Below are 288,358 nucleotides of genomic sequence, written 5' to 3' on the forward strand. Positions count from 1 at the left end.
GTTTGATCAATAAACTGGAAAGAACAGCGAGATCCTCGACTTGTCCCCGGTTGACACCATTAGCGTGTTGGTTTACCACCATAACTGTCTCCTCCTGGATCTGCGCCAACGACAAGGTGACTTGGCTTGAGCTGTCCCATGATTAATCAGGTTCTGCCACAAAGTCATGCGCTCTGATGCGGCAGCGCAGATCACAAGAGGAAAAAGAAAAGAGGAAGCAAATGCTAAAGACACAAAAATCCAGCTCTCAGCAGATCAATTTATTCAAAGTTTTGGGTACAGCTCAAGGATCTTTCCTTTAAAAGAGACTGAGGACACTATCAAGAAGAAAGATTCAAACAATGGGCTGGGATTACAGTCCAGCACGTAACTGCTTTAAAACATCCAATTCAATTTCAGCCCTCTGTCACATGTCTGAACAGAGACAATACAATTTAATATTGATCAATAGCACAGCACACAGGCCTGGCAACAACTCTCGTTTCAGCTGTGTAACTGCACCTGAAAGCATGTTCAGATGTATCTGCTGTATGGTTACACGTTGTAATCTGGGTCTCCTTTCTGTCCCTCGCTCTGACTTTAAAACCCAGAGGTGATCATGGCGCTTAAATCATGAAACAGCCTTCCTCAGCCTATCAGGTTGGCTAATTCTTTTGAAAACACATTTTTATAGGTTAGCCTTAAACTTTTCCCCTTTCGGGCCATCGTTTTACGACTAATTGCTTGTGTGGAAGCAATGTCTTGGAATAAACCATATGGTTTCCCATATGGAAAAGATATATATAAATCTTATAAAGTTTGTATCTGTCTTGTGTGAAACTTGTATGAAAAGCATATAAGAGTGAAAACAGATATAAGATCCCTTGAAAAATTATATAATGAAACTTGTATGTTTTGGATACTTACTAAAACAATGTATGAAAGTAATGAGAAAGTGGCCACTTTCATGAGTAATCACATATAAGTTTTTACTATTTCTTTTCCGTATGGGTTGGGTACTTTTCCACTTGTACTCAACTCCACTCAACTCTGTTTTCAAGGTTTTCCATTAGGTGGTACCAGGTACTTTTTCTTTTATCTGCTTGGCCGAAGTTTAGCTCAGTCCATCTGAAAATGTAAAATCAATAGACTGTCACCGATTGGCTGGTCATCAGAGCAACTCCTTCACAACAATCCAAGCCACTAATTTTGAAACCTGGAAATGAGGAAAATGGCTCCACAAAACCCAACACCGTGGATCCCGAGTCTGACAAAAAGCCAAAGAGCGTGCAGCATTTACGTCACGATTTCGCCGCTTGTGTGCCAAGACGAGAAGGCACTGGCAGTAGTGGAGAAGAGGCTTATGTATCTTATGTGTCTGTTTATGTATCTGTACGTTGAATAATGTGCACTTTAAGGTGAATCTTTTACTCCAGACCTTCCCAAAATGTGGGGCCCATTGCAGGGGGGGCGCGGCATGAAAAGGGAAAAAACAAAACAACGCTTGGATACTGCTAGCACGGGCCGCCAGTGTTGCCAACTTAGCGACTTTGTCGCTATATTTAGCGAGTTTTCAGACCCCTTAGCGTCTGAAAACCCCTTTTTTTCTAAGAAAAAAGTCGCTAAAAAAAGACGTGAAAGCCCGTATCGCTTTTACTCTCAACAAGCAGCGGGTGCTGTAACGCAGTCAGTTCTTCTTTTACTCTTATGCTGTTTTGTGGATCACAAGGTTTAAAACTACTTATAAACACACACACAAAGTAACTCCACCAGAGTGCCTATTTCGGGTCACTTTTGCCGGTCCAAGCCCGGGTAAAGGAGCAGGGTTGGAATTGTGACATTAAAAAACAATAATTGCTAAAAGAAATTTAATTTGTAGTTCTAAATAAACTCTAAATGCATTTAGGACGTTTTTTACTCACTTTATGTCTCTTCCACGATGTTATTTCTCTCTCCAACAACGTAGGTTACAATTAGATTAGCATGACCGATTATGCAAATTAGGCGATGGCGTCATGTAGCGACTTCTAGCGACTTTTAAGACAACCAATAGCGATTTTCCTTACTGAGGAGTTGGCAACACTGCGGGGCGCCCACACCCCGTTTCCAAACCAACTTCATTCTAAGCCAAAGACTAGAAAATATGGTGAAGCATATCTTCCCCTTTGGCTTCACCTGCACAAGTGCCGAGGTAGGTCTCCCCTGCAGAATTGGTTTTCCCTGCGTCGAGAGCGCTGGGCTCTCGAAATCACGGACAAACATTATCCCACATTCTAGATTTTTAGTTCACAAACACTTGTTGTAATCAATGAGTACTCCTAACATTTTGGAGACGTTAGCTCTTTATACAGTAAAGTTACAGTGGGATACAAATAATATCAGGCTGATCCTGCCAGGATTTGTTCCCTCGGTTCAAATCACGGACAAACAGTATCCCACAGTTGTTCATGTTTTTAAACCTATTTTGCACAGAGAGGCATTTTTTGAAAAATGTATTGATAGCAATGTTGAATATTATTACAAAGGAAAAAAAAAAACAACTACATGTAATACAGGGTTTAATAGTTTTGCAATTTTCATTAGCTTTTATTTTTATTTAGTTTTGACTTCAGATTTTCAATTTTATATCAGTTTTAATTAGTTTTTACCAATTGTTTGCTAGTTTAGTTTAGTTTTTATTTTTTTGAAAATCCTTAGTTTCAGTTATAGTTTTAGTCGTGTTTGCAATAATTAAGTGTAACAAAATCCCAGTTTCATCATATCAGTCATTCTCTTCTGCTCATCCTTGGGTATGTTGCTATCCAGCTACCATACCCTGCACCCCGGACAGGTCGCCTATCTGTCGCAGGGCTAACACGCAGAGACAGACAACTCACATTCCCACCTATGGGTTCTTTAAATAAATAAATAAATAAAGGCAGATGAACAACCATTGATACCAGGCAACTATAAAATGTATATCTTGGCCCCAATAAGACTATTAACTCTTGCAGCACCGGGTGTTCATAATTTTGGTTCAAGTGAATTGATAAACTTTTTGAAGGCAATTGACTCACACAGTTATGTAGATATCCCCGTCCTGTTGTCTCAGGATGCATCACGCTGCCTTGCCTGGGGTTAGCGTCTGGTTCTGGGGATGAGGGTTGAGTGTGCTCCCTTACCTTCTCAAGGTAAGCTAGGTTAGCCTTCTTGTGTGAGCTTTTCAAGTGCACTTTAAGGTTTGTGGGATTTTTTCCCTTTAGAAATGTCCCTCATAATTTGTCTCTTTCCACTACAAGACACTTGCTTCATCCAAAACACAGTCATATTCAAAGTAATCCCAAATTGGACTCTGGCGCTTTCTCCTGACTTTTCCTGACATGATTCTGCGCGTGGACGGAGCAGCAACACAGACGACTCGACTAACGTACTGCCACCTGCTGGCATAATTAGACAGCAAGAAAAAAATCTGGAAACTAAACTTCATTTTCACCCTTGACTATTGTATGACACGCACACATCAATGAAAACTAAACACATTTTTGCTATAAATTCAGTTAATTTTAGTTAGTTTTGTGAACACTCATTACAGTTTTAGTTAGTTTTCCTTTTTTTTGTTTTTATTTTTATTTCCGTTAACGAAAATGTTTTTTCACTTCTAGTTTTCGTTATTTCGTTAGTTTTCGTTAACGATAATAACCTTGATGTAAAATAATTACACTGTGACGCCTCTGCCTTTCTAAATAGAGGGACAGTAACTGCGTGTGTAAATGTAAGCGTGTAAAACCTGAAGATAGAGACAAAATACTGTTAATCTGACTATCTCCCATTCTGCAATTCATCTCCTGTAAACAATAACATGGCGCACAGCGTGACGTGGAAAAAGGCACATACCTTTAACATTGCGTGACGAACTCTGTGTAGCTGCCGTCATAGGCAACTCTCGCATTTAAGTTCATTTTATTAGATATGTAAGGTTGAAACAATTAGTAGTTGAAATATTAAGAAATAAATAAATAGTAATTCATGTTTGATGCATGTTAGATTTATATGTTTAAATGTGTTATTTGTGCTAATTGTGCAATTAGATAGGAACCCTTTCTATAGTTCTGTCTATTGTTGCTAAGAGGGTATTTTTTGGCTGTCACACTCGGCAAGCTAATTTGGGTCGTGTCCAAATTCATGGGCTGCATCCTCCTGAGGACCCGGCCTTCGTGGTCTACGTGGGCCGGGTCCTAGAGGTCGGGGTAGGCCGGAAGTAAACGGCTGTGAAACTGGACGGTCTAGCCTTCTGATTAGCGTCCACCGCTGTCTCGGTGGAGTTTAAATAACTCAGCCGTCTGCTCCTTGCTATCTACAATATAACAGGACACTGTCGTAAATTCTCGACTGTCTCCTACTTCGTTTAATCAGTTTTCTGTTTGACGTTTAGTCAGCTGTGTGAAAATCCCAGAGGAAACCCCCCCGGGGGATTAATAAGTTTTATTTTATCTAATCTAATCTCTAACTTAATCTCCAGCCAAACCGATTGACTCACGAACAAACAAAACACTGTAAAAAGCCCAACAATAACATTTTTAGGTTGTCTAAGTGACTTTATTATTTACGTTTAACCCGAGCAGCGAAAGTCCGCGGTGATCTGAACTATGATGTGCCAGGAGTTGTGCCGTCTCGGCCCCATCAGTAACCCTCGAGCTCCCGGCTAGCTATCGAGCTGGTGGTGGTAGGCCAGACGTCTCGGCCAACCGTCAAGCATGTTGCAAATATGCGATATCTTGATTAAACCGAGCAGATATTTGATGTTTACACAGCTACTTCTCACCTGAAAATATGTTAAAAGTTTATTTTGTGACCCAGAAAGATTAGTATGAGTAATTTTAAAACTTAGTAGCGGCCGCCATTGTTGGAAACTGGAGTTTGGCTGGGCCGCGCTATGAATTCTGGGATATGGTAGGCCACGGAGGACACACCCGACCCATCCTTCAAATTCGGGGAAAAGGAGGACGCATTTGTCGGCTGCATTCGGAGGAGTCTACAAATTTGGACAGCCTTCGGCGCGTCGCTGTGACGTAATCGGTCTACAAATGCGTCCTCAGGAGGATGCAGCCCATGAATTTGGACACGACCTAAGAGACGAGCCACGAGGTTTGCACGTCTACAAAAAGATAAATAAAAGAGTGCCTTTTTTGGACCTTCCCACGACGTAAAGATTAAAGTTTTATGAGTGAGGCCAATGAGGTAAATGTTTTATTTTTGTTTATTATCGTTGTATGTAAATACGCTAGTGTTGCATGATATTCTAGTGCAATTACCGCAGTGTGAGGTGTAATGTGTATTTTATTGATCGTTTTGTTTTGGAATGTTTCATCATATATAATGCTTAAGGGCTTTATTAAGAATATTACTTTAAGTTTTTATTTCTTTTTAGTTGTGACGGCATTGTATCGGCTGTGGTTGGACATCATTACATGTTAAGGCATGTCGAAGAATCCTCCTGTCCGAAATAAATGTCAGTTAAAACGCAAAGAACAAGTTGAGCTTTATTAAGACTCGAGGGGAGTAACACTCTGTATTCCTCGTCCACACATAAACCCAAAAAAAGAGTTTTAAAAAATCTCAGTTTTCGGTGAATCCAAACGCCGTTTACGTGTGGACAAAACAGCTGCGTTTTCAAAAGCACCCGTGTATGTGCGGACGCAGCGTAAAAGAGTTAGTAGTTTATTTTCTTACTACCTGCAGATTACTTGTATATGCTTAATTGTTTACTAAATGTTTGAGGTGTGAAATAAACCGCAATGGAGCAAAATATGGGTGTGTGTGTGATTGGAGGATGTGTTTGTGCGTGCGTGCGAGTGTGCGCGGGGGGGGGATATTTTTCTTGTAAAACAAAGGGGGGCCCAGTAAAAAAAAGTTTGGGAACCACAGTTTTACTCAAACCATGAAGCACTATGTAGCTCTGTGTTTTGAAAAGTGCTATACAAATAAAGTTATTATTATCATGATTATTATTATTATTATAAGCACACTGTGGCTGAACACTTGCTGTGCAGACCTCGAAAAAAGGGCCAAAACATGTTGGCTAGCTGCATCTGCTAATTATATGTCAAAAAGGTGAAAGAACATCACAGTTTCTCGAGGGTAGCGACAGTTCACAGCGTGCACAATCCGAGCAAAGATGACATTTCAACCAAAACACATTTGGCAAAGCAAACTAATAGCACTTTAACATATTTTCTCATAGGCTGTGATGGATGGCTACCTCCTTTGTAACCTATTTTTGCAAAGGAGGTTAGGCAGCACGGCGTCACCAGCAGATTGCAACACGATTCTGCCCACTAACCTGAAAATAGAAAGCAATTCTTACGTTTGTATATTCCACCTTAGATGTGCAAAGGCAGTCATAAATACAGCAGAGTTCTCGGCATTTAACTCTTAAAGAAAAGAAACGTGACAAATCCGTTGATCCACTTTGTACAGCCCCCACTCCCCCCCAAATGAAAAGAAATCCTCAGACACATTTTTAACTTCATCTCCTATCAAAGAGGCCCAGATTGCAATCTGCTACACAATATGTTTTGCTCCATTTTATTACCCACATAGATAAACCTCATGGATGGAACACAGGCCTATGAGTAATGAAGGCCCCCTCCACATAACAAGATCCTACCCTCCGTATGCTCTTCGTCTTCTCTCTGTCTGCAGCGGCCATGAGTTTAGCTTTTCATTTTCCTGCTTTTCTTTCAAAGGAACAGACCTGCACAGATGTTGTAACAACACATAATCGGGTTTTAGCACTTGAAAGCAAGAGTAAGTAATTAGAAACACATTTCCTAACTGATAAACACACAGAGTGTGCGTATCACTGGGTACATTGAGTAATATAGCAGTGCAGCAAACAGACATGTTAAATGGACATAGTAACTGAGCGCAAAATGCAGGAACTGTCTTTTGTTGGCATCTAGTATTATTGTTCCTGCGCATACTTCTTTTCAGATCAAGTTCTGGCACATTTTTAAGCTCGCTTGCATGCACAGCATGTTTAATATCCACAGATTTCTAATCGTGCTAATTTCAGGGGACTGCAAGTCATTGAGGTCTGCTTTGTTTTCTTGTTCTGCTGTAAAAGCCAGTCTGTTTTCAGGTTCAGCTACTCGACTTAGTCCGTGACATTTGCATCCTCAATTTGTTATTTAGTCCAGTTTCCTCTTCCACTAGCTGCTGCACAGCTCGAAAGCAGAACGTTTCCACCCCCGTGATTAAAAGTCAAGGTGTCCTTTCAGCAAATGCTGCGTTTTTTTCTTTCCAAACATACCTTTGCTGATTGTGGAAAAATGGCTCAATTTCAGCTTCATCTGTCCACGGCCCAGCTTTCCAAAACGACTCTGCTTTCCCAGATGTTGCCCTGCACACTTTAGTTTTTGACTTTTGTCTTGATGCCACAGGCAAGGTTTCCTTCTGATGACTGTCCCAATGTACACCATACATCAATTCTGCACAGCTGAATGTTGCAGGAAGCCCCTTCCCATGCCAGTTCAACCTTCCTGCAGCTCCCATATGCAGTCATATGGGAGGTTTACTTTGCCTCTCAGCCCACCAGACATGCTGTTTTATCTCAAAGTTTTCTTTCAGATCTTCTTTCGACTTCCACAGTTTTCCTTTCCACAATTTCATAATTGCATTTTGAGCAGAGGAGATTCAAAGCTGGAAACACTTTGATATCCTCATACATTATAGCTTCATCCGCAAAAACAGAACACTCTTTAAAATGGTCACAAAAACAGAATGCAAATCTCCATAACCTCATATAACCCTACACCTCACGTGTACCTAGAGTTGACTGAAAGAAAATATATTAATTGTTGAAAATGCAACACTCGTCTTCTTTGGAAACCACACTCTTTGAGGGGAGCCTTAACTTCTGAAGATTTGAAAGCAAAATGACTTCTTTCAGTACATAGCCTGCTGTTGGTATTGTCTTGCAAGAATACGTAAAACCTTCCATTTTGCATCAGCTTTGATGCAAAACATCTTTTCCAGCAACCAGGCAACTCCCAAAGAAACACTTGGTGGGCTCCTCTCTTCTTAGCCCGGAAGAAGATCCGATTTAGACTGGCCTAACCTCTGGACAAGTTACCTTGTCCAGTCAGTCCATCTTAAATGAGCTCAGGTTTAGAGAAGGAAGCAGTGTTTATGGATCTTTATTTTGTGGTTTTCAACAAGTATTTTGAGATTCAGTGTTAATTTCCTTCTTCTTTCATGCACAGATTGCCTCTCTTTTTGAATTCTCTTAATCCTGATGATCTTATTATGATCTGTAGGTAGATCATGAAAAGTGGTGATAGGGAATGTTGTTGATGTATTCACCTGCAGAGCAGAAGTCTGCAGGTCAACTAAAAATATTGACTGGTGGTGCATTATACACACCAGCCCTGATTTGTAGGCAATCGTTAACTTCAAGACTTGATGTTGGATCCAGTTGTTAAGAGCCAGGGACTACTGAGTGTTGCCAAAGGCTTGAGGAGTCTAATCACTTCTTATTTAGGCTGACCTACCTTACAATTTAATTAAGGCCTGATAAGTTAATTAACTTCTGTGTTTGTGCATTAATATATCAATTGAAGCTGAATTTATTAAGAATAAAACAAAAATTACACATCGGTTACATCTATTTTAAGAAGCAGAATCACTTGTAAATCAGATTCATGTTTGTAGCAAATTAATTATCTATACTAAGATCATGGCACATCATCTGGAAATATAGAGGAGAACACCCACACACATTCCCGAGATCAAAATAAAAAGCGAGACCCTTAACAAAAAGTATATAACACCAAGATAGATGCAGTTCTCAGTGGAATTGGAAAGAAAAAGGGGTAAAAATACAAATGAATTCTCTACTGAAGCATGCATTTTACAGTAACCTGACACTGAGGTAGCAGGCTATTGCTCTTACATTCTTGCAGAAAACTACAAAAAAGACCTTGGTTTGATTTTAAACCACTCAGTGAAAAGCATTCTACAGCCAGCTAAAGCTAAATCAAGGCCACTGGTGGAGCTTGGCAAGCACCTGCTTTGCTTTCCCAAATGGCTGATTGCATCACTGGGGAGATGTTTGTCTCTGGCTCTTCTCCAGATGGGGACAGTTGTGCTGCTTACGGTGCTGAAGGTATTCACCAGCTGGCAGGCTACAGCAAACAGACCTTGTCAGATGGTCGGTTAACTGGTCAGCAGATCTCTCTTTCCCTTCACTTCTCAGTTCTGTCTCTGCTCAGTTTATTGTGGGACTTTTGATTTAATTTGTGGTGTATTTATGTAGAACCAGGGGCAATTCTAGGATCAGAGCTTTGGGGGTGCTTAGCACCCAGAGAGCTGCCCAGCCAGGCAAGATAAACTTTACTCGTCACGATGAGACTTCTTCCCTGTCTCTGTGAGTCCCTGCATCCTTAAACGTCTCCAGTTGTCCCGAGTTTCCTCTGACTGTCTCCTTGGTGCATTTAAACCCCTGTTCCTCCCTGTCCTCGTCGTCTGTTGTCTTCATCTCTGTTATCAGTCATCATAATTTTACCATTACTGTGCAAGTCTGCAAATTTCTTTATTAAATCATTAGATTCTTAAATTCATCAAGTCTCTCTCTGCCTGGGTCCTCGTCACAAAACATGACATCATTGTTTTGTACATTTTAGTACAATCCCCACATTTGTGAAAGAAAAGAAAAGCCCTTTTTTAAAAATATGTAACAAAACAATCAAATCTGATAAAGATTATTTAAATCCTGCAAAAGAAGAATGGCTTGGAATAAAAACAAATACATATGGTAACCTTAATTACTGTGGGGAAATGATGAATGATGATCATAGTGAGTAAGAAGTAAACTGAGTGCATTTTCTGGACAGAGATTCACTTTTAATATGTATGTATAATACAATAGATACATAAAAATACACTCCAAAAATAGCGTCCTTGAAATGTACAAAATATTGATTAAAAAAATGGAGGCAACTTTGCCTATGGTACAATGTATGAAAAGATCTTTACTGCAGATACTATTATGGCTCTGCAGATTTTTTTCTTTCATTTTAACCCATGTCGCCTCACCTTGAAGTTGGCAAATCACTTTTGGTGGTCAACTCTCTCAAGCAGTTTAACAGTTTCTGTTGTGCCTGTCACTGTTCCTTGTCTGTTTTCTTACCTGGTTCTTCCTGACCTTGTACTTTCTCCACACGTTCCCCTCTTCCCTCTCTCCTTCTTTGGACTGACAATCATACACAAATAGATTGCATTCAATTAGATGAAAAATTACATTAATATGAAAAAAAATACTATTAAGATCACTAATAAAAAGTCCTCTCTCAGTGTACATTCACACAAAAGGCAAATAACCAAACCACATGAACATCTAATAAAAGATATAAATATTGAAACACTGATCCAATATTATCCTTTATTGACGGATCATTTGTTCTTACACTTTTACCTGAATGTTGCTCCTGGGTTTAATCTTGGCACATATGACAAAATAACCAGCTTCTCTCATTCCATTTCAAACAGGACAGTGGTAACAACAGCAGGCTACGGACAATTTTAAGTTTTAGATTTTAAATAGGCTATATAAATGTCAATGGGAGCAACAGGACGGTCAGATGTCGCTGATTTTACTACACGAGGACGAATTGCAGGGTAGCAAACATCGTCGGAAAACACGTTTTCAACACTGCAGGTTACCTGGGTGTAATGTTTTTCAGCTAAAAAGAAACATGGCCTGACTCCTACCTAACTATATAAAGAGTAACTGAAGGTTAAATGCAGCTAACATGTCCTGTTTTAAGCCAGGCACTTACACCTCCGCTCCGCTGCATCTCAGCCACTATCGCTCTGGCTGGTGATGCGCGAATCATGAACGAATCACTTTATTGACTCATGAATCATGAATCACAAGCCCAACTGACTCATCCGTGGAATCATGAATCACAAGCCCAACTGACTCATCCGTGTTGCTGTTAGCAAACTAATTTCATTAGTAGAAATATATCTGGCTTGTAATTAAAATTGTGGAGAAAAACACAACATCCAGTATCTTAACAAAAGCATTTCTGCTCTAAACTGGAAGAAAAAACCCTGAGTAGAAGCTCACATCAAGACAATAGCTCCTCGGTTCACAGTAGCATCGCTCTGCTAACATGCTAACAGCACATTTGAGCTACTCACCCCCTCCTTTCCTGTGCTGAATCGTAGTGTAAGCGAATCACTCAGGATTCACTCACCCCTTCCCTTCCCGTGCTGAATCATAGCATGAACGAATCACTCAGGACTCGCTCACCCCCTCCCTTCCCGTGCTGAATCATAGTGTGAACTGTTAAGGTTCAAATATTGAGGAAGGAGAGTACAAACAACCATGGTCCAAGAGCTTGGTCAAACAATTGATTTTAATGAAATACACGCGTGGGGGGACCAGCTCCCTTCGCAGACAGCGCTGATCTCCGACGAATCAAAGCATAAGCATATATTTTATACCATCAGGGCTTGAATTTAATGACGCCCCCTCATGCGTCATCAGATACAATATATGCATACGTCAATTCAAAACCACAATGACTTTTAACACAGTTTGAAAAGGAACATTGTCTCTATCTTCATGGCAGATGTTTCCTGTCAACCTTTTGACTACCGCTTCTCCAAACCCGCAGTTACAAGTCAACATGATTAACCTCTCACCTATAAATGATTCTCTCTAACTGAGTGTGTGTGTGCGTATGTGTCGTCCTTAAATGCTCTCTCATCTCACCCGTTGCACTTCTGAATCACTCAGGACTCGCCCACCCCCTCCCTCCTGTGCTGAATCATAGCGCGAACGAATCACTCAGGACTCGCTGTCGCTGCAGAATTTCAGTCAGGTTGATGTCTGGACTTTGACTGAGCCATTTCAACACACTTCATTTTTCAGCCATTCTGCTGTGCCTGAGATCGTTGTCCTCTTGCATGTCCCAATGTCAGACAAGTAAATGGCCTTGCATTGACTCCAGAATACTTTGATGAGCAGAGATCAGGGTGGAAATGGTGGATCTACAGGTGACTGTTCCAGAAATCTTGTGGTTTGTTCAGATGAAACTCTGAGAAACCTAACTCCAAAAAGATGATTTTGTTCATCTGGCTGTAGCGTTTTCAGTGGGAGAAGCATTTCATCGCTCATCTAATTGACTTCAGTCTCAGCTGACTGCAGGCTTCCCCAACGCTATGTCCAGATGAACAGAATCAACTTTTTGGGATTTCCTTACCTGAATGATCGAGCATGCATCACGACATTTGTGAACCTGAGCTGTGCTGCATTTTTTTTTTTCTAAAGAAAAAGAGGCTTTCTCCTGGCAACCCTTCCAAACAAACCACACATGTTCAGCCTTTTTCTAATCGTACTGTTATGTACTTTAGCAAGCAAACAGGGGACTGCAGAGTCTGAGATGTAGCGCTCATTTTTTTCCCCTCCCACTGAACATTGTAGTCTGACCTTGGTTTGAATGTGCTGGGACGTCCACTCTTGGAAAGACTGGCAACTGTCTTCAACGTTTTCCACTTGTAAATAAATTGTTCTCGTTATAGAATGACTGTTGTTGGCAGTGTCCTTAAAGCCCTTGCTAAACTGAAGAGCAGCAACAATTGTTTCTCTAAGAAAACCTCTGATGGCTTTGCTGTTTCACATTGTGTTAACACACCTGAATGCTCCAGACGAGCAAACTGCTAAATTTCTGCTTTTATAGAGGTGCTCACACTTGATGATCAGTTACTGTATCCTGGTGCATTTGATTTTTAGCACCTGGGTGCTACTTATCCTGTTGATATGGAAGCAGAAAGGATGTGCTTAGTTCTTTTTACAAACTGCTTCTGAATGTTGTTTTTGTTAAATAAATCCATCACATGTTGTTTTTCATCTAAAAACGTATTTATCTAATTTAAGACTTGTTAAAGACCTTTTTTTTTTTTTTTTAAATGTCGTGGTAAAATATATATATTTTTTTTCATATAACTATCCATTCGTCCATTCACTTCTACAAGGACACTGCTTACTGTAGCCTCATCACTTTGTACTCTGTCTGACCAAGGCAATACATTTTAGAAAAAAAAATCTAACATTAATGGAAATCTGATAAAGAAGAATACATTTGTAGGCCAGTAACACCACTGTACATCTAAAAGAGCCATGTGACGCTTTGAATATTCCCTCCCAGGTGGCCACTGGCCTGTATAAGGTAGGACTGTGGTGGCCGTACGCTTTGTGCAAACTACATTCACATTTGATAAACTCAACAATTGCAGTCATATGTTTTTTTTAGCTGCATGTAGAATATGTGTCCAGACTACAAGGACATTGGCAGGATAGCAAAGTAGACTTACAGAGAAATTGTACAGGTAGGTACAAGAAAAACACAACAAACAGAAAATGCTTGGATGAATGATTACTTTGGCTACGTATGATCTGAGCCTTTGAAGCTATAATGGTCTCACTAAGGCTTTGGTTAGGCTATGTGCGCCTTCTAATAAAGACAGTTAAAGCTGGGAAGTTTATAGAGCATTTTGTCCTGCTATATTAATTTAGGATGGACAAACAACTTTCTGCATTTATGTTGATTACAACCAAAAATGTAAAAAAAAAACAACCCAAAAAACAAAACTATTTAAATAAAATAAAAAATAAAATACAACAATAACAGCCACATAGGCAATGACAGCATGCCAAAATAATAATATAAATTATAAAACAAAATAAATAAAAAAAACCACATTTATTTACTTTTTTTATTGCAAATATGTCTACAAAAACTAGGAATACAGATAGAGATATAACAAGTATGGTTAAGTAAGTTCAGTTGCAATGCAGAAGAAAGAAAAAAAAACACATTCTGGTGCTTTGTGCCATATTTTGGATCAAAGTTTGTTCCCTTTTCTGAAGACTTACATTCACTAGAAAATACACAGACCAAAAAACAGTCCAGTACCACCAAACTCTAACAAAATCTAATATTAGAACCCGTGGAAGCGCAATCGTGGCTTAACTCGTAAGTATTAATACATTTATAAACACAGAGACAGACCATTAACACATAGGGAGTGGAAACAAAAAGAACTTATAAAGAACAAAGAAAGAAAGGAAAACATAAAAAAAAAATAAAAACCAAAAGTTATACAAATAAATGTAAGTTTGAAACTTTGAATTGTACTTGACTAATGTGATACATAAATACAGACAGGACAAGACATATGATAAAGATGTAAAAATGCAAATGCGATTAAAGTTTGTTTATAAACATTTTTTATGGTTTACAAAAAAAAGTGCTTAGCAACATTGCATCTGCAGCTTTCAGAGGAAAAGCTGTTATATTCTGATTCTTTGGAATTCATAAATGTTAATGGCGGCACACAGAGGAGGATCAGATAAAGACGGCAGAATCTATTTGGGTGCATTTTCATTTTTGAACTATAATGTAATCAACTAATACGCTTCAGTATTCCTAATGAATCACAATCAGAGTTTTTCAAGAAATAACCTCTGAGGACATTGGGCAGGCCAAAGTGCGATCAGCTTTCTGTGCTCCATCTGCCAGAAAATGATTTTTTTTTGTACCACTGCGCCTTAAAAACATGGTCCATGAATTCATTACCGTTTCTACACAAATGCATTGCCATTATTTAGTTGCCCAGCTATTTATTTATATTTCCTCTTGTTAACAAAGCTTTTGATTATGACCTTTAAGGTTATAATCAGAGTATATTTAAATGTGTGGGCAGAAACGTACTATATGCTGCATATAAAAAAAATATATATATATATATTTTTTTTTCTTTCAAATATAAGAAATGACCCTCACAAGGCTCTTAGTTTCGCGAGGAGTGCCTCTACATCTGACTCTCCATTGGTGCCACAGCTGCTCACTGTGGGACTAAAGGAGGATGACTGGAAGGTTGGAGTTCCCGCGCTTCCTGTGCCAACCTCCATCTCTTTTTCGGTCACTTTAACTCTCTCCAACACCCTCTCTCTGTCCGGCCCATAGCCGTGACCCGCCACGTTCCTGTAACCGCGGCCCGACTCTGAACCCGCAGCAGCTTTGGCTCTGGCTGCAGATGGATGGCTCTCAGACTCGTTATGGGCCTCCCGGGCAGAGGGAGCTTTCACCGCCGCTGAACTCGCATTTATATTCTGCCGAGAGCGAGACCTTTGTAAAGGTGCCTTGTTGTTTTCTGCGAGTGAAAAACAGAGACAAAGCAGTGAGCACAACTATGAGAATGAGGGAGAAGAGGGTGATGCGTGACTGACACGTTAAATGAATGGGAGCAAGGAGGTTAATCAGATTACAGATTAAATTACAAGCAAGCCACAGAGAAGCGGCAAAAGCAGGCGAGCGGTGAGAAAATAGAAAGTCAGGCGATGCAGCGAAACACGAAATGATGAAATAAAAGAAGTTAGGAAGTAATAAAAACAGTTTAGTAAACAATTACGCATGCAAAACAAATTACATACATACACAAGAGGTCGCACTGCTAGTCTGTTAGAATCGACATACTCTCACTGATGAGACTGAAGTTTCTGCAGTACACTCTGGCACAAAGCCAGCTCAGCATGATGAAATGGATATGGCTGATCAACCACAACAGAAACTCAATAACATTGTATGTTGCCCTTTTTTTCCCCAATCTCCTAGTCTCCCCCCCTTGCACGACACCCTCCCCACCCAGCTTCACCTCCCCTGATTCTACCATCATCATCCATTCTCCTTCCTCTGCTCTTCATCTCGGCTCTCTGCTCCGGCACTTGTCCTCTTCATCTTTCTTATTCCTTAAAACACATTCCCAGGCAGACAGTGGAACAGAGCAACGCCCAGATGCCAAGATCAGACCTACGTTCTGAATTATAATCCCTCTGAGTAGATCTTAGACTTCATCATCAGTATGTGCGCGCTGGAAGGAGAGGGCAAATCCATATTCATGTGACCTTGAGCGTGAGGCTGAGAGGAGTGGCGCGAGGAAAGACACCGCCGCATTTAAAGTTTCCTGAGCCTGAAATGTCTGGCAAACAGGAGTCAAACACAGCAGAGCAGAACAGAGCGACCCGCTCTGTCAGCCAATCGGTAATGAGTTTGGAGCGTGGCCAGTCAGTCATGACAGTGTGTTTTATGGGCCGAGCTGACGAATGACAAGGAACGTCCCTGAACACAACCTCTGACAAATAAATAAGGATAAAGGGAGGAAAGAGAGCAGACAAGAAGGAACCGACTGCAATATTAAGGAAAGAAAGTCAACGTTCGCACTCGCGCACACACAAACACACGCTGTTACGTTCACAACAAACCTGTTAGGCAAACAAGAGGCAGTGGGTGACTTTAAAAGGAGGAACTGAGTAGAGTGTTTCGCGTTGCTTGCTGTGATTGAACATTTAACACAGCTGAAAATGCAAGTCTCCTCTCATTATCTGACCCTTTTTGCGCCATCTTCCTGTTGTAGCAGTCTAACTTGCAACAGATGACAATTATTTCCCACTGCTGATCCTTTTTGCTCCACAATTTCCCAATCATGTCCTGTTTCTCTGTCCTCCCCCTAAAAAGTGCATCAGCTACACCCACCCTGTCTGTTTCTCTCTACTTAGCGATGCCCCCCTCTTTAAAGGAAACGCTTGTTTCCCTTAAAAGTGTCGCTCACAGATTCAGAGCTGATGCTGGGAAAGTGATCAGTTCTGTAATAAACTATTTGCATTTTGATATCTTGTTTACACTTTAGCTTAATCTCAAATTGAGGCCGTTTCTGTCACGAAAAGCAACACGGATGGGATTATTATCACACGTCGAGTGTGACAAAATGTCAATCTTTGAATTTACATTCATTTTAACACGTATTAGCATTTAATTATTTTCAGCTCTGCATGTAGCCTAAATTACTTATGAAAACCACATACTGACTGGAGTACAAAATGCTGTTTCGATACATATACATTTACACTTCAAAAAGAAATGAAGAAACCCCACACTTGAATAAGACCTCTTATCCAAAAGTGCATTTCTCTTCTCCCTAACAGGGCCTTGGCCTTTAGTGGTGAACATGATCAAAGTGCTGGCAAGTTCAGTTTCTTCTCAGTCTGTCTGCCTGTGACACCTCGCTGCCCCTTCCTTTGAAGCCTCGCTAGCTTCTCAACATATGCCTTCATCTAAGCTGTAAAACATGTCTGAGAGATGTAAAATATGTCTCATCTTCCAGGTAGCACTCCTTTAACCAACAACTGACAAAGGCTGTACAGGAGAACTAGTCAAGCAGAATTTTAATCGAAATCGCTGCTCTGGATCGTCAAGGAATTCAAAGACAAAACTGTCGTCTTTTATTGAACACATGCCTGTGATGGTAGAGGTGTGAATTTATCCTTCTCACACCATCAAATATGGATTAGCTGCGTGATGTGCAATTAGATATAAAAGATGGTTAGTGTACTTTAGTACGCAACATACTCAGGATAAATCCCACATCATTATGACAGGTCTCGGACTGAACTTTGGTGCCAAGTGACACTGATCTAAGTGATATTACTGCGATACATGATTAGACTCTGATCTGCTGCCTCAGGAGTCACTACAGGCTTCATAAAGCTTTTTCCACCCCGATCACACACGAGGACACACTTTGATAAAAATGCTTCTGTTACTTCAACACAGTTACATCCACGTCGGTACATTGTTACAGCAAACCATGCAAACCTCCCCAGAAATGTAAATACACATCACCATCACTGCAGCCTGCACAGGAATAAATACCTCATCAGCTTTTGCGACCTATGCATGCTGTGTCGTAGGCTCTATGTTAATATTATAATTCTGGCGTTAGTATTTCTGAGCTATGCACTTTTTCCTAAATCTTGGCCACTGGGCATTTTTTTAGGGTAGAACAGTAGAGAAGTAGGGAGAGAGCAGTGAGGAATGGCACTGAGAAAATGGTCCAGTGCAGACTCGAACACAGGCCCGCTCAACCTTTCAGCGCCCGCTCACCTGCTACTGGACATTATTCACCTCAGTTTTAAAATGCAGCTCTTCGAACACTAAATGGTTACATGTCCTTGTAAGTAAAAAGCTTCTTTCTTCAGTTATTGTCTTTAACCAGGAGCCATTGCAAGCCAGCAGCATTTTTACTGTGTGGTTTTTGTGAAATAATAAGCTGGTGAATGCCACTTTTAAGCTAAAAAGTGAAACGTGTGTTGTCTGGTACTTACACAGAGCTTTTCTATTTCTGCTAAGCACTTTCTTCTGTAATGACTGAATTGTGAAGCCACGGTGGCGGTTTCCAACACCTTTGACGTCACTGATGGAGGCAGAACATATTAAACCAATGTTTGAACTTGGGTTTTGGCCTGTGTATTGATAGAGCACCATTACAGCAGCCCATACTTAGAAGTTCATCTTCACACCTTAATGTCAAACTACTTCGTTAGAAAGCTTTCACAGTGAAATATAATAAAAGAGCAGGAGAGGTATTCTTTTCTTCCACTGGCAAAAGGCAACACAAAAGAAAGCACATTTCTTCATGAAAGCTCATTTGCGGCGTTTATGTTCGGTGCTGATGCAGGTAAACATTTATTCACTTCTTTCCTGCTTCTGGATTGTCGACATTTGAAAAAGAAGGTAGGAGCAACACTGAGGCTTCTGAGACAGAAAGTGAAGTCTGGACTGCAGCAGTGCTCACCTGTCTTTCACTTTTTCGCACTGTTAAAGCTAAACTGACACCATTGTAGTAATAAACTCATCAACATCAAGAGGTGTTAAGAGATTGGAGCAAAACTGAACATTTGAGAAAGCCTGAAGAGTGGTATTTTCTAGGGAGTCAATCATAAACACAGTGCTAAACCAGCAGTCTATCACAGTCCTCAGTCCGACGCCGTCCTTTAGTCTGCTTGAAGGCAGAACGGAGAAGAAAAACTGTTCAAAAATGACAATAAAAGAGCTGGCAGACTGAGTGTGTTGTGCCTTTTTGCTCTCAGCTTTGCTGTAAAATGTGTCTTTAAACTGCGAGTCTCAGAGCCCAAAGCCTTTTTTCCCAGCTACTGACACTGGTTCTGTTTCAGCATAAGACAAGCAAAATCTCAAACGAAACAGACTAATCGCTGCTCTGAATCGTTTGAAAATATCACTGGGAATTTCAAGATGGAACCATGGTGGTTTATTACATGTCTGATAGGATGGCATTTTGTAGAAATGTAAAAGGCCCCGTCCAATAGAGAAAACAGAGATTTTTTTTTTCTCCATCTGCAAATAGCTGCAGAGAGGAATTCACATTTTTCTCTTGTCAGATCATTTGGTCCATTTGCATTTGCCACTTCAAATACAGATGCAGATGAGCCTTTCCTCTCATCTCTCACTCCCTCCCTGTCTCTCCACTCTTATGAAGTTTGCTGTATTTGATCACTTTAAGAAGAGAGCAGTCATGCAGACTTAGAAAAATACAGATAGTGAAGTGACTTTTTCTCTCCACGGAGTGACTGACACAACAAGTTAAAGTTAGCAAGATCAAATACACACTTCTTTACCCGTCATAAATCAAAACATGGCTTGATGGCTTGTTTTTTGTTTTTTTCCACCCTTTCCATTTAAATCTAAATCTTTGCATTTGGGGCCACTTTATGGCGTATGACTTTGGTTACATAATCAAACAAAAGCACATTTTGTATAAACACTACTAATAATTTGTCATTGTTGATTTTAATTATTATAAATGCTTGTGATTGTCTAACATTATTGGCTAGGCTCACATCTTTTGTGTGTACTCCTTTTACATTGCCATTGGTTCCTCTTGCTGACCTGTAGTTGCCTAATATGTTGGTGTATTTACTGTGTTTTCCACTGCTATTGTACTCTGGTTACTTTCCACCTCCGTGTCAACAAGAAATCTCTGACCTTTTTTGCATTGCTGAAGCAACAGACCGTCTGTGTCCTGTTTACACTGGTCATGTAATGCAAAGTTTACTTGAAGATTATTTCTGAATGTTTGCTAAAATGCTCATCTATATCCAAACAAATTTAGCTTTAAAATAAAAACATTTGAATATGTGGATATATAGCCTCAGTGTCGTAAGAGCAGCCACAATGAACTGAAAGTGACCAGTTCTGTTTTATCTATTGAAAATGTCCATCGAAGAGATGAGAGACAAAAGCAGAATTAGGCATATCACTTGGAAATCAAATGGTTAAAATGCACTGGTGGCTTTACTTTAAGTCCTACAATGAAACATGACTGACTTTTGTGTTGCAGATTCTTTGTACAGTACAGCAGAGTATAGTCTAGCACAGGGTAGTGTAGTATATAGTTGGTGTCCATGCAGCCAGCCCATCCGCCCCAGCATTTTATGGCTGAGGGGTTAAAACATCAGATTTTTTGAGCAGTTATAAATTATCTCCTCAACAGCAGTGAGATCAGTTTGTCACTGTTATTGTAGCCAAGTTTTGTTGTCATGTATTTATAACAACATAAGAACAGAAATCATCTCAGTGTGTCAAAATGTTTCTTAGAACAATATTTCTTCATTCAGAACAGAGACAGATACTCAATTTTTCAGTTTCTGTATAGAGTCTAGTTATACTAGGATGTGAGATTACTGTGTCAGAACATGATAAAAAACTGTATTAGAAACTAAATCTAAGGCTGGGCCATATTATACCGTTCACGGTAATACCGGTATAATGTTAGGCAACGATAGGAAAATGAAATATCGCGGTAGAATATGAGTAAAACGCGCATGCGCAGTGCCTTTGTTTTCATACACACATGGCCGATTGTAGAGTGAAACAGATGAACCAGAATTGGTTTGTAAAAATGGTGCAACTTCAGTGATGTGGAACTGGTTTCGTGTTTGTCCGTCAGATACACGACAAAGCACATTTTTTTGCAGAACATGCAAGCGGCCGTCGTTATTGTCGTATTTGTCGGACTAAGATGCTCTTAAATCTGGGAGTAATCTGGGTCCTAAACTCCGTATGTTTCAGGTCAAACGAACACTGCATCATCACTGAGAGTTAAAAACTGTCTAAATTCTTTCATCTTTAATAAAACGATCAGCATTGCTGCTTTACCAGGTGTAACTATGAAGTTTAACTTCCAGGCATCCATGAAAACAAAAGTTATTACATTTAATGGCGTTAGAAGTTAGCAGGAAGCTAGCGGAAGTTAGCTCGCTAGTTTCGCTAGTTACCTAAGCATGATATTGCATGTTCTGACTGAGAGATTTCTGAAAAATTCAAACGTACAGCTCTGCTATCACTTCCAACATAAACGAAGACAGGAAACTAAACAGCAGTGACGTTTGTAGGGTTACTGAAGTTGGGCTAGCTGGTATACAATGATGTGCTACGTGATCGCTATCGACACAGCTATGTTAGCATAACAACATAAACAGTGAGGCTGGAGGACGAACACTAACACTTTTCCACTTATAAAAGTTAACGTTAAGGTTCCTGATAGTTAGAGACAAATGCAATCGCATGGCCACAATACAAGGTTAGTCATTAATATACTGCAACAACATGGGAATAGAGCAGCTGCCAGAGAATTCAACATTAATGAATCAATGGTACAGAAGTGGAGGAAGCAAGAAGAATGAGTTTAATAAAGTTTGATTTATCTGACTGCTTTGTTTCGCTTAATGTGCCTTATAATCCCGTGCACCTTATGGTCCGAAAAATACGTACTGCACACTGCAGTTTAATGTTGCAAAGCACCTCTTTTTAACTTCAGTGGACATGGTTATGCTCAGGATATGTCAGCCCATTTCTTGTTTAAGTGAAAATAAATGGAAGGTTGTCTTTTTGCGCTAGTAATGTTGTGGAGTATTATTTTGTCTCGCATCAATTATATCGTCAGTTATATCGTTATCGCAAATTTTCAAATATATATCGTGATAAATATTTTTGGCCATATCGCCCTGCTCTAACTAAATCCTTATCATTTATGCCATCTGAATTAAAAATAATAATAAAAAATACCGGTAGTCGCCAGTGCTGCCTCTCAGTTTCCTAAAAGTAGGATCTTTAGGTAGCAGAAGTCACTTGGAAACACAATTTTGAGAACACATAATTACCAATTCACTAACATAACTTAACCCACCCTCCTGCTTATTTTATATCTTTTGCCAGGTGTTCAAGATTTTAACTATACTGTTAACTGTAACTGACATATTTACTTGTGCATGCAAGAGCTTAAAAATAGGTCCTTCCGACCCCATCAGGAAATGAGTGTGACTTTTGTTTTGCTTTTTTTTTTACTAGGCCTAAAAGGGAAAAAAGCCTTGCTTTCTTTGGTCCTGTGAGTTTTAGACCTACCAGTCAATTAAAAACAGTTTTCAATTGCCTGTCTGCCTCTGAAACAACTATGTCATCTGAAGCATTATTAAGCCTTAATGTATAAATGCTATCTAAATCACAACGTATTTGTACCAGAATTGTCATGACAGCATAGATAATCAAACAATGATTTTACATAATTACCTGTTATTTATGAAAGCTCTATTTCAATACACTTCTTATTTGTAATTTGAAGACCAAAAAATAATTATACACTTAAGTCTATGTACCATGGGAGTCAGTCCTTTGAACCTTATCATCATTTTGACTGCAGTAATACTGGCATAATATTCCCGCCTGTGTTTACACAGAAAGCAAAAAACTGTAAATGAAACAAAGCGTGGAAAATCTTTTAACATTTCTGCTATCAAATTCTGTCCCGGCAAGAAACTCGATACAATTACAACATTTGCATTCTTTCGCAAATGTAGCTGGGTAATTATGTCATTGGCATCAATGAGCCACTGTCAATATGTGACATATTGAAATCGCGTTTGAATTTGCGCTTGTTTTTCGCTTGTGCTTTCACTTTGCAATCGCGCGAACGTGTGTAGAGAGCGGCAGTACTGATTGGTGAGTAACAGATTAATTGCGCACCAATTCCTCTGACATCGTCTTATCAATCGTTAGCTTACTATTCAAACGTGATAAGTGAGATCTCCCGCAGCAAGCTTAAACATGTCATAGAGGTTGATTGCGCAGAGAATCGCTCACCCTTATGTAAGTACGTGTGTAAAAGCAGATGGATTTATGCAGGTATTTTAGTTCTGCAGAGCCAAATAAGACAGGTCAGGGTGAAGAAGTGACAGCCAAAGAAAAGCGTACCACGAAACGGAAAAGTTATGACAAATCAGACTATGAGGCAAAAAGAAAGCGCAGCTTTTTTGGTTTCATGGACAAAAGAATTTCTGTGGCAGGAATATGATAAGCTAAATAACATAATGTTCTGCCGGGTGTGTCGTAAGTTTCCCCTCGACAAGCGCCTTTGTTACTGGGACCAGTAATTTTAAGAAAGACCCCATCAGAATCCATGACAATTGCAAGAAATGCATTATTGCTCAGTCTGCAGTATCTTTCCCAGAACAAACACCAATTGCAAAAAACCTACTAAAAATAAACCAAGCACAACAAGAAGTCCTGAAAAAGCTGTTTAGAACTGCGTACTATGTGGTAAAGAGTGAACTACCATTGCAAAGACTGCTAAATTTTGCCAAACTTCAAAAAGCAAATGGCCTAGATCTTGGTTCCACTTACCTCTTACCCGTCATTTCAGTGGAAATTTCAAATTCAGGATCTGACACAGACTGATTCATGTTCTACACAGTTCTTACAAGTCCATAGAAATTTCTGTTCAATTAGAACCAAATGTTTGAGTTGATGATTGTAATTTTTATACAGTCGTTGTAATTTGTGCTTTAACTACTTTTTGATTGGTGTTTTGTTTCCTTTACAATATTATACATTGTAAAGGAAACAAAACATCAATCAAAAAATTGTCCTCTTTTTTTAATTCGCGCTACTTAAATTTATTTTGGGCTACCAAAAAAAAAGAAGAGTGCCTGCCCGAAGGGCTACCAGGGATTTTGAAATTTTGCGAGCCCTGTAAAGACTAGTTAGCCGCTAGCTGATTTGTTTGTGCAACTGTCAGTATGCTTCCTCTTTGCAAATATGATTCATTGTGGGAAAATTCCCTCCTCTTGTAAGTCATTTTTAAATTGTTCTGTGTGGATTAACCAGTCATTCATGGTGGAACTGGTAACACTGAACAAAACTTGTGCAGAACTTTTCAGACATATTCAGTGTATATAACAGAAGATGAGACTAGGTGTGTGTTTTTCTGCATCTCTGCCAGCAATCAGCACACTTGAGGTATAAAAGCAGAGTTGCTATGACTCATAGTACAAATAAAACAAATTCAGAAAAGCAAAACTGATTGAATGGAGGAAAAGGGGTGAAAAACCTGGCTCACAAAATAACCCTTCTTACTTCGTTCGTACTCTAATGGACAGTTGTACATTACCACTTAGGAATACAAATGGTATAAAAAGAAAGAAAAAAAAACCCTTACCATTTTATCTGTGAGGATGGGATTGTGCGCACTGTACTCTAGAAGGCTATGACTTTGCACATACACAATGAGATGTGCCAAGGAGAGCTACATTTAAGAGTCGTATGGTGAAACAAATGTGAGTCATGTGCCAAAGTCCCCCAGCCAGTCTTTTAAAGGGTAAAAGCAAGAAGACAGCTTGTTAGCTTGGGTGTATTAGGCTGACTCTAATTAAAGATCATTACTTGGCAAAGCACCAGTCACTGAAGGTTAGTCCCTTGTTTGTTTGTTGTAGTTAGCTGCACATGTGCAGACTGTACTGTCTAGCTTTTTCTGACACAGCAGACAGGATTAAAAATGAGGACAGGCAACAAGCAATGAGAGGAGAGTGAAAGGAGAACAAAAGTGGGAGAAATGAGATGATGAGGGAGAGGATGACAAGGTGGACAGACTAAACAGCCTCAAGACAGTGGTGTGATTTGGGGGCAATGACTGTAATTTGGACTAGACTCAAATAGAGCACAAAAACTGAGGGAGCTACGTGAAAGAAGAGAAAATAGAGGACATGCAGAGACGGGACTGTTGAAAGAGCACTATAACAGTCCCTATGGCTAATCCAAAAACCAGCACTGACATAGTTAACTGAGGCCTTTCCGGCTCTAACGCATATATAAATGTTTTCCTTTGTTAAGCATTGATTCTGCTCCCCTCTTTTTCTCCTCCTTCTCTCCCACATTAACAACCTCAAATATATTTGTTTAATTACAGAAAAACATGATTCAGTTCCACAGTTTTAGTGGAAATGAGACATAATTTGGAGGATAAATATGTGCCAGTATGTACTCGTGATACAATTTTATTTAATAATTTATCAATACTTTTTTTTTTTTGGCTGAGCCTACAGTTCACTGAGGAGCTGCAGCCAAATAGTGCTTGTTATAATTTGTTTTTATAAAAAAATGTGGTTCGAGATCTGGTAGTAGGATTTATTATTTGAATTTATTATAAATGAAACAATTAATGATTTAATAAAGATGAAATGATCAACAGACTAATTGATGAGTAAAAGAATTATTAGCTGCAGCCCCAGAGACATGTATTACATCTTACTAGGGCTGTCAGAAGCACATATTTTGATTTAGTGACAGTGATGATCAGTCCAAAAAGAAAAAGCATTGGCTCTTTATATAATTACCACTTTGATACATTTAATTTGTAAAGGCTCAAAGCTAATTTTAGAAAACATTATGCCCTTTCAATAGAGCTGGCACAAGTGGTGAGAGTTTACATTGTGTATAGTATCTGGGAGATAAAAACTGTCATTGTAGCGAAAATATTACTGATCAGTATGGGCGTCTATGGTCACAGTAAGCGGAGCCTGAATATCTGGCTCCAAAGAAAGAGAGGGGACAGTCCCTTGACATTTATAGGTCACCCTCTATGACCGCATTCTTGTAAGCATTTATTTATTTATTTATTTTTAAACTGGACAGGCAGTGGGATTTGCACAACCATAGATGTGCACATAAGAGACAGACTCCTATGGAGATGTCAGCACATTTCCCCTGCAGTGCATAAACAAATATGACATATTGAAATCAAGACTACGAGACAAGTGAAGGAGGAGTTTGTAGCCGCGTAAAATCAGACAGGGTGATGCGGAGATGTGAAAGGGCTGTAGCTGAATGTCCCTGAAGTCCCCTGCCCCTCAGTGTGAACCTTCAGCCACTGTGAGCTGCAGCCAAGCATGGCATTACGTTAGCACGCCTTGGTGCATCTAACAATGCCCCAAAAGTGAGCCCGGTTTCCTGCCACTAGTACGGCTAACCTACACATACTTTACTTGAGAAAAAAATATAACAAATAATACAGGGCCTCTCTTTGATCGATAGCTTCACTATCAAACGCAAGCAATATGACATTTTCAAAGCAGTCAATAACACTGTTGTCACTAATGTACTCATATCTGCCTTTTCAAAAAAAACCAAACAACAACAACAAAAACCCCAAAAAAAACAGCTTGATAGCCAATGCAAATCAGTGTAAACGCAAAAATATGGCCAATTAAAAGCCACATCCAATTTCGAATGCTATGCAGTGAACAGCATTATCAGAAAATGTGGTTTAACCCTATAGGTTACATTTTTGGGGGCTGCAAAACAAGCGGACTTCTTTTAAAAAGATGTCAGGCAATATTTGGATTTTTCCAAGATTTTGTGAACAACTGTCATGTAATTTTGTACTGCACATGACACAAGCCTACGAACAGCAGGACTCTGTAAAAATTGGTTACCTCGCTGAGAAGTTGGAGGTGTGAAGTCTATCGCCTGCAGCTCTTCGTCTAAGAGGTCGCAGTGACTGTTCTTATAGTCCCGTGACACTCTGCAATATTTCAAACTGATATGCTGCCTACAAAGATGCAGAAAATGTCCACTGTATTGTTTTGTAGATGCAGATGAATGTATGATAATGCTAAGTGCTAAGCTCGGTAACAAAAACACATATATACAGCATTTGTTAAGTCATGATCTTGACATTTATTTAAATAGAAGTCAGAGATAGACATTTTAAATTAATGTTTATCAGTTTTAGAAATATCATCTTCCAGAAATATGAACTTATAAGATTTGCATGGGTAATTTACATCTTTGTAGGATGCAAAACAAGCCGTTTACTAAAGGCCATGATCAGCAATTTGCAATAAATGGGTAAAAAAAAAGCATACAATTATTCATAATATAAACAAATCTGTCCACCTGTATTATAAATAGAAAATACACCTGGCAGATGGTTGTAGCAACCCGAGCTTTTACTCCTGCTTTACACTAATTTTATCTACACGCAGGGTAATAGACTGCGAATGTTTCCTCATTCAGGGACCGCATCACTTCCTGGGGCCTTGCTCTTCTCTCAATGCGTTTCCCACACAGCAAGAGAAAAGCAGACATCAGACACAAACACCGAAAGACAGTCTGACAGGCACACATCACTGCATAGAAGCAAACACAAGCGCACACATGCACAGTCCTTTTCCAATAAACACGGGCTATTTCACAGGTGTACGGACAGTGTACACTGCTGCATCTGGCATGAATTAAACATGCCTTGGTTTCAGGCTCAGCTACCTGTTGTTGTTGTTTGCGTGGTTACTGCTGGTAAATAACCCCAGCGGTCGTAGTCTTATGCATATGTATTTCCCCTCAGTGACTTCACACTAACTAAGGGTTTCTATCAGCCGCATTCTGCGGCAGTGTACACCTGTCACACTGGGGAAGGAAAATATTGATCCTTCACACATCCCCAGACACGAAGCTGAAACACACTTGCAAATGCATCCTTAGACTCAAAGACAGATAGAACTACACTTTTCTGTTTGCTTTGAATCAATTGGTTATCCAGAAAGTAAAATTACATTAAATCATTGACGGAGAAGAATTTTCCATCATAGGAAGAGCAAAAGTGACGGACTCCTTCTTGTTGTACACATTGCAGAGGATTATAGAGAACGCAGCTGATCATTTGCGAAAGGCTTCTGTATCCATAAGACAGATTTGCAGAGAACACATACTCTGCTGTATTTTTTTCAGTGTCACAGAATGAGATATTAACAGCCATATTCAGATTCTTCACTACTGCCGGTGTGTGGACAACACAGACGTGTTGTTTTTCTTTTGTTAAAGTACATCTATTATGCTGTTCTTTATTTTCTATCATACATAAATTGTTATGGTGGTGGATAGTTACGTTGCCCAAGCAACATTTTCTATTCTAGTCTCCTCACACGTCATACAGGGAGTGCAGAATTATTAGGCAAGTTGTATTTTTGAGGAATAATTTTATTATTGAACAACAACCATGTTCTCAATGAACCCAAAAAACTCATTAATATCAAAGCTGAATGTTTTTGGAAGTAGTTTTTAGTTTGTTTTTAGTTTTAGCTATTTTAGGGGGATATCTGTATGTGCAGGTGACTATTACTGTGCATAATTATTAGGCAACTTAACAAAAAACAAATATATACCCATTTCAATTATTTATTTTTACCAGTGACACCAATATAACATATCCACATTCACAAATATACATTTCTGACATTCAAAAACAAAACAAAAACAAATCAGCGACCAATATAGCCACCTTTCTTTGCAAGGACACTCAAAAGCCTGCCATCCATGGATTCTGTCAGTGTTTTGATCTGTTCACCATCAACATTGCGTGCAGCAGCAACCACAGCCTCCCAGACACTGTTCAGAGAGGTGTACTGTTGTCCCTCCTTGTAAATTTCACATTTGATGATGGACCACAGGTTCTCAATGGGGTTCAGATCAGGTGAACAAGGAGGCCATGTCATTAGTTTTTCTTCTTTTATACCCTTTCTTGCCAGCCACGCTGTGGAAGTACTTGGACGCGTGTGATGGAGCATTGTCCTGCATGAAAATCATGTTTTTCTTGAAGGATGCAGACTTCTTCCTGTACCACTGCTTGAAGAAGGTGTCTTCCAGAAACTGGCAGTAGGACTGGGAGTTGAGCTTGACTCCATCTTCAACCCGAAAAGGCCCCACAAGCTCATCTTTGATGATACCAGCCCAAACCAGTACTCCACCTCCACCTTGCTGGCATCTGAGTCGGACTGGAGCTCTCTGTCCCTTTACCAATCCAGCCACGGGCCCATCCATCTGGCCCATCAAGACTCACTCTCATTTCATCAGTCCATAAAACCTTAGAAAAACCAGTCTTGAGATATTTCTTGGCCCAGTCTTGACGTTTCAGCTTGTGTGTCTTGTTCAGTGGTGGTCGTCTTTCAGCCTTTCTTACCTTGGCCATGTCTCTGAGTATTGCACACCTTGTGCTTTTGGGCACTCCAGTGATGTTGCAGCTCTGAAATATGGCCAAACTGGTGGCAAGTGGCATCTTGGCAGCTGCACGCTTGACTTTTCTCAGTTCATGGGCAGTTATTTTGCAGCCTTGGTTTTTCCACACGCTTCTTGCGACCCTGTTGACTATTTTGAATGAAACGCTTGATTGTTTGATGATCACGCTTCAGAAGCTTTGCAATTTTGAGACTGCTGCATCCCTCTGCAAGATATCTCACTATTTTTGACTTTTCTGAGCCTGTCAAGTCCTTCTTTTGACCCATTTTGCCAAAGGAAAGGACGTTGCCTAATAATTATGCACACCTGATATAGGGTGTTGATGTCATTAGACCACACCCCTTCTCATTACAGAGATGCACATCACCTAATATGCTTAATTGGTAGTAGGCTTTCGAGCCTATACAGCTTGGAGTAAGACAACATGCATGAAGAGGATGATGTGGACAAAATACTCATTTGCCTAATAATTCTGCACTCCCTGTAGGAAAGGGATATCCTTTATATTCTCATCACAGGCACACAGCTCGGGCTGTGAGCACTGCAGCCCCACCCACCTGCTGTTTGCAAGGGGCAGCAAATAAGAAAGAGGCTGTTTTAAAGGAAGGGTGGTCCAAAAGGGAAACAAGCTAAAATGGTTGGTTTTGCACAGAAAATGAACTGAGGTGCTGCATCAAGGCCATGTACAAAGCAAATGGGAATTATTTAACACTATGAATCATACAAAGCTTTTTATAATTCACAGTAAATAGTTTATAAAAAAAAAAAAAAAAAAAAAAAAGGCCCTATATACAAGTGGTCATTTAACAACACCACTTTATCTGGGTAACATTATTCATTCACATCCATTATTCCAGCACAAGAGCTGATTAAATATTTCAACCTCCAACAGAGGACTTCCATTCTTCGTCTCTTTTGTATTCAACTAAGGTGTTTCTTTTTTGCCATTGTTTCTTACTGCCAGCTGAAGAGTTGTGTTTAACACTCAGGCTGACTCTGACAGCTCTCAATATGCAGGGCCAGTCCTGCCAAACAGACTTATGAATTCCAAACAGCCTGGAGTCATGCTCCATATTTCATTGAAGTTGAATATTTAAAAAGATCAACCCACTCAAAACCCTATAAAACCTATCGTTCTGGGGCCTTGTGTCCTAAAAATAAAATCGCATCTGCCATATCGCATTACAGACAGCCACATCAGCCTCCATCTCTTAACCATTTCCGTCTCTGTGTTCCTCCCTCTCTCTCTGACAAAACCCATCTGGTAACCAGCCTGTCTCCATCAACACAGGTTTCGGTCTTTCAAACAACTGTACACTTCTTCCCGCCTCCTTTATCTCATTCGCTTCCCTTTTCTTCCTTGCTGTCTAGAAATCACATTTTTGTTTCTTTGTTGGCGCTGCAACTCTCACCCCTCAACTGTCCTTCAACCTCATCTCTTCTTAGAGAATCACATAGACCACCAAGCAGGAAAAAAAACGTTCTCCGTGTCCTTCCTACTGCAATGGAACTGGTTTGTTACTTCAAAAAGTGAACAAAAACATGACATTTGTCAAAACGCAGCAAAATTAGCTGAGACACACTGCGATAGAGCTTGTCTGACAGCACAGCTTCACACAGATCAAGGTGGTCCAGACTGTAACTAATGGGGAAAAATCAACAACTCAAATTATGAGAAAAGTGTAGTGTGTTTCACTCCCACAATGCCCATTGCAGCCCTATATTTGCTTTGTCTGGCTGTAAAACAAAGATAACATATTTAAGCGTTAATTTATCTTGATATTTGATATAATGTCATGAGCATAATGCACCATAACATTCATCTGCCTCACGGCTGTGGTCAGCAAACAGAACATAACATGTTTATATCAGAGTGCTTAGCGCAAATGTCACCAGTGATTGATTAAACATGGTCAAACTAAACCAAATACAAGGAGCTGCATGACTTACACTGACTGACGTCAAGTCTATTACGTTCTTCAGTCATTAGTCTTGTTAGATTTCCACCCTTCAAACAGTAATTTCACTTTGGTGTCCAAAAACAAAACCGCCCAGCTGTGGTAGGGCAAAAGGCAAAGCACACGCTGGAAATGCCTCTACAGACAGACAACCGCACAGTCTCATGCACATCCAATTTAGCTTCACCAGTTAACCTAATTGTGCATGTCTTTGCACTGTGGGAAGCTAGACTAGTCGGATAGAAGCACATGCCACATAGAAAGGCCCCAGCTGGCCAGACGGTTCAAACCTGGAACCATCTTGCTGTGAGGAGACGGTGCTAACCACTGCACCGCTGTGCTGCACCGCCATCTGATTCCCCCCCCCCCCAGAAAAAACAAAACAAAACACACAGACAAAAAAAAATGTACAACATTTACAGAGAAAAGCAAAAAGTACCCTTAAATTTGTTACACATTTCCAAGCTCAAAAGAGTAAGAGGCAGTGTTGTTGTTGTTATTAATGTTATTTTAAAAAATTATTGTGGGGGAAAAAAGCTATGATGAGCAGAGTAAAGCATCCAATGTAAGTGTTGCATGATGATTGAAAATTAATTTCAAAGGAACCGATGACAACAGTTCCAAGAGCTCTACAAATACAGTGCACACTACAGAGATTTTTGTATCTACTGACTGAATTTTTACAATATGCTAATTTTATGCTTCCACTTGATTTCAGATATAATCTTTGATGAATAAACATGACACACACATGCAAAAGCCTGTGGGCAGAAGCATGTGCATGCATCCACCCACCAGTTGGCAGGGAACAAATTAGATCATATCAACCCATACCAGAACCAAAATTAAAAGAAAAACAAAAAGGCAACGCTCAAAGCAGAGACGCTGCAAAAAATAAAAAATAAAAAATAAAAAATGGGATGTTGGTGACATGAAATGCTATTAATATAAATCTGTTAAATTTCTACACTGGGTGTTGACGTTGATTCAAATAAATCAATCAATTAATGACTAGCCAGCTCTATATAAGATGTGTGGAGGGAGAAAAAAAGGGGGGGAGAGAGAACAGAAAACATTCACGGAGAGACTGATGTGTTTTTAATGCAAACCCACCACTTCCTGCTGCTTTTAAGTAAAAGCTTCTAGGGACTTGAGTTGTGGTATTTGCTGAAAAAAAATCTAAATAGTGGAGAGCTCAGACTTCTGGATTTCTTTCCTTTATTAATTACAAAAGATGGCAGCAAGCGGCGAGTTCTCAGACTTCAAAACAACCCACCAGCACTACATACCAGCACTACATGTTTTTCTATAACCTACTGTAAAGGTTGATGAGATTTATTGTTACTGTACAAAGTCATGCAGTGTCTTAGCATCATGGTGAGTGGAAATTCTAAAGTGTTATGTCTGTGTATAAGCATTGGCCTGTCTCTCACTTTTCAGAAGCTTTATTCTCTGACTCATCAGTTAAAAAGGAAAGCAAAATTCGCATGGCGGCCCCATCGCCATGGGGTAATGTTGCTACGCTCTCCTGCAACCACTGGAGCTCGCTGACATATCAATGCAATTAGAGTCACGGCCGTGTCCCAGTGAAGGTCAGCTAGCACTACTCAGACTACCGCACACTGAGAGAAACGCAGAGACAGCATGAGAGTGAGGAAGGCAGTCTGAGGAGAGGAAACAAATTAAGTGACAGGGCAGCATGGCTGGGTTTAGCTCAGCCTCTGTCCAGGGGCCTCTTCCTCTAACTCTCACACTGGCCTGGCAATTAAAAATACATGCATCAGTAGTCCACGAAACCCTCTGAAGAACATAATCATACATTTACACAAGCCATGCACATGCAAATAGGGAAAGCCAGTCTCCGCAATGTGTGCAGCGAAATGCATTCCACTTCATATTCCCTATGCATTTAGAACTGATGGCCAACCAGCCCTGTTGAATTCAATGAACCTCTAATCAATGCAGCACACAAATGATTCACTCAAATAGAAGGTTGTGCACTCATGGCTCAGGGGCACACGTCAAACCCAATCACCTCGAAAGGTATGGATCTGTCTAAAGAAAACTGTAGTTCATCACACTCCCAGTCCTCGGCAAGACAGACATCAGTAAGCCAAGGACAGTGGTGTTGATGAGATTGGCCCATATTGATTTTAATCCATAGAGGACTTCTGTGCTTTTCAAATGAAGAAACATATTTAAACCAAAAGTCTCATTTCATTGCTAGCTGTCAGCAAACACCCAGGTTTCCTGCAGTAGTGACCTCAATATATGCACATATATGTAAGAAATAAATCATTAACTCAACTTCCAAGCGTGCACAAAAATCCTATCACTCTTACAGCACATCTGTTTAATATCTGTGCATGTACTGATGGTTTGGCAAGAAAGCATCCTTAGCAGATCTGGCCTCAGGGACAAGTGCAGCACTTTAAGTGTGTCATCCATCTTATTCCTTCTGAAAGCTCCCATGGGGGCCATAGCAATCTATGCTCCCCTCAGACATGTTCTGTGTCTCGACAGTCTGTAGAGGCTGCAGCAGTGTGGACAATAGAATGGGTTAATCTTGTAAATAGTCGGCTAAGGAACATTGCCAAGCAGGTTATGACATGGTTAAAGCATAGCCAATATGCAAGAGAGGCTTGAAATGAAATTGTGCACACAAAAAAGCATCACAAAAGGCCGTCCTAACAAATTATCCGACCTGGACACATAAACATTTTTTTTCTCGTTCAATGCTCAAGTTATCCTTGACCTACAAAAACACATGGAGCAGATGAGAAACGAGCTGTTTGTTGCCAGGTTATACATAGTAATGGTTAAAATCCACTTTTGCATCTTTCCCATATTTCTCACACACACATACACACACATACACATACATATATATATACACACATACACACACACGCACACACATACATGTATGTATGTATATGTGCGTGTGTTGTGTCTGTGTGTGTACACTTAAATATATATGTAAGTATTTATAAACCTTGAAAGAAGTAAAAAGGAAACGCATGTGTGTGTTCACACACACACACACACACACACACACACACACAGAGGGTGTCACAATTCACCAAGTGAGATCGATGTGCTGGGCTTAATGTCTAAGATGCAGCTGCATCGATTCAAACTGGTTGAATCACGGCAAAGCTGGGAGGGAATCACAGCTGAATCGATGCAAGTATTTCTGTATCAGAAAGGCCTGATATGACAAGCATATCTTTTTTAAAGCAGCTAATCATGTCTGTTATTCTTTGTGTGTCGCTCTCGTGTCTGCCGGTCTTGTCAGTTCAGTGAAGTTCAGTTCATTACCAGGCTTTGCTAAAAAAAAAAAAAAAAAAAAAAAGAAGAAAAAAAAAAAAAGGGCTACACTGACCTATATTATTTTGTCAGGTGATATGGTGAAGCATAGAGCAGGGCGATATGGCCAAAAATATTTATCACGATATATATTTGAAAATTTGCGATAACGATATAACTGACGATATAATTGATGTGAGACAAAATACAACTCCACAACATTACTAGCGCAAAAAGACAATCTTCCATTTATTTTCACTTAAACAAGAAGCTGGTTTTTATGTACATTAAAGCTTTATAAAAATGTAACAGTGCAAATGCAAATTCCTTGCTGAAAGTTTAACCAAAAGGCATTTCCAGTAGAAATGGGCTGACATATCCTGAGCATAACCATGTCCACTGAAGTTAAAAAGAGGTGCTTTGCAACATTAAACTGCAGTGTGCAGTACGCATTTTTCGGACCATAAGGTGCACGGGATTATAAGGCACATTAAGTGAAACAAAGCAGTCAGATAAATCAAACTTTATTAAACTCATTCTTCTTGCTTCCTCCACTTCTGTACCATTGATTCATTCATGTTGAATTCTCTCGCAGCTGCTCTATTCCCATGTTGTTGCAGTATATTAATGACTAACCTTGTATTGTGGATGGATTATCTCAGTTGTTCTCCTGACTGAAGTTTGGTCCGTTTACAACATCCTGCCATGCGATTGCATTTGTCTCTAACTATCAGGAACCTTAACGTTAACTTTTATAAGTGGAAAAGTGTTAGTGTTCGTCCTCCAGCTTCACTGTTTATGTTATGCTAATATAGCTGTGTCGCTAGCGATCACGTAGCACATCATTGTATACCAGCTAGCCCAACTTCAGTAACCCTACAAACGTCACTGCTGTTTAGTTTCCTGTCTTCATTTATGTTGGAAGTGATAGCAGAGCTGTACGTTTGAATTTTTTCAGAAATCTCTCAGTCAGAACATTCAATATCATGCTTAGGTAACTAGCGAAACTAGCGAGCTAACTTCCGCTAGCTTCCTGCTAACTTCTAACGCCGTTAAATGTAATAACTTTTGTTTTCATGGATGCCTGGAAGTTAAACTTTATAGTTACACCTGGTAAAGCAGCAATGCTGATCGTTTTATTAAAGATGAAATAATTTAGACAGTTTTTAACTCTCAGTGACACTGCAGTGTTGTTTGACCTGAAGCATACAGAGTTTAGGACCCAAATTACTCCCAGATTTAAGAGCATCTTAGTCCGACAAATACGACTGTAACTGTCCCTGAGACAGTTAAAATAAAGTTGGTTATTTCATGTTTCTGTGATAGATTCATGCTTAATTTAGTTCATTTATTTACAAGATAAGATGATAAAAGTGTAACATTAATTAAAAAACATGTCTAAAATATGTGATTACAAAATATGGGTTCGTTAAATATGTAAAGTGCTGTAAAGTTTGTATGAGGTAAAGTTTGTAATTGTCACATGACCAGAGTTTGGTTGAGAGCACAACCATGGCATTGTGGAGCTAGCATGGATACATGGCTACAGATGCATCTACAGCCTCGGATGATCTGATATCCTTGTGTTGGTGTTGTTCCCAGACCATCATGAAAATTTTGTTCCAGGTTCAACATTGCAATTGACCAATCACATTGTTGTGACGTTATTCTTTTGCGCGCCAAGCCATTTGTGCATTTATATAATTCCAATGTTGCAAGGACAATATCAATTCTGCTTACTGTTTATTAAAGGGTTATGGTTAGGGTTAGGGTCAGGGTCCGTTGATCGGCGGACAGAGGCGGTTTCACGCAGCTTAAGTAGTTTTTTGTTTTACGCCGGTTTTTCCCGAAGTCGCAAAAGTATGATGTCACAACATTCTGATTGGTCACTTGCAATGTTGATCCTGGAACAACATTTAGTATGATGATCTGGGAACAACACCAACACGAGGATATCAGATCAACCTACAGCCTCAGCGTTAATGTCATTCTGCATGTGGTCCAAGAGGCGCACACGGTATGGTTTCATGTATATTGTTTGTATAATGTTGCATACGTGTTCTACACTGGTAATGAGAGGACATTTTTGTGATATCCATTATTGTGCATTTTTTCTGTTCTACTTGCACAAGACTGTTTATGGACACTGATATGAGAGACTGATAAGCTCAAAACATTTGTGTTGTAAACTTTGTGTTTCTTCAGTTTTCACGGTGTCTGAAGACAATAAGAGTGAGAGAGAAATAAATTTCCGAAGACATCAGTATGATGCGTGGCCATTCTTTGTTGGACCCCTGTAGTTACAACGACAATAACAACGGCCGCTTGCATGTTCTGCAAAAAAATGTGCTTTGTTGTGTATCTGACGGACAAACACCAAACCAGTTCCACATCACTGAAGTTGCACCATATTTACAAACCAATTCTGGTTCATCTGTTTCACTCAACAATCGGCCATGTGCGTATGAAAACAAAGGCACTGCGCATGCGCGTTTTACTCCCATTCTATCGCGATATTTCATTTTCCTATCCGGTATTACCGTGAACGGTATAATATGGCCCAGCCCTAGTGAAGCACAATGCTAACAACAATGCAGACTGATTATTTATGATAAGGTTGTAAAATGTAATTAGCAATGACTTAATGCACAGCATTTTAGGAATTATTCACTTACAGTTAGATAGGCTGTGAATGAGGATGATGATGGATAAAAGAATGTCATTTGATTTCAAAATAATAGCATAATTACAATTAACACCTTAGATTTTGCATTTTCCTTCACAATTTACATACAAGTTAAATCAGGTTTAGTCATGAGTTTTGCTTTTTTTTTCTTTTCTTTCGTTTTGCATTACATTAATGTCAGAACATGACATGCACACCTGGATTTTAAACCTGCACAGTTGTGTTATTTATTCAACACAGTCAGATGTACAAAACAACTACTAGATGTCTGTTTGTTTTCTTTAATCAGCCAATGAATAGAACAATGGCTCAGTGTGACACTTCAGAGCATGTGCCTGCAGCACAATCCTTGTTGTAATTATCACAACATCCATCAGCAAACACACACAAGACAAACACAGGAATAAAGAAGAAATCGAGGGGGGAAACAAACAGTAAATAACTTCTGAAAGCACCATGACAGCATGTAACACCCTCTGCCTGGGTACAATCAGGGAAGCTTTGGTGCTGTTGTCTGTTGCTAGCACTGATCAGACAGGAGATATAAAACAGGGGGAGAGAGCAGGGATATCTAGCCATATTTGTGCCTGACTGCTTTAGAAAGTTGGCTACTTCCGGGTATAACAGGCTCATTATTATTTAAGAGAGAGAAATAGTCAAGCCAAACATGGACCTCTATACACCCGCTGAACGAGATCAAAAACACACGAAATGCATGTATTTCAGTGTGATGAGAAATGTGTTTTGTATAAACAGAGGGACAAACAAATAATGAGTAGTTCAACTGGAATATGAGGGTACAGGACAGAGGCGTAAAGGAAGGTATTTATTACTGAAACTCCAGCCCTGTCTGACAGTGTTGCCTTGGTTTTTTATTTATTTATTTTTTAGAACATGCCACATTAGCAAATGGAACATCAGACCCCAGCAAAAGCAATTATGCAAAAATCCAGAGGATTCAACGGCTACATGTCTGCTTTCAGATGAGCACAGAGAATGTATTCCATAAGTCCTACAATAACAAGCAACAGGCGCCAGAAAAGGAAAATGCAGTGGGTGTAAATGTGACCAGTCCTGAACATTTTTCATATTAAATTACACCGGTCCTAATACATATTTACTAGTATCCAAAGATAGGCTATCAAAAGAGAAATTAAAAATAATTATTAGCGACCTTTAACCGCATTGTGTTGGTTTTGTGTGACAGAAATTATTAATTTCAGCAGAGAAAACACATTGTTGAGATGACTTAATCAAAGTCTGAAGGAAAGTCTCTATCTTCTATTTCCCCAACTAACACGAGCCAGCAAAGCAATAACATTGATTGTGCACCTGTGAAAACACAGTCTTTATTTCAGCAAGTCTTTTTGTCTGTAGGTTAACTGACATGAACCAATCCATTCTCTGACACCAGCAGACACCACTCATTACAGTGATCCAGAAAACTGATCTTCTGATGGAAACATTCTTGCAATCAATGGCGCCTCCCACACATTCGAAAGCAGGAAACAGAAGATAAGGCTTACAAGGGTTAAAGTAATAGAGAAATACCACGGAAAGAGAGATAGAGTGACAGAGACCGAGAGACAGTATACTAGGTAATGGAAAAGAGAACAAAGTAAGCAAAGATTGCACTGAAATCTGGCTTATAATACATCCATGGTTACAATTACAGCAGTCACTTCAGTAATGCTGCCCTCTAACTCTGTCCGTGCACAAATCAGATTTTGTTTGCACTGATTTCATATCTGCCAAACCACTTGGCGAGGAGGGCAAGCTTACATTGTTATTGGAATTGCTTGAGTCTGGACATAATCAGACATCTCTAAATCCAGAAGGACGATAACAGGAGAAGAACCAGCTTACATATCCGGTAAGATCCGAGGGTATTATCCTGTTGTACAGCATGCACAAATTCAGCACTGGTTTGCAAAAATAATCTTGTTCAGATACAGATGGATGATGATGGCATGCATTAGAGATGGGTTTTGCTTGAGCTAATTATCATGCAAATAATCAGGCCAAATTAAACATGTTTAATAAGAAAGTCTTTAAGAGAAACCTGAATTAATGGGATCTGTTACCAAAATCTAATTAAAAATCCCACTTACGCTAATAACTAAAAATACGGCCTTGGAAAATACACTTTTAACTGCATACTGTGTGGCTCAATTCATGCGTACACCCTTTAAATCTTTGTTGTTTATTTAATATACATCTTCAATAAAGATCAACAAACAGTTTATGTAGATATTTAATGACTGGACATCTAACAACGTAATGCAAGTATGCACACTTGTATTTTAATTTCATGGCAGCTGCAGATTTTTAATGTGGCGCAGCTTTGTTAAAAGCTCAAATCTCCTACCCTTAGTGTTTTTGGATGATCCTACTTACTTTATGAGGACAAACCGGACAACCAGATCTGTTTTTAAGCCTTGAATATTTTTAATGTCTTTAAAACCACAACGTGAGCGAGGATGGGTCTGCAGAGATGTGCAATGATGAATTTAATTCATTAGTATTTAAGACAATTACTGCCATTAACACTTATGTTAGACTAGTTTGCACTGAGATGGAATGCTTTAATTAAGCAAAGCACAGGTAGTTAAATTATGTGTAGCTACAAAAGTTTGAAAACGAGACGAAACATGGCTGTCGATCAAACACTGAACTATTCATTATTTAAATTTTATATAATTGTGATCCTGTGCACTGACAAGCATTTGCAGCTCAAAAGCTTTAAATGTAATTTAAACTAATGAAATTATATTGAATTGAATCGCTAAAAAGGAGTACGGTACTAGAACTGTGACTCTTTAAAAAGTAGGGTTTAATTTAAGCAGTCAAATTCATGTTTGAATGACACCAAAACGACAGAAAGAAATTACATATTTAAGAAATGATGTTTCTGAAAACAGACCATCTCTCAAATGATAGGATTAACTACAAATATCCGTTTTGTTTTTGTCCTGAAAGAAATTGGGTTGTAATAATCAAGGGCTACACAGAATACTCAGCTGAGTTACATATACAGGCGCACGCGCACACACACACACACACACACGCACGCACGCACGCACGCACGCACGCACGCACGCACCCTTATAAACAGGTATACATGAAACAGAACCAGTGCAATCAACACAGACACCCTCTGGCACATGCTGCTGTGTGGTGCTGGTTGGTGGCTACTAATGGTTCATTGCCACAGGTGGGTGGAGGAGAAGAAAGAGAGAGATGATCTTTGTAGAGCTCATGTTTTCTGCTCAGCATGCACACAGTCACTGCTGTGAATAGGGGGAAAAAAGTAGAAATCTAGAAATTAGAAAAAGAAAGCCAAAGGAAAAATGACAGCCTGAAAAAAAGTCACATTTTCCACTTCTTCTCATGGGAAGATGAGTGCAGCTTATGCCATTTAATACCACTTTTTTCTCCATGCATGCATAAGCGAACTTCCTACAGTATAAATATACATCTTTTCTGTTCATCACGGTAAGATGAACAAGAGAACTAGACACAGCTCTAGCTTATGAATCTTTTATGTTCAACTACCTGGATATCATTATAAGCTGATTAGATGACCTGTTTGATACAGCTGTACGAATGCAGTATTGCAGTGGTAAAATGTCCCCAAGACACAGACAAGCATACACAGATAGACATCGTGCTAATGTCTCCTCCTCTGTGGCCCTTTTTTCCCCTCTTTTTTTCCCAAAATGCTGCTGGCATTTCATGCAGGAAGACTGTGACAAATCTTGACAGTATCTCCCTAGTTGCTGCTCCTCCTCCCTCAGCCACTATCTGTCATGCGGGAGGTGTTTGAGTGGCAAATATGGGGAAAAATAATACATATATATACTTTTGGTGTGAGGGCATTTGATTTTGTATTAACCGAGAAGAAAAAATATGAGGTCTTTTTCTTTTGTCTGCATAACTATAGATGTGTAAATTTAAAGTACAATTATTATCCTTCTTATTGAAAGAAAAATCAGTATTTAAGAGAGAAACACAACAGAAACAAAATGAGGATGGGAAAAGGGTTTGAGAGAATGATGGAGGCAGATGAGTGGGAGAGAATGGGAAGTGAAAAGTGCACAGTCTGAAAAGGCACAAGGAAGGTGAAAAGGAGAGTGGGATTTATTTTCACCTGTCAACAGCACTTAAAGCCATAAACACATACAAAGCTTCTGCTTCGGGGCACTGGGACAATATTGGTCATGCTGTGTGTTTGTGTGTGATGGATGATTCTTCACGTTTATGTTGTTTGTCATCAGGGTGTTGACCATGTCAGAACCTGGTCTGAGTCTAATCCTCCTTGAGAAATCATGAACGCATGGCTAACAGTTCACTGGTTGTCCCTTTTTACACTGGTGCAAAGGTAACTGATTCTGGAGGGCAATATGGGCATCCTTCCACAAACAGCAGGGGTCACAGGATCAGTATCAAGGACTGATTCACAATCTATCCATACGATGTTATTGTCCGAGCGCCACAGAGACCTCACAAAGACTATTTCTAATAATAAACAATTCTTATCATGCTCTTTTAGCATTTTAATGGGAATAAAACATAGAAGGAGAGATAATAATTGATGAAGATGACTGACTGAACGCTGAAAATGAGGCTTTCTTCTACTTTGGATCAAAGGAAATAGAGGAAAGTAATATGACAAACTGACTTAATCCCTCTTTATGAAAATCTTTCTGTGACGGTGTGGTATCCAAACTGAGCTGAGGTGAATTAAATACTGTAAATAATGATTAGCGTCTATGTGGACAGTGCCCCAGGCACTTTTGACCAGAGCGTAGAGAAAAAATGGCCAGCAACGCTTTCAAACAGACACAGTCTTCTCTTTACAGTCTGGCCAATTAACAGAAGCAAGGAAATTTAAATTCACAGTCGAGAGACGCACCCGTGTCTGTGCGAGTGTGAACACGTGTGTGCGAGTGAGGCAGAATTTGACAATTACGAGTGCGCTTGAGAAAATGAAACTGAAACCGCAGGTGTTTTATATCATTTGTCATCACAGTTGCAAGTAAAACATGAATTTGTGCCGTGTGTAATGAACAGTATGCAAATCCTCACTCAGTTTGCAGTTACTCTCTCTGACTGGAATGAAATATGCTGTTAAGCAGTGATAAATTGAGGAAAGTATTCTTCCTGCCCAGCTCGCTACTTTTAAGAGCCATAAAAATTTCTTTAAAAACAAGGCTCTGAAGATGTGAAAAAGGTTATTTTCATTATCATTATGTTCCCGTGCACACGTTTGTGGGCAGCCACCCGTATGTCCAACTGATTAACCGAGTGACCAAAACAGAAGGAGAAGGATACTGCAAAGGGAGAGGGAGGGAGTGAGAGAGTTATGCCTCCAATGCATATAGCCTGCCAGTTTGGCTCTGGCAGATAGTGACCTTGTTTGCATGATTAGTAGAACCACCGAGGCGTGATTGGCCCTGTTACATTATTCTCCCTCTCTCTTCTTCCTTCCTGCCATCTCTTATTTATCAATCCTATTCTCCTTCATTACCCTTTTCCTTTTTTGGCCTTTGATTGAAAGCTGTTCGACCAAGGCCTCAATTTCTGCTGCTACTTATCAGAAGAAGTTTCTTTTTATTTTCACTAAATGTCTTTAAATTATTCTGTAACCTAATGTTCAAAAATTTCTTTAACATTTTAGATATTTTGGACGACATGACAGGGAAAAAAAAAAAAAAATTATCCTGAAAGGCAAATCTTGCACTTAAAGTATGGTGAAAACGTTTTGAGTCACCCCTCATTTCTTTGTATTTTGAGCCAGACATTCTTATAATTGTTCTTGTGCAACGATTCTTCAGGCTTTCTGAAGGTCTGTCAAAGTTTTTCTTTGGAACTTACGCCTTACCACTTACAGTGGAATGTTTTTTAAGCCACTTAACACTGACTTATGAATCATTCAAGCCTTAAAACGGGACCTAACTAAAGGGATGAACCAGTCCTGCGTCTACACACAACGGTCAACTTAGCGAAGAACCAAATTAAAATTCTATTTTTAGGCATTTTGTTACTAGCAACTTGCTGTTCCAATTTCTTTAGTTGATTCTACAAGAATTGTCACATTTTCACTGTAGTTTTGCACCAAAATCTGTAAAGCGAAGTAACACGCACTCAAAACTGGATCGCAACAAATTGGCGCTTTCGCAAGTACGTTTGCTGATAATAATGCCATGTGATTCAGCTAATAACACAAGGATTTCATCATTTTTAAAGCCACGCTGAAAATACTCAGCAATCTGTGCATTCATGACTGGATGTAATACCGGTAGCTTAGCTGTAGCATTTGTACCTGAGGGCTTCAGCTTCCGACGTTGTTCAAGTAGATTACTGATTGGCAGCGCTAACTCGATATTTCAAGTTACTTTTCTCAAAAATTTTGAGTTAATAACTCAAAATTTCGAGTTAAGAAGTCAAAATTTTGAGAAAAAAAACGTCGAAATTTTGAGAAACTTTCGAGTTATGGATCCTTTTTTTTTTTCTTTAGTGGCAGAAACATGCTTCCATAAATAAAGGTAAAGCAGACATAATAAAGGACGTTTTATGAAAATTCAAACCTGGAAAGAAAAAAAAAAAAAAAAAAAAAGTCAGATAAAGCAAAATTGGACTGTGGAGGCTGGTGGGAAGAGTTTGAGTGAAAATAAAATATAATAAAGGGTAGGGCTGGGTCATATCATACTGTTCATGGTAATACCGGTATAATGTTGGGCAACGATAAGAAAATGAAATATCGCGATAGAATATGGGTAAAACGCGCATGCGCAGTGCCTTTGTTTACATACGCACATGGCGGAAAAAGTATGGCGGCGGCGACGGAGAATGAGAAGGTCGAAAGCGGATCGTTGAATGAAACGGATGAACCAGAAGTGGTTTGTAAAAATGCTGCAACTTCAGTGGTGTGGAACTGGTTTAGCTTTCATCCGTCAGATACACAACAAAGCACTATTTTTGGTACAGCATGCTAGTGGGCCGTCGTTATTACCGTGTCTTTTGGAAAATATGGCACACTTAAAATCAATCCTTTGATTTTTCTGAAAAGCGACAGTGCCCCTTATAATCCCGTGTGCCCTATGTATGAATTCTGGTTGTGTTTACTGACCTCGAAACGATTTTATGTCGTACACAGCGCTCGAAAATCTGTCAAATGTTTTAGTACGACTTTGCTAAGCTACGAACCCGCACCGCTATATATATATATATAAACACACACACACACATATATGTATATATTAAAATAAATTAAAAATAAAACACCCATGATTGAAATGGAACAGCTGTGACCTTCAGGTAATGATTTCACATGGGTTGACACTGACAGTCAGGTGAAGACATTTGAATGACAGGGGCAAAATGGTGCATGATGGCCAACCAGTTAGGAGGTGGTTTCAACTGTCATCTCTGTCAACATGGGAACAAGAGCAGGATAAACGGAAAACTGTGTGTGAGAGAGTCTGTGTATGAAAGGAAGGTTAAGAGCGGGTAAGCATGAGAGAATGCAAAAGGGGTTTTTGATGTATTAATGGGGGGGATCCTGAAGCACATAACAGCTGTAGTGAACCAGTTGGAGATTTGTGTTAGTGAGCTACCACTAAAACAAACCTGCACATCATGGATGCACATTGATAGTGACTGTATCTGGTTATGAAAGGAGAAGAAGTTGATGTAATTTAGAGGGATAATGCAGTTCTGTGGAAACATATCGAGAACGAAACATTTGTTTGTCTTTAAGAATCTGCTTGTGAGCATATTGTAGTCACTGTATGAAGAGACCTTTAACTCGTTTGTCTTAGCTCAAATCTTTTTTCTTTTCCTCCCCCTAAGTCATGAGTATGCCAGCTTGTACTGTATACAGTATCAAGCAACCAAGACACACACAAGCATGCAGTCATATCTATATGGTAAAATATTCAAATGCATCCCGAAGCACGTTGACACTAGAATTTCACTGTTTTTGTATAATGAATCAAGGGCAGAAACAGAAGAATTTTAAGATCAAAGACAATAATGATGCTGAATGCGATGCTAAAAAGGAAGTTTCATTCACATCGAAGTAAAAAATTGATAAGACTAATGATCACAAGTTAATTACAACATTCCTTTAGTAATGTTGTAAGGTCATACGAGCAAAAAACCAATGTCCTTTTCAGAATGGCACATTCTTGACCTTACTCTATAGAACATTTTCTGCTTTGGAATTTTAATTTTTATAGGTTTTATGCAAAGGCAGGCTGATAATAACTTTGGCATAAAAACATTACTGTCAATATTTACAAAACGAAAGAGGTGGAGTTTTTAGCGATTAACCCTCTTAGACATAAATTTCCGGGAGTTCCTTTCTCAAGGTACAAAATATTTAAATCAAGCACGCACAATTATTAATTATTATTAATGTCTTTGACATACAATTGAGTTCTAGTTGCACTGACATTTTTCGGAAAAATAAAAAACAATTGACAAACTGCACCATTTCTTAGTTTGTGACTTTATGCTAAATTGTGCAGCTCTTGTCAGATTGGTTGTGTCATGCTGAAATCAACTATGTTTGTGTGTAAAAAACTCCCAAAAACAAACAACAAAACACAACTTGTGTTAAACACTCACAAAACTAACCACATTCAAATGTGGCCCTTAGTCTCTGTTTCTCCCACAAGAATTTTATCATGTCACACAATCTATGATATTTATGAAAACCAAGCGCTCCAAGCTATACGGCTCAAGAAGTTAGCCATAAAACCCAGATCTCATCTCATCATCAACATGTTAATTTGGGATTATATCGATATATACAAAATCAACTTCAGTAGCCTAATCTACAGATTACACCATATCTAGACAAGGATGAAATACTTTTGTAAAGGCCATTGAATTATAGCTGAAAGTCTACACGTAAAATACGTATTTGATTTAAAATCCTCTGATATTTAATGTTGTTATGTACAGAGGCAAAATTACAAAATTGTGTTATTGTCCAAAATACTTACCATATCGGCCACAGTATGTATGGTACCTTGGAAATATGTACACAAGAGAATCCTGTTTAAAAGACAAAGTACTGACATGATAAAAGTTCGGTCTTTTATATACATATTCTTCACAAAGGTTATAGCTACATAAAAACTATTTATTCTCTTATTTTTGGAAGCTTTCTCTCTCAACTTTAAGTGCCTAAGACATTTGCACACTAGTGTATGGTATACTGGACACACAAACGCAGCTCAGTGTCCAGACAGCGAGCCATGTGCCAAATGTTTAATGAACATCGGCTGGCAGACTATCATGAGCAAACTCTGGCCCACACTGTTTGATGATTAGCTACAACCCATGAGGAAACACATCCACACCCACACACAAACACACGCTTTGAATCAATAGCTGTACAGAAAAAAAGACACGTTCTGCATATGCAGAGCTAATAACGGACCTAGTCTCAAAACACAATAGAAAATAAAATACATGAAATAAAATAAATGTTTCAAATTCTTTGTTTCTTTATTATTAATTTTTTAACTTTCAAATTAACATCACTTATTGCTTTAATTCCTAACATCTGTTTATTCCCTCTTTCTTATAATTGCTGTCTTTGATATCTCAATTTTCTCTCCCTCCTGACCATCACATTTTCAAATTTCTTTTCAGATTTCCTTTCTTTTATTTCTGAAGACTATTTGTGCCTTTCCAATCCATTGTCATTATTTTTCTTATGGCAGACAGCTACAAGTCAACTGTGACAGCCAAACAAAGAGGCTTTATTTTTCAGCAAAGAAAAAGTAATCTCTTTTGCACTGAGAAATAATAACAGGAAAAAGGACTCCCACATACAAATGGGGCTGAGTTGCAAAATGGTCCATTTACAAGTCATTCATTGCCTTAATTTGTAATTCATATTAGCACCAAGTCAACTTCACAGCCAATGTGCAATTATGGCCTAATATCAATTAAATAACTATAGTTTAAACTAGAACAAGAGCCCACAGTAACAGCTTTGTGAAGCTGTACTTGCAAATGCCAAGACAGTAAAATACTCAAAATGGCAATCTACTTAAAATGTTGTTTATTATCACAAATCATAAGCCACACAGCTAAGAACAATAAGAACATCACTGGTTTTTCAGGTATTTGGTTAAACTAGACTACTAAACTGGACAGATTTCACACTACATCGACAAAATTGTTGGGCTGACTAATGTCTCAGTTTCTTAACTTTTAATTTCAGGGTTTTTTTTAGCCCCATTGCAACAGCTGTATAAAAATCAACTAATTCACCATGCAGAATGACTTCACAAACATTTGTGAAACAATGGATTGTTCTAAAAAGCTCAAAGAGTTGGAGCATGGTACCCTAACGGGATTTCACTGTTGCAAGTCAGCTCATGATATTTCTTCCATCCTAGATATTCTGTGATCAACTGTAAGTGGCATTATTGCAAAGTGAAACCACTGAGCCAAAGAACCAGAGGTTCTATGATTTTTTTTTTTAATTTCCATTTTTCATTCTATCAATAAGCAGTGTATCACTTGTTTTCACTAACACGTATGTGGTCATCAACCTAGCTGCTGACAGCACGATATCAAAGCTCCCCTAACATGCACACAACATGAGCAAACTTCAAGTGTAACAAAACAAAGAGAGGACATTTCAGTATTACATGATATGTATATATTTTTTGGGGGGCACTTTTAAAGTATACCATGGAAAATCTTCCACAACAACTCTTTGTGACACCACTTTTAAGTTAAAAGTTTGGGCATTTCACTGGACAGACATAATACTTTTAAAAATGAAGGAATACTGTTGTAGAAACAACCGTAGAGTGGATAGAGTGGGCTTTGCTTATATTGACTGCAGGTCAAACAATAAGACACTGTAACAAAATTTTTTGTTCCCCTGTATTGTCATATCCTGATCGCTTATGCCTTTTTTGTGGGCGTGTCATGTGTTATCTCTTTCAGTTTCAAAGTATTAAACTGACCAAGCAACAGGCCAACTAAAAGAACCAAACAACCAACAATCCTGAGTAAATAATAAAACACAACAGATCTAAATGCATGGATTGTATTTTAAGAAATATGCACTACAGTGTGTTAGGGCAATCTCACAATTTACAGAGTGCAAAAAAGACTGGAGAGGATGCTGATATGTGTGATTAAAAGCAGTAACTTTGATGCAATTGTATTGAGCATTTCTGCATTTGCGAAAATGTTTTATTAATGCCAATATTATGTCTTAAAACTACGCAAACTACCAATAAGCACAAGCGTGTCATAGTTTTGGTCTTTCCATTTATCAGTCATTAATCAAGTAGTGTGAGACATTTCTTATCCCACTGATGGAGCTCAAAATACGTGAACCTTTAAATTAAACAAACACACTAGGGAACCCATTCATTACAACTTGAAATATAAGAAATGTGCTTGGTGTTGCATCATTGTTGCAAAGGATTGGGGGGGGGGGGGGGGGGGGGGGAATCAGATGACTTGATAACCTATGTGTGACAGAAACTCCCATAACTACAGTTTTAATTCATTCTTCATCATAAATCAATATTCCCCAGATGTTTTTGTACGGGGTGCCATGTGAATGATTTCACCCTGGTTACAAAATAAAATAAAATAAAAAGGTACACCAAACAGCTCTTTGGCTCTTTGTGTTACATATTCAGATAGGTAAATGATGAAATACGCTGCAAAATATCTTGAATACACGCTTGCTGGGTTTTCTTGATTTATACTCGTGTTTGACTGTGACTTATTTATTTAAAATTGTGCAAAGCCTCCCTGGTAGCCCAAGAACTTACAGAGAAACATGGTTAACAAATAGAGAAATAAAGATTCGAGGGGTTGCTAGGTGGGCAGAACAGATACTGCAACAGACGGATGCGGTGTGAATAGGAAGTGATTAGGTGGTTAGATAGTCTGCCTGGGTTACTTAAATAAACCATCATAGCAGAATGTCCTGAGTTATCTAGCTTTAAGTGCCCACACTATGCTCTTTTCCACGCTGGTCTACTTTTATTTGCAGATTGACTAGATGAGGTTTATGACTTCATGTTAAAACAATATACGGTATACAAAGAACTCCTCTAAACTTAGGTGCTTTATATAAACAACAGAACAAGCACAAGTAAAACAATGGAAGTGATAATCAATCAAAATCAATACATTACAACAATACTTCCTTGCAGCAGTAAGGAAGCATTTTAATATAGAGTTTAAGAAATAAAAGAAAATCAAATAAATCAAGTAAAAATCAGGCGAGGCTTGCCATTAACAGCGCGTCTTAAGTAAAGATTCAAAAGAGTCACTGACTCTGCTGACCCAGTTTCCTCAGGCGGCTCGTTCTATAGCTTTAGACCTTTGACTGCGAATGCACTTTCACCATAAAAAAAATATTCTTCTCGTACCGTACACTGCTGCAGTACCCTTTTCACTCGCTGTATAAAAAGCTCCGTTTTAGCTCTCATCACCTCCTACCCAATAGCCCAGTAGGCTCTGCTTGGTCAGAGCTCTTCATCAATCTTTGTGTAGAAGACAAACCTCTCTTAGAACTGCTAAAAGAAAAAAAAAAACAACAACAACACAGCTCGACCGCACATTTGAAACATATTTAACGTGAGGAAGAGATTGAGAATCATTATCTTATATGTAAGACAATATCTGGCTTCATTTAAACAGCTTTCCTAACTTTGGAAAATAAAATGGAAGAATACATACATCCGGAAATATGCAAAGATTCACTGAACTGATGGTTTTTATTAGTGAAATGAATAATAAATTAAAACAAGCTCAGGATAAAAAGTTCATCTCATTTTTTTTTTCTCAGATCAAAGTGAGAGTCATTAGGCTGCTGCACATCGCTGTCAAACATCGTCACACTTCACCCGTGTGAAGCTGACAAGAGACAGCTGAAGTGAAATATTATTTAAGTGAGTTAATGAAAAAAAAATTGTGCGTTACCACAAATATGATAAAAGCTTCCCAATGAATGTTACACTCACGTTTCACCAAACCTGTGTTGGTATAAATTCTACATTATACGACGGCTCTCTGACCAGCGTAAGGAGAGTGAAAGTCAAAGAGTGACCGAGCAAGACAACAAATCGCTTCAGTCACATCACCTCACTTTGACCACAGTCTGCAGTTAAGTTATAACAACACCAAACACAGAACAAGAGCTCTTGGAGTAGTAGCGATTCCTCCAAACTGCTGACAATTTGCTGGAAAACGAAACAGAGAACACAAAATGTAATCAAATTTATCAGCCCATTGCCACTGATATCCAATCCAGTTTTAGGCTTAACAAACCATTGATCTTGCTTCATAGTGCAACTATCTGAGATTCAGAATAACTAGCTTCTTCAGTTTGGGATTTATACATTTTAAAACTCAAAATAAAGAAAAGGGAGGAAACAAAAGTGCATAATATGAGCACTTGAAGTTCTGTGTTTTTGATAAGAACTGCTAATATTTATATAAAGTATTTCCATAATAAAACAATGTTCTTTTTCTTCACGTGCAGCTTCAACTGATTTTTGGTAAGTATTTCTATAGCGCCACCAACTGCCTCTCAATGTCCCAGAACACAAAAAGGGGGGGAAAAAAAGAAAAAAGAAAAGTGCATGTTCTCAACATCGACATCACTTCATGAATGTGAAATGTGATACAGCACATTTACTTTGAAAGCTATGTGCTGGTGAGGGTTGAGCTGTGTTTCAGATACATATTGTTAGGATTAGGCTTAACAGTGTTAGAAGTGATAGCACATTAAACACAGGTTTAATGAATGAATCAACTGTTGCAACCATAAAATTGTCTGGTAACTTTTGCATTACTGTACACGACTAGCAGAAAGGATAATATATCTAAAAAAAAAAGGAGAAATATTTAGAATACCCCTAAATGACCTGAAACTGATCCTATAAAAGCACCATAGCATGGTTGCAGCCTTATCAGTTACACAGTATATAGGAATTCTCAGATCACCTAGCAGTAATCAATCACATTACTCTCTCGAGGTAAGAATTAAGTTGACTGAACATTTCAGTGGTGTGATCAGGCAAAGGAGTACAGTGGTTTCTATCTTCAAGCCTAAAAGCACTGCCTTTTACCCTGTTCTCAATAAATAAGATTGAAATAAACTACTTGTCTTATGCACTTAACTGGAATTGAAGCTAGAACCGGTTCAGCATGCAATCTGGATATTTCATCCACAATTTGTCATCATGAGGTATATGAAAGATACATTCCTCTTTTATGTATGATATATGCTACAATATCTGAGATCTTTTCACTGTGGCACTTTCACTTCCTTTGTATTTAATGAGTTCCCATGAGAGACTGCTGCCCACACATTGTCACTCAATCAATATATATGTAGACAGATGTGTTTGTGTAGACAAAAGATACATAAATAATCGTATTTCCAATGGTTCAAAACAGCCTCAGCTGCATGCACAGCAGCATATATACATGAATAGTCACAGCGATCAGACGTTTAAGAGCCTACTTAAATCTTTTGCTTTTCTTAAATCCATATTGCAAATCAATAATTCATACAATGTAACAATATCAGCATGTAAAGTGTGTCTTCTAAGGTAAATAACAGCAACGAGTTAACAAAAGACAGAAGCACAATTAACAATATCGCTTAAGGAAACTGCATAGCCACTGCAGTTGTTCAAAAAGCTAAATCAAGGCCACTAAGGCACCGTTTTGCCTTAACAATGTACAGCAGAATGGACAATCAACCTTGACAGAACTAGTAACTGCTGATGACAGGCAAGGGGAGTAATTGGGGAAAAAAGAAACCATTATCTAATTAATCTGCTTTTAAGAGAATCTCTATTGCTGGCTGAGAAAGGAGGACGCAGAGCAAACTTACAGAGCAGCCTGCTGTAAAAGGTTATGCTATTCAAAATAGATTACATTGTTTACAGTACATACTGAAGCTCAGAATAACCTAACAGAGCCCTGGGTAGGTTTATTAGGTTGCTGGAAAAGAAAAAAGCAATTCTGATTACCTTTTTCAATTTTAAGGGCGGCCTATTATGATCGTCCACATTTTATGCCATACAGTTCAATGTTACACTGGCAGCTGATTATTTTAAACACTGCAAATGTATGTAAAAATACTGTTGTGAAGCAAAAGTCAAAATGTTAATTACTGCTTTTAATAGTATGACGGAAATGCGATAGAAAAGACATCATTGATTTCTTTACATGATGCTACATGGTGTAACCACTGGAGTATGACAATGCTGTTTAAAAATAATCCTGTTTTGCTGTCACAACAAGCTGTGTATTCGACACCTCTTGAATCAGCTGTTGTGTCTGTGGCATCCCAAACACATGGTGCCAAATGCAGAGCACCCTCTGGTGGACAAGTTATGAAACGTCATTATTCATAACATGATTGAAGGGTGTTTCTTCTGTCTCTTCTTCACTTTTTTAAAATTCTCATTTATTGGGCATCAAAAATGCCAACACCAATATAATGGCAAATATCAATATGTCATGTTATACTCACAAGCACTGGATCCTGCCCTTTAGCAGGCTCCAAGATGTTAGCAATTTAGGAGATAAGAGGAAATAGGAAAGTAAATATTGGAAAACTGTTTATCTAATTAATTATTTTCATTCATAGGTAGTAGTTGGTCATTTTTCCACCATCTGTCGAATAATTGCAACAGCAGGCTGTGAGATTAACACCAGTCTTTTTAGTCCACATTCACCTGAGGTCACTTATCTGTATGGCATTGTAGAAAAAGTTTATTCCTTCTTCCAACAAAGATGACAGTCTTTCATGGTTCACAGCTTTTCATGGTTTAGGTCATTAGCTACTGTTTTCCTCCGCAAGCTTTACTTTGGTGGCAGACAGCAAATGACATCAACCTCACCCCTCGGTCTTCTATCTGAGAAAAAAAAAGTCTAACAAATTAGCTCTTGCTAAACAAAGACCTTTCAAATACAACTGTAATTAAGCAGCAAGACCTCATCAAAAACTAACAATAGGGTATGAATTATGAAGGTAGAAAAAAAAAAGTAAATCGTCTGTAAATTCACTGTCAAAGGCTTTGGAAATGCTAGATAATTAAGAGTAGCTCCAGGGCGGTTCTTTCTTGCAAATCCTCAAATAATCAACACAGTAGCATCACAGCTACTTGGTTCACAAGACTGCCTATATGTAATAGTGAGTGGTAGCATAGGTCACCCATCTGCCATCTACTAATCATGAAGCTTATAGCTAACTAAGAAAGTTCTGATCTTCTGTTTATATAATTCATACACAACTCTGCACCTCTGCACAACTAAACTGTAGATAACATTTACAGCAAGGTTTTTAGATGGCTTTGGTAACAGGAGAATCTGGACTAGCGATAAAAAAGCACTGCCTTTAAACAACAAAAAGGTTTTGTGTCACTTCCTGTCTCTTCACTTGTACGAACTCAGTACAAAGCTTACCAGTCTGCAACCCAAAGACCAACATGGTTGTAACTGAGTGGTGGCAGAAGAGAGGAGAAAACAGTTGATTGATAAGTAAAGCTGCCTACCTCAGGCTCTACTTGGCTCTGACAGGGACAAAACAGCAGTCTGCTGCGCCTGTCGCTGACATTTGTAATAAATCATTGGCAATTTCATCATTCAAGAGCGAGAGAAAGGCAGGAGGGAAGAGCAATTAAAAAAAAAAGAAAAAAAAAAGAATTAGACACTTGTCTTCTAACATTGTTTATTTCCTTTGTTTTTACTTTGAGCTCAGCATCCTTGTCCATTCCACTCTCTTTTAAACTTTCCATTTTGGTCAGCTACGCAGTACAGAACCATAAGGTCTGGACAGCTTTACTCAGAGGAATTGTGCTTTAACTCACCTTGAAGGGTCACTTCACACGAATTACACAAAGACATATTTTCCCCTTTACCTCTAGTGGTATCTAGCCATGCAGACAGTCTCACTTCTATCTGCTTGGATTTAAGATATCCGTCTCTAAGATTCGTGCTGCTCCATCAATACAGTGAAAGTGAATTTTGTGCTATTTGATCAAACTGACATCTTGACCCTTAAGATGCAAAATTAAGAGAAAGAAATGTATTTTAGGTGAAACAAAACACTGTTGGCACAGTAAGTGTAATGCTCAATTAGTTCTTGTGCTTACTGTTGTTATTTAAATTAAATTTGCTCCAGCAATCAGACAATCTCCCGCTACTGTTTTTCTGTCATTTGCTATTGGTGTGATTGACAATTGTATATTCTTGACGACAATAACAGTGCTGAGAATACTCGATAGGCTTCCCCATTTATCTCTTTGATGCCTGCGTCTAAGGTTGGGAACACACTATATATCGGGCATTCATCAGTCCTTGGAAAAAAAATCGGTGAGATTAGTTTTCTGACACATATTCTTTGTCCATTTAAGTGGGAGCAAAAGAGGTTTGACCGCATTCTTGATGTGATATTATCAAATATTTTTAGCTCCAGGAAAAATATCTGCAGCTGTAACGTAGTATGAAATCAATGACAGGCTCTCAGAGCTTCAGCCATTAAGCACTTATACATCAAGGTATATTTATAAGGCAAAATGCAACAACAAACATTTGTGAGAACCTACTTCCAACACTCTCTTCTGTAACACACTGCAACGTCTTTGTGTTCTCTATGTGTCACTTAAAAAAATGTTTCCCTTTTTTGCTTTTCACTACATTTCTAAGCATCAAAAACCATCTGAAGAGCCTTTGCATGGGGATTAGGCCTGGCATAGAACAGTATGGGGTGTAGTGTAACTAGCATACACAGAGCAACACAACAATATGAAACTTGGACAATCACCTACCCTGCCTTTATAAAAAATAAAAATCAGTAGAGTTAAAAGCTCAAATTTATAATGCTGCTCGATGCTCATTTGAGAAACTAGAAAAACAGCTCAGGGTGAGAGCTGTTAAAAGGATTCCATAAAGAAATCCATCTGTTCTACATACACAAACAGTCTACAGGCAGAGTCACCTCTTATTTTAGCTCTCAAAGTCTCTCTTGCTCTCCATCTAAATACCCGAGGCGTCTATCAACCACCTCTGAAAATTTGAAAAGGCTGAAAAGAGAGGTGAGTTGGTCTGTAATCATTGTTTGTTGATATTTATTTATCTCTGTTTGAATCTTCAAAGTGAATCACTTAAGCAGACTAAAGTGGATGTCAACTTCTTTACCCCCTTTCATCGAAGTATGATTCCTTCACAGTCTTGGGAACTGGGACAAAAGATAATGACTTATATTTAATAAAAAAGATGACATAAGTAAGATCCAAACCAGTCATCCACTGAGCCAGTGTGAACTGTCAATGTGTGAAGTCGAATTTGCACATGAAAAGCGACGTGGTTTAACGTTAAGCGTTTCATATTTGATTCCACTACAGTGCCAGGAGAAGATCAGAGACTTTTCTCTTTCCGTGATCTATTTTGGTGCTCATCATTTTCCCTTCTCCAACACCTGAGACAGATAATTATCCATTAAAAAGGGGAAAAGTGCAACATTTTGTCATTTCTTTCAAAGTAAGATGTTTTTAAATATGCCACGGCAGAGTGACAAGCTAGAAGGCCAATGATTACAGTAATTAATACAAAATTCTCAGTAAGTCATCAGGAAGAGTTTCTTAGCACTCACGGGCTGTTCTGCATTTACTTTAGAGGGGGGAAAAAGTTCTACTTGAAGTTGAATCCCATGAAATGTTCTCCATTCAAACTCGGGCAGACCTACGCTTCATTTATCCACAGTGTCTTCATGTGGCTATTTTTCACAAGCACCCATGAACTATTCTTTGCATGTTTCATGAAACGATATGAGATCATCTTTTTAGTTCTGCCCGTCTCTCATGTGCAGAGGCTTCGCATAATCGCTCACTTCCCTGATAAATCATGTCCCCTCTTGCTGTAGCCCAAACACCTTCCATTGTCAGAGCTCAGACTGAACCCGCTGCCAAGGCTGATGGATGATTTGCAAGCAGTCAGCCTCTTTCTAAAACCTTGTTAGATTGATAAGCCTTGTTCTTTAACCTTCTCACACTCACACTGAGCTCATGCAGGCTGGCCAGTCTAACACTTTCCCCTGTAATACAGGAAAAAGCACAGAAATAAGCAGAGCTGTCATCCAGGGACAACGTCAAGTCTATGTGTGCTAGTAAGTTGAATAATGGTTGTTAAAGTTTCCAATAGTTTAGTCTTAGACTCAGAACTGAAAACGCCAGTCTTATTCTCAAATACTTCATATAAGAACAGCTCACTCTGTGCTTTCCCCCCTTCCTCAAACAAACAAGAAGAATCCCTTTTAGCAAGAACTCAGTGTTCTTACCTCTACATTATGCCACAGCTGACAATGACATTTACTGCATTTGGACTACTTCCACAGTCAACTGGCTAATTTTCAAATACAGTCCAAATTTTTAAACATGAGGTTGTTTCTATGATCTATGAACCTATGACCTCCAAACTTAATATTAGGGCGAAAAAAAAAAAACCCACTTCTTAGAGTGTGTATAAATTCAATAGAAAATAAGAGACAAACTGCCCTTTTGATCTCTTCTAGAAAAGAAATGGGCCTGTGCACAGCATGGCGCAGAAATGTTATTTCACCAGAATGAGATGTGTCAACAAAACATAAGCACTTAAAAATGATCTTTGAGCAATATTACTAGAGCTGACGTTAATTTTTAAAAAACAGAGTATCACGGCCATTGGTTCAGTAATATTAAATTGGTTTTGGTTATGTGCTGAGGATGATTAACGCACTATGACTAATCTACCTGCTCTGGACCAAAACCAAGGTGATAATACATTTCTTTCCCCTTAATAGTACTGAAAAGCATTATACAAAAACTGTACAAGTTAGTAACACTGAGACTGGAAAGAAAGTGTCTGGACAGGATATTGTAAAGAGTTACAACTTCTCTTATTGCATTATATCTTACACAATTATTTATCATTTGTCTATTGCCAGTGGACATAGCTGGAACCGCCACACATAAGGCTTCACATATGTTTATAAATCAGTAATCAGCATTTATTAATGTACAGCTACATTATACACTATCAATCATGAATATATTGTAGTGATTATACATGTGCGAAACATGAATGCTGTTTGTATTTATTCTTTTGAAGAAAATCAAACAAATGTTTCTCTTGAAAGCTCTGCTGTTTGTTGCAATGTTGTACTTCAGTGCGAGCAGACCTCAAATTGAGAATAAGGAGATGCATACAACAGTAGAGCTGATGCAGTCAAATATACCCCAACATCTCTGCCTGTTTTAAGCACTAGCAGAAAATGAGCAATTTTCTGTTATTTTAGTTTGCAATTGTAAAGTTATACAGTATCAAAACAATTGTTATAAATAATTCCGCTTGGCTGGAGACGCTCCTGCACGCTGAATAAAATCTGTGTGTATGTGAACGCGTGCCAGCCTTTGTGGACAAACACAGAACTATCTGTGAAATACATTTAGACGGTCTCTTTCCTCTTTGGTTGACATTGTAATTACCATTCAAACTAGCCAGGCTAATTACCTCCCTGTAAAGAAAAAATAATCAGGTTTGTGCACAAATCAAAACTAGCCACAGATGCCACGGCCTAAAAACCAAAACAATCATCAAGTCTACTGGGCATGATTATTATGTTTTCTATTTAATCAAAACTTGCATTAAGATTTAAAGTCATCAATTATTCTTTCAATGACTTTTCCAAAGATTATTATATAAATCTGTAAAGTATTCATTATATTCTGTCAATCATATTCTCTGTTGAATTTGTTATTGTTTAATTTGAACCCATATTCCCACAGGGCTCTAATGTGATTAATTAAGGATAATTAATATGGCCGATTTATAAAATATGTTTCACTGTCCCGTGCAATTTTTACTTCATTAGTTAAACTGGATGGAAATGATATGTCAAAAACATGAACTTTTCAGGCATTTTAATACTGATGTTTTAACATTAAAGTAACACATTTTAAGACTAACAGTGAAGGAGGTCAGGTAAAAAGTCTCATTTTCTTGATTTTCAAGTCAAGAATGCCAAATGCACTATTGTAAGTCTTTTTCTAACAACTAGAAATATGAAGAAAAGAACTGTAACCAGTATAATCATTCGTTCAATAAAAGTCAACAGTGACAGTTAAGCCAGATTTATATTACAGTCACTGGGTGTCCAAAATAAACGTAAAAAAATATAGTACATAAAAAATATCCAGGCTACACAACACTGAATGAGCAATGTCAGTCTTAAAAATAAATATTTTTGTCCATGCCCTTTGCCAGCCAGCAGCTATTTCCATTCCTTTACTCTTCCGCCCCGTATCTGCTTTATTGTGATGCTAAACAGTGAGTTTTGACATTCAGAAAGGCCCTGCCAAAGGACAGGCCAGTGGATGCAGTAGAGAAGAGAAGGCCTTAATGGGTTCAACTGGAATGGAAAGCATCTGTTAGTCTCCACAGGCTGGAGGAGAGAGAAATGTCAAGTATGGTTATTATAGAGCAGACACCAGCTCTAGGAATTTTCACCTGAATGAAAAACAGTCTCTGACAATGCGCATGCACGAGCTACATCTGCGCACATTAATGGCGCAGGGGTGGTGAAAAAAAACCCACTCACGCCACGGTGCACATATAAAAAGTAATGTGTCATACATTCACACACGAACATACAAAGCACATACATAACACTTAGTTCTACTGTTATCAGTGTTGAACACAACATTTTTCCTGCAGGTAGCCTGTATATTTTCCTACTGCCTGGGATGACAGCATATTTCACTTCACGTCGACTGCTGTGCCGCATGTTCAGTCCACTGTGTTTCCCAGACAGAGGGAAGAGAGGCTGCAGCTTGAAACAAACTATACCCAAGAGAGGTGTCATTCTTGTGCTATCAGACTTTTTCTTCACTGAAAGACAGAGACTGCCCCGTCTGAATTATTTTAACACTTTTAAATCATGTGCATGTTCCTAAATATATTTTACATCTTGCATATATGGCTTCTTTGGACTCAAATGCCAAGTGTGACACTCATACTGTTGAGCCCTGCATACCACAACCATCACCTTTCTTCACTTAGGGGTTGTTTTCCAAGACACTAAGAAGAATATTTCTTTTAAAAGCAAAAGGAGTGCTACTAAAATAAATAATTTTTGAGGAATGAAAAGACTGGTTCAGGCTGGGAGAGAATTAGGTTATTAAGCTCCAAATGTTTCATTATAGTATGGTTTCTACAAAGCTTTAAAACCATACATGCTTAGAGAATATTCTCACTAGGAGAAACTGTCATCATCTGAATGGCAGGGAAAATCACATACTTGTGAAATGTTCTTATGTCCGCAGAGGGTATTTCTTCACAGGAACACTTGAGCTTGTTTGCTAATTTGTACCCCCGAGGATGCTAATCAAAGCGAGTGCCTGAATAATGAAGCTCTTTAGCCCAGAGGCCAGAGATACATACATGGCCCTGTGCCTCAAGGCTGAGTGTCTACAAGAGGATGTGTCTGTGTGTTTGTGCGACTGTGTATGAGTTCAAGTGAATGCATGTGACTGCATGCACTTTAATGTGTGAATGAGCCAGCATATGGACATAAAAGGGCAATATATAAAGTAGATAAGCAAAGCCCAAATTCTGCTCTCTAAGGGAGGGGAGGATCCAGCATCAAACAGATCTTGCTGCCTGAGGGCTGGCCTTCCCGTTCTGTCGGCATGGAAACTCCTGTCGCTGCACTTAGAGCTTCTGGATCAGTGAGGAGACACAGAGCAGGCAGAGTGGCAGCACAAGCGACTTCCACAAAGAGGAGCAGAGAGATGATGCAGTTTGGAATAATGTTTTCATTTTATCAGCAAAGCTTAAAAAGTAAGCACTGGAATCACCTGTAACTTTTTCTGTGCGAGTCTGGTGGACCAAAGAATGATATTGACATGAGTCTTTACAAGAGGGGTACTAGAATTTATCATCTTTAATCACGCCTGCCTAAATTCTTGTCTTTGAGTCAAGAAAGCTTGATAGCAACATTCAAAACACATGCAAACAAATGTTGTTTGTCCTGCCAAGGTTCACAGTGTAACCAGCTACAAATGATAGACTGAAAAACAAAATATGAGAGGCAGCCAAAAACAAACAAAAAAAGGCAAAGACAAGACTGATGCAGAATGTTAATCTGTGTGTGGAAAAAGTATTTATATAGCACTTCTAAGACTACTTTAACAAAGGTATTACTACAGAGACAGAACTGAAGCACCTCTCTTTGTAGAAAGCATAGATATAAAGAGACGATAACGCTCATTTCCCTCCCATAACAACATAAGTTCATATAATCATCTCCCTAGCTCGGTCTCTTCCTGACGGCTATGTGATATGGCTGCTGGCACTGGTGAATGTGGGAGGACCAGGAATGTGTGTGGCTGGGGCGATAAGACTGCTGTAAAATTTAATTAGCACAAAGCCATGGTGAAAATGACTTCATTTCTCACTGCATTATTAACTAGAGCAGTATGTAAGAGCCTATTCTCAATCAATGTAAATAACACGCTCATGAGAGAAAGGAATGTAGAGGAGAAACAAAGAAGATGAAGACGGCAAGAAAGAAGAAAGCAATGAAATACTACAGATTTGAAAGAGATCAAAGCAGTTCTAAGAGTCACATTTTAAAAAATTCAGGTGTGTATTTAAACCTAACCGCTTATGAATCAGCAGACCTTTGTGCATTGACACATAAGATGTGTATCTAGGCAGTCAGAAGACGAGACAGCATGTGAAAAAAGACCAGGAGAAGCTCAAAAGCCAGCTGAATAAGAATCCAACATTAAAAGCTTCACCTGCTGTTTGGGGTCTGAGCTGGTGTGAATGGGCTGAGTGATTAGGGTCCTTGGCTCGACATGCTGAACACCACTTTCTATTTCACGATTCACAGCCTTTATTACAGCCAAGCTTCCTCATAATCCAGCTAAAAGTGGATATCTGAGGAGCCTGATCGGCTTAGGACTTGGCTAAAATGTGGGATGTACAGCACAGAGACATGGAGCAGAGTGCAGAGGTGTTCGTTATCATCTGTTTTCTATTTAGGACTGAACAGTGGAGCTCCGTTTGTGTGTGTGTGGAAGCATGTGTGTCCAGTCTACAGTGACCTCACTGGCCAGACTAATTCACTTCCTCATCTTCTTACATTCCGGAAAGGACTATAAGATAACAGGGACTGCCATTTCTTACTGTAATGATCATAGCGCATGTAACCTCTCTTCCTTTAACTGGCGGGCCAATCAAACACATCTTTGCATGGAAATAATCACATATACAGCAATTAATTTTTTTTTCATAAATCTCAGTTGTTTTCATTTTTGCATTCATATTTCTCTGCAAATGCACCTTCATGCTTTCTGTTTAAGTCTGTTGCACATGACACATTCACTGTATGCCGCCCATATGTAAATTAACGCTCACCAAAATTTGTCAGAATCTTTTTTTTCAATACACCACTAACTAAGGATGTTAGAAATTCATACATGCCATTAATGAATAATTGGTAACTTTTGCAGAAGTTGTCCAATTACAACAGTCATTAGTTTTGACACAAAGTGATGTGTGCCCAAAAAAAACAAAAAACCCTTTCCAATAAAAAACACCTCTGCATATCCAGGAAGCAGCAGCCCATGTGGGAGCCATTAAAAGCCATTTTTATTACCTATGTCCTTGCCTTTAAGGCAGTACAAGAAGTAAACAGCATCATGATTACATCGAGTGTGACATGTCACATAATCTTAATTACTGCCTGTATTACACATGGGGAACATGGTGCATTTGCAAATAAATGCCATACAGTTGCCCTAAGACAGACACTAGGTAGATGCCGCTTCTGGCCTTCAAATTAAGGGAAGATGGATTGTGCATGGACATTGCTGGTTAAATCTTTAGACCACTACGTGTATGTGGCAATTAATCGCCAGCAGATCAAGAAGAAATCCTGTGGCCAGCAGATCAGACTGTATTGACACAGGCTGCTTACATGTGTGAATGAGTGCAAATGTAAGCATGTGGAGGGGCATTGTTGCAAAAGATTCTATTATTCTCATCAAAGTCTGGATAAAAAAATGAAATCGCTTCCTTTTGGGCTCTCTACAACCCTCAATTACTATTCCACAAGTCGCACCGCAAAGGCTAGACCTAATTACAACAGCCACTTTGTTAAGGTGCCCTCTTGCTCCATCTGTTCAATGAATGTGTGCACCGGCTCAGACATGCACATGCACACACACCAAGTGCAGCACTTCAGACAGACAGGCAAAGGCAGGTCAAGGTACATTTTCCCATCTGGATATACCTTTGTCGACAAGAACAGTTAAACATCTAAAGCACCAATCAAGTGTGGCGATAAGAGACACATTGTGACTCCAAGTGGCCAGATGACTGTGGACATGACTACAGAGAGCAGTACACCTGTCCAAGCCTTAGACACGGCTAACAGTGCAACCCCAGAATGGCCTTTAACCTTCTCCGTGCACATGATTAAAATACAGGGTAAAAGCTGACAGTTTTTATGCATGTATGCATGAGTACGTGTGTGTGAAAGTGAACATTGTTCCGGCTGAGAAGCTTCTTGACAATAATCTGTCACTTTAATGAAAAGCGCGTGGGCCGCATGTGATGTGTGGATGATATATGATGACCAAATGTGGATAAATCAGCAACTTTTACAGTTACACTTTTAAAACAATGACGTGTTGCATCAATTGAAATAGATCTAGTAAGGAGAGAGGCTGTGCTGCTCTTTTTTTTTTGTCTCGAGTTCACTGAAATGTTTAATAATCCCTTTTTTTCTGCTTATGCCATGTCTGGAGAAAAGCGGTAAGGCAAAGAAGAAATAAAAGAAAACTTAAAGATGAGACTTAGGAAGTTTTGAGGGACTGGTAGCTTTCACACATTTTTCTTGAAAGAACAAGAATATGAAAAGGATTGAAAAAGCACATATGCAATCTGCAGGATACAGTCATCCTGCAGTGGAATCCACATATCATAGTCTATAAGTGGCCCAATCAAAAAAGACGAGCATCTAACGGCAGATTCCACTTGAGTATCCAGCCCCAGGAAGCTCCAGCAATGCTAGCTTTTCACCCACATGTGAGCACACGAGAACACACAGAGTCGGGTGGAAACAAACTTTCTATTTTATTGTACTTTAACTTCCATTTTAACTGCACACTCACCCCAGTTTCATCGTAATGATTTTCTTCAGAACAACCTCTCAAAGACAGCGTGGGTTGAGTCTCAAATTAAGTCGATTAGTCATCTTCCACTACCACTTGCACCTATACCCAAGCCATTTAAAATCAGCACTGAATAGCCGCCTGCACGAACCAAGTATCTGACATTACACAGAAATAAATTCAGCAAAAAGGGTCATAAAGTTGACTCGTCAAACACATAGGACAGAAGATCTCCAATAACTAGAGGCTTACTTTTAAGCATTAATGCTTTCAACTGCAAGTAAGAAGGAAAAAAACTTGGTAAAAGGGCTAAGTGACTTTGTGAAGTGACCTTTACATCAATTTCAAGCTCTAGTTCAGAGCTATATCACACATGATAATTGTTAGGTCGGGTGTCACTAAAGACATCTAAAGTAATTGCTCTTAAAGACAAAGACATTTACTCCTTCATAGATCCCATTCCACCCCACACTTTCCATAATAGATCATCCAAGACAAGGGCATTACACAATGCACCTCTGGCTTATGCTGTGTTGCACACTCTCTGTGTTTTCCTTTTCTCTGTCTTTCTGTCAAACACGACCATTAAACATGCAGCTGTGTGATTTCCCTAGATATGTACATGCACACGCCAGCTTGGGAGTCAGCAAGGCTGTGATGAGATCTTGCAAAGAAGCCAGAAATGACCAGAGAGCGCCTGGAGAGATGTTTTCAGAAGGACACAGTTAAAAAGCTATGGCTGCTTTATAGATTCAATAAGTATCTTACACCTGTGTGGCTAACCACCATCGATCCATCATTCTGTGGAGCCCAATCCAATTTAGAGTGTTGAGGAGCCCCAGAGCCCCAGAGCCTTATCCTAACCCAGGCCACAGCCATCGTAAAGCCTGCTTACCTTCATCTCCTAAAGTCTGCTGGTGTTTCTGTGTACTTTTATGTCTATGTGTGTACGTGTGCTCGGGGAGACTGCAGACCTAGCTAAACACCTTAGCTGCTGGCTCATGTTAAAGTGTGCTGAGCCAATTTAGGGGTAGACCAGGAGACAAGATGTGAGAGACAGAGGATGCTGAGGAAAATTAAGGGACTCAAACTGGGGCCCAACCTCAAATCAAAGAGTGCATGAAAGCGAAGGGGAAAGGGATAAAAAGAGAGAGACTGCATTCATTTGTGTGCAACAAACAGTGTAGGAGACTGCAAACCATCTTCTAATCCTGTTTTCTATTCCGTGGCAATCAAACTCATCATGACTACAAAGCACTATAACCATTATCAAACTACTCCACAGTCTCATCACACTGTGATAGGCAGCACTCTAAAAATCTGCCATCTGATTTGTTTGGCACCGACAACAGAGTGGTGTACTCGAGACTCCCTTGGTGCAAAAACTTAATGGCACCATGCATGTTCAGATTGACCATTCAAATCTCTCTCCTTTACCACTAATTACAGTATCTTCTGGCGCAGATGTTTCTGTTTTAATTCTCTTTGCTGCTCCAGTGGAGTGAAGCAAGACCCCTGAGATCAATTATTAAAGGGTATTTAAAACAGTGGGAAAAGGAGGTGGTAGCGTGGTGTGAAAGTGAAAGCAGCTGTTTAAGTGCTTGTGCCGCCGACTAAACTTCATCACCTCCCAAATAAACAGAGAGCATCCTGTGGGTTTCACTCACTCCAACGACTAAACTCTGGGCAATTAAGGCCTGGATCTCTGTAGGAGTAAAGGAGAGAAGGGAAATGGGAAAGAAGGGGTGAGGCAGGAGCAGTGGAGACACTCCATACCAATAACAGGCAATTATGTATGGGGAGGGCCATTGCATGGCCATGAGTGTATAGAAGAAGACAGCGGGGATATGGGATGGTAGGGAAATGAGGAGGAGTGTTATTTAGGAGGCAGATGGCAGAGAGGGGGAAATTAAGATGAATGGGCACTGAGAGGGCTGAGCTGGTGCTGGGGCTGGGCAGAGAAAAGTAATTAGCTGTGTTTGCTCTGGGAGGCTGGCAGTGAGTATGATGCCTGCAGTGACAGGCTAAAGCCTTGAGCATTATTAATCAACACGCCATGTCTGAAGCTGCCAGTAGGGGGCAGCTGGGTCAGCAACCTTCCAGCAACTTCTTACCTGCACCACACCCCATGGGGTCTTTTGCACCACATGGACACTGAGCAGCAGCTCCTTTACAGTTCACACTGTTATTATTTACTCTAATCCCCTGCTAATAGTACAAAGCTTTGGCTTGTTCCCTCTTAGAGTTACTGGCTCGCTCACTCACTCGCACTCTCTCTCTCTCACTCACTCACTCACACACACACACACACACACACACACACACACACACACACACACACACTGCACTGAGTCCATTTCTCTCTCTCACATTATTCCTAACTTTCACCCTTACCAAGTGGCTCTATCTCACGCCATTTCTCTCCATTTCTTATGTTACAGCCACATCTGTCTCTTTCCTCCCACCCTATATATATCCCTCCCCCTCATCCCTTTCCAATCTAATTTCAGATAAGCTGTAGCAGAACAACAGAGCCAGGCCCTTTATCATTGCCATCAATGATGTGGGTGGATTGAGCGTGAATAATTTTATTCATGTGTGCCTGCACTTGGCCGACTGGGATTCCAATTACAAATAATAAGAGGTAATAGGGTTACAGAATAAATTTTTAAGTGCTTCGGTGATGATTGCAGAACCTTTGACAAAAGAAAGCTGTTGTTTACAGCTAAACGCACAATATCTGTTCACAAGTATGAGTAATATAGGATAACTGAATTTAGCATAATTAGTAGCCAATCCAATCGCCATTCTAAGGACATCATACAGATAGATGTCTTAACATTAAAACAATAATATGAACGTACTAAATGACGATGATGAATATTAAATACCTGAAGCAATCTAGGCTACAAGTGGCTTATATCCAATGTGTATCATAGCACTTTATCTGTATGCCTCAGCACTCTTCAGAAACACACAGTCCATAGGTCAGACTTGATAAATTCCAAAGAAAAATGTTATTCTCTCCTGGATTTAAAGAATGTGAAAGAACCCGGCTACTACAAAAACACTGCATTCAAAATGCTTCACTTACTACACAATTTAGGAGCCTTATCAAACTGAGCCACCAGAACAGCCCACACACTACTTTCAGAGAATTTCAATCCTAACTTTCTTAACATCCACACATAGCACCGACTCAAATTGCTTTACCAATAGTCTTGCATAATTGCAGAAAGAACACGCAAGGTCACAAAAAGCTAAAGGAACAAATAACAAGGTGACTTAACACACAAAAAGGCAGGACATATATGAATTTACAATATAACACATGCAAGAGCAGTTTAAGGCTGATTTCCAAGAGCAGATGAAAGATAGCGCTGAACGTGCTTTAGGCTTTAACAGTTTTTTTTTATCTTGTGTTTTTACCATAGTTAACAGGCCTGAGGACCTGGCGGAAGGAGCTGGGGCTGATCGTCTGGTGGTGGTTATCTGTAAGGAGGGCAGCGGACAAATAATGCCAACATGTACAGTACTAAGTGGGATTAGAACGATGATGTGACGGCATTGGCCCAGTGATGAACAGCTGTGAAGTGAAGTTCATTAGCAAGAAATAATGTTTTTCGAGGTACAGCTAATAAGTTTAAGGTGCTAGTGTCAATGTTTAGTCACCAATCATTTCCAAACGCGTTCAAATCACATCTTGGATTTACATTTAATTTTTAACATCTTTCGTTTGGAATTAAGAAACCCAGAGGGGGGAAAAAACAAGATCCACACATCAAACAGTTGTAGGAATTGTGTCAGCTGAAGACTCTCTGGCGCTGTGCTGCTGGCAAGAATGTGTACAAACAACAAACCAGTGTATTTTGCAATTTACTGAGAATGAGAGAAAATGAAGCTAAAACATAAGAACCTGAGGATGCATTCAATTTGCTCAACTTTTAAAAACAAAATAAGAAAAAATATAAATGCATGAAGGTGACAGGTTAGAGCTAGAAGTCATTATTTAAACATCTGATTGGAATTCCATCAGTGTTTTGCCAGACAGTGTGTGTACTTGGTTTCTGTGTGTGTGGGTCGTCCTGTATAAATGTGGGATATTAGACTCACCTCTGGGTCTTGGCGCTCTCTTCCTGCGGTCTCTGAATGCAGCTCCTGACTGTAGGGCTTCCAGCAAACTATCCATCACACCTGTCTCATCATTCTCTAAAAAAGCCACACACAAAAAAAAAAAAAAAAAAAAAAAAAGAGGGATTTTAGAAGAAATGTAAGAGGGGAAGAAACTAAATTCTATAACGTGTAATTTTGTTTAGTTTGCCCATACTGACTGTGTCAATTTAGAGTACATACACATTACATTATGCCTACTATAAAGTTATATGTCCAATATATGAAGAATCTAGGTCCAAGTCCTGCATACTGTAAGTCAGCAAGTTCTTATAAACAGCCACCCACATGAATGCAAATCCTGATGATTTAGTAAGGGAAGTAGTATTGACAATAAATCTATCAAAAAATAAATTTTACAGCATTTTTACAGCAGTGAAGTACGGGACACACAGTATTGTGCAAATGTGTTAAACCACCTTTTATCGCTTTATATTTTGATTCGAAGGAGCCAGAATTTCATGTAATTTTTAAAGTGGTCTTAAACAAAAGCCTTTCAGAAGATATTTCAAAATTTCTTTTGGAATTGGCTCACTCACTATCAGTCCAGTCCTTGTAGCGGACCATCTTTAGAGGAATGTTTTTTGTGTGTGTGTGTGTGTGTGTGTGTGTGTGTGTGTGTGTGTGTGTGTGTGTGTGTGTGTGTATTGAACTACTTAACACTGATCTATGAATCATTCAAGCACAAAAAAGGTAGCCAACACAAAGGATGAACCAGTGTTGTGTCTACATGCATTAAACTGCATCTTTAGGCACTTTGTTACTAGCAGCCTGTCACTAAAACACATCATTTGTTTCCATCTTTGTGCCCTTTAGTTGATGCATCTACTGTTCATCAACAGTTTCAGTGAACTGTTGGCTGATAATACGCCATTTTTAAGGGAAACGGGATGAAAACGTTGAGGAATGCCAAATTACACAAGAACTGGTCTGCACAAAGTAAAATATTTGTATCAAATCGTCATCAATATGTACTCAGAAAGTCAGGAGACAGGAAAAACACTGAGTGTCTGTAGCCATGTTATGGAGGCTCTGTCATGGTTTGGGCATGGAGTTCAACCAATAGTGTTAGGAACCTTGTCAAAATTAATTAATCACAAATGGAGAAAAGTACCATCAGCTATGATCCACGATGCATTACCAGCACCTGATTGGCAACAACTCAATTTGTTAACACGACAATGATCCCAAGCACACTGCCAATGTAAGCAGCGTGGGATCATCAGAGAACAGAACAAAAGGCAGCCAACACCCAAAGAAGAGTTTTGAATGTTCTTCAAGAAGCCCGGAGAACTATACCTGAAGGCTACTTAAAGAGATGACAAGAAAGCTGTTTTGCCTTATATACTGCTCCATGCATGTCTGGAGATTCAGTAAATCACTAGCAAAATAAAAGAAATAAGAAGTGGTTCAAGAGTATAAGGGAATGAACAGAATGTTATGAAACTGAAATACATCAAAGTTGTGAACATCGTGTTTCAGAGTATTTAATTATTTTTTTGACTTAAAAGATCGAATCCTTGCTTTGTAGTAGCAGAGAAACTACCAGAATGCTGATAATGTGTTGAAAGGGAAATACTTTGACATTTAAATCATGGTGTTTTTGGTTGGTGGAACTGAAAACCTGGCCCTGACACCTGAGGGAAATGATAGACCTGACCAGTAATATGCGTTGAAAATAGAAAGAAAAACAGCCAACAGCCAGGTATACTATATGGGCACGTAAAAGGACAAAATACACTGTGTTTGCCATGCTAATGTGTGTGGGGGTGTTTTCTTTTAAATGCTGTGGTGTGTGTTGCCTATAAAATTTTAATTGTTTTGTCAAGCTTCCTTGCAAATATGAAAAGCTTTTCTCCCTTAGTTCAGGTCACGTTATTTTCCTCTACGTACAATCAGACATAAAGTATGTGGTTTTCTATATCCAAGTCATTTTTTAATAATTAATTACTGAGTGGCACTGTTTATCCATCAGCTGTTTCTCTGTATAAGTTAAGCACTAACCAAAGGTTAACTTAAATATTAACTTACTGGATGTACTTAACAAACACCATATTGCATCATATTTATAAAATGCAACATAGCAAGTCAGGTTACAAAAAGCTTTTTAATTGCTTTTCTTAATTCTATTGTGACATGCAAACAATAACGCTGGCCTATTCAGTGAAGTTCACTGACCACAGGGTTGCATAACTTTGACAATCATATGACATTTTTTTAAAAATATTTTTACATTTCAAATGAAAATAAGCCGTGTTTAGTCAACTTAACAGAGTGCAATGCCCTAGAAAAGTTGGTACAGCTTTTTTTCATAAGCTACTTCATAGCTTGGCCAAGATGTACCATCAACCAAGGTGTGACTACTGAGTCCCACCACTGATTTAGTGAAAGGTAGGAGGACTTTGCTTTGATTAAGGTTCTGTGTATTTTTCTCACTCCTTCATTTCGCCTCATTCCCCGTGGAAAAATAACACACACCAGAGGAGAAAGAAAATAAAATCAAATTCTATGACTGCAACTGGGACTCTGCAACTCTACTTGGACCTTTATTGGTCTAAAGGTCCTGGCATTCTACAATGATATGAAATATTTAATATTCATATTAAAGCACATATGGGTACAGTAATCCCATTTGTGCATATGTTGGCGACAGCATTACAGTCCAGAACAGTAGCATGTAACCTAATTATTGTAATAATTGATGCACTCAGGTGCATTTAACTTTAAGTTTATTAGCTAGACCAATCAAATACGACCCATCAACTATAACTCTTTTTTGGGTGGGTCTAACACAGGGGTCAGCAACCTTTAACACCCAAAGAGCCATTTGGACCCGGTTTCCACGCAAAAGAAAACACTGGGAGCCGCAAATACTTTTTGACATCTAAAATTAAGATAACACTGTATATATTGTTTTTTTACCTTTATGCTTTGTGTGAACAACTAAGGTGTGTTGCTTGTGAAATTCATGAAGTGCTACAGAGAAAATTACATTTTATTTATGTAATTAACACATTTTGAACTCAAAGAAATATAACAAAAGGAAAGACACCCAGCTGAACTAAAATGATCCATGTAGCAAACAAAAACTGTTGTGAGCCGCCACCTTTATATCGCCTTTGGGCTTTTGAAGCCTTGATCTGACTTTTAAAAAAGAATAATAATTGGGGGAAAAAAGCACTATGCTGCTTAAAAAAAAAAGAAAAGAAAAAAAAAAAAGAAAAATAGATATTTGCAAAATTCTGCCTAAATTTGTATTTTACCTGGTTAATGTGTGTGGCGGGGCGTGGTCTGCAGCGCCGCTGCAGGGGAGGCGGACGCACCTGAGCGGCACCCGCAATCACGCCTCGCCGCCTTAACCTCTGTGCTATCTGTGTTGTTGTGTTGGTATGTGTCGTGCTGTGAGCTGAAAAGCTACAGCCGGCTGTATGCGTACAGCAACCATGTGTGAAAAGTGGCCTATAAAGAGGTGCTGAAAAGTATGTTCATGCAAACATCGTCGGGTCTGCTATGGTATGTTTACAATGGGACCTCTGCTCTTGAACCTCTGCGCACAGCGTCTGTACGAAGTCACTTCATCTTTACGCAGGGATGTAAGCTGTCGTCTGTGAGGTGTGAGCGGTCTTTGTTTTTAACATAGTCCACGGTGGAGAACAGCTGCTGACATAATGTGGATCCGAAGATCCATAATTGGCCTACCTGGGGTTGAAAGTCTCGATAAATGCACGCCGTTTCGGCGGGTACACCGGCTTCCGTGAGTGTGACGCATATTTTGAGCGATGAAAAAAAATAATAGAATATAATTTTATTTTTATATGTCAATATCGCAATAATCTTCCAATTTAGAACTACAAGTTAAAAAAGAACTAACATAAATAAATTACATTTCAGCTAAATACTTCTAATTTATTTTCCCAAACCACGCAGTGCCGCACTATAAAGACTCAAGAGCTGCAGGTTGCCGACCCCTGGTCTAACAGTTGCTATTGAAATGTCAGACACCAGTTTTGAATTCCATATAGAGTTACAAATCTTTTTTCTATTTTTGTATTCATTATTATATTCCAGTCAATCAACAGTATGTCTTATCAACCACCTTCTGCATTGATCACATTGATTAACTCTCCCCACGGTTATTTTGGATTGCAGTATTAAGTAGAAAGAATATCTGCAAGAAACATCTTGGTTATGCTTAAAACTGTAGCCTAGGAAAAAGGAATTGTGAGATACCATTTGAGAGTCAACTAACTTTAGTGAAGAACAAGAACTGATCTGCAAGCTCCAATATACTGACCTTTAGTAAGTTGAGGGTGTCTCAAAGGATATACAAAATAATACTTCTTTTAAAAAAAAAAAAAAAAAAAAAAAATGGCACAAGAAAATCATATAGCAAGCAAGTGTTTCTGCCGACCACACAGTGATTGATCCGCTCTGCTGCTCTGAGACTAGCCAGCTTTATAGACTGTAACAGAATACATAATTAAAATTTAAAACTGACTAGAACTGATAAACCTGCAGCTCCTTCCTTCTTTCTCTCTTAGAGAAAGTCATTTTTCACACAAACTGCTTTATATAAATGTGAAAAAAGATTTAAGAACTGTTAATGATTGCTGAGACTGTATTCAATGTTTAACCACATCTAACATGCCTACAAGGTTTTGTGCTTCTTTTTCCATCTGAAACACTTTCACGAGAGATTACCTGTAACCACCTCGGGGCCTACAAACTGAAATTTTCTTATTATACTTAAAACTAACCTAAAAAAGTGCCAATAGGCTCAGGGTTTTGTATTGAGGACAGAAGATCCCAGTGGTAGTTGGCTATGGTTGTACCAAAGCCCTTCACCAAGCTGTGACTACAAACACACGCACAGAGTAGATGTATAATGGCCCACTTCCTTGTCTTTCTGCTCCAATGTGTGCGTTTGTTGTGCTTTTCATTTACAGCGGTTGCACTCCTCTGGCTGATATGTGCCTAGTTCTTCATCATTACGCAGAGCGTAGAGGCAGCTACAGTTTCTGAGCAAAACCAACGCCCCTCGACGTCCAAATTTGTCTCCAGTGCTGTAGCAATTCATCACAGACAGCAAGCTTTGCGCTCGCTACAACACACACAGACGCACGAGAGAGAAAAAATACACACAAGACAGAAAACAAGCAAAAAGGAGAAGATCAATCTATCGCAACCTGCAGTGTTCGCCTTCATGTGTAGTACTCCGTTTGACTCCAACCCACAAGAACATGAAACGCTTTGTGTGCCTCGGGAGGCGAGGAAAAACGAAACCCACTCAGATCTCCCGCCTCAGGAATATATGGGAGCAAAAACAGTCCAATTTTACACATCAATCAGATGCAACTCAAAAAGGCCGAGACAGAAAACTGCTTTATACAATGTAGACAAGAGGTTCTTTCAGACATCCCAACACTGAAAATCATAACATATATTTATATACTTACACCCACGTGCTCACAAACTTGGAGAGAGAGCAATCACAGACATGTCACATGATTTGTAATGGAGGGGAAACACATGGCAGCAGAATATTAGTCAAGCTCCCAGCTGTGAAATGGGTTTGAAAGAGTCATTCAGATCTTAAAGGTGGTGTTGAGGAGGAAGTGGCAGGAGAACTAAGATTGCTGAAAGGGATAGGACAATGACTGAGTCGCATACCGGCTCTGATGTGCACAATTTGCCTCCCTCTTTCTATTCTGGGGATCAGGGCTTTCAGGACAGGTGTGCAAAGTACACAGAAACCTCTATCAATGCAGACACTTCTGAGAACTAGTCTAGGCTTTCTTTATATCTGTTTATCCATCCATCCATCCATCTTCATCCGCTTATCCGAGGTCGGGTCGCGGGGGTAGCAGCCTAAGCAAAGAGGTCCAGACCTCCCTCTCCCCAGCCACCTCCTCCAGCTTGTCCGGGGGAATACCAAGGCGTTCCCAGGCCAGCCGAGAGATATAATCTCTCCAGCGTGTCCTGGGTCTGCCCCGGGGCCTCCTCCCGGTGGGACATGCCTGGAACACCTCGCCCAGGAGGCGCCCAGGGGGCATCCTTGCCAGATGCCCGAACCACCTCAGCTGGCTCCTTTCGATGTGGAGCAGCAGCTGCTCTACTCTGAGCCCCTCCCGGATGGCCGAACTTCTCACCCTATCTCTAAGGGAGAGGCCAGCCACCCTTCGGAGGAAGCTCATTTCCGCCGCTTGTATCCGCGATCTCGTTCTTTCGGTCACTACCCACAGCTCGTGGCCATAGGTGAGGGTAGGGACGTAGATCGACCGGTAAATTGAGAGCTTCGCTTTTACACTCAGCTCCCTCTTCACCACGACTGACCGGTGCAGCGTCCGCATTACTGCAGCCGCAGCCCCAATCCGTCTGTCGATCTCCGGCTCCCTTCTCCCATCACTCGCGAACAAGACCCCGAGATACTTGAACTCCTCCACTTGGGGCAGGAACTCATCCCCGACCCGGAGTGGGCACTCCACCCTTTTCCGGCTGAGAACCATGGCCTCAGATTTGGAGGTGCTGATCCTCATTCCCGCTGCGTCACACTCGGCTGCGAACCGCTCCAGTGCGAGCTGGAGGCCCTCACCCGATGAAGCCAACAGAACCACATCATCCGCAAAAATCAGAGATGAGATTCTGAGGCCACCAAAGCGAAAGCCCTCCGCCACTTGGCTGCGCCTAGAAATCCTGTCCATAAAAATTATGAACAGAACCGGAGACAAAGGGCAGCCCTGGCGGAGCCCATCACCCACCGGGAACGAGTCCGACTTATTGCCGGCAATGCGAACCAAGCTCTTGCAACGGTTGTATAGGGATTGAATGGCCCGTAGCAATGGGCCAGACACCCCATACTCCCGCAACACCTCCCACAGGACACCCCGAGGGACACGGTCGAATGCCTTCTCCAGGTCCACAAAACACATGTAGACTGGTTGGGCAAACTCCCATGCACCCTCAAGTATCCTGGAGAGGATAAAGAGCTGGTCCAGTGTTCCGCGACCAGAACGAAAACCGCATTGTTCCTCCTGTATCCGAGGTTCGACTAGCGGACAAACTCTCCTCTCCAGCACCCTGGCATAGACTTTCCCAGGGAGGCTGAGGAGTGTGATCCCCCTGTAGTTGGAACACACCCTCCGGTCCCCCTTCTTAAAGATGGGGACCACCACCCCGGTCTGCCAGTCCACAGGCACTGCCCCTGATCTCCACGCAACATTGCAGAGACGTGTCAACCAAGACAGCCCTACAACGTCCAGCGCCTTCAGGAACTCGGGGCGGACCTCATCAACACCAGGGGCTCTGCCACCAAGGAGTTGTTTAACTGCCTCAGTGACCTCGCCCCCGGAAATTGGCGGGTCATACCCCTCATCCCCAGACTCTGCTTCCTCCTCGGAAGACGTGTCAGTGGGATTAAGGAGGTCCTCGAAGTATTCCTTCCACCGCCCGACAATTTTCTCAGTCGACGTCAACAGCGCTCCGCCAGCACTATACACAGCGCAGGTAGAGCACCCACCCTCCTGAGACGCCTGACGGTTTGCCAGAATCTCTTCGAGGCAGTCCGAAAGTCTTTTTCCATGGCCTCTCCGAACTCCTCCCACACCCGAGTTTTTGCTTCAGCCACTGCCCGAGCCGCATTCCGCTTGGCCTGTCGATACCTGTCGGCTGCCTCCGGAGTCCCACAGGCTAACCAAGCCCGATAGGCCTCCTTCTTCAGCCTGGTGGCTCCCTTCACCTCTGGTGTCCACCATTTGGTTCGGGGATTACCACCACGGCAGGCACCAACCACCTTGCGGCCGCAGCTCAATGCAGCAGCTTCGGCAATGGAGACGCTGAACATGGTCCATTCGGACTCAATGTCCCCAGTCTCCCTCGGAATGCTGTTGAAGCTCTGCCGGAGGTGTGCGTTGAAGATCTCGCGGACTGGGGCCTCTGCTAGACGTTCCCAGCACACCCTCACTACGCGTTTAGGTGCACCAGGTCTGTCCAGCGTCCTCCCCCGCCACCTGATCCAACTCACCACCAGGTGGTGATCAGTTGACAGCTCAGCCCCTCTCTTTACCCGAGTGTCCAGAACATATGGTCGCAGGTCTGGTGATACGATTACAAAATCGATCGATATATCTGTTTAAAAGCTTAATAATAGTAAATGCTACAAGCTCACAATTTCATCAGTGAAACTTAATAATAAGCTTGAAGTCCTGTGTTTTTGTGCTGAAAGATATCAGTAAGTTGCAAATGAGCTCTAATAAAATGTGTCAAGCTTACTACTGTGCTTTGTTGGGAAGATAGAAAAAAAATATGTGAAAGGTTTTTTTATGTATGTTACGTATGTGAAAGTAAAGTGCAAATGTAGAAATACAATTGAAAAGGTCAAATGAACAAGAAGATAAAAGCCAAACATGGTTTACTCTCCCAGAAAACAAAAGAATAGACTCTGGAAGCAGAATAAAGTCTAAACTGAACCTCTACCTCTGGGAAAAAGCAATAGTTATCCTCCTGTCTGAAGTGAAACTTCAATCACCATCTATTTAATCAGAGCCTGTTCAAACTGGCGTTTTCCATTGTCTGGACAAGTAATCTGTCCTTGTGTCAGTGTCTACCCTTTATTCAGACCCAGACTAATGTCTCCCGCCACTTCACTCAACAGGATGTAGCACTTATCATCAGGACGATGACCCAGTCGTAGCAGTGTGTAGCTGAGGTAGGCCGGAGCAAGGAACGAAATAGGGTCAATTGGGCTGGGATAGAAAAGCTAAGGAGAGAAAATGGCATGCCTGAGTACAATGAATGCAGGCCCACCACGGTGTTCCCTTGAACACTTAGAAGACAAATGGTGCAGCAAGGCTAGTCAGCTACCTTTCTCTACATTGAATACCCACTTAGACTTCACTTTGATACTCTGAGTGGAGAAGAGGAGGCTTATTGCAAGGCAAAGTTTTCATATAGCTCCTATGTTACTATGGCACCTTTGCTAAAAACACATTAACCCATCAGAATAGCACCCAACGTGACTGTCAGATGAATCAAGGCAGTTTCAATTCTGAAAACTATGGTAAGGAAAAGGAAAGAGATAAAGACAAATTTTACAATTGTGATAATATGCCTTGATTGAATAATATTAATCATCTTGTTACATTATAATAAGCCCTTAGGACTGAACTTTCATGTTGTGTAATTTTGCCCAGCGTAAAGACTTTTGCAGACATGCAAAAAACAAAACAAACAACAAACCAACAACAGAAGATCTCTCTTCACATCACATTGCAAAAATATCCGGGTAGAACCTGAGGAACATAACCTAAAAAGTTGACACAGATCCTAATCTATGGAGGCTGAATGCCAGAGCTGACAACACCCAAAATATTTCCTGCTAACAATCTAGTTCCAGTCCCCACATTTATTATTATATGAATGATTTTGTTTGGATTTAATTTATTTCATGATGTCTGCTTTTGTATGACACCACATATTGATATTTTATTATATAAAATTCAAAAACAAACTAAATGTTTTCATACTGAAAGAATAAAACTCATTGCCTATTCAGTCCACCGTTGGTGCTGCTGAGTGTATGTGTGGACAACCCCCCCTTCCTCCCCATGGACACAGTCGTACCCAGGCTCTCAAGTCAAGTACAGCAGGAAGGGTTCACTTGTTCACTTATTATTAATCTCTGGCTCTCTTCCACAGCATCTTTTGTCCTGTCTTCCTTCTCTCACCCAATTGGTCAATGCCAGATGGCCACCCCTCCCTGAGCCTGGTTCTGCTGGAGGTTTTTTCCTGTTAAAAGGGAGTTTTTCCTTCCCACTCTTGCCAAAACACTTACTCCTAGGGGGTCATATGATTGTTGAGTTTTCCTCTGTGTGTATTATTGTAGGGTCTACTTTACAATATGAAACGCCTTGAGACAACTGTTGCTGTGATTTGGTGCTGTATAAATAAAATTGAATTGAAAATTAAACTTATGATGTGTGGCTCATTATCTCACAAAGAACTGTTGACTGTTATCTCGTGCTTAAAATAACAGTACAGAAGTCCATGCATTTGCATTTAGTTAAACTAGACTGGACTGCAGAGCAGTTTTTCATGACACATGCAACATTCTCGATTTAAATGACAATGTTGGTCAGTATGTCTATTTGACAATCCAGCAATCCAGCAGCAATTTTGCTGCAACAAAAATGGCTTAAGTGTGAAGAGGAGACTGATTACTGTATTGTACGAAATGAAACGGACACTGACAAATTGTGCCTTTGGGGATATAAAACGCAGGTGAAAAAAAAGGTCAAAATAAAGAAATTGCTATATATATTGTTTCCAATACTCAGCACATTGCAAAAATATTTAAAACCATTCATGTTGTCTCTTGAGTTAAGTATTGTGATTATATTGTACCGTGGGGTCTCAACGGACTGCATTATGTTCACTACTGGTTTGTCTTGGATGACTTACTGGGAAGCTCTCACTGTACTTGGTAACAAGTGTCATCAACTCGTAAGGTAATTTTTCTCACACCTAACTGTTATACTGTGTGTCTGGTGCAGGTGCAGAGTCTATTTTTGACACACACACACACACACACACACACACACAGAAACACAGGGTAGAGGCACAACACCTACATCTCTACAAATGCCCGACTACAATAACCTTTTCTTTTATATAGCAATGGACCAATGAGCTCCCGCCATGCACACATTAATTTCACAGTGTGCAAGGAGGGAAGGATGTGTGTCAGTGTGTCAATTATATGAAAGGGGTGCGGCAGCAAACTATAGCGGGGAAAATTAATATTCTTTCAACGGTACCATTAATTTAATACATAATGAATACTAATACTAACTGAATACTCAATGGAGAAAAAAAATAAGATTGTCATACTGTTGTATATCACTATAAATTCCAGCAATTATCATCTATCACCACATCCTTAATAACAAGGCAATCTCAAATTTAAAAGCCGAACTATAAGGAACTGTAGGACTGGCAGAATAAATATCTCACGAGAAAGCAGACTCTCATACTAGCTTCCTGCTTCTCAAACAGATTTTTTATTCTTTCCCTTTCTTATGCCCTTCCTATACTTTTAGTATCTTTGCATGCAGGGTTGCATCTGTAGCAGTTCTTCTATTTGACATCTTAATAGTTCATTGCTTGTAGCCATGTAGGGAATGTTAAATAAAGCTCTGATGTGTAATTTGTCGCTCCACAAACATTCCTGCTCCCGGCCTACCCTGGGAGTTAATGCAACAGATTTGTCATACACAAGCTAGGCACAGCCAGAGGAGGAAGAAAAAACACCTATTCAATGTGAATTTCAATCTCCATAGGGCTCTATGCAAATGCATGCAAGCTGATGCTCCTGCTCTCTCAAAGTGCCAGAACAGACCAATGACGAAACCAGGCTGTCTATTATAGTGCAGGTAGAAGAGCTGGAGGAATATCAGAAGGAAATTGGGATAAGCTCACGTTCCAGGAATACAGAACTAGGCAAAGCTAAAAAACAAACTGAATGCAGATACCTGTAACAGGTAAAGAAGATTAAATTCGTTTTGATCATTTCCTCCAAAAAATCCCTCCCCTTTCCTTCCCTGTCTCATTGCTTTGCCCTTCAGCATAATGTGGATACACAGCCTCTCTGGGGCTTTTTAGGGAATTGATGGATAATCAGATGATTACACAGAAAATCTCCATTGAGGACAATCCTCCCTGACAAACAAAGAGAAAGCTCTTTAGTTAATAAATAGGCTGAGAGACAGAGAGAGAGATAGTGAGAGAGTCAGAGATAGTGAGAAAGACAGAGAGAGGGAGACCAAATCCTGTCCTGGGTTGGTAGAAAAATGCCAAATCTCTATCACGTATTCATTTCATCCAAACAGACCGCTTGTATGCATGTGTGTGTGTGTGTGTGTGTGTGTGTGTGTGTGTGTGTGTGTGTGTGTGTGTGTGTGTGTGTGCACGTGTGTGCAATGCCAGAAACATCACGACTTAGCTATGTCACCGAGTTTGCCTTTAGCTTTATCTTAAACTGAGCGTATCTAAATAAATTTCAAGCTCTAGGCATATTTATATAAGCCTTTCTGACAAAAATTGGCTGAAGTTTATTTTTCAGATTTTCTTATTTTTGAACTACTTTTTTTTTTTTTTTTTAAATTGAAAAGTTTGCAGTAAAAACACTCACCAACACAGAGAGGCAGGAAAGAAGAAGAGATGCCAAGTTGTCAGTTGGAGTAGTTTACAAACTAAACAAGCAAGAGTTTTTCAAATTCACACAAGGATTGAAAGCGCTCAGTGCCAGCAAAGGATGCTGAAAGCCCTATGTTGGTGATCTACTGTTAATATGCCATATGACTATAATGATCTGAGGTACATCAAAATCTTAGGTAAAAATATGAAAAATGTTTAATTAAGCAGTGAGGCTTCTTCGAAACAATATTTAAAGCCAAATAGCACAAATTTGGTTTTAAAAGGGTAGCTAAACCCTGTACAAAGAAGAAGCAGAGATTCTATGTAATTGTGGCTTGGATTCTCAATTTTCACACTCCAGGGCATTCTAGTCTTCTTTTTAGACACATTTTTATTTTAGGTATATTGTTATTCAAGTTGCAGTTTTCTTGAAAAATGCACAAAGTTTTCCCTTTCTGATTTCTCAAGACAATATTAAGTTTCTGCTTAATCCATTCCAACCTCTACCATCACAAGCCTTTCAAGGCCTTTGCACAAAAGCATCTAGACCGTAATATGCCTCATGGTACACTTCTCCTCAACCTTGGTGTGCAGCTTTCAAACAAACATGTTGTGTAACAAGGGGAGTAATTTTCATAATTTCAATGTCATCCAACAATTTTGCCATCTATCTCTCTTGTGCTAAAACATCACACGAACAATACAAACAGGTAGGAGTACCTTATCCACATAAAGTGTTTGATAATAACTGCACACACAGCACCTCAAAGCCTGCACCTGCAGACCACTGATAATCAATCAACTAACATATCAGGTCTTTGCAACAGTACCACAACCCACAAACACTGTTTTATGTGCAGTAGTTTTATTTTTTGCCTTTACCTCTTTTGCTGGCATTAACAGTCTAGTATACAGAAGAGAACCCATCTATAGGACAAATGTTGAAATTATTCATCGTGCGTGTTTACTGGATGAGCTCAAAACTGTAAAATTTCAGGAAATCTGTGGCAAATGTGTTCCCAGGCCAGATCAAAGAGAAATGAGGTGGTTTGTATTATGCTTCAGCCAAGACAGGCCTTGGTGTGGCCTGATAGTAAAGCCACAGCTGTATGTTTGGCCTGGATGGAGCACAGTGGTTCTGATCTTGCACCCTAACGTCTACAGGAGAGCTACAGTGCTTGGCATAGTAATGACTGTAGATGCTGTTGCAGAGCTCGGACTGCCAAGCTAAATGGCTCTGCCAGCTTTAGTGTGGGCACTGAAAATGGGTCTGAACTGTTGAACGTGTTTCTGGCACCAGGAGTGCTTGTAGGTAAAAAGGGGGGGAAAGAGAAAAAAAAAAAGAAAATTGGCAACAAAAAGCAATTCGGTTAGGGATCAGACTGTCTGGCATAAGGCAAATATTTCCTTCTTAAGAGTTATGTTTGGAGAATTCTAGTTAAATAACTATTAATCTAGTAGCACTTTGATAAGAAAAACTTGTGTATGTAGACATATTTACAAAGGCACTGAGGGTGTGTTCATGGGGACATCCTGCTTCAAGGAAGTTTGGATAATACATTCATACGTTTGAAGGGTTATTAAATGTGTTTAAATAGGACAAGAAATTACATTGCTGTGAAGTTATGGGGTGACAGTTGCTCTGCATTTTGCTGTGGCAACCACAAGATAAACAGTGACAACAAACAGTAGTACACTATAAGGCATTATATAGTAATGGATTCCATATTTGTTTGTGTGGGATGGGAAACCTTGCAGATGGGCGTTGTATATTGGTCCACAAAAATTACTTCCCAGCAGTTTCCTTGAGAGCAGTTGACAGTGAACTGGTTCATTCAAATTAATCAGTTGGGTCGCTTTGAAAATACAAAAATGATACTGGATCTGTATGCGGCTTGGAAGATTTTTGTAGAATTTTAACTCCAGTGCATAGTTCTCATATTCACTTCAAGCAACCAATGACTTAGCGGGCCAGTGTAATTACACCTTCTACAGTCATCACGTTATGCAAAATAGGAACAAAATAACATTCTGACAACACTATAACTGGTAAAAGGAAGCCATAAAATACAGATTTTTTTGGGACATTATTCTGCTGACATAACATCTGACAAAGCACAGAAGGCATTTAAAACAACTCTGCAAACTGCAAATGTACCAAAGGCATAAACTGGATGCTTATTAAATTCTAAATGCAGTAGGTAACTTTTTTAAAAATGATTTGATTTTTGTCTTACTTGCTGTCACTATATCCTTGCAAGAGTACAAGAGTCAGATATTCTGTGAAAACAATCAGCTTCTGCTGGCACCTCCAAATAGTGGAAGGAGCTACTGTGCCTCCAGAAAAACAACTAGTCAGACCAAGAAAAATTGCAGCATGTGTACACGCGGCACATCTTCCCTCTGCTGCACACGCTGTTGCTCATTTAAGCTGAAGTTCTCCAGCATTCAAATTCATTCTAAACTTTAATGGTCCTTCATTTTCTCCCGCTGAAGAACACAGTGAATGCTAAAATGGGAGTTTTTGTATTGGAGATTGTCTTTATGAAATTAGTTTGGTATTTATTAACTGTGACAATTGTGGTTCTGCTCTCACAGCTAAATGTTCTCGTCATGAGTGCATTTACATTGGCAGTAATATTGACCAGACTTTCATTTGTTCAACAATTTGAATTACAATATGCTCAAAGGTTATTATAGAATTTTTTGCCCAATGATGCCACAAATGCCTGTCATGGGTTTAATCAGAAACATAACAACTGAGTGAGCAGGGCTGACATGGAGAGACTTTACTACGCATGGCTAAACTACGTCCACTAGCACAATGATTGGCCTAGCCATAAACACACATGCAGCCATGGTGGCTCATAATGAACAATAATTTAGCCAACTGATGCATATTTATCTTGCCAAGATCCCATTCTCTACAGTAATGTCAGACTTCATTAACTCTGGGGTGGGTGAGCGACCAACTTTTTGAGTCTTTCAGAAAAACTGCAAAAGTGCATCGAGTGAAAACCAGCACCTGGTTTTTGTGGAGAAACACAGCTTCAAATACAGTCTGTCTAGGCCTGCTTTTTGTTGTCTGAGAACAGCCACCTGCTGACATTTGTTAGCATTTTGACATTTGATAAAATGAACAACAGCCACATACTGTTGGCAAGTCGCTCTCAGATAAGTAACAAAATATCTGTTTACACTGCTGTGTTGACTCTACTGTAACAGCCTTACCTGCAATTATGGCTCATAATGCAAATTTGGTCTGATACGCACAGCTCAACAAGAGGGAATGAGGTAACAAATACTGTTTTTTTAAGTGAAACGTCTGCTGAATTTGCAATTATGACTCATTAATCATTCTATTGCTGTTCTGTTGTGTAAATGTTCTCAAATCTTATCTGAGGAGCTCTGTGCTCATGGAAAGAGAAGGTTTCATCCGATCTTTAGACACTAACACTTGGTAGGGAAAACGTATAGATACATTTTAATCTTGTTCTCTTATTATTTCGGTTCAGGCAAAAGAATAGATAACTGCTCTGTGCCCTTGTCAAAGACCAAATGCAGTGTATTAGTGTTATAAAATTGAATTAAAATAAAAACTGAAGCCAATAAGTGGTTAAAGAAAAGACTATTGGGTGGACAAGTATTAATTAATTATGACTTTCTGAAAATGCATTTATGTTGACAGATATGAGCTTCTTTCACTGGGGATAGTTTCAGTGTTACTCCCACTTGGAGGTCTGTTATGATTTTGCTTTCTAACTGTAAGATAAATTTCCCTTGAGAGAAAATATGTTCATCAAATGCAGCAGCAATACAAATTTAAATATTTAATAGTGATTTATAAAACTACAGCCTGTATCGGATAATGTATGATACAAGCCAGAGTAACAGCCTCCATCTGTGTAAGACGCAGTAGTATCTCTTGAGAATAACATTTTAGACAGCTAGGTGCTGTCTTCTCAGTTTTTGCTGAAAGTTGGAAAGGAGACAATGATTTATAAGATTCAGGTCCCATTTGTCAATGCAAAATATCAAAATAAATGAGGAATGTTTAACAGTAACTTCTGTCTTCACAGCATGTAACCACTCAAAGTAAACACTGATGCTGCATTTATAGGATAGTTTGTACACCCCATGCAGTATCGCTTAACAGTCAAATGACTTAAAACAGTGTCACATAACTGCTTCATTTTCAAATTGAACACAAGCTTTGTCCACCTCCTTTATTTGTGGTTGCAGACGCCATGTTTTCCTGCATGTAGGATACTGTACAGCACTGCACACTTTTTTCCAGAGATGTTCTGTCGTTCTTTAGATAATTTTTTCCAGCTGTTCTTTGCTGGAGGGGTTGTTGCTCTACCTTCCTCTTTAAAAACACTCCAAAGGTGTTCAGTTGGATTCAAGTCAGGAAATGCACCAGCCAGGTCATAGTTTTACCTTTTTTCTTTTTCTCTGATTTTGGCAATCTGCTGTATTATCATGCTGGAATATCATTCTTGTACCAGACTACTGGAGAGTGGGAGGCATGCTGTCAGAAAATATTTTGTCTTACATAAACACGCATTCATGGTGCAATCTATAAATGTCAACATGTCCCTATCATCACATTCCCACCTCTATGCTTCATTGTAGGAACCATGCACTCTAGAAGCCCTTGCAAGGTTAATGGCAAATATGTTGGACGTCATCTGAATTACACAAATTTATTTTAGTTTTATCTTGCATATGTGCCAAATGCCTAATATGTGAACAAGACTTTTTTCTTCTTCTTTTAAGTGGGGGTTATCATTATGGTCTATTCTTTGCACTGTTTAAGTCAGGGATTTCAAACTAAGTTTAAATCGTGGGCCAGACCAGTGAAAAAACTCTTTCTGTCATTGTAAGGACATTTAACTAAACAGGTCATCCATGAAATATCATAATATAAGAAAACAAAGTGCAGTTTCAACAATACATCTCCATTTTCTGCACAATACATGTGTAAAGCAAAAGGTTCTGGTACTTCATTTTGTAATTTCATTTAATTGCGTATCTATTGCATAACTATTTGATGCAGTATGAATGGCAATGGTGGAGGTCTTTAAAATCTGTAAAACTACAGTTAGAAAGTTCACAATCCATGCCCTCATTGCACTTTTTCCAAAGCCTTTCACTGGGTCATACTGGAGTCTTTGCTGAGCCCATTCTGGCCCCCAGGCCTTATTTTTGACAGCCATGGTCTAAGCTAGGGCTGTCAAACTCAAATACACAGTGGGCCAAAATTCAAAACTGGATCAAAGTCATTAATATTCATTGAAAAAAAATCTTCCTCCAAATATAACAAGGAATCTTTTCTTATGGACTCAAACAAGTTTTGCTGAAAAACTGAATATGGAACAAACAAAGCTTAATACTAAACAATATATATAACTTATATAAACGTATATACAACTTAATATTGCACACATGCAAAATCAAAATTCAAATTAAATAACACATCAGTGGAATTCATTTCTTAAATAAAAAAATGTATTTGCAGCCATCTGAATTAAATGTTATCATTTTATCATTTATCAAATTTTCATCATATTCTCCCACCAGTCCAGAAAGCTCCTGTTTTCTGCCTTTCTTTTTGCCATTTTGGGATAGGTAGCATGGCAGTATTTGCATGGTTGCTATGACTATGGTCAACAGAGGAGAGGGTGCTAATGGGTCCTGTCATGGCTGATGCGCCAAAACACCAACAGAGCATTCTGGGAATTGTAGTATTAGCAGTACATGCACTGTATAATACTGGCAGGCCAGCTCTAATAGTAATTTTGTATGGCTTCGTGGGCCAAATGTAATTAGGCCGTGGGCCAAATTTGGCCCGCGGGCCAGAGTTTGACACCTATGGTCTAAGCTGTCACAGAAAATCGGATTTTCAATGATGACCCCTGTTTCAAGTCTGAAGCACTTGTCTGTCTCAGAAAGATTGTGACACACTGTCAATATCGTCATTTTAGGAGGGCAAATGCTAGAGCTCTGATTGGTAGTACTATGGCTTCTTCTATACCTCCTGATTACTGCAGCAAATATATTTCAGTTGATTTTTTGAGGGTCACCAATCTTCTTTTTATCTTTTTCCATCTTTCTGAAGTCTCACAATGATTTTTTTCAAGTTATCAAAGCAAGGCGCAAACACGTAACTATTCACATGGATTTTATGACCATGTTCATGCAATTCAACTGTGCGTTGAATTTAATTTCTCATTCATGTGTCAGTTTATTCACTTTTAGTGCACTGAGTTTCTGCTCTGATGGATGTATTTTAAAGTATTTGCTTTTTTTTTAAAAAGAGGAAATACACTACTTTGAAATAATGCATTTATTGACAGATAATGCAATCACATGACACTTAAGTGATACTGCACAGGGCAGTACTCACTCAAGTCACAAACTGAACAAGATTAGGCTTGTGAAACCTGCCCCATCATCCAAATAATTCAAAATAGTTTCCTTGTTTTACACATATAAACTGATATATGGTGCATGTGGTATTACTGTTGAACCTACTGTGCACTCATTTTTTATTAATATGTCAAATAAAGCATGAGCGCAAGCTTATCTGATACTGCAATAGGAGTGACTGTCTTTTTTGTTTTAAAAAAGAAATAATTTCTCCAAATCAGATTCTTTACTCTAATTTAGCACTTGTCTGAAAAGTGTTAAAAAATAAAAAGGTATATTTATTTTTACATGTGAGCAAAAAGCATTCTGCTAAATTCTGGGCAGAAATCAGAAGAAACTATTTTTTCCTTTGTAGAGTAATTCTTATTCTGCTGCATTTGGCTGCTTTTCTCTTTTTTTGAGAACCAAAAAGATACCACCTTTTTGTGTGTCCTAGTTTATGACCTAGTTATCTTGAAATGTTGAAACATAAAGAAGGATTTCATTTAATTTTGGCAGTTTGTAGCATCTCCTTTAAAAGGCACTGGCATAATACTTTGCTTGCTCAGAAAGACTGGATATGCTAAGGTTACAAACACTGTGTTTAAACAAGAAGAGTTGAAAGTGCTGTGTTGTAGTAATACTCTGAATCCTGTCAAATGTTTCTGACCTCTCAAGATAGGTTAGTTAAAAAGTGAACTTCTGTAATCCTTGTAATATTGTAAAAAAACAAAACAAAAAACACTGTCTACAAGGGCACAAATGAAAATAAAGCAACACAATAAAGCTCAAGTCTCAAATTTGTGTTACTATGTAATAGTGGTTTAATAATGCACGGGTCAACTACATTTGATGGCTTAATTGGTTTGAAATAATTAAAGTTAAGACTGTAATTTCAACATGAGTGATATGGACAGAGTGACAGTTTAAAATAAAAGCCTTATGACACGCTTTAATATCACATAATGGATATTATTTTAAACATTACTTAACTACATCCATCAATCAAAATGAGATGACAGATTTTCTCTACAGATGTGGGGGTTTTATTTTTATAGTGTTGAAAACTGACTTGTGAGAAAATAGCTGTCAATTCTAATCCATTAAAATTTGGGCTGTATGTTATAAATGAGATTCGTTGTCTTTGAGTGATCTCTTACACCGCTTGACCCTAGATTGATTCAGCACACGGCTCTGTGAAAGGGTTTTATCGTTGCAAGAGTTGACAGGCAAAGCAAATTATGCAGTCTTTACCTGCATTGACTTCCAGCAACCTCCTCTTCTTCTGCTGTCTCTCCCGCTTTTCACGCTCTGCCTTCTCCTTTGCTGCCCGCGCTCTCCTCTGTTTCTCCTCCGTCTCCCTCTGCCTGAAGTTCTCTTTCAGTGCTTGCTGCGGGGCAGAGACAGAGAAAATGTGAGGGGAGGAGAAAAAAAAGAGAAAACATGATGGACTGCTAAGTGGGGTTAATTACAATAGTGCTAAGCCTGTCAAAGAGGGAGGCAGCAGTCAAACCCTGATGAAATCTTTATCGGGCACCACTAAAGTCAGATGAAGCTTCTTAGCTGCACTGTGATTCAAGTCTTCTGAGACAAGACAAAAAAAAAAAAAAAAAAAAAAAAAAACGAACTTCATATCACTGAATTCAGAGACTAGATTGATGAGATTGATGGAACAATGATCAAGGAATCAAGAGAAGCTGATGATTACAAGCAATTCTGTTCTTTGACTTTGAGTTGTAGCAACGTAGAATTTGATTTTGCTTTACATTTTTTCCTATAATTTGTCTTTTTCATCACATACAGACAGCATTACCTTACTGCAGAGTGTAAAAACATTTTTGAAAGGTAAATTCTGAACGTTCAGCAGACATCTGGCCACTGTGGTAGGCTCAAAATGAAAATATGTGAACTTTATCTAGTCACGTCACAGCAGGCGAGTGTGATAGAAATGTAAACTAAACATAACACAATTCAACATTAACTGGCTGTACAACAGATACTGAGCAAAGCTTACAAGGGATTCTGTGCGGGTTGCAGCGTTAAATAAACATGAACAAAAACGGAAGTTTCTTTTAAAAAAAAGTGTTTATGGTTACACAAGAATAACCTGTTCATGTTAGTTTGTTATGGAATAACTGCAGATACTTTCTTACATTGAGCAGGCATAAAAGTTAGAAAACATGTCAAAGAGTTTACAATGTTTTATTGTGACTAAAATAACAGTTTAACGTAGAGTGATGTATTTCTAATAACCTGGCTCTCCATTTATAGCTTTTTGGGGCTGTCTATAATCTGTTTTAAAACGTTTGGTAAAGTTGTGACTGAGGCTTTGGTAACAGCAATGAATCCATCTTAAGAAGAGCAGATATTATCAGTAACCAGATTGCTAACTGGAGCATCAAATCTTTAGCAAAGAGGTTTACTTTTTTTTTTTTTGTTAAGTATACACGCTTAGTGATTTCAAGCTAATTAATTTGCAAGTTTAAGTGAACAACAAACACAAATATCTATGTTGATCAACCACATGGACATAGCAATAGTTTTAGTTTGTTTGCTGTACAGTACTTCTTGTACTCCAGAATATTTCTGCTCCTAAGTATTATATTTTTCTGTCCTAAGAGAATTTTATTGGAATTTGCAGGATCAAATATTATTCGCTGGAGGCCTTTAAACATGAATAACCTATGTACAGTACAGTTCATACAAGTAAACACTGGTGGTTGTTTAAAATCAATATTTGGTCTTGAGTCTTTCAGATGTCACTAAATGTTACTGACATTTAAACATGCTGATTTAGCCAAACTTCCAAACTTATGTCATTCATTTGAATCAGTCTCTTTAGGGAGAACCCGTCTATAAGGACATCTGGTATGCATCAACTATTGTAACTGCAGGCTCTGTAGTCCCTGTTGTTAAACTCCTCCAATTTTGTCAATAGCTCAATAACGCCACAGCTGAGAGACAGACTGCTTATGATTTAATAGAGTGCTAGCACGATTGCCATCCTGATCAATAGCCAGTCACTTAAAGCAAGGGAGTCTAGGCTTTCATCAAACACCCAAGTTCTCCCCCTCAAACCCCCCTCCACTTGGGTTTTCTACACAGCTCAGCTTGATGGGCAGGTCAGTGATAGAATAGTAATATCAAACCAACATAAATGTATACACACAAAAACACATACACAGACACTACAAGAACTGCGTAGTATGGGGAAAACTACAGTGGCACACCAAAGAGGGGCAATCACTTATTGAAACCCACTGACAACATCTTATTATGTCGGCATACATGTGACTATAGTTGGAAATTATATGGTCAACTTGAATTCAAAACATTTCAGTACATTTGATTGTTTCAAAGGTCTTGTTGATGCTCAGAGAAAATTTCAATTGAATAAATAAAGTGTATATTACTAATAATAGGGTTGTAACTGCATACAGTACTGACACAGTGGTATGGTTTCATCACTGTTAGCCTGTGCTTTAATCCTTTATTTTTTTGCATGGCTAAATTTAACTATATATAAAACTACATATAAACACTACTGCAATCCTATATAGTAAATGCTCCACGTTTGCCCCTTATTGCATTAATCTTCCACTGGACAAACTTGAGATTTTGTTTTTTCTTATTTATAAAAAGTAATTGTAGTTGGTTATAACTTAGGAAAAACACACAATGGACAAAGTCCATTGTGGACAAAGCCCACTCAGCTTGTTTTGTTGTTTTTCCCCTGTACTGAGTTTGGGTTTGAAGGGTGAAGGTGGCTTGCTCATGCCAATATTAAGTCATAATCTTAATGTAAAACAGCAAAGTTACTGTCGACAGGAACAGGTAACTTAACATTGATTAACTTGACATTTAACTTGACATTTCATCACAATCCCAAACAAACCAAAACACCCACATCATCGTCGTTGACCGAATGGTTGAAGAGTTTTAGTGGTCCTCTGGACTGTTGGGAAGATGCTAATCATCTATGCAGGTATGGATCAACTGGGTTTTCATGGTAAACAAAGGCCCAATTGATGCAGTGGAAGCTAGTAGGCTATATAGAAGTTTGACCTGAGTTTACACAATGACCTTTTTTTCCCCCCATTCTTTTCAACAGGAAAAAAAAAATGGGGAGACGGCTCCTACAAGATGAATGCACCCAAATGGAGAGATGGCTTTTTAGAAAACCTGCTAGAGTATACAAATGTGACCTGATCCAATGACAATTATCCAAAACATACTATCCTGATAATGCTATAGTGGCTTTAAGACATATCTTTGACTGGACCAGCAAAAACCCAAGACCTAACCAATCAAATCTGACAGAGGATCTGATATTAAGAATGAGATAAAAACTGCCCTAAAGTAAGTGTTCAGAGCCTTTAGCTCCTACCCCAGAACACACAAAGCTTACTTTGCTTTCAAATGTGCCTTTTACAAAGTGCTGCTGAAAAAAAAAAAAAAAAAAAAAAAAAAAGAAAATATCACAATACTTCAGAAAAATCTGACATCAATTAATAAAGCTGAAAACATCGTTCAATATGTAGGTAACATTTTTGATTTAAGTTCAGTACATTTTGTTGTACTGTTAAAATCAAAATTATATTACATGTTTACTTATCATTAAATAAGTTATAAGTAGTGTTTTTTGTAAGATTGCATGCTAAAAAAAGTTCTTATTTTCTGAATAACATATTGAAATGCACTGCATGGAGAAAAATAATGGGTTATATCTCCTAAACTTTGAAGTCAGCTGTATAAAATCAGGCAACTAGCCATGCAGTCTGTCTTTACAAATATTTGTGAAAGATTGGGCGATTCAAAACGGTTCACTTGAATTCAAGTGTGGTAAGATGCCACCACTGCAACGAGTCAATTACTTCCATCCTAGATAATCCACAATCAAGTCTAAGTGGCATTATTGCAAAGTGGAAGTGTTTAGGAAACAACATAACAATAGTGGCAGACAACGTAACAATGCAAAACAGGGATTTTGTATGAGTGCTGAAGCGCATAGTGCAAAAGATCGACATCTTTCTGCTGACTGAGTTGAGGCATAGTTACAAGCTTCAGCATAAAAACTGAGTGCCTGGACCTTCATGCAATTGGTTTCAACGGCCAAGTCACTCCTCTAACATTAATGTGTAGATTGCGCCATACTTCTGTCCAAATAGTGTATTAATCACAGGTAATAATAGACAATAACTGAAGCATTCTGTTAAATCTAAAATCTGTTTTAATGTATAAAAGAAATCCAAACACTAAGGAGATGTAAACTTTGATGGAAGCGTTCTCAGACGACTTAGTTAATTGTCCAGTAGCAATCAACATCAAGTTTTGTTGTTTGTTGCAGTTAGTATAAGTAAATTGTATATTTTCATCAATTTATCTTTTTACAACAGTTATGATAAAGTGTTGCAAATACAGCGAGAAAAAAATGATGGGAAGGGTTTAGAACACATTTGACTAAACTCACCCACATAAGTAGACAATAGCAGCTAAAAACATTGATAAGTACCACTCGACAGGCTTATAGAAATTCAGGAGAAGAGAGTATTGAAGAATAAGAGAGGGTGAGATGAATACCAAATGTCTGTGAAGCACTCAGAGCTCTCTTTTTATAACTATTTTTAAATGAAACCAACTACTTGACAAAATGAACTTTGATTTGATGGAATGACTGAGTTGCTTATAGCAACCAACAATTCACAAATGACTATATTCTTAATGGGCATCTGGTAAATTAAGGACAGAAAGAATGAGGAAAACGAAAAGAGAAGAACAAGATTACCAATGTGCAGCATATTTTTAGTAAGGAACAATTAAATGATCCCAGGTTACAAGCTATGACTGATGTCTAATGTAAATTTCATCAAAACTCCTCCATGAACAGGGCAATTTCACTTACTAAAACAAAGTAAATATACTTGTGATAAAGCAATCAAACAGAGATGCTGCTGCTCAGAATCTAAATAGCCCTATACAGTTTAGTCAGTTATGAAATTAGTATCACTTACAGTCGAAAAGATGGGACTATTTTTCTTTGAACATATATGCATTTGATATATAAATTACACATTAAAACTAACTTCACAAATACAACAAATTTTAAATATAAATACAGTTGTGGTCAAAAGTTTACATACACTTGTAAAGAATATAATATAATGGCTCTACCGAGTGTCCCGTTATTTCTAAAACTCTGATTTTTCTCTGATAGAGTGATTGGAACAGATACTTCTTTGTCACAAAAAACATTCATGAAGTTTGGTTCTTTAATGACTTTATTATGGGTTAACAGAAAAAAGTGATCACATCTGCTGGGTCAAAAATATACATACAGCAGTGCTAATATTTGGTTACATGTCCCTTAGCCATTTTCACTTCAATTAGGCGCTTTTGGTAGCCATCCACAAGCTTCTGGTTGAATCTTTGACCACTCCTCTTGACAGAATTGGTGCAGTTCAGTTAAATTTGATGGCTTTCTGACATGGACTTGTTTCTTCAGCATTGTCCACGTTTTCAATGGGGTTTAAGTCAGGACTTTGAGAAGGCCATTCTAAAACCCTTATTCTAGCCTGATTTAGCCATTCCTTTACCACTTTTGATGTGTGTTTGGGGTCATTGTCCTGTTGGAACACCCAACTGCGCCCAAGACCCAACCTTCATGCTGATGATTTTAGGTTATGTTGAAGAATGTGAAGGTAATCCTCCTTCTTCATTGTCCCATTTACTCTCTGTAAAGCACCAGTTCCATTGGCAGCAAAACAGCCTCACAGCATAATACTCCCACCACCATGCTTGATTGTAGACATGCTGTTCTTGGGGTCAAAGGCCTCACCTTTTCTCCTCCAAACATATCGCTGGGCATTGTGGCCAAAAAGCTCGATTTTTGTTTAGTCTGACCACAGAACTTTCCTCCAGAAGGTCTTATCTTTGTCCATGTGATCAGCAGCAAACTTCAGTCGAGCCTTAAGGTGCCGCTTTTGGAGCAAGGGCTTCCTTCTTGCACGGCAGCCTCTCAGTCCATGGAGATGCAAAACACAAAACTGTGGACAATGACACCTGTGTTCCAGCAGCTTCTAATTCTTGGCAGATCTGCCTTTTGGTGATTCTTGGTTGACTCTTCACCCTCCTGACCAATTTTCTCTCAGCAGCAGGTGATAGCTTGCGTTCTCTTCCTGATCTTGGCAGTGATGAAACAGTGCCATGCACTTTATACTTACAATTGTTTGCACTGTTGCTCTTGGGACATGCAGCTGCTTTGAAATGGCCCCAAGTGACTTTCCTGACTTGTTCTAGTCAATAATTCGCTTTTTCAGATCCATGCTGAGCTCCTTTGACTTTCCCATTGTAGCATTTGTGAGCGTTTGTATCCAATGAGCCCTATTTAACCTGTCTAAGAGAAGTCACCAGCTGTAGTCACTCATAATCACTCACAAGAAGTTAAGAGGCCATGCTATGACGCTCAGTTCACTGACAACTTTCTAAGTCACCAAAATTGCTAATTCATGTTGCTGTATGTATAATTTTGACCCAGCAGATGTGATCACTTTCTGTTAACCCATAATAAAGTCATTAAAGAACCAAACTTCATGAATGTTTTTTGTGACAAAGAAGTATCTGTTCCAATCACTCTATCTGAGAAAAATCAGAGTTTTAGAAATAACGGGACACTCATTAGAGCCATTATATTATATTCTTTACAAGTGTATGTAAACTTTTGACCACAACTGTATATATATATATATAAATAAATAGATAAATAAATAAAGAACTACAGACATAAATGGCAACTGAATAATGATAAGTGCAAATACCAGTACAGACTTTTTCCCCCCTTTAAATAATAGTCTACATCCATGGTTGTGCCTTGATGTAAAATTGTACTTTGGTACAGTGGGGCTCTGAATGAAACAATAAATGTTGGGTGATCCATGTTATCATATTATGATGTTTACAGGGATATTTTAAACATGCACAGTTTGGTTTCTTTTATGTGTTAACTGGCTAACCGTTGCCAATTATTAAAAGGCACAAACTGCAGCTGAGGATGATGGGAGACATTCATTTTTTTAAGGAATGTACAAAAGTACAAATACTCTTTTTTGCCCCTGTTCATTATGAGAAGTGGCAGGGGATTACAATGATATGATTATGCAGATCCACTGAGGAAGGATGTAGAAGCGTAAAAAAACCTCTTATTTAAATCGAGATCTTTCAAAGCTGCCAACCATTCAAGAAAACAATGATGAGTCAGTAACAGGTCAATACTATAAGTGGGTCTGTTATATATATATATAAAATAAAAAAAAGATGGCTTTTAAACTTCACAAACAAAACAGAAATGAGCAGCTAAAGATTATTACAGCAAAAACACCCTTATTAAAACAAAAATTGTTATGATTACAGCCAGCATGAAGAAGCTATGCTGTCTTACTAAATCGCAGAGGCAATTAGGAAAATAAGAATTAAAATGTCAGTGGGGACATCAGCTGAATGGAATAAAATGTTAACTTCAAGCACAAGTAAGACAATTTTTATTTGTTTTTAAATGTAAAATTAAAAATTATCTTCGTGCTGAAATGTAACGTTGTAATATGAACTGAGGTAACACAGACTTTCAGAGATCTTTTGATTGAAAAAAAAAAAAATTATATATGTTACTGTAATAGCGAGAGACCTAGGGATGTAGAGGAATAAAGAGAGGGAGAACCAGCTCTGTAAAATTGTCTACTGCTCTCCTTCATCACTGCAGGTCTGCTTCGCCCTCCTTCTCTCCTGGATGTCCGCCATTAGACACGCTCAATTGGATTCCTGTCAGATGTGCGGCCTCGCCCTGTGTCTCCTTCTTACGGGTGACTGGGCATGCTGCATGTGTGTGCACAATTGTGTGTGCACATCTTTGTGTGTGAAATAACTAAGCAGCTTTTCCTATAAAAAAAAAAAAAAAGGCCAATGCAGAATGACATATGCGCACAAACAAACATGCACACACATTCTGCCAACAAGATACACACAGTTCAAGGCTCAGTTTGCCCAGGGCAGTGGTCTAGAGACAGCACACACCTATTAGCATGGGCCTCGGCACGGCAGGGTAAATGCTGACACAGATCTGACCGAGAGGTTACAATGCTTAGATTTACTGTATGCCTACGTTCTTTGACCTAGCCTTGGCTTTTCCTAAGATGTGTCTCCGTGATGTGACCATTTCATCGAATTGCTGAGAGTGTAAGCTGCTAACGCCCTGACCTATCGCAGGGGAATAAATAGCTATCTTGGGAGTTTTGACCATATAATGCTAGCCTTTATAACACTTGGCTTGTTCACCTTTCACTGGCAGCATCATTAACTGTTATGTTTGGTCAGAACATAAAAGCAACTGCAAAACTCAAAACTGAACCATAGGCTTCAAATAAAAGGGATTTCAGCTACAGTTTAGCTTTAAGAACACAAAATGTTAAAATCTGTTTTTATTACTAGGCAATAGTAATGCACAGAATAGATCGACATCATTTAGCCTCAGTTCTGGCAACTCTAGTTATTTAAATGCGCCAAGGATAACAGCACACGTTAGTCCTGGGATCAATAGCATCAATAAAAATAAACAGGGTAGCTAGGAAAAAATTTGGGCTCTCTGAAGGGCCAAAGAGTCTTTCACATACACTGCAACATTGGCACCCTTGTGCTCTGACACCCATTCTCTTTTATAGCAAAGGTGCCGGTCGAGCAGCAGTCACACACCCCGTCGCTATAGAAATGCAAAATGACAAGTGAGTGAAAAAGATGACAGTACAAGCCAAGCTCAATAGCCAGAGCAACATAAATTTTGTGCTGTTCACATATCCTACAGTAATTGCATCATATGTGCAGGGATATATTATTATTTCAGTTTCTGTTGCTACACATCTTGACGTACCTTCCTTCCAAAAAATGATCCACAAGAAAGCAGCTGCATTTGTACTGCAGCTGAAGCTTCATTAAAGTTTCTGTCAATTCTGATCTAGGAAGGATACTGATAAAACCCCATGGCCACTCTGCCTGAAGAGTGCATAAATGGAAAACAACAACAAAAAAAAAGTAGCAGGCTACAAGAAAAAACGAAAGCATAAGTAATCACTATGCAGGGAGGGAGGGGGGAAAAAAAAGCAAAACGGCATGAAATCCATTTGTGTGTGTGGTAGATGTTAAGTTAGGGGCAGGGCAATAACTTTAGTAGGCTAATTAGCTACTATTATCTGTCGCGCCCAGTGGCTTGTGCCACTAATCCTGCTGATTAAACACAGTGGGTCTCTGCAGCTCCAGAGCTCACAGTAGCACCAGACTGATAAGGGCACAGAGCTCAGGGATGACATAAATGTCCGGGTGGGACTGGACTACACAGGACTGGCACTGTTCTGCTTTGTATTTTACCACAGGACACAGAACGAAGTAGAAGTTCTGTAATAAAACAGGCAGTGAATAAAAAGATAAATAATAACCCCTATTTTCAAGGTCTTTTCCCCCTCTCAAACCTGAAATAAAACTCTGGCAAATCTTTCACTTATTTTGTGGTTTGCCTTTTTCCTTGTATTTTTTATTTTTTTTTGGAGGGGGGGGTTTAAATGTAATCTTGACCACCAAATACAAAACGACACATCTAGAATAAGCTGCTCCAGCTTCGGGCTTTAACTTCATGGATGTTGGACAACTAATGAGTGCAACATCATAAGTAGCTTTATGGTTAGAGCTATTTTTTTTATCTGTCACAGTTTTAGTATTAGCAATTCTGTCATTTCTTAAAATATGTTAACAAGAGGCAAAATGAAAATGCACCCATAAATGAAACACTCTTAAATAGCATTAAAACACCAGCTGATATGAAGTAGCACTGCAGTATTTCTCTTAATGTAACATTGCACTAAATGGTAAATAAATAGATTCAAAAAAAAAAAAAAAAAAAAAAAGCACATCTTAATATGAGACAGGCTGAGTCATTCATTTCTCATTAAGACATATAAGTTCCTGTAACACAAATATTGTGCTAATCCCTGTGTGGATTTAATAGCAGGACAGGTTTAATGAAAAGTCAAAACATTATTCAATATGCAAATGTCTCCAACTCCACACAAGATATTAAAAAAATAAATATAAAATGAAGGATTGCACCATGTACTCACAGTGAACATTGAACGGAAGTTGCTGAGATCAGTGAACAGCTCCTCCACAGAAGTCTTCTTAGGATCAATAGCAAAGTACTCCAGCAGGTTCTGATACAGCGTCTCCATGTTGCCGTGCATGATCACCAGCTTGTCATACTGCTCCCGTGCAACTTTGCTGAAGCTGTGAGGGTTGTGGTCAAGGTCATTGTTACATTTCACAACAAGTATCCATTAAAGGCTGATGAGAGCATCTCCAACTTGACAGCAAAAGTGAGAGCCATTCCCTCTTGTTGTTGCAAAGAAATTAAGTTGGAAATAAAATGCCGATAAACCAACGTTGGCATTAAGAGCTCTCAGTCAGGTCAAAGTGTGTGCATTTTACACTACTCCATTTTTGCTGCACTTAAAGTTCATTCTACTTTAACGTTAACCCTGCCCACCAGTTTTTTCAAAGCCTAACTAATGAGAATATTGCTTACTGAAAAAGTTTCCAAGTTAGTGTAAACACAGTTAAATAGATGTGTTTGCATTTAACTCTGCTCTTGGCTCTGGCTCACTTCCAAATGCTGCAGCAAGCACAGTATTACTCTTCTTAGGATTTTTAAGGCAACAAGTCTTTGCACTCTAAAATGCTTGAAGAGTGCAAGAGTTGGGCTTTACACAAAATGGTTATGTCTTCAACAGTCTGACCTAGCAAATACTGCAAATACAAGTCTGACTTGACTTTAAGATGAAAGAGCAATACAAGGTCCTATCTGAAGCGCAGGACAGCTTTGCTACGTTCGTGTGGATGAGGACAAATGGGTAATGGTTGTGTCAACATGTGCTGGAGAGGTGTTGGAGGGGAGGGGGGGAGTCAAAGTACTAAAACGCATCAAGCCCACCAGCAGGGCATACAGTGCTGTCACCACACACACACAAACTCACTATTCACTCAATGCAAAATTTAGTAACCGTGAATTGGCTGTTCAAAATATATTTATGCTACAGTTTTATTCCCTTTCCATATTCCATAAATCATAATCCACGCTGTCTATTATCGTACATGATGACCTTGTCAAGTGAAACTCAAATCTTTTGTTGTATGACAAAATAGAATCTCAGATTAAAAAATGATTTAATCTGTTTTAAACTGTATGAATAATTTCTTCTTATGTCCTTAGACATCTGTCCTGCTAATGACTATAACACTGTTGTCTCAGAAGCAAGTGTGCCATGTGCATGTGTGTGTGGTATTGCACAAGTGTGTGGACAGCCTCTCTGGCTCCTATTGTGCCCCTTCATTATAGCTCAATTGATGGACCTATTTGAGGTTTGGCCTCAGTTGAATCTGGCTGGGGATGGGACTACCTATTCACAGCTGGGTAAATGCTGTTCAATAGGCACTCCTCCCAGATTGACTTGTCAGTAATATCTTTCCAAGCCAGGGGCTGGGAGAAAGAGGCATGAGGAAAGTCTGAGCAACTGACGGAAAGCAAGAGAAAAAGAAAAAGAAAAATAGCTGAGAGCTGTGGTTGATAAGTATCGTGGGGTGTGAAATATCTGTTCCCACTCTCCTGACTTCTTCCCTATTCCAGAGAAAGCAATGGTCCACTGCAGCTCATTCTCAAAAGCACCCATCTCTCCCATCCCATCACTTTTCATTCTGCCTGTCTTCATTTGATCATTCTCCTTCTGTTTCTCTCATTTTCTAATCTACCACCTCTACAAGCTTAGCTCACATTTAGAAGTGTAACACTAGACCAATCACACAGTAAATGTAAACTCAAGTGGCACATGAAGTGAAAATGGGATTTTCAATGTCACCAATGTGACACCCTGAGATTCTCGTGTTTAGCTGGTTACCGTAGAATTTGCTGATCTGCAGTGCTAACATGACTGGTTCATTTTTCAAAAGGCTTAGCAATAAAAGTTTTTAAATAATAAATAAATATAAATATTTGCTTGTCAAAAGTACTTTTAAAAATGTTATCTCCTGTATGCCTGCAAATCTACTGTAATCAGTTTTGCTTAATTTGAAATACAAGTCTTCTTAACATAAGCAGTTAAGGGATGCAGGACGGATGGAAGTGTAAATGTAATTAAAAAGCTTCATTATAAAACTGCTTACTAATGTTGGTTAAAAACCTTAAGCCAAATTACTAAAGCAATTGGTTTCTGAATAAGAAGGAAAATAATTGTGGATGTGCCTCATCACCTACATCATCTACAATACATAATATCAAAAGATTCACTAGATTCTAAGAATCTGGAGAAATTTCTCTACAAAAGGGACAAGGTAGAAAAGCAATACTGGATTCCTGTGATCTTTGGGCCCTCTGTCAGCACTGCATTAAAAACAAGCACGATTCTGTCAAATTAGTGCAGCTCAGGAACACTTTCAGAAATCAGTCTGTGAACATCACTCATTGTGCCATCCATAAGTTCAGTAAAAGTTCTAACATCCAAAGAAGCAGCCACAGTCTTCTCTGGGGCAAAACTCATAAAATGGACTGAGGAAAAGTGGAAAACTGTTCTGTGGTCAGACAAATTGGAATTTGAAAGTTTAGTAAACATGTATTACTCTGGACTAGAGAGGAGAGGGATCATCCCACTTGTTATCAGCTCATTCCAAAAGTCTGATGGTATGGAAGTGCATTAGTCCCTATGGAAATTGCTGCTTGCAGATCTAGAAAGGTGCCATCATGGCTGAAAGGAAGGCCTTACATACAGCGTAGCATAAAAAATTTAAATTGGAGTTCTATTTTGGATTTTGTTAGCCACAATGTGGCAGTAACTTTAACGACCAGTCAATATTTCACCTTGCAATGCTCAGAGTTCATTTCCAAGCAGTAGCTAATGTTTGTTACTCTCACATGATAATGTATAAAAAATAAAAAATTGTGTAACATTCATCTAGTTAACATTTTTGGTTTACAGTGGTCCCTCGTTTATCGCAGGAGTTAGGTTCTAAAAATAACCCGCGACACATGAAATCCGTGAAGTAGCCAGCTTAATTTTTTACAATTATTATAGATGTTTTAAGGCCATAAAACCCTCCTCACTACACACTTTATACACTTTTCTCAGACAGGCATGAACATTTTCACACTTTTCTCTCTTGTTTAAACTCTCTCAAAGTTCAAACCTTCATGGAAAAATAAGTCCAGTATTATAGAATGAAACCAAAGATCAAACCCTGTTTCCAGGTCCAGAATATGGGAATAGAGCAGCTGCCAGAGAATTCAACATTAATGAATCAATGGTACGGAAGTGGAGGAAGCAAGAAGAATGAGTTGAGTAAAGTTTGACTTATCTGACTGTTTTGTTTATTGCGCCTTATAATCTGGTGCGCCTTATGGCCAGAAAAATACAGTAACTTCTACCTTCCTTTAGCATGTCCAGAAGTCCAACTTTCTGTGCGATGGTTAGCATCTTCCTCCACCTTTTGGTTGGTACCGCAGGTGCCTTCGGTGGTTTTGTTGACATTGTTGTGTTTGTTGGGGAAAAAACTTAAAAACTTACTTTAGAGTCACACTGCTAGTGATCAAAGATTTATGTAAATTTGACAAGCTTGATGCATTCTGTACTGTACAGGAGACACGGCATGGAAGACATTGACTGACAATGGTCTACATTCGATCAGGATGCAGAACTCAATGAGCTGTCAAAAAAACCAAACAAACAAAAAACAGCATGCAAAATTGCACACAAAAACTCTGCGAAACAACGAGGCTTCGAAAGGTGAACTGTGTTATAGCGAGGGACCACTGTACTGTGCGTCTAGGGTCTTATTTTGACACCAGACGCCTCATCAATAACCTGTGTTATTCGTCTACATTAGACTTTACCTCCAATTTTTCCATTTTTACCAAAAGAGAGTTCAGAGTTTTCATAGTTTTTAATCAGTGCTAAGACATCAGGAATTGAAAAGCAAAGTAGAAAAAACACAGAGCTGTCAGATCCATTCTCAGTGAACCTTACTGTGTTGCACTCAAGTTCTTTGCTAACTACTACAGCACAAGCCATCAGTGCCCCAACCCCTAGGCTATTGATCAAAACTACATGAAGGAGGCTGGGTGCAAGGTGTATTATTGAACACATACTTACTCACCTGGCCTGAGACATACCTGTCAACCTGATCCTCTAGAACTACCTCAGAAGACAATGAATCATTTACACTGCTGTCAAACAAAATGTAGACCGATGTCAGCAATGGACTTCAATTTCCCACGTGGGCAAACAAATGGTAAAAAGAAATTACACATTTGTGGCTTCAAAAAAATTGAGTGAGGGACACTGAAAACAAAAGACACAAAGTCAAACGCAACATAATTCACATTCTTTAGCTTCTCTCTTGATTTTGAAGATAGCCTCAGTCTTAAGTACACTTCAAAAGCAGCTAAGAGGGGTACTGGTACAAAACTTGACTGCAGAATGGGATGCCACTCATCACTTGTGCACATCACTGGAAACCAAGAGAGGACGGGTGGGAGGACTGTATATTCTTCTCTCCCTTTCTACTTAAAAGCATATTATTACCTTTTTTTCCTCCTCCTTTTGGCTGAGAGGATCATTTGCCTCCATTTCACCCCATTCCTTGCATCTTGTGTGACCTCAAAAGTATATAAATACTTGTAGTATAAAGAACAAATTTACTCCATGACCAAAGGTTTTTGGCTTGTGGTCTTCATCATGGGTCACCATAAAACATATCACAGACCTTTTAAATAGGATAGCTATATATCCAGTGAAGGGAAATCTTAACATTTATCTTATTAAGACATTTGGGACAATTCTGTGCATCCAACTTTGTGGGAGCAGTTTGGAAAAGGCCCTTTTATTTTCCAGGGTGACTATGCCACGATGCACAAGTAAGGTTCATAAAGGAGTGGTCAGATGACTTTCAACATCTGCCTCTAACCTTACCAGTGCTATTCTGAATAACCAGGCAATGACTTCCATAGAAAGCCTTCCCAGAAAGTGTGGGTCAAATTTATATGAATTTAGACTGCAAACTAGATGTATATACAGTCATAATAACTGCTGTACGTATAATATGTAAATAGCCTAATACCTCTGTCCGTATAGTGTCCACATCTGCCATTTCACTCTAAAGCACGCGATAGTTTCCGATGCCTCATTTGCAGATGTACATAGAAGCAATAAATAAAGTTATTTATACTACAAAAGACTTGTCCACATCTTTTTACTCACAGAAAGTAGGTGAAGTTGAGCCTAATTTTTTTTACCATGTTTCACACAGGTCATATCATTTAATAAGACACACCACATGTTAAAGATGTGAGAAGTCTTTACCATTTTTCCTGATGTTAGGTTTAACTTGTTAATTAAACCTGAAACCTGCTCCATAACCAGCCTACACAGCACCACTGTGACTTACTGTAAAGATATAAAATTCACATTCAGTGATATTCTTCTGTCTTTGTGAAGAGTTCATTACTGTAACTCACTGCATGATGGCCCAGAGAGATGAGCCTATGCATACACGTGTAAAGGATATAGCCATTTTGGTAAGAAACATGTCGTTGAGGTCATCGGAGGAGGAGAAAGTCTCCAGGTCTCTCTCCAGCTGCAGCAGCTGCCTCTCCATCTGCCTGAGGCTCTTTTCCAGATTCTCTGCAGACACTGACACACACCCACATATTTTCAGATGCGCATACATACATTCATAAAAGCACATGTGAGGACAACTAAATTAAAGGTACAATCAAATGCATTATTATTTTCAAGCACTGGAAGAATCAGAAAAACAACGCACAATAACAAAACAACAGGGAAAATGAAAGAGAAGCCAGCTCGATCGCAAAGCAGACTTATTATGGGTTCACACTGTGCCCAAAACACTGTGGGAATAAACAATGACAAAATATAAGCATCAAGTGAAAGTATGTTTAATACATAACTGCTCATTATTCTGTTTTCCTCACGGTCGTGTGCTTGCGGTAAACAACCTAACATTAAAACACAATACCCTCGCCGTCACACAAACTGTAGTGAAAGCAAATGACTGCTATGTTAATACTCGGTGTTGTGATACTTGATGTTGAAATACTCAATCAGCCATCATCGTGCCTTAAGGGTGCCGTACTATTTGAAGTCAGTATTACGGAGAAGTCGCATCAAGAGTCCAAATATGGAATCGTATTTCCCAAAGTTTTGTCCTTCAACATTTCAGGAAACTAAACACTGAATCCAGTTATTTTCAAATCATTTTAACTTTACACAGAGTTAGAATTAGTTGGAGTTAGTAAAGACCAAAATGTAAACGGCTGCATTTTCAAAATAAGAGTAGCATCTAGCATATTTCAACTAGTAAACAAGTTGCAGAGATGAAAAAAAATCCTAAATCAGATCAGATGCCAATCAGATGGTGGCAGGTAATATACACAGCCTAAGTAAAGTCTACAACTAGAAAAACGTGGTAATGCTAACCAACACAAAACTATTAATTAAATCTAAATCTCTCTGTGATTTAATAGGGCTCCATTATTTCATATTTGTAACTGCACCTTAATGCACTTTTAAAACAACAAGCAGGCAAAAGAAGAATACTCAGTTGTTAGAAGTCTTCACATATTTAAGGAATTCAGTGCCAAACAAGCACATATTACAACAGCGAGGCTCAGTAGTTAAAAACTTCAGGAACTAGTCTGGACTGTCTAGAGTCCAAAAGTATCACCCACTGAAAATATCTGGTACAACCTGAAACAAAAAAACAAAAACAAAAAAAACCACACAAACACCCCACCTACCTACTGTAACTGTTGAAACAACAGCAGCTGGTATTCAAGATAGAGATAACGCAGTCTTATCTCTTTGTACTGTTCACAATTAAATACACGACTTAAATTTTTCAAAACATTGTGTCACCAGCATTTTTGAACACAAGGCTTTACATTTACTCGGTAAGTGTGACTTCTGTGCATTACATAGCAACAGATACAGCAGCACTGCACACCCTGAATGCATGAAGGTGTGGCTGATTGAGTTAATATCTTTCTATTCTATTAATCCTTGGACTTTGGTCTTATCAACAGGTGCATGGATCATGCAGGTTGGAAAGCAGTGGAACGTGAAGCCTAACTTTCTGCTAAGTTGGTCATGGCTGACACTTTAAGCTAGTGACTGAATATAGCATATGGCTTAAATTACCCCGATTAGACCCCACTTGACAAAAAGGCATAAGCTGCTTAATTTTAAGTAGTTTCAAATTTCCCTTGATCCTAATACATGCTTTATGAAAAGAAAAAAAAGAGAAAGACTTCAATGTAGTTAAGCTTTCCTCTGACTTGAGAGCATAAACCCATTTCCTGATGGGAACATACCATCTTGGATTCACACACATGTTCTCTGAGACATCTTGACTCCTAATATTCTACAAAGTTTGCATTACTGAAGTTGTGCTTTTCATTTGAAGTTTAACAGAGTGTATGTGTGAACATGTGAATGTCCACACTCGTGAAATGTACAAATTACCAGCTTATGCTTTCAGCGTGCTGAGAGGAAAAGGCAGGTGGCACTTTTCAATCTGTTACTTATAATTGAGAAAGAAGACTGAGTGCACTTCAGTAACACCGCAGCTAAAGAGTACTTTTTACTCGTCGCGTGTTTTAGATTGTCCTGAATGCATTTTCACTTTATCGATTTTTGGATTTTAATTTTCTTTCTTCCTTCTTTTATCTCTTACTTGTATGCCTGCAATGATACCTGAGGTCAGTCAAAAGCTTTAAAGGAGCAGACATTTAAAACTCTTGCTTTAACAGTAGATTGTGACTAATAATATCTCCATCAGAGCCGCCTTCACAAAGCAACTGCTCTGCAATTCTTTTAAAGAAATCATCCTGTTTTTATGGACAGTAAAAAAGGCAGAAGGCTCTTTAAGTATGAGTTAATGTATCTTTGAGGAGAACTGTAGCAATGTGGAGGAAAAATATTCCTATCTCTGACTTCTGGAAGAGTTAAAATGATTATTAGGAAGTGACACCTTATGGGACACTTATGATTATTATTTTTTTAAATCCTGAAACAACTCTCCTATGCATAAATCATTGGCCTCTATATTCACCAGATCTTAATCCAGTAGAGCACCTTTGGGATGTGATGAACAGGAGATTCTCATCAAGGATGTGCAGCCAACAAACTGAAGCAACTGTGTGATGGTGGAATGTCAACATGGACCTTGTTTAATCTACGTTATGAAGAACTAAGATAGTTCTGATCGCTCCAACCCAGTTTTTCCAAGGTGTACCTAATAAAGTTTTCAGTGAGTGCAGATACAGAATTAGGTATGTAGAAAGTTTTACTGATAATAATTGAACCATAATAATTGAAACAAAATAAAAATAGACAGTTGCCCCTAGATGGTGCTGCGTCCGAGCTCTTTTACAGAAATTCTGGCTGGCTCTGTCAGTGCTCATTAACTAATGAGAAATCTAAAAATGATCCATACACCCAGTATGATTAGTGTGGCTACATATAAAAAAAAAGTGAATAAACAATTATAATCTGACTCTAAATCCTTTTCTCCTGAAAGCTCAGTGCATTACCAGGCAACCAAAATCGCCTGAAGAAGGTGTGGGCAGCATTCAGACGAGGAAAGAGGCCAGACAGGCAGTCTGTTAATAGAAATGATTAAAGCCCTGTGATGATGCGGTAACTGAGAAAGGAGCAAGGGAGGGCAAGACAAAAGCAAAACAAAAAGGGATCTCATCTTTTCTTAGCTTTGCAATCTGCGGGCTTTTTGTGAAGAAGCAAACTCACACAAAAGGGTATATGCATGAAAACCTAGGAACTTTATATTATTTATCCTACGAGAGAAACAGAATCTAACACATAATTAGATCCATATACTTTGGACACTGGGTATTTTGGATAATACAAACAGGAGACACTTACTTAATGCTGCTATCCAACAATAGAAATACTAAATAGAACCAACATGTCTCAGTGAAGGTGCTCTGCACGGGGCAAAAAGCAAGGAGAAGAACTAAGAACTATGATGGATCTCTACACAGTACGTGCAAATAAGGCCTTGCATGTGTCACCACAGGTCATCTGCCTTAATGCGACAATAGAGTGTCATCACTCCAGCCACAGAGTACTCAAGATGAGGCAGACTATATGTGAATCAGGGATACAGTATGCTTCAGGAGAAAACTGGCTTTTATCGGATCCTTCGCTTTAAAGAAAACACACAGAAATGTGTTTCAAAACAGAAGAGGCTTACGTCAGCCATATACAACTCAAGACTTAGGAAATGACAGTAGGAAATGTTTCTTTTCTCTCACTGACCACTTTGCACTTGATTTCTTATTCTGTGCATTTAAGTGTGAGTGATTTTTATGAGCAGTGGGGCCTGAATGTCTCTTTGGTGCAGAGTCTGAGACAGATCTAAGATATTTTGGAAGAAGAACAATCGAAATATTTGTGGAGGTCAAAATCCATTGACATCCTTTTATTAGTCTGCTAACCTGCTGTGCCATAAATGAGACAGAGTAGAGCATGCAACCCACAAACGGCCCCAGCGCACACACAGTCACTGTATAAGCACCTTTGATATAATGAATTCTAAGAGAGAGGGGAAAAATTGACGCAAAAGCCTGATGTTTTGGTGAATCTGAAAATGTACAATCTACAGAACCACTTTAAAACAGTGCAGGACTAACATTAAAATGCACTGTAGAGCCCTCATTTTAAGTACTTTCAACCTGAGGCTCATTGTTTAGACTGCATGAAACAAAACTAGAAAACAAAGCTTGAACAGTATTTTTGGAGAGCCATCTCAGTGTAGCTGAATCGTTGCGTTACTGATTAAAGATTCCCCAGGGCCATAACCAGAACAGCTTTTCCATTTTTACTACACATACATCCATAGTTCTACTAATGCAGGCATGCTTTTTAGCAGTACGTAGTAGTAAACAGCTTTTCTGTTGCTGACAGGCGGTTTTTGAAGCTGCAAGCTGAAGTAGAGTGGTTGAGCACATTAACATGTCTCCGTATTTGTCTGCTTTCAACTTCAAACTCCGAGTATCACTCAACAAGCCGCCCTAACTGCTCAAATCGGCTGCTGTGTATTATAAGTGTGTGTCTGTTTGCGTGTGTGACAGGCAAAAGAAGTTAAAACAAAAAGAGCCTGCAAGCAAAACCCAAAGACCAAGAACCAGACCGAGCAACAATCGGGGACCGATAGACGAATATTGACAGGCAGTTAAAGAGATACATGCAAACTGACAGAGTGAAGCAGCAGGGACTGAGTGCATCTCAATAGAATAGAATTCAACTTTATTGTCATTGCACATGCACAGGTACAGGGCAACGAAATGGATGCAGTTTGCATCCATCCAGAAGTGCTTTAGTGATATAGATATATTACAATATATATTAGCAATAATATAGATATGTAAGTATATTACAGAAATGGGTCTATTATGGTATGTTATAATGTACACGGTATGAAGTATGTTGTGAATATTCTATAACTATAAGTATGTACAGGCTGTAGTGAGTACAAGCTATGAACAGGCTATGAACAGGATATAAATATGAAAAACTATACAGAATATGAAATAAATAACTTTACAGAAATCTGAGATATACAGCTATACAGAAATGGGAACTATGCAAGTTGTAAACAGTTGTAGGGTTAAAAATTATCGTATGTATAGAATGATTATTTACACAGAGCTATACAGTAGTGCAGTTAAGATAAGTGAGGGTGTGGATAATTTCTACAGAGGCTATATAAAGTGCTAGTGGTTGTGAGTGGTGGTTCAGTCCATGTTATTATTGTGTGTTTGAGGGTACAGTTGTCCATTGTTTGTGTGTGTATGTTCAGGCCATGAGTTTAACGTGGGTCAATATCAGGGGGAGAAATGATTGTAGGTCTAAAAAGAAGAGAATTGGCAAAAATGAGAAGACAGACAGAAAGGATCCCTGAACTGAAGTACAGGACTGGCGGAGTGGGAAACAAGGGTTGTGTTACAGTCTAAAGACAGCACCATTTACAAAGGAAGAACATATCATTACTGCTACCTCTGCTCAACCTTGTTTTCATGCTCAAGTAAGCTCTTTGGCTAGTGTATATGAATGCAATGCAGCCTTTTAGTCTGAGTACATGCCCATCAAATAGTTGTCAGACCCGATGAAAAGGAAGCCACTCACCAGCACGGCTTAGAGACAGGATCTGTGTGTCTGGATATAATATGTGAAGAGATAAGACGGTGCATGCATCTCCTAAGCTTATAGAATCATAAAGAAAGACAGAAGCACAGAAAGCAGTCCATATCTATATAGATGCAAATAAACTCAGCTTGAGGCCAGTGAAGTAAAGAGGTAGAGAAAACCTGCAGAGAGATCCAAGGACTGTGCTCTCCCTTGATCTCGCCATTGTACTTCTGCATCGTGGCCAAAGCCTTCTGGACACACAGCACAGTTGGGAGAAATAACAACACTACTGTCGAGTGTTTTATCTACAGATTATCAAAGCACCAAAACAAGGGGGAAAAAAATTGAAATCTTTATGAAGAGCAGAGTCCAAACAAACAAACCAAAAAAAAAAAAAAAAAAAAAAAAAAAAGAGTCACACATTTCATTTCATCCTCCTATGTTTTCTCCTCCTCACACCTTCCTACACTCCCTCCTGCTGAGAATGGAGCAGTGGGTAAAATCTTCTTTAGAGCAGGAGGAAACACGCTGTGACAGTGCGACCTCACACACACAAGCTGCACATTGGCAGCGGCTAACTGCTTCTTCCTGTGAATTGCCTGTGGCAATATGAACAAAGAACATGCCTGAGTTTCCTCCGACCACTGAGTCTGTCCCTGCTTGGCTGTGACCTTTACAACACTATACAGACGCTGGCCACTAAAAGCACTTCTTCTGTACTTGTGTGTACCCATGTTTGCATGCACACCTGTGCAATACAGCCAATTTCTGTTCAAATCAACAGAGACTTAAAAATGTTTTTAATCCCAGTCGCAGACATGACCTAAAACATAAGCCATCAAACCTGAAGATATGCCACAGAAGAAGATTAATGTTTGTATCAAACAGCGGTGCACATGAGATGACTGTGGCACAGATCAAACATGAAAATGATAAAATACAATGTATGTTTACAGAATCAACAAACATCCAATCCCCTGAGAGAGCAACAGAAGCTGAAAGCTAAGAGTAAAACTCAAAGTAAAACAAAGGAATGCATACGAATGTTCCACTTCTTTCTAGGTAACACTGTATAGGTAGCCCTTCTGATGCCAAGCTTTCATTGCTTATGATCATATATTATAAAATAAAATAAAATAAAAAAAACAGGACAATATCAAACTAAATAATACTAATCTAATGTCTTTTTATATTAGTGAAATATCATTTAAGATAAACAACAGACATGTATCACACATTATAACCACAATGTCACCTAACAAAATCAACAGGCAAAAGCCTAGTCAATAGCTGTGCAGTAGTCCTGTATTCATTTGCTTAGATAACGATGACTCAGTGAGGAATCAGTATGTGTCAGTATGTCGTTCTTTTTCTAACTTCGCTCGGTGTTTCACTATGGGAATCGCCTCGGCGTGACCAACTACGGAAGCTCCAATGACACCACGTCTGTCTATGACAGACCTGTCGAGCCGTGCTCAGGGCTCCGCCCCCTCGTACTAACACGGCCGACCAGCTCCTCCTAACTCATTCTCGCTTTCTTCCCGTGAGAAACTACTTTGAGCTCCCTCAGCGCATCCAGGCTAACTTGATTAGCTGCTTAACAGTTCTCAGGCGTCCCGTGTAGGAGTACGTCGCCGAACGCAGTTTTTCCGGTTCCAGTTTGGATCGTGCTGAGTAAGTCCTTCGAAAGAAGTGTACTTAGAGTTGCACTGTGGAACAGCAACCGCGTCAGGCGAGCTGTCCCAGCGGTTCCTGGTTTTAGTTAGCGAGGTAGCCGACGTTGTGTGACTCGGGCTAACGCGTTACGGCGAGCTGTTCGTTCAGTGTCCGGCTAGCATTAACTTGTTAGCAGGCCACGAACCACATTAGCGTCTCACTAGCATTAGCTTGTTGGTCGACCTAAGGTTCGGTTAGCATTAAGTTGCTAACGATATTGGCTAGCGGAGTGCAGCTAACGTGTCACGACGAGCTGACTCCCGCCGCGACTAGATCGGATTTAACACCCGCTGCTAGTCCTAGCTACTTACGGGCTAACGTGTCGAGACGAGCCTGGTGTAGCCTAGTCTCACCCCTTTCCGCTAACCATGTCTACGGCTCCTACTCCCGCCAAAAGGTCGGAGCCGAAGGCTAAAGAGGCTGCATCCCGCCCGTGCCCCGCATCATGCGGTGCCACCATCTCGGGCAGGGACCCTCATCCAATGTGCATCGTCTGTATGGGTGCCAAGCATGCTCAGGCTTCACTAGCGGACCCTCAGGGATGCCCACACTGTGCTTTGATGCCAGAGAAAGTCCTGGAAAGGAGGCTGAGAGTAGCAGTAACGAACAGTCAGGACCCCTGCCTGTCGGCTGCTACTGCTACGAGCGATATCCGTCATCCGCGAGCCTCCACAAGCTGGGCGGACATGATGGAAGAAGAGTCCCCGCTCATGCCCCCATCGTTCGAGGACCTCCTCGATCAAAACGTGGGCGAGCCGGGTGGCGAGGACGCGGAGGGCGATGCCGACTCCGACCTCCTCGACCTGGAGGACATGGATGAGGAACAGGAGGATGACTCTACCTTTCCTCCCCAGCAGTCCAGGCCACCGAGTGGGGCTGAAGTTGCACCCCTGGTGGACAGCAATTTGTACGAGGTCTGCAAACGGGCTGCTGCCAAGCTAGGCATCCCATGGCCAGCCGCCCAGGATGCCGAAGGGGCAGAACGCGACCTGTATGACGGCAAGAGGCTCCCACCAGCCTTGCCGCCATCAAAGCAGCTTCTGCCAGCAGTCCCAGCCTGCATGAAAGAAATGAGTCGCTATTGGTCAAGCCCTTTTAAAAGCAAGCTTCCGACCAAGGGCTGCTCTAAGCTTGAGATCCAGGGGATGGGTGAACTGGGGCTGACTGAACCCCCAGCAGTGGAGCCTTCAGTGGCGTACCACCTTCACCCTAACCGCAGGGCAATCACAGCTTCTTCTAGCATTTCTTTGCCCAACAAGATAGATCGCCTCACGGCATCTATTTATCAAAGGACGTACAAATATGCTGCACAGTCAGTATGCTCGCTTAATGCAGTCACACTGCTATCAGCATATCAGGCAGAAATTCTGGAAGACATGGGCCGTCAGCTTGACTCGGGTTCCCCGAACCCAGCCCTCTGGGATGAAATCTGCGTGGTTAATGATCTCATTCTTCGCTCCTCCAGGGGAGCAGTCCAAGGGTGTGGTCGCGTTATGGGCCTTGCAGTCTCGGGTGAGAGAGCCTTGTGGCTAAACCTGTCAGGCCTGGGTGATGCTCAGAAGGCTGAGGTCATGGATGCAGCCTATGACCCAACCAAGGGTCTCTTTGGCCCAGCCCTGGAGAGAATGAGAGAAACAAGCACCCGCAGAAAGCAGGAGGGTGAAGCATTCAATCTCTGCTTACCCAGAAAACCTAACTCTCAGCCCCAGCAGGTGCCAAGAGCTGGCTTTGCAGCAACAGCAGCAGCTGTGAGAGGGAGACAGAGTGGGGTCAGAATGCAGAGAGGAGCAGGAGGCCAGCAGGGTGCCCACCAGGCCAAGGTAGAGAACCGAAGACCTTGGGGCAAGCATTCCTTTGCAGCAGTTGCTGCAAAGAACAAGCCGTCACACCCCGGAGAGGGGAAAAAGAAGCGGTCAGCCTAGCACACCTGCAGCATTCTGTGTCACCCCTCTTTTCTTCCCCAAAGAGAAGGAAGGTGTTAGAAGGGGTAACCAAATCACTCCAAAGTTCAGGGTCTCCGGAAGTTTCCAGTTCACCAGGAGCACCCTCTCAGTCTCCTCCTCCAGTTCAGGGAGGACAGACTTGTGGACAAATGGCGCAGTGTCACCAAACACTTCTAAGCACTCTGTCTGTGTCACCAAGCACTGCCCAGAGTCATCAGACACTTCACTGTGGTTTGGGGGTAACAAAAGAAATAAAACGTGCATTTCTGCAGCCAGGCAGTTTGCCAAGGGCAGAATGTCCCCCCAGTTTCAAAATAAAAACAAAAGAAAATCACTGCAATTTGTCTTTGTTCCCAGCGGGGGGAGCTCACGCTCTTCCCGAGGGGGAGAGCCCCAACTCCTTCCGGGAGACAGGGGTGACGTCACGCTACCGCTTCTTCAGAGGCCCGCTCGCAGCGCGGCTGGAGCGGTGGCGCGCATGCGCAGTTCATCCCTGGGTCTTGTCAACCATTTCCCATGGTTACAGACTACAGTTTGCGGCAAAACCACCGAGATTCGGCGGAGTGTTAGCTTCTGTGGCCAGTCGCGATTCAGCGAATGTGCTGGAGGAGGAAATATCCTCCCTGTTACACAAACAGGCGATCGGAGCGGTTCCGAGCGAGGAAGCTCAGCAGGGCTTTTACTCCCGCTATTTCTTCATCCCGAAAAAGGACGGAACGTCGCTCCGTCCTATTCTGGATCTGCGTGTGTTAAACAAGCATTTGAGAAAGTACACGTTCAGAATGCTCACACACAAGACGCTTTGTCGCTCAATTCACACAGGCGATTGGTTTGTTACAATCGACCTATCAGACGCATATTTTCACATCGCCATTTATCCTCCACACAGGAAATATCTCAGGTTCGCTTATCAGAGCGTAGCGTACGAGTTTCAAACTATCCCATTCGGGCTATCCTTAGCTCCGAGGGTGTTCAGCAAATGTGTGGAGGCAGCGCTGTCTCCGTTAAGGAACAGCGGCATCAGAATATTTTCTTACATAGACGATTATCTAATATGCTCACGATCGCGAGAGCAGGCGATCAAAGACTCCGAGGTGGTGGTGAATCACCTCACGGAGCTTGGGTTCACTATCAACCTGGAAAAGAGCCACTTGGAACCCGCACAGTCTACAGAGTATCTGGGGCTCAGAATAGACTCCATCTCTTATCGTATCGCACTTTCAGAGCGGAGGATCGCATCCTTCACTCACTGTCTTTCCCGTTTTCAGCTGGGGAAAGTCGTGCGGTTCCGACTCTGTCTCCGCCTCCTCGGCCTCATGGCCTCGGTGGTACACTTGGGGCTGCTTATGATGAGAGATTTTCAGCGGTGGGTCGCTTCTCTGCAGCTGTGCCCTCGCCGACATCTCAGTCGTGGTGTAAAAATAACGCAGCCGTGTATCGCGGCTCTCCGGCCCTGGAGGAGCCCGGCAGCTCTCGCGGCGGGGGTACCGCTCGGGGCAGTATCATCCAGGGTGACGCTGACCACAGATGCATCCCTGTCAGGTTGGGGTGCAACTATGATGGGCAGAGCAGTGAATGGCGTTTGGTCACAGAGACTCACTCTGAATCACATAAATGTGCTGGAGCTCCGCGCGGTGCTCCTAGCCTTACGGCATTTTCTGCCGTATCTCCGGGGTCAACATGTTTTAGTGAAAACAGACAACTCCACTGTAGTTGCTTATATCAACCGCCAGGGCGGCACCCGTTCCCGGCAGCTACACAGGTTAGCCAGGGAAATAATTATGTGGAGCAGCACTCGGCTCCTCTCCCTTCGGGCAACTCACGTGCCAGGAATTCTGAACAGGGGGGCGGACCTCCTGTCCAGAGGAAATCCACTGTTCGGAGAATGGAGGCTTCACCCACAGGTGGTGGAGCAGATTTGGCAGAGATACGGCCGGGCTGCCGTAGATCTCTTCGCCTCGCGAGAAAACACACAGTGCCCCCTGTTTTTCTCCCTGTCAGACGCACACGCGCCACTGGGCGTGGATGCGCTGGCCCATCCTTGGCCAAAAACTCTGCTGTATGCTTTCCCTCCCCTCAGCCTGATCTCCCCAACACTGATCAGAGTGAGGGATCAGGGGCTGTCTCTGATTTTAATAGCTCCACGGTGGCCATCCAAACACTGGATAGCAGAAATCATCCAGCTTCTGGTGGACGAGCCATGGCCACTCCCCATCCGCAGGGACCTTCTGTCTCAGGCGCGGGGGGAGATATACCATCCCCATCCAGACCAGGTTGCTCTCTGGGCCTGGCCCGTGAAAGGTGGAATTTGAAGGCAGCAGGCATGCCTCCGAAGGTTATTGAAACCATTCAGAATGCCAGAGCCTCCTCCACCCGTTCCATTTACAGCAGTAAATGGCGTGTTTTTGAAGAGTGGTGCCATGAAAAGCAGATTATCCCTTTTCAGTGTTCAGTGGTGGAGCTGTTGTGTTTTCTTCAAGACTTGCTGGACAAAAGGAAAGCTTTTTCCACTATAAAGGTCTATTTAGCAGCTATTTCAGCCTGCCACGTGGGGTTTGGTGATAAACCTGCTGGGCAGCACCCCCTTGTAGGTCGCTTCATGAGAGGGGCGCGTCGAACGCTCCCAGTTTCTAGACCACTGGTCCCTTTATGGGATCTGTCAGTCGTTTTAGACGCCCTCTCCCACCACCCCTTTGAGCCTATTGGGGCAGTGGGGTTGAAGTTTCTCTCTCTTAAAACCACTCTGCTGTTGGCTCTAACCACAGCCAAGCGAGTTAGTGAATTACAGGCTCTGTCTATTCACCCCTCTTGTCTACAGTTGGCCCCGGGACTCACTAAAGCACTCCTGAGGCCTAACCCAGCCTTTGTCCCTAAAGTGTTGGAAACATCATACAGGTGCTCTACAGTAGAGCTCCTAGCTTTTCACCTCCCTCCATTCTCTTCCGAGAGGGAGCAGAGGCTGAACACTTTGTGCCCTGTCCGGGCCTTGGGGACTTATGTTGACAGAACAGCTGGATTCAGGAAGTCGGATCAGCTGTTTGTTTCCTGGGCCTCCCCTCACAAGGGCAGGCCCGTATCACGCCAGAGACTAGCTCATTGGATTGTAGAGGCCTTAGCTCTGGCTTATAGCTGTAAGGGCTTGCAGGCCCCCCCGGGACTCCGAGCACACTCCACTAGGGGTGTGGCCACATCCTGGGCGTTGTTCAGAGGTGTATCAGTCCAGGATATTTGTGCGGCAGCAAGCTGGGCTACGCTGCACACGTTTGTCCGGTTTTATCGGCTGGATGTTGCACAGTCATCCCTGGCTCAGACGGTGCTGGATTCTGGTGCCTCAGGTTCGACCTGAGATCCTGGAGTAGCACTGGAGAGTAGCTTCGGGAGCTGGCGCAATCCGGGAGTGGGCCATATCTCCCATAGTGAAACACCGAGCGAAGTTAGAAAAAGAACGTTGGGTTACTTAACGTAATCCCTGGTTCTTTGATAACAGAGTGAGGTGTTTCACCAACACTTCCCTCCTTGCTTAGGCACGGAAAGAAATCTGCTTGGAATGAGTTAGGAGGAGCTGGTCGGCCGTGTTAGTACGAGGGGGCGGAGCCCTGAGCACGGCTCGACAGGTCTGTCATAGACAGACGTGGTGTCATTGGAGCTTCCGTAGTTGGTCACGCCGAGGCGATTCCCATAGTGAAACACCTCACTCTGTTATCAAAGAACCAGGGATTACGTTAAGTAACCCAACGTTCTTATTTTTCTTTTCTCTCAGTGGGCATCCTCCTTCTGGCTAACAAACCACAAAAACAACACTGCACATGTGCAAACATCTTATTGAGAGGTACTGCCGTTCGTTGTCACTCACTGAACGGAGAAGACCAGGAGAGAGGGGTTTCATGGATTCATGCATTTCTGTCTATAGGTGTTTCTGGTGTTTGTTTTTTGGAAAATAAAGTCACTAAAGGGGTATGAAAAATGATCTAGAGGGGAAAGTCTAAGTTAATCATGGCAAGAACCAATGCATGATAATAACTGCTGCGAGTGAGCGAGGGACATCGGGCAGGTAAGGTGAGATGGTAAATTCCAGATTAGCAAGACAAAAGGTGAAAACATAAGCCCATATCACATTATCTAATGAGGTTGCGCGCTCCTATCATTTACTATCATCCAGATCATCACTATTATATCAAGTGCTTAATTGCCACAATCACATATCAGGCATTTTCTAAATAGATTCTTCAGTTTTCACATTTAAGCATGCTTAGATGCATGGACAGATTATGCCATCATTACCCTTTTCTTCTTTAACTTTAATTGCAGAAAAGAAAATATCAAAAAAGTTAATAGTTTGTATGCCCATTGTTTCCTCATAGTAACTCTTATCTTAGATGACCAATTTAGACCAGTTGCCAAATCTCTGCTGTTAAACATCACTAGAAATATCTCAGCTAGGAAGTAGATGAAACTCAAACCATGCAACCATGGGAGAGCTAAAAACCTTGGGTTGACAGCAGGGGACCAAAATAACAGCAGCACTGTGATATCACCTCAGAGAAAGTGGAAGGTAGAGAGTGTTAAAATTATCAAGTAGCAGCTGACTCTTACATGCTGGTAAACAGGTGAAAAATGGCTTCTGTACTGTATAAAAAAAATGTGCTTTTAGAGACTTAGAAAATATATCACAAGTGTCCAATAACAGTTTTATTATGTACAGTTGAGAAGTTTTTGCATCTTGGTGTTTAAGAATATTACCTCTGCTCGCTCGATCCACATGCTCTAGGTCGTCAAGAAACTTGACCACGTCTGGAAATTCGTCCTCACATACTTGTGCCAGGAAGTGAAGTAAGGTTGTCTTCTGATCTGCTGACTTGGTGTCCTTTAGCTGTGAAACATGGACACATAAAAATATGCATTTATGCGGCTTTTTTAATAATAAGTAAATAATACAATAAATTTAATAATACAATAAATTGAAAAATAAAACATATGCACAAGGCAAAAAAAATGCTCTAACAGGGGAAAAGTGACTCTGCATGTTGCTCAGAGTTTGTGTTATTGAAAATGTCACAGGTTAGGTCTAACCCTGTTAAGCACACACACTGTTCACTTGCTAAATAAATGTGTTTGCATGCTTGAATCTGTTGAATCTGTCTTACTTTAAGTCAGAAATTATGTCATGTTTCTCTAACACACCATATATACCTGCCATATTAAAGGTTCCATAATTTAAAGGTTAGGATATTCATCATTTTTTTAGAGTATAAAGCAGGTCTAAAACACTCACTTTATGGAGAAGGGCGCACAACCCATATTCAACATTTAAATCACCCTCAGTAATGTAAAACAGCATGATTTATCCAGCACAAGCACAGTTAGAAATATATCTAAGTACATCCATCTATAACAACATAAAATTGAAAAAATACATTAAAAAAATAAACAAGTGGTAAGACAACTGCATGCAATCATCTCTTCCTCTTGGATCTAATTCTGGTTCAAAAATGCGGTCAACGCCAGGGTTTTGTTAGCAGCCCTTAGAAGGCTACATCTATACGAGGTAGGATAAAAAAGTTTTTCCAAGTCTGCACATAAATACAAAAGCCTTAGCCAATTTAAATTTAAATTCTCTCTCTTTCAAGGTCATTTGATTCTGAAATGCAGCGCTGCCAGTGCTCCTGTTACATTTGAATTGCTCCTGGAAATCTTGTGCATGTCTAGACTGAAGATCATCACAGGTGACAAGAGTTGCGCACCTCACTGCAGCGCATTTAAAACACAATCATCAGTCACTGCGCACCCCACTTTGTCCTGATGTCGGCTTACAGATGAAACACGTTCGTCTTAATAGTTAATACGTGTTAGGAAGTATGCTGTGCCGCTATGCTGTGTGCTTTCACATTTTATTTAGACCAGGCAACGTATGCATGTTTAGGATTCAGAGTTGAGCGCACTGCTGCTTTGTAACACATTTTCAGTTTTGACACAACAGAAGAACACGCACTGCGAATACACAAATGCAGGTTGTTAGAAAGGGGCTTTCAGGGAGCGATCAAATCTTTGCTAGAGTGCCGAAAGGCGGTGCGCCCCTTCACAAGGGCCCGACCCTTAAAAGGTACATCAGACAAATTTAAACCAGATGCAGTTTTTGCTTTTGATGGGCAAAGTCAAAGAACGTTTTTGTTGAAACATATAACAGAAATTGGGTATGGTACGTAAACAACATCTTTTTGGCCTTAGTTTCACAGTATTCGTCGCTATGGCAGGAATCATGATACACATGTATTTTGAGCTGCAAAATGAAAACCACACTTTGTGGATACCCTAGTTAAAAGGGGTGAAAGATGTGACTTTTATTAAATGCAAGACATTAGGTGCTTAATAAATTGCTCTTTTCTTAGTCAGTTGGGTAAGTGAGTGCATCACTAGTTGATGAAAACCTGCACGCCAGCCTACCTGTCATGTGTACAGAGCTTCACTTGCTATTCAGTAAGAAGGGTGAAAGCAGCATCAAAGATGTGTCTCCATGTTGTTTAATGTGATGTAGGTGAGCAGCTAATTTGCAATAGAGCTACAAACTACTGTTAGAAGTGCACTTTTTCCTAGATCATTTTTTGTGGTTAATGCTAACAGCAACAAAAAACAAGGTTCAGCACAGGGCTCGACGTACTCATGCTTGAAATCAGAAGTACTAATGTAGGTAAATATGCTGTCTGGTAATTGGAAAAAGAAGTCATTGTCCTTCATCTACTGTACTTACTCAAAGCACTTCTGAGCTCTAGCTTAACAAATGCTGAGTGTTAACAGTGCCACACATGATTTTATGTCTCGTGATTACGTAGCAGATGTGTTCCTGCTCCCTGCACTTGGTGCCCATTTATTGCCAAAAGTAACAAATATTTTATATTTCCCTGATAAATTTCCATCATTGATTTTTTTCTCGTTTCTTTGTTCTTCTTCCTTTTTTATTAAACAGGCTAATTCCAAGATGTCTATCAGCCTCCGTGCCAAACATGCCTCCTGCAGAGTGTGTTGCAGTGTATCTCTCTAGGTGATCTATTGGTAGACAGCAGTGTACTCAGACCCGCTGGGTTTAATCATGTTTGTATTATCTCCTCTAATCAAACATTCTCATCTCTCTTTTCATTTCTGTTCCCCAGTCCCCCCTTTTTTTTAATAAAAGCTTCAAGTGCTCACTCACAAAAGGTCCCTCTTTGAATTTAGATGGATGGTAATCGTAGATGACAATGTAAACATTTTGCCTTTTACAGTTGGGATGGATGCAATTTTCCTGTGTTGTGGAGTGTGCCGTGGAATTAAGTTGTCAAACTCTGGGTATGGCGCGAAGGAGATGTCTTCCTCTATATATCCTGCCCGTGACAACGTAAACCTTCCTTCAGACAACATACGCAGACAAAAGAAACTGTTTTAAATCCTTAACAGTCTCCTATTAACTGATATTACTGTTGTCCTAATGCATCTAATCCATCATGTTCGTACAAGTGTTTGCCTTTGTACTTGTATTTATATGAACATCAGCATCCAAGTCTAGGAGGGTAAAGAGGTGGCAGTGACAAATGACAGCAGTGCTCGTTACTGTGGAAACCGCAGTGGGTGTGCCAACAGCTGTAATGTAACCACTGGAGGAGACTTGCAAGACCCATTCTTCCCGTCACTATTACAAACTTTATGTTCTGTTTTCATGCCGCATAAAATCCTGAGTTACAGGTGTTGGATACGTCTCTGTCCAAGAAGCACTAGTATTGCCACGGCGAAGTTGTGTGAACTTTCAAAAGGGATAGTGGTTTGAGTTTCAGTTATCTTTTCTGGGCAGAAGAATGAGACTAAAGTACTCGGTGGGCTTAAATGCTTTGATAGAGGCCAAATGATAAGGAAAACTCTGATAGTGTTCAATCAAATGAAATGGTTTAAATTAAAATGTCTCATTACAACAGCTGCTTTGGATCAGTTTACTGATAAGGCTCAGACAAGGTGACCAAAGAGAGAGACACCGCTACACGTAGTGTCTGGTACAGACACAGATATACATAAATCCCATAATGTATACCGATTCTTTCTTTAGTCTAATCACTGTTAACGCTCTTGGCTTGTACATTTGGCAGAAAAAAGCAATCCATATAGGAAATGACCATTTTAACTCAAGGTTTTTGAGGACATAAAATGAGAGCGCAATAATGAAAATAAGGAGAATCTATCAGGCTAGCTTCAACTAAAGGCCTAAAAAAATCGTTTAGTTCAGGTCAGTAAAAAAAAAGTTTTATTTCTGTTACAGAACTCTGACTGCAAACACAGCTGTGTATCTCTTGAGAAAGTTTATTGAACTAGCATCACTCCTGTTGAACATTTGACACTGAAGGGATGACTGACTACAAACTGTGTGTGAACAGTTGAAATTAGGGTCAGCATTTCAACCCTTACCTTGCAAAGGGAGCTCAGGTCAAAGCCATATGATTGGGCGTTTCGAGAGCCCGCATTCATGTAATTCCCCAGTAGTAGCACCAGCTCCAATAAGCGGCCAAAGGAGCGGCTCTTCCTGACCTCATCACATGCGGCATTTACGGCCAGAATATCTGGTCGCAGATTGTTTACGTGCTCCTCAAACTGAAGCCGGAAGAGGATGTGGCTGAGGCGAGGACGCAGCCGCTTCACACTGCTCATCTGGGGAGGCAGCAAAGTCAAGGTGGAAACAAGAAAACAAGAAGGCATAGATGGAAAAGGGATAGTAGGGGGAAAAGGGATTCGGAGAAAAGAGAATGAGGAAGGAGATGAGAAAAGGATGTGAAATGATGTCAAGGAGAGCAAACCACATCAAAGAACACAGTCAAACTTAAAATAACTACAATAACACATTTGACACACTCTCACATTCAGACGATCTAATTTAAAAGACATTTATGCAACCAGCATGTTGGAAAGTGTTGCTAGGCAGTAGTAATAGATGCTGGCAGTGATTTGATTTGGGACCCAGGTCTGGTAAGTTAATTGTGGAGTTAGTGTCCATATAGGGCAGGCAGTGGAGGGGTGGAATATACAATAGGCTGCCTTGGATTACCACTCTCACACAATTAGAGAAAATTGGAAAATATTGCATTGGGCCCAGGACCTGGCCGCCACAGTGATTGTGTATGTGTGTGCGGCGGGAGGGAGGGGTGCAGGTTCCAATTGTCTGTTTCACACAACAGCTGGCTGTGCGGTTTGATGTCCTCCATCAAGGGTTTAATTATAGCTACTGTAATGTTATCAAATGACTATTTCAGTCAGTGTGTGCTGGTCTGTGTGCACTTTGTATCCGTGTATTTGTCGCACATAAAAGGAGAAGGCGGGCAACAAAAAAAGAGGAATAGAATTATATAACAGAATTAAGAAAAAGCAAGGTCCACACGAACAAAACATAATGCTGAAACGAACCCCAGAGATGGGATGAATTATGTGATAAAGATATTTAAACAAGAAAAAAAAATAATCAGAAAAAGAAGAAATGGAGCAAAACACACCGGATCATCTGCAAATTGAATGTGTGCAGCTGCTCCCACTGGCCTACACAGGGCACTGGGAGGTTATACTGACAAGTTGAGGAGATGGTTTCCAACACACACACACAAAAGAGTGGACTTATGGAAAATCTAGCTCATTTACTGCCAAACACAATTTCCATGAGGTGATAGGATAGTGAGAAGGAAAAGACAGCTCTGTTGATATCCTTATCTAAAGTGTCAGAACATTAACACTGAATTTAAAGATTCTCTCTCTCTCATATATATATATATATATATATATATATACTATATAATATATATATACATATATATATATATATATATATCTATCTTATTATATATATATATATATAGTAAATATTTTGAAAACTTGCATGTAATAAATATTCCCATCAACTGTCAACAACAAATAAAATCAAAGATGAAAAAAGCACTAGTCCCGAGGATTTTAACTACAGCTCAGCCAGCAGCATGCACATACTAATAAACATTCCTCAGATTTCAGGAGTGATGCGGAATAATCATTAACTGCGAGTGATTTACAAAAAATTACAGGCATGCATATGGCTTCTGTTAAAGACATTAAAATATGCTTTCATTGACTGATATAGATGAGTTATGAGGAAATTTATATTTTGAGATTAAGTGCTTTAGTTCCTCAATTTACTGTCACAAAGAACAGTGAACTTATTCACGTAGCTGCAGGAACACTCAGCAACTATGGTGGTGACCTTGTGTTAAGCTTTTACAACAGGCAAGACATAGACCTGAAAACAAAATACTACTGCGCACAAGGCTGAGTTAAAGATCAATTGAAAGTGGTGTTGACTGAAAATAAGTGAATGTTTACACAATGGTAAATATTAAAAAAGTACATTAAAAAATCCCTTTGAACCTGAGCTTTTGTGGGCCCACACGAGTAGCACAACCTCATTATATAAGCAGGCTCTCCTTTTTTCTCGTCTCCTCATTGAACAAGATACAAAAGATGAGTTATGTTTTTGTCCATAACGTGGTCGCTAGGTAGAAAAATAAAAATACATAAGTGACACCTCTCATGCATAATTCTGACTAAACCTCCTTTGAAATGTCTTTAAGAAAATGATGCTGACATAATGAGGCAGAAGTGCTGCTCTTTAATGTGCATAAATTAGTGCACCAGTCCACAGGTGTCCCGTCTTTCCTCTTAAGGCTTTAAAAGATAGAATTTTAAAGAGCTCAGGATTATGATAATTACATGAAAGTGTTCTCTGTGTGTGTTTTCGTTGAAATAAGACGCCGAGAAAGAATACAAGACAAGTTTACGTGACTAAAACATTCAAATATTACATTTTATTACACCAAATATGCATTTTTTGGCTCTGATAAACTATTTAATTCTTAATACATTTGTGTTTAATAGCATTGTCAACGATAACAGGCACACTGAGGTCTTCCGGCAATAAATAAGGAAATATAAAGGAAAGGTCGTTTTTGTGCTGTATATCTGCAGTTGGTGGGAAGTTGACAGATGTTTGTGTGTGTTGTACATTTGTGTGTATTGTGTGTACTCACCACAACCCCAAACTGCTCAGGCTCTGACAAATTAGAGTACTCATTTTTGTATGTGGCCAGTGCATTAAGCTGCTCCTGCTCCGGTAGGTGCTTTACAAGGTTCTACAAAGAAAAGGAAGAAAGGGAGTGAGAAGCGGGAAGGATATACAGAAATTTACAGACAGCTAACCTGCTGCTGTTCTGTTTGGCGTTGTCTCTGTTGGCGTGTTTCAGCCATGTGGTGAGCTTTGTTACTATGATAAAACATCTTATTACCAAGCAAAGACTATGTAGCTTTATACAGTAGATACAACTGAAATGAACCACACTGGTCCATTGAATTGCTGTTAAGATATAAAAACAGAGATTGACACATACATGGAAGGACAGACAGATGGATTGAATGAACAGAGTAAGTCAGTGCTAAGTGTGAGGTATACAGATGGCATAAACACATCGAAGTTATAGCCAAAAAGCTGTTAAAGCACTTATAAACACAAACAAAACAAAGCAAAAAAAAAAAAAAAAAAAAAAATTCAGCTAAACATCAGCAAAGTGCTTATTTATTTTTTACTGACATACTGCCTGTGCTCACCAACTGTTTCCACACCTGCTGTACTGCAGGCTTTACAGATGCCCAACGCTTTAGCCTTGGGCTACATGCTGTTTTAAGATAGACAACTAATCAAGACAATAGACAAAGAGTTGAACCTGACCAGCTGAGTAGGAGAAGGGCAAAACTAAAAATATACTTCCAGCCTCAAGGTGAAAAGTTGAGCATTGACTAGTTTCAATATTTTTTTCCTCTTTTATCTCACAGCTAGCTAGGTCCAGAGTTGGGTGGAATGAGAAAGTCATTCACTAACGTAACGGAGGCTCTATGGCTTCATTAAACAGCATACCTGGATCATAGGTTCAGAGAGTTGCTCTTCATCGACCTCCACTATCATGCGTCGAATTTCCTGATAAGGGATGCGGAAGGAGCCCAGGAAGATGGCTACAGGGGTGGGGTGGGGGGAGAGAGAAGAGAGATGTGGCAAATGGAGAAAAGATTGACAGCTGAGCTGTAATGTTGAGATATGAGACAGTTGGTCATAAAAGAACAGAAAAAACAACCAAACACACACAAAAAAGAATAATGTGAAATAAAACAGTACACACAAATCTTATGAAACAGGTTATTCTGAACCACTCAGCCAGCGATGTCTTTATTTTTTATTTCTGTTTTTAAAAAACTGATTTTAATTTTAAATGTATTGGCTTAGAAACCATGATATTTTCAAGCAGGAGTTAGGACTAGCAAAGGTATGGTGCATGCCTCGTCAGGGCTAGTTATTAGTCTCACAAGCAGAAACACATTTAAAAAAAAAAAAAAAATCATTTAAAATTATTGAGCATGTTTTAGGTTGAACACTTTGGAGTGTTCTGCATGTAAGTGTGTATGTGAAGTATGTTACAACATTACATTATGCATATACAGGAGAGCATGAACTTTTGAAAACGAGAATGTACCTTTTGTTTTGCACACTTTTTTGCTCTACTTGGTTAAATCATTTTTAAAGTTGTGGGGACAGAAATAATAACTTTTTATTTCAGGTTGAGCACCAACTTTGGCATAACAATCAAGTTACAAAGACAAATGTTATGAACCAAGATATCCTCTCATATCACCATAGAATCCCAAAAACCTGAGCCCATCCATGAATTCATATCCCTCAGTGTGCTGTTTCTCAGACACCCTGTGCCTAGAGAGAGACCTCCCTAGATGGTGTTGAAAACCACCTGGCAAGACTGATGAAATGAAGATGGACAAAAAAAGAAACCCCAAAAAGCATACACACAGACTCACCAGGAAATCTTTTTATAGTGGTGTGTTTGCTTAGTACTTTGCAACTCTTGGAAACACAAGTTGCCCAGGCATGTTCTATCCCTGGCATAAGTATCACATAAAGGGATAGCAGCCTCACCAAGGATCTCCTGTGTGGACAACCAACAGGATGGCTACGCTACAAAGACGTGCGTTCACTTGACTGTAAAGCTACAAAGAGACAAACACCTGCAGCTTGAAATCCAGAAGGCCCTGCAGGGCTTTAAAAGACAACAGTTTGAGAAAATGGCCTAAAAAAGTCAGCTCAAAAGACTAGTCATCTCTTATTCCTGTGAACAGGACCAGAAGGACTTCAACTCCCGCATGGGACTTTAGAGTCACAAGAGGCGCCTCTCGAGCACCACAGACGACAACCACGAGCACGTATCCAATTGTCCCACAGGACTTCAGGAGGCCAACTACTACACAGTACATAACTGAGAAGAATTAAAAAGAAACAGCATGTGCAAGGATTAAACTGAAGTTTAAACACACGTCCAATAAATGATGAATCTTTTTTTTTTTTTTTTTGTCTTAAACCTGCATATATTAGGTTGAGGTTTTACTGACAAACTAGCCCTTCTCTTCTTAAAGCATACGTGTGACACGACTATGATATAAGCTCCCGGCTGTAACTGGTAATGAGAAAATTTTAGTACAATTCATTAGGCAGAATAAATTTGCACTGTATCTCCGTATCTTAACAGTGATGGCATCAATCAAGTAACAGAAATAAAACAGAAATAAAACCCCTTCTCAGTCCTTCTCAAACCTCAATCAAAGCTTTTAGACTCTTTACCTCCTATGGTGGACCACATAAACCACCAACTCCCCCTCCCCCTCCCTTGCTCTCTAATTTCTGCTGCATGATTTATCACTGTTACTGGGCTGATTAGACTCATTTTCTTTTAATACGTGAAACAAAGGTCACAGCTCCATGTGATATAAGCCAATGAGGTGCTAAGATCTGAGAGTGCTTAAGAGATCAGCTGGATCCTCATTAATGCCGGGTGTTTTTTAAACCGTCATTTTCAGACCAAGCATGCGTGTGTGAATGCATGAGAGAGATGAGGGAGGGAAGGAAGGAAGGAAGGAAGAAAGAAAGAAAGAGAGAGAAGTTCTTTTTTCCTTCTTTCCTTAATGGATCTTTAACGTTGTTAATTAGGTCCGTGTGAAGAGATGAGTCATGTGGCAAAGACCAGGTTCACATGAACTGTCTGTGTGTATTAATTGCCATAGCAACATGCTAAGGTGTAAAGCATACCAAATTTCTCTATGAATGTATATAAATCTGCCTTTTTTTAGGAGTAGATCGAAAGGAAACAAATACTTACACAGATTCTGCGCAATCTTTGGATCGAGCACCTTCAGCTCTTTAATTCTCTTCTTTATGGATTTCTTATCCTCTGCATCCTCCTCTTCTTTTTTAGCTGATAAAGACAGAAATATTAAACTGCAGCCACCACACATAGGCAGAATTTAGACAAATGAAGCATGAATGAAACACACACACACACACACACACACACACACACACACTTGGAAACAGCACAATTATAACATTTAGATATCAGTACAACATAAAGAAGGGAACAACAGCAAAAAAGTTAACTAGGTGGTGGAGAAAGTTCAGATGTATTATATTTATTTATTTAGTTACTGAGTTGAAATATTCCATTAAGTGTAAATATGTCAAATTTTTAACATGTCAGCTATTTCTAACAGGCTCACAAAATATTTCCGCAAGTCTTTGTTGTATATATTTACATATTTTTGCAAGCGAAGAATGACTCAATGATATGATGCCATGTGAGTAAAGAAGCATGGAGAAAGGGATTATGGGGAAGTTCTCTCATCACACCACTGAGAGAGTAAGGTACGGGGCCCGTAAGCACAGAGTTGCACATTCGGCAGAGATGTTATAGGTGAAGGTAAATCTGCTTTAGGGTCACGTGGAGGCAGGTAGGTGGGATTGTGACAGAGCTGTTGGTAGATAGGAAAGCCAATGAGACGACACAGAGATGTATGCTTCCACATGTGTGCACACGCATACACCCACATCTCTCTCACACTCACATTCACACACACTCTTGAGCCACGATCACAAAGAGGAGTTCATGGTTGGTTTTAATTATTTAAGAGACCAGATTAAGAGAACAAAATGTGCATCCCAGGAGTTTTCGGGGTAATTGTCTGGTGCTGTAATTATCGTGTATGTGGTGAGAGGGTAGGAGAGGGGAGGAAAGTAGAGGAGAAGAGGAGAGGAAAGCAGAGGAGAGGAGGGGAACAGATCAGAGGAGCACACGGGTTAATCCACAGGAAAAGGTATTTCTGCTGTTCCACATGGACTCAGTCTTCTTTCAGGGATTCTGTATCTAATTAAAAAGTGAAGAGGTATGCTGTGAACTCCTGCATGAAGAGACTGGTATGATGTCCACAAACATGAACACCTACAGTATGGCGCACCACACACAAATACACAAACACGGCCACACACTGAGCAATCCTTGGACTTACGTGGTTCCTCTGCCAGTACACTCTCCTCACAGTCTTCGATGTGAGAGAGAGAGAGAGCAAAACGCAAAAGAGACACAAGGGAAGGGAGGGGTGGGGTGGGGCAGTGAAAAATGTGTACCATGGATAGAGGAGAGAGATGAAAATACATTTTTATAAGAATGCTTCCTGTCCACTGCAGCGTGAAACACAAAGAGAAAGGAAACCACAAACACGCTCTAAAATCTGACTTGGAAGAGTGGGTTTAATAGACAAATATTCACTAGATCAAATGAAAAATGATGTATGCTTTACTTTCACAGCTTCCCAACTTCTTTTCCCCAAATCAGGTAGTCTTTACCCACAACTGCTAACATCACATTTGTGTTTCTAGCCTCATCAATAATGGTAGTATAACACCTTTTGGATAGTTGAATGGACAAACGAGCAATGTGAATGTGTGTGTTTGTGCAGCTTTTGTGTGACATTTAGAAACTCTGTATTGTAGTATGCATGTCCTTTTTGTTATTGATATTGCAGCTCTAAACATGGCTGAAATGTTTCCAAAGAAGACAAGCAAATTAGTATGAAGATGGGAATAAATTTCCACTTTTTTCTGCATTCAACATTTTACAGAAGCTAAATGGATCTGTGTATTTATCTCCCATTAGAATAATAATTCATGTTAACTCAACAGTTTACTTACAAAGTTTTAAAGCACACATACAGTCAGAAAGAACACACACCCTCTGCCATTTCAATGGTTTGACATATCAGGACATAACAAAAAAATGGTAGGTAACAACATCACATGACATATGTCAGTGTGTCATTATTCACTGAGGAAAAACTAATTCAAAATGCACCCCATGATTCAGTAGCTTTTAGAACCACCTTTAGTGGCAATAACTTGAAGCAATTGATTTCTGTATGATTTCATCATTCTGTCACAACCTTGTGGAGGAATTTTAGCTCACTCTTCTTTATAATGTTTATAATGCTTCAGTTCATTCATTTATGCACAGCTCTCTGAAGGTCCCGCCACAGTATTTCATTCAGGCTGAGGTCTACACTTTGACTGGGCCATTACAGCACTTTGATTTCACTCTTTTTCAGCAGCAAATCTTTTTGTAGGAGTTTTGCTGCTGCGTTTGGTATCATTGTCCTGTTGCATGACCCAGTTTCAGCCAAGCTTTAGTTGTCCGACAGACTTACTCGAGAATACTTTGATATACAGAGGAGTTCAGGGTTGTATCAATGACTGCAAGGTGCCCAGGTTCTACGGCTGAAAAACAAGCCCAAATCATCAGCCCTTCACCACTGTGCTTGACAGCTGGTGTGAGGTTTCGGTGCTGATGCGTTTGCTTTTTGCCAAATATGATGTGTATTATAGCCAAACGTCTCCACTTTGGTCTCATCTGTTCAAATGACATTGTTCCAGAAGTCTTGTGGTTTGTTTAGATCCAACTTTGTAAACTTAAGCCATGCTGCTATGTTCTATTTAGAGAGAAAAGGCTAGCTCATCTGACCTTGTGGTGGATTTGCTGGGAAGTCCATCTCTGGCAAGATTGCCATCTGTCCTGAATGTTCTCCACATGCAAATGATATTTCTCTACAGCATGCTGGATTTCAAATGATTTGGAAATTAACTTATAACCCTTCCCAGATTGTTGGGGAGCATCAGTTGCTTCACTAATACCATTAGTGACAACTTTGCTCTTTGGCATTGAGTAAACACAAACCTGAATGCTCCAGACCAGCCAACTGTCAAAACCTCTGTTTTTATAGAGACATTCACACTTACTCAATTAATCAAGTGCATTTGATTAGCAGCACCTGGCTGCTGATTACCCTTTTAAGGGTAAGTAAGGGTGGACAAACTGATTTTACATTTTGTCTTAATTCTTCTTAAATAAATAATGACAAAATGTACAGCGTAATGTTTTGTAATTCACCAGATAATTTTTTTTAATTCTGAATATTGAGATGTACTAACAGGAAAGCCCTAAATAGCCTCTAGCTTACTACATTAAGATGTTGTATTGATCTATTCGTCACGCAGTTCGACAAAATCATATTTATTACGAAGTACACAGAGACTCTCAAACACATAACACCAGAGTATCAACAACCTCGTTTCAGCACACAAACACACTTGGCTATGTCACACAATCTATGTAGCGTCCTCACATAAGGGCTAGAGACATCTCTATTGTATAAGAGATAGTGAGATAGAAAGATAGAAATTACATTACTCCAACGCACACATGCACACACACGCACACACACACACACACACACACAGCTACCTCAGGTGTTATCAGTTAAATCAGCTAATTGGATTGCCCCCTTCCAGCATCACCCTCTTATCCTCTTTGGCCTTAAAACAGCTCTTCTTCAGGGAAGCCTGCTCATTATACATCAGCCAATTAAAATCTCCTGCAGGAGGGTCAGAGGTCAGTGGTTAATCAATCAGAGGGAGTGGCAACAGTTGTAGTTATCAGATTACGCTATCACCCAGGAAGTAGGAAAGATAAGGATGCACTTGTGAGAGCAAACCAGTAGGGAGTCTGCATCCCATTACACATCTAGCGAAAGCAGAACAGGAGCACAGCGTAGGTATGATGCGACTAGAGTAGATATTTTAAGACCTAATGACGAGTGGATTAATAAGTGTAAAAAGATGACACATCACAGGAATAAAAAGTTGCACCTGTTCAGAGAGGGAGAGAGATGGAATCAGAGCATGACAGGAAGAGGCAAGTTACAAACCCAGCCATCGACTAAAACCACTGTTAAGATCAGGAGCTGAGATCAGATAACACAGAAAACGGAAAGCAGGAGTCAATCACAAGACAGCAGAGAGCAGTGCATTAGGAACAGACACCAGCACTGAGAAAATGGCTCTGTTCTGCCACAGCAAACGTCACATAGTGTGAGAAATCTACCATCTAAGAAAGTTAAAGTCTCTTCATGAAGGCTTGTGATAAATGTCAATGTGATGGCGGGACAGTGGACAAAGGAGGAGGACAGATAAGTATGAAAAACAGAACAAAGATGAATGGCCGTCTCAATTTCTTTGCCTCCAGTGTAGGATCCTTAGGGGAAAAGGGATTCTGAATTATTCCAAAAGTAACAATGAACCCACAAGAAAAAAATAAATAAATATGGTTTTTTGTGTTTTTGTAAAAAAAAAACAAAAAAAAAAACATAAATGGGTATACAATAAAAAGAAGAAGTTGTGTTATTTTCTGAAGAAAAGCACAGTAATGTTCAGTTGCAGGGTCAGATGAGGATCCAAAGCCAGAATTCTGAAAGAGTTTTGCTCTGCTCACCTTGCTTGTAATAATTCTACTGAGTACTTCTTATCCAATCTCTGGCACAGTTTAAAGGAACTTGACAAAAAAATATGACAATGTGTGACACTGCACACACATGCACACCCACGTGCACCCCTGCGTGCACGCGTACACACACACATCCCCAACCACAGCAGTGCTTCCCACAAGGCAGTACCAGTGAATTGTGCCATCAAAGTACTAAAGGGAGTGGTGGAAGAAATAAAACTGCTGTGAAAGAGCATGACTGACATGACAGGCAGGCCTCAGAGACAAGCAAGTAACACCTTATATCCCCCCACCCCACCTCTCTCTCAGACAGACACACACACACACACAGCCTACTTTCTTCCCTTGCCCCAGCCTTATACACTCTGATCACCACTTTATTTTATCAGGTTGGATTTCTAATCAGAGAGAAAAAAAAACACCTTACTGGAAAACACGCGAGTGCACGTCATTTCATCTTGTGTTTGTCTATGTCGCTTCCTATGTGCCTTTATTATTTATGGAATGATATAGTGGCACAATCGCCTCCTCCGAGGAAGCAAATAAGCACACAGCGAGGGGAAAGTTGAGAGGGCCACAGACTTGAAAGGCTAATTAAATCAGTGTGTTGTTTCCAATAGCCAATCAAGGCAGTCACGCAGGTAAAGTTTAAATCACTGCTATTAAAGGGGTTTCTGTGGCAGGGATAATTCAAGGGGCCTTGAAATTCAATGTGCAAACACCACACACACACACACACACACACACACACACACACACACACACACACACACACAAAACTGCCTGAAGCAAAATCCACTGTGAGACATCTGATGCACAGGAGGGGGGCTGTCTGCAGCAAGTGAACAAATCCACCATTCCGACACATCTGTCAACTCTACAGTCAACAGAAGGAAAGGAGAACAGTCAAACCAGCTGCACAGTTTGACTGTTGACTCACTGTATGCTTCGGATCCAGATATGTCCTGAACTTCAGTCAGCCTGACAGAGAGCACGAGAGACATAAGACACATGTCCAGTAGTTACTTGGACTATGCATACCCTGCCCTCACCTTTCCCTCTCCGCCTCATCGATGCATACACTCCTCCATCCTGAACAGCAAAGCGATGACAGCTCGACTAGTCTGTTTGCACATGGACTAACCTCCCCACCAGAGTTTTGTGAGCGCCAGTGAGTGTGAGACAGAGGGAGATCAGAGTAATGAAGTGAGGGGCTCTATTTTGAGTGAGCTAATCAAAGCGAACCATCCAGGGCCACCTCTCTCTGTGATCCAGACTAGATGACCCAGGGCCATAATTAGTCTGAGACTTTCATTCTGATAGCAGCAAATTAACAGACTTCATTAGGCTGTTCTCTCCTCCTCTATCCCTGCTATACCAAGATCACTTCAAGTGTCCCTGTATGAGCACCAGCATCTACAACATACTGGCCAATTGCTCTTCACAAAGAAAGGAACACACCCCGCAGAGAGAACGTGCAAGTATACACATTTGGAAATCAAAAGTTACTGACAATACATGAAAAGGTTTATAATTGATTAGAAGCCTCTGTTAATCAGTGTGTACCGGCCTGTGGGGATGAATGTAACAGGATGGTCTATTTCTCAGTGGAGTAGTGCCCTCTAAAGGCCTCATGAAGACCTACCAGTGCCCTCTTAATACATCTGTGTGTTCGTGTGCATACACACACACACACACACACACACACACACACACACACACACACACACACACACAAATGAGTATTTTCTGACTGCTCTGTCATATCAGGTATGAAGCATTATTATCTCCATTTCATTTCACTGTCACAGCCCCAGTATGATCTGCACAGTTGTTAAGCCCACCCTAACATTTCCCAAGTCATTCAATGGATTGATGACGGCCTAAATCATTCACCTCTGAAGTCATTTAAATTTTTTTCCATTTTTCTCCCTATGCTGTTGCAAACACGTCTGCGCCCACTACCTTCCCTACTTCCAGCGCTGTATCCTTCCCCTCCCTCCTCCATACACAAACCTACACGTGTGGATGAAAAATCGCAGCAGAAAAATAAAGTCGCGAAAGCAAATATGTTTTTAACGAGCCGGCCCATTACTTTGATGATATGAGAACATAAAAACACAAATTGGGACTAAATTGAAGTGCTGATGCTTGAGAAACAGAGACAGGAAAAAAACCACAACTCAACAACAATGGAGGAGGAAAAGAACAGAAAATAGAAAAAGATTAAGCACACACACACACACACACACATAAAAAAAAATGCAAAGGGTGGGGGTACGTGTTTGTAAAAACGTGACATTTTCAAACATTTCAGGACACTGTCACAGGTCCAGGTAATTGGTGTGTGGGTCCAGCACACACTGTAGCACATTAGACATTTCGTAATCTGACCAGAATATGGCTGCGTGGCGGGTTCAAAATATATATGAAAATAACAGGCTGGATGTAAAATAAGGGTGTGAGAGGGTGGGTGGGAGACAGCCATGTGTACGGTGTGTGATCGGACGTTCCCTTTCAACAATAATGAAAAGAGCCTTTAATGATTATGCATTTGATGAGATCTCTCATACTGGCACAAATTTTCTACAGCCACACGGAAAGTCATTATAGAGCTAATGGTATTCTTCAAAATGTCAAAGCAAAACCATAAAGAGAGCGAGAGAGAAGGAGAAAAGAAGCACAATCAAGACAGAGACACACAGGAGAGAAAGTCCATTTGATGAGAACAGGTATATATCAGCAGCAATGCTGACTGCTAGGCAGCTAGACATGGACATGCTGCTGATATCCTCATATAGTCAGTGAGGTTCAAAACAAGCTATATTTAAAACATTTGATGTGATTTTAGAAGCTAATTCCTGCCCTCAGTGAACAAAGCTGCACTCTGTGCACCTCTGGAGGTAACACAGATGTTTATTTTTATCCAGCTAAGTGAGATTAATATGGTAATTAGGCAACTTAAGAATACATAAGCATAAATGAGAATATAATGCCAAGTTCTCAAAAAAATATTTAGGCATATGATTTTCAACAGGACAGCCTACTGTACTGCTTTTATCCCCACCTTCTCTAGTCCTCAATCGTCTCCTAATTCCTGTGATGGTGTCCACCAACCTCCTCAGCTTCTTTTCTTTTCTTGTAATTCAAAAGCCTTTCAAGTTCTCCACGCAGCAGACCACAAAAGCTCTCGCTTTTGTTTTAGGAAATACACCCACCTTGCATTTGAGAAACCCATTACCATCATATACATATGTTAAATGGCTCCAATTTACAGATACTCTGAGGGTTAATGCAGTGAAGGCTGACAGGGGAGAGGCATGGATATGAATGAACACGGCTGTTTAATGTGTCACATCAGCCTGAGTATGACAAGTGATGAAAAGCTGTTAGCGCTGACCGGTCTTTACCACCATATGAGAGCCTTTTCTTTACTGTATGTGCTGCTTAACCGCCAAACCAAGCATACGAGTTAATTCCCTCCTACATACCAGCCCAATTTCTGCTCCCCAAATATACTTGTGCAGAATGACAGGACCAATGCAAATACACTTCCTTACCAGACCATTATATTCATATGGAAATTAGCTGTCTAATTATCTGTTATAGCATGCCAGCAGTAGGAAAAGAGACCGTCTTTCCTCAACTTTCTCTTTAACAGGCTACATTGATCTCATAGTGAGCCTGACACTGACTCAAACCAAAGCCTTTACACTGCGGTAAATAACATTTTAAAAAAGGATAGGCGTGAAGCATCTTGTCCAAGCATAACCATGCTATGACTTCAAATGATTTATTCACTAAGTATTCGTGCATCTTCACGCTAAAACATATCCCAAGCTGCATATTTTTACAAGCTTAATCTATGATTCCTATTAATTATCTGCTTTGCCAGACATTCACTATTCATATTGTACAGTATTCTTAAAAAAAGGAGGGAAAAAACAAAAAACTTAGGAAGGCAAAAACAAATAAAGCATCACCACTGGTAATCAGATTAAACCAAATTAAATACTATGTTTGCACTGATCAAATTAACACAACATCTCCACGCAAGCATTATATGGATTTATTGAATAACTTTTTCGGTATATTTAAAACAATCATAGAACCACTTTTCAAAGCTAACGTGTAAATTACCACACAGTCTATGTGCTGTGACGGTTTTGAATTATTCCTTAAGTATATCTCTTCCAAAGGTACAGTAGTACACAGCATGCTGCTAATACCGCAGCATGTTATCTGTGGTGTTGTTTTCTCCCAACTCTTCTGTAATAACTACATTTTAAAGTTTAAGCATTTTGTTGCATAACACAGAACAGCCCACGGCCATTTTGAACCTTTTTTTTACCAGCCGATGTGAGCTGAATCCTGTATTGGTCAGGCTCCAATAGTAAATAAAATAATAATAATAAAAAAAAAAAGCTATTAACTTCCTTATGTTTCTCAATTTTTAGCAGTTTCTTTCCCCAACACCCTTTCCATTTCTCTTTCTTTTTGTCTACCGTCTTGCAGCGTTTCAGTAGAGGTAGGTTATTAGTGGATGCTTGTATTCCAGGAAGAAATGGCAAACTGATTTTGTGATCTTTGAGGGTTTCGTCTAATTGGATGTTATTTATTAGTTGAAAAGAAGGCTCAGGAAAGGGCAGCTCTCTTCATGTTGTTGCTCATTTTTGTTCCAAGCACTATAGCGACGAAAACTGTCTCTCTGCCCTCTCCTTGATAAAAAGAAATAGAAAGAAAACATGCTGCAGACGTCAATTAAGATGTTACTCTTTAGAACAAGAACTGCAATTATGTATATTCATATAACATGCCAGTCTGACAAGCTCACATATGGGGAAAAAAGAAAAAGAAATCGGGTTTTTTTTCCCCCCATATGTGAACATGGTAACAATTAAAATTTTATCTTCAAATTCTCAAAGGGAATTCTAAAATTCTGAATCAAGATGTAATTATAGAATATACTAGAATTAGAATGACACGTATGTGGACGATTACAAAGTTAGTCCTTTATACCATTACAGTGACAATCAAACAATCAAGTGTTCAAAGTGCAGACTGTGATTACCTCTACCGGGCGTTAAATGCAGCCACCTCCAGGTGCTGCTTGTTTGTGGGTCTCTGTCTTCAATTTTGTCTTCACTAACTGAAAAGCATGCTCTGCTGAGTTGAGATCAGGTGACTGACTCAGGCAATGAGGATCTTTCTCATTTCTTTGCCTTGAGAAACTCTTGGGTTGTTTTTGCATTAGCCTTTAGCTCCTTATCCTTTGCAATGTGAAGCACTGTCCAATCAGTTTTGGAGTATCTGCAGCAATCCAAGCATTAGTACAGCCCCGTAGTGCACTTCAGAACTTATCTTGTTATTTCTATCAGCAATCATATCATCAATAAACACTAGTGGTCCGGCTTCACCGGCAGCCACGCATGATCATGCCAAAAAACTGCTTCCACCATGTTTTTGGTTTTTTATAAAGATGTTTCTGGCAACGTCTGATCTGGCGTTCTTGTTCCTGAGTATAGCCCGTGGTTTGACAAACTCACCATTTCTATTCATGACCACTCCTAAACATTTTCCTTTTTCATTTTGCTCATTTTGTTTTTTCAGCTAAGCGATGGCCTCCTTCACTTGCACCAGCATCTCTTTAATGAACAACTAACAAGTGCAACTTAACACTGCAGAACTTTTATCTGTTTAATTTGTTGTTTATCACCAAGGGAATAGACCTCACCTGACCATGAAACTGTTTATAAATCAGTTGTACAATTACATTTGAGCACACTCAAACACTCAAAAGTGTTTAGAATTCCTAAACTCCTTCAATTAAAGCACAAAGTCTGCATTTCAGCTTTAATTACATCATGGCTGTGTGGAAGAAAAAAAAAACACCAAAAAAAACAAAACAAAAAAAAACACTGGTGCTAAACAGTGGCAAATTACAAAAAAATGCCCAACAAATTATGGACCTAACAATATGGCTGATCCAACCATGTAGGCTTAGCTTTTATTATTAATATATTCCTTTATTGAAATAAAATATATTAGTGTTTCCTAAGCCTGGCTTAGTTTATGATGTAAAAAAACCCAGCACCACTAATTTAGTCATTCCCAGTTTACTTCTCAAAGAAATAATCGTTCATTTTATGAAAACAAACATTTAACCAAATCCAACTGAATACCAAAAAGGCAGGTCTCTACAGGTTTGTTTTAACTAGTGCCCATTATGTTTAAAAAATTACCATCACTGCTGGCTGATCCAGAAACTACAACAACAAACAGATGAGACATGAGTAGTGCAGTAAAAAGAGGACATGTTCCTCATAGTACTTAATTCCCCACCTGCCAGCGACTGGAATATGTTCTGTGATTTTCACCTTGTCTTCTCACTAACACCCAAAGGAAAGCCATGTTATACATGTTTTATCTCTATCTATTGACACTGATACTCTCAAAGAGCTTCTCCAGAGGCTATCCGTGAAATCACAGAAATTGCCAACACTTTTGAGAGCTGTCAGCTCCTTCTCTGCTTGCCCACTCAGTACATTTGCTTGTTTGTTTCTCCGCTTTTTCTTCTTGTCTGTCCAAGTAAGTAAAAGGCACAGTACAAAGAAGTCTTTTTTACTCTGAGTTCATCAAATGTTAAAAACATAAATAAATAAATCTTAGTCTTTTGATATTACAACTATTTATGTCAATACAACCACCCCAAAGGGGAATGCACTGCGCAAGCATTCGATATATCAAAAATTGTAGGGAGATTTGAAGTTAGTGTTTGCTTATAAAACTAAATCATCTACTTTTCTAAACTATTTCTCTCTTTACTGCTGATGGCAAGTTAAAACTAAATTCACTGTAAAATTCAAAGACTCCATTTAGACTGACGCAATTTCTAAAATTACACAAGTTCCTTGGATAATAATTCACCGATCAATCACAGAGTTAAAACACTGGCTGGAGGTCTACACTCTTGAAGGATGATGTTACAACTTAACTTTACAAGGTCGCATAATAAATCCAAGTCTGTGGTTGCTTTGGCAACACATGTAACACGGTCCACGGACAGTTTTATAGGCGTTAGAAGAGGCTCTTCATGTTAAACCAACAGGCTAACAAGTATTTTGAGCAACACGAAATACTTCAGATTAGCTACTACCTACCTGCAAAGACTTATCTTTAACACTGGTGAGTACAAAGAGTAAAAATACGAACAAACTACAGTCTTCAAATCTGCATCTTAATAATGATTAACTGCGTTTACTTTAGTAAAATGTACAAGACAATCCCAACTTCAAATGTTTGTCAGATTTAACTAGATATAAAACCTTTTAAATTTCAATAGCTTTTATAAAAAAAAAATAAATAAATAATAAAAAAAATAAAATAGAAAAAATGTAGGGGAGAAATACTGCTTAGAAAGGTCAGGTCAGCGTCATGCACCTTTATACAATTATACAGGTGCAAGTAGTAATGGGGGTTATGCTTCTTTAACAGATCAATTGAAATCCCTCAGTGCATGACTAACATGCAGGTTACAATTTCACAAACTCTCACAGTAACATATCTGAAATTAGTTTGGGACCAACTAAAACTGATGCTGCAAGATAAGAAAAGCAAGTAATAATTAAAAAAAAAAAAAAAAAATCTACTAACCTTTTGTTTCTGTTGTAGAGCAAACATGAAGGCAGATCATGCAGCCAAGCAGAAGTTGCAAAAGAAAACAAGAGAAAAAAGAAAAGAGAAAGTAAAGAAGCAGAGACAAAGCAAACAGAAAAAAAAGAAGAAGACAGTGTTATTTGAAGTAAGCATTACTTTAGACTTTTTGATGTCAGTAAAGAAATAACAAAGCACTACACTGAATGAAAAGTGATGCTGGAGACTATAGAAAGAGTTCATGTACTATATGCACTGCCAAGAAATATGTATAATTGTTATGACAGTTTAGGTTCAATTTTGATTTCTTTCCAATAAAATCAAACAAAAAGCAGAAGCATCACACAATTTTGAGATCTCTCTGTTCATTGAAATAGACGTAATGTTCTAACATTCAATACTTATTTGAAGCAACAATGACACTGATGGCTGATGATGACTGTGTCATAATCACATCAGACATTACATGTCAGAGGCTTGTTTCTCTCATTTGAATAGATCACATTACACAGACTGATTGCTCTCATCGCATGCATCGGCATATTGTTTGCCAGATTTTAAACCTGCATAACTGTTGTGGCCACGTTCACAGCAGCGACTGGAGCTAAAGTGCAAATTTCACATCTAATGTCTAGATAAGAATCTGAAATGTTCCAGTTAAACATTCTGCAACGTATTTTCCGTTGTGCTTGTGTTTGCACAAAAAATGTAAAACAATATTCTCATCTACTTCCAATCTTTTGACATGGATGTGCAATTTTGTCACATTATTCCGCCCAAGTTCACATGGATTTTTCGGCAAAAACAGTTCCACAAAACAAAAACAAAAACTGTGGTTACATATGTGTGCAGTTATGAAAATAAATGCACTATTTTCCAGTTGTTTTGAGGTTATTCATTGCACAGGTCACCACACAATCTGTGATAATGACTTATAACAGAGCTAAAGCCTACACCACTTTTAATTCTCTGACTTTTGGAGTTTGTTGGTGAAGCTTAAGACCTCCATTCTTCCCTTATGGCTTCTTACTTCAGCAACTGATACAGTAACCACAAAGACAGCAATTATGGCCCTCAGTTGTCAAGGGAGCAGATTAAACCTTTGAGTTCAGAAGCTGACATTGTAACAACAATAACTTTGTTTAATTTACTATTTGTGATTATTCAACATAAGATAATTCTCAGTTATAGATATAATAATTAACTTTGGCTAACACCATAATAAATAGCAAATGCAATTAAAAATCAAACAGGAAATAAAGGAAGAGAGAGATATAATAAAGGTCATCACTGGGACTCAAATTGTGGATGCTGCTGTTCATGGTTACTATCTTAACCTCACAAATGAGAGGATAAATTTGAGTGAACTACAGAGTTAAGAGTCATGACTGTTGTACACCTGATTTGATTTTGTTTTAAATACATTTTAAAAGCTAGACCTAAAACATAGTAAAGGTAACTCATATTTTCAGCTTGCAAATACAGTCTGTGATGATTAAGTTGACTGTGTATCATTTATCATGGTTGAGTTATTCTTACCCGTTAAAATCACGACAACATTCATTAAGTCTTTGGGGCTCTCAAATGACAAGACAGCTGACCTACAGTGGCTTGCAAAAGTATTCGGCCCCCTTGAACTTTTCCACATGTTGACACATTACAGCCACAAACATGAATCAATTTTATTGGAATTCCACATGAAAGACCAATACAAAGTGGTGTACACGTGAGAAGTGGAACGAAAATCATACATGATTCCAAACATTTTTTACAAATAAATTACTGAAAAGTGGGGTGTGCGTAATTATTCAGCCCCCTGAGTCAATACTTTGTAGAACCACCTTTTGCTGCAAGCTCTGAAAACTGCTATTCACAAACGCCGTCCATCTAATCTGACTGAGCTGGAGTTGTTTTGCAAAGAAGAATGGGCAAGGATTTCAGTCTCTAGATGTGCAAAGCTGGTAGAGACATACCCTAAAAGACTGGCAGCTATAATTGCAGCAAAAGGTGGTTCTGCAAAGTATTGACTCAGGGGGCTGAATAATTACGCACACCCCACTTTTCAGTTATTTATTTGTAAAAAATGTTTGGAATCATGTATGATTTTCGTTCCACTTCTCACGTGTACACCATTTTGTATTGGTCTTTCACCTGGAATTCCAATAAAATTGATTCATGTTTGTGGCTGTAATGTGACAAAATGTGGAAAAGTTCAAGGGGGCCGAATACTTTTGCAAGCCAGTGTATGTAAGCACACCGATTCAGGTGCTTGTATTACACTGTAAAAGTAGACGAGGAATATTAACAATAACAAACAAGAATCATTTTTTAATGTTTTTATTAAAGACTTGTTCCAGACATTGCTGTAATTTGCCCAAGACTGATAAGAAAAATGTAGCAAACAACAACAGTTTTACACTAAACAGTTATTTATGTTAAAGTTTACAATTCCTATTATCTATGTTTATGGGAAAATTGTCCCTCAGATAATGGGAGATTTAATCTATATGAAATAAACTAATATAACCTTTTAGCTATATGCAATGGGAAAATGATAACATCTTAGGAAGAATGTGGGAAGAAATGGGAGTCCGTGCCTGGAGTTGTAATGGCATGAACTGACCAGGGACTAACAGGAATAGCAGATAAAACATTGGGAAGATTAAGTGAAGCAAAAAAAAAAAAGAAAGAAACCCCCAGCCATGGTTCTGCATTTGTGCACAGACAGGGGGGCAGGCTTGGACGAGGTTAATTATTTAATAGCCAGTAAATGTTATCGTAAACATATATATTAGGGATAATTGAGTAACCATAAGCAGCGTTAAATCTTATTAAAGTCAACATCTATTGCCTTGGTAAGTGGCTTTAAAAGATTGTCTCAAAGGTCCTCAGACAATTACTGTATGGGTGGCTTTATTAGACCTACTGCTTCTCTACTGGGAACTGTCACTCTTCAAAGAAATGCAATTTTGCAAACTGCTTGCTCCTAAGTGGTTCACCTTAAAAGGTTAGCATGAGAAATGGTGAGATTTTTGACATTCAATGCAATGCACAGAGCTACACTCAGCACCACCCATTTTTGATGCTTTGAAAAGTTGATCTTAAGTTGTGGAGTTTTTGTTGTTGTTTTTTTTATTGTGAACGCAAGCAGTGGGGGAATGGTCTAAAGGGAGCTTACAAGAAAAGCTGTCTACTTGCATGCACTACCACTGGCTGAACTGCAGTGGTGCTGTAAGAGAAAGAAAGTGGGGGAGAAGTAGAAACTATAATTAATTAATTATAAAAGTATAGCCGAGCTGAAGTTGACTTCCCTGTCCAAAGTAATGTTTACACTTTACAAATTAGGTTTTGTTTAGACAGTTATGTTAAAACATGACAATAACTTTTTATACTTGTGTTTGAGGTTTGAATTGCTGCAGTGTTAAACCTCATCCTACCAAATAGGGTCTGCACAGACCCCAGAGGTATAAGTTGTCGTCATATCTGACAGGGTATTTAATGCAGGTAGGGTAGTTAATGATTGTTTGCCATGGATCGTGGACTGAAGTATCAGAGTAGCAACAGGAATAAGGTTAATCTGTCATTTTAAAGGACAAAGACCCCATATCTACATTCATCATCTGCACTGGGAACATCCCAAACTGGAAGCTATCATATCATTGGAGACCTCGTCCATGCTGGGTCTACCTGAGACCTCTGGGTCATGTCCCACACATAAAATGGAGAACCAGTTCTGCTACACTTCAAGCCCCAGCGCAAACAGCAATGACCATCCTGGGAGTGAGGAACCTGCGGAGGTGACTGTCCAACTCTTGGCTAAAAAAAAAATCTGCTTGCCCAAGGTGTTACCTCTGTTCCTGAACCATAGGCAGGAAGGTAGCAGCTGCTAGCTCCTCCGGTCACATAACACCATTCCATGAGTACAGCATGTGGCAAACTGCATCTACTGTATAGCTACATTTCGTGTGCATTTAGCTGTAGTTGCTTTTAGTCATTTCCTATCCCTATGCAATGATAGTAAGAGCTTGGTTCACATTGCCAAGAATAATTCTCAGTGGGTGCTGGTCTCCACCAAAGCTTTGTCAAATATTCTGTTCATAATATTTATAGAATTTATATGTGCAGCCAAGATGTAGAGGAAGTCTCTGATTTTTGCAGATGATGTGATTCTGTTGGCTTCATTGGGCCCTGACCTCCAGCTTGCACTGGTGCAGTTTGCAGCTGATTAAGACGCTTCAGGAATGAGAATTAGAATCTCCAAGTCTGAGGCCATGAGTCTCAGCTGGAAAAGGATGGTGCACCGACTCCAAGGCAAGGATAAGCTGCTGCCCCAAGTGTTTTAGTATCTCAGGATCTTGTTCATAAGTGAGGGGAGAGTGTCACAGGAGACTGACAGACTGGTGCAGCATCTACTATAATGCAAACACTACACCAGGCTGTTGTAGTGAAATAAAACCTAAGTATAAAAGGGAAGCTGTCTAACTACAGATCAATTTATTTTCCTACCCTCACGTGACAACCCAAATAATGTTAAATTAAAATTAAATTAAATTACCAAAAACTACCATAAAGGATTTTAAATAAGCTTTTAAGCAATAACATAAATATTTTTTGTTGCATGAATGATTAATGTAATCCAATCATTTTCTTTAATAATGAGACAAAAAATTCATCTTTGGCATTAGATTAAATTTAGTAGAATGGTACTGAACTCCTAAACCACTTTTTTTTTTTTTTTTTTTTAAACAGGACTTGTACATAGTACATGTTGTAGATATGTCTCTACTAAAAACAATCCAATTCTCGAAGAAAAGTGAACATAACATTCACAAACATTCATTCCACCTCATTTCATTTCTGTATTTTATGTATATAAGTTTAGATTAGTTATTTATAGTTGGTTTACTCAGCTTTGTGTATGTATGTGTAATGTATATATAGACGTGTGTGTGTGTGTGTGTGTGTGTGTGTGTGTGTGTGTGTGTGTGTGTGTGTGTGTGTGTGTGTGTGTTTTACATTGCTGTGCTTGAGAGCCACCATCTACCGGAACCAAATCAAACCAAATCCTTGCATGTGTCTGCACATATACTTGGCCAATAAACACGATTCTGATTCTGATAAAGTACTGTATTTTTCGGACTATAAGGCACACTTGAAACCCTTTAATTTTCTCAAAAATCGACAGTGCGCCTTATAATCCGGTGCGCCTTATGTGTGAATTCTGGTTGTGCTTACTGACCTCAAACCAATTGTATGTGATACACGACGCTCAAAAATCTGTCAAAAAATGTTTTAGCACAACTTTGGTAAGCTACAAAGCCACACCACTTTGATGGATTGTCGGAGCATTACAGCTACAGCTTTAATGGAGTTAGAAGTTAGCAGGAAGTTAGCTCGCTAGTTTCCACCCCAACATGATATATCATGTTCTGTCTGAGAGATTTCTGAAAAATCTTTGTAGGGTTACTGAAGTTGGGCTAGCTGGTATATAATGATATGCTGTGTGATCGCTAGCGACACAGCTAAGTTAGTATAACATAAACACAATCAAGCTGGAGCATGAATGCTAACTTTTTTCCACTCTATAAAAGTTAACGTGAGGGTTCCCAATGGTTAAGAACAAATGCAGGATGCTGTAAACGGACCAAACTTCAGACAGGAGAACTACTGAGATAATCCTTCCACAATACAAGGTTAGTCATTAATATACTGCAACAACATGAGAATAGAGCAGCTGCGAGAGAATTCAACATTAATGAATCAATGGTACGGAAGTGAAGGAAGCAAGAAGAATGAGTTGAGTAAAGTTTGACTTATCTGACTGTTTTGTTTCACTTAATGCTCCTTATAATCCAGTGCACCTTACGATCCGAAAAATAGGTTCAATGATACGGTGCTGCCACAAATTCAACTTTGTTATATTATACACAAAATTACCAACACATTTAAAAGTATACTAAAATACCCAATTCAAAACTGTTTTGAATTGTAGTTTGAAACCAACACGTAGGTATTTTCTCATGTTAATTGTGTCCAGTTTTACTTAGCCCCCTCTGTAATTAAATCCTAGAAGGTGGTAATGACTTTACTAGTGACAGCTCTGGGCTTGTCAGAATAGTTTGGTTCTCCTCAGTTTGCATTTGTCAAAATTACATATATGGCTCTAACTGGAAAACAGCCTCTAAAAAAGCAAAAGCAAAAATAACCACTTGGTTGACAAAACATGAAATTTAAGGACTAATGTAGAGGAAAGTCTTCCAACCGGCAATTACAATCTCCCTCCCTCTTTTGCAAGTTAGTGCAAATGTCCACTGCTATAGTATCATAAAACTTTACGGATTAAAAAATATATATAAAAATACCTCAAGCTCAACAGGATTATTTTTCTGATGTTCTGAAGACACTTTACAGGCAAAAAAAAAAAAAATCAATGTATCTGCACTATTCTTTGCAAGTCCACTAATAAAGAGTTATTTTGGCTGAGTCAATAAACAGAAAACAGATCTTGACAAGCTAAGTCACTAACTAGTGACACTATAATCAAATAAAGGCCAACAATCCAAACAGAAAACTATAGCTAGGATGAATGTAATGTTAATGTTAATGTTATGTTAAAATATGAACTAAAACAATGAAAAAAAACCTTCTACCTTGGGGGAAGACCTAGACGAATAGAGCCTTCGAAATGCTTTCAAGATAGATCAACATCGACAAGAAAGCACAAGAGTTATTAATTTATTACATTCTTAGAACCCATCTACCATGCACACCAGGCTGTCTCCTGTGCTTAATTCTGCTTTATGATTACTGCATTACACTACAGGCATAACCTTACAAACATTAAAGTAACATGTTGCCTCAGTTGTGCTCCTTGCTGGAATTTTTTCATTAATTTTTATTGATTAAGTCAGCATATTTGCATCATTTATCTAAGAAAATAAAGAGCATATATGCATTTGTCTGTTTCTTGCTTTTTATACCAACTGTTCATAAACACAGAGAGCACACAAAAAGCAGTCACAAATAGTTATATTTTCTTTAAGCACCGGTTCGAGCACCGTTTAAGCACCGGCACTGTTTCAAAAGTACCGGTTTGGTACTTGTATCGGATAAAACCTAAACGATACCCATCCCTACTGGAGAGGTGCTCAGGATCAAAGGAGTGTCTTGATCCTACTGCTTGAACCAAGACTGTACAAATTTAAGAACATAATGACAACATTCAACAATTAGACTTAACACACACAAAATCTGGGAAAAAGACCATCACAGCTGTATTTTCAGCAGACATTATCCGGTTAATCAAGTATAAACTACAAAATAAACAATAAATTTAAAAAAAAAAAATGAATGTCTAAAAAAACAAAAAAAAAAAAAACAACACACACACACACACACACACACACACACACACACACACACACACACACACACACACACACACACACACACACACACACACACACACACACACACACACCCTACTCTCCAGCCACTCTGTGCTGGGGGAGATTTTATTGCAGAAACATCCTATCTGAAAGATCTGTTTCTTGTGATGTTGCTTCCTGCTTTTATGACCCTTTTGGTCAGCAGGAGGACACACACACACACACGTTCTTGCACATGCATACACGTGCACACACATACACACACATAGTGCCTTGTCTTTGTAACCAAGGGGGGGTTTACGGAGGAGGTGCTGTGTTGTGTATTGTGTGAACTGTAACAGTTTGTCAATAAATAGCTGCGAGGGAAGCTGCTCTTTGAAGGATTTTGGGCTGGAGACAGGTTAGGAGCGTGAGCTCCAAGAGCTGGTTCTTGACCAAAAACTTCCCTTGCTAGAAAGTAAAAGATGTTCGTCTTGTTTTTGTCATTAACAAGAATAAGTCTCTAAACTAGCGGGGCTTGTGGAAACACAGACCCAACAGTGTGGGTGACAGGAATTGTCTTAGAAAACTACTAAGAGGAATAAACATCACCAAAAAAAAAAAAAAAAAAAAAAAAAAAGAGAGGAAGTTTCAAGAAATATGAATCCATTTTTAATGAGGCAAACTGAGTGAATACTGTTTCACATTGTGTCCCGTTTAATGTTTAATGCTGATCCAGATGCTGCTGCTCTTAAGTGAGATGAAACATGATGCTACACGGCTGTGTTAATAAGAAAACAAACCCACAAGCACGTATACATGTAAGTTCACTTGATGACCTGCGCTAGTGGTAGCAGCTGGGTCCGATTGCACAACCTACCAGTCATCCTGCTCCTACAACCTCCACTGGGACTGGAAAAAAACGTGAAGAGAACAACCTTTCAAATGATGTGAAAGACAAATGTTTCTTTCTCACCAAATCTAAAATGCATTACCCGTTAACAGTAACAAACCAAGCAGTTGGAACGGCACAGAGCTGAACTGCTTTTGCGTGCCTGCCCATAAGATGAGGCATGTATTTCATGAAAGCTGGAAAATAAAATTCTGAAAATGTGCAGACGCAAGGTCATTAACCTAACAGGAAAGTACAATGTCTTCAGGTGAACATCCCTCCTTTGCCATCCCCAAAGAACACCTGTTTGACTGTCTGTCTACCTGTTTGCCCTTTAGATCTGCCTCCATTATTCAACACTTTGACTATAGGGAGCTAGGGTTGCATTGGTGTGTAAGGGAGGGAGAAGGGGGCACTGTGCCTTGAGAGGAACGCCATAGAGTTGTGACAGGTAGATAACACCTGGATGAATAATTCAAATTGGCGTAAGCTAGCTGAAGCAGTGACAAGACAAGAAAGAAAACACAAGACGTGAATAAATCATCAGTGAAGGGACTAATAAATGAAACACCGGGGAGGGATAACATCTCTTGCTACCTCCTACTCAAGCTTTAATCATTCCAACAACCTTGTACATGAATATTCCAGATATAACCAGCTACACTAATGTCTTAGGCAGTAAGAGTATGGTGTTTTATTATGCAATATCACCAATATAATAGTCACCAAAATACAAAACAGTCTGATTCCACAAGGAGTGCTAGTACTGAAACTACTACTTTTTAAAAAAAAAAAAAAAGAAAAAAGAAAAAAGTCACTGCGCAAGCAGTCTATTTAAATAGAGGAAAGAATCATTTCTATAAAACCAGTAATACTGTGATAATAATATTATTTTGATATTTCCCCAGCACATTAAAGTACTTTCTCAGGGATAGGACTGGCTAAACAAACGATCCATACGTGTGAGTTGGTGTGACAACTCACACGTATGGAGTATGTAACTGTTTCAGGAGTCAGTGGCTTGAAGCTACCATTTATGGGAATTTGCCTAAGTCAGAATCCAGCTTTCATGTGTTGGCACTGGTGCTTCAGTTGGTCTAAATCTCCATGGAAGCAATTTTGCAATGAAGGACATAAAACAACAAATAATGTCCCAAGAGTTTAATCGACTTCCAGGCAAGAGATTGAAGCAACTAACAACAGCCATCCCCGATAAGACCTGGTAGTAAATACATTAGAGGGTTACCTAGGCAACGAGTGTCCAGAAAGCCCGCCAGTGACCATGAATGGGTTCCAATGTGGCCGAAGATTCAGATAGTGGGCTCCACCTGGTGCATAAAGCTGTTCATGACCAGGCCGAGGTCAGACTATAGTCAGCCCTCTATTTTCTTTTTATTTTATATTTACTAATTATTAATTAATTTTTGTTGTTTAACCATTTATATTTTCTGTTGCTTTTCAGCTAAATTATTCTGTATCTTAAAAAAAAAAAAAAAAGACCATTTCTTTTAAGGTTCAATGATTGCACGATGCTTATAAACCCAGAGTAATACTGCTGAAGTATCTTAATTAAGACAATCTTAATTATTACTTTTACCATCCAGCTGAGACAAGAAGCCTGAAGAAAAAGTGAAGTAGAAAGTTTAAAGCAGTGCTGAACACAAACTAATGTACACAACTGTCTAGACGAGTGAACTGAATGGACGAGTGCGGAAAATTTCTAATAAAAAAAAAAAAAAAGTCAAAGAAAACAAAGAAATATTATGTAATAATAAGTTAAATAATGTATTACACACAAATGCTTAACTGTGTGAAAACATCTGTTTATGAAGGATGTCCCAAGTAAAAGATTAAAAATGGTTCATAATAATTTAGTGATAAAATGTCATATTTCAACTGTGGTAATTTATGTTAAAAAAGAGAGTCATTTAATTAAAAATATATTCTATACAATCAGCATTAGTTTTTCTGTATCTTATTTTGAAGGAGTAATATGTGTTCGCAATGCATTGTGGGACGCAGAAGCTACAGTCAGTTGGGAAAACACATGGTACAGAAAACCTGCCTGTGTTTAAACTTCATCTCCTGTGGCCTGAATCTTTATATACACCATCGAAAGCAATGGCTTTTCACTCAGCACTTTCATCGAGTTATTCAAGCCACAATTGTAAAAGATTGTAAGCTGTCGAGAATACCGTAATAAAGGAGCAAGACGCTCAGTTTCCTGGCTCATGAAAATTGAGTTTGGCTTGCTGTTGACCTGCGTTAACATACACAGTGTATCCAACACGTAGCGATAACAGTGTAAAGGATAACCAAGCCTTCTCAGAATACAATGCACCACCTTGACAGATGGAAATTAAATAAGTGCATTAAAAAGTAGATGGAGTCTTACCTGTTCTCTGTGATCCAAAAGTAAGAGCAACTCTGTTGAGCAGATCTGGCTTTGCATACTGGTCCTCATCAACCCGCACCCAAAAACAGCCCTCTGACATTTCTTGGGGACGAATCTTAAAATACACAGCCATAATTTAACATCTTTAATTAACCAGTTAGGGCTTGACAGAGAAATATAAAGATTACTTAATTATTTATTAGTCATATTAAAGCCTCGAGATATAGTTTCCCATGAAGACTGACACCAAATGTTATAAATAAATAACAATAAGCACACCACCAGGTATTTGCATTACTTTCCAGATTAATATAAAGTACAGTATTCCCATTACTCAATGAAATAGTTTTCCTCCTTGGAACAATAACATAAAGTCAGCAGAACCTACAATACAGACTAAAATAAAGAAAGTCAGACAAGCAGGTAGATAAATAGATAAAAGTTGGTAAAACCTCAAGCTTAATTTTAAAAATATATTGAGGAGTCTTTAAATTTAATCCATAGTCTATCAAAGAATATTTTCAAAGTGAATACTTCCTTTAATCACCAAACGCTGGTAGCACTGCTGATGTTTTGAAGAATCAACTATCTTTCACTGCATATGTTTGTAGTTATATTAAACTGATCTCGTTGTCACTGTCAGCAACTGGCTTTGAAAGGCAATTAGAGCCAAGATACAAACATTGTTGCGTGACTCAACATGCCGGACCTTACTAAAACACTTGTGAATATTAGATTAAGCAGAGTCCAGTGAAATGCAACACTAACGGAAAGCTGACTTCCTCCTGTATCTATTACATGTGTAAATTGCCAGCTGTATTTTTGTATGTCCACCAAAGCCAAACCTTTCAAGTTCTTGTTATATGATGAAGAAAGGTCAAATTAACACCATGAAACTCTGGTGCATGTGGATCACCTTGTTTAAAATTGCAAGACAGGGCACTGACCTCAGCAAAGATACCCTTACTAAGTGCCACTCTATTAGGAAAGTGATAAATGAGTGTCACTGCATTAGGACTGCTGTTTGTGGGCAACAGTTGGAAGTTGAACTCTTATTAATGAGAAAGTTTTACAACAGCTTTGTCCCAAACACAGCCATATGCAAGGGTCTTCCACAGCTGCAGGACAGGTTCTCCACATGTCCTACAAGAATGTTCTCTGTAAATTTCAAACATCTGGTTTAATTTGCTGAACATCTGTACTGTTGTAAATCTGACATTAAATTATTAATCAAACCACAAACTAACATTGCTGGTGGTGTGAACTAATATTGCTTTGCGGATAACAACATCTGTATTAGTACCACAGAGGCTGCTCTGACAATAGCATCTGATCATCTGTTATTTTCAATTATTTCTGTCTTGGCACAAAGTGAGAAAGTTGTTGTTTAATTCTCAGAGAAACACCTGTACTTAGCAGGAGCTGCCAATAAACATCAGGAACAAAGTAGAGGGTCTCTACGTGGCCTAAATTTTAGTTTCTTCTTTCAAAGTTTTTGAAATACTTCATTTTTTATAATGTAACATACACTACGGTGCATTGTACCAACTGCAGTATGTTACATCTGTGAGTCTTACCTTGGACCAGTTCAGGCGCTTCATGGAGGTTTCAGGCTTGAATTCTTTCTTTGGCCTGAGGCCATAAGGCAGAGTGTGGTGGGTAGGTGAGCCTAGACCACCCCCAAATCCAAGAGGGGGTGGTGGGGGAGCACCAAATGGAGGAGGCATTCCAGGTGGTGGAGGTGGTGCAGGACAACCAGGTAATGGAGGCGGAGGGGGAGGGGGTGGTGGGACTGGCCCAAGAGATGCTGGAGCAGGAACTGGAACCCCAGATGGGATTGTTGAAGAAGATGATGCCTGTCCAGCATTGGCCGGCCCCACGGGTACAGCTCCAAACTGAAAATTTAAGCAAAAGAAAATTCAGCTATAGAAGTAGAAATAAACACACACATGTGCACGCACACACACACATGCACACACAGAGCTCAGAACTGAAGTAGTTTTGAATTGAACAGTAAACTGTAGCCTGGAATTTAAAAAAATTATACTTGAAATACAACATCATCAATTAAATTTCCAAAACAGGAGCACAATGCTAAGCTACCTTGAAGCAAGGTAATGAACAAGGCTGATGATACGACATCTCAATCAGCCAGTCCCAGAGTTCATAGTTTAGGGCTCCATGCTATTGCACTTAGCTTCCAACTTGAAATGTATTTTCTGCAGAATGAACGCCTTCGTATTTTATTTATTTATTTATTTTTTAAATATCACGTGGCAGTGAATTCACATGTCAAAGAAAACAAATAAAAACGACTTATTGGAGAGACCAAAAGCAAAACAAAATGTGCTTATACACCATGTTCTGTATTCTTTCCTGTGTAATACCTCTACGGTATGGATACCAGAGCTGTACTCTTTCAACCATTCAGTAAAGGCCAAATGCTCAGAAAGGGTCCAGATACTGTTAAGATCATACACACAATGATGTTTTTTCAAAAATACAAAAAAATAGAAATGCTATAACTGGCCCTACAAGCTTTGTAAATTGTATCATATAGAGCAAATGGCTTATTGATCCATGCACCAGTTTTAGATTAAAGACGCCGACTAAAGGTCAGCCCTGGGCTCTTATTCTGCGTCTGCAGGGAAGAACACCTTTGCTGAATTAACAAGCACGAGTGAAAGTCTGTTTGGTGGGAGCGAGACTGATACAGGCATGGTCAAAGACAAAGAGACAAAGTATGTATGCATGCACCTGCACCGGTTAAATGTACCATCACCATTTGAACCAAGGCAGTATTTGAGTATTCATCCTGTGTTTGCTCACTCAAATTGAAAAATTATCATGGAAAAAAAGGAAGTTCTTTTCCTCTCTCTGAGTGTGTAGTTATCTTGCAGTGCCAGGGTGTAGGAGTAACTCTCTGGAGTGTTGTGGTATGGGAAGGGGGGGCTGAAGGGGTTGTCAGAATAAATTGCTTTTAGAACAATTTCCTCTTATGGGATAGAGATCAGAGAATTAGAAATGGCCAACATGGAGGACTGGTCAGTATTCCTATTAGACTTAGTGTCAGCTAGCCAGTAGAGCAGCCTCTATGTCAAACCAAACGGCAGGCTCCAGTGAATAAAACCCCCACCCCTATGCCGCAACCCTAAATAACAAGAACATCTCATCATTGGAAAGTAAGAAAAGAAAGTTGAATTGCATTTCAATGCAATATTCAAGGGATTTTAATTAGTAATCCAATCCAACATTTTCTTACATCTCACATCCCGTTTCGAATAAAAAGAAATGTACAAAAGTACCTGGGACCTGAAGGCCTGTAGCTCTGCTTGGAGTTCAGCTATTTTTTCTTCACACTTGACCAGCTGAGCTTGTGCCTCCTGTCTGCTTAGAAACTCCTCATCAAACTGAAAAAAAGAGCACCAAATATCCAGTTTATTCAACCAAGCACACATAATACTGACTTGGAATATAACTTGAAATTAGCTGATTTCAGCTAATGGTAGAAACCGATACAATTACACTGCTACATTACAATAATAATACAATAAAACATTGTTTTATTATATCTCACTTTAAAATGAAGTTTGCGTATTTTAAGGTCAGTCTGGTCATTATTCCACGGCAAGATGTCACGGTTGCTAACTGATGTTTACAAAAACCTATATGGCTGTTATTCCTATGGCCTCATTATATTTAGATTTTTAGAAGAGTTTGTGTTTCATTAGTACCTTATTTTATACAACACATTAGTTTAAATGTCAGCATGCTATATTTTTGCTTCCTTTTGTCATTACTTGCCTTCTGTGCCAGTTCTGAAGCTTGTTGTTCATATTCATCTATTCGAGATTTATCCACGCACACCTCTGAAAAACAAAAAACAACTAGTCAGAAATTATCAGTGCTCTACTGAAAAAAATAAAGTAATAAAAAAAAAAAGCCATCAAAATTGTGCAACTTGCCTAATAGGTGGCTAAAGTCGACATCGAGGCGCTTGCGATAACTGAAATCTGGGTCAGTGCCACTACGGTGGAGCACAATTTGAGAAACACATTCCTCAATGATCTTAAAGTACTGTGGCCTGCGAGCAAAGATAAATGAGACAAAAAGTATAGAGAGATAGTTAGAAACATACAACTGTCTTTGAGCCACAGGCACAGGCTTTCAAGCAATTTTAATCTTTTATTTAACCAGGCAAACCATTAAGAACAAAATGCTCTTCACAATGGTGGCCTGATAATGGCAAAGAAACCTTAGTGACAAAATTTACACTCGCTTTTCTCTGCTGTAATAAAATTAACAATTTAAGTCACTCCTGGTAGCTGCATTTAAATGACATCAAATACTATGCATGGCTATCCACTGTGTTTACGCTACGTTACCTGCAGATGACATCAGGTTGCTGCAAGGTATCCGCATACAGTTCTACAAACATTACGCAGGATATCATATTACAGGAAATCGTTTCTGTCTTCAGTCTTTTCCAACTTTCCTTATTGTAAAAATGCCGTTTCATCTTTTATTCATGACATGCTTAATGGTCTGAATAATACAATACAATTTATACCATTTATGACTCAAAGTACAGCAGACAAGTTAAATAAAATTGCCATCTCCCGCTGCAAACTTGTGGTGTCAGATGTTCATGTTGTGTGACTTTGCACCACTCACACAACAATTTGCTGGCAAAGACTTCTTTTGATTATCGCAGATGTTCAAAGCTTTAAGGCTAGCGATGCTATTAGTTGGAAATTGATTACAATTTATTAACACAAAATATAATCTCTATTTAATACTGGAATTTTATGCACTGCATTGCTACACACAACAAACAGTGAGCAGAGACACTCTGTGCTCAAGGCCTAATGCTTTCCGCTTACTGTTGTACTTTAAATAAGGCCTGGGACTGCAAAAACACCTAATTGTATTTGTTAGTTTTAATCTGTTTAGTGTATGCAGGAAGAACATGGCTAGCAAAAAGATACAGGAAATGTGCCCGAAATCTTTTACAGTTACTGTATTATATCAGAGATAGTTTAATATACTAACAGACGGCTCTAAACTAATTAGCATATTACTGAGTTGTTTTTTCTTGTTGTTTTTCCAAGTAATAGGTAAAATTTGAAAACAACTCACAAAAAAAAAAAAAAATCACAACATGGTACACTTTACATGCACAAGCATATAATTACCGTAATTAACACTAATTAATGGAAATTATACATTTTTCAACTTTGAGGGGGAAAAAATATGCACACAGACACCTTAATGCACAGAATAACTACATAATTCCCAGTTTGGACCCTTTTGATTTTTATTTAATAATTAAACTAATAGTGGTGTATCAGATGTCTCGCACTATATCAAATATTGAAAACCTATGCCAACAGGAAATGGAAGTACTGTAAGGAAAGAGAAAATTTATCAGAATTTTATTTATTTAAAGTTCTGCCCCTCACTTTGCTTTTAGGAGGGTGGTAATGTGTTTGCTTACATACATGTGTCCATATATACCACAAATTTGGTATTCACTGAAGCAATATTTAAGCTTTCTGTAGGACAGGGAATCAACTGTGTTGATTGTGGAGACAGTAAATTACTAAAGTGAGGTAGATGCTAATGTTACACAGGTCCCTGTTACAAGACCCTTTGGGTCGCCTTAATAAAAGCACTGTTTTGATGATAATATCAGCAAACGCTGAGTAATTGCATTTAAACTGTTTCATATGGCTCTGCTGGACACACTGATCACAAAATAACCAGGGCCAAGCCTCAATAAGCAGAAGGAAATAATATAATAACAACAGATGACATGCAACGCTGGGAGGCACAGTGCTATTGTGAGTTAAAGATAAAGTGAATGTTTGATCTGTTCATTATCTTACAATGATCCCGCTGAGAGTCCTAATCCCTTCTACACCAAATCATTAACTAATACTTTGATACTTACAAACAGTGATTAATCAGGGATATTGGTTTCCACCTCTTCCTAAAACAATGCAGAGACTGCATCTCATAATACCATGCATATGATTCGAAACATTAGCTACACAATGGAATCACTGAATCAAAAACATTAACAAAAAGAATTCCAATAACTAAAACCAGTGCAGTTCATCAGAGGGACCACATTCAGACAATGCCTAATCTGCCACTAAGGATAATCAACAATGCAAGACAAATTTCTTAAGCAAACCCAGTACACATATTTAACAGAAATACTATAAGCTAATGGAGCCTTAATCACTAATTACAGGGAGAAATATGTTCATTCCATTAAGCTACTATTTTTAAACAGTCCTCACAATACTGATGTTAAATTATAAGCTGAATTAGAGTGAATTCATGTTCTAGATAAAAACAAAATCAAAGGATAATGTATTATTTTTTTATGGTCAATTTTTAGTACTTTTTCCCCGATGAATAATTTAAAACATAAGTCAATTATTATAACTGCTAGTTGTTATTAGAGATGGACCGATACGTATCGTTCCGATACTGACCTAAATTACTGGATCGGATATCGGAGAGAAATAAAAAATGTAATCCGATCCGAAGTATCACAAAATCACCTCACAAAACGCGCTACCTGGCGTAGCCCAGCTTGGCGCATCGGAGCAGTATGTGTCACGTGATAGAGCGGCTGTTGTCTGCGAGACCTGTCGGCGGTCTGGTGGAGCCTTTGGAGCCTCGCTATGCTTCCAAACCGCGTCGTTTCATCTCAGAGAAAACTATCCCAGAGGAGTAAAGCAGGTGTGTAAGTGCATGTCTGAATGTTTGCATAGTATTTCCACGTTAAGCTTAACAACTGATATATGGAGCCACAGCTGGACTGGCCGTCGGAGTTCCATATTGATGTGAAAAGGAAGTGACTTGTTCCATACTTCAGGTAGAATAAAAAAAAAAAAAAAAACCAAAAACAAACAAAAACAAAAATACAAAGCTGGAGTTATTCTGTCTTTGCTACAAAGCTGACTCTTCTCTCATTCTCTCCCCTCCCTCCCCCTTTGCTACTTCAATCATGAAACTGATCAATGACCAGCTAATCGTTTTTTCTGCCGCAAGTCCCATCTTTCTTGTTTGTTTATCGCCCACTTTGCGCCAGAAAGAGGAGACCAGCGGATAAACAACAGCAGCACGTTTAAGCTTGATAAGCTGTTGTTAGAATTGATTTAATATTAATTTTTAGTTTCAGCTGATGTTTGCTGGAGCCACGACTGTAAAAGCTGCTGGTCATGATATCCGTTTGGATATGTGGTAAGAGGGAAACATGAAAATGAATCCAGGAGATGTTCTTACTGAATCATCAGAGCTGAATAATGATGGAGAAACAGGATTACATTTTAAGTGACATGAATGAGTTGAAGAGAAGTTATGAATTGTTTCTGAGAGACAAATAACACCAGGATCCTTTTTTTTTTTTACGTAGCTGACGGCTGGTAACTGTGCAGGGGCGGGTCTAGCAAAGTTTTGCCAGGGGGCCAGGTAGGACATTAGCAGGGAAAAGGGGGGCACAAAAAATACTTTTCTTTGATATTTCATTTAAAATGACTAACTTGTTGATTGCGTCGATTAAGCATCACGAGGCGGGGGGTGGGGGGTGGTTCCCTTTTTTTTTTTTTTTTTTGGTGGGAGTTGGCAATCCTATTAGTTAGGTTGTTTAATATTTCTGCTAGGTACACTTTAAAATACCAGAATAGGGAGGATGGTGTAGGTTTAAGTTTGTTAGATTGATCAGTGTAGCTGAACTATAAAATATTTTGGGTGCAGTGTATTTTTTGCATACAGGTATAACAGAATAGCTTTAGTGTTTTGTTTTTTTAAAAATTGAGCATGAATTATACAAATTGCAGCAAGATATTTATAAAAAACAGTTTTATTGATTAAAAAACACACTATATCGGATTCATATCGGTATCGGCAGATATCCAAACTTATGATATCAGTATTGGTATCGGACATAAAAAAGTGGTATCGTGCTATCTCTAGTTGTTATGTGTAATGTTCTGCCTTTATATTAAATTAGAGAATAGAAGCTGAAGTTGCATATCTCAGACTACCACTAGAGGGAGCCCACGCACCACCAGTGGTACGCATACCACAGTTTGAGAATGACTGTTCTTGATAAGATAGCTGATCTCACGGTATAGCTGACATCAATTGGATATCTTTTCTTATTGTAATCACTGAAAATTTAAGTAAACAGAGCCTGTCCTGGATGTATCATGGCTGAACAGTTTAAATTAAACTCAAATTAAACTCTAGAGTTTAACCCCTTCAAAAACAAATAAAAACAAAATAAGAAATCAGAGCTAGCATTTTCAAATCATCTAAATCTCATAGGTTTGTTTTTTTTTGGGGGGGTTTTTTTTTGGTTTTTTATAATGCAAATACAGTATGTCCCATATTATTATTATTTGTCTGAAAAAATCCTTTAAAAAAAAACAACAACACAAAAAAAGTTGGGCCTGGGAAATTTGCCTAGTTTAAAAACCCATGCTAACATACCTGGCTAAACATTTCCCAGCTCATTAGATTCAGTGGGGATAAAAACATCCTACAGAAACGCAGCTTTTCAAAAGCAGGGATGGGCAAGAGTTCAACACTCAGTGAAAGACTGTGCGGGCAGCTAGTTAAACAACAGAACAGTACTTCTCAAACTATCAATTGAAAGACATTGGGGGCCTCATTCTCTCAGTTTCAGTTCATGATGCACTGTCTATGTACAACTCTAAATGTTATATATAGTGATTTACAAATCATTGATTTTAGGTTTTCTCCTCTCTTCTTACCATTTTTTTAAGATGGCTTCAAAAATTGTGTACTCTAGACAGTTACATCCCTGCAACAGGGAGCAACAGTGTATGTTTTTAAATGTATGAAATATTTGTGAATGGTTAATGATGTTTAGCAAAGTGAGGGCAGTCACAGAAGCACCAGTGCTTAAATAAAAAAATGTATATATTAAAAATAATAATAATCAGACAGAGCTAGAGAAGAGCATCAAAAAGGTGTTGTTTTTTGGCAGGTGATGCATTTTGTATTCTTCAGACTAAAGCTCCATCTTTTGATCAAGCCAAGTCACACCCAACAGCAAGAGAACCAACATAAAATAAGCCTTTGAAAAGCACCATTAATAGGAGATGAGAAATGCTCTGTAGCAATGGCTTCTGTAGATGGCTTAGAGATGAAAGAGAAAGCATTCTCTTTGTTAACCAATGTCATTGAGAGGGTTTAAGGCGGCAAGAGCTAGACCTCCACAAAGCATAAGCTCTTCAACAGTGTACATCATTAACAATGTTCAAAACTGCTTAGACCCTGAGATGTGTGTGCATTTAGGTAAAATGTGACATGAAAATGCAGTCAGAATACAGTCTAGAGACTGTAAATTACATTACTATACTCTGCTATTTTTAAGAAAACTAATAAGGCAAACAAATAAACCTGATTAGTGAACAAATACATATGAATAAAAATTACTAAGGACAATTACAAGTATACAAGTAAACATGTAGTCTAAATAAGGAAACATTTAGCTGATTCATTTAACTGACAAGTAAAGCATTACTCGATTCATTAAACTGTGTGTGTGTGTGTGTGTGTGTGTGCGTGTGTTTGTGTTGATTTTTACCTGATCAAGTGGTCATTTCGTATAAGCACGAGGTGCTGCAGTATAGAGAGGAAATATGGCTCTGCACTGCTGTCCTTTACCATGCTCTGCACAATACTGAATATATCACCTGCATCAGTGCAGCGAGTCAAGGATTTGTACTTCAATGTCAACAGTGCAATTTCACGTAAAAAAGAAGGTAATGACACAAAAGTAAATGTAAGAAAAATGTGTTTTGACTCTAATTTACACTTTTGTTTGCATAATGTCAGAAATAATTTACCTTAACTGGATCCCATGAATGTCTCATAAGAAAATTAGGCACAATTACAAGACACAAACACAGAATCATAAATCCAAATTGCATGTACCTTTTTATAATAAAGACAAGGATATTCAAGCTCACTCTTAATGTCTTCCAGTCTGTGAGAGAACTCCATCATGTCCTCTTCTTTGTGCTCCTCAAATACCTTGAGCTGAATGTCAAGGGCCTCATTCCTGATGACTAGCAGTTGCTACATAAGGATCAAGGTGCAAAAAGAAGGTGCATAAAGAATTATGCAAAATTAAATAGTGAGGAAAGCTCAAGATCCTTTATTAAACTCAAGTAAAGACGAGGAGCTCATCCTAACTGTGATTATTTACAGGTGTGGGCAGCAGCGTTTTACTTTCATTTATTATTTTCTCATTTTGCTGGCAACAACAACAACAACAACAACACTGCTTACAAAAGTTAAACATGTTAGCTAGATGGTATAAAAGCCAGAAGGAAGATTATTAGCCGAGACACTAGAAACTTTATTGGTTTCTGGCTGTCGCACAGACAGAGGACGTGCAAACTCTCCTCTGTGTTTCATGAATTATTTGCTGGAGTAAAACGACGATATTTCACTGAAGTGGACAACTCATTTTAATATTAATGCAAGGTGAGTCTGAGTTTATATTGTGTTCGTCTGTGTGTGTGCGTTTGTGTGTGGTGGTTATGTTTTGCTTACCGGCAATATCTCTTTCAGGCCACAGCGCATAAATTCATTTCTAATGTGCAGCCTGAAGTCCAGCTCATCAGGGGATGTTACTAGTGCATTGATGAGCTGCATGCATGCCACCTGCAACATGGGGGTACACAGAACAAAGAGAGTGTGAGAGAAGGGAAGAGAGCAGAATGAGAGAAAGAACCAAAGAAAGAGATGATGGACTTTTTTCCAGAAGATGATGAAAAGCGTGCTGGCATGCATTCTAAATGAGCCATGTCCCTTGGAAGCAAAGGACCATAACTAATGCATGTCTATTTTCTCCAGTCACCAACTGGGGGGTGGGGGCTGATTTTAATATTAATGTAACAACTGCAGCCCCATATACACACATACACACACAACTAACCAACTGTCAATTTAAGGGCAAACTTGCTGTTTTGAAAGCAGTTTTTCACTCCCCTCTGAGTTTGGTTTATTACGCAGGGACAGCTGCATTGTGTGACTCTTCAACTACCCAGGCAAAGATAAACAGAAAAATCAATTATTGACCAGTAAGGCAATCCATTCATGTGTGAAAAGACAATATGGCAATGCTAGATATTCAGGTGATGTTTAATTTGATGGCACACTCTCATCTTTGGTACTCCAGTTTACTAATACCTGTCACCAAAGAGCCTCTTTAATATTGTAACGCTACTGATGTTACAAAGTATCACAGCACCTTTGTATTGCCTGCCAATAAGTCACCAACACAATCACAGGTCCCCACCCACACTCAGTGCCAGATTTGGCTTTGTGGATTTTAGTAAAGTTCAAGCTGAAGGGTCATCTTTTGACATAGCACAAGCTGCATATGGTACTTACAGAATGCTATTTCCAAGGAGCATAACAAATACAGCAGGAGCTCCGGGAAAAGTGTATCACTGCACAAAGCAATGAAGGGCCTAGTGGTTAAAATTAAATCATGTAGTTTTTACTCTAAATGGGAAGTCGTGGAACTCTTATCACAGCTCATACATTACTTCAGCTTCATATTTGAGATAACAAATAAGACAAATATGAAGACATTGAGATAGGAGTATTAAGAGACAGTACTGGTATCCTCAATTTTAGTATTTATGGTTTAAAAAATGTTCCCTAAGCTGACACTATGAATAAAAGTACCGAAATAGAACAGAAAGCCTGTAGCCACACATTTCAATGCTTAGGATAAAAGTGTCTATGCTTTAATAATGCATGGGGTTAAAGGGGATTTTTGCTGTCTATTAGACAGTCGAGGTAATAACAAAGCATCAATAAAACACAACAAAGTACAAAGGGCAATGTTTGTTTGGCCACAGATGAGTTCTGTGTATTTAATATCCTTGTGTAAAGTAAATTCTACCTTCTAGTGCACTGGAAAAAAAAATCCTGGTTGTTATTTTTCCCCACTTCCTTTCTATAAATACCTCATTTTAAATTCCAGTGTCTCCCCTTCCCTCACCAACTATTGATTTTTTTTTTCTTTCGGTGAGAACTGGTCAAAGGTAATTATACAGTAAACTGAATGTGAATGCTATTTGGCACCTATCACAAGGTACTACAAACAAAAACCAAATTCTTATTCCAATAATATGAAAAAGATGATTTAAGCTTCATTATGTGTGCCTCAATTATTGCTCATGTTATGGGGAGCTCTGTTTAACAGTCACACTATATGTTTTAAAGGGACAAGAAGTTTCCATAATTTATATGATTACATTTTAACATGCAAACCTGCACTGTTTGAAACAGTATATATGCAAGGTTTTAAGTGTGCTTGGAGAGTAAAGATCCAAACAATTTTATCTAAATGGAGAATGTGTAGAGGGAATACACACAATAATAAAATGGCCCGTTTTTTATGTTCGTCTTTTTGTTTAAGGCAGAACATGAAAAGGGACTTGTATATTGATTAAATGAGCATGTTCTTCTACTGCTTGCTTTTATGTTTCTCGTTAACTTGTTAACTGGTATAGGGACTGTTCCTTACTTAGTCTGCCCAGCTGTCTGTAGATTTTAAGCTGATATTTATTCAAAACAAATGGTGCAGATGAATTAGTGGGTCGAATTTTAATTTCTGACATGTCTGGTCTGAAAGCGATCATTAAAAAGTGACATCTGTACTTAACTGAAGCATCTGGCACTGACGAGTTCATGAGAAACAGAATGAACAGACTTTTTTTTTTTTTTAATTCTCATGATGTTGCGCTTGCACGTGGTGTTTTCTGTAGTACTGCTGCTCAACATGTAGGTCTATTTGCCTCGAAAAACTAATTATATAGCATGAGATGTTTGTTTAACGATGGTGTTCACATCAAAATTGAAAATAAACAAAGTTGCTCACTTTTTTCATGCTGAAAAAAACAGAACCTTCAAAAAATTCTGAGAGGGCTTTATGTAGCATTGGTGTTTATTTACTGTAACTGATTCACCAAGATTTAATTCAATTCATCTTCATCTATAGAGCACCAAATTACAACAACAAACACATTGTTAATGCAAATGAACAATGACACTGTCTTTAATTGCAGCATGCCACTTGAGACATTTCACCCACATGAATATAGCAGCCATATTTTCCCCATAACAATTAATCAATTCTAAATAACATTAAAATACAAGCATTTTGCATATACTAAAAGGTGAGAAATGTCTAGCTGCCTTTTTAGGCGTCACTGCGACTGGATCTGTGATTTGCAATTGGTTGACTGAAAATGAGTTGCAAATAAAAAATATGACAAAACAACAAAACAGGAATTTTATCAAACCTCACAGTGAATGTTTAAGTAACTGAGGCACCTTTGACTGGCTGTGATCTGTTGACATTGTCACGTTTTCACAGTTATTCTGTATGTAATATCAGTAAAATCTGCGGAAAACAAGGTGTCAGATGGTGGAAAAGTATTTTGCACTTACTTGTAATTGAACTGAGCGATCGCGTAGTCCTTGCACAATGGGACTGAACCTCTCAATGCCTCGCCATTCCCCCGCTGTGGTGATGGCTTCAAGGACCTTCTCCAAACTAAATGAGAACATAAAATGCATGACTGAACAGTTTGAGAGAGAAAAAAAATGGAGCAATGCATTCATTTTTAGGGATTTAACCATACACTCTTTCCTATATTGTATCCAAGGTTCCTTGGAGTGCGCGAGTGACTGAATTATAAGGTAAATTACAGTGCAGTCTTTCTCTTACTGCTCTGTTAAGTTTCGGCCGTTTTATGACATTTTAGCACCATTTATTACTGTGTGCCAGTATGATTTAAACTGATAATAAAGACATGATAGTTATCCACTTTACTATTTAAGTACAGCCTAATCTAATGGAAAAACATTGTGCTTTAACATTAGAAAAAGTCAGTCAGATAGAAATGTTGAGAGAATCAATGACATACATGTTCTCTTCTCCTACAATGCAGATGGCTGACAACAGCTTTACCACATCAGTCATCATTGCAGACTGGTTGGGATCAATGGCTCTTGCCAGTAAAGCAAGACTTTTCTCCTCCCCCAGAATTCGATCCAAGCCATACTGTAATGGAATCAAAACATTATTACCCAGACATGCTGCAATTTGCCCCATTTTTGTCAACAAAAACACAAATCCACATTAAACAACAAAACCAAAGTTAAGCTCATCATATATTTACGTGTACTTCAAATGTATCTAAATGATCAAATATTTGACTGAAGTCATAAGAATAATGTGTCCTTTTTTTTCCTTTATAAAAAAAACACAAAAAAAAAACCAGAAAACTATGTCCTACATGTCAAAATTGATATCTAATTGCACCCACAAACACACAAACTTAAAGTGACTTTGTAACACAATCTCTCCAATAAATCTACAATTTACTGGGGAGAAAGGTTTTCTTATTATATTTATTTTGTCAAAGGGCAATTTCACAGTGTGGTAACTTTTAGTATTACATTATTATGCCACTGGTGACAGAAGACAGAAAAATCAGACAAAGGCAGAAGAAGAAAAGGCTGTAGCGACAGCTGGCAGAGAACACCTGTCTTCTTGGCATTGTGGTTACCCCACATCCCAAGACACCTCTTTAGCCGCAGAAAGGTCTGGGCTAACACAGAGGCCTATGGGTTTTTGTTGGCGCCTGGCACTTATTGAGAAGCAGGATTATATCAGACCTTGCAGCACATTTTACACTGCATATCTTTCTCCATAGGGTTTTAGCTCTACATGGAAAGTTGCTGGGAGGGTTCTTATCCTCTCTGCAGCTACTGATAAACTATTAAGAAAAACAGCTGAAGCATTATGAATTATTAGTACTTGAGAAGTAAACATTTTAAATAGCTTTGGCCTGGGACATACAGGGTGGGCCATTTCTATGGATACACCGTAATAAAATGGGAATGGTTGGTGATATTAAAGTCCTGTTTGTGGCATATTAGTATTTATGAGGGGGCAAACTCCTCAAGATGGGTGGTGACCATGGTGGCCATTTAGAAGTCGGCCATCTTGGATACAACTTTTGTTTTTTTCAATAGGAAGAGGGCCATGTGACACATCAAACTTATTGGTAATGTCACAAGAAAAACAATGGTGTGCTTGGTTTCAACGTAACTTTATTCTTTAGGGGTAGAGCTGAGGTAAAAATTGAGGTAAAGATCTAAGATGGGTGTGGCTGACTCATGAGTGCAGAGCAAAGAGCTCCAAAAGTAGCAAAGTTAGACAGCCAATGACCTCTTCCAATTTTACACCCCTGTCAGTCTTTCGTATTTTTAAGCATTTTTAAGTTCCCATATAAACTATTTTTGTGATATATGAACATTACAGCTCAAAAGGCCATGTTTCAAAAACTATAGTGTCAGTGTAGAATCATAATATATGAATTAGATTAATTTAAAGAAACCTGATCTACAAAAACAGACTTTTTATACCCAGCAAATATCCATCAAACAAAATAAGTGAAATAATAAAATGAAATAAAATAAGCTTTCGTCAATACCTTGTTGTTCATGAAGGCTTTGAGACACTGGATAACTTTATGTTGGTTCTTTTTGTCAATTTTCTCTTGGCTATTGAAACAAGACAGCAATAGGTTATTGTTTGCTATTAAACACTTAAAAGAATTAAATAATTAGTGAGACAGGAAAGAGTTTGAACATGAATGCATAAACTTACTGTTTCTTGAATAGCAACCTCTCCAAAATGTCTAGCAGCAGTCCAAGACCTTCATGCCCAAAGTTTTGCACCCAGCTGAAATAACAAACATGAAATCGATATCACAATAGTCCCAGACTGACAACTGACAACAATTTCATTCTCATCCACCAGACAGAAAAACAGAACTCAGTACTTTGTGTTGAAGAGAAAGGGAGTAGAGGTAAACAAGATACTGTAAAAAAAATAATTAAATAAAAAGGTTGCACATGCATACACTGTTATCCTCTGCTGTGTCTGAAATACATTAACACAGTAAAAGCTTTAAACACAAAATTAAGGGAAAGCCTGGCCCATTGAAACCCACAGAGTGGATCCAGTGACTTTTATACATTCGGCTAGAAGTGAGTAAAGGCAGACGGTGTGATTGATTGTCCCACCATTGTCCAACGTTCATGTGTGAAAATGTTTTCTACCCAAACAGGAGATTTAGGACTGACATGTCACACAGTGCTTTCTCCAATCATGAGGAAAAACACCAAATGAGAGAAAATCTTCTTCTCTCTCTTCAGCAGATTTTCAGAATCAATACCACAGCAGACTTTAGCATCTCCGATGGAGGAAAACTTTACTGAGAAACTTTTTTCCATGCCTCCTTCCCCACTTTTCTTCATTTCCATGTCAGCCTTCTGTATAAGATGCATGTATTTTATTAGGCACATACAGTGGGGCAAAAAAGTATTTAGTCAGCCACCGATTGTGCAAGTTCCCCCACCTAAAATGATGACAGAGGTCAGTAATTTGCACCAGAGGTACACTTCAACTGTGAGAGACAGAATGTGAAAAAAAAAAAATCCATGAATCCACACGGTAGGATTTGTAAAGAATTTATTGGTAAATCAGGGTGGAAAATAAGCATTTGGTCAATAACAAAAATACAACTCAATACTTTGTAACATAACCTTTGTTGGCAATAACAGAGGTCAAACGTTTACTATAGGTCTTTACCAGGTTTGCACACACAGTAGCTGGTATTTTGACCCATTCCTCCATGCAGATCTTCTCGAGAGCAGTGATGTTTTGGGGCTGTCGCCGAGCAACACGGACTTTCAACTCCCGCCACAGATTTTCTATGGGGTTGAGGTCTGGAGACTGGCTAGGCCACTCCAGGACTTTCAAATGCTTCTTACGGAGCCACTCCTTTGTTGCCTGGGCGGTGTGTTTTGGATCATTGTCATGTTGGAAGACCCAGCCTCGTTTCATCTTCAAAGTTCTCACTGATGGAAGGAGGTTTTGGCTCAAAATCTCACGATACATGGCCCCATTCATTCTGTCCTTAACACGGATCAGTCGTCCTGTCCCCTTGGCAGAAAAACAGCCCCATAGCATGATGTTTCCACCCCCATGCTTCACAGTAGGTATGGTGTTCTTGGGATGCAACTCAGTATTCTTCTTCCTCCAAACACGACGAGTTGAGTTTATACCAAAAAGTTCTACTTTGGTTTCATCTGACCACATGACATTCTCCCAATCCTCTGCTGTATCATCCATGTGCTCTCTGGCAAACTTCAGACGGGCCTGGACATGCACTGGCTTCAGCAGCGGAACACGTCTGGCACTGCGGGATTTGATTCCCTGCCGTTGTAGTGTGTTACTGATGGTGACCTTTGTTACTTTGGTCCCAGCTCTCTGCAGGTCATTCACCAGGTCCCCCCGTGTGGTTCTGGGATCTTTGCTCACCGTTCTCATGATCATTTTGACCCCACGGGATGAGATCTTGCGTGGAGCCCCAGATCGTGGGAGATTATCAGTGGTCTTGTATGTCTTCCATTTTCTGATGATTGCTCCCACAGTTGATTTTTTCACACCAAGCTGCTTGCCTATTGTAGATTCACTCTTCCCAGTCTGGTGCAGGTCTACAATACTTTTCCTGGTGTCCTTCGAAAGCTCTTTGGTCTTGGCCATGGCGGAGTTTGGAGTCTGACTGTTTGAGGCTGTGGACAGGTGTCTTTTATACAGATGAGTTCAAACAGGTGCCATTCATACAGGTAATGAGTGGGGGACAGAAAAGCGTCTTACAGAAGACGTTACAGGTCTGTGAGAGCCAGAGATTTTCCTTGTTTGAGGTGACCAAATACTTATTTTCCACCCTAATTTACGAATAAATTCTTTACAAATCCTACCATGTGAATTCATGGATTTTTTTTTCCCACATTCTGTCTCTCACAGTTGAAGTGTACCTCTGGTGCAAATTACTGACCTCTGTCATCATTTTAAGTGGGGGAACTTGCACAATCGGTGGCTGACTAAATACTTTTTTGCCCCACTGTATATGATTAGCAATTAAATAAATCTGGTCTGCACCGGAAATACTAATCAGTTAATCATTAAATTCATTCAATTTCATTAATGCGCAATACCCAAATGCCTTGGTCTTATGTAGACTGTGGCAGAAGAGTATAACATAACTCTACTGGAACAATAATGTGGATGGTAACACTGCTAACACAAATGCACATGACACAAGAACGTGACTGTAAAACCAGCAAAGACAATGAAGAAACTGTTCATTATTTTAGGTTCTATATTGATTGCCGTCTAAGCGCTTTCTTCCTTTCACACCCGTATTGGATTTATATCCTCCAATTTAGCCGACTATCAAATTAATGCAAAGAAAACTTCACGGAATAAAAAACATTTTCTTGCTGCTCTTTATGTGAAAGCTGATTTTAGACATCTTATGGAGAACGTACCTTTGATCCAATAGAATGCTGCCTGTGATTACAGAGTAATATTGAAAGCTTAGGACCAACGTATAATATAGATTTATTTTCCTTCTAAAGGGCAAATTCTTTCCAACCACTGAACTCAAGGAGCTATTCTTTAAAAAAAGTGTGATGAAGAGTGACTCTACAAAGAGATTCACATGAATGAACATATTCTACCTTTATTCTACAACAGAGCTGTTTGGAATCAGATATCAGTAATAGTTTTGTTTCATATAAATAAGACAGAACAGTGTTATTAAGAAGTATTATGTTGTTTAATGTGGTGTTTACCTGGTTAACAGTTTTAATATAATATTGAGGTTCCAGAAAATTGAAACTCTTCCAGTAAAACTACCAATTTAAGTTTGATTCATATTTTGCTGCCCCTCTCTGCATCATAATTCTGAGAACTTGAGGCAGGCTGAAAACAGCATGAGAGAGAGGCGGATGCAACACTGGGGGTACCAGGAGGTGAGGAAGTGAAGGTAGATGAGTTTAAATACCTGAGGTCAACCATCCAAAGCAAAGAGATAAAGGAGAAGTGAAGAGTCAGGGCTGTCTTTGTGACAGAAGGAAGGCAGCAAGAGTAAAAGGGAAGGTTTACAAGATGGTAGTGGCCTGCTATGACGTATGGCTTGGAGACGGTGGCCATAACAAAAAGGGAGGAGGCCAAAGTGGAGGTGACAGAGCTGACCAGTGACCAGGATTGATATGATTAGAAATGAGTACATGAGAGAGGCAAGGCTGAGCTGGTTTGGGCATGTGCAAAGTAGGGATAGTGGATAGATTGTACAAAGGATGCTAAATGAGGAGCTGCCAGGCAGGATGAAAGATGAAGACCACAGAAAAGCTTCATGCACGTAGTTAAGGAGGACATGCAGAGGACTGGTGTGACAGAGGAGGATGCTAAGGAGAGGGTGAGATTAAGGCAGATAATCCACTGTTGAGTCCCCTAAAGGGTGCGGCTGAAAGAAGATGAAGAATTGTAAAGAGGCTGAATACTGGCCCAGGCTTTTGGTATCCCCAGATCCAAACATTTTCTGTAGTCTCCTTCTCCACACTCAGGTTACCAGTACTTGCAAACCAAGGTACTCCAGCTTTAAGAATGAATACCATTGAACCAGAGGCATGAGCTAAATTGTAGACTGCCCCTCCCTCTTGTCTGAACCTGAATTCCATCTCTGAACATTAGCATTCACAGTTGTTGCTCTAATCACCACACTCTGTGCCTTCCAGCATCATATGTACATAAATTCTCAAGGTGGCAGGATAAAACGGGAAGCTGTTATCTAAATGCTTTATCTTGAAAAGAAGCAGGTTGTGTGTATGATTACACCCCCCCCCCCAAATCTACTGTTGTGTCTCTGAAGAACACTGATAAATGGCATTTTGTAATAAAGAACCAATTTTAATGTTAATCCAAACAGATGGGAGATTAGTTATTGTTTTTCATTTGTTTGTTTTGATTTATTCAATGTAATCTACACCTGTCACAAAAATATGACAGGTAAACCCCATTCCAGTTTCTACATTAATATAGCTGAGATTATAACAAACACCTTAGCTAAATCTATTAACAGGAAGCCCATCTGTTTGGGCGGTTTTGGGGTGTTGTTTTTTGTTTTGTTTTGTTTTGTTTTTTACAATTTCTCAAAATATGGAGGCACAAATGCATCAAAAGAAGCAGAATCCTCTTCTAATTGTTTGCACAATACTATGGCTACATCACAAAGAATAGCCTGACAGGAGAAAGAAAAGGGGGGGGGGGGGGGGGGGGGGGGAGAGACCAGCTGTCTGATTCCCAGCATGACTTCTGCAGTGTTTTAAAAAAAGGTAAACAAAAACAAAATAATAGGGGCTTTTAATTCCCAACTTCATGCCATATACAAACATTTTCTGCATACATCTCCACTTGTATATATTATATATCGAGTGAGTCCACTAAAACATAGCCTTGTACCATCATTTACTACTATGAGAGCGTGTCAGGGTTAGATGGAAAGAGGCTGACAAAAACAGTGATGGCTTTACAGATGTAGATTAAAAAAAGACTGCTGCCAAGGTAGATCAGAAAAAATGCTCTCAAGTTTCAGAGAGGAAAAAAAGACTTATATTCTACATTGGTCCCTACCCAGTCAGTACTGTAGGATTTTGGTTATAGAGGTCTCGATAAGAGCTTTATTGAAATTCATAGCCCAGTGGCAACTGTATGCAAGTTTTTCATCATCAACAGTTCAGGCAGAGAGCAAAGAAGAACAATCAGATGATCTCAAGCAGGAATTACAGAGGAAACCAGGATACCTGCACTGTGAGGCTTTCCTGAAACAAATATGAAAGACACTTGTGGAGACATAAGTGAAAAATGGATACTGGTGGTAAGTCAGCTTTCAAAGGCCGTTTGATGTTTTTAGCTTTTAGACATTCTGAAGATCTCAGAGGCCTGAAAAAGAAAATGGAATAGCTTTCCAGAACGCCTGAAGAAGTCTTATTAAGAGCAAGAACAACCGGGCCGATGCAAAAGTTTATGTATGAGCATGACTGTGTGTCCTAACTGAAGGTCAGGGAAAGTTTGGATACAGCAAATAAAGCTGGACAGACTGCATTTTTTATTAAACATGTCTGTTAAATCATGCATTCACAGATCAAAACTCGTAGTCTTTAAAGTCACATTAAAGGCATGTTAACAGGCGCTCAGTGTTTTGGGTTTTGTTGTTTTATTTTTCAGAGACTGACCCAATCTGTTGTCAGTTTACTCATGGACAAGTTCAGACTTTGCTAACAAGGTCTGGATTTCCTCTTGCTGGTTCAGTTACCATTGTTGCCATCCTCACTATTATTCAGCAGGTAGCTCTCGTGGTTACTCAACCATCTCTGACTTTAACTGGCAAAAGTGTTTCTTTTCTGTTCTGGAGATCAGCTACGAGCTACAGGACCACTCAAAAAAAAAAAAAAAAAAAAAAAAAAAAAAAAAGAGCATTTCTCCTTCTCTCACCCCTTTTCACTCACTCTTTATGTACAACTTTGCATTTAATTAAATTTTTATAATAATAATTTTAATTAAAGTTATTATTAATGTCTGTCTGTCTTCCACAGCATGTCTTTTGTCTGGCCTCCCTCCCTCATCCCCATCTGGTGGGGGCAGATGGCTCCCTGAGTCTGGTTCTGCTGAAGGATTCTTCCTGTTAAAGGGGAGTTTTTCCTCTCCACTATCACCAAAGTGCTTGCTCATATGGGGCGGTCTGCATGTTGGGGTTTCTCTGTATTGTTGTATGGATCATTTCCATACGATTTTAAGTGTCTTAATTGTTATTGTGATTTGGCACTATATAAATAAAATTGAATTCAACAGAATAACTAATTTATACCAAATCTTCTGACAATAGCTTTGAGGGAAATCAGGCTGTGGAAGTGCATAAACTGTAAGACACAGCATACCAAAAAAATTCTGAAGGGCCACATATTGATTCAGTCAACTGAAAGCCAAATCTTACATCATTTTGTGAATACACTGGCTCCCATGACCTCTTTTCCAACACCACAATCACTTTGCCAGAAATTCAGTCCAATGATAGATAAAAAAAAAATAAATAAATCTATATCTATATATATATCTCATATATTTATATGTATATGTGTGCGCGCATGTTATGTCACAGACAGATTCTTGTTTTGTACTCCACATGCTGTCTGCCTAGACTCTAAAATGATTAAAGTATTTTATATTCTGTTCTGTCTGCTCATCTAGCATTCTCTGGCAGCACTTGGGTTTCATTGGTTCCTAACATCTGGCACCCTCCCACATCCCAAATGAGAAAACTTCAATCACACTCTCTGCCTGAATGTGTTTGGAGAAGTGCTGTGCAAAAATTATCTAAAAAAAAGAAAGGAGAAACTTTTTCTTTCTTAGTGAAGACACATACCTGGTAACATTTTATGTTATTAGTAATTCATAATGACACACATGGGGCATAGTTATCTACATCTAAGATATAACGCCACAATATTTCGATACTGTGAAAATACTCATTTGTGTTACAAATACACAAATATGTATTGTGGGGATGGGAAGAATACGTTTTCCCAAAGTACAAGGCATGTAGAGCCCAAGTGTTTCAAACATTTTTGGTGGATTTCCAAAGCTCTGGTTTGCATCTCCCTTGTCAACAGATACCTGCACTCCAATGTGCCAAATCCAATTCAGCCGGTATGTATTGTGCTAAATGTAACACATGCCATATAACAACCGGAAGACGGCTCCCTACATATTTCACCTACAGGAGCTGTCCAGCCATGGAAACCCACACCATGAAGCTCTCGCTGCAGTGTTTGTGCTGATGTTAATGTCAGAAAAGGTCCGGATCTCTGCAATCACCGAGTGATGGTGACTTTTTATACCCCTCGGCACTTAGCGACCCACTATGTACCTTTATGTGGTCTGCCATTTCGTGATGGAGCTTCTGTTGTTCTCAAATACTTCCACTGCAATAATAGCATCTTATTACAGTCTCACACTAATTCAGTCAGCTCTTTAGAATGAACCATTCTTTCACAAATGTTTGTAAAGGCAGACTGCACGGCTAGTTGCTTGATTTTATCACCTGTGGCAACAGGACTGAAAACACCCGAATTTAAAAGGCATAGGGTCCAGTACTTTTGTCCATGTAGTGTATGTAGGTTTTCATACATTGGTGCCAAAATACAGCTATGTTTCTGACTTTAAAAAAAAGAGCTACATCATTTGCTTTGATTTTTTTTTTTTTTTTAAATATACAAACACGAGCAATAAAAAATGAGCTCCACATGTTTATCTGAATAATAATGATAATTATATTATTACAAAATTATAATTTTGAATTTTATGGAAGATTTAGTTGCAGAGGTGAACTCTAAAACCTCTGAAAAAGCTGGGACCTACTGATCAGTTCACTCTATTTTTTCTTGAGTAGCAGCTCTCCAAGTGTGATTTTTCCATTTTCTATTTGATATTTACACGTAGCACTGAGGATTTATTAACGCTCACTGATTACAGCCTTACTGTAATCACCGCACACCATCATCAGATGCAAAAGAAGCACAGCAATATTTAACTGAGGGGTATCATTTCCAGAAAGACACGAAAAAGGGAATAAGGGAAAAAGCATTGAAAAAAGAAAACAAATTAATCATCCCTCTCCATGGGAAACAAAAACAGTCATAAATCAAAGAGAAAAATGAGGCACCTTATCTGGCTAACTTCACAGCTAAGGTAGCTTGACTTCTAACGCAGTCTCAGGAGAATGGCTCCAAGGTTCCCAGGCAGTGCAGCACAGTGTTGCACTCTGCTTAGGCGGTTATGAACCAGATATAAAAAATTAACTTTAAAATGTTGTCCTGTTCATAGCACGTTAACTGACTACAGGAGGGCTCTCTAGGGACAGAAGGAGGAGGCTAAAATTGCAGCAATGTGGAACATCTGCAATACAAAAAGGGGTCATTTCACAGAGTGGGCAATGAATGACATTGTTCTCACTGACTACTAAGAATACAGTACTCCTAAAACATAGATCATAAATAAATTTAACATAGATTATAAATGAGGATGAGCTAAACATTGAATTACCAGTCCCTAAAATACAGTCTGTTTTAAAACCACTGCAAACTACAACCTCAATAAAAACCATTAAGCTGCATATGGAAGTACAATTAATTAATGACACAGGTAAGGCATTCTTACCTTTAGGTGTCTCCACTGCAAACCATCTGCCCGCATCTCATTCTATCCCTAGTATCCTCCTCTGTCATATCAACCATCTGCATGTCCTCCTTCATTACATCCAACACTCTCTGTGGCCCTGGCAGCTCCATCTTCAACATCCTTTATCCAATATATCCACGATTGTTTCTCTGTATGTGTGCAAACCATCTCATCCTTGCTTTTCTTACTTTGCATAACTATTTTTATGTGTATAATCAGTTTGCATATTTTGACATGTTGTTCATGGGTAGTTGTATATGACAGGAAGAGCATTCAAGGTTTCTTTTCACATTGTTACTAAACTTTACTATATAGCTAAACTGAAAAAAGAAAAAAAAACTGAGCACTTAAACCTGAAGGTCAGTTTTAATAAAAAATGAAAAACCAATTTCCACTTGTTTGTCAGATCCATTTATCAAATCCATTTAATACAATTGCATTTTGTAGCTTTGCTGGTCCTGTGGTCTAGCACTGTGGCCTTCCTTTAAAAAAAAAAAAAAAAAAAAAAAAAAGGGGGGGGGGGGGGGGGGGGGGCTGCGGTGGATACAGTAAAGGAGTCGAGAATCACACTGTGAGACTGTAAAAGTGCCAAATTAGTACCAAATTAACTCAGCTTGCATGCTCTAGCACAGAGAGAATGATCAGGAAGCGTAAAAGTCTTATAACCTATACTAGTAAGATAACCCTTATATTATGAAAATGTGTAAGCTGTTTGCTTCAGTGGAGAGGGGGAAGGAAAAAAAAACCCACTGATCACCATCCAAACCAATGTTTTCAGCTTAGGTAGAGTTCTGATGAAACCAGACGGTGTTATTTTACAAAAGACTGACAGTCTGTCATCATGAGTGGTGACTTAATTCAGTGTCTGTGCTGACCATTCAAACCATCAAACCACAAAGCAGTGTCCGATCGTTGGAATCAAAGTTTTAACATCATTACAGAGTACATAAAGTACCTATCAGTGCAGTCTAACACAGTTTTGAAGTGAGGTTTAGTCATAGAGCCACATTAGCATTGTGACTGGCAAATAAGTTACACCATAGCTACATTACCCACACGCTTTTCTTTCCAAGCTCCTTAGACTACGATGACCTGGATGACTGAGAACCTTCACAGACATACCCACATTTATTATAGTCACCTAGATCAATATTGATACAAGATTTACAGTTTAATCACTCTTCTTTAACAAAACAAAAACTGCTAAAAGGCAGTATTGATTGCTAGGCTGTAAGACTCATTTCTGCCATCAGATTAACCTTACAAATAGAGAAAACTATGCTCAAAACATGAAAGTAAAAAAAAATATTATTACCAATATAAGATGTAAATATGAACACAAACTGAGCACTGTTGATGCTGATGCTACTGCTTCAGTTCAAAATATGGTGCATGGTCTAGAGGACAAGATTAAGAAAGACTGCTAAAAATGTCATTGTCACAGAAAATGCCTGTGAAAGAGAAAGGAGAGTGAAAGAGCCCTCTCATTGCAACAATAACTAAATAACTGAAGTAATTAAGCACCTTCTGGCAGCGACCTTCCAACAAATTTTTTTGCATTTAATACACATTTATTTTCCCAAAAAAAAATATATAAATAGAGTTCATCTTAGTATTTATCTGATACTATAAATATGGAATGAGAATACTCAAAAATATGGGAAGACAGACACTGGTTAAATAACCTGATCAAACCTAATGTGTGGCACCTAAACCTTCAAGAAATCTTGTTTTTTTTTGTTTACTTTTTCCACAAACAGTTTAGGTAGCTGAGGGCAGTAATACTTATAATGCAAGCAGGCAACTTTCTACAAGATGCTGGCGTGCAACCAGACAGGAGTGACACATGACAGGTCAGTATTGAGCTGGTCTTAGTTGTTTGTTTGCTTTTAGCGCTTCAAAGATGCAATAAAGCATCAACCATCACAACATGTCAGTGTGTTAGCAACAATACTGACTGGACATTTTATAACTGACACCTGCCATTATGACAGCAAAACACTTAAACTTGCACGCCAAAAAAACAACAACAAAAAAACAAAACAAAACACAAAAACATGATTAAAGGATGGTTAGATTAATATGAACTAAATTTGAAGTAATAGAACTTACAGAGGAGAAAATAAGAGAGAAATACTACATAAAGAAAGGTATATAGTCTGGTGTCCCCGTACAGTGTACTGTCAAATAATAAACTACCAGCGACAAGAGAGGGGAATTAAACCTAAAGAGGGCAAGTCCACTTTTAGTGTCAGAATCTTGTACCATACCTGACGGGGTTGCTGGTAAGGGACACTCGCAGTGAGTCTAGACAGGAAAACAGACGTTCATCCATGACCCCTGACTTCAGCTCACTAAGGAATTCCTGGGGAGAAATCTGATGGCTGCTTCTCAAGCTGCCCTGTAAAATGAAAAGAAAGGAAGAAGAAATCTCTCAAATACAGCCTTGCAAATTCAGCCAAGTAAAAATAAAAAGTTTGTTTGTTTTGTTTAAATTGCCCAGTTTTTCCTGACTTTTGACCAATCCTAAAGCATTTAGCTTTATTCCCATGCTTGCTCATTTTAATGTACCTCTAAAAAGTTCCCACTTTATACACACACACACGGAAATGTTTTAAAATGTATAAAATTTCAAAACTATCAACAACACAACAACCAAAATTACTGAAAAAGACCTTAATTATTAACTTTATATATTTAGAATGCATGCACCGGGGGGGGGGGGTAAGCTATACCAAGAATTTCCTTTTCATTCCCTGACAAGACACTAGGGTTACTACTAAGTGAGACTTACTGCTTTTGTGTGGGTGGGTGGTAAAGACTTAAAGCTAAACTTACTTTAGTAACGTTCTTGATTGATCAAAGACCTCAGATGTCACCATCTATCACTATCTGAAGGAATATGTAATCCCTAATGCCAACAGGCTGGCAAAAAAAAGAAAAAAAAAAGAAATATATCCAGTCCGTTTCTCACCTCACACCTCTTCTATAAAGCCCTACTCTATAGAAATATATACAGAAAGGCCTCTTTAATCTGAAAAACAACACAAATATATTTACTTTTCAAAACTTCAGTGATAAAACCTGTCATTTTTATTCAAAGAATGTATCGTATAGCAGCAAACAGTCTTATAGCCCAATAAATAGAAGCTTGTTACATATATAGAAAAGTCAAAGGTATACAAGCTTTTGAAATGGCAGCCAGAAAAGTATAGCTTTAGCTCATGTGATACTGATTGTTGAGTAGCTTGTTGTCCTGATTGAACTCCGGGAAAACATTTTATTTGTCATGTGTTCCACGTTCAATTGGACTTCACAACATGGCTCATGCTCATCACCACAAAACACATCAAAGCACTCCACTCATTTCAGATAGCAGTCCTATGAAACTATCACTCGCACAACATCAGAACCCTCCAGTGTTGTTACCACGGCTAAAACATGTCATTTCTGCTCCGCTTACAAATTGGTTCTTGATTGCAAGCATCATCAGCTTAGTCCGACTCCCACTTTGTATGTCTCTTGCTCGGTGCCGAGTTAAGTCGAATGGTGGTGGCAATTTCACAAAAACAAACCACTGCCTGGCTGCACAACAGACCATCAAGGATACAGAAAGTGTCTGCCTCCCTCTCTTTTCCTCTTCAAGCCCAATGATCAACTGCCTCTCCCATCCTGGTGAGAAATGATGATGACTAGGCGGTTTGTTTTTCAGGATCTCTTGGGCTTTCAGCAGCAAAAGGAAAGTATGATTGCTGCTCTTGGTAGAAACAGGCCCGGGTCCTTCTGGTGTTTCTTATCAAAAGGAACATTCGTGGCACCCTGTTTGCCCAGTGACAGCAAGTCCATCCACATAACATGGATAGACTCCAGATGCATTAAAAGCTTCATATGTTAAAATGTGCACTTTGAGCATAACACATGATTTTCTTTTAATAATCATTTCAGCTGAGGTTATAGCCAAAATGGACCAGTGAGTCACTGTTTAGTTTTTTTTTTTGTTTTGTTTTTTAATACTGCCTGATTAGAGTTCTAAGGTTGGTCAGGGATGTACTCCACTCTTGAAACCTTCACAGAAAATACATTTTGGAAGACACCCACCTGAATTTCAAAGAGACTTGACCCAAAGCTAGTGTGTACAGGAGAAGGATGATGTGCACTCATAATGTACCATTTATGTGAGCATTGTATTAACATACAATAGACCACGGGTGTCAAAGACATTTTAGTTAAAAGGCCACATACTTCAATTTGATCTTGAAGTGAGACAGACCAGTTTATTTAAAAAAAATGAAAAAGCATAATAACATACCCTTCCTTTAATGTAGAAGCACAGGTAAGGTCTGAAAATGTTAATGAACCATTCATTTACAAAACTTTTACAAAAAAAGCCTAAGATGTCATATTAAATATGCACTACAGATTGGAGTGAGACTATGCACAAAATTTTAGAGCTAAACTCATTTATCTTTACACGTCATTATTAAAACAGCCTGATAAGATCTGCATATACTTTCTGTACAAATTCACTCCATGGTAGTAATACTCTGACCACTTCACCTTGAACAGCAGTGCGATTTATTAAACTATTTAAGATATAACAAATTCCCTGGAATTTTCACACTTTGCATGGGTGGGTGGTATAGCTTCAAAATTATATCACAATATTTCAAGAAAATTTGCAATAATCATATTTCAGACGAAAGGAAAAAAAGATAGCGGGTAGCAACATTTATTAATTCAAGTAAATGAACAGCATTTTCTATCCACCTTTGCCAATGAGCTACTGTCACTGATGAGACACAATCTAAATCAAAGTGTTAATCTACTGAAACAACTTTCCAGCAGCAGAAGCATCGTAGTGCAATATTAGTGGCACACAGCATTATATCAAATGACATAGTAAAAAAGCAAATGTAAGCACTAACATAGTGCAGCCCAAGTAGCGTACACGTATAGCATGACTGCTTAAAACTTTAATTTAACACTACAGTAACTAAAGCAAATTATTCATGTAACTCTGCAGGAACTTCACAATACTGTCAGATAAGAAAACTGAAAAAGAGTTTCGACCTTGGATGTTTGTGTTATTTTGGGTCAAGTTTTCTAACCAGCTGCTTAATATCTTGCTTTACCACTGTGCAACAACAACAATAATTTCCACCCAAGCTTGGCACTTCCTGTCATTAAGGAGTGCAACTAGCGAGCGGAAGTATCAGTTCTTGGTTGAGTAATTTGTTTACTTTAGGGTTGCACCAGTTGCCAATATAAAATGGTGAAACAAATTTGTGTTGTTTCTACCTTTAGCACAATTGTTTTAAAATTTGCAAAGTGTTTGCATTGCTCTTTACTGAAGGTTGTTGAACTAGCTGCTTATTTTTGTTAACGGTATCAAGTTGTTAGCAGAGACAGACATGCTAACATGCTCTCAGACAAACCATGACTCACAACTTCTAGGTATACGATATGGCAAAAGTCCTACTGCACATGGACCCATTAGTAGGTCAATTCTAGCCCCCGCCTGCATGTTTGAGGCCCATGCAGTAGACTTTTGTGTGCTAAACCAGCGGTCCCCAACCTTTTTTGCACCACGGACCGGTTTATGCCCGACAATATTTTCACGGACCGGCCATTAAGGTGACGCGGATAAATACAACAAAATAAAACTAGTACCGGTACCGAAAAAAAGATTTTTTCATAACACACGTGAAAAGACCCAGGAAAACCGAGTTAACGATAAAAATGATAACAAAATAACGCTGAAAACCGATAAAAACCCTGAAAACCATACATTTCACACCTGAGCCTCAACTCTCGCGGCACGGTACCAAACGACTCACGGACCGGTACTGGTCCGAGGCCCGGGGGTTGGGGACCGCTGTGCTAAACCATGTGCTATATTTTCAAATTAGAAACAATACACATGGATTTTGGATAAACCCTTTTACACAGATTCTGACCATTTGACAGGTCTTAACATAAATTTTCCCCATGCTCAGCTTCAGTTGATCGAGGAGTCATATTTTTGAAGATTCTTTGAAAGCAATTTAAGGCAAGGCAAAACTCAATTTCCTGCACAGCAGGGGCATTGCACATAAATCAAAACACAATGTCAAAGGTCAGCAATTATTTTTTGTGACAACATACAAGGAAATTGTTTCTCTCCAAGGCTATCTCCAAATTCACAGACTAGAAAAGCAAGTGGCATACATCGGTTTAAAAATTAAAGGTCAATTGGCAAAACAGCAACGTGACTGAGAAGGTTGCGTTGTTGTTGTTGTTGTTATTTTGATGGCACGTTAAACAAGCAAAAGCAAAACAAGAAAACATCAAGTTCCTTTGTGTAAAAAGTAAAAACATTTTTGTTGATATATACTACACCTTGCTTAGTGTTTTAAACTCAGTGACACCACATTTCCTCAGAAATGTTGACCTTTTTCTCAGAACTTCTCTCCAAAAACACATAATGAACCACTTCTTAAGTAAATGCAGAGTATTATAAATCTGCTCTCTTAAAGAAATTAATTTCACTCTTTTTTGGTTGGTGCCCACATTTTTTTTTACCATGCAGGTATGAAAGGTAACAAATGCAGGCCAGTCACCATGGTAACTAGAGACAAGGATAGACAGCCTAAGGCAAACTTGAAGGGTTGTCTGGTTATAACAAATATAATAAATTTCTTACTTGGATGTAAGAAATTTGGACTTGGACTTAATTCATACTTCTTTGCAACACATGATGGCAACTTATCCAGAAACCTGTAGCTATCAAATACGAATAGGCCTTACTGTTCACAATGTCAATTATTTGTTTTGTTTTTTCCCCCCTACCCATTTCTTCAGCTAATACATTAACTTTTAAGAAGTGCAAAAGACAAGTACAATGTCTGGATACCAGGAAGTTCTTTTTTTAGCCTTTTCATGTAAGAAAAATGATATATCGATGCTTTACAATGACTTGTGGAAGCTTAAAATATTTATATTCTTTAATATCCTGTACCTCATACTGTATGCTACATACTGTGATCCATCAACAATAATATGACTGTCACAGAAATAACTTGTTTTCCTATTTCCCAGTCACTCTTTATTACCTGCAGTAAATGTTTGCTATAATCATAAAATAAAATGAATCCACCTCCATGTCTGGGCCAAAAAACAAAAACACAACAAGAATAATGCAGATATGCAAAGAGCTAATTCACCTCTGCTGCTCACTCAACAGAGTGCGTGCCTATGTGGAAAGCGAGACGTTGCACTCCTCTTCAAAGATTTTTGACAATGTATTTTTGGTCTTAAGTGGTATAAAAAAAAATTAATAAATACATTTTATTTTAACATTAACTGAGCTGTTTGTTCACAACAACAATGTTAACTTAATTGTCATGATAACTACTGTGAGTGAGAGAGATGCTGAGTACTCAAGGCAAGTATATCCTTCTACATTTAAAGAACACAATTAAACAGGTGCCAAAAACTGAAAACCAGTGAACAAGTATTCTAATATTTAGCCCTAAAATTCAAGCTACATTCACCCGCACCATTTAAAGCGGGATTTTCCACTTTTGTTCTTAAAAGATTTCCATCCACATTAAAATGCAAAAAATATATGTCACATGCTGTCAAAAGTGTTGGTCATATACCTCTAACTGCAGAAAAGCTAGCCAATCAAAGGCCTATAAACAATATCATGGGTCATAGTCTTCTGTTTAAAAAGGAGATAAATGCACGCACATGTGATGTTGCGTGACACAATCATTTTCCAAGTTCAAATTTGATACAGAAACAGTTTCAAAAGCTTCATTTTCTGTGACTTCAAACTCCAAAAAGGCCAAAACGCACAGAAAAAGCGATGTTTACCAAAACACGTGTGGATGGTACCTCACAAACCAAAACTCAACCAGTTACCTTCCACTCAAAAAAGTTAGAAAGTATGAAACTCAAACTTCTTCAGGCTGCTAGACACTGCTAATTAAAAGCATCAGCAACACGTTTCAATGCAAACATTCAACCACATAAATATAAAATGTCAGTTAATTTAAACTCAAAATAGGTGAAATATTTTAAATATTTAAAAACTTACAGTTTTAGAGGCAGTTGATATATACTGAATGACCATTTCTTTCTTTGTGTTGAGGTCTTTTTCTCTCAAAGGAGTCTTTTTGTCCTCATTCAAGTTCATGTCTTCCTAAAAAAGAAAAGAGAAAAAAAAGATACAACATTACCGTGGCCAAAATTTGATGCTGTTTTTGAATGCATAACCGACTCTGGAAGACATTAGCATTCTGCACTGTTTCTAGCGTCAGCAACCAAATATCAGCTGCATTGTGGCCATGATCATAAAATTACTGAACTAAAATGAAAGTTTGAAAAATATCATCACTTGTGTTAAATTGATTATTTGTCTTTTTGAATATCTTTATCACTTAGTCCCTGGTAGCACTTTTTTTTAAATGAAATGTGAAAATGTTGTACAAAAAGTAAGAACACACCATCATCTTTTCAAAAAGAGCCAAGATCTCCTTTTCTGAGTTTATCTTTGACGATAGTTCCTCAAAATGATGTGAGGTGGAGGATGAAGAACTGGACCAGTCGTTTGCATTGTGCTTAGATTGTGTCAAGGGTGGGCGCTCCTTTTTACTACCGGGAATCCGAATACTGGCAAATCTGTCCAGCTGTAGAAAGAAAGAAAGCACAATTAAAAATAGAAAAAATTACTCCAGACTTGGAGTCAAGTTTAGATGATTATGAGCACATTTAAATGGTTAGTAGTCAAGCAGAATAAAAAAAAAAAACTGTTATTAATAAACTAGAATGCAATGCTAGTAATATGAAACAAACTACAAACAAGAAGTCTGTCCTATGATGTTAATGGCTCCAATGCCTGACTGTTTTGGTTTTGTTAATGATGCTCAAAATAAGCAGAAGCAGTGACCTCAAGTAAGGTGACGTTAGATGTTGCAGAGATCGATGACACAAAGCACACACAGAAGCATATCAGTTTGTCAAAGCTTACCACATCATCTGTGATGTTTCTAAAGGGTAAGTGCTATAAGTGGGGAGCAAAAAGAAACAAATCAGGATACACAAAGCAAAAGCACCAAATATTCTAACAAACACTTCTGGAGCACATTTTTACATTCAGGCTTCAAGAATGTGCTTCATTTCAGTTAAACATTCGTGCCCCATTCTTTGCAGCATACAGCATAATCTAAAAAGAATACAGACACTGAAATGTCTGTATTGATTTGTCCCTACTCTGTTACACTTATTTTGACATTCAAAGAGTTACAATGGCGTTTTACATTCACATTCAATTAAAAAAAAAAAATGCTTCTTTAAATGGAGTGGACAGTACAACTCTGCAAAACATCAACACCAGTCCAACAACTGGCCAGGGAGGTCTGCATACTCATGCACATAATAGAAGTTTCTGTTTAATATTGTTTAACTGTAGTGTCCTTGGGCAAGACACTTCAACCGTTGGCTACTGGTGGTGGTCAGAGGGCCTGGCGACGCCAGTGTCCGGCAGCCTCGCCTATGTCAGTGGCAGCTGTGGGCAGCTGTGGCTACAATGTAGCTTGCCATCACCAGTGTGTGAATGGGTGAATGAATGTAGTGTAAAGCGCTTTGGGGTCCTTAGGGACTAAGTAAAGCACTATACAAATACAGGCCATTTACCATTTAATGAATGATCCAAAAATATCAGGAAGATGCACTTATTTCTTCTGTCAATTAAATCAGCAAAGACTCGCTGCCTTTAATAGAACTGGCCTGACTATGTTTTTTCCTTCCCAAATGTCCATTGGGTGCCAGATATACAGCTGATTTAAATAAATTTATTTATTTATTATAGCACATGTCCCAGAAACCTGCATCACCAAGTACCAAACATGACATTTTTGACAAAGTTGCCTCTAGGCAAAACTGTTTACCATTTGCCAGTGTTAGAATATTTGCATGTGTGTGGGTTATTAATTTTGGCAGGACTTTTTTGTTGTTGTCGTCAAGTTTTTACATGGTCACCATATAAAACAACATTTCTATCACAAATTAACTGCTACATGGAGCCTGACCAATACAAATTTTAAGACCTATTCCAAAACAGATATTTGACTATTTAAAAATTCAATATACTGTTGTTTTTTTTCTTTCAGCCACACAAAACCGATTTCCTTAACACCTGTTACATGTAGTCATCTATGAGGTCTTTCTCAAAAATATTATTTTCCAATTTAATTAAATAACAACAGTAATCACTTTATCATTTTAGCTCTACCTCTGCTGGAATATGATAGGAACTGGCCAAAAAGCCACACAACAAAATAACTACCAATTAAAAACTATATAAAGGACATTTTTGTGATGAAAGAAGAACTTGCCAAACACGGTAATTACTGATAAAGTAAAATTCATTATGGCCACAGCAATTCCAGTCCTTCAGTTAGTCCATTTGGAAAGTGGAAAGAGGAAAAAAAAAAAAAAAAGGGGGGGGGCAAAAAGGCATCTCACAACTACATTAACACACTGATCTGACATGTTTCCACCAGATATAAAGTGCTTTTTGAACAATCTTTGGGAGAGTACGCACTATGGATATAGCACATTTACCAGCAGACAAACATTTCAGTTAACTCATTAAGAAAACTAACATCCTGCATTACAGCTGTGGCAGAGGAGATAGTCAAGCAAAGCAAAGGTCACGAGAAGCTGTAAAAGAAAGCCCACTGATGCAAGCTGCAGTTTTTCAATACTCTTTTTTTTTTTTTTTTTTTTTTAAATACACAGAGATGGAGAAATCTCAAGAAATCCAGATGTTATTCTGACAAGAAGGTGAATCAAGAATAAAACCAGCATGTGTGGGGTGTTATATATAGATGGGGGTGGTCTACATTGCTCCCCTTACCATGGGGCATTCAAAAAAATGTTGGAGATCCTAGTAAAGCAGGCGTTGGCTTTAAGATGACTTTTGTTTCCACAGCAACAACTCATTCCTTAGGCTTTGTGATACTGCCTCTATTGAAACTGGATGTCATCGAAAAATTCACTAACATGTAGTTAACTCTATCAACTGAAGAAAACCTTGCTTCTTTGGTATTTCCTCTTTAAAAGAAGAGGAAGGCACTCCTAATTTAAAGATCCTGTGAAAGCAACTTGGTGTCTCTCATCCAGACAGACACTAACACTCAGGGATTACTTTGTGTCGGCTCATGCCGGAACAGCACCCTCCCTGTGTTGCAGATCCTCCTAACTTACAAATTAGGCACTGAAACACTCTCTAAAAATTACCACCTGAGCCGAGTCACAGCAAAGACATCAAAAGGCCTCATTCCATGTGAGATGAAGTCCACTGAGATTTTACTATGCTATATGCTGCACATTGTCAATGAGCAAAGTTACTTATGGAACAAAGAGTTTGGCTAAAACAGAAATTATAAAGTTGTCTTAACATTTCTTAGCAGACTAGGCAATAAAATAAAAGCCTTCTAAATTAGTCTCAGAAAGGTGTCCAACACTTGACTGGACACCTTTGTTTACGCCAAACACCTCTGGTTGATGGAAGGAAGATTTGCTGAGAGCTCTTGGTCCCATCTGGCTGGTGCAGTCATTTTAGACTGAATGCAGACCTAGGCTTCCAACACCTTTGTCTTGGATCAAGCAATCTAAAAGAAACCTGGCTGGGGAAAAAGAACAGGCTTTGTCCTCTTGCTTTCCCAACTACATATCCATGAGATCACAGATTCAGCAAGGTCCTGCAGATGGATTCAAAGTACTACAGTCACCTTTAAACAGGCAGGCTCAGACTCAAGTTTTTATGGCATATTTCGACCCACTGAAACTCAATTTCTATCCACTTGTCTAAAGATATCAAGAAATAATATATAACAAAACTAGATTAAATTATGTTAGTAATAAAAATATAAAGAAGTAGCATAGCCTGACTACATCAAATATGTCTAGTAAAGGATTTGGAGGACAGATAGAAACATTGTAGATACTCCATGATTTATTTCTTGAACACCATTTAAAATTCACTTTAATAGGTTTCCTGCATTTATGCTGAATGAGTAGACATTAAATGTTACCGTAGCATGCCAATCAGAATTAGCTACAGTTTTATATAAAGTGACCAGATAACAATGACCATCTCAAGTTACCAGAGACTCTGGTAATGTGTTTGCAACATATTTCTCAAATATTAAATCAATGAGTTAATTTATCAGGTTTTAATTCTTATACACTGTAGATAAACATGTTTATGCTTCAAACTTAACTTTCATCCAGCACTGTACACTAATCAAAGAAGGTGAATCCGAATTCCTATTATGGATTGCATTGTCAGATGTTAAACGAACAGGTCATCAGTGGGAGTGGACAGAAACCATTTGAGAAAGACTAAATTTTGCTTCATTTTCCACTGGAGTCTCTGAACAGTGGCCACAGGAACTTGACTTGGAATAACACTCTCAAGCACAGGTTGAGCATGCTTTAAAGAGATCTGTGTCACAAGCGAGTCTCCTATCAGAAAATGAGAAGGGTTTGGGGTTGTTGTTGTTTTTTTTAATTGCTAGTCTAGCTGTGTAAACAAACAAAAAAAATAACATGATTTTGTTTACACAGCTAGACTAGCTGAAGAACAACAACCGACAAATACCAAAGAGACTAAATGCTGTCTTGTTTGTAGGAGGGAATGCATGGATTAGTGTCAGCTAAACCCTGTGCTAATTTTAACCTTTTGATTTCCTACATGCAAAGTCAACAAACACTCAAGGTTATGGCTGTCGAAGAAATTCTACCATATAAAACATTACTTGTGTAGCCTCCTGTGCTTTGTTAACTGTTCGTTTCTCTCAGCCTCCCCAGACATGTAAGCACATTACGAAGGCATGACACATCTTCACCACGAGGTCTAACCGTGGTTGTTTGTCTATCCAAACTGGTCGTTCTGAAAGTAATAGAAAATACTGATCCAACTGTTCTGTCCACATCAATGTCCTTCTCTGTGGCTGGTTGTATCATAGGGAAAGCATAACACACTGAGTGACCATCTATTTGCAGCGTTTATCAAATGCTTTCTGTATCATACCGTTAGAGTAAAACCAAAGCTCGTTTTAGTCTTTTCATACTTACAAATTTTGGTTTGCGGTCTCCGTCATCGGTGTATGACGAAGTGGAGCCCTTCTTCTTTTGAGATTTACTGTCCCGCCCGGTGGTGGATTCAAACCGCTGACTGTAACTCTCCATGATGACCCAATGACTTCTACACCAGCTGACAGCTACTAAAGACCTAAACCTTTTGTTGCATGCAACGTTAGCAGACGACAGAAGAGCTAGAGGACCACACAAAGGAAAATGCTTAGCACATAACAACACTAAGTCCAAGCGTTTTTAATGTTTAGTGCTCAGTCTCACCTGTCCGTTTAGCTAGCTAGCCAGGTTTACAATACTATCATTCACCGGTGACTTGACTTAGCGCTAATCCAATTTATTGACTGTCACGTAATGCTCTACTTTCCGTTAACTAAAAAAATGCGCCTTAAACGTAACAATTTTCCCGAAGACTTACAAAATTCACCCGAACATTAACTGAAAGCCATACAGTCATTACGAGTTTCAGCAGAAGCGTTAGGTGGGTAAAATTAAGATACTTTTTTTGACAGACCCGCGCAATGATTACGTCAGCTTCCCATGTTTAATCCAACCAATAGCAATCACGGAACCGCAAACGGTGACTCGAGTCACAGTTTAGAGGGAGTTGATTGGCTGCCTGAAATGTCAGTCAATCCTACTTCAGTTTTAGGGTTGTTCTTTTTGTTCAGCCAGTATCTCCCGTAGGTGTGCGATAGGTTTTTGTGTGTAGGTCTTACTTGCATCCAAGCTTTTCTCTCTGTATTAGATAGATATATTAGATTTAAATCAGTTTGCCAAGTGACAGTTTTTCTCTTATAGAAATATTAAACAGAAAGTGACAGGCGATAATGACAGGTTGCTTAAATATAATTTCTTAATTAAATGGGTAAAATAACTCAGTATAAATGCACACATATAAATACAATAAAAGAAAGGTCTTTAAATCAGATTAGTAGGATACAACCGCCTTTTTTTTATTTAGTTGGCCAAACCCAGGCTTTATTTTAGTGATGTATGGTCTAGTTTAAATGACCTAATTAGAGGATTAGAAATTAGTGTATCAGAGGGACATCTCAGGTTGAGTGCTTTGGAGACAGAGAGGAAAAGCTGAGATAGTTTAGACTTGCAGAGAATGGATACTGGATGCACTGGACAAATGATGCTGAAGCTGGAGCTGCGAGGCAGGAGGAAAAGACCAAAGAGAAGATTCATGGATGTAGTAAAAGATAACATGCTGAGATTTGGTGTGACAGAGGAGGATGTTAGAGACAGGGTAGTATGCAGGCAGAGCTGATGGAGTTTCTGTGGCGAACCCTCATAGCTAAGGAAAACATTAGCAATAAAAAAAAAAGTAATAATCGTCCACATTTTTCCACATCCTATGATGTAGCATGTCCAGGATTCAAGAAATTGTTTATCTATCATGGAATAAAGTTCAGTCAGAAGTCGATGATCACAGTAAAATGAGGGTGTTTTATATTGTTGCTTGTTTGTCTCTTTGATTTCCACTGTAAAAGCAAGCTAAACCCACTGTTCAATCCCAAACATCTTGTATGATGCAAACAGCAACACAGGTAACGTGATGCAACTACCAGAAACTTTTGCACGCTTCTCAAGTGCTCTCCTCAAACCTACAGTTTGATCCCTGAACACATACAGTATCAGGGAGAGTTCCTCAACATGAAGCATTAAAGGTTTTTTGTGCCCCCTGTTAGTGAAACTCATAAATTATAGAAAACATTAATAGTTCAGACTATTGACAGTAAACTGCAGGATATTAAAGATTGCTCCTGGTGGATGCCAACTGGTAAACTGCTGTATACCTCATGTTGTTATTCAGTAGTTATGCATGTGGAACTCATACCCTTGAGGACAATTGTGTTACATAACCAAATGATGGCAATAGGATAAAAAGCCACAAGTGGTATTAACCTTTCCCTCTGTCTGTGTTCCTGCCTCCAGACTGCTAGGACAATGCTCATCCTTTGCAAATCCATAGAAGTGGAGTCACATGACAATTAGACAGGCTTAACCTCCTGACTGTTGCAGTTTGATTGATGTTGTTCTCAGAAAGCATGTCTCACAGACATCAAAATCAGAAAAATAAGAACACAAAGATACAGTACAGCTCAGCCTTTATATTTCAAGCATTAGTCTTGGCCAACCTGAGCAGTGATTCAGTACAATTATGCTCTAATTATTATTTTGTTAGTCTGCAATCATGCAGTGTGCCGGACCAAATTCACACTCATAGGTAGATCGCATAAATCCAGAGATACACCGGCATGTGATTTAGAAGAAACATATTTCAGAATTTTTTTGTTTTTTGTTTTTCCAAGGCTAAAAGTGGAGTCAGACGTCACCATTAAATGAAACCTTCAGCTATGAAATTAAATTGGACCTTCTTTCAATTCAAGCTCTTGAAATCTTGTTATCTTGAAAGACCTTTATTCCTTCAATCCCTGGAGGGCTGTCTGCATGACTGCCAGCAATGTGTTAACACTCTTCATCTAGCCAAACACAAGCCTTGTGGCATTATGCCTCGCTAATCCTCTCAGACAATGAGAGATCGAGTCTTCCAAGTTGGTCAAAGAATAGCCACAGGGATATACAATCAAAAGCCCCAAATGCCAAATAATATAAATTTTGAATTTTCCTTGTACTGATAATGCAGCTGATCTGTTTAAATCATTATACCACACACAGAAAATCTGACTGAATGGGTTTGTTTTTTTGTGCTTTTTGATTGAATTACATACTTTAATAGTGTGAGCATTTCAATTCTACATTGACATTGCTTTTTCTTGTATTTGCTTTTTTTTTAAGGTAGAGTTCATATTAACACATGTCTGATTATGATAAACAGCTTCAAGGATTATCAGTAAAAAGGTGATTTAGGTAGAAATATATTTATATTTGTAAATGTTTAAGATATTTTCAACAAAGAATGACAATTGACACAAATTAAATCTCATATCAAAGTCAGAGGTTATAGGGATGCAAAGAACCAGTGCTGAATACTGCATAGAATTTGAGAACTTCACAACTATCACAATGACACAGGGGCTCAGACCTGTTAAGGGTAAATTTATCCTCACCATGAAGCTTTGTTAGTGGAGCAGTCCATTTCTATGTTTCACACTGAGAGCAGCTTTAAATGTTGTTACAACGTCTGCACGGAGAGTTGGCCGTTCTTTAACTTTTCAGTGTGCATATACTGCCATCTTGTGGTTTCAATTAGATGGCACCACTGGCCCTAGGTTTCAGAGATAATCGAACCATGCAAAGTGGTGGTGGTTTCCATAACTCTTTTTTCCGTTTGTTAATTAACAAATGTTATACAGTAGTTTAAATACACAAGAAAACAAATGGATATCAGCATTCAGAAACACTCACATTTTCCATGTCTACAGAGAGTGTCTCTGTGCCTGAAAAATAAATTAGGTTTAAGTCTGCACATTATGTGTCCACCAAGCTATTCAGGCAAATTCTTCTTGCATAACTCCTTAAGTGATTTTGTTTATCCTGGAAATTTATAATAACTATGAATCAGTGATTTTAAGATTTTTTTCATAACATGTTTTATTTCAGAGTAGTCAGGGAAGCAACATCCAAAATACACATGTATGTGTTTTTTCAGCCGTTTGCTTTGTTTACTGGACTTTTAGACAATTTAGCCAAATGAGATCATGCCTCAAATTGCTGAAAAAGAGTAGAGGTTTCACCTGAGCCTTAAGCAGAAAAGGATAAAGCATGAACAAGTTAATGGTCAAGCACCACTTAAATGATATGGAATACCCTTACTGCTTAAAAAATAAAGCTGCTCTACGTTCCACACTCAACACCCAACTGATTCAGTGACTCATTACTGCAAGTCATTGAACCGATTGGGTGAACTTAATAAAGTGGCTGTGGATCAGCCAATCACATGGCAGGCAAACGGCCTTCACAGTCATCAGATCTCAGTCCAGTAGAGCACCTTTGGGATGTGGTGGAATGGGAGATTGACATTATGGATGTGCAGCCAACGAATCTAACACAAACTAATGTAAGTAATTTATCTGTTAGGTAATTTTACAATACAGACTATTTTCTTGACATTCGTTCTTCTATATAGCCTGAAGATTATTAATGAAGGACTTACATATCATTCCTATCTTAAAAAGTATAAGAAAAAGCAATAATTATTAGTAATTAAAAGCATTTTCTGATCAATGGGGTGTGCAATGATTTAGTATCAAATGTCATCTTTAAAAATATTTTTAAATGGTCTGCACTTATTTAGATAATACATGATTTTTATTTTCAGACATAAAAATTCCAAAAACATGTAATGCAGTACCAATTAATTTAATGTAAGAAATCTGCTGGAGATGATCCTTCCTGTTCAAACTAATTTTGCTGCCACATCGTATCTTATTTCTTACAAAATGTCATATCGGACCCACTGAGACCTTATTAATATTCCCACAAAGTACTGCCCACAGCTTGAACATCATAGGCCTTATGAAGAGGCCACTTTTCTTCATCATGTGGTTTTACTGCATGGTTGATTAGTATATGGCTGAGTCTGAGTCCCTTTCATCAAACCTGTAACAGCAGTAGTCGGTTGCATCCAGGAACAGCTGATGCATGCTTGCTGTATGACTCCAGTATTACTCTGAGGTTTGTAGAAAAAAGGAGAAAGATCATTTTGTGTCAGTAAACCCAGTTGTTCCCTTATTCTGAACAACAACTGGATAAAAAAAAAGTCAAAACAACAAAAACAACATAAACAGAACTTTCTGAGACAGTGTTCAAGCCAACCCATCATTTCTGGGATGACATGTCTGTATATTAAGGAGATACTGTATAAGCTACAGCATCTTCCAATGTGCAATGTGAATTTGTTACTGATGCTAGGTCTGACGATGGGTGGTTTTTTGTAATTTGTCATGTTAAGGTTTTAGGTGTGTAAAGTTTAGACCGAGACACTTTTAGTGGACACACTAACAGTGGTTAAAATGGCTTCCTAGATAAGTAACATTTCTATAAACGTATAGAATTCAACTATCCCACATTTGACTGCTCTGCAAACAAATCCTGCTGTCCGACCTGCAAAGTCTGAGTGCAAAATACTAGCTTTGGTATAGAAACAAAAGACAATAATTTGAAGTACTGTATAGAAACAATCATCAAAGCTCCACATGTGAAATAGACTTATTTCACCTACACACACACACATGCGCGCATGTGGACACACATACACACACAGTTAACTCAGCACTGTCCAGGAACGGTGTAAGCTACTCCACCTATTCCTTCTCCCATGGTTGTGTTCACCAACCCCAAAATTATTGGATATACAGTCATACTTAAAATTACATTTATATCTGCATACGCTCACGGGCCACTTCATTAATTATACATTGCTAGAATAAGATGTGTAAATTGTGGTAGTAAGTGGACATGATAGGCAACAACACTAAGGTAGGATGTGGTGTTATAATGGGTCACTATCAGCCAAGGTTTCGGGTGAACCCACTATGAGACCTTGCCCCACCCTATCAAGTGACTTACTGAAATCAAATAACTAAAATGTGAGTGGGCATTAAGGCATCTGAGAAGGGATCTCAAAACTGGCAGACAGTTGGTGTCCTAAGCCACGCCCTCTGTTCAAAGATGGTCGTTCACAGTGGACATAGATGGCTTCTTTCACGCCTCTTTCAAACGATCTTCTCTGTCCAAAATATGAATGTCCAAAATGTTACACCTCTTGGATGAGAGGTGAAACGTCTACAAGAAACTTAAAGAACTCCAAAATGCTTTTCTTTCCTTAGATTACTATGACCTGAATGACTAAGAACCTTCTCACAGACAAAAATCAAGACTCATCAGACCAAGCAACGTTTATTTTTCTGGTGTTTCTTCAGTTTTGGTAAGCCTGTGTGAACTGTAGCCTCAGTTTACTGTTCTTAGCTGACAGGAGTGATGTGTTATGGAGTGAGAGGTCCTCTTCTGCGTAAGTCTTGTAATGAGTGATTATTTTAATTAATGTTTCAGCTTAAAGCTGTCTAGTCATTGTCGTCTGACATCAACAAAACGCATTTACCAAAAGAACTGCTGCTCACTGGTTAGTTTCTATTTTATTTAGTTTTTTTTTTTAAATTATTATTATTATTTGCTGGAGCCAAAGTCACTTTAATATTCTGATGCTCAGTTTAAATGTCAGGAGATTATCTTAACCGTGTCTACGTACCTAAATGCATCGCTGCTGAATAAGATATCTGCTACAGCGGGCAACTGAACAGGTGTACCTAATAAGGTGACGCAGAGTCTATATTCCCCTAAAGTTGATTCTGTTCATAGCGTTTTCAGTGGGAGAAACGTTTCATCACTCATCCAAGTGACCTCTTCAGTCTCATCTAACAGCAGGTTTCCCCAGTCTTATAAACAGTATATTTGCATAATGACTGAAACTAGCACCACTGAAGGAACAATGGGCTGGGAGGTCAGTTCCTTGATCGTTAATATGCAAATTCGCATGTCTTAGAGTCTATATTGTTTGTCATACTTCTTTTAAACGGATGTCCTTTAAACTGAATGACAAGTAGATTTTGCTTTATCATATGAAAAAAAATATATATAAACGCTATTTGGACCCTCACGGCACTCCGTACTTGTACAGTGTCATTGTGTGACGTATGTACCGTAGAGTCGTTCAGTACTGATATTAGCGAGCTTTGTCTGGAGCAGAATATGAATTACAGGACGAGATAGCTGTTATTCCAGTGAACCCACTTTAAAACTTTTGGTGTCCTTATTGCTTCATCAGCAGTTTGGAAGCACAATGACCGATGTGACAGATTCCCTGACCAAAGAGGGCTGGTAGGTAGCATGTGAGCTAATTTCAAAGAGCTAGCTAGTACTACTAATACAACTACCACTACTACTACTCTTTGATGTTTCCTAAAAACACTATTTAGCGTACTTATAACTTAAAATTAAAGTACAAGGTTTACCTTAACACTTTGGATTTCTGTGTGTTTTTGCAACGTAATTAGTTGTGCTGGAGGCTGGCTAGCAAACTAGCGAGATAAATGACGCTAGCTATGCAATACACACTTAGCATACAATTATTACAGCGTAGTGTGGCGCTGCATTTTGCATGAACAAACATAGTGATAACGTCATATGCAGGGCCAATCAAATAAATCTGAGGCTCATATTAAAGTTAATATAGTTAAAACATGCAATGCTTTTAAAATTCAGAACATCCCAGCAGCAGTTTACAGTAGCTAGACATGAGTGCTAGCATTCAGCCACATGCAGCTTCTAAACACTTACTGCTTCAGGTTTTGCTTACTTAATTGTTATCCCTTCTAGAGTCTTATATGTATTTAACAGAGATGAATAATAACTGTTCTGTCCGTAATGTACAGATAAACTCATTTAAAAGTGGTCCCGAGGTTGTTTACGTTTGTTGTCATGCACACCATCTGATCAGATCAAAGAGGCTGTGAACGTAACTCGACATGATAAAAACAAAACAGATTTCTTCTGATGTTTCTTCCCATATATTCAGTTTAGTTTTGGGAAGGAGGTGAGTTCGTTATCTGAATCAGTTTATTGCTAAACTGCGTGAATTGTAAAACAGTCTTGAAACAAGCAGTTTATAAACCTCTGTGATACTGAACTATGAATTAACTGTAATAGAGTAGAATTGTAATTGCATTGTGTTGATTAGATGGGAGAGTTAATTTGACTTGTCATGTTTTGCTGTTTGAGTAGAGTTGTTTAGTTTGTGTACTGTTTATATCTTACAGTAAAATTACTTTGAGTTTCTCCCTTGTCACAAGGGGTCAGCACTAACGTGATTATAGTTTACTAAACTAAAACTAGATGCAAAACCCCCCAATTTAGTTATGTAAAATAAAGATTTAAAGAAAGACTTAAAAATGAAACTAACTAAAATCATTTGAGAACTTGCAAAATTAAAATAAATAAAAATACAGAGGCTTTGATGAATGTTTTTATAGAGACACTCTGTCTAAAAGTCTGTGACACAGTTACTTTCAAAAAGTTCTGTTTTTAATAGTAATACGTGTACTGATTTTCCTAAACCTCGCCTCTGACATATGCCGTCCATACAATAACAACCTTATGGAACACTGAAACTAATAAAAACATATCTAAAGCCAAACATTTGCAGACAACACAAACTAAACTGAAGCAAGAAAATGCACTATGGGAAGTAATTGAAACTAAACTTAGTTAAAAACAAAAAGTAAAAATGAAATAAAAATAAAAACAAATGAGAAAATACAAAAATATAACTGTGATCCCTGCAGCAGATATCTCCACATGTTTGATTTGGCAGAGTTTTAACTGGGGTTCCCATCCTGACTCCCCCCCAAAGGAGATTATTTATTAATCATAATATGTATGACATTTAGAATAAGTATTAGCATACAAACACACAACAATTTATGGAGTTATGGAGACGCTTGACATCACAGTAAATAAATAAATACAGCATTACCTCCACATGCGTGTTATAAATTTGACCAAACTAAAAAAAAAAAGATTAAAACCAAAGACGTTACCATTTGCATTTTATTTTTAATATCAGTCTTTTTTAAGAGAAAAATGTCCGCTAAAATGCAGTTTTTATTTTTTCAGTCAAGTATTTGTCTCCGTCTTTAGATAAGTTTTAGTTGATTATAATAACAGTCTGTTTAAACATGTTGAAATGAGACTGTCTGAAGCCTTTCCCAGCTTCACTTGTATTCTCTGCTCTGTTTTTCATCTTGCAGGTACCTCAGTGATGAAGGCATAGCAGAGCTGAAAGGATCCGCTGAGAAAATAACACATAGTGACATAATTCGTATTGCACTTGATGTAAGTGCAACACAAACACATATACAGTATGTTTTTACCGTGTAACACCTTGCCTTGAGTTTTAGAGTTTAAGGAAAATCACCATCATTGTACTAAAAGTTGGCTTTTTTTTTAACTAGTTTGGTTAGACACTACTAGTTTTTGTTAGATACTACTAGTTTATCAAACATAATAACAGAAACATGCATAAATATCTGCCAAACAAGTGAATCTAAGTAAACCTGTTGTAGTTACTCTATGCAGAACCATTCACTCATGCTATTCTATTCATCCCTAAAAGGCACCTTTCTGAGCCAGAAATAACTCATCCTTTTCCCTCTTCAATCACTCAATGACTGCCCTCTCAAATTATATCATCAATCATCATGAAACCAGGAATCTGTTCATTTTAATAGTATGAAATGAATGTCGGTATTTGAATTATCTGTTAATTATAATTGTGTATTTAAAAAAAGAATTTTTTTCATTTGATACGCAGCTAAACAAAATGAAAATGTTTAAAGAGTAACCATAAACATTCATATAGGGTTCTTCTCCTAGAATGACAAAGATGCTACAGACCTGACCTGCAGTATCGAACGAGTCGAGAACGCGCAGTCAGTGCATTTACTGCAGAAACACTGACCTTTAAGGTTTAGCATGGAGTGCTGCGGAAAGGTCTCACACTGTACTTTTAGATATTATTGCATACCTGGTTTAATCAGCTTGTAGTAAATTTAGAGTGGTACTTGTAGGGGCTTAAAGTTATTAACATTGTCAGACTAGGCATAAAAATAAATTGGAGCCACTGATGATTTGCTAGCAAAACGGTGCATTTTAATTGTATCTTAATTAGAAAGATATTTTGCTACTCTGGCTGCTTTTTTTGGTTTTACCTGGAGCGCTTATTTTGTTCAGACATATTGTTTTCTGCGGTAAAAAGTGGTTGTAAAATTGGTTTGGGAGGCAGACACATTTGTAGTTTTAATGTTGATCTCTTATGGTTTGGAGGAAAAATAAAATCCTCTTTAAAAAATACAATTCTGTTAAAAATCTAGGTTAAATAAAGTGGTGATTGGATTTAAAAAGCAATGAGCTCCAATCCTGATTCTTGTATATCAAAATTACTCCATACATTGGCGCATATACTGGTTTTACTGTTTTATTGCAATAGTGCACAGTTGCACTCTCTCCACCATGTGGAGTGAGATTACAAAAAGTGAGATTACATCTGATTGAATAGTTAAAAATGTGTTTTGTTGTTTTTGTTTCAGATGTGCATTGTTTCATTACATGAATATATGATTATTATATATATTCTAATAAAGCAGCTTTTGTTTTGCAGACTGATCTTAGAACTGTTGGGCGAAAATATCTACCATCTGATATCAACAGTGGAAGAACTGAGAAGGTGAGTGGCATACATATTGCTACAACTCTGTGTCAGTGCTTAATTTATGAAACTCAATTACAAATGATGAGCTGGAGCCACTGTTGAAAGGAAACTTTAGAACTGCAGTTTTCATTATTGCCACTAGATGTCCCTAGCACACTAACAAATGTGGGCAAAGAAACCACTTCTTTGCCCATGAAAGTAAAATCGAGCAAATGGAGGGGGGAAAAACCCAAATATCAAAACATGTAATTTTATGTGCATTTACCTCCTCTTCCCTTCAGACTCCGAATATGATACACCCCATTATACCCTGGTAATGCACTCTGCCTTGTACATATAATGCATAAATTGCGCTGTATTGCACTATACACTTTTTGTATGTAGTATTGAATGTAGATAGGATTTACACATATCTTTTCCCAGGTGTAGAAATCAAACTTTGTGCGAAGAGTCCTTACAAAAGCATTCAACAACAGTGGTCGCTGTAGCTCTAAATGTAAGCCTTGAGGCTATTTTGAGGAATAAATGAACCTGTGCTGACTTAAGTATGCCACAGGGAAAGAGGTATTGTTTTTTTGTTTTTTTTTTGCCTTAAAAATTGGAGTAATCCTCAATACATACTGAAAACTCCTAGAGGGTTTTTCAGTATTTCGCTGTAATCCTCCTCCGCACATGCAGATTTGCCTTTCAAGCCACCTCTTTTTTATTTATTTATTTATTTATTTTTCTGTCTTTTGCACATGGCCAGTTGGAGGGTCCATGTGTCCTCCAGGTGCAGAAGGTGAGAAACATCTCAGCTCCTAAAGACCACGAGGAGTCCCAGGGCGCGCCGCGAATGCTGCGCCTGCAAATGACAGATGGGCACACCACCTGTGTTGGACTGGAGTTCAAACATCTGTCTAAGATCAGGTATTACAGTTTTGTTGCATTTAAAAATAACAGGCTGTAGTGTAATGTAAATATCTGTGAAAGGGGTATAAATGGTTTAAAAAATCCTACATTTTTTTTATTCGTCTCATATTTAAAAATGGATAATGTAAAAGCTGCTTTTCTGTTAGCTGCATAGATGCAAATCGGGGGCATTCAGCTGGTTTCTCATATTTTCCAAACACATTCTGCACACACCCTGCTCCTTCACCTCCCTGTCAACATTCTCACCCCACCACATGTCTGAATTTTCCCTTTATCTGCAATTTCCTCGCCGTGGCAGCTGATCTAACAATTCTTAGCCTTAATTACATCTCCATCCAAGCTACCGTGGCCTTGGTGACTGCTGCCATGGTGACTAGCCAGTCTGTACAGGTGGAGTGGCCAGAATGTGGGCCTTGACTTCCTGATGGGAAGAGAGGAGAGAACAGAACAAATCCCCCCTTTATGAGCGGCACACACACACTGGCCAGCAACAGCGCCGGTTAGTGTTTCTTATGAAAGTGTCCGCTTTAGTGTGCGTGAGGCCATAAGTGAGAGGCAAAGAAGGATGAGCTGGATTACAGGACTGTTCAGTGTGCGAGACAGTGATGTAGTACAGAGAGATGACAATTAAGTAGCGACACTGAGGGTGAATAGTGCATTTGTATGTGATTGAATCAAGGATGACTGCCGTCTTATTCCTGTATTTGCTGCTATCATGTGAACTTCTATCATGATAGCAGCAGAAGCATCTATCCCAGAGGTTTGGAGTGAAATCCCTAATTGTTGCTTTGGCATCCGGCATCAGTAGCTGGAAATCCCTCTTAAGTCCCTGTGCTTTCCTAATGAGAGAGGCAGAGGCCTTATCAGGCCTGATGAGATAGAGGGGCTTTTAATTTACCATGAGGATGGGTGAGCAGCTGGGATTATTAATAGTCTCTCCTAGCCTTGCCACCCATCTGCTGGCAATGCTCCATGTCATTTATAAAGTGGCATGGGTAACGAAATAGGGTGTGAGACTTGGTATATGCAGTTACAATGCGTTAAACCCACACATATATTTAAAATTTAATAGCTTTTTAAAAAGAAATGTATAGAAATATATCATTCATACTGCGTTTCAGTCTTAATATTTTGTTTTCTCTATTATTTTTTTTTTTTTAAATTTTGTTTTTCAGTTTTAACACCCCACCAGGAACAAAGGTGAAGCTTCTTGGTACAGTCCAGGTTAAAAATGGTCTTTTACTGCTTGACGATTCAAAAATCTCTGTCCTTGGAGGAGAGGTTGAGCACATGGTGGAGAAGTGGGAACTACAAAGGGTGAGGGTCAATATTTTAATGACGGATCAGCCACTCTGGCTAAAAAGATAAAAGTCATATTTTAGTAATCATTTTAAATGTGTAATAGAGGCCTCTGCTACGCCATCATTAGCTGTTGCTGAGGTTGTATTTATCTGAGTTTTGTATTTAAAACAAAAAAAAAAAAGGGGTACCTTTATCCTTCATCCTGCAGAGTCTGGCCAAACACAGCAGGAGTAACATTGGAGCAGAAGGCGGACCTCCTCCCTTCGTGCCATTTGGTCAGGTGAGGAAGAACGTTTCATAGTTCACTTAAAAAGCAAAACATCCAAAATTCTATTTAAAAAAATGTTTCTAAGAAGAACAAAAAACAGAAAGAATAACATAAAAATTGAACAAAATTAATACAGACAGGAACATTAATATGAAATGATACATCAGCAGTGATTTAATGGAAGCCAGGCAGTAGTGAATAGCAGTAACCTCATAAATGTATGCAAGGAACTAAACACAGATCTGGCGCCAGGAGTGTCCCTATCTTGGCAATGTTCTCTCTGATCTTTTGGAACAATTACGCCTTCATGAATCTTTAAAATGTTTGATCGCTGTGTGTGTAATAAAGCAGAATTAAAAATCAAACTGTCCTGTGACAGGTTATCTCCCGCCAGCAACATGAGGCTTAAATGTTGCATTTTTGTTAAAACAAAAAGCTCTAGTAATTGATGTAAAAGGGCAGCTGAGATTAAGCGTTGTGAACATGATAAGCAGATCGTCAAGGTAACCACTAATAATTAGATGCTTTATTTGCTAACGTTTTTCTTTTTTTAACGATTATTATTATACACAGAATACTTAAAGTTTTAAAAAAGACTGAGTCTGAGTCTCGGCTAGGATCACAGCTTCCAAGTGAATGCATTGGTATCAGCTTCACACTTGGATTTTGGGATTTTCCTTCCAGATTTGCTCAAGCTTTGTAAAGTTTTATGACAGGGGGGCATTTGGGACTTATTTAACAGCCTCTAGATTTTCCGCGTAACTGTATTTTCTAATGCGGGGTCATTCCAGGACTTAGTGTTGAGTAAGTCTGCTTTGGGTCGCTTTAGATTGCTCTGTTCCAAGGTATTTGGCGCTGGAAAGCAAATGTGTGTGCTTGCGCTTTGCTTGGATCTATGTTCTGTCAGTTGAGTCAGTTTTACTTATCCCGGTTGCTTCTACTCAGAGGCGCTCTCACAGCACGGAGCTTCTATCATCATGCTTCACAGCAGGAATGTTTTTAAAAGTGTAGTTGTGGTGTGTTTCTACCAGACATTTTCCAGTCAGAAGAATTTAGTTTACATGGCATTAGACGGTAGACTTTTTGTCTTTTTACCTCAAGTTACCTGAGTTCAAAACAGTTTTACTTCCATGATGATCCTAATGATATTAATGCAGATAGATTTCCTGTTGTCTGCTAGTCGTTCTCAAATCCTTTTGTTTTTGTGCCTCTTCTTTGGCTAACAGAAAATTACTGAACTTAAAAATAGTAAACTGTCCTCACTGGAAGGTGAGTTATTATGTGAGCGATAACTAAATAAGTGCACGCTCAAGACAGAAATCCAGACCTTCATCATTTTCACATAAACATAATCTTGTTACTATGACGAATGTCATTTTTAATACAACCTGTTATGTTAGATACCCACAAATAGTCGCAGGGTTTGATTTTTATTGAAACAAAGAGTGGCTGAACCTAGTCAAAAGTAAATATCATTGCTCCGGTCATTTGCTGGCCCGTGTGACTAAATCATCACTTGGTGCAGTCGAGGAACAGCTGCAGGAAGTGATGAGTTCCATCTCATTGGCACCGAGCCACCATCTGTAATTGTTTTGAAATTAAATACAGTTCACAGTCAAGTTTGAGAAAAAACAGATGAATTCATCTGGTTCTAGTTTGAGTCCATGAAATGTGCAAGCTGTCAAGCGCTCTAATTTCTGTACTTAAGAGAGCGTACACGAGTGATGATCTCTGCAGCCTTGTTCTCGCTCTCCCTGTAGAAGTGTGCGAGGAAGGATGAAGTGGATAGCCGAGAACTGGACCAGAGGAAGACCCTGCAGACTCACACTGTGGTCAAAAGCACTGACGAGAACGACGAGTTTGAAAAGCAGCGGACTGCGGCTATTGCTGAGGTGGCCAAGACCAAAGAGGTATCCAAACCTTTATCACTTGTTAGCTTTTCAGTTGTTAATTTTCGGGACCAGTGTTTTTGCCATGCGGGCAAAATTTGCTGCTTTATCGATTGCACGTCCTGCACAAGTGACTTAATTTGGCCCCAATTTAAAAATATACGCTCTTTATCGGCATTCACCTCAACCTTAATTGCCTTTGACAGTTGTGTAACTCTTCAAATTAAAAGTCATAATTACGTTGTCATTTGCAGAGTTCTGTTTCTTTTATTGTATTTTTCTCTTTGTCCAACCCTGCAGCTCTATTGATCCTAATGTTGTTTCCTTGTCAGGGCCCCCGCACATTTGGCGGTGGAGGAAATGCAGGCGGCAATTTATCCAATGCTGCCTCCTCCTCCCGGAGCCGAGAGTCTTACCAGCAGAGGAGACGGGAGGACCGGGCTGAAAGAACAGAAAGCAGGCAAGATGGAAACTACAGAGAACTGGTGAGAACACAAACTATAATCCAACACCCCCCACCCCCACACACACAAAAACGTTGTTGAAATAATGGCTTTACCTCACATTACTGAAGTCCCAATTCACTGTAACAAAGCAATTTAAAGGCTCAAACTTGCTCTGTGTTCTTCTGTGGTTTCTTTAGTCTGGATTGAAGTCTTATTTCATGGTTCACAGATTGGGTGAGGCATCGGTTATAATATTGTGGAGATGTAAATGGATTGGAGCCCTGGTGAGGTTTTCCAATCAAGTGGCAGTCCATTTGTCTTGCTTTTTGTTGTGTCCTGCCAGTTTCTCTAGTCTGAAGGGTTTGGGTTGAAGACATTAATAGGACAGAACGTAAAATTGTAGTGTTTGACGAGGGAGTAGTGTTTGCGATCGTTTCCAACACCAACAGGCTCTCACAGGTAAAACGGAATTTAAAAGGGAGCTCCTGGGTGCCGTCACACTAAACTTCTGCATTTATAACCTCGTAATTGTACTTATAATCATCATACGCATGTAATCTTCCTCTGTGGTCTCCATACAACAAATATATTTCCTGTCATTTGTTGGGTAGGTTGACGAACGCGCTCTGAGGCACATCATGGAGATGGGCTTTAACAGAGAGGCTGCTCGACAGGCTCTGATGGACAATAATAACAACCTTGAAGTGGCACTGAACAGCCTACTGACTGGATCTTCTGGTAGCAGACCTGGCCCTGCGGCTGCAGAGTCTAACAAGCCACAACCCAGAGGTATACACACAAACACACACATACACACACACACAGCCCCAGATGCACCTTCTGCCCACTTTGGCCGCATAACAATTTATATGTCTGCAGAGCCAGATTGAGGTTGGAGGAGTGATGTGGAGGTTCTTTAAATGCAATGAAAATCACCGGCAGCCTAGTTAAAGGTCCTTTGTGGCAGGGTTTTTTTTTTGTTGCTTGTTTTAGTTCATTTACCAGAAATTGCAGGCACACACTTTATTGCTCTTTTCAAAAGCACACCTTAAGGTTTTAGATGGAAATTCTGTTTTAAATGCAGTCATTGCTTTGTGTCTGTTTCATTAGTGAAAATCAACCTGTTTTACCTTGAAACTTGCCCAATCACACTGAATTACTTAGATATTCTTTTTTCAAACCAGCTACTGGTACAGTTTACTCTAAAGCTATTATAAATGTACCACACAAACTCATTAAAAGTAAATTCAGTTGAGTTCTCACGTGCAGGCTAATGCAGATAAAGTCACATACTTTATGTAGATGCAGGAGACCAGGAAGTGTGCACATTCAAACTGATCGATTTAATCTTTGTCAAAATAATGTTTTGTTTTTTTTCCCTGGGTTTTCTTCAGGCAGAGGAAAGGGAAGAGGCAGGTCCAGAAATGAAGATGATCAAGAGGGAGCAGGAGGAAGACCATCTGGACCGAGCACATTGTTTGACTTTCTGGAATCCAAAATGGGTGTTTTCTCCATTGATGGTGGGTTATATTCCAAGCTGTGGAATAGTGTATTTTTTTTTTCTTTTTAATCATTTTGGAAAAGAGAGAGAGAAAGTGTAAGGGACATAGATGTGTGCAACTTCCAACCCAGTTCCTGTGTAGTGATGACTTATGGGAGGGCCTCTGGGAGAGCACACAAATTAAAGCAAAAGTATGGCTGATGTTTGTAGCACCTTTTGAAGCCAGTTCTTTAGGAGGAATCTACTGATTTCTAACTGAGCCTTGATTAGACTGAGACAGATGGCTGTTGTCAGGTCAGAAAAACTAAGACATGTTTCTGACAACAAGACATCAGCACTGGTCTGAAATACCAACCAAGCACTTGTTAGTATTCCTTCCACTATTTCTCCCATTATTGTTTTGCCATACTTCTTAATAAAGCTGATCTTTTCTTGTTTGCTTTTATCAGAGCCAAAGAGCCAGGCTCCACAGAGACATCACGAAAACAAAGGAAATTTCCACAACTCAGACTATCACACCAAAGACGCACCTCAGACCAAGTTCTCCTCGCATAATGACCATAGGCAACAAAGGAATGACAGACCGCCTCGCTTTCACAGGGACACTGATTTTCCCAAACCTGGCCAGGAGCCTCTCTCTAATTGTACAACCCCCCAAACGTCAGGCCAAGCCCAGCAGTGGAAGGGCCAGGAGAGGTGGTCACGAGGGATGTCCGATAGATCGCAAACTGACAAGAAAGAGATGCGTGACGATCAGATTTTTCCTTCTTCCTTCGTGTCTGCTTCCACTCATTCAAAAGACCTTCAGCAGCAGGTGGAGTTTAGTGGATCTTACAACCAACGGTCCAGAAATGGAGATGGTGGTGGGAATATGTCAGCGGCGTCTCATAGAAGAGGGGCACCCACATCAAAACTGAGCAATTTGGCAGGAAGTGAAGCGAACGGAAAAGGAAATAAACGTGTAGACAGAAATGAAGACTTCAACAACAGCAGGAGGAAGGGGAAGATGGAGAGGGCAAATTTGGATCACCCTGAGCGACAAAGGGATAGTGGGCCAGCAAACTTTAACTCAAAGGGAGGAGGCTCCGAAGTGGGGTCATCACAGAGTTCTTATATACCAACAGGAGATCCTTCTCATTTCCAAAACGGCGTTATAGAACACAAAAGAACTGGGCCGATCAAACCACAAACCTCGTCTTGTCCACCGAACAGGGAGCCGCCGCCCCCAAAGAGAAACAATGCTAATAACCCAGGGTCTAAAAGAAGGGGAGGTCAAGGCAAAGGACAAGGTCCTCGAGGATCAGAAAGGGGTCATATTTCTGAACACATGTGGAAACCTGGAGATGAGTGCCTGGCACTTTACTGGGAAGACAGTAAGGTGCGTCATCCCTACATGTATGAGACAGCAATAGTTAATGATTGTTGAAAACTGCTGTATTTAAGATGTTTTCTTTTTCTTTGGCTGAGCGCTGGTTTGACAGTTAAAGTTATTTAAAATTCTAAAAATGAATCTGCGGGATTCGTTTTGTATTGACAGTGCCTTTGATTTGTTTTTCAAAGGTTTGTATTTGAGAGTAATGAGATTTCTGTTTTTTTTCTGTCTGGTTGTGCGTGTGAAGTTCTACCATGCCAGAATAGATGCCGTTCATCCATCTGGCTCCACGGCTGTGGTTGTATTTAGCGATTATGGAAATTGTGAAGAGGTCCTCCTGAATAACATCAAACCTCTTGATGCTGATGTCATGGTAAGAAAATAGGGAAACATCCATCAAACTCAGAACTTGTTGGTTCATAGTAAATGAAAGCTACTAATTAAACTGCGATCAAGTGAGGTGAGGAAAGGTGATAAAATATGAATGAGTTCTAGGTGGATTACTCACAGTAACACATCACAACTGTATCAAATGTACAATGGCAGGAGGAAGATGATGGTTACTATGACAGTTCACTAGAGTTTCGCCGCGGGGGAGACGGCCAGCCTAGACGCACGCGACCCACGCAGCAGTACTACCAGCCGCCCAGGGCACGAGATTGATGTTTCTGCATTTACACGGGCAGGTAAATAAATGAGCAAGCATGTATTTTCTTTTCACTGGTGTTTAAGCACAAACCATGAATGTGTTTTATATAAAATAAATTAGAATTTCCCATTCATTTCTTTTATTTGTGGTGGTGGGAATCTTGAATTTTGTAATAGATATGGAAAATTCAAGACTTTTATTTCAGTCACAGCTGTAAAACATCTGTTTATTTTGAAGTTGTGTGGTCATGAGATATTTTGTGAGATTCCCCAAATACAATAACGTTTGTTATATCACATAATCTGTTAACCAAACAAATTATAACTTTGTTTTCTTTTGCTTCATCCATCAGTGTGCGTGTCCCTCATCCTTCCACGTTCTGCAACAATCCAGAGTGCTTCCTGAATTTTTAAGTGTCCCGATGGGCTTGGGCATACAGGACTTTTAAAAGGGCTCGCACATCATGCACAAATAAAATAAAAAAAACACAAAACAAAACAAAAAAAAAATCAACTGACATGAGCTCCGGTTTATTTTGTCAAGGACATATCTACTGTACATGTTGTGAAGATTTGTTAAATGGCTGCTTCAGAATAAACAGTTATTATTAGTATGTAGCAGATCTGTTTTAATGCGTTTTGCTTTTAATTATTCAATTTTAATGATGAATAAACTAATGAAGAGGTGGAAGGGAAACTTCTCCGGGGTCCTTGGATTCATTTTGACTCCGTCAATTAATTTTAGCTGAGCTTCTAAGTTAACTCGAGTTTGGGCTATTTGATGACTTGGTAATTTTTTTCAAACCTACCCTAGCAAATTTGCAAGTTGTTGTCTTACAGCTTACCTTGCCTCTGACATTTTCTCCTCTGCGAGTCCAGAGCAAGCAGCTCAGGCTAATTTGTTGTGTTCTGTGAAGCAAATCCAAATGGTAAGACAATCTCTCCCTGCTGTAATAGAGATGGTCACACTGCAGAGATATCATTTTGCACATTACAAAAGGGGACTGTACCTAGCTCTTCAAGCACTGCGCACACTCTGCTGGCTGTTTATGGACTCGAGCAGTGTGGGAGACACGTTTTGCACATGAAGAAATAATCTCCACCTTCTGCTCCAGTTTCACTCATACCAGCAGTGGGGGATAAATGGACAATTCACCAGGGTTCAGCAGAAAGGTCACCGTGTTATTCTGTATCACTAGTCCAAAGGGTTTGCTTTATTTTCCAACTGAGGCGCCAGGCAAGCATAGATGAATAATTAACAGCTGGTAATATGGAAACCTATCCACCAGGGAGGAACTGAAAGTGAAGCTCTTGACAATGTTCTAGGGGACTGACTATGACACGGTGCCCAAATGAGAGGGGATTGATTTTCAATCAGATAAACGTATATTTTGGTAGAAGAATTAAGGCAGTTTCATACCGAGTATATTTTTCTTGACCCTGCAGGGAAATCATGTATAATGCAGCAGTTCTTGGGTTTAAGCTGTTGTCAGTTATTAGTTTCAATAAATGCGTGATTATTATGAGTGCAGGTCTTGATGCTGTAGATTATTAATCATTTTCTGGAAAGGAAAACCCTGTAGCTATTAGATCACTAATGAGCATTTGCTGTATATTGCCTTTGGTGAAGTAGGGAGTGTATAAGCACAGTTTTCAAGGTGTGAGCAGAGGCTCGGCATATGAATGGTAATATTTATGAAACCACGAGAAATGCTGAGTGGGTGATCCAGCTTAAACGTTAGTGTGACATGCCCTTTTGTTTCATATACAGTTAGAAAAAAAAAAAGACTGAAAGCTGGTGAGATGGCCTGGATTATATCTTGTTTTTTCATGTTTATGTAACTACACAGGCCATGTAATCTTGTTGGTGCTGTGATTAGAGTAAATCTAAAGCTTCAGATGCCGCGCATGTTTTTCTGTGACAGACTGGTTGGATATGATCTCAATTATTCAGCATGCTACAAAACAATCTTGCATCATAACTGCTTCTTACATGGAAGCGTTTACAGTGGGAGTAAAATGTGTTGGAGAAGTAGTAGTACTACTAGCAGTGTTTGTGCTTGAGCCTGTTTTTGCACAGTCAGCTTAGTTAATTGCATTTCCTTTTACACTGGATCAGGAGACGGTGGCCTTATTATTGGCTAGTTAGCGCTGCTGCCTCACAGCAAAATATCTGTGTTACCAGGCAACAGTAGTATTACCTGTGGGTGTGAATCTCCACAGTTTAGCCATGTGACCAATTTCATACAAATGCTAGCATGATAATGCTGCATCGCTGGTATTACAGTGTTTACCACTCTAACTAGAAAGTGACTGACATCCACAGAGCTATGTGGCGAGTGGTTTAATCATACATGTATATAAGTATTGTTTGTGACACACTGATACAAGATTGCTCATTTCTGCGTTGTCTTTACCAGGCCTCTCTCAAACTGCAACCTGATAACCTTTAGCAGCAGGAGGAATACTTTTCACTCCTTGAGAGGTATCAAACCTCTTTCCCACATTAACATCCCCATTGCTCTGCCCCTTTCATTTCCCACCTGCCACCCTCCCCCTCCTCCTACCCTCATTCACAGCTGTTGGCCATTATCTTCTTGCCTACCTGACCCCCTCCACCCTCCATCTTTTCACCATTGTACCTTTGTGGCAGTGACATTTGAACCTAGCGATCCTGTTAAATGCGGCCTTTCTTACATAATTTCTACATTGGCCCCAACAAACCAATCCATTCTCTTCTTGTGGAACAGTGGGGGGTGTAACCTCCTTTCTAGGAGGTTACATGAAAGTGACTCAGAAGAGAGCAAATTTCCTTTCTAGCATGTTTGATAGGTCAACTGGTTTAACAGAAGGAACTTGTTTTTTATTGGGTGTAGCATGCAGTTGTTAATCCAGTAAAATTATCATTACGATATTATTCAAAGACTACCATCCAATTTCTTCCACTTATCCAATTTTGGGTTTTGGCAGGTTACTGGAACCTATCCCAGCTATCATAGGCTGAGAGGCAGTGTGCAAAAGCCCCAGACTGGATTGAAACCCAGGATCTTCTTGCTATGAGGCAACAGTGTTAATGGCAGCAACTTGAATTGCTTATTTTTTAACCAAGGAAAGAAAACACTATTATCAGCAATAATCTTGCTGACAAGGTAACAACTGCTGGTGTGGTTATTTGGAAATTTAAGAATTATAAAATTAATCGCCTTCAGTCTGGAGCTTCATTCAAAATCTTGCCTCATTGGGTGAGGATGGTCATGAGAAAGGTGTTGTGATCAGATGAAACTGAGATCCAGCTGTTTGGAATCAACCTGACCCTTTGGAGGAAGAGTAGAAGCCAAAGAGCACCATTCCCACAGTCAAGCACGGAGGTGGAGACGTGAGGTATTGTGGCAGTTTTTCTGCTAAGTGAACATCACAACTTCACCACATTGAGGGGCCAAAGTACAGGGCCATGTACCATAAAATCTTGAACGAGATCCTTCATCCCTCTGCCAGAACACTGAAGATGGGTCTATGGCCATGACACAAAACATACTGCAAATCAATTTATAACGTCTATAATGTTTTTCTGGATTTTTGGTTGATATTCTGTCTCTCATCGGTAAACTGAAAATACATTTCTTGCATCTTCTTTGTAAGTGAACAAACATTATTAACACTTGATGGTGGACAAGTTGAAATGCCCGCGGTGAGTTCACATGTTCACTTGTTCATGGGTCATTTTCTTTTTCTTACTTGTGGAAGGCTTGGATTTGTCATTTGCATGTGAATCAAAGTATATAAAGCCAAACCACCATCTGGCAGATGTCTACACCACTAACATACAAAACAAGTGCCTTCTTGTTTATGCTGTGCTGGAGTCTCTCGGAAAATGTGATTTGTTTCGCAAAGCACTTACCATTATAACAGCCACAGTTCTGGACAGGATGTAGAGTGCTACCGTCACTTCCAGCGTTTGCATATGATCTACCACTTTGCTGCTGAACAGATGCAAGTGGTATATCTGATTTGAATGAGGTTTTAGTGTTCGTGTTTTACTTTGTGTTTAGGTTTTAGGCATGACTTAGTGATTTACAGCTCATATCATTTTTTTGTTTAAAAGAAAGTTATTTTATGTTAGAAACATGATCTATGCAGGTAAAAAATGGGACAGCTGACCTCTAAACACTTTAAATTGTTTTCATGGATGGATGGTGACTGCATGTGCAACTTGTAACGTCCACGCAGCATCATAACCTTTCACACTTAACACTTTCGGCATGTGCAGCGCTCTGCAATCAACCGAGAAATATTACTGCTGAAAAAAAGCACTGCCAGAACACCAACTGATGATGAAGTAGAGTTGTAGAAAGTAGCCTCATAAACTCAAGCTTTCTACAGAAAATCTCATCTTTTCCATTTATTGTGGCTATTTCCCTGCACAACTTCTGTGCCATCTGGGAATCCCTATGCTGCTGCATTGATGGATTGTAGTGATGCCTCTGGAGGCTCACAGACTTGTGCCTCCAGCTCATTTGTTGTGCCAGTAGCACTGCACACACCAGGTTACAAAAATTGGGAGGGCTGCAGCCAGCTGAAACACCACCAAAGCATCTCATGTGCCAGCAGTAATGATGTCACTTTTGGAGTCTGCTGCTGTTCACAAGCACGACAGTGGCAGTGGTATAAATTAAGTATTATAGTTCAGACAAAGAGTCATTGAATTTGAAGCCGACAAATTCAAGGAGAAATCAATATAAACAGACATGAATTAAGCCCCGGCCTGTGCTAAGATAAAAATTTAATGAGTATCTAAATCGAAAAATGTTTTTAGTTCAGGACTTAGCATAATCAGTCTCAGAAAACAGAGTCAAAGTGACTTAAAATCTGCCTCTTTTCCATTGATGCAGTGCCAGTACCTAATGAAGAATTGTTCTACCAGTGATTGATGCCAGTAGCTAAAAGCTGACCTCCCCGACCTTCAATGGGTGATGAAGCTGATTGTAGAACCAAGAGCATCTTGGTGTGATCAAAAAGTCACACAAGTCTTTGTTTAAAAAGCTAAACCCATACCTATTTTTTGTTTGGTGGTTAGTCACTGCAACCACCTCTCTGTGAAGAGCCTTCACCATTCTTCTCTCCTCCTACATCTGGGTTCCTCTCTGAAAGTGAGTAGTGCTCGAAGCTTTTCAGAAGTCTTTTTCCAAGTTTTTCTTTGGACATTAGCTGTTTTTTAAAAAAAACTCATTTTCAGTCCAGTCCATTTGTTGTTGTTTATTAAGTCACTTAACATTCTCCTCTGATTCATTCAAGCATAACAAAGACACCTAACTCAAGAGATGGATCAATGTTGTAACTACACATGACAGGCAGCTTAGCAACCAACCAACCTGAAATTGTATCTTTAGGCATTTTGTTACTAATTTGTTTTTTTTTGTTAAAAATACTAAAAATTGCCAAAGGTAACACAGTTTGACTGAAATAAAGTAGCATTTTTATCTCAACAAAGTGATTCCCAAAGACCTATTAACTGAAAACTGGGCATATATTGGCATGATGCGCAGCAACCCTTAAAACATTAGAGGGAACTGGACAAGCAGAGGACTTAAGAACAAGTGGTAGGCTTAAAAAAACTATATATAGCAGATGAACAGGACCTGAAAGCTAAATCTTTAAGAAATAGGAAAAAAACAAGTCTGAGAGATGCATGTGGCCCTTCAGTTGATTAATCTACAGGGAACATAAGAAATAGACTAAAAATCAGTGGCATCAGATCTTATAGAGTTATGAATGAAAATTTGAGTTCAAATCATTTTCATTAACCATGGAAATGATTATGATGGCAGCCCACAGCTGAAGAAGAGCTTTTGATGTCTTTTAAGACGTCTGTAGTTTTCAGTCTTCAGTTTTATTTGTCATATGCAAGTTAGCACAGGGTCAACACTGCAATGAAATGTATTTGACAAGCAGAAGACAGTCGCTCAGCAGAATGGTACAGTAGGGGGGGGCAAATGGGATATTGCACAGTTACGTTTTGTAGTTAGTACAGTATTGCACTTTTTTTTCTCTTAATATAAATACCAATAAAGTGGAGTGACCAGTGTAGATTGTACAGAGTACTTGTGAAGCTGCAGGGTAGCTTCTGAGTGCATCCTGTGGAGTGTGTTGTGTGTGTTTAAGTGTTGTGGTTGAGGTGTCGTATGGTTTGATGGTAGAAACTGTTTTTAAGTCTTGTAGTCCGAGCAGACAGACTCCTGTAACGTCTGCCAGATGGTAACAAGGAGAACAGCTGATGTGCTGGGTGGCTGTGGTCCTTGATGATGCTGTGTGCTTTGCGGAGGCATCGTTGAAGATAAATGTCCTGAATGGCAGGAAGCCTCGTGCCAGTGATGTGCTCTGCTGCCTTCACCACCCTCTGTGGTGATTTGCAGCTGCTAGCAGAGCAGCTTCCATACCAAACTGTAATGCAGCTCATCAGCAAGCTCTCAATTGCACACCTGTAGAAATTTGAGGTCATGTTAGCGTTCATGCCAAACTTCCTCAGCCTCCTCAGGAAGTAGAGTCGCTGGCGAGCTTTCCTGATAGCAGTGTCTGTGTGAAGGGTCCAGGAGAAGTCCTCGGTGATGTTGACACCAAGGAATTTGAAGCTGCTGACTCTTTCGACCTTGACACTGGTTATGTGGATGGGCTGGCGTTCCCTGACTGGTCATTTCCGGTAGTCCACTATCATTTCTCTAGTTTTGCTGATGTTGAGAGACAGGTTATTTTCCAGACACCACTTGTACACTGCCATGTCTGCAGAACTAATTCTGACAAAATATAAAGAAATAAGGGATGGCTCAAGACTTTTACACAGTGCTATATTTCTTTTGGGCTATGTACCCCAAGAGTCAGACTTTACTCTGCATTTGCTGAAACATCCTTAAGTGCATGAGGGGAGAAACAACCTAAACAGTTGCTTGTTATTGAAAAGGCACCCCATTGAAATGGCAGGATCATTGCTCACCACCTGCCCTACACGCCTGAACTAGCTCTCTGCATCACTGTCTTCTTCTTCCCCATAAACTACACAAATCTTACACCTACTGCAAACGTGCACCTGAAAGTGATGAAAATAAGACTACCTTAAGTGCTCTAAACTCTGTAACACTTCTCACTACCCCTCAGCTTACTAACTGAGCACTGACTGACTGTGAAGTTTGACTAAAATCTCTTTTTAGTGCACTATAGGAAGAAAAAATCTGCTGATAGATTAGCAAATACGAATAAACAAACTCCATATATTTCTGGACCAGTCATGGTGCTCATTTAATCACTGCAACTGACATATTTATGGAACATTACTTACTAAATGAAAAAAATAAAGTTTGGCTGACTTACAAACTTCAGTGTTATGACTTCAGTGTTATTACTTGAGCTGCAGTTCAGAGGCTCAACGCTTAATGAGCAAGATGGGTGCCGCTTGTCAGTTCTAATGGCTGTTTTCTGTGTGCAGCAGACCATGGCCTATGTGGGTCATTCTTCAAACATCCTGCCAAACATTTGTTGCCAAGCACCCCTCGTGTTTCTCATAACACATGACAATATAATGGTCAAATGGGGCCAGTTAGTTTGACCAAAGACAGTATGGACTAAGGGTGAATGATGAATCAGCAGCAGGGTATTGATCTTTGCCTTTACCACATATGGGTCTACACAACAAAGCAAACAGAGTAAAGCACCTTTCAGTCACTTTTATGGAGCCTGTCCAGTTACACCTAATGGCTACATGTCACATGAAGAAGTAGAACTATTGAGTTGAGCTCAAGCAGCTGACTTTGTTGTTTTTACTTTTTCATTGCTACTTATAAAAAAGACCTGCAGTCATATTTTCATTAAGTGACCTGTAAATCACTGAATCTCGAGTATTTTCATAACACAACAACTCAAAATCATCGGGATTCCATAGGGGATTGTCTCTTATGCTAAAATGAGCTGTGAGGACAGTTGCTCCTGACAAAACTGTACCTGCAGGCACAGAGGACACAAGGCTTCATTCTTTGGTTGTTGCTCACATAATCTTATGGCCTCTGTAGCTCCGACTCCAGTCCTCCAAAGCAAGCAAAAAAAACTTTTAAACGATAGAGCTGCTGGTATGAGCATCTGCTTGCTACTGATAAAAAGACTGCCAGCATCAGACATGATGTGACATGGCGTACTGACTGAAGTGACTGAAGCTTCTGATCAAAGGCATCCGGTGATCTAAAACAGATTTTTCCGTATGGTGTTAGAGGTCAAGGGAGACATTTTTTTCATCATGGCGCAGCAGGGCAGCACGTTGGAATCGAGGAATCTAGCAATGGGATTTCTCTCTTTGCTCAAATGATGTATTTAATTGTTGATTTGTAAATGCAGTAGGCAATAAATGTCCATTTTCTCCTTCTTGTCTACTGGTAGTTCTTTTTGTTTTGCTTTGCTATTGATAAGGTGCAGGATAACAAGACTTCACTCAAAGACATTAAATCAAAATGTAGTCAGTTTGTAAAAGCTCAGCAAAAAGGATTCACTTTATTGCTTTTGCTTTAAAGGTCTAATTACCATGGAAAAGGAAAAACATGGAATAAAATGCAAAATAATCACTAGAATTTTGCATTTCTGCTTTTTTATCGGTGCTTACTCATATCATTTCCCCCAGAATCTCAGAAACACCAGCACTGGCATCAGATCAGTCATAAAGGATCACAAAAACTGATGAGCCTCACTCTTTTCTCAGCTGTCAGCGATGTAAAGGAAGTTTTCTTTCCCTACATCATTGCAATCAAGATCTTTAAAAAAACACATACTGGAGCTACAGTCTATTGCACAATTTGTTTTATGTCAGTACACATTGGAATAGAACAGACAAACGCCTTTGTTTTATTTCTTTGAACTTTATTTGAATGTAATTTTATCAAGGATCTTCTTTCACAATGTTACTCAGTTGTCCTTTATTCCAATAAATCTGTTGCAATACTTGAAAGAACACAGAAGGCTTGCTAGATAGAAAAACTGCTTGTCTGGGCAGATCAGGTGACATAAAAAAAAAAAAAAATCCCATCCCACTTCTGGCCTCTTGTGTTATTTCTTCAGCTTCTGGTTCCATGGCTTTCCTAATTAGGTAATTACTGTATGTTGTGGAGGTAGTGAATTGTGAAGAGCAGATCCTCTTTTGACCCAGAGGGAAAAGAGACTGTTTTTGGTCCTGCCATACAAAAACTGTGAGTACAACCCCTTGGGCAAGGCTAGATTCAGCTTCGAGGGTTTTAGAAATGAGATAATTTCCACGGTGTGAGAGGACTTGGTGAATCATGCTGAAAACAGAGGTCAGGACTGTGCTGGAAAATGAGCTACCAACTTTTGGGGCTGACATTAAGACTCTAATGTGTTCAAACAGAATTGAAATAGTTTAAACTTTAATGTCTCAGGAGATACCATGAACATATGTTTGGAGGAAAAGTGTTTGATCCCCTGTTGAACTGATAAGTTTATCTACTCACAAAGAACCAAAATAGTTTATGGTTATTTCATTTTAATTGAGAAAGACAGGATATCAACCAAAAATCTAGAAAAATAAAAAAAATAGCTATAAGTTATAAGTTGATTTGCATGTCACTGAGTGAAATAAAAAAATTGATTCCCTACAATACAACCAGAATTCTGTCTGCCACAGACTGGCTGTGTGCCCATGCTGCATACAGATTGCAATCAATCAATTACAGATACTTCTGATCTCATCTCGTTATATCTATAAAGCCCTCTCCATCACTATGGGAAGACCAAAAAGTTGTCATGAGTACTAAAGTTGTCAAGATGGTAGACCTGCTCAGGGTTCAATAGGCTACAAGACTGTCAACAAGACGTTTGGTGGAAATATAAAATTAAATGTTCTCTTACTGGAGATCCATGCAAAGATCTTCCCTCATGCGGTGAAGATGATCACGAGAAAGGCGATGGATCACCCCAAACCTACACAGGAAGAGCTTGTTAATTATCTGAAAGCAGTTGGGGCCACAGTCAACAAGAACACCACTGGCAACATACTACAGTAATGGAGAGCACTGAAAAGGGTCTGGGACAGGTCTTCAGGCATGATAATGACCCCCCTCCCCCCAAATATTGCCAAGGCAAAATAGGAGTAGCTAAAGAAGTAGCACAAGACTTTACGAGGAATTTTGTGGGGCCAGTAAAGTTCCCATCTCAGCAACACTGAAGGATTAAACAGTTATCATAAATATCCCCCTGGATGGCATTAACCATTTTAGTATTAGCAATTACCAGAGCAACATTAGCTGTCTTTTGGAGCTAAACAGCATTCGGTATCAGTCCAGTCTGTTTGTAACATTAGTAGACAGTATTAATTTAACAGGATAACACAAATATGTGTGTTTTCTCTCAAAGTCTGTGATTGAAGCTGAGAAACATTAATGAGCAAGTAAAAAGAAACAGTGGCCTACCTTACCAACTCTTTCTGATCAGCACCACAGACAGGCCAGAAGCACAGCACTATTGTAGACTTCCTAACAGTAGTGTTGTCCTTTATGCATTTTTGCACTACATAAGAGAATTTTAAAATATTTGCCATCATATATCTATATGTATAAAATGAAGAAATAGTGGAGTTATTAGAAGAGCATTAATAATGAATCTGAACTTGAGTACAGCTAGGCGTGTTTGGCCACTCTTCTAAATAAACAGAATTCTATACACGCTTTTATCTAATTTTACTTGTTTTTTTGCACTTGCTTCCTTTCTACAAAGCATGAAAGTCTGTTAATCAATGCTTCTTGACTCTTTGTTACAGAGACCAGAGAAGGGCACAGCAGCAGAAGAGACACTCATCATAATGGAGTACTCAGTATCAGTTGGCAAGCATATTACAGTCATTCTGTATAATTTACAGTGCTAGCATGGACTAATGGTTGTGTAGCTGGTATGCTAAAAAGCTTTGGTCAGGCATACGTTTCTGTTAAAAATTGTAAATGGGTTGCATTTATATAATTTTTTCAAGTCTTATCGACCAGTCTGTGCGCTTCACAGTACAGGCCATGTTCACAGTTTTCTTCATACAACGTTAGTATCCAGCGTCCTGTGCAGGGTGTACCCCGCCTCTCACCCTATGGTATCTGAGATAGGCTCCAGCCCCCCTGCGACCCTGAAATGGATAAGCAGAAGAGAATGGATGGATGAATTTTTCCACAAAATTCTTTTCCCACTACGGTGTCTGTCGGAGTGAATCTCTTAAAGATACAGTGGTTATAGGTATTAACAACCCTTGTTTGCCTAAATAAATACCACCGATCACGAACACCTATACCATGTACAATCACAAAATTTGGGTCCAATGTGTCACCTGCGCTTGTTGCAGCTAAATTTGGTCGATGAAATACCTAAAATCTCTCAAATCCCAGGATTAACCTGTGGACAATAGAGATTAGCACTGCAGCCAAACTACGATCAACAGAGATGACTAGTGCCATACGGCTTTTTTCCACTAAGAGGCTTATATTTCATAGAAGGTTATCTCTGGTCATATGTAATTTACACTGCAGTTTTTAAGCATAGCCACCACCATGTTTAGTTTCTGCAGTCAGAAAAGATTATATTGGAAATACACAGTGGGGTGTTAATTTAAACCTTACAAAGTGACATGTAGGTATAATGCACAGCCACTGACACCTGTTAATTCATACTAAGTAGCAGACTGCCAAAATTACACCTCTCAATAAGAACTGTATCACATTAATGCACATCAGGAGCATTATTCGTCCAAGATGCAAGTTAAAAATGCTCCCAAAGGTCTGAGCATGCAGGTGACTAAAGGTACCTCAGAACATTTTAACCATAATACAGATGACACTGTTTTTACTGCCGTAAATACTCCTATCTAAATTTCTTTACATATACTTCCATTTATTTTTTCATTATTTAGGTTTTTTTTTTTGGAGTGCTATTACTCAACAAGAGAAAATTGCCTTGCTCAAAAAGCGTCTCATCCGAGCTGGCAGAGCATCTAGACCTCATGCGTGTGTTTATACTCCTGTCTGCTTAAGAGTGAGTTGGCACTCTGCTGATCAGAGGTGTGTAAAATTGCCAACACAGAGACACAAGGTGAAAACGAGTGCAACAGTACTCATGCTGAGTTAGTCACCAGTAAAAATGACACATTAGCTTGCACAAATAGAATGCTTAAGGACGTTTAAGGGTGTTCTTTTGGGGATGATCTGCGTTGGGAATGTTTTCGCCCTCCTGTGCTCCAGATTGAAGACTAGAATAATTTAACTGCAGTGTTCTTTCAGTGATTGCCTTCTGTCTTGTGTTACCTATCAATATCTATATTTATTTTTTTAAATAAACTGAGGTTTAGTTTGAATTTGCAGCTCATAATTAGACTGAAAATGAAACCATGCAGTTGATAAGGTATGTAAAAGCATAGTAAATATAACATATGACCTGTAAATGTATCAGAATGCATAAAGTGAAGCTTGTTAACAAGACAAACCTCCAACTGGGGGCATAAACTATGAGCTCGCAGCTGGAAGGTTTTTCATTAAGCAGGCTACAATACATTTGTTAGTTACATTTGTTAGTTATTTGTTGAAGGAAAAGAACAACATTCATTCTACAAGAATTATACTCGTATACCGTTACTGCCTGATTTCTTTCCCTATCTCGTCTTCTCTGCCAGGCTGAACCGTTTCTTTTTGTTGAGCTGACACCTTGAGTGTATCTGATAGCTCCACTTATAGTCATAAAAACTTAAATGTGTGTTCACTTACTGTCAGGTTGGAACCAAGTGAGTGATCCAAACACAAACCTATCGAACACTTAACCTACACTGATGGAGATTTTGTTTTATCACCACTGGAAGTGTTATTTATAGCTACTGCAGCTCACCATAGAAATCTGTTTAGTTGTTGCCAGCTGAGTTAAAGATATTGTTGGATTCAACCTGGATATTATTCTTCATTTCCAAAGTCAAAACTCAATATCTGATTTAAAAAGTGTTAAATACCTGTCACTATACTGCATATGGAAGCCATTTAAAATCTAATTATGATATGTATATTTTATATGGAATAGGTTGAAGTGCTTCCTGTGTGCCATTTACATTTTTTTAACCACATTTTATCCTCTCAGCTACTGAGTGTGTTTTCAGTGGCACCTGATTGTAACTGTGATGTTGAATTCTTGATTCTACTTACTTGCCCCAACCAGTCATCTGAGCTCGAGTGTGTCATATGCAGTATTATTTGCCAGAGTGGTCCAAATGCATCCCACTGACATCTGATAATCCTCCACATTCTTGCAGTCCTAACAGGCACTAGGGCAATTACAAGAACTGCGTCACACAAGTGGGCACTTGACTGCTTACTGCAAGTGTGGGTTTTGAGAGGGACCCTTGGCAGCAGTGAAGTACACCTGAGTATGGTGGACTCGGGAGTTTATTAGTCAGACCTGCAAGATCATCTCACTCTCATCTCCCAGCTCGCCAGCTGACATTTCTCATTTTGATTTGTGTTTCAAATCCGTGCACTTTCACACCCCATAATATTTATAGACAGTGCGTGCATAGGATTGCATTGCTTTGTGTGCTTAAAATAGTATTATTTAAGGACTATGTGTTGTTTGCTCTCTTTTGAGCTGGGGCGTGAAAGCACTCATCCAAAGTTCATTGGAGAATGTTACACAAGCATGCAAATGATTTGTTCCTGATCACTCTGTTTGTTGCCAGCCGGAACATATGACTAGTGTCTCTAATCCTCCCTGTAAAAGAATAATGCATCATGCATAATACTTCAACTGGTCAATCCTGAAATATTACAGGAGACTCTTTTTAGTGCAAAGCCATAATGAACAGTGAAGTCATACTCTTTGTTGCTGACTAAAATGAAGGGAATGTAAGGAATACAATAAGCATGCATCTGAAAAAGTGCACTTTTAGTAGTTTGTTTTTTTACTATTAATTACAGAAATGCATGTTTTCCTAGCATGTAGCGAAGCTCGGGTAAAATCAAACATCAACTTGTTCTTCTAAGCCTAAAAGGTGATCCAAAAATCAGGGATAAAAAGGTTGGCCTACAAAACATGTTAAATGAAATAAAAGTAATTTAATTATTTTGCTGAAGCAGAGGACATATTCATTTAAATCTCTGCATCTGGATTTTATCAACCTGTCCTGGGAGTTAAAAAACCCCAAAGCCTCGTGAAAAAAAAAAGAAGCAGACATGGTTTAAGTTTATTTAAAGAAGAAACAACGATGGAACAAAGCACTGGGCACAAAATTTTAGGTTCCATATGGCATTAATTGCAAAACTTGAAGCAAAATGAGCTGCATCATAAACATTTATTTCTCTAGCCACCTGTTCATCTGTCTATATTTGTCTTTTCTCTCTGCTGCCTCGAATCTGTGCTCATTTCTTTAATTTCTGTGCCTTTTTCCTTTGTTTCTTTGCTTGTCACTGTCAGGTCAGAAGGTAAAAACAAAGTGCAAAAGGATTAATATGTTCACTCCTGTTTTTCTCTTTCTGTTGCCCTTTTATTGCCATCCAATTAGTAGTGTGCAGCCCTGTTGTCTCAGCTGAAATTTCAGCTCTTATTGGCATTACCCACTGCAAAACAGGAAAAGTGTGACATTTCGAGTATGTTAAATTAGTTAACTGGCAGATTGTACCGCACATGTTTGTGTGATGTGTGAATGCATAATTCGGCCTCTGGTCTACCCATTTCCAAATATGGTATACTTTTTCACTTACAGTGCAGCAGATCAGTGACCAGCATCACTCAAAGAGGGCAAATAAAAGAAATGAAGACAGAGCTTTTTTTTTTTCTTCGAAAAACTTTCACATTTTATTCACCAAATTAGGTAAGTAGACTTAGTGCCCCTTGAAAGAAGAAATGGCTTCCTGAAATGCATGAATGGCTGATATTAACAAGGAACACTCATCTGGCACTCCATTAACTCAGGCTAAATCTACAGCTCAGTGAGACAGCTAGACAATCAGACCATATAGGGCACCTGTCTTCTAAGTCTTTAATACCCTTCTACTTTTCTAGGAGAGGGAGAGGGAACACTTTACTTGCAATGCGACATATATTCAACACAGATCTCCTTCAACCTTGAATGAAGTGCATTATAGTCTCTTTAGTACTTTGTTTTCTCGTTTCTGATTTTACAGCATGCCATCCACAAAGCAAAGAACACAGAAAGAATGAGGAAAAAAGTTCATAATTGTGATAAAGAAATAACTCCTTTTTTTCTTTTTTAAGTGGTTAAAAAAATAAACCACTTAAACCTGTGCTTTCAATTCAAGGATAGATAGTTTTAAGCAAACAGGACATGCCCAATACAAAGGCACTGTGGTCACTAACAGGGTGTTAGTGACCACAGTGCCTATATAACATATATACACTCAACACCTTTTGTAGTACCAGGTTGGATAATAACCTTTAACATTAAAAACTGCTCTAATCCTCTGTGACATACATTGAACGAGGCGCTGGACAGTCCTCGGAGATTTTGCGTCATATTATTGTAGATTTATCAGCTTTTATGATGTGAATCTCCCATTCCCTCAAATCTCAATGGTCATCTATCAGATTGAGATCTGGTATCTGGAAGTCATCTCAATGCAGTGAACTCTCAAGAAACCAGACTGAGAAGATTTGGGCTTTGTCACACGGTGCGTTAACCCTGTTAGAAGCAGCCATCAGGAGATGGGCACACTGTGGTCATAAAGAGATGGATGGATGGTCAGAAACAATTCTGTTTTTACTAAGTGGCCCAAAGTGTGCCAACAAAATATCCTCCACACCATTAAGCCGCCACCAGTCTGAACAAGGCAGGATAGATCTAACCATTTGCATTGTTTACACAACATTTTAAACCTACCATCCAAATGCGGCAGCAGAAACTGAGACCAGTCAGTATTTTTTTATCTTCTATTGTCCGGTTTTGGTGATCCTTGTGATTCTGGCCTCAGTTTCCTCTTCTGAGCTGGCATGTGTGGCACCTAGTGAAGTCTCTGCTGTTACAGCCCATCTGCTTCAAGGCTGTATGTATTTTGCTTTCAGAGATACTCTTCAGCAGACCTTGATTGTAACAAGTGCTTATTTGAGTTACTGTTGCCTTCCTATCACCTTGAAGGAGTCTGGCCTTTCTCCTCTGACATTTGGCATCAAGAAGGAATTTTCATCCCAAAGACTCACACAAGTTTTGAAGCCACTCACAATTTCACAGCTGGGTTACTGGGTATGGTGGCCGGTGGATAGTGATCTAAAGCCCACCCATAGCGTCTGTTAACAAAGCTGTAGTTTTCAACATGATACTTTTTTAAAATATCAAAGCACTGAGGAGCACTGATAGAGTCACAGTTTTTTCTGCAAAACAACCACAACTAATTCCATTAACATATGCAGTCACTATCTTGACAGTTCATAACAAAGGTAATGCAAGTACAAGTAAAACTGATGACAGGTGGAAAGGAACCTTTTTAGAGTTATGTTGATAGTCACACCCATAATCCCATAACAGGATTTCCTCTATACACTGACACCAGTGTTCTGTACACCTTAACATCTCACCTGCAAATAACAGAGAGTGGAAAAAGGTGATATTTGGTGTGGACATGAATATTAGCCAGTCTAGGTTCTTCTATGCATTTTGGTTATCTGTTCACATGGAAAATTGCACAAATATCTGTGAACCCAGCATTTTCTGACTGAACCACAACATTTTATACCATGGAATGAGAACACACTTATATTTCCATCAACTAAAAACGGTTGAGGTGAGGTTGACTTTAACTGGGCACTTGAGTTGCCGAAGAAAGAAAACAAACAGACAAAAAGAACAGTTGTCAAAAGTATATCAGCTCTAAATTAAGTGGCTTTGAGACCTTTGAAATGGTTTTTCACCAGTGCGCAAAAGAAAATATTAATTAAGTTCCCCTTTGCCAGCTGTGTCATCTTTTAAAAGGATTTATGTAGCTGTGTTCCCTATCAGTTTGGAAGGAGATACGGGAGAATTAGAGTCAGCTGAGAGAAGGAAGAGAAAGTGGATGGGGAGTCAGTGGTCTGTGAAATCAAGCACTCTTTTAAAACAGGAACCGATGAGCCAGCGATCTTGTAGTCAGCTAATCAGAGAATTCTGGTTCATTAAAAATGTTCGACTTGTTAGTTAGCTCTCCTTAGAAATCTGTTTGCTGCTCCAGTTAAACAGAAGCATTAACCAGCAAGCATCAAGTGCATCGTTTGGAAGAAAACCAGTTTAACAGTTGGTATGGGTGGAAGTGATTGCTCCAAGGAATGGCTGCTTGATTCACTTTACAGTAAGCCCCATTACAGCTTGGAGCTTGTTGACTTCCTGTTACATTCCAGAAAAATGGCTAATGGGTGAGGGGAGTAGCAAATGTTAAATGTGGGTGAAAGAAAAAGCTAAACAGAGCAGATTAAAAACCAACAACATTTGTTTTTTTTTGTTTTATTTGTAAAATGAGGTAACTCAGAGACAGCTACAAGCACATGATCAGACAATACAGAAAAGATATGGCTAAACAAACCAAAGCAAGACACTACTCACTTGTAGATCAAAACACCACTAAACTCACAATCAGAACTCAAAGTACACCACTGAAGCTCACCACTCACCAAACGCTTTTACAGCAGTGTGATTGTGAGTGGCTCCTCAGGACAAATGGTCGGAGGGGAAGATTGATAGCAACACCACAAGCCACCGATCAAAAAGAATACTATTCTCTCTTATGAAATCAAGGTAGGCCCAGCTTTAAGTGTTGTTTAGGCCCTGAAAATGTTGTCTATATGCCTCTGGGTTAAATTTGTAGTCTAGCAAGATGGCACTCTTTAGTTTTTAATCTTGTGGCCAGTACATTGCTGTAGCTTTTTGCACAAAGGCCTCAAAGTAAGTCTCTATCAATACAAGGAATGACTGCCTTTTGCATTTCTTGTTTACAGTCTAACAACAGAGGATGACGTTTAATGGGGCTGAGAATTGTTTAAAGACAGGAAAAGACTTAAGGCTGTTGGTTTTGTATCTATAGTGTACGTATTAATGGGGGATTTGTGCGTGGTGAGGATGCGGACATGCATGAAAGCTATCTGGCCTGACTTACTGCATTGTGCAAAGGAGGAACACATTCCTCAGTTAACTTTATGTAATATTTGTTCGGACTGGCGAGTCATTTGATTAAAATAACATATAAATAACCAAATGCAAGTGTAAGACTGATGTTGAAATTTTTATCCCCCAAACAACAACAACAACAACAACAACAACAACAACAACAAAAAACAGTCAGGGGAGTCATCACTAACAAATTACTGCAATTTATAAAGAACCTGTGGATGAATATATTAGTAAAAACAAAACAAGGAAAGAAGCCATAATTGAAAAGAAATTCAAATAGTAATCCATTTTGCAAAAATGACCCTAGTATATGTGCCACCTGTGCAAAATTATTATTACATAATTATTCCAAGTAGTAATGGCACAAACAAACATGCACACCCTCCTAAAGATTCAGCTGTGTGCATGTAAAAATACATTTGTCAAAGCTCACCTGTGGCTGAGATCCCCACAGCACCAGCAGCACAGGTGCAATGTAACACTGTGCTGTAAATCTTATGTTCTAGTTCAGGCTCTTTCGCCTGGTAACAAATATTGTGGTGCATACTCATTTTCACCTCAACACAACGTGCTGAAGAAATTAGCCAAAGTAGGTCTGTCCTGATATAATTCTTCTATTGTTCAGAACTATTCAAATGTCACTAAAATGCCATTCTTACCTTTGACTATATAGTTGCATCAATACACTTCAATTACAGATCATATTCAACCCCAAGCGCAGAGTAGTATTACGTGTCTGTCAAAGACAACCCTTCAGCACGGTTCAAACAAGGAAAAGCAAAAATCCTTTTAAAGGATTGTAAATGAGTGAGTCATGCTTAGTTCCATGGTCAAAATAGACTAGAATCATCTGAATACATGCCCAAAACATTAAGCTAGAGTATAATTTCTGCTCTTAGCCATTGAAATAAAACAAACATCAGAATAGAAAATACAAGTTTCTAATACTGCATACAGTGGCAGAACAGGACAATATTAAATTGTTAGAAGTCGTAAGAAAAAAAAAAGAAGTTATTCTGAAATAAATTGACGCAGTTAATTCCCTAGAAGCCCCTCTGTGTTTTGCTGGGATGAAACAAGATGAAACTGAGAGAAAAATAGGGATGGAGGACTAAAGAAAATTAGTAACGTAATCCACAGCAGGATCAAAAGAGTGCGATTGGATTATATTTTGTTGCATCAGAGCAAATAAAAGATGTTTCAGATCAAAGGCAGTGATTTTCAGTGGGGGAATATGGAGATGCATTATTGAAGATTGAACAAAGTCTATTTGTGTGTGCGTATGCATGTGTGTGTGTGTGTGTGTGTGTGTGCGTGGGGTGGTGTCGGTGGTGGTGGTAGGGGCGGTCGTATTTGATGTCATAACTTGGGAAACATAGCCTCTCTTATTCAGCAGAGCTCTGTAACTCTACCTGGGCCTCTCATTGTGTCTTTATTTGTTTGATTTCAAGGGAGGGACGTTACAATAAAGCCAATCTGGAAATGAGATCAGGCTGTGACTGATGGTAATTACTTGCTGTCTACACCATTAAGAATTTAATGTAATTTCAGATAGACTTTCCTGGAAGGGGGGGTGGGGTGTAGCGGAGAGAGAGAGAGGGTAAGAGAAACAGAGAGAGAGGGAGAGAGAGAAAGATGGAAGGGAATATAGCTGAACCGTATCTGTAATTTCTCAGTGTATCTGCATGAGATTATGAAGAAAGACCTCTCTGAAACAAATGAACAACCACATCAATAAATGCATCGAAAGTTGTAGCCGCATATAATATAAAACAGAGAAAACTAAGGGTGTCTGTTTCAAGTTCAAGAACACGATTTAAATCACGTTTATTCTGCCCTGGTCTGAGGATATCAAACTGGCTATCAGCAGGATCACCACTTGAAGTGATCAGTCATGTAGAAAAGCTGTGGGGTGCCTCTGTCTTTTTGGCCCCCTTTCCATCTGTTTCTAGAGATGTAAAACCCAGAACAGGATTTATGTAACAAGACACATATATCAAACTCAGTCTCCTGAAGATTAGAAAAAACAAAAAGCAAAGGTTAAAGGTACTTTGGAAGACTGGGTGGGACTGAAGGATACAGTACAGCTGAAATATCTTGATTTTTTGACTGCAGAACAAATAGCTAGGGATGCAGATTCATGCAGCAGGTTTGGATACCCCAAAGAAATCTTGTATTTATCAGTCTGTCACATCATTGTGAAGGAATATTGAGCCACTTTTCTTTGCAGCACAGCTGTAATTCATTCAGATTGTGAGCAATTCTTTATGCAGGCCCCTTCACAGAATTTCAGTCAGGTAGATTTTTCTGCTGTGCTTGGGATCATTGTCCAGTTGCATGATCAATTTTTGTCCAAGATGGCCTCATATTTGACTACAATACTTTGGTACACATAGGAGTGTTTGATTGACTCAATGGCTTCAAGGTGCCCAGGTCCTGTGGGTGCAAAACAAACCTAAATCATCACCCCTCCCACCATTGTGTTTTACGGTTACAATGAGGTTTTTGTGGATATGCTGTGTTTGGTTTTTCCAAATGTGGCGCTGTGCACTATGACCAGATGTCTCCACTTTGGTCTTGTCTGTCCAGAAGTCTTATTGTTTCTTCAGATGCAACTTTGCAAAGGCCATGTTGCCACAGCCTGTACTGTCATGAACTTTAAGAGTCTTAGATGTAGCTCTTGGATGATGTGCACTTCTGGTAGATTGTGGCATTGTGGTAACACAAATCCTCCAGACCAGCAAGTTATCAAAACTTCCATTATAGTAAGAAACGTTACTTATACATATGTACTAAAAGTGAACATGTGAGAAATAGCATGGTGCTTTTTTTCAGCTTGTAGGCCACAACAGAGACATACAAGAGAAGAATTAATATTGAAGCCAAATGTATTCTTTCCACCTATTGAAACATCTTAAAATGAAATAAAAAAAAAAAAATCAGGTATTGGATTTGCATGTAACAAAATAAAGTGCTTAAAAATGTAAAAAGTAATCTGATGTCAAGATCCAATCTTACCATTTATTAATAGAAACCAGTGTTTGTTATTGCACACTGAACCATACTCTATCATCATAACATCTGGGTTTAGGCCAGCACAGACATAAAGGTCTTGTATGACTGTTTCCTGTCTCAACATGCTGAATGAAATGACTTGTTGAAAGAGTCAGAACGGGTGAAAGAGAAATGAGACACGCTAAAGTGAGACCTCAGTTGTTATTACTGCAATTAATCACAATCTGTAGTTGTTTGCTCAGAGCAAGAAAAAAAGAAAAGAAAAGAGAGAAGAAAAGAAATCTGCAAAATTTGTTATATTATGTGTCACTTGGCTTCAGACAAACTGAGTCTGGGCTAAGCTACTTGAAGTTACTAAGTTACTGTAGGATGACATCAGCAACATTATTAAGGTAAAGACTGAGTATCGCCTATGGCTGACACATGAGGAGAGACTAACATAGCACCTGTATTTGCAATGGTGTTCTAGCATTGAAGGCTTTTTATAACACAGCCTTCCAGTTCCTGTAGTCACATACATCTAAAAATATCTTGATAAAAGCAAAAAATGAATTAATCAGTAACACAAAGAAATTTATATTTTAAGTTAATACAAATATTTAACCTCCTAAGACCCGAACTCTTCCACGGCATGCATTTTTAATTTCTCTTTGATATTTGGGCTGATTGGGTCCTGATGTAAAAACAAAGAATTACCAGATTTTTTTTTTTTTTTTACCTAATTTTTGTTTCTGAGAAAAATGAGAGCCACATATGAGGATATTCGTTTAAAATTTTGATAGAACAGTAGCAGTATAATGTCCTCGTAAGTGGATATCAGGCCCTTGTTGAGCAAAATTGAGTATTTTGGTCTAAATAACCCAAAATGTGATGTTCACATATGTGGACGCCAGGTCCTAGGAGGTTAAGATCATAGGAAGTATATTGAATGTGTGGCTGGATTACTCTTTCTTAATGAATGTTAAAGTCAGGCCAATCAGTTACAGCTCTGATAGTACATGAGACTAATGATATTGATTTCCTTTATGTCACCCATATTATTACTTGTCTGAAATACATTATAGTATGCATCCAGCATACATATGCCCAAGGTGATTACTAAGGATTACACGTAGCTATTTCCAGTTCCTGATGTGCTCTGTGCTTTAATGACGTGCTACTGTTAAAAATATAAGGCTGGTATTAACTTGAGAAACTGCGCTGGAGAATGTACTCTCAATACAGGTTTGTTTGCATTCTTGCTGTCTTGTGAAAGCCAAACCTGAACTGGTTTTAGAGGCATATAACACAACAGAGTGCATCACTTGGGAGGGTGCATACAGTAGTTAGCCCAGGTACAAAGAGTCCTGAAGCCTCTTTGCCCACATAACTTTCATAGCAAACATACAAATACAACAAAGAAGCACAGGGCAGAGAAAAAGCAGCTTTAAAACCAAAAGGCTTTCTGAGTTGATCTGTTGGGGGAGAATGTGTCAGAAGCACTTTCACACTTTCCAGATATATCCCAAAGTTGTTGTGGAATGAAAAGCACAGTGATTGCGAATACCACTCAAGAGAGGTGAGAAATGTGAATTTGATCCTCAAACACACCAGACACGAGCAGCTGCACTATGTTTTTCCTTCTTAGTGGGACTCTTGGTATTACCTCACCAGGTCTGTTCTTCACAGGTGATGGCAACAACAATACAGAATCATGTACTTTTGATCTTTAACTCCTTCAGCGACACTCACACTTCGTGAGATCCAACAGGCACTTAATTTGTATACCAAATTTGATATATGAAGAAGATGAAGTCTAAATGTATTTTTTATTAGGTGCCAATCAGTATCTATCAATTTCCTTCCTTACTTTAAAGTATATCTACATTCATTGTGTTTTTCAGTTTATTTTAATCTAAACTACAGGCTTGTTTTCTTTTAAGCATATAAATGACATTTATACCAGTCAATCTGAGCGGCAGGTACTTTAAAACCTTAAAGTTTAGACACACACATCTGAGTGCATGTAGGATATATGTGCGATAGCAAGACATAATGAAATCAATACAGAATAAAATCCAGTGTATTATAAAAATAAAGTATCTTTAATAGTTACAAACAGTCTATCACAAACACTTGCATATTTTCACAGACACATTGAGAATTGCATGACTCTATAAAGGAAAGTGATGTATTTAACTTAAAAGTAGCTTTTTTGACAAGTTTGGACACAGTTCCAGTAGCAAAGTGATGAAAATGTGATTATTTTGTTGTTGTGCTGATTTGGCACAACAGCTGTACGGAATTTTTATTGATAAAAAGAAAAGAAAAGGGGACAAAAACAAACAAACAAAACAAAACAAAAAAACTCAAGGTGCACCTACAAGTTTTTTTTTCTGGAACTTTTAACCTAACATTATATCACTCAATTATCACTTATATGTACTATATCATTGCACAACATCTGAGCAAAAGTAGAAAGTAAGACACAAGTGAAAACTCTGGGAAGAAACGTCTAGTTTGTTTGTTAGTCTAGTTTGGTCTGTTGTCATTGCGGTTGTCGTGTATAGAATGACGTTTTATGGCATTCACGTATTCTGTGTTAGCTTTTCCAATTCACTTTGATTGCCCTTTTCTGTATTACAGACCTCACGGTTACCTCATGAATATAGATAAACATTTAACTTGGAAATACATTCATTTTTCAATTATATTTGTATAACTGATAAGTGACAGATGGTCTAAAGAGATGCATTTTTTTCTCTAAAGCAGTGTCTCTTGTCCTTACCAATCAAATGCAAAACTTGTATATAAAGTCGTAAATCTTTTTATACAGTATTTACATGGGACCTTGGTAATATTCACTGAGTTACTGTGATGTTTTTGTAATGACACCGTTGCTGCCTGCCACCAGTTGACAGAAAGTGGTGGCATATGACAAAAAACAATCATCACAAAGCCCAAAAGAGGAACTTCATGTAAGAGAAAGTTCTTACAGTGAGTTTTGTAAACATTTATGTAAACAGTGGTGGTGGTTTTTTTTTTTTTGAACGAGTGAACAACTGAACATCAGATGTTAGAGATCTGTCTGAGCTTTCTGTTCACAACCTGCATCGAGTCATTTTGAATTTTTAAAGGTATTTCCACTTCTGATCTTTTCATCCTGTTCTTTTTAAACCTCCTACAGCATATGTAAGATGTCAGCGTGACAACCAAGAAGAACAGCCCCGAGACACGTCACTGAAAGAGCAATGAGGACAGGCTGACACGGGAACGGCTCATACCTCTCAGGCCCCTCTGCCATCTGGCCAATGTACCAGGGCCTCTCCTCTACCTCTATGTCAGCCTCTCTGGTCAGCAGACTTTGAATGTAACTTTCATTACTCACTGTTTCATTGACAAAGAAGTTAACCATAACTGTTGAGTACAGAGGTTCAGGTTGACCATGATCACTGACCTTCACCAGAAGGCTGTATAGGCCACGATTGCTGAGCTCCCTCTTTAATGTGATATTTCCTGTTTCTGGGTCAATGGCAAAAGACCCGGGCTCACCGCCTTTCCTTTTAATGATACTGTAGGCGATCACAGCATTCATCCCTGTATCTTTATCCACAGCATACACCTCTGTGATTGATGTTCCTGGTACAGTGTTGGGTAGCACTAGCATGTAAGACTGATTCGACTGAGGAAAGAGGACGATTGGTGGGTTGTCATTTACATCCAGCAGCAGCACGGTAACCATTGTGACAGAGGAGAGAGCAGGCTCCCCACCATCAACAGCCTCGATCCATAGCTGGTAGGTTCCCTGCTGCTCCCGGTCCAGTGATGTCTTTGCCCTCAGTGCCCCTCGGCCTGTGTCTATCATAAAAATGTCACTGCCATTCAGGATGGAGAGGGCCACCCAGCCATTTTCTCCAGCATCAGCATCAGTCACAGAGAGGACACCGATCTCACCATAACCTGGGAAGTTCTCTGGCACAAAGAAAGTGAAATCCTTGTTGATGAATCGCGGACTGTTGTCATTGCGATCTTGCACGGTCACCACCACTGTTGCAATTGACTCCCTTCTGGGTGTCCCCTGGTCCACCGCTCTCACGATGAACCGGTATGTCTCTTTCTCCTCACGGTCCAGCGATGTGGCCACAGTCAGGATACCTGTAACTCGATCCACAACAAAAATACCAGGGGCGTCGCCTCCGAGGAGGTAAAGAACTTCCCCTCTGCTTTCACTGTCCTGGTCTGACGCTTGGAGCTGAGTGAGAAAAGTGTTTGGCGGATTGTTTTCTTCAACTGATATCTCCACCAAAGACTGCTGAAACACAGGGGCATTGTCATTCTCGTCCAAAACTTGCACCTTAAGGAATGTCTTGATAACGATCCCACGGGTGCTATTAGCAACCAAAATAAGATCATACTCCTGTGTCCTCTCAAAGTCCAAGGGCTCTGTTGTCTCCAACAGGTATTCATTCTTGAACAGCTGATAGGGGCTCAACCTGAAGGGACCAGGTCCTTCCAAATAACAGTCCACCCTTTGGTTCTTATCAATGTTTTTAACAGTAAAAAAAGCAATTGGAGAAAAAGCTGGTTCAGATTCCTTTATTGTTACCACCCCATCTTTTTCTGGTGCAATGTACCGGGGTATGAGAGTAGGGGGTCCAGTGACAACTTTGATGATATGGACAATAACAGTGGCTACAGCAGGAATACAACCAGGTCCAGTAGCCAGAACAGTGAGTTTGTAAAATGTGGCTGTGCCAGTGTCTATTTTCCCTGCGAGCTTGATCACTCCTGTAATTTTGTCCAAATGGAACAAGCTCCTGGTGTCCCTTGGCACGCGTTCACTGTAAGCATAGCTGATCTGAGCATTAGCACCAAGGTCAGGGTCAAAAGCATGCAGACGTGCCAAATGTACCCCTTTGGTGGTATTCCCATGCAGAGTGACATTAATTTGTGACTCTTTGAATTGGGGACAGTTATCATTCACATCCGTGATGACAATTTTCAAAGTCGCAGCACCAAGTAGAGGAGGGGTCCCCCCATCCTCTGCAATTATATCGGTAATGTATTCCGCCTGAGTCTCTCGGTCCAAAGCTTCTGTCACAATGAGGAAAGGCGTCAGCTCACCTCCTTCATTCTCCTCAACATCCAATGTGAACATTCCAAAGTCATTAACCAGCCAGTAGGTTTGCACTCCATGAGGACCCAGGTCTGGGTCAACTGCCGATTGCTCTACTGCATAGCGAGCATTGATTGGTGCATTTTCAGGGACAGACAAAGTGATCTCATCTGTGGGGAACTTTGGCCTGTTGTCATTAACATCCTCAATGAAAATCTTTACTTTGACAAGCTGAAAGTATTGTTGAGGCAGCACAAACACATCCAGTGAGAGGACACATCCCTGCCCCTCCAAGTTATCAGCACAGAGAGTCTCCCTGTCAATCTCTGTAGCAGATGTGTAAAGCTCCCCGGTGGTATTATTTAGGTTCACATACTGTTCACTGACCTTCTTTTGAGCGAGACTGAATATAAAGGGGGGGTCAACAGAGAAATCCAAATTTAAATCTACTCCAATAGCTCCTATAAAAGTCCCCCTTGGTAATCCCTCCTTTATCTTATAGATGAGCTCTTTTGCTTGACTGAAATTTGCCAAACAGGAAAGGGGGTTGGTGTAAAGCAAAAGGATGCACAATCCCTGTAAACACAAGAAAAAATGTTAAAAGATGAAGATGTTGTGGTTTAATTAAAGTTAGTAAAGAAATAGGTATTTGGGATATATTATTCTTATTCTCATTAAAAATATATATTTTGTTTTCCTATCAGTTACAGAGCTGTTCTGATACCTAAATAACAAAATAACATCCATATGATCAGTTTATGAAGTATTTAAATCAGTCCCTGAAATTAGACTGTTATGAAATCAAGGTTTATCTGCACAAGTTTAAGAGAAAGATGAAAAACAATATGATGTATAAGGGCCTAATCCTATATCTGCCTTAATGATATGAAATGGTGCTCACAAAGCCATCTAACATATGTGTAGCTGCGTAACATTAAATTCTGTTTGTGAAGCAAATTGTTGTGAAACTTACCCATATTCTTCCTCTTTTGCTGAGTCTAGGATGTCTGCTGTTGAACATGTTTATGTCCGTTTGTAGCACTTTCCACTCATAGCAGAAAGAGGAGCAGCTTAAGTAAGCCAGGCATTTTGAGCGTTGAGCTGTGCAGACCTCTGCTAAGTGCTATGCCTTATTTCTATCTGACTTGAACAAGTCATTCATCCCACTGCTGGCTCAGGACACTCCCACCATATGCAAATCAGGCCCCTGTGACAACCAATGAGAGACGATGGCAAGTGGGAAATCCACTTTGGTTCACAGATTCTTGTGTTTTTTTAAAGGACGCTATCAAAGCACATTGACACACCTGCACCTTCTACACACGCCCACATGGCTTCTGCCAACCTGTCTGTGTGGCAAACTAAAAACATATGATTGCCAACTGAGCTTATACTGACTCAGGAGACTAAGCCAGATGTAAAATATCAGGCGCCTACAGATTAGTTTAATCCAGCAGTAGTTAACAATCACAGCAGCAATAAAAATCCACAGAATCAATTAAAGAAAAATATATGATAAACTGTAAAATGCTTCTTACAACCCGTAAATGGAGACTTTGATTTTCTAAATGCATCTATAGATAGGAAAGCATATTGTTAAGATGCAGACATGATTTAGATTGATCGTAAACATAAGCAAATTGTGAGATTCATTCAAATATGGCTTCTTCATACATGCAGAATATGGATGAAATCAATAAAAGAAAATGAAAATATAATCAGCAAGCCAGCAGAGAGGTGATCTTGGCATCATAAGTGGTGCAATGGTCAGACTCTGGATTGAGCCTCTAAATAAATCAACCCACTAATCCCCATGTGTTCTAAATGCCAGGCCAGCTGTTTGCTGGGATTGGAAGCATACTGCTCAGAGAAACTAAATGATTGAAGTTCTTTAGAAAAGGGCAGATTGAGACAGTCACACACACGCAGTATGTGTCATACTGTGTTAGGTATTTCTTCATTGCAAGGGTTGGTGGCTGGGCAAAACTGGGGCTTAATCTTAGTAACACACTTCATGCATTTCCTTCTTTATTAGGAATAGTAATAGTTGTTGTATTTTCTGTAATACTTTTGACGCACTTGGATAATGTAGCATATATTCCAGTGATAGAACTTCTAGTATACTGAATAATCTCCAAATAAATGTTACATCCTGTAACCAGAGTTTTTCTGGTCCATGCACTGAGCTCGGAAATATTTCTGTAAACACAGACTTAAGACATGATAGGCCAAGAGGCTTTAGAGCGTGGGAAAGAAGCAGATGAGGGAAATTAGACTCATTTAAAAGCTGCCTTTAGGTACAGAAGGTCTGAGGTTTAGTTGCTTGAGATGACATGACAGAATTAGAGTTGTACACCAGAATAAAACTGTTGGCATTACATGATTTACCCTATAGTAGTTGCATTATGGGCAGCTGAACAGAAAGACCAGTGAAAGTGATGTCTTTTAATGACTTGTGTATCTGTTAGTCCTCAAAGCTTGTGAACCTTCAGCTCATCTCAGCTTCAGAAACAACAAACTGAGGGCCATAGAAAACAAGGTCTGGAAAAAATCAATTAGAATGTAAAGTAAGAACATTACATCAGTTTTGTGTTTCTGGTATATAAATCATCTTTATGAATGCAGTGCCCTAGTTTGGCCCATAGTCTGGCCTGCTAGTCATGTTAATTTCTTTATCTTCTACTTCTACATCTCACAAAGATTTTAATCTAAGCGTATTAATTTTCTGTTTAAAATTGCAGTCGACAGCTCTACGATTTCTCAAGTGTATTAAGCAACAGGAATTTCAATATTTTATTTCTTTTTTGTGCATTCTGTAAAGTGGAATCGTATTATTATATTACACTACAAGATTGAATGAGGCGAGAGGCCAAGGCCAAGAGGCAGTATTTTTGTGGCCTTAATTACATCATTTGCTGCTCTGTCTGTATGAGATGAGGCTGAGTAATCTTTTCCCAGATCTGCTAACAGATGTCCTCTAAACTTGGTCTATTCATTTAATCAAAGGGCTGCTAAGCTATCTTGATATCCACAATACAGATTCATGGCTGTTAAGTAAGGATGATAGAAGATGAAGAAGCAATACTATCTATCTATCTATCTATCTATCTATCTATCTATCTATCTATCTATCTATCTATCTATCTATCTATCTATCTATCTATCTATCTATCTATCTATCTATCTATCTATCTATCTATCTTCAAGTGTTGGTGCACTGTAGCAGCTATAAATCATATAAAGGCTCCACATGAAAGGACTAAAGCTACTGACATGGCTTTAAGGAACTGGTGCTAAGAGGACCTATTAAACGTCAAGAAGAGATTTGGAATTTCAAGAAAGCTTTGAGATAAAACTATACCTGCTTGTTAGAAAAGGAAAGTGAAAGTACACACAACTACACAAAGGATTGCATTTATGTTTTACAACTGAGGTCTACACAGAAAAATCATTACAACGAAACTTACTTGCAACCTATCACAAAAATCACCTTATGCAAAAGCAACATCTATATAAGCTCATACTGAAAACAACAATCTGGCCAAAACAACCAATTACAGTGTAATTGGTTTGATTTAACAACAAGGACAAGGACACAGTACCTCAAATCCATTGTACAAGCTAGAGAAACTCTGGCAACACACACACACACACACACACACACACACACACACACACACACACACACACACACACACACACACACACACACACACATATATATTGTAATTAATGTGAAATCAAAAGAAACAACATGTAGTTACTGCATATAGCTTGAGAAAACCCTATTGTATATGATTACTCATTTCCAGACATATGTACCACAGCTTTTTATTTTTTTGTAGAACTGCTTCTTGGCAAATCCATACACTGCAGTCGGAAATACTTGTTTTCTACCACTGAATTAATCAAACTTGTTTTTGCTGTGTTTATCACAAGCCGATAATTGTTGCAGATTAAGCACAGATTTCAGTTTAATGGAGTAGCACACAGTGAAATGTGGGTAAATTTATTCATTTGGGCAGAAATCCATTTAGTTCACATATATTATGTCAGTCATAGTTGAGTGGGAGCCACAGTAGAAACCCCTACAGTTACTTTACTTTGCAGTACCGGGATGCATAATGGGAGCTGTTAGCATATAGATATATCTTGACAAAGTCTCAGTATAAACCTTTAGCACCATGATAGAAGGGGAGGCCTAAATGCCAATAAAAAACCTATCTTGTTTCTATATTTCTGTTTGGAAACAACATTATGCAGCCGTGTGCTCTTAGTGCATCCCTCTGTCTCAAGAGGACAGTCTCCAGTATTGCCCACAGCATTACTACTCATCTCCAAGGAGGAGATAACAGATAGTGATTAGTTCTGCTCCTAGTAATGAGCAGGAGAACTATTTTCTTTAACATTATGGGAATACAATTTTTTTTTTTTATTTAAGTAAGGTAGAAAAGAGTTATTATAAAGTAAGCAGTAGTTGTTATTGCTCTGTCAGTGCCATCTACTGGTTGAATTAACATAAAAGAAGGAAAAAAAGGTGTGTTTCGGCTACATGTTAACAGTCCAGATATATAGGACTACTTTGGTTGCTTGTTTCTAGTTGGGTCCCAAATACCATCTTGGATCTAATCTTTAGTTTTGTTATTACCTGCCTTGGTTTTATAGCTGAATTAGATCGCTACAAGTGTGAGAATCGGGTCCAAGGCTAAAAACTTGCAAAAGTACTTATCCCTGATAACTCGATGATTTGTCATTTTTCCTGTGGAGACCCAATTTTCTCAAAGAGAGAAAGCTAGAAAGGAAAAATACTTTAAAATGTCTCTGTGGCTTGCCATTATAGAACCAATTTTGGTGTAAAATGGAGCTGTCCTAACATGATATTATACTACACAATTTCTGAACCCCAAAGGTCTATTTGTATTAACTGAAAAAGAAAGAAAGAAAAAAACTTCAACTGCTCTCCACCCCCTCCTCACATCTCCCCTGCTGCTTCTCTCTTCTTCTGTTTTCACCCATCAGTTTTTCTCCCTTTTCTGCTCTTATCAGCTGCTAAAGATGCATCCTGGCACAAATGTAAGAAAGCCCATCTAAGGCTGGGAGAGAGAAGCAAGGCAAGAGTATGAAATAACACAAAATCCTTGTGAGCTCGTATTTGAGACAGACAGAGAAAAGAGATGGTAAGATAGTGAGGGAGTGTTAAACCGCAGAGTCGTGTGAGTGTGCCTTTGTGCCTGTGCAGGTGCAGACTGGATATATCATTGAGAACAGGTGCTGTAGTAGAATGTATGTCCCTCACAGCTGCAGCCAAGGAGATTACTAGCCCGGCTTCCTGGTAATGAAGTTTCTATCGATTGGCCCACCACAGGTTCTTGTTTCTGCCTGCTAACAGTGTGACTATTTCAAAGCCTCAGTTTGAGGTTTTTGAGTATATCATTAAGGTATAAAATTGAGTTTCCGGAAGGGTTCGATTTGTTGATGGAAAATAATCGCTTAGTAACTCTTTATACATCCATATCTCAAAAACTAAGTCAATTGTTGCCACATTGGTTTTAGAGAAAATCAATTCTTGCTCCGGAAAAGGCTTTTTCATTCTGTTACTGCTGTGAAACAACACACATTTAGTCCGGATCCAACACATTATACGGCTGACATTGTTTATTAATACAATACAATGACGTGTATATTTGGGAGCAGTGTACACCACAGATGCCTTTTATTTTATTTTGACAAAATTTAAGCAAACAGGCTTTAGTGAGCATCTAATCAAATTTTGCCTCGCATAACAGTAATAATTTTAATTTCCTCAATAATCAGTGAGCGTGACTTTCAGGAGGCGCACAGAATAAAACAAAAATGGGAAATTGCAAAGAGAGATCGTAATACAGCTCAAAGCTGTTTAACTAATAGGGTAAGTTCCTGTAAATTTAATGCACGATGTTAAAACTGTAGAAATGGCTGATACAGTAGCTCGAACATTATTTCAAAGGCACACTGTTGAAAGCACAACATGTGGAACCTTGAAGTAGCTACAGCAACAGAAGACCATGCTGGATTTCATTTCTGTCAGCCAAGAACGGGATCACAAAGAGTGGATAGGAGAAGATTAGAAAAAAAGCATGAAATAAAAGTACCCAAGGCAAACATTGACGGCTATTATAAATTTAGTGAAATTTCATTTTCAAAGGGATGTCTATGACCTTGACTTTCATGAGCTGCCAAGCAGCTTTCATGAGCTACCTATCAGTAATAGGTACTGATATCATTGATTTCAATTTTTGTAACTGTACTTCTGAGTGTAATTTGAGATTTAGCTTGTCTGGTCACACAGGGGCTTGTTTCTGTGCGTTATCAGGAATGGTTCAAAGTATATACACATTCTCCAGTACAAGAAGGAGACAATTTTCATTTTTTTTACAAAAAACTATTAGACTTTGAGTTCACTTTAGGACATGAGCCAGAATTGTGAAAATGATGCTAAATTATGTCATGAACTGTTGTATTCTTAGTGTCACATCGGCACACACTGCATCCTTAGATATTTCTTCAAACCCATGATGTTTTCTGTTGTTGGTCTTTAAAGTGATCGGTGTTGAATTTACAGTTCTGGTCAGAAATTTACATCCACTCATCGTTGATATAAATGTCATGGTAATTTGGAGCTTTTAACGATTTCTTTGAACTGCTGTTTTACCAGAGTGGAATATACACATGCAAGAAAAAGACTGTGCACCCACTTTGTGTTTTACAAGAGATGAAAGATGTGTGCTGTACAATCAGTCCACCCTGGAAATAGAACAGTTCAAACAAATCTTACCACGACATTCATGCCCATGACGAGTGGATGTAAACTTCTGACCACAACTGTAGGTGGGTGTTAAATTAGCAAGATGAATAAAATCACAGGAATGACTCACTTCAACTATAAAACAGGTGTGTAACAGAAACAATGGTGTAGCAACTGCAGTTGGGTCTTGTCAAAAAAAACATTGTATAAAAAAAAATCAAAATTAGATGAAAAAAAATCCCAGTGGAAATTAAAATTGTCTGCCAACAGATGCAAACTGTGCACGAATACTCCAGAGATCTGCATAAAAGCTGTTTCAGATTTTGTAAGGTGAGTTAACAGCATTTATGTTCTCTCATCCACTAAAACACCACTGCATGAGTTTTTGAATCAGTGTGAAAGCTTGAGGTCAGAACTTACTTACTCACGGCTTGGTGTCTGAAAAGTTCAAAATTGGGAACAAAAATGAAATACAAAAATTCTATCAGGAAGTGTCTTACCCTGGAAGACTCATATGCTTAGCCTCCTATTAATTCCAACATGTGAGATCTCCACATAATTTCAAGCTTGTCTTGTGACTGCAACACAAAATGAACCCACAAGCAACACTCCGGGGTGCCATAATCTGAAGCATGATACTAGGACTGAAGCTCATGTGATGCCCTTGTGCTTAGAAGAATGTGCCAGACATATCTTTCCAACTTTACGCAAGGATGGGCCAAAGCTGATCTTCAACCCTGGGGGTGCTTTTGATTGACTGCACATACCCACAGTTCAACAACAAGGCTCCTTTAAAAAAAAATAAATTCTTGGAATGGATAGTTTATAATTGGGAATGCAGTTCTGCTGTTATCACAACATTTCACCTGGACACCCTCATCCGCTCTCTTCCTCCCCCATCCTTCCTTACCTCCCTTACACACACCTGCACACATAAGTACATATAAGTACCTTTACACCTACACGAACCCACGCATCTGTGATTTATCCATGTGACATGTTGAGATACATGCCCTCTCTGCAGACATGTCACCATTTCTCAAACAAACCTATCTTCAGCTATCCATCCATCCATCCATCCATCCCAGCTGTCACAGGGTGCAAAAAGGGGTACACCCTGGACAGGTCACCAATCCATTACTGGCGAACCCCATCATTTATAACTAAGTTTTCATTCTTGTCTGTATTTCCTTCTTACATATTCATATTTTAAATGGTGCAGACATTTAGAAATAATTCAGACAATCATAATTTAAACCCCATCTGAGTCCCTCATCACACAAAGGTGTAGTCAAATGAGTCATTCGGAGTGAATCACTGAAATGCCATAAGGGCACAGATGAGAACTATGTGCCACTTAGCTGGAACTAAAGCTCGTGCAATGCCATGTGCAGTGACATAAACATACGCATGAAAGTGAGATAATTCCTAAAGGCATGGCCCTAAATTTGGCATTTTAAAGCGCCACACTCCAATTCCTAACATTTTGGACATCCAAAATACTAAGTGTAACTTTTAAATCTGGAACTGGAATACATGCAAGTCCTGTCTGCCACATTACCATTTACTGATGTTTTGCAGATTTGAGCCTATGTGTTCATGCAACTTCAAGTAAACTGACTGAAGTAAAAAGTTCTTCTAAGCTGCAAGTTAATAATACATTTAAAGGCACCGCTATTTACCAAGCTTAGGAATGTCTCTGGGATTTTTTTTCCCTGTTTGTTCAAGGGTTTTATTGAGACAGCCGTTATATAATGTCATTTAAACCAAGCACAAGAACAAGACAGGCTAAATCATAAAGATTATACTGTACAGATCCAATTACTGTGAACGACAAACCTGCCCCAGCTGCTTGCTAATGCAACTGATGCGCAGCAATACATCATTGGGATGCTGTTGTTGTGTTGTTTTTATTGAGAACACTGAAGTGGCCTGATGTGACAGTGTGAGTGAAGATCCTGGGAGACAATGGACTTGCTCAAGGTCATATCTGACAGGACATTATGCTCAGAGCCTATCTGACTGTCTGAGGAGGAGCTGGAGGGGAATAAATACAGTATGCGTTTCCTGTCCTTCCCTTGCATCTTCCTCCTCTCTGTGGTTAGCATGCTGAGAAGGGCCCTTGAAGATACATTTTGCTTTGTACTCCAGATTACTTAATGGCTTGCATTCGCTGACCACCATTAGCCCTATTTACACAGTATGCTTCTTGTTCTTTCTCTGTCCACATGAGTGTTATACATTTGGATCACGTTGGGAACAAGCCTGCACTAAATAACATAACTCAATGCGGTGAAGTTCGCTAGGTGATGTACATATGTCCTTCTGCCCTCTGGAGATTTACGAGTGGGAGGGAAAATAGGCAGAATGTGGATGCTCTGGTGTCCTTTTGATGGCATCTTTATTACCTATTTGTGACATGAGATTGAAAACCCCAGGAAACTGCCAGGGAGGGCAAGGCTGTGTGTCTTAGGGTGTGTAAGTATAGGTATATGGATGAAAAGGGAAAACAGGACAAAGAGGGCAAACAGTTGGTAGCACTGGAGTCCATATGGAGAAAAGTAAATGTTAAACAAAGATGAATTGGATAAAATGAAAAGAAAGACCAAAGAAAGGACACGGAATGGGGCGCTTGGGAGGAGGGGCATCTGATGAAAAGGGTATCTGCTCTCCCAGGGGTCAAGCTGTCAGAGTGACTTGGTGGCATTTGTTGTCCCACCTTTCCACTGTGACCTTACAATGAGCCAAGGGGAAACAAGAGACTAGCATAGTGGCTTGTCATCAATATCGCATCTGACACCATCTCGCTCTCTCTTTCCCTCTCAAGCAGACTCATGCCAACCCATCAGCCCATGATGTGTACTTACAAAGGCAGACAGTGTCTTGCAAGCTCAGGTTGCACTGCAAGATTTAAACCTGGAAAACTTTAATTGATGAGCTGTCTGTCTATACTTGGCAATGTCAAGAACAACTTTTTTTTTTTTTTTTTTAACTAAAGAGTCTATTTTGCAAATTTATTCCAAACCTATTTCCGAGAGCTAATTTATGACAAATTTGACATTTCAGGAATAGGTTTCAAAAATCATTGGTAAATTCTTGGTGATTCTGCCGGTCAGGTCCAGAAAAGAGATTTTTTTTTTTTACTGATGTCTTCGTGAAGAAGAGAACCGTCAATCATCCATTGTACAGCCTACCTGGAATAATAATCTTCGTTAAGAAACACTTTTATTTATTAGCTCAAAGGAGGAAACTGATCAGTTCTTGCCAAAGAGTAATGAGATGGTTCCCACCTCCATCTGCTTTCAAATACCCCCCCCCCCTTCTCTCACACACTCGCATTCACATTTCAACTCCCACATGGAACATCAGCTATCACCCTTTATTTACGTGAAACAAAAAAAGACCTCCAAATGATGAATTCACAGGCAACCTGTCTCAACTGTCCTCCCTCTGTGTGATTGTCAGCATCGTTTACCCCTGCCATATTTTTTCACTTTGCTAATTTACCCACAAGGTGAGAGGGTGCTGGGAAGCTCCTAAAAGTCCTCTGGCTCCAGATGTCTGGACCAGATGTCCCATTATTTCTGAAGTGGGCCTGTGATTTTATTTTTATCTGTTTCCAGCTCTTTGCACCTACGCTAACCCCTGCTTACACACACGTGCACACGTACACACACATGCTCAAACATACACCTACGACAGTGGACTATTGGACACATACATACATTTGCATGCAAATAAAAAGCCCTTTGAGATTAGCCCCACGTTTAGCATTTATCTAAATACTTTCTAATTAAAAGTTAACAAGTAAAGTCTGTGTACAAAGTATTTAACAACAACATTTCACAGATGTTCTTTTACAAACTTTGGTGTTATTCTTGCAGAATTCAAATTAGCCTACCAGTTATACTATTAACACCCTATTAGGCAGATGACAACCTAACACAGTATCCATGGCATGGCTTTGTTTTTTACTATGCTGCACACAGTTAATCATCTGGGATGACAGGCTGGTGCGGCGCCTAAAACCTTTTGATGTGGTCAAGGTTAATTAATATTTGCAAGTAAAATTTATTAAGTCATTAAATGAATGAATATCTAAAGGAAAAATAATTGTTTTTTACTATGGGCGCTGGACAGCAGTGATACATTTGCTCTTTCCTTACCTCAGATTATGCCATCTTTCATAATTGCATTAATCACTTAATTGAGTCTACAAATATCTAATTAAAGGAGTAACCCTTTGTTCTTAAGGTTTATGTTTTTGTCACTCAGCTCTGCTCAGACCATAATGTTTTTGTTCTCTGATGATGACTCTGTTGACAGACTAATATATACCTCAAAACAGTTCAGTTAATCTCACAAATATGTACTATATGATGCATATTATATGCATTTGATATTCTTTAATTTTCTAAAGAAAATAAAGAAAATGATTTACTTGGATTTATGGTTCATTTTTCTTCCAGAATATATTTGCATGATACTTATTAGCTTGACCTGAAATAAATTCAGTTTATATTGGGCAAATCATCAGCATCACAAGTCAGAAATAGAGCAATGCATATACAGAGCAAAAAGTTTAAGAAACTGTTTTAAATTCGCACGTGTGTTATTATCAACATGGCACCAAGCTGCTTAAGCTACTATAATTTGCATCACTGAGCCGTCGGTGAACCAGCACAAGGTGTATTTGCTTACTTCAGAGGAACTGCAGAAAACACAGACACTTAAAGCTCACTTGTGCACAGGTGTACCACAAATCCAAAGACCTGTACCTGTACATTGCATTCATCTGTAAAAACACCTTCTCAGATGAGCTTTTTGATTACATTACTGCAACGCAACAACCTGCAACTTATTACCAGAGCCATTATATGGAGGTCCTGCTGAGCTGCCTGCCACTAGATGGCAGTGAAGCACTGTGCAAAGCACGCGCCATGCTGTTATGTGTTTGCTGTTGTCACTGTTGGTTGGTCCTATCTTATCTTCTTTCAGATCCTCCTTTCCTATTGTAGCAAAGGAAGATAAAACCTGCCAGTGCACACCGGTATCATATAGGGATCTGTTGCTGCTGACAGCACATGGATAGTTAGAGCCCAGATAGGGAAAGTGAGAGAGCGGTAGAGAAAGGGAAAGTGAGAGGAGAGGACACAGAGAGAGAAGGAAGCCAGAGGAGAGATAGAAGAGAGGGTTAGCAGCAGAGTAATTGGCCTGAGACGTGCTGCTAATGCAACCTCGTCTTCATTGTATTCTTTCTTCGAGCGCTGCTTCTCCTCCCCCCCCAGTCTCTCCTTTCTGTTAACCCCACATACCCTGTTTGTAGCCACACTCTCTCCACTCTCCTCCGTCCTACCTCTCCTCTTTCTTCTCCTTGAGTCTCTCCTTAACCACACTCATTCAAAGCACTTTCTGTCCTCTTTCACCTTCTCAAGTTCCCTTTCCCTCCCTCCCCGCACTTCCTTTTCTCGCCTTTGCATACAGCACCTCTTGGGTTGTCTTCCTCCGACACCTCTAGGAAATGAACATTGAGGATGAACACCTAAAGGTTGAAGGTTACGAGAGCCCCCCAGAGGGACTTGTGCTCAGCTTTGACCTCTTTGTGCCTCCTGGCTGTCAGGTTTGCTGGAGGAGTTAGCTGTGAAAGGAGCTTGCGTGGGTTTTAACCCAGATGTTATCTAAATAATTTCCAGTAATTACACGATTGTATTGTATGTTCTAATTCGCCCGCCTGAATAACAAAGCACGAGCGAGAAGCCCTACTAACTTAAAGCCTGATTCTGTAGTCATGCGGCGCCATGCACACGAAAAGACCAAAGTAGTTTGCTCCAACTGAGTAACCTAAATCGCCATCCTTAGAAGTACTAGCTTTCATAGCAAAGGCTAAAATGGTTTACATCAAAACCCAGCAGACTGGCTGCTAGCTCTAGCAAGGCAACATAAATGTGGCGGTGCCCTGTGATGCAAGAAAGGCACTAAACGCTAAAAGCTCAGCAGCTGCAGATGAAGGAGGTGGCATATCCAGCATTCGTGCTTTATGGCATTCATTTACAGCACCAGCTATCTTGCTCTTTCGTCTTTATCTACTTCTCAGTAAAGCTTGTGCTTACACGTCAGTGCCCCAGACACGAAACAACAAATAACTGTAATGTTGTATTAGGCTAGTTTATGGTAACAATAACCTGACCAGAACTCAGTGTGGGTGGTATAGTGTGCATATGGTCAGTATAGATGGTAAGTCCTGTGACCTAGCTGTGTTATTTTAAAAAATGTTTTACACTTGAAGCCTTTTGCAGCTGACATCTGCAGTAATAGTTTTCTAAACACTTTGCTATCAGAGTTTTTAACCCCCTTAACACCCCCTTAACACAACACGCACACACACACACGCACACACATGCGAACTCACATAATTGGACCCTACAAACTGCTCACAAGGGGGGACCCATCTGGAGGGGTTGTTTATATGTGTGTGTGTGTGTGTGTGCTTTTATGTGTGTTATAAGGTACATTTCTCTTGCAGTCCACCCTTAGGCCCTGGGCTACATTTGCTCCCATCCATCAGCCAGATGAGCTGTGTCCTTTTAACATTGCTGACAGCGTGGAAAAAAATAAACTCAAACAATATATTTACTTGTAGATTAGGACCCAAATCAATAACCCCTTTAGAGGCAAAGGGTAATGTTGCAGATGGAAACAGATGGCTCTGAAAATTAGTTTTTAATAATGACAACTTTGGATTTCCTCAACGAGGAAAAAAGGTTTCCTCTACTCAAACTCCACTGTCAACATGCTTGTCATTATGTACCTGTAAAAGGGTAAAAGGGTGCACTTTAGTGACAGCCGGAGACAGAGCAGTAACAGGGGGAGGAATGTTTGTATGAATGTACTGTCGCTCGGCACTGTGGCTGTGCACATGCCTCTGCTTGATATATTATCATATATGCTTTAGAGTGGTTTTTCAGTTGTCATCTTAAACATTGCATTACACAGTTCAATTGTCGGTGTCCCTGTTTTAAAGAATTATTTCTTATTTGCATGATTTGTTTGTGCATGTGAATATGTTTGCAATATTGTTTGTGTGTGTGTGCGTGGGGGGGGGGGGGGGGGCAGGCAGTGTTAATCAGATGTTTACAAGCACTGCATAGTAAATGCGTTTGCTCTTAAGGCTGAGAACTGCTGTATAAGCTTCGGAGAACACATTGGTTAATTTCGAATAAAAGTACTCTGTATGCGATACAGGGAGAGGCATTGTGGGGGGGGGGGGAAAGAAAAAACACAGACTTCTCAAGACATAATTGACTGAATGCGGTAGCTGGGCGATAGCACATCCAGTTCCTCAGGTGCACCACAAGTTATTCGGGACCTTACAACTGTCAAGATGCCAGCAAGGATTTAAGTGATGTTCTGAATGAAATCCTACATACTACCAACAGCACATGAGTATTTCATAAACATATGGTAAGAAAAATCTCCATAGCTGTAAAATCCTTATTTTTTCCTTTAAAAAAAGCTATTGCCCACCCACCATGCGGGGCCATCCACACATTTCCACCTCAGTGGTGCACACCAAACAACTTCTCTCTACCCTGCAGGCAACAGTTGCTGATGTGCCTCTATTTCCATCCTGATTCCCATTTGCTTTCAAGTGCCACTACATCCCATGTCTACCAGTCTGTCCATCTCCCTGGGGGGTACACACATCTCCTGAGCCTCTCTCAATCCTCCTCCCCGCTTCGTTTCTCCACACACTTTCTTAAAGGTCAGGTACCTACAGGGCCGTTAGGATGGAGGGATGTGGAAAAGTGGGAAGAGTTGGGTTACCTCCAATTTGCAAACGGCCACAGCACAACTTGAAGGACAAAGGACACAACGGTCAAGTCAATTGGTCAACTGGTTTCAGCTGTGGCTATCATCAGCTTAAAATAGATGCGTGGCGGCATGACGAGCATGAGGCAAGGGTCAGCTCTGCTGGTGCGCGAGTGTGATATGATTTGATTGTATGCTGAGCACATTTTAAGCTTCTAGGTTCGCTCGCTGTTTGTGCATGAGCGAGTGAGGCCTATTACTGTTGAAGCTACTGAGGAAAGGATAATAAATGGTGAGAACAAAAGAAAACATGGATAGGAAGGCCACGCAACAGCTGTGCAATCCCACCTTATGTGAAATAAGCAGCATGCATTTGAACAGCTCCTTTAGTTCTCGGTGTGTTTATTCATTTCTTTGCAGTAATTTGAAGTGTGATGGCATTTGTTGTTAAAAGGTGTTTCTAATATACTGCCCACTTTACTCACATCTGTGAGAATGCGCGACTTAAATGGAACTAATACATTTCAAATTAATGCAGACTATCAAACTCGCAAAAAGAAAGTGACAAGTAGGAGTATGTAAATTTAATGGAGCGCATTAAAAATAAACGGATACAAAATAACAACAGCATTGGAAGGTGTGCAATATCAGTAGTGCAGGCAGTGCAGCCTGTGTGTCATAGGTGTTGCAGAACTGTTGAAGGTGCAAGCACAAATTGGAGGCAGGAGAGAGACAGAGTGAACACAACTGTCATCTTTTATAGCCTGGAAAGCCCACGTGAGCTGCATTGGCTAAAGACTATCCAGCACCAGCCAGCTGCTCTCCACGGTAGCCTAGACGTTACAGGACTAACAATAAAAAACAAAGTCAAAACTCATCATTTAATCAAAAGCACATTATTCAGTCAAAGGTCTATTAGAAGAGCATTGAGAATCAAGACCTTTGTGTACCTTGGAATTTCCATACCACACTGCAATGTAAAAAATTAACCCAATCATAAGTGCTGTTTTGACACTTGTTTTGTTTTATAGGTATCCTTATGCATTATCCTTAAAAGCATGTGATCATCTTTACTGTTATCTTTGGATGGATTACGCTGGATTACACAGCAGTCTTTTCCTGTTTCATATGTTAGGCTATCCCCTCTCTAATTTTGGTAATTCCACGCATTGTCGGGAACCCAAACAAAACACGAAATAAGAGGCTCTAATGTAAGCGTCCTGTTAATGTTGGTGGCGTCAGTGACACAATGGACCCAAAGCCAGCATGACAGAGCCAGCAGTGCACGGGCAGGAATGCATTTCTTACTTGAAAATCCGACACCACTTCACATTTAAAGAAGAAAGGGATGGGTGAACTCTGACTGTTCAATGCAACTCTGTTGGCCAGCAAATAAGCTGCTCTCAGCACCAAAAGACTCCACCTCCAACCTAAGGAAACATCCGGAAGTTCTTTTGTAAAAACTAAAGTTTGCCTACAGCTGCAAATAATCATGAGCAGTTCTGGAAGCATGGCAGCACGGTGGCACGGTGGTTAGCACTGTTGCCGCACAGCAAGAAGGTCCTGAGTTCAATTTCAACATCAGGCCGGGGTCTTTCTGTGTGGAGTTTGCATGTTCTCCCCGTGTTTGTGTGGGTTCCCTCCGGGTACTCCGGCTTCCTCCCACCGTCCAAAGACATGCAGCTTGTGGGGATAGGGTTAATTGGATAATCCAAATTGTCACTAGGTGTGAATGTGCGAGTAAATGTGAGTGCGAATGGTTGTCTGTCCCTGTGTGTTGGCCCTGCGACAGACTGGCGACCTGTCCCGGGTGTACCCCGCCTCTCGCCCTATGACAGCTGGGATAGGCTCCAGCGCCCCCCGCGACCCTGAAAAGGGGAAGCGAATGGATGGATGGATGGAGTTCTGAAAGCAGTCTATGAACTAACCTGATCTAAGCTAATAATGTTAGCTTGATAGCGAGTAGCCTTCACTAATAGTAATAAATCACGCAGCAATAGTACATCCATGTAGTTGTAAAAAGCATGACAATATATTAAGTAATCCAAAGTATTCAGAATGCGTTACTCACATTGAGTAACGTAACTGTCACGGTTCTGGGTCAGTTTAACCCAGTATTTTGAGTTATGTTTTGGTTTATCTTTGAATGATAGATTGTTCTTTGTTTCTCTGGTGCTTTGTTGGGTTTTATGATGAATCTGCCTTTCAAGTTACTTTGGTGTGTTTGATTGTTTCCTTATTCTCTTAGTGCTTGTGATGATTATGATGATGTTCTATGTTCCAGCTTATTCTGGTTTATTCTTGGTTCTGCCCGTGTTAAGTCTGTGTTTCTTAGTCTGCATCCTTGTGTCTTATTTCCTGTTTTATTGTGAAAGTCTGTCTTAGGTTAGTGTGTGCCGCTTTGCTCCCCCTGTCTCGTTAGTCCAATTTCTCCCAGCTGTGTCTCCCTCCTGTTGCCCATTCCCTGATTACCACCCTGTGTATATTAGCCCTGTGTTTTCCTGTGCTCAGTGTCGTGTCGTACCCTCAACTAGCTGTGTGTTCTGCTTCTATGGTGTTTAGTCTCCTGCTCCAGTTTAGTATTTCTTTTCCAGTTTTCAGTCCTTGGTTCCTCTGTTCAGACTTTTGTTTTTCTTTTGGTGAGTTTAGTTTGTACGAGGTTTTCCCAGCAATAAAGCTGCGCTTTAAGTTTCACTTCCGTGTCTGAGTTCTGCATTTTGGGTCCACCACTCCTGCTTGCCTGCCACACAGCGATGCATGACAGTAATGGAATATGTTACAAAATACATTTTAGAGTGTATTATGTAATCTGTAGTGGAACACATTTTAAAAGTAACCTTCCCAACACTGGTCATCTGTTCATTTTACATCTCCTCTTTGACCTACTATCCTGTTTTATGCTTTCAGCTCTCACTCTTTATACACCATAGTCATCGTCAGTATCATCCATTCCCTCCATTGCATCTCCACATCTACAGCTCTGTTCTATTTACCATCACTGTCTAGTTTCCATCTTCTCTCTCTCATCCCTTCACGCCCTCCAGCCAATTTCCCCACAGTCCCCTTTCCAACATCTAGTTTTCTCTCTATATCACTGCTGATCTACCTTTCATGCTGAGCTTGTACACGGTCTGATGCCCTCCTGTGTTTATTCTGTATGTGTGTTATTTGTATACCCTACCTGCCAACGTGAAACCCGTTGCTTTGTATAAGGCCCCACTGGTCCCACCCAAATCACTCACTATTCTAGCTATCACAGGGGTCAGGCCACTGAAGATTACACTTCACTGAGCAAGTAGCCTTACTGCAGGCCTGTTCCCAGCAGATGTGGCTAATGCAGCCTATTATCATTGTGCCCCCATGCTTTCTCCTCAGATCTCCTTTCTACTCCATGTTATTCTTTTATTTAAAGGCACAACCTGGTCTGTGAAGGCAGGTCATTTCTTGCCAATAAAAAAAATAATTTGTTAAATAATTATTTTATAATGTTTGCTACGTGTGTACTTTTTCCCATCAAACATTTAGCCTAACAGCTTTACATTTTGCATGTTTGCAGCATACTGCTGATATTCCTACTTTAAAATGCAAATTGGAAAGGAGCATGTAGAGACACAAGGCATTAAAGGTTTTAAAGTCATGCTTACATATTAGCTAGAGATATGGAAAAAAGGGGAATGAAAATGTCTATATATCTGCTCACTCAGTCTCCATAATCACAGAGCTAACTATGTTTCTGCTTGATTAATTCACTGTAAATTCATACCATGGTTCAATTTAACAAACTTAGGCCTTATGCTGCCTTAAAAATCCAAATTAGCTGGATTAATGTTTATCATTTTGGTCAAAATCATCTTATGATTTGTGAAACTTAAACGACTCAGTCATCTTATCTACATTCAAGTTTAATAAACTTTAGATTTTTGAGGTGAATTGACTGTTTAGTCACATCGACAGTTGTTACAGACTTGCTTTCCTTTTAGACTACATTTTCTCAGTTGGTTCCTCATTAACATCAAAAACTTACAGCTGCAGCTGTTGAGGCCATTTTGTACCAGAGGCAGTACAAAGACAACCTGTTTTCAATGATAGTGAGATGAATTATAAGTCAGCGGTGGTTGGGCCTGAATTCAAAACTAACCTTCATCATGGTTAGAATTGTTTCTGTGTTAATGAAAAGAAGCAGCCATGACTTCATTTACCATTCATTACAGACACACTGCCAGCTTCCACCCTGCTGCCTGCTTTCTCTAAACTGGTGGTGGGTGAGGAAGGAGGAGGAAAGAGGTTTAGGATGGGAAGGCTGCTCTTGAACAGTGCATCATGGGAAATCTACATATTCACACTGGTAAATATACAATTAAAATAAATTTCTGTATGGTTGGGTTTTTTTCTTCTCATTTTGGTCCTCTCACAGTAAAGCATATGCAGTTAGCGATAATTTATGATGTCTCATATCTTAAGTCAGTATAGCTGGTTTTCTAAATGCTATCTGTGTAGGAATCGCAAAAATGACAACCAACTATGATGACAAGTCATCTTTCGCTGGACTTACCCTTCTCCACTGTTGCTGTCACAGCGTAGCATGTCTTTATATTTAATTAGTAGCGGATTTATTTTAATTAGCTTTTTTGATTGACATTTTTATTTTTTACTAACAGTTAGTGACATCTTCCAAATATTAAAAAAGCATCCTTGCTTTCAAAACTTCTCTAAAGCTCTGAAGGAATTCAAATAATGCAGTTAAAGCTGTTCTCCTTTAATGTGTAAAGACACAGCCTTTGTAGGTTTTGACCTTCATCTGCATAACCCCAATTTAAACACAACATGATTTCCATGTTTCCTTTGTTGTTATCTTGTTACTATTTATTGTGTATTTGTCGGTTTCTCTTTTGGATTCCTCCTAAAATGGTTATTTATTTCAGAGGCCACCTGGTTAAAGCTCAAAAGAAAAAGGTCCGTGGCCTCTACAAGCCAGCATTCAAGCCAGTTGGTCAGGGCACCGAGGTTGAGCCGTTTTACATTACCCTATAACCCTTTCTCTTTCACTTGCAGCTGAATTTTAGAGCACTTTAGAGGACAACCTTCTCTCTACACCCTTTGCAGATGGCTAGTACTTATCTCCCTATTGAACTTCCATTAATTGAGCCTAAGAATCTGATGTAATGAATGTCATGCTCTATTAACAGATGTTAAATAATACAGCTGAATCAGCATGCCTTTGTGGCGTCTTTAAACTTTGCCAAAGGTTTTTAAACTTGAATGAACTGAATTCACTTTTAACTTTCTTTGGGACTTTTTTTTTTTTTTCAAATTTTCTACTGTGTTTTATGTGCTATTTGCCCTTTGCGTCAATACATGTCATTCATTTAATGAATTCCCAGATTAACTGGTAAGATTATGCTTAGGTCCAAGTTAATTCCCATCTCAATGAACACCTACAAGTTAATTTTGAGACTTACTTTGACTTGTCTAAATCTGCTTTAACTGCCAAAAGGTTAAGGTCCCCTGATACCTTGTCTTATCCAGCTGTATAAGCAGCACTGAGACAGGTTCAGATTTTCAGATTGGTAAGGAGCACAGCTTTGCGACCAACTTTGTCTCGATTTAAAACATTATACCATCACCAGACTTAGGTACCCACTTTCAGTGTGATCACGTCTTTTGGATCTTTTAGCTTTCCTGGCAGCACAACTCAGTAGTGGAGTTGCTGACATCTCAAGACTTTTCTAAACGCTGTAACTCTGAGCTTTCACCAGACTCTCTGGGGAACTCTTCTGATAAAAGTTTAGGCGTGACTGGTGGTTGTTGTACCCCATTTCACAGTCAAACAGGAGAATCAAATGAAATGACCTCCTGTACAAATGGTTTACCACCTTCCATACTTAAGGTGCTTGGACATCACTGCTGCTACTGACTACATATATTTACCAAAGAGGACACAAAAACAACAGGGTATAACTTCTACTAGCCTCTAGCCAACACTTTCTGGATGCTCAGGGGCTTTAGATATTTGACTGCACAATAACAGCTTGTATGAACAGACAAGGGACTCTTGTGAGGGGGCACTGTGACCCCTTTGGACCACACATGTGTGAAGAGTCCTTTGGTCAGCTCAGGGTCTTGAACCATGAGTATGTGGTTAACAGACTGTCTCTCTGTTCACATGGCTACTCTCCACACAGTCAAGCTCATTCACTGCAAGTAAAACAGAGATATCATAGCTGCTGTGCACAAGTACAGTATTAAAAATTGTATATAACAAATGTGCTTTTAAAATTTGTCTAAAATGAAGATGCTTAAGGGGTTACTAGATATTAGCTCGCCAACAAAATATTAACGCTATGCTACTTTTAAAAGATGATGGAAATGCTTCTTTGGTGTCCTACGGGTTACTTTTCCAACGAATTTGAAGAATACATTTTCATCAAGTATAATATGTGTATGGTGCAAGTTTAGGAAGTTAATGTTTTCAGATTTTTACGTCTAAATTAAATCTGTATGCATTTGTTTTTGAAGTTGAAGTAAAAATTAATCTTGCAAATTCATCCAGTGAAATTATATAGTCACTCAAACAAAACACGTAAAGTCTTTTAAAAATTGACGCTTGGGACGCATTGGCTGCCTCAAGACAGACCGTGACAGTGTGTGTGTGTGTGTGTGTCTACTCCTAAAATGTAACATTCCTCAATAAGCCAGCTATGGTACTGGTTGACTGGTTAGAAATGACAGAAGACAGAAGACGGTTTTTAAAGTGTTTTCCCTCCTCCTTCTTCTCTTCTCCAGTTTCTGTCGTCTTTCTTAATATTTATGTGTATCTGTCTAGCTGACTGTCTGCTGCCTTCATCAAGTTCACTGTCACCAAACCTTCAAGCATAGTGCTCTGTTCATTCCTCCAATACATTTCCTTCCATGGGTTCCTCTCATTTTGTGCCAGCTCATTCAAGCCACACCACCTGTCAGACATTGACTTCATAAATAAATCTTTACTTTGGCACAGTCGGTTTTGCTCTATCATTTTGCATTTATCACGCAAAAACGAGATATCATGTGACACTTCATATTTTGCTCCCGTGGCATCCACTATGTCATTCTATAATAATGCATAAACACAGAAAAAGTGTTCACTTTGTCCATGGTTATATTGACCACGTGTGTTTAGCATAAACTCAACTGTTTAAACTGTTTAAAATGTAGATACATTGGAATGGTTGTAGACATTTCTAAACATCCCAGCTTACTCAGACAGATTTGTTTACTCAGAGCAAAATGTGCAACAAATGTGTCAGGTCAAAATATGCATTAACTGCATTTTAAAAAATATTTCTTGTCACTTTTCATAGCTAAAAGTCTGGAATTTAGTATATTTTTCAGATTTTTGTTCTTTATCTAGCACACAGACCTAAAATGCTCTACGAAATCATGGCAGTTCTCAAACATAATTGCTCATATTTCATATTTGTTTGATAATTATTGGAATTTCTGCAGCATACGGTCTGATATAGCTACATAGTGTAAAGCCTCAAATGATTAAACCTTATAGACTAGTATTTTAAAATGTTTACGTGTTAAGAGGCCAGTATTACTTTGTAAGTGTCTATAATCAGAATAATAGAATGGAAATAGGAGGCAAAGAGCTGCCCCTTTCTTGGCTTAGCTCATTTGAGCATGATTGACACATGGCACCACACAACATTCTCTGCTCATCCACACACATCAGTCACTTCATTATGTGCCGAAACAGTGCAGAGTGGGTGGTGAGTGTTGTCAGTCATCTCCAGCTGGAAAAAAATGCAGAAAGACATGTTCAGACAGTCAACAATTGTTGCCACCCAGGCACTCCTGCTGCCATAGTGTAGTGAAGTGGAGTTTTGAGAATTCAGGGGCAGAGATTGAGAGTGGCTGTTTTCTCCCCTCTCTTCATCTTTTGAATGCCCTCTCTTGTGTGAATGGCTTGCTGACAACAAATGTTGCTGCAGATCCGAGCAAGAAAGCATCTACAGGTTGTGCCAAGTGTCAGCTCGATGCAGAGCTGCCAACGCCTGAGCAATTTTTTAACTTGAGGAATGAAAGCAAACATCCTCAAGATCACACAATTATTATAGTCCACGCATTGTTGGTTCAAATTAGACTGACAGCCGAGTGGCAAAAACCTAAATAGCAGGTAATTTAAGTGTCTGTTGATAAGTCTTAAGATGCTGAAGTCTATTTTTTTGTGCATATGGAGACCTCAGTCTGCAAATGTATTATTCCCTTTAGTACAGTTTCATATCTACTGCGCCCTGTGTATGAAGAGTTTTGTGTTTACTCTTTATAAATGTAACATCATGTTATTACATGCTGAAGTAAACGTAACATATGTGGAACTAATATTATCACTTCCTAAAATATATATTGTATTAAATATATACTAAAACATTAAGCAACTGCCATATTAATAATCTTGGGATTTCCTACATAGTTTCAAAGCTAAGATGTCAGAGTCCCAAATGTAGTAATTTATTTTCAACTGACAAAGAAGTGTTGCATAGCCAAATAAAACTGCCTTTCCCTTAAGCACTACTGATGTGTAGAAGGAAAGGTCAGTTTCTGGTCACCGCATTCTTTTTAGTATAGCAATTAAATGCTGAAAGAACCACAGCTGGTATTCCAAAGTTGTTACAGTCACAGGCAAAACGACTGGGCCACGGTCTTTGAGATTACTGTATGTGACCCCTGCTGTATTAACTCATTTGCCTTTTTTGGACGCAGTCTCTGTGTGATGGTTTGCAAAGAAGAGGAGCTAAAGGCAGGCAACCAGCAGCAGATTCAAGTCTAAAATCCAAAATCTTCAACCAACAAGCTGGAGGTCGTACATGTGTGGTAGTATCAGCAAATATTAAGGTGAAATGTCAAAGGCAAAAAATTAGGGTGATGCAATTCACTACACGAATACAAAGCATGAACACAAGCAAACAAAAACAGAACAAAGCAAACAAAAAAGATTATCAAGGAATTCATAGGAAAACATGGAGAAATGGTTGGAAGGATTTACTACAAGGACAATCTGGCAAAGCACAAAGAGAACGAGGGACGCATATATAGACAAAGCTGATTGTAAATTAGTAACAGGTGGTGTACAAAACTGATGGGGAAGACATCTTCATACAATAATTGTATACATCAACCGGCTGGGATCCCTCATTTTTTTGTCGTCTAAAGCCTAATTTTCTGGCTGTTATTTATTAGTGCTAACGTGTAAACAAGCAAAAGCAGAAAGACAAGGAGAAAACAAACTAAAAATCTATTTTTTCTTCACTTTACAGTTTATAACTAATTGCCCTAGAATTAAGCGAAGTCACCTTTATTTGTATAGTACATTTAAAAGACATCAAGTGTCAGCCAAAGTGCTAAACAGAAGCACAATGTAGCTAAAATAAAATTTAAATTTAAATTGAACAGAATTTCAGTTATATTACAAATATTTATATATATATTATAATGTCTTACCAGCAGATACACTAGAATAAGAGGGTAACAATGTAGGATTTTACAGGAAATAATATATAATAGTTTTTTGTAACATGCATAGTCGAGTGTAACTGTATGGTATTCTGTTGCAAGTCATTTTAAGCACTGCTTCCGTAGAAATTAAAAAGTTTAATTATTACATCCTTATTCTCTTGTATGCACCAGAAGGTGTTGTTATTTATTATAATTATACAGTAATTTCTGATCAAGTACATTGAAATTCCATTCCCTTAGTCACAGTTTGTTTTGTTGATACAAAACAAAGCGAACGTGGGAATTAAGAGTAGTTGGTAGGTTTGTTTGCATAATAAATTGCATAGCAAACACGTTTTTTTTGCATTACATTAAAATCCTCAGAAAGACCACTACTCTACAAAAGTGATCGAGAGGTCCAACCTGAATCAGCTGAGATGATGGTTTGCAAGTGGACAGTTGCACCTCCCTGCCACCCAAAGCAGCTGCGCCCCTGATTATGCATAACTTTAAACTTGATAGAATTCAAATGGGGAGTTTATGTAAAATTCACTCCTCCGTACAGGTGCCATTAAAGAGTAGATTAGCTATGGAGTTAGAAGACTGTTTTTCCTGGAGGTTGCCACTTGTGAAAACGCAAAATAAAATGAATGACAAAACCCATTTGGTCATTAATTTTAATTTGACTTTACAATTCTCGACTGATCACAGCAGAATGATTTCACAGCAAACATTTTAAATGTACTATAATACAGGGGTGGCGTTTTTTCTGTCTCATTTTTTCTTTTTACTTCATCTAGTTTTTACAACTCTCTTATACATCCTTGACTTAAATCTTTAATAAAGTATTACTCTCGCCTAAATGAGCAGCATGTCCTCGTATCTCTAAATGCCACCCTAGTGACAGATAGTAATTAATAGAAACATTAGTCAAACTATTTTTAAAATTGGAAAGGAGTCACTTCAAGAACATTTTGAAATGTCCTTCTCCACCAGTCCTGTTGATGGATTTGTGCATTTCAGGATCAACACATGGGAGCCCTCTATCGCCTGGGACAGCATTTGGCAGACTAAATAGATAGGGTGAAGCAAGGTTTGGTTTGTAAATGTATGTCTACACGTCTACTAGAAAGTAGGGCTCCTATTTTTGCAGTCATATTCCAATGTAAATTAAAATTTTTGGTATTTGCTGAACTACTTGATAGTTTCTATAATGTCCAGAGGATGATAGTGGTATCGTTTGCCTGATTTTATTTCCCTGTACTTACCCATTCAATATATGTTTAAATTCCTCATTGAAAGTACTCACTCAGAGTGTATTGCCCTTGCATATGTTGGAAAAAAAAGTTATTTCTTGTTCCTATGGCCCAGTCAATCCATGCATGCATAATATTTATGGAATATTTTATATTATGAACAGCAAAGTATCTTAAAAGCTGAATTCCCATCTTGCAATCCATGTTTCTCTCTTGCATATGTGCTTGAGAATCACTTGCTATACTTTACTCATCTGAAGATGGTGTTTTATTGTTATGCTGCCAAGAGTACTGGTGTTTAATAAAGAAGTAAAAAACATGATAAAAGCAGAACCACATTTGTAAACTTTGCACAAATTCCACTGTGTTGGGCGATTGCAATGGTACCATGACACTTTGCTAATGGCCTCTGCCAGGAATTGGGAATCTGGCAGCTCCAGCTAATGACAGTGGCCTACAGCACATCTGCACAGGGTATTTTCAAATGCTCTCTCTGTAACATGCTTGAAATTGGGAATATTTCACTTCCCTTGGACCACAGCGAGGGCAGCTGATCCTTGGTATATGTAAGCATTTATGTAGCTGATGGATATTTAAAATTACTGAAGGCAAATACAGCAAGGGGACAGCTCAGAAACCTGATGGAGATGGGGGTAAAACTGATGCATATCAGGAATTTATTTTTTTTATTTATTGGTCATTGTAAAAACAACTAAAGTAAAAAAAAAAAAACAGTACTAAGACAACAAAAACATACCTTGTATAATTGACATTAAAATAGCTGATTTAGTTGATGGATGAGATTTTAAGACAAACTATAAAACTAAAAATAAATCTATGGGGTGAAATGACATTTCACAGTGCAGTGTAAATTAAATTCTTCACACAGGGAAGCAATTCTTGCATCAAGAACACAATGACTCCTTAACATTACACCTCAATCAACTATCCAGGTGCATTAATTAATTCATACTAAGGTGCTAATGGATTATTATGAATTAAGGGATTTGCTACTAATGAAGAGTCAAATTTTTTTTTTTTTTTTTTAAAGTTGAGGGTAGTCAGACTCTAAAAAGGCTAGAAATAGTTGCTTTCATTCAATATGTTGTAGCAGGAACTCTTAAATCTTGATGCTAATGTTTCAGGAAATATGTCCACCTATGCACACCCATACACAGAGTCACTTCAAGGTCATAAACAAATCCTCGATGCAACCGTTGTTGTGATCTGATGCTATATAAACTGAACTGAATTGAAATTAACATTTAGAAACTGGAATTTAAAAACTCTTTAGTGTCATTATGTTTACTATATTTCTGTTTATATTAATGCCACAGAATCCCAAAATTGTAGTAGTTAAGCAGGAAGGTTGGTAGGCATGACTGTTCACCCTCTGTTCTCCTCTAATATCCCCTCTATTTTATGCTCTAAGATGGGTTGCTCTGATTGCAGGCAGTAGCGGCATGCTGCTTGCCCTTATGTGCAGGATGTGCTGTTGGCTCTGTCCTTGAGTTGTCAGATATTTAACTCATAACTTTTAACTTTATATTTGATCTATGACAGAATTTTTACAAAAGCCTAATTGGCAGAAAAACTGAAAACCTTGGAATACTAGCTCAGGGTCTGTGTGTGCGAGAGAGCAAGAGAAAAAGGAGTGAGAAAGAGAGAGCGAGAAAGCAAAATTGTATGTATGTGTGTGCATTTGTGTGGCTGGCTAGCTGGGGGGCATGAAGCTGAGAGTAGGGCATTATTAAAAACCATCTGTTTTCCTGCAGAGTCAGAAGGCCGTCTGGACACAGTCTCTTAACAGGCCTTGTTTTTCTAGATGCCCTGAGGCAATATGACAAATTTGAATGCCCAAACTAAAAAGTAGAGGGGGACCGGAGAAAGCATTTTTTTGCTAATACAAATTTATGTATGTCTTCAAACAAAACGGTTAACACAAACCTTGCATATCACAGCAAAGTTTTGAAAAAATAACTAGAAAAACAGAGCACTTGCCTGAACTGGAACTATATTTTACCATTTAAAGCCATGCATTTTCAAGTATGGCTCAGTGTGGTTTAAGCAGGAGACATGAAGGACAAACATATTGCAATCCACTTGGCACTTCGCTCTTGCCGTTCACGTTGACCTACAGTACCTGATCTGGATTAATCTTAATAAGGAATTTGGTCTATTCATTATATTTCTCTGCTCTGCAGCAACATAGAATAATGCCGCTATTGCTTGCATCTGCTGTTGCAGTTACAAACCTACCACTTACAAAGAAGTGGTCCTGATTAAATCAAGGTTCTCTTGGCACAGATAGATGAGAAAAAAAATAATCCCTCTCAAAACTAAAGTCCATGCCATGCTTTCTAACTAGGAATTATTGACTGTAAGTTAAAAGCAACTAAGACTTTTAGTCTCATGCAGCCATTTGTACTTATACCTTTTATTTTCAAATGGTCAGTCTCTAATAACACCCTTAAAATGAGCCGACCAATGGACACTGAAATTACTGCATGTGATTAAGTTGAGATAATAGCACTCGTAGCCTAAGCTTCCTTTGTTTGCATCACAGCACAATTTCCTCTCTGCTCTGCTCAATGACCCTATTTTTTTCCCCTCTCCCCTCTTCTTTTGGCATAAACAGACAGTAATGGCGTCTGCATTTTCCTTCCCCCTCACTGGTCCTTCACATGGCTCAGCAGCTTAGCTTGACAGCTCCGCTGCGTGTGGGTTCAATTGGTGGAGTTGAAAGCCTTTTGCAGCATTTGGGTTTGGCCTGATAGAATCCTCCATTTACCTTTTGCCCCCAGGCAGTAAGAGAAAAGGAATATGGTTAAAGCCATGCTGGTAGCAGAGACTAAATGAAACATGATTCTAAAAAACATAAAAAAAATTGCAAGACAAAAATAGGCCATTCTTTGAGAAACTGAATTAAGTTTTAGTTTCAAGGGAATATTCTGTGTCAAAGCCTTTCATCAATCCATTTGGTTCTTTGAACGACTTAACTGACAATGAGCTTGCATGCACAAATGCACACACTGAACTCCTGACAGTAAGGTATGTCGTTTCCTTGTAGCGGGAAACTCGCTTAGCTTAGGCAACCGCTTCTCAAAAGGGATTCAATCATGCGATAAGATGTCTGCAATTAAAAAGGTAACCTCGGAGAAATTAGTTTTACTTTTCATAGTGAGTAAGGGCAAATTTACACCAGTTTAATTTCTGATTTTTTTGCCACTTACTCCCCTGACACCTACTGATTTATTGGCCACACTCACAGGCAACTAGGCTTCTAATATGAAACCCAACCCAAAGGGAGTTAGTCTAGACAAAAAGCTAGGAGGTGAGCCGAGTCCCCTTGAGAGGCTCTGAACTGGCTGTTGTGGAGTACTGTAGGTGTGAGATGCACTTGTGTTGGCAAATGTTTGATGAATGACAGCTGGCTGTCAAAAATTATAGTGAAATTGTTGGCAGGTAGCAGGGGTCACAGTACTATTGTTAGTAATGATAGAAAGAGGGCAGAAGCAGCACCGAAAGAAGAGCCGTTCACGTCTGTCACGACTGTACTTGAGGTAGTGGGCAGGCATCCATACTGAGATGTCAATGTGGCAACCACAAATGAATGCATCACACTGTGTACTGCCAGGAGGAAAGGAAAAGGTTAGGTTAGGTGTCATCAGCATAACAATAGTAAGTAATATTATTGGATGACAGAACAAGGACATTTTTATTTCTAAAGGACAGAAATTTGCAACTATGTTCATTTAACATTCACCAGGAGAGGGTATTTAGTGACAACCAATGCATTGATAAACTAGAGGTGTTTTCACACATGAACTTTAGACTGTCTGGTGTGGAAGCTCTGGTCTTAACCAAACTATTTCTCACCACACAAACAATGGGAGATGGTCCACGGGAACTTCCACTCACTTCTGACAATGCTTTGTGTGGTGCCTGGATAGAGGACAAAAGATGCAGGAGACATGATGCTCACTTGTCATTGTGATTTGTATTTTCAACTCTCACATGAGCGCAGTTGGATATTACACAAATGTAAAGACCCGTTAATGTTAAATCTGATGGACATTTGCTTTCTCTACTTCTCATACTTCTCTGCCAGGTATTGTGCAGCAGTTTCAAGTTGAAGTTGAAGCTGCTTGACAGCAAATTTCTGGGCTGCTTTTCATTTCCAGTTCAAGCCTGTTAGAATTAATGAACACAACATATATTGTTTAATTTTGGCTGGCGTCTTGTCAATAATGACATCAAGCTTTATGCACACATAAATCTAAAGCCAGGACTGTAAATAATTTCAAAACTTTCACAGTGTTCTGAAAAGGAATTAATATTCAATTAAAGTAAACTTTAATTTAATATACAAATAATGTATAAAGGTAGGCAATTTCAGTAAATAACTTCTGAGAACAGACAGCACTACAGAGAGGAAGAAATATATAATTAAAAGGCATATTGAATCGATTATTGAGAAAAACAGTATTAATGAACAACTTTGGTCTTACCAAGCAGAAATTTTACATTTTTCATTCTTTGTTCTACATCACATTTGGCTTTGGCTACTAGTGTGACTTTTTACTAGTAAATGCATACTTTTTCTCTAGAGTCTAAGATTTGTGATAAATAAAACACAACCAGTTTGCCATCCATCCACCCGTTTTCTTCTGCTGTTCTGGGGCTGGGTCAGGGGTGCAGCAGCCTAAGCAGAGAAGCCAAGACCTCCCTCTCCCCAGCCACCTTCTCCAGTCTTTCCAGGGGAAATACCAAGGCTTTACCAGGCCAGCCGAGAGATATAATCTCTCCAGCGTATCCTTGGTCTGCCCCCAACCAGTTTGCTGTAACAGAAAACACTTATAACTTATAACAACAGTTCTCATGATAATTAAATTTAGTCATGAGACTCTATTACTGTCTGAAATAATAGGGGCAAAATAGAGAAATTTGCAAACAACCCTACTGACCATCCAGCTGTAACACTGCACTATTTCTCTTTACTACCAGTATTGCAGTACCGGGGGAAATTGCTATTGACTTAAACATATTTTGACTACATTGGACAGATCCACATGTTGATTTTGCACAGACTTATTTTGTTTTTACACCAGATGCCATATTTTTATATTTATATATATACACGGTCACGGTTCGATATTTTTTTGATTAAAAAAAATGTTCATGCTTTTTTAATTTGTCATTTATTAAAATTATAAATATATATTTTAACTCAGAAGTACAGATTTTAAATTTAATTTTTCTGAAACAACAAAGTAATCAAAAAATAAATCTATCTGATCGAGAAATCACTCATCTTTGGAAAAGAGAGTTTATTACAGAGAAATGTCTCTTTCCAAAATAAAAGCTATACTATACCCTTCTTCTGGGGTATACTCTCAGCAGCATATTAAACATATCAGGTCCCCATAAGGAGAATCGTGTGCTAACGGCTGTCTAAATGACTCGGGTAAAGTTTGTAGCATGCATATCGAACCGTGACACCAAAGTATCGAACCGAACCGTGAATTTTGTGTATCGTTGCACCCCTAATATATATATACATATATATATATATGTATATATATATATATATATATACACATCTTAAATACTAGTTTAAGTATTTAAGATGTTAAATAGTAACTGGATTTTATTTGATTAAAAAGTATCATTCTAATTTTCATTGCTTCTGCAGGTTCTGGTGCATACTACATAAAACCTGATTTTCTAGTTTCAGTTTTAATTACCTTTAATAATGACCAAGGTAATTAGACCCTAATTAGTGAAGTATGAAGTTGGCCTATTGTTAAACAGTATCTAAGATACTAAGGATGCTCTCTTTGGAGAGCTTTGTAAATAAAAGTTCTCCAAAGAGAGCGTCCTAAGATGATGAAGTTGCAATTTCTTTGGAATTTAGGACAAAGTTTCCAAAGAAATTGCAACTTCATCATCTTCTCACTGCCAAAGATGACTAAGAAACTCATACTGAATATAATGGTGCACTCCAAATTTGTTTGTGTTGAATACAGAATGATATGTTAGCTCTATGCACTTAAATTGGTATTTAAGTTGGTAATTTAAAATATAATATAGAATTACCAATTATCATTGAAGGTGTACCAATTGATAATGTGAGTGAAAACAAAGTTTTGGGAGTCGTAATTGATAATAAAATTTCATGGAAACCCCACGTCAGACACATAAAAACCAAAATTTCCAGAAGCCTCGCAGTTTTGAACAAAGTGAAACAATTCCTTGATAAAGATGCACTCCGTACTCTGTACTGTACCCTGGTTCTTCCATATCTTACATATTGTGTGGAAGTGTGGGGAAATACATATAAAAATACAACTAATCCATTAGTCACAGTACAGAAACGAGCACTGCGTATTATTCACAAGGCTGGTTATCTAGATCATACTCACAAACTTTTTTTTCAGGCAAAGTTACTTAAATTCCAGGATCTGGTTAATTACAATACATCCATAATTTTGTATAAAGCTTTTACTAAACTTTTACCGGCAAATTTACAAACTAGATTTGAAATTCGAGAAAGGGTTTATAATGTGAGAGGCTTTGGAGAATTCAAATTACCCAGAACTCGAACAACCCGTAAAGGTTTTTGTGTATCTGTATGTGGTGTGAAAATCTGGAACAGTCTGAGTTTACAACTGAAACAATGCAAAAATATTCATAGATTTAAATTCCTCTATAAACAGTTGGTCTGGTCACAGTATACTCAATGATGGTTTTAGTGTGCTCTGTAATGTCTGTTCTCTTACCATTGCTGGTATGGATTCCAAAAAAAAAAAAAAAAAGTGTGTGCGTATGTATGTACATATATATACATGTGTGTGTAGATATATATGTATGTATATGTATGTGTGTTTGTTACTTGTAGTTATTACTGCCTGTTACCTGTGGTAATGCAATTTATAATTTATATATTCTGTATTCAGTTATGAAGGCTCTAACTGTTGTTTGCGAGCTGCCGTTTAGATACTTGTATGTGCTGTTGATGGGTCTGTATGCAATGATGGGCGTAGCTGCGGGAAGTTTATTGGGTTTTTTTGTTGATGAGTGAGTATAGGGGTGGGATTTAATACGTTTTCTTCGTCCCACTCCTTTTTCAGGCAATTTTTGTTTTTTGTTTTGTGCATTTTATGTGCAATACAGGTATTTGTTGTGCCTGAAAATGAACAAATAAATGAATGAATGAATGAATGAATGAAAATAACCCTATTTTACAATTATTTTAATAATTATAATTTTAGTCAGTGTCAAATTTTAGATTGAATTGGTCAAGCACTGCCTGCCTTACTTGTCCTCAGTACAACGCTATGCTTCAGTGAGAAGATTAGATTAATTTGCTTAGCATGGTTTCCATGAATTACAGGTAGAGCTTTTTTTTTATTTATTTTTTTTATTTATTTATTTTTTATTACAGGTAGAGCTGTCACTACCCATTCCGTACCGGAAACCCGATCGGTACCCCGCATGCGCAAATCTTACGTCACTTCCTCTCTTTGCCAACATTGCGACATTCAATGTATTCGAGGGACACGGTTAGCGCCCAGTTAGCTCTTAGCATTTCTCGACAGCTCTGCCTCCTTTTCGCACCCTGTTGTCCATCCTGATTAGCAGATTGACTAGTAACTGTGCTGGGTGTACAGACTAATCTATACAGTTGTTGCTATACTTGCAGAGTAGAAGAGTACAGCCCAGAGTATGTACTAGAGTATGACAGTGTTAAAGCTGCTATTTTGTAAGCTTACCCACCTCTACCAGAAAGCTTACAGCCAGCATTTTTGTTGTTGCACATCTGAGAAAGTGCAGACTAAAGAGAAGCTCTGGGAGCTGATTAATCTGGAAGAGCTAAAAACTGTGTTCCAAAGAAAGTAAAATAAAAACTGTAGAACGAATTGCTGCTCGTAAAGTCACTTTTATTAGTAAGTTTCTTCCTGATACTAAAAGTAACGCTAGTCTTCCTTACTTTTTAACACTATATAGTGGCAGTTTTACTCCTCTTTCAAATAGCAAAGCTTCTGTAACCAACACGGGAAAGCCAGAAAGGAATTGTTTTTATTAGAAGAAACCTAGTCATGTTACATCTGACTACCCATTTTAAGTAAAAAGCAGAAAACCAAAACCATGGGTCTGACTAGTTCTCTCCTTGTTGTGGAACTAGAGTAAAATCTATGCCACCCTGGGGGTCCTGAATTCACAGTTTTGAACAATTTATCAAAGAAGCCTTTGTAGAGTCAGAGTCTGAACCTGCAATTTCCATTTTGCATGATATTGGTGCTTCAGTGTTTAACCCTGTTCAAAGAGTTTTACCCTTATTTGATGAAATTTTTCTTGATGGTGATACCTTCATATGGGTATGTGAAATGTCATTCCTGTCCTATGCATTATGGCAGTGTTTATTTGAAGTGTGGTTTGGTTACAGGGCTGTAAGCAAGCTTTTATATTGAATCAGTCTAATTTTAGGCACTGACATTGGTGAGAAACAGGTATTACCTACATTTGTCGTGACAGACCACTCAGTCGTTTCTGAATATTTTGGTCCTGTAGTGCATCCTGCCTATGTTGTGTCAACTGCCCAGTCTCAAAAAGCAGAACCTCCAGAACTCTTAAGTAGATTTCTGGTGAACAGAGTCAGAGTAAATCAGGCATGTCTGCTAAAATTCCACTGGCTCTAGGTAGTGAGAAGCTAGTAACATCTTACAGGGCTGATCATTCTTTGACTAAACGTTTTCCTTATTAGCTGTTAATCTTGGCATTCACTTAGATGGCTACATTCTACAATTAGAATTGAAATAATAGTTTAAAGTATGTGCCGGTTTTTGATTACCGAAAGTTACTCAAGTAGATTAAGGGATCAATTTCATGTCAAAGGTATTCAGCCAAGTGCTTGATGTTATGCACATCATTACTAGTAGTTACCATCCTTAGAGCCAATGTACCCACATAACGTTGAAGTCCATCATACATCAAGTCTTTAGCATGGTCCATGGTGTTACCAGGTGTTACCAGGAGTCAGTGGCATAAGTAATTGGAGTTGGTGTTTAACCTCATTATTTGATGTTGTTGCATGAGCAGTATATTGGAGATCTTTCACTTATTGCCAATATGGTAGAGTTTCTTTTAGAAGTGGAAATAGTTTGACAAAAATGCAGAAAGGTAAGTGCAGAAATTGCCAGCCTGGAAATTCACTACTGTCCATTAGGGCTGCCACAGACGATTATTTTGATAGTCGACTAGTCACCGATTATTTTTGCGATTAGTCGACTAATCAGATCATGCATCCATTAAACGTAAAACGTACAGCTTATTGCACCAGCATGCATCTGATCTTATATAACTATCATTAGCTTACAGCTTTAAGTGTTTAAGGTATGTGCTAACCAAAAATAAAGACAAGATGATAGTTTATTAAATTTTAATGAAGTTTGCAGATTGTCTCGGTGGAGTTTAATAAACTCAGCCGTCTGCTCCTTGCTATCTAAAATATAACAGGACACCGGAGAATATTCTCGAGCATCTCACACTTCTGATAATCAGTTGTCTGCTTGATGTTTATTCAGCTATGTAAAAACTATAACTTTAATCTCAGCCAAACCGATTTACTCAGGAACAAATAAAATACTGAAAAAAAGCCAAACAATAACAATTTTAAGTTATCCAAGTGACTTATATATCATGTTTAACCTGAGTAGCGAAAGACAGCGGTGGGTTTGAAAACGATTAGCTGGGAGTCCGGTGTTCTCACGGGCTCTAGTGAGATTGGAACCCCGGCTAGCTATCGAGCTAGTGGGTAACACACGTCTCCGGAAACGTCGGAGCGCTTTTGAAAATATGTGGTGTCTTGATAAACCAAGCAGATATTTGAAGTTTACACAGCTACATTCTCGCCTGAAAATATGTTAAACGTTGATTTTGTGACCCAGAAAGAATAATAAGAGTAACATTAAAACTGACTAGCGGCCGCCATTGTTGGAAACTGAGCACGGCCGGGCTATGAATTCTGGGATACAGCTTCTTCTTCTTCGGGGTTTAACGGCAGCTGGCATCCTTGTACATGCAGTGCTGCCATCTTCTGTTTCAGTCCGTTATTACACTCTTATATCCTACTACTAATTCCTGCGTCTTTTGGGATCTTACAAAGCTTCAAACGACGCGTCGACTATTAAATTAGTCGTCGACGTAATTGTGACTAGTCGACTAATCGTGGCATCCCTACTGTCCATTCTGCCAGTACCAGGGTCTCCACTGCTCGCTGGCCTTTATGTGACTTGGTTTCACCAGAAAACTATGTGACACCATCTATGTCATTTGCATTATGGACAGGAAGAGTAAGTGTCTGGTTTGTCATATTAACATGCTGAAGCTGTATACTGTCTGGCTGAGTGAGAGGAAAGAATTCCTGCCAGTTAAGCAGACTGTGTTGAGGTGAAGCTGAAGGCTTGGTGATGAGGCAGATATGATGACGATAATAAACTTTGGCTGTTCTGCTTTTACAACTATTTAAATTGTATTTTTTTTTGTACCCAGGTCAGTTTTAAAATGTAGGCAGCTGTTCAATCTGTTTCATCTGTGATGAAATGTCCAAGTCATTTAAGAAAACTAATGCAACCACTAAAATTAATCTTGTTTTGTCTAATCTTAATTATAATTTGAAGAATTCGATGAAAACTAACAACTTAACTTCTTCAAGAAATTATTTGCCATTACTGCTGTTGTTGCATGACAGTGTCAAAATTACCCATCCTTGTGATGCTAGTGTTAATTATATAACTGGAAAAAATTGTAGGAGTTTTAGCCCACAACTCTGGCATTTGTTTTTAAATATATAATGTGTTTAATTAGTGGACAGTCCAGACAGGAAAAGTTCTTCATCTTGATGACTCGGGTACTTAAAAGTTTACCAGTAGGCTGCCACATTATTAGGATAAACAGTAGCAAGCTACCCTTTCACCCAAAATTGAAACTAACATATCTAAAGTTCATGACTTATAAGCAATGTATGTAACAGTAGAGTTGACAGAGAAAGCTGACAGCGGGCAATCCTCATTTATTTCCACAATATTGTGAAGAAATGAAAAGATAAGACAGAGGTCGGTTTTATGCTGATATATTTTCACTAAACTCAAATTACAGCTAATCCCAAAGAGAATGTCATACAGTCTTAGAAAAAACAATTATTTTCTCCCGATCATGTCATAACAGTTAACGGATTGGGTAGAATTTCACAGTAACCCATTAAAAATGAATCAATATTTCAGACTTGATGGACGAACAGATATATGTTAACAGCATAATTATTGCCATCACAAGATTTTTGCTACTAACGTAATTTTATGTTGGCACCAAATGTATTCCAGCTTTTTACAGTATTGCACAATATTATATGTTACTGTTTGTAGAAAGGGTTGGGATATGTGTGTGTAAGAATTGAACTATCAGTTTCTTTTTCTTATATATTGTACATTTAGCTGTGACAAATTTCCAAGCATAAATATTACATTTTGTCATGTGTCTGTAACATGTTTTTGTGTTATCAAAAGTTCTACTTGTTTTTAAGTTTTTCTTAAAATTTGTCGATCTGTAGTTTTGTCTGTACTTTGCTGAACATGAAATTCCTGATGTCACTTTACAATACTTCAGATATCAGGGACCAAAATCTCTATGTGACAGCAGATTGCAGTCAGGCATATCTAGCAGCAATCACACACACACACACACACACACACACACACACACACACACACACACACACACACACACACACACACACAATGTTCTTGCTGTAGGCACATCAAAATATAGTCCCAGTCTTGTAGTGCATTATATAGGTATTATAGTGGTATTGTTAAAATTGGAAAAGACATTCAACAACCATAATAAGTCATAGTTTTACAGGACATACTTGGTTGTATTCATTAAAATTTCAGCTTCCTATCACATACCTGTTTATCACATCCCACATACCTACTTTTGTACATAGATGTTCTTTGACTCATGTAAATTTTCTTCAGCTAAGCCTCCAGTCTGTCCTCAGTCTCTATACTGATTACAGTTGAACAGTCTTGCCCGCAGGTCTTCTGTAAAAGGTGCCTAAACCACCTAAATTGGCTGCTCTTACTGTGAAGATGAGGCAGTAGCCTGATACCAAGGACTTCCTAAATCATCGAACCTTTGAAATTGAGATGAGCCACATAATGGAGAAATCAACTAACCCTAAATTGTTTTAGTGGGCTCATTACACAATTCTATGTAAAAGCTGAAAAACAATGTTGAAAGTTCAAAGAGAGACAGAAAGGGTTTGTGAAAGAAATTAAGACACCATATGTGCTGTGAAACATCTGTTGCCCCGGGGATAAGCAGGGACCAATGAAACTCCATTACTGCAAAAGATAATACATTATTATGACTGAATAAATAAATAAGCCATTAAGTCACTTAGAATTATCTGAAGCTCAAAAAGGTTTCACCGATTTAATCGTTTTCCTTTCTCCTTATGGTATCATTGCATAGTATCTATGAGATACGATTTTATCCAGTGGGACTTTGCTATAATACTGCATAGTTTTAAATTCCTTCTTCTGTATCACTGGCTCATTGTGCACCACTCAGAATTAAAGGCAAGAAAATACTGCAACTGTGCCAGTGAAGAAGGATGGATGTTGTTCTTCTGTAATAATTGTTCAGGCCTGATTTATATAGAGACAAGAATAACAGATGAGATAATTTTTTCCTTCCAGGCTTATTGTACACATTCAACCATCATAATGCCTTTACACTATAAACATGGCTTTTTGTCTGGAGGCGAAACAGCTGCAACACAATTATTATAAGGAGACCATGGTGAAACTTTTAGTTTAATGTATAGCAGCTGTTATTTGCTTATATTGAAAGATTTTTTGCATTTTAACCGCTTTCAACCAAGTTTAATTGTTTTGTAGTCACTAGGCTACATGTCAATATTCCACTGATATTTGCCTCGACGCTCAAAGAAACAATGCCAGCTACTCTGGCATGGATGGCGATTATTACACCAGACAAAAATGCCACAAATGTTAGTTAAATGTTAGATAAATATAGGTTAACATATTATGAATGGACAATTGGCCCAATTAGACCATGCTCTTCCAGCAGGATTTACCTAGCAAGGAGTCAGAGAATCACCATCCTCAAATCTGAGCTCTACTTTGATCTCGATTTGACATCTGTAAAGGTCGTATGTATGTGACTGTATCATGCAGAACTGTAACAGTAATGTATAGAGAATATCAGTTCAGTTACACCAGGGTACTGCATTTTCTATGTCACTGCTAAATGCAGAGATTTTTAGTCCTCACAGGGTTGCTGTCATTTTGGCCAATATTTACCCATTACACTGTCTATAGGCGCTAATCTTCTAACTTGAGAAAGAAAGAAGGCACATTTGGGTAAAATGACTAAATACTGAATGCAAAATCAAAACTAAAAGCTTTGTTTGTTCCACCCACTCACAAGGTGTTTTTTATTTTAAAATTCAACACCTAATACTAATATAATAATAATTCTGTAACACCAAAATACTGTTAGTCAGCTGTGTTGTGGATGCATACTACGCATACCCCAGTGTGATTCAGAACTTCAAAACTTGCATACATGCATGTTTAATGAGTCAACACAAAAAAATATTAATGAATTTACAATATCCTTTGGTAACTTCTTATTAATTTATTTTGACTCACTGCTGTTTATTTCTTGTAGGTGGTTTTTTTTTTTCATTTCCTGTAACATTTGGATATGCTCCTCTTTTCCAGTTTTACTGAATACCATAGAAATACCCATTCATCTGTAGACATTAACCAGTTATTCAAGATTAAATGGAAGAAAACATATCTGAATAGCAGATTGGGCAATGTTTGCCAATAAGGTGTGCTTTGGATCAGAAGAAGACTGCACACATCTCATCAAAGTTCTACTTCACTTATTTAACTATGCAGTGAAATGTAGTAGAGAAACGCAGTTGTCTTTGACATGTAATGTGTCATCATATATACAAAAAAATATATTACTCAATCAAAATCCTACAAAACAGCAAACGTGATAGTACAAATTTCACATAATGGATTCACCCTTAAAAACTCTGTTTCTTTCAGCCAGTAACTGCATTATAACACATTACAAAGGCTTTCATTCTGTGTTCGTGTGATTGGATGAACAGACTCCTATTAGAATTATCACTTGGTAGTCTTAGGTTCCCCGAGGAATTATCATTGGATGAGGTATCAAAATAGCTTCCATTCCTCCCATCCCTGATGGCTCCACATTCATCAATGGAGGAAATGAAATTAAGGCCCTGACAACTTGATAATGAGGATTTGGTTGGAGAATAAAGAAGATTTTTGGGTTGTAATGAGCTCTCATTATTTATAAAGCAGAATTATAGAGCAAGGTGTGTAAAGGACCAAATACCGCCTTCTTCACTGTGAGGCAGAGTTAAAACTGTGTAACTGTGCTTCCTTGTTAGAAATTACTAGTGTTGCGACTGGTCTGAATAAGGCATACGACAAGCAAAGGTTTAATCAGACATTGGATCAAAAACATTGTCCTCATCTTTCGGTCCAACTTGTGAGAAGAAAAAGCACCAACATTGTTAATTATTGTTGCCAAGTTTCAAAAGATTTTAGCATGTATTTATTTGTTTTTTTCCCCTTGATATCCAAGAGTTTTTGCTTCATCTTGTTGAAGGAACCCCATGCATATGTATGGCTTGAAGTTGTTTGGCTTTCTCAATATGTTTATTTAAATCTTTTTTTTTTTTACTTTACTCATAATTTTGTGTTATTCCAAAGTAGATTGTCTTGATGTTGGAAATTATAATGAGATTTATGTTTCTAGGACACCATCGGAAATGAGGCTTTAGTCTCAGTAGGATATTTCAAGCACTCGTCTGCTGTTTTCTTTTTTTTTTCCAAATTTGAATCGAATAACAAAGCAGAAGATGATAGACAGCAAGAAAAGGAACAAAGGAGATTGGAGGCTTCAGCTTAGTGCTGAACAACTAGACACTGACTAAAACTGAACAAAACCCAGAGAAAGTAACCTCACAGCACAGGATATAATGTGAATGTCCAGAGCATTTCTTCACTAGAGATAACATACATGTAAGTGTTATATCCGAATAAAAAAATTGTAAGAATTAAAAACAAAATTATACCTGGCATGTTTTAATAGTTTCTTAAAATTGTAATTGTATTATAACCCTTGCATGTATGTTTTGGGCAGAGGCACACATTGTTTTGCTTTGACATTATAAGTAATGTCGAATTAGTATAAAAACAACTTTTCACCGTACTTGAACATTGCACTGCCTATTTATGCTCGTGTTCCATTTCTGCTGGTTGCGACATTTATGAGTCTGAGTTTGTGGTTAAACTAATCTGCTAGCAAAATACAGAAATGACTTCTATACTTAATCTTTATATTTCCTGGAGAACAATTTTCTTATTGTGACATAAAGGTCAGCTTGGTAGGATATTTTTTTAAGTAACAGACCTTTATTTCTGGGAGATGTGGTTTTCATAAAATTTCATTTTTTTTCATCTTTTCTTAATCTTAAATGAATGTTGCCTAACAATTCTGCAGAAAAAATACCAATGATCCCTTTAGTATCACCCAAATAAAGCACTTTGCTCTTAGACTGCAGGGTTATTTTTGGATCATTCAGTATTAACAAGTATAGGAGGCAGAACCTTCAGCTTTCCGGCTCCTCTTCTGTGGAAACAGCTCCCAATTTGGAATCGGGAGATGGACATCCTCACCCTCTCCCCCAAGTGGTCATGGCAGATGGACCTCCCTCCCTGAACCTGATTCTGCTAGAGGTTTCTTCCTGTTAAAAGGGAGATTTTCCTTGCACTGTTGCCAAAGTGCTTTCTCATACGGCTTCATAAAATTGTTGCAGTTTTGTCTGTTTTGTCTGTGTTAGGGTCTTTACCGTACAATATGAAGTTCCTTGATTTGGTGCTATAAAAATAAAATTCAACTGAATTGAATAGTATCCATATCAGGTATACCCACATACCGATAGGTTTCTTGCAATTGCCTATTTATAGTTATAGAAAAGAATTTCCAGCTGCACATATTTATTCCTTTAATACAACAATATCATTTTTGGCTGTTTATAAAAGAAACAATGACACTGGAAAGATAAAGAAACCATGACTATATGGTTAATATGGATGTGCTGTCACCAGTAAAGTGACCAAAACATTACAGAACACAAGCGCACTGAGCCGTAGACCTGCTCTAAGCTGACAAGCGGTGGACCATGTAAAACATGTTCATTTTTGGCACCGAAATTGCACTGTGCCACTGGATTAGATAGCCACACCCTCAGCTGTGCCTGTCTTCCCTCTGTGGAGTCACCAAGACACAAAACAGTCACAGAAATAACCTCAGCCATTTCACCCTGTGCTGACATGAAAATGAGTGTAGTGGATTAAGTGGGACTTTTGACTTCAGTCATGGTGCGTATCTGTTTCTTAGACTATGAACGACTAAAACACACTCAGTCAATATATCTATCTATATCTATATAGATATATTGACTGAGTGTTTACACATTACTGCAGTGGCACCACGACTCAAGTCATGGTGTCCAAAGGCAGTGGACTAGCGAGCAATCCTTTTAAACTTGGCACATACTAATAATTAATATTCATGTGGGAAAAATTAAACTTTCATCATAACTTACGCTCATATGTGCTGACATACTCAGTCATTCACCCATTTCTCTATTAGCCACTCTTATTATTTCAGTAACCTAACTGCTCACACACGCACTTCCACAGGAACGAAAGGATTAAATTGGTACTATGACAACTGCTATTACTGCTACTGCTGAGACAGAGTTTACAGCTGCCGAGTCCAAAATGTCAGATTACCACTGTTCTGCCTGACAACCTTCAACACATTAAATGCTACTACCATATGGTCTAATTAGACAGCACAGCATTAAAGAGAGTATCCCTTGTGTCTTTATTTGTTGTGCGAATCAAGAGTTAAGAAAAAGAAAAGCACTTGACTTATAAGATGCTAAATTCTGAGTTTTTATTTGTCAAAGAAATGCATTATCCTTATTTCTTAAGGTAGTCGAACATACTGGCTCTGTTTGAATGCATTGAAATGATGAAATGAATAGCTCAAAAAGCAAACATTTGCTAAACTAGTGATAGAAATGTGACAATATATGATTATGTTTAGCTGTCTTTCAGGAATAGAAAACAAAAATACACTTTAAACCACAGGTACTGGTAGAAGTATAGAAACACTTGCAAATGTGGAATTATCACTTGAGCAAAAAGTGCAAAAGAAAACTAATACTTTTTTTGTCATGTTGAAGGCAATGAGGTCTTATTATTTATTTGAGCATGGCCTTTCTTAACCTTCATATGCCATTATATAATAATATTACAAAATATATCAAAATAATTCTAAAATATTAAACAATGTGTGTATTGCAAAACTGCAAAATGAACATCTTTCCTCTAAGGTGTTTGGCCATGTGCTTGAGTCAAAATGCCTCAGGGTATCTACAGGTCCTGAGGCCTAGGTATACCATATATTGCAGGTATTAATGAAACATATAGTATATCCAGCATTAAATTATTTAAGTTAGTCTAAATTACATTACTTGCAGAAAATCTGAAGTGATTAGAGAGCCTCTTTAAGAAAAGTAAAGTTCCCCAATTTGAAAATAGTTCTTGCTGAAGCACTTAAAGATCAATGAGGCCTGAAACTGTAATTTGCAGATGTTTTGTTTTCTTTTAAATATCTGTCTGTCTTTTAAGCATTACAAAAACACAGCATATTTCCACAGCAGGATCAAACTACAGCGGAGCAGAGAAAAGCCATCTGCACCAAGTTTTGCGATGAGTCAAACATCTTGAGTAGCAAATGGGGGAGATGCTCCTCTTGTGATGCCTGTGGAGTTTCAGCAGCAGGTTCTTCCCCTATTCCCGACAATGGACAATAATGTTGTCCGTTTAGCTATTTGAGTGATCACAGCATTAACTAACTGAGTTTTGGAGCCCTATTGTACGTAAATACAATACCCTCACCCCACCCCACTCCAACATAAATGTACTCCCTCACCCTGAAAATCACTTATTGTATTTCTACTATGAGATAATTACTCAGAGTCTTCATACTTGTACATGTACACAGCTGAAATGTCAAATAATTATGTGCATTCAAAGCCTTTTAGTACTGTGGGCTAACTCCAGTGTTTGCATAATGAAGCACTGCATTAAGAAATCTTTTTACTCTTATTGTAATTAGGACAAATATTCTTTCTGTTGTAACGGGCTGCTTATTCCTACAGATGCATTCCAGCCTCCTTGCCTGTTTAGTGTCTTGGCCTGGTTGCTCCATATTTATTAGAAACACGTCTTTAAAAATGAACTCTCTGTGTATGGTAAGAGATGTTGCACTTACCGCTTCTAATTCTTATGCTGGTCAATAAAAAGTATCCAGCAATGCTTCTGAATGCATAAAGCACGATGAGGTTGCCAATAAAAAAACAAGCTTTGATTCAAAAGTTCCTGAAGAAGCCCATTCTGTCGATTCACTGCCTCTAAAAGCAAATGTTACTGCTCTGCCTGAAGAATTATTAATCGTTCCCCACTCAAATATTTTCCCATTCCCTCTCTTGGATGGGCCAGTGTTTCATTTCTATGGCAAGCACGAGCTGCCATTTGCAGACTATGAGAGCAAATGTTAATTTGCCCCGTGTGCATTTCTGTGCCAGAGGAGCCATAGGGCTGGAAGCTAACACAGTGCTAAAGAGAGGATGGGATGACTTGAGTATTTACATAAGGTAATGTGATTGAGTTGTTCCCATAGATTCTTCCCTTCCCTCAAAACCCTTGGGTGAGGCAAGGAATAGGACGTGTGTGTGTGTGTGTGTGTGTGTGTGTGTATGTGTGTGTGTATGCGTGTGTGTGTGTGGACAAACACTGGTCTGGCCAATCATCACACCATCGCAGCACAACTGTTGCCTCATATTTTTCAGTAGCTCCTGCTGAGATGGAGCGACACATCATATAGACATCATCTACTCCAGATTATGTGATAGTCTGTCAGGATCATCTTCTTCTAGTCTACAGATGGTACATGAACAGGTATGGAGCAGTTTTTAGACTTCTGGAGTAGGTGCTGGTACACTGTTTTGTCATCTGCTTATTTTTCGTTACTGTTAAGTCCCTTGAGACTTGCTTCTCACTAAAGTCCTTAATTTTGGACTTTACTATTAGGACATGGCCATCACATTTGAATATATCTTTGTCTGTATTATGTATTATGCTAGTAAAAGCTTAACAGTAGTATAAACATGGAAAAGCAACCAGCGTCTAGTGCTGCATCAGATATCTGTTATTCAGAAATAGCATCAGGTGGGACAGTTATGCTAACAATCTAAAGATAATGGATATAAGTTGCTGTCAGGTGGCTATCAGTATTGCAATAACAAGGGATGTATAGGTTTGCAAATCAATCTATTACACACATCTACCTTTAGATGCTATCTTAGGATATATTTACATTGTCTGATACTAAATCTACTACATAATGTGTCATAGAAGTGTTAGTTTGTGGAGAGCTTCAGGCAAATATAATATCTTAGCTAACAACTGTACAAAATTATAATTTACAGACACACCGAAGTACATTTGATTTGGACATTTCCAAAGGTCGATATTATTGATTTTAAACCTGGGCAGCAATCTTTTTTCCACAAACTGAATGGTTGTCTCATCCAAAGCTAAATGGCTTTACACAGCAGAGGAGAAAAAGGGGAGGAGGGAGGAAAAGCAGGTCAGCTGTTGACATGGACAAATGGGGATATAGCATATACACTATAGTGACCCAAATAGGACCCAAAGGTACAAATATTTTTATATTATATAAGATTTTATTGTATTTTAAATGACTCTAAGATATTAAGGCAAGCAGGTGGAAAAATATGGGAAAAAAAATGCATAAACAGACATCAGTGTGTTTGTATTGTGCTTGCTTGACAGCTTATGTGAAGACTATTCGGAACAGCTAAGAAGTGAGAAGGTCAAACTTTCATAGCCTAAAAAAATACATATTAGTGTTTTAATTTCTTAAACTCTTATTTGATGATTTCTTCATTATTAAGCATTTCCCTGATGATTCAGCCACATGGTGGTGCTGGTGGACTTCTGACTGTAGTCCATCAAGCGATTATCTGTCACACACACTGCCTCCTTTCAATCCTACATCATCTCATTCTCACTCCCTCTTGCTTTGACTTATCACATCCTCAGCCCTCTCGCGTCTGCTCTTTTTCCTTAACATAATGTGAGATGAGGTGAAGTGTTATGGCAAATTAAGTAAAATTAAGACAAGGGAACAGCTCTACTCACCTATGTCGTGCGTAACTTTTATTGCACAGCTACTGACAGAGCCCTGCCAGTACTGCCCTTGGACATGGGTGTTGATGACAGACTGCAGACCATGAAAGGAGTGGGAGTGTTGCATCCAGTGGAGGTGGAGGTGCCTGCACAACATATTATCAGTCACCCTCAATGGTTTGTTTTGTTCTCTTTCTCTTTTCACACTTGGTTTGCTATTTTTTCCTCTCCCCCCTTTTTGCATCCTCTATTTGGCTGCGTGCCCCCCCCCCCCAACCCCCTTCCACGTCTTTGTTCTCAAGTTCTCTGTCTTTCCCCGGTTTTCTGTTAAGGTCTTGTCATTTGCTCAAATCTCGAGGTCTTTACCTTTTCCTTCATCCACATTCTGCTGTTATCTGTACCGCCACCTTCTTACCAACATCTCCCTTTTCCTCATTCTGCCAACCACTCTGCATGGCACCTGTCTAATTCTCCTTGTACCCACTCTGTGGTGCCACTCATCGCTTGCTCCTTCACCCTCCCCTTCTTCCTTTCCTGGCTCTCTCTGCCCTGGCAGTCTGACAATTGTTGGAGCATACACCACTAAGCAGTTATCACCAGCTCACAGAGGTGTGTGTGAGTGTGTGTTTGCACGTGTGTGTGTGTTCATGTGCATATGTATGTTGGGCAATAATAGAAAGAGAATGCGTATATGTGAGCATGCATGTCAGTGTGTGTGTTTTTCTGTTTATATTGAGGTGTACAGCTCTTGTGTTGACTAAAACAATAAAAACAATGTGTCAGACAGGTTCCATTATATTGGAGCTCTTTATGGCTCTTCTACTCTAGTGTATGTTTTTTTTAAAAATTTGCAACAATGATACTGAAAGGCTGCGACTCCTCTTCTACCACTGCCAAATATCCCTTGTGTCTAGCCGCTCTGGATCCATATAAAAGGCACTCATTTCTTTGTCTTCAAGGTTTTTTTTTCTAGTTTTGGTCCCATCTGTCATTGGGAGGGGGGTTGAAAGAAATGAGGAATAAACCCAGCTGGAATCCTTTGTCTGTTGAAGGGAGATCACATTGTAGTACGACCAGGACAATGCTGTTTTGGCCTTATGGGTAATGAGAGGTGAGGGACATACGCTTCATTCTTCTGGAACCAGGAATGCCAAACAATCATCGTGAAGGAAACCGATTCACGAGTGTTGGATTTGTTCTCCTTGATACAGTGAATTGAATCATGTTAAAAACTTTTTCCAAGCTATTTTCTTTGTCATATTTTAAATGGAGGACAAAGGCATTCATGTGAAGAATGATGTACTGGAAGGGAAAATCCAGTGGAAATCATCTGCTATTATATTGTTTGGTGATTGTGGTAACTTTATTTAGATGGAATTTAAAAACTCCAGATTAAAATGTGCTTCTACAGTCAGGCCAGAGCAGGATACTCAGAAAGTAAATGAAAAATGCCAAACAAAATTTAGACAGCACCGAGTGAGTAAAACAACAGGAGAAACAGAAGGAAATTTTCAAAATGCACAATGTTTTATAAACAGTAAAAGTATAAACAATAAACCAGACAGTTTGAAATATTGAACATGGTATAAAACTATTATATAGGGCAATAGGAATTCATATGTACCTTGACGAAAGTTAAAGAAAATATGCTTCACACACAAACATCTACTGCAGTCATAGTTTTCCAAACAAAAAAGGTACTACTGAAAAACAAATGAAAAAAAAAATTGAATTCAACAGCGTGTTTCGATTCGATGATAATTGTGTGTGCAAATTACGGTGCTGTCCTTACTTTTGATTGGACATGCACAGCAGGGAGTTGAAGTTGGGTTCCTCGTTGCTCTCATTCTATACAATAAAACTGTGAGAATGGTGGTGCTAACATGCAATATAAAACTCATTAAAATTTCATTTCATGGGGTGAGTTGCACATCCTCTAGCTGTGACAATTTACCCTCCACCTTTAAAAGGGAAATAATTCTGACACTATGGCTATTTGGATTAGAGTGTAAATATAGAAGTGGATATAGCTCCACGTAATGATCCAGGAATTACATAAAGAACTGCATTCTTTGAATCTGTAAAATCCACCTACAAGCGTATAGTGTCAGCTGATTGGGAAAAAAAAGACAGTTAATAAAAATCACAGAAGTGCTTGACGAGTATGTTTGTTTAGTCATCTCTGCTAACTTTATATTGTGGTTTAGTGATGGAACTAATGATAATTAGTTGTTTCGTGGCCACTCTAAAGCCAGGAGGCTTACAGGGTATCTAAAGGGGATGGTTGTTTGTTTAAAAGCACAAAACAGATCAGTTATGTTGCTGCCCTGAAGGACAAATACATATGGCTACAGCAGAGGGGACGCTTGGAAAAACGAAATGAGCACGGACACGTCTTGGGAATAAAGGGAAAAAAGCATCAGTATTAGGGAGGTATGTCTTATTCCCCTTTCTATGCATAACTTGCAAATTATCTATGTTTTTATTTTCTTCTTGCCACATATTGGATAGCAAGCCCAAGAGACCTATTAAGGAACCAAGGGAAGAAAAACACCAGATTTCATCTGATTCCCAGGAGTTTAGAGTCTTACAGTGTTAAGAACACTTACTGGAAAAAGTCCACAGTAGTACAAAAGTTTTAAGTGAAGTTTTTTCTTTTTCTTTTTTTTTTTCATGTGGTATTGATCCACTTATCATTTTCTTTCCCTAGTGTCTGCAGCAATAGTGCAAATTAGATAGCCCTAATGCAGCCCATGCACCATGATTCAAACTTCAGATGTACCAAACAAATAAACACACAAACAAACAAAAATCAAACAAAACCAAAAAAATGCAAATATAATATCATAATAGCTAATAATATAATAATACTATATCCCTTATTATTAATATAAAGCATAATAATACTACCGATAAACAGTAACATCACCAACAAAGGTGCTTTTATTAATCAACTAATTAGCCATTGCCATTTTGCCACAACTTATTCTTATAGTACTGCAGTTGTGCTACTTTAAAATAAAGAAACACAGATTCAGACGGGTGTTACAAATTATTACTTTTTTGCTTCTTCATTTTCATGATGAGACTTTCTTTGAAGACATTTTTGATACATTTCTCTCTTTTACCCTAAATAAGAGTGCATGCCTTTGTTAGTAAAGTCAGAAAACAATTACAAAGATGACTTTAAGTGTTCAAGTAATTTAACCTAGATGAATAATTTGATGCAATTTTTGTTTACTTTTAAAATAAAAATGCACAGAAAAATCCTGTGTAACATCATGCTATTGTGCAGATGGCCATTATCTTACGACAGATGGTGTTATCAGAAGATAGAAATATAAAAAGCACTTTTATTCCCATTTTTTGGTATGCCACAAAAAATATAATACTAAAGTCACGAGTCATTAAATTTGGTGACCTCACATAACAGCTTTCCAAATTCAACCCGAGAGGAGGACTAATGACCCAAAAAGCACCTGAAAACATATGTGGGTGTGCTACACATTGTGGTTATATGACTTTGTTGCTTAAAAAATGATGGTAAGACTGTATTTGGTGACTTAATGCCTCTGTATTTTTCTTATTCCCCCCCCAAACTTTGCTTTCTAACTTACCAGCAAAGGTCATCTACTGGAAATAGTCAAAAAAATTGCAACCAGTTCCAAATTACACTAAATGGTGCAATCTAATGCATGCAGAATGTTCTCATTGAATTACTTTGGTGAATAAAATCACGCTGTCTCGTCTGAATGTGGAGACATTGTTCTTTTAAAGTACACAGTAGGAACTAAGTGCCTTGGATTTCCATGACAAAGTCTATAGTAGTATCACACAGGCTAGAGGTGAATATTAAACAAATGTCCTGGATAAGGATAAAGATGCTGAAACACAGCACAATAGGAATGTGATGTTAGGAAATGTATTTTCTTTCAGTGTCAGAGGTTGAAAGCAGATGACTGAATCCGCTGCAAGAGAGCATTTTGCCCATAGGATTAAGATTGGATGGCTGGGTTTAAACCTGTCAAAAGAGCAGACTCAAATCCCTCACTCACAAACACTTTATGGTTCTCACTTGAGGTGCTTGTGAGCAGTGGTGAAAGGAGATATTTCTCTTTCATGCCACCTACTTCAGAAGCCATTCAGCACATCAACTGGCTTGTGGAGAATTTGTAGGGCACTGAGCAAAGAAGTGAGATCAGGGAAATTAGTTATCATGCTTTTCCCCCCCCACATTTTTGACGGCCCTATTACAATTCACTCAAAAAAATGTTCTTCTGCCTGCGGCACAATTGTAGAAAAGTAAGTACTAAGTAGCTTTAAGTTTATCATCTAAATGCAATATTGAATTGTTTCCACTTAAAAAAGGGCACATTTGAGTCTCATTATGATTGCAGCTCTGTCATTAAAGGTAAGCTCAAATCATTTTGGTACCAAAAGCGTCTCAAGAAAATTGGTTGTAAATATAATATAATGGCAACCGGGAACCTAATTCATTATTAATGTGTTAAAACTGCATTATAACCCTTGGTTTATGTAAAGCATCATTGAGCGCGCAAATAATACTAAGTTAAATATAGAAAATAATTAACTTGAGCACAAAACTATTTGTGTGTGGCAGTACTTTTTGGATGTTTCTTTAGTGTGATGGAGAGCAACCAAGGGGGAAATTGGAAGGGCAAACAACAAAAACAAGAAATGATTTCTGAGAAGTTGTTTGAGTGGAATCACAATGTCTTGTTATTTTGCAAAATTATACTGTGTTTGCATAAAGAGCATAACACTTGGGAATTGCCTTGTGTATCATGCAAATGTTACCCCTTAGACTCCTTTCACCAGTTTCTTGTTGCAATTTGGAATATCTTCAACTCAGTGAATATTGATTTATCAGTGATAAGGTTTTCACCTTCAGGTTCGCGATATCCTGCCATCATTTACTGCAGAGAAACAAAGAAATGCAGTCAAATTGTAATTTTATATTTATGACATTATATATTTAAACCATTTCAGAATAACAAAAATAGCTAAGAACAAACTGAAAAAATGTAAGTTTGAGATTCCAAGTCTGAAGTATATTTCTGAAATGAACATGAAGTATTAGCACTTGGATTCACAAGCCTTTTTTGGGTGTTAGATCCAATTTACAAACACGGAGTGTATAGATGATTATGCTTAAAGACCCTCCACAGCCAACATCAAAATATCCCAGTACACACATCACTAATCACTAAACTTCTTTAATTCTTTGTTTTAATGACTATTATCATGAGATAAGAAGCTAGCAGGCATAATTAGATAGCGCAGCTCCAGCTAAAATGTTTCTGTTGTCAGTCTGAATCTTTAATGCTTCATCAGTCCAGGGAGCTGCATTGGAGTTTAATATACACTTGGCCATTTGTACTTTTAAATGCTTGGTGCCTGCTTCAATATAATGTTGCTATGTTACATCAGCTATTGCAAGCCATTTAATTGAAAAGAACTATTAAAGGCCTTCGGTGCATTGGGATAGCAAAAGTAATGGCAGCCACAGGGGAGATAACTTTGAGTGGAAAGTTCTCCAGAGAGAGTTTCTCTGGACACACACACTAAATTCTGGGTCAATAGAGCCCCCAAAGAAGTTTAAGCTTTACCTCTGTCAAGTATAGACCACAAATCTTTGTTTCTTTTCACATTCCATGAATATTGACAATTTGTCATCCGATGTTATGAGTACTTTTGCTATCTGTATTTTATAATTCATGGCCTCATTGATCTATGTAGACTGGTATTTTACATGGCAGGCAATATATATTTGTCATAGCAGAGAAAACACAGGTGTTTCTAATATAATTATGATGACTCAGTCTCATAGTAAGCCATGCCCTTTAGCTAGCATATGCAAGGCAAAACCTTAGAAGTTGCATACCTGGATGAAATTGAACCATTAGTAATTACACATTTGCTTTTTCTGTGACGTGTCAAAGCGTCTGCAAAAAAGCACCTATAGGCAGGTGAAAAATGTCACTTTTTATTTGATCCAAGCTATGTATGAAATGTGTATTTCAACACATGCCTATTTCAAGTTACATGTTGGAAGTAACTTGAGGCTATTCTTTGCTGCTGTTCTGCAGCCTAAATGAATAAATAAGCAGTGTGCAAGAATTTCAAAGGCTCTGAAATCAAAGCAATTTACAGCTTTATTTAGAAAGGATTAGTTTGTATGGGGGTGTCAGTTAATTTGATGTTTCTGTTGCACTGCCAGGCAAAATCGATATAACCTGAACTGACCAGGGTCGTGCTGCATTTATTTAATATCCTTTGTCGTGTTTACCATCTCGTTGTTACATACATTATGTTACGAATGGTGCCAACAAAAAGCAAATGCGCCATGTATCGATAGACGGGAGCTCTTCCGATCAAATAGTTTCAGAAATATATGGATTATGTATTCAAGGGAAGTGACTTCTGGCAGGGGTTCTTAGTTTGTTAACTTGAGGTCTTGCTCTTCTAAATGCGTGCATACAATCAGAGTTGTTGTATTCATGACAATTGTTTAAGAGAGAGCAACAATGATGATGAAACTGTGGGAAACTTTTGTAAAGGAACACTGCAGAAAACTAACAGGGCTGTGCTTCAGGCTGAGTGGAGGGTTGACAGATGAGTCCCGGAAAATGAAAAAAAGTCAAACTTGTTGATGCATAGACACACACCTGCACACACACGCCCATGCACACACTGTACATCATGTTTTGATTAACCTCAATGTGACCATTCAGACTGACTCTCCCTTTAGTGAGAGTCAAGGTTCTGCAGTGTTTTTGGATATTTCAGCATTTCTGCAATTGACACAGCTGTGTGCTCCCTTGGCAATAAAAATACAATAAAGGCGTTGTTACCTTTACTCGATTAATTGGCATAACTGGCATAACCTCCTTGTGAACTTCACCTGCATCGATTTTAGTTATTGTTATAATCATGTTCAGATGGGCATTGTCATAACAAAGAGGTCAGATGTATATATTGTGGCTTTCCATTTATTATGAATTGTTGCTCTGGAGCCCTGCTCTCGAAATAAGTATTGATTAGGAAGGGCTGACGGTAGCTGTGTTTGATTATTCATGTGAGGACTTACCTGGTTAGGATCGATATGGCCCCAAGGATGGGAACTATACAAATGCTCATACGTGTCGATAAATGCATACACACACAGTACGGGGCACAGAAGAAAACATGACCATGAAAATAAAATATATTTCTCAGTCACATATGAATTTCCTTTGTTTTATTCATTTAGTTCTTTTTTTTTTTTTTGTCTGAATTTTGCATTCAAATAAGAAAGTGTCAGATCTATGCAAGGTATTTTGCATTTGGGACAATATTGGTAATGCATCATTTTGTTTGCTAATTCTACAGTTGCTCTAAGTAGAATGAAAACATGTCAAAACAGCAGCAGGAAGATTGTAAGTAAGCTTGCAATTAACAACCATCAAATTTCTTTAGTCAGAAATGCTCCGAGTTGCTAAAACCCGGCTCATATTCTATTTGTCACTGCCAGCACTAACAAACCTGACAAGTTAAGTAAACAACAACACAATAGAAACACAAACAAGAGCCTATTACCTGTGGCAGACATCGTGCGTGTGCTTGTTTCTCTGGATCCAGTGGAATGGTAATGGTTGGACAATGATGGGAATGGAAGCAATCTCCTCATTGTAAATGAATGTACAGCTGCTGAATTGTTTCACCCAAAGAAATCAAGACGAAAAACCCCATCAATTAGCAAGCACACACAGAGGCACGGTGTGATGTGAATGACAATAATCAAGGCCTCCTCCTCCTCCTCCACAGTAACCAACATCAAACATCCAGCTGGTAAAGCGGTCTGAAAATGAGGGACGAGCAACTCTGCGCTCCCTCAGAAAGAAATGCTTACTAATAAGTGTGGCAATATATTTCGGTTTTGTTCTCCCTTGAGGAAGTAAGTGTGTGGAGATTTGTGAGTAGAGGGTGTTTGTTCCAGCGCACGATTGTATTAATGCAAACCCCCCCCACCCCCCCCCCCCCCAAAAAACCCAGCTGTGTTTGATACTTATAGTGGAGCAATCGATAAAACACTAAATTTGAGCACAATGGGGCACCTGGGGGGTGGGGGTGGGGTCGGGGTGGAGGGTGGTGAACGTATGGAAATTGTTGTTTGTGCGGGCATTTGTCTTTCCGCATGCTATACGTCTCTGTGTGCGAGTGTAACCAAATAATAAAATGGGCACACAGAGCAGCAGGTGAGCCTACTCCCACGTGAGGACCCTGCGGTGAGGCTCCAGATTTGGCTGAGGAAGTGCAGGAGGCCTTATCAAAAGCCCAGGGAACAACAAAAACCTCAGCTGCACAAAGGACTCCTCAGAGAGAGAAGAATCTCTCATTTAAAAAGAAGCCGGCTGCATCTGTTTTCTCTGTTTGTTCTAATTCCACACACGAGGCTCTAACTGTATTTTTTTCCACCGCGGAAAAAAAAAAAAAAAGGATTGAAGAAAATAACAGAGCTTTATGCCATGTAGGTCTCTCTCGCTTTGTCATGGTGTGACAAACGCATTATAGAGATGAGCTACAACAAAGATCTCATACAAATAAATATGTATAGCCACTACACTTATGCTAATCTGTTGTATTACTTCAAGATGATGGATCTGACCTGACTGGTAAATTCTTTGTGGTGCATAAATCCTCATTTTCGCATATCAAAATGTTGTGCCCCTTCTTGCTTAAATGCTCTAAATACATTTATTTGCTATGAGGCTCAGTATAGTAAGGTGTTTTTTTTTTATTTACCCCTTTTTTTTCTTCCCCAAAATGTAAAAGCTTCCTCAAAAGTTCTGGACATGTTTTCTTCCTTTGCATTCTCCCTCTATTCTTACACTGCATAGGTTCAAGAAATATTTAATCCGATACTTAGGTTTATAAAATGTATTTTTATGCAGAAAGTATGATGAGAGCACATTGCATTCTCCACTGCTGCTCTTCTAATCCTTAGACTATTATTCACCCTGTGCAGAAAGTCGAGGCTGAGGCATCTTGAACAGATTAGAACTTGGGGGAAAAAAAGAGTCAATGTCATAAAGGCTGTATTTTTCAGCCTTTAAATTGTTTGTGTTTAGACATGGAACTACAGCAATTGTGCAACAAAAGCAGTCCCTACATTGTCTTTTGGTGCGAGACAAACTCCACCACAACAGCAATCGAGGTGACGAGCTCAGCCCGGTCCTTTTTATCCTCGTTTCTCGTCGGGGGAGTAGTTAAATATTTTCAGCTCTAACTTCACATTTTCACACAAATGGCCATCCTCTGCTTTGAAGTGCAGCGTATTCTGTCCTTTACCTCGGCGGAATGTATACTCAGACACTTCTTGGCAACTCTTCACGCAAAGCACAACACTCAAGGTCAGTTTGGTCTCCCTGGCAACAGTGCAATACATTTGGCGCATTGTCAGGCTATTTAATCAAGATTGGCTCTCTGTGTGTCAGATCGACGTGGACGTTCCTTTTATCTGAAAAACTGCTAAGTGAGGCGGGCGCCCCTCCCGGAAGGTGAGGCACCCAGAAGGATAGAGAAGGCGACAAGATGTGTCTTGCTAGAAGGGGAAAGTAAGAGCGGATTTTGCAGTGCATCACTGTTGTGGCTCTTAGAAGTCCTTGATGATGCCGTCATATTGATTAGACTCTGCTGTGGTGACCCACAGTAAATCTATTTGCAGATGACCGCTGCAATACAAAAAGCTTTCGCAAATAGGGCAGCGAGAAGAATAAACAGAAACATTCCGCCAACTGATTTTCAATCCACTTAACCTCTCCACTTCTCATTCCAACAATAACAGGGCAGGAGAAAGGGACAGAAGAACAACGGATGGGAGGGGAGTAATTTTGCATCTCATCTGTTGACAGTCAAGTATGTTGTTATCATTGTGTGCTGCCCTCTAGTTTATCTCCCTCTGGAAGATAGGGGCTTGCTTCTCGTGACTATAGGGCCAGACAGCCAATTATCTATGTGCCCTCTATCAGATGTGATTTATATCACTAGGCTGTCCCTACTCTGCTGTCCCCTCTCTGCCTGTGATCAATCACTGGGCAAACACAAAACAGGCCTTTACCAAAACAAACAGTTAATGTTCTGGATTGACTGCTAAGGAGACTGAAGATATTAATTGGTTTAGATTGTTACACAAGGCAACACATTGACATTGAGAAAACGCAAACAAACCAACGAAAACTTAAGGCACTTTTTTCCACATAGGCAAAATAAATCCACTGTTAGATACTCAGTGCTGTGAACTGCGAGGATGAAGGCTGTTTTAATTCTGCCTGAGGACTAATGATGCTAACAATACTAACAGCGTTAATCTGTTTATAACTTTAACCCAAGAACATATCTGTTGAACAGCTACAACCAAGTCTGGTACGTATATAGTTGTTTTTGGCCATGTGGTGGTTTTAGAAACATCAGTGATCATTTGGAGTTGCTAGAGAGGTCACTCTTTACCCCACTGGTAGTTAAATACAACGAATGCAACTGAAAACAGCCCCGAACTGCCTCCTGTCATCCATAAATAATAGATTTCAGAGGTGCAAGTTGAATATTTACGTATGAATAGCAGCCCTATGTTTTAATATTTAAACCATCAATGAATATCATGTAAATCTGTGTGTAGACACTGATATGTATGTGTATGTTAAATCATTTACTCTTTTGTTTGCTTTTCGTGCTTAAATGCTTCAAAATAAATTTAACCATAATACATTTAATGCTTAAAAATACAAAAGTATCGGTTTAACTGGAGGGATAGAAGGTTGGGGTTTTTTTTGGTTTTTTTAACAGAGTTAACGCAAACACTGCAGAGGGCTCAAGTCTGAAGGGGTGCTCAAATCAACACTGACTATCTGATTAGCAAGAAACCGTCCAGGTCTCCTGTTTCTTGACGCTGTGAAAGCCCACACCATGAAGCCTTCACGGCAATACAGGTATGGAGAAAGCAACTCTCCTATGTATTTTTGTATTGTGAGACTGTAGTGAATATTTCAGGATCATGATGTGATCAATACCAGAAGGCTGTCTGGTTAATGATGTAGAACCTGCGTATCGTCTGAGAGACGAGAGACGGGCAGAGCCAGGTTTGTGAACTCTCCTCTTTCATTAAAGACGTGATCAGTAAGCACAACAT

The 288,358-nt window shown here is 39.0% G+C and overlaps 3 protein-coding genes across 9 annotated transcripts; 1 reads left to right on the forward strand and 2 right to left on the reverse strand.

Moving 5' to 3' along the window:
* Window positions 1-14,248: 14,248 nt before the first annotated feature.
* Window positions 14,249-197,991, reverse strand: LOC120720942 (protein diaphanous homolog 3-like). Of its 7 annotated transcripts, none has more exons than XM_040010835.1 (30): window positions 197,986-197,991; window positions 186,568-186,767; window positions 182,453-182,485; window positions 181,929-182,111; window positions 181,520-181,624; window positions 175,710-175,840; window positions 164,959-165,033; window positions 164,783-164,852; window positions 163,208-163,344; window positions 162,729-162,834; window positions 159,813-159,923; window positions 159,214-159,332; window positions 158,839-158,955; window positions 153,170-153,288; window positions 153,009-153,073; window positions 152,510-152,614; window positions 150,782-151,099; window positions 149,205-149,319; window positions 138,551-138,559; window positions 126,392-126,487; window positions 124,093-124,187; window positions 123,212-123,313; window positions 120,579-120,818; window positions 116,895-117,024; window positions 102,833-102,957; window positions 97,348-97,512; window positions 87,449-87,584; window positions 67,538-67,633; window positions 66,854-66,916; window positions 14,249-15,183 (listed from the first exon to the last, which is right to left on the reverse strand). In XM_040010835.1, exons 2-30 carry the CDS (start codon window positions 186,679-186,681, stop codon window positions 14,810-14,812), a joined length of 3,654 nt encoding a protein of 1,217 aa, XP_039866769.1. In that variant the 5' UTR covers window positions 186,682-186,767; window positions 197,986-197,991; the 3' UTR covers window positions 14,249-14,809. The 7 variants fall into 7 exon arrangements, with proteins under 7 accessions (XP_039866769.1, XP_039866768.1, XP_039866767.1 ...); XM_040010834.1 differs by lacking the exon at window positions 197,986-197,991 and adding an exon at window positions 186,850-187,124 and having other exon boundaries at window positions 186,568-186,730; XM_040010833.1 differs by lacking the exon at window positions 197,986-197,991 and adding an exon at window positions 186,850-187,123.
* On the forward strand, window positions 193,222-211,140 carry tdrd3 (tudor domain containing 3). Its single transcript, XM_040010841.1, has 14 exons — window positions 193,222-193,434; window positions 195,363-195,447; window positions 196,772-196,837; window positions 197,571-197,731; window positions 198,910-199,051; window positions 199,245-199,316; window positions 201,065-201,214; window positions 201,526-201,678; window positions 202,251-202,428; window positions 203,034-203,159; window positions 203,590-204,518; window positions 204,760-204,885; window positions 205,059-205,198; window positions 205,514-211,140. The coding sequence occupies exons 1-13, from the start codon at window positions 193,397-193,399 to the stop codon at window positions 205,173-205,175; spliced, it is 2,343 nt and encodes a 780-aa protein (XP_039866775.1). The 5' UTR covers window positions 193,222-193,396; the 3' UTR covers window positions 205,176-205,198; window positions 205,514-211,140.
* Window positions 211,141-229,342: 18,202 nt separating this feature from the next.
* Window positions 229,343-232,567, reverse strand: LOC120721560 (protocadherin-20). The gene is given in 3 exon segments (XM_040011961.1): window positions 229,343-229,521; window positions 229,523-231,985; window positions 232,383-232,567. Coding segments are annotated over 3 exon segments (2,670 nt in total). The 5' UTR covers window positions 232,431-232,567; the 3' UTR covers window positions 229,343-229,362.
* Between the last annotated feature and the right edge of the window lie 55,791 nt (window positions 232,568-288,358).

Source organism: Simochromis diagramma, unplaced genomic scaffold, assembly GCF_900408965.1.
Source record: "Simochromis diagramma unplaced genomic scaffold, fSimDia1.1 OVJJ01000603.1, whole genome shotgun sequence".
NCBI classification, from domain to species: Eukaryota; Metazoa; Chordata; class Actinopteri; order Cichliformes; family Cichlidae; genus Simochromis; species Simochromis diagramma.

Bases quoted from the DNA above. Each gene is read 5' to 3' on its own strand.
- LOC120720942 (XM_040010835.1), bottom strand. From the start codon at position 186,681: ATGGAGAGTTACAGTCAGCGGTTTGAATCCACCACCGGGCGGGACAGT. The intron at 153,074-153,169 runs GCAAGTTGCACA...TTTGTTTTTCAG, and splicing joins CGACTTTAGCCACCTATTAG to AGGTGTGCGTGGATAAATCT. The intron at 124,188-126,391 runs GTAAGTATTTGT...CCACCCCTGTAG, and splicing joins AAAGATTGCGCAGAATCTGT to CCATCTTCCTGGGCTCCTTC.
- tdrd3 (XM_040010841.1), top strand. From the start codon at position 193,397: ATGACCGATGTGACAGATTCCCTGACCAAAGAGGGCTG. The intron at 196,838-197,570 runs GTGAGTGGCATA...GCACATGGCCAG, and splicing joins ACAGTGGAAGAACTGAGAAG to TTGGAGGGTCCATGTGTCCT. The intron at 199,317-201,064 runs GTGAGGAAGAAC...CTCTCCCTGTAG, and splicing joins CCTTCGTGCCATTTGGTCAG to AAGTGTGCGAGGAAGGATGA.